At 52.0% G+C, this 283566-nt stretch overlaps 2 protein-coding genes across 9 annotated transcripts in view; both read left to right on the top strand.

Annotated features, from left to right (window-relative positions):
* Xpo6 (exportin 6) overlaps positions 1 to 88817 on the top strand; it is a 103347-nt gene extending 14530 nt beyond the window's left edge. Inside the window, exons 2-26 of one of the 5 annotated variants that reach the window (XM_027948406.3) lie at positions 16517 to 16607; positions 19601 to 19713; positions 20465 to 20662; positions 28707 to 28866; positions 31471 to 31548; positions 36505 to 36958; positions 37055 to 37083; positions 39988 to 40021; positions 40173 to 40299; positions 45337 to 45446; positions 55055 to 55163; positions 56696 to 56785; positions 57936 to 58005; positions 64557 to 64716; positions 68125 to 68217; positions 73061 to 73205; positions 74898 to 75044; positions 75822 to 76011; positions 79797 to 79952; positions 80980 to 81094; positions 81273 to 81444; positions 83063 to 83224; positions 85265 to 85363; positions 85508 to 85738; positions 88192 to 88817. In XM_027948406.3, coding sequence (XP_027804207.1) covers positions 16517 to 16607; positions 19601 to 19713; positions 20465 to 20662; positions 28707 to 28866; positions 31471 to 31548; positions 36505 to 36958; positions 37055 to 37083; positions 39988 to 40021; positions 40173 to 40299; positions 45337 to 45446; positions 55055 to 55163; positions 56696 to 56785; positions 57936 to 58005; positions 64557 to 64716; positions 68125 to 68217; positions 73061 to 73205; positions 74898 to 75044; positions 75822 to 76011; positions 79797 to 79952; positions 80980 to 81094; positions 81273 to 81444; positions 83063 to 83224; positions 85265 to 85363; positions 85508 to 85738; positions 88192 to 88293 — 3435 coding nt within the window. In that variant the 3' untranslated portion in view covers positions 88294 to 88817. Of the gene's footprint in view, positions 1 to 16516; positions 16608 to 19600; positions 19714 to 20464; positions 20663 to 28706; positions 28867 to 31470; positions 31549 to 36504; positions 36959 to 37054; positions 37084 to 39987; positions 40022 to 40172; positions 40300 to 45336; positions 45447 to 55054; positions 55164 to 56692; positions 56786 to 57935; positions 58006 to 64556; positions 64717 to 68124; positions 68218 to 73060; positions 73206 to 74897; positions 75045 to 75821; positions 76012 to 79796; positions 79953 to 80979; positions 81095 to 81272; positions 81445 to 83062; positions 83225 to 85264; positions 85364 to 85507; positions 85739 to 88191 lie in introns of all 5 variants that reach the window. The other 4 variants (XM_027948404.3, XM_027948408.3, XM_027948407.3 and 1 more) reach the window with 4 other exon arrangements.
* Positions 88818 to 113150: 24333 nt separating this feature from the next.
* Gsg1l (GSG1 like) lies at positions 113151 to 283342 on the top strand. 4 transcript variants are annotated; one of them, XM_027948341.2, is made up of 8 exons: positions 113151 to 113481; positions 172717 to 172764; positions 229536 to 229688; positions 254602 to 254713; positions 264436 to 264603; positions 267914 to 267967; positions 275565 to 275635; positions 283245 to 283342. In XM_027948341.2, exons 1-8 carry the CDS (start codon positions 113151 to 113153, stop codon positions 283340 to 283342), a joined length of 1035 nt encoding a protein of 344 aa, XP_027804142.2. The 4 variants fall into 4 exon arrangements, with proteins under 4 accessions (XP_027804142.2, XP_027804143.2, XP_071461654.1 ...); XM_027948342.2 differs by lacking the exon at positions 267914 to 267967; XM_071605553.1 differs by lacking the exons at positions 172717 to 172764; positions 267914 to 267967.
* Positions 283343 to 283566: the final 224 nt, after the last annotated feature.

Below are 283566 nucleotides of genomic sequence, written 5' to 3'. Positions count from 1 at the left end.
CACATCCTCATCTCACTCTGCACAGACATACTTTATTGAGACATGCTGCAAAATCATATCTTGATCTATTGGTAAGTGAAGCCTCTTATGAAGAGAGAAAACTTGAAGGTGTTTGAAAAGGCCTCAAAGCACTATAAGAAAACATTTTGAGAAATAATGAAGAACTCCCATTTCAATAGTGTCAGATTGAAAGAGTTTTGAGTTGATACTCTTATTGGGATACTTAACAGACCAGTTGATAATTTAACATTTGTGTTTCTGACTGCCAGGAACCTTCAGAGCTTTTAAGGAGGAATTTGTTAGGATCTGCATTGCCTCCAGTGGTCTGGAGCAGGTCACAGTGAGTGGACCCAGCTTAAGGCACTTCCTAAAACTTGGATGAGTGGTGAGCCGTGGCAAAAATTGCTGATTATTTATTTAGAGAAAGTTGAAAAGACAAGCTGTAGAGAGAATCTGCACTGAAACGCATGAAATTTGTAATTTTTTTCTAAAATGGAAAGTCAGGAGCTGGGATAAGCACTGGTTCATTTGGGGAATCACTTGAAAAAAGTTACAAATAGTTGGGCATTCATCTAGTCCACAGATATAGATGTAAGAATGGAAAGGGGTGAGTAGAAGTTTTGAAAGTTTATAATTCCTGGGTGAGTCTAATCTTGGATGAGGGAGATGTACAGGCCAGCGTATGATTTCAGTGCTGGGGATAAGTGCAGAAATAGAACTTGTAAGAGAGATAGCTGCACTTAAAAAACAAAAATAAGCCTTGCTAAATTGGGGATGGGAGTCTGTATCAGGGAAGGCTTCCCAAAGGAGGTGATGTCTAACTTAAGTTTCAGAGCAGCTGTGGGAAGTCTTTTGGCAGAATGGTTTTTCTTTTGATTCATGAGGAAAGGAACCGTGGACTTATTATCGCCCAGGAAACTGTTCATGTACATTCTGCATTCTGTTTTTAGAGAAAGACAAATTAAGTGATATCAGGATTGATTTATTTTAAGCCTGTTATTGAGATACTTTTAGACTTATAGAAAAGCTGCTAAGATCTTACAGGGAATTTCTCTGTATTCTTCTTTTGTAGGGATTTATTAAAAGCAAACATCAACAAAAATCGCAGTAGCCACCCTTTGAAACATTTGTGACCACTCCGGTAGTTCAATTTTTACCTTCTTCATTCTGGTAGAATGAAGGAATTAAAGGAGAAACTGATGCTCCTACAGAATCATAAAATCTGCCGCCTCTTGATTTTGCTTAGTTAACTATTTTGAACTCTTACAAATATTTGAAAAATTTTTTTTTTAGTTGTAGATAAACACAATACTTTTATTTTATTTATTTTTATGTGGTGCTGAGAATTGAACCCAGTGCCTCACACATGCTAGGCAAGCACTCTACCACTGAGCTATGACTGCAGCCTTCTTAAAAATATTTGATAGCTTAAAAAAAAAAAAAAAAGAAATGACCACCATCTGATTCAACTATTAATAACATTTTGGTTTGGTTTGCTCCCTTCTAGCTTTTTTCTCTTTACATATGGTTGAGATCATACTGTCAATGCACTTTCTTCTTTTTTTACTTAACATTATAGCAGAAGTGTTTTTTGTTTTGTTACCAGGGATTGAAATTGGGGGCACTCACTGAACCATATCCCCAACCCTACTTTGTATTTTACTTAGAGACAGGGTCTCACTGAGTTGTTTAGCCCTCGATTTTGGTGAGGCTGGCTTTGAATTAGCAATTCTCCTGCCTCAGCCTCCCAAACTGCTGGGATTACACCATTGCACCTGGCTAAAAGTTTTTTTTTTTTTTTGCCACGGTAAAATGTGATTAAAGTCTTTGCAAAAAGCTTTTTCTTTATTATAGAAAATTGCTTCAGAATAGGGTCCCAGAAAAGCCCAAGGGTATCAAGAGATTTTTTTTTTGTCATAAAGTTTTTATTTTCAAATAATTTTTACCTTCGGTATGAATTCTTTTTTTTTTTAATGTGGTGCCAGAGATTGAACCCAGGGCCTTGTGCATGTGAGGCAAGCACTCTACCAACTGAGCTATATCCCCAGCTCCAGTATGAACATTTTTAAGGCACTTCATCACATGGTACAATAGAAAGGTTGCACCAGTTTATTCTTCCCACTAGTTGTACATAATTATGCTCATTAGCATTGGTAATCTTAAGAAAATTGTTGCTAGTTTTTTTTTTTTTTTAACTGTAGATGGACACAACACCTTTACTTATTTTTATGTGGTTCTGAGGATCGAACACATTGCCTCACACATGCTAGGCAAGCCCTCTACTGCTGAGCTCCAACTCTAGCCCCCAAACTTGCTATTCTATACAGTACAAAATTCAGCAACAGGTCTGGGGGTGTAGCTCAGAGGTAGATCACTTGCCTAGCATGTGCAGGGCCTTGGGTTCCATCCCTAGTACTATGTGCAGCATATAAAAATCAGCTCTATTAAGTACATTTATCATGTTGTGTTCTTTCATTACTCCGAAGGAAACCTCATCACTTCCCATTTCTCTCCCCAGCCCCCGGCAATCACAAGTCTACTTTCTGTGTCTATGGTTATCCTTATTCTGGACTTTTCATATGAATGAAATCATGTAGTACATAGCCCTTCAGTATCTTTTCTTTTTTGAGATGGTAGTCTCTCTATATTGGCCAGGCTTGCCTCAAACTCCTGGGCTCTAGTGATCCTCGTGCTCCAGCCCCCTGAGTAGCTGGGTAACTACATCAGTATATTTTAAAGCATAGAAAAAGGTGAAGATGAATGAGCTGGGTGTGGTGACATGTGTCTATAATCCCAGCCACTTGCTGGGATCCTGGTCTGGGCAACACATCGCCAAAAAAAAAAAAAAAGTTTAAATTGGTCAGGATGCCCCATGCTCCGGCCATTAGGAAGAAATAGTTTACAGCTATTGTCAGTGGACAAAGGGCTCTAGGGAAGGATGGAACCTAAAATAAGGAAAAGGGGGAAAATTTATCGTGCCTAGAGAGTGAAAGCCAATGAAATGACAGCACATTTCCTGGATGGGAATATGCAGGAAACTTCTAGACATTACTCTTGATTTGGAATGTGATTTGGAGAACTTGCAGGTAAGGTGTTTTTATTTCTGTCATAGAAAATAGCCAGCCTAGAAATGAGTATGACAACATCTAATACAGAGGACCTTAGGAAATGTATGAATTTTTGCCTAAAAACAAGAGTTCTATTGGATGTCAAGGAGAACAGACAAGGCTCCAGAGCATCAGTTTCTCAGTATTGGATATTTTCACTGGGACCCCTGGGGAGAGAAGTCCTGTGTTTTTATTTAGGTGAGTGGTTTTTATCCTTCATGTAGGATTTTTTCCAAAACTGGGACTGAGCCCTTCAGAATTTGATCTGACAGCTGTTGGAATGGGAGTGCTTGATGTAGACGAGGATTTTATGTTAACAGTTATCACTTAGGTATTACATTCAGGTTCTGGCTGATAAGTCAGGTCTTGTTTTGATCAGTGTGTTAATCATTCCCCAGGGCCTGAGCCCTTAGGGGTGGTGGTGGGGGCTGGAAGATGTGAATCCGCAAGGCCAAGGATCAGAGCCTGCATGATGTTATGAAATATTTGGTCTTCACTTCCTAAGATCCTTAGAATCTCCACAGTGATGTTCTTTTGTATGTCATTGAATTGACTGATGGCTGCTAGTCTCTAGGGACCTTCAGGATGGGGACTGGTCATAGGAAAAACAAAAGCAGGATTAGAGAATTGGGACTTTGAGCTCCACCCCTCGACCTCATGGAAAGGAGAGGGCTGAAGATGGCTAGTGATGAATCAGTAATGCTTACGTGAGGAAGCTGTCATAAAAGTCCCAAAGGACTAGGTTTGGGGAGGTTCTGGATAATGTCACATGGAAGTTCCTGGAGGGTGTTGCACCAGGGGAGGGAGTGCCTTCTGCCCTCTCCGCATCCACCTATGCATCTCTTCATCTGTGTTCTCTGTAGGATCAGTTTTAATAAGCTGGTAAATGTAAGCATTTCCCTGAATTCTGTGAGCCACTTTAGGAAAGGAATTGAACTCAAGGAAGGGGTTGTGGAAATGTGGATTTATGACTTTTTAGAAGCACAGTTAGAACAGCTGTGCTAGGTCTTGGTGACTGGCACCAGAAGTGATGTGAGGCAGAGCCCCCCACCTGTGGGTGGGATCTGATGCTGTATTCCAGGAACTGAGGTGGCACTGAGATTTGCACACCTGAGTTCATTTTAGCTTATTGAATTCATTGTAATGTGATAAGCCCAGGGGTGGCTGCTCTGTGTGGGAATTGCAGTAGTCATGGTTATGCTTATTCTGGACTTTGGTGGTGACTTTGCCAAGGAGTGAAAGGCATTCTAAAGAGAAAATGGCATGGACCTATAATGTGGAGGGAAAAGTGAGGCTTTGGGTCTGGCTGGAGCAGAGGATGGATAGGGGGTCTGGGTAGGGACAGTAAATTGTCTGTCATACATTAGGGCCAGAAGGTGGAGTGACTCCATCACCCCTGGTGATCAGGTGGCAAAGACACTCGGTGTTGGTGGTGTGGTGATGTGCAATTGAAAGGTGCTTGAGAATTAACAAACCAGTATTTCAGCGACTGTTTATTAGCTGGACTTGATAGAACCTGAATCATGAATCTGCAAGGGCTTTGGCTCACAGGTGGTATTAGCTAAGGGATTATTTTTTCTTTTCTTTTCTTTTTTTTGCTGGGGATTGAACCCAAGAGCAAGGGTTTCTGTGCTCTGTAGGCCCATAGGGTTTCTTGGAGATGTCACAGGTGCTGGGCTTGGGAGTACAGGCATTTTGGGGTCATAGTAATTAAGCAGAGTCTCTGAGTCTGTTTTAAATGGTGGAACTCTGGGCAATACATTTCTTTAAAAAACAAACAAAAATGCAGCTTTTGCTGCTGGAATTATGGATCTGTTCCCAAACCCTTCCTGTCTCGAGCACAAATGGAGGCCCGCAGGGCATGTGGTGTCATTGTCTCATACTTTGTTTGCAGCACATTTTTATATGATCCATATAAAAATGAAAGTGAAGGCATTTGGTATTATTGGAACTTTCTGAGCATTTGGTTGGTTTATTATGTGGGATTTTTGTTTATTTGGTTTCTTTTTTAAAAGCTCATTGAGTCACCCATGATATGTGTAGTGAAGGTAGTGATGTAGTTTTGTTTATGGTTAGGGTGTCATTTAGTTCTCACAACTACCTGGTGAAGGGATGTGCTGTTGTAAGTTCATTTTGCAAATAAGAAACTTAAGGCTCAGAGTGGTTAAGTAGTTTGCTCATCATGTCATTACTGTATAGGGTGTTAGGGTTAAATCCTTATTTTAAAATAACAATTTTTACTTAAGAAAAACACAACAACTTTATTTTTACTTCTCCTTGCCCCCATATTCTAGCAGGGTTGTTTGAGAACTGTGGAAAAGATGATCCATGCCTCTCTCCCATGCTAATTATGCTTGTCCTGCTGGGAATTGGAGGTTGACAGAAAACTGCGTGTAGGGCTATCTTTCCATTATCTAGAATGCTAGCAGGGCCAAGGTTTTTGGCAGGGTAACAGGACACAAGTGAAGTAAGTACTTGTTTTCTTCCTCCTGTGTACCTCCACCACCCCTAAAAAAGTCACCATTTGCTTTTCAGCTGCCATAGCCGTTTGGGAATCACAAGTGGGATGGGGAAGGAACAGTGTATAGCCCAGCATTGCAATATAGTTTTCTTTTTTTATTACAATTTTTTTTCTTTTGGTGTATTTTGGTGAGATATATATATTTTTTTGGTGATGGTGCTGGGGATTGAACCCAGGCCCTGTGTATGCTAGGGAAGCACTCTCCCACTGAGCTATGTTCCCAGCCCATTTTTTATTTTTGTTTGCAATAGTTTTCTATATTGTATACATTATAGCTATTTTTAAAATCATAGTTTTAATGAGAAAAATTGCATTGATTAGTAGTACTGTGTGGAACCCAGAGCACACGAGTTCCTGGTTAGAGAGTTGCTAAGCAGACTTCTCACTTTGTGGCTAGTGATCATCTGTGGTGATGGGAGGAGTATCATCCCCTGGCCAGGAAGAGTCACTTCCTATTAGACAGATCTCTGCTTGTGCAGCACCCTCACACTTCCGGTAGAATGTAATGCCCTCAGCAGCTGCTCCTATGGGCTCCTATCTGTTGCATGAGATACTGCTTGGCCATTGGTTATGAGCCTTTGAGAACCTTCGAAAATGTGGCTGAACAGCAATTAAAAATTGAAATATTAGGGTTGTGTTAGGCATATTCAGAGGGAAAAGTTGGTGACTGTCTAATGGACTTTGATTTTTTAAAAGCAAGTGCATATGTGGAGTTTGTGCAAGGAAACGTGTTATGAGAGATGGCTCTTACAGTGCTTTAAAACCACACACATTGTACACACCTGATCACATTTAATGCCCAGGGTGCTACAGGAGCTTTCAGGGTTTGTCTAAAGTTTTATACAGGCTGTCCTCAGTGGAGTCAGGCAGGACTGGCTCTAGCCTGGTCCTTTCTCTGCCTGCCATGCCGGGCTGTGTTCCTCTCTTGGAGGTGCACTGTTCCTGTAAGTTTTCTCCTTGCTCATGTGGTGGGCACCCTTTCTAGGTTCCCTCATTCTTGCTTTGGTTTACATTCAGGGGCGGGTGGTTTGTACCCCAGGTGGGAGCAGGATTGGAGCAGTTCTCCTCTGCCCTGTCTCCATCCTCTTTGTTTCTTCCTTTCTACAGGAATGATTGGTGCACTGGGGACAGTGTGACACGTTGGCTTACATCTGCCAGGTGTAAAGTCACTGCATCAGAACACTGCGTAGTTTCGGACTTAGAAACTGTCTCACCTGCTTGAAATGTCTCACCTGCGTATCCCTTAAGAGAAGCCTGTCCTCCCTGTTGTGGTCAGAACCAGCTGTATTTTTGCCTGGCCAAGGGGTATGGGGTGGTAAAACCAGTTCAGAATGGTAAGGAGGAGGCATTGTGGCTTTGTGAGTAATAGGGACATTCAGCTTTGATCTGCACTTGGTTTCTTGATAGATCCTGGAGGGGAGAAAGAAAGTGATTCTGCTCCCCCAGTTCCCAACAGTCTGGAGGTTTCATCCGGCATTAAATATATTTTAATTGGTATTTAAAATGCTAGATATGTTTGATAATAATTTAGGATGAGGTTATATGCGTTTGACAAAAGAGACTTAGGACAGGTGGTAACAGCAACTGCAATGAAATTATTTACACATGAGCAGTAGTGTTGATCATGATTTTAGATTTGCAGCATGATTTTATAGTGGTCTAGCAGCATCATACTCATCATCACCTGATTTCATCCGATGCCAACTCACTTGTTATCTTTAAAACCCATGGGAGCAGAACCATCACTGTTCAAGGGATGGGGAACCATCACTGGAAGGAGCTTTGCTGGCCTCCATGTCTTGACTTGACCAATAACAGGAGACTTTGGGCAAGATACTCTGGCCTGAGACTTATTTTCCTTACTGGTAACGCATGTTCGACTTGCTGTTCTTTGAGGTTTATTTTTGTCACAAGATTCTCTGATCCTGTTGTAGAATTTCTTGGTAGCATGCCTGTGTTAATGTACTCAGTATAGGTCTTTGGAATTTAATTGACTAGGCATACAAACACTTATCCTCCTGGGATATGTACCTGGGAAAGAGAAGCAGATGGGATGGTGAAGAGAGAGCCTGTTCTCTGCTGTATTACTCATTATGTTCCTGTAGAATAAATATTTTTATCATTTACTTTTTTTGGCTGTCTAATTAAAGCTGTCTGGAATGTAAAATAAGTATATAAAATATATGTATTCTAGCTCCCTGTGAATATGGTTGTTGCCCAACTACTAGATGCAAAATTTTTTAATGTCTAGTCTATATAGCGTTCTTTTCAAAAATAGTGGATGAAAATACGCTTGGAATCTGAGAGACAAGAAGAATACTCTCTGCTTTTATCACTTTCTTACCCTCTTTACTGTTTGCAAAGCCAGCTTGGAGTAGTAGTGAGGAAGGAGCAAGGTGGAAGATGGCAGTCCAATAGATTTTTTTGGGGGGGGTACTAGGGGCACTTAACCACTGAGCCACATCCCCAACCTCCACTCCTTTTCTTTTGGTACCAGGGATTGAACTCAGGGCACTCAACCACTGAGATACATCCCTAGCCCTATTTTGTATTTTATTTAGAGACAGGGTCTCCCTGATTTGCTTAGTGCCTTGATTTTGCCAATGCTGGATTTGAACTCGCAGTCCTCCTCTCTCAACCTCCTGAGCCACTGGGAGGAATTACCACCGCGCCCAGCCCCAGCACCCCACCCTTTTAAAAAAAATATTTTATTGCACTCTAAGTTGCTGAGGCTGGCTTTGAACTTGTGATCTTCCTGCTTCAGCCCCCAAGCCAGTGGGATTACAGATGTGTGTCACTGTGCCTGGCTCAATTGATGAAATTTTAAAAAACCTTTTAGAGTTGGGGAATGGTTCAGTGGTCCAAGACCCTGGGTTCCATCCCTAGCACTACAAAAAACCCCAAACTAAATCAAACAAACAGAAACACCCCTCATTCACTGTTAACATTTTGCCCTGTTTCCTTTGTTTTATAATAAGGATACTTTTTTATATTGCCATTTATACTTACAAATCAACTTATTGCTTCAGTGCTTTTATCTACCATCTGTAGTCCACTTTTGTCAGTTGGCGTAATTATGTCCTTCATAGAATTGTTTCCCCTTTTCAGTACAGGGGCCAGTCAAGGATCAGATGTTGCATTTATTTGTCAAGACCCTTTGGTTTTTTAGATTTGTTTTAAAATTTTGAAACTGGTGTACCTATACTTGGTAGCTGCTTGGTGACCCTTGTTCTTATGCATTCAGTAGTACATAGATAAGTTTTCCCAGCATAAAATGTACTGTCCTCTGTCTACAAGGATGTTTCTTCTGATTGGTCCCCATGGGGACAGAATAGATGCCTCCACCTTATCACTCCCACAGTGGGACCAGTTGAACTTGCTAGCTCAGATGCCTGGCAGTCACCCAGCATCTCACTCATGGTCCTCAGAAATAATCAAGTCCCTTTTTGTTCTTGAAGGAGACAGAATCTGACTTGGCAGTTTGTACAAACCCAAGAAATACTGGAGGAATGTTCTACCATTGATCAGCTTTATGGGAGTTTTAGTCTCAAGCAGAAAAGTGCCCTTTAATGACTAGAATTATGTTTGGATGCAGCCCAAGTGTAATAAATATTAAGTCTCTACATAAAGATACTGTGCAGTATCTATGGTATCGGAAGATATTTTCCCTGCAAACCCTGTGCCTAAATTTTTAGAGTTAATACCATCAGTGCATATTGGTATCTCAGTATCCTCTGTTTCACCAGCCCTCACTCCTCTGTCACAGACAGGCTAGGGCAAAGGACTGCCACACCGCATGGGTGGGCTTGTGTGGGAGTGCTCTCCTCACAACCTCTGTCTTTGAGGGAGTCGTTCAGGACCTCAGGTTTCAGCACTGCCACTTCTGACTGCTGGACTTCAGAAGGGTCAGCTGGCCCCACCCATTTGCTTATGAAGAAGTATAGTGAGATTCCTGCTTGTGGGCCTGTGTTTATTTTGTGTTTTTAAAGGAAAGTACCTGCAGGCTGAGACACAAAAGAGCAGTGATGGGGAAGCGGGAAAATGGGAGGAAGAAACCTTGTTCTGAACGGTGCTCTCCCAGCGGGGCTTTCCTTCCTGTCCTTTGCTATTTTCTAGCTTTTTGAGCAGCATGACTTCAGGAGGGGGTTAGGTAGACAACACTCACATTGATTACCACGTGGGTTACTTTGAGTTTAGTATCTCATCTCATATTTATCTGCAGGCCTACAATAGGCCAAAGAGATTTTCCCCTGTGTTCTTTGCGGTGGTGAAAGGCTTAGGGAAGAATGAGAGTGCTCATTAGAGAGTTTAAACATCTATGATAATCCTGTTAGCTTTCAGGGAGAGTTTACAAGAGATCAAATTTCTTTGCTAATGGCATCTGTTGTAACACACCAGGTAGGTTTTGCATGCTTTTATACCTTGGCTAGCAGCTAGCGTAGAATCCATTTTCTCAGAAACATTCTTTATATACAAGCAAATAGAGAAATAAACTTGTTCCAGGCATACCACAGGATGGGCATATGTTTGAGGATCTTGTTTGAATGGGACTCTGGGATGCTAGCCCATTTTGTTGAGGTTTGGTATCAAGGAGGCCATGAACCTGAATACAGGACACCTGTATAATGCACTTTGTAGTAGGATATACAAGATGTAGCAGAAAGTGAGAAAAACTTTTAAAAGTGCATGCCTGTAATCCCAGCAACTTGGGAGTCTTTGGCAGGAAGATCTTTAAAGTTTGAGACCAGCCTGGGCAACATGGCAAGTCTCTGGCTCAAAGAAAGGAAAGGCAGGGAGGGGACCTAACCTGTGTGTGGGGCCTGGGTTCTTCATCAGTACTACCTCTTCCTTCCAAGAAAGGTAATTTTTTTAATATAGTTGTGCTGTAGAGGTTTATTCAGGGTTTGAGAAAACTGTCTTCTAGGTGTCTTATCTTTATCTTAACAGATAAAAATATCATTATTATCCACCTTCAGCTTAGTGTCTTTTAAGAAAAATTTTAGCAATTTCTTACTTTTCAAAACAGATTGACTGTGAGCAAAGGTCATTATGATCAGAGCCCTTAATGGGGAATTTTTTTTTTTTTGTATATAGACACAATATCTTTATTTATTTATTTTTATGTGGTGCTGAGGATCAAACCCAGTGCCTCACACATGCCAGGCAAGTGCTCTACCACTGAGCTACAAGCCCAACTCCAACCCAGAATTTTTTTTTTTTTTTTTTTTTTTTGAGTTTCTAAGGATTGAATTCAGGGGCACTTTACCATTGAATTACATCTTCAGCCTTTTTATTTTATTTTATTTTAAGACAGGGTCTCAATAAGTTACTTGGAGCTATGCTAAGTTGCTGAGGCTGGCCTGGAACTGGTAATCTTTCTGTCTCAGCCTCCTGAGCAGCTGAGAGTACAGGTACCACTGTGCCTGGCTAGGGGTTAATTAAATAGATAATCACATGCATCTTAAATATGGAGGAATTACAGATATTCCTTAGATGCTGAAAGCCATACTAGCAGTCTTCTTATTCCTTTTACTCTCCTGAATTTGATCCATTTGAGACCAGTCTTCGCTGGATGTTGTAGAAAATACAAGGATATTATGCATTCTCTTTGCAGACAGCTATGTTGTGATTAGATAGAGAAATGTAGCATCTATGAGGCAGTAACAGTGCTGGCCACTATATGGAGATTATTTAATCCTCAGAAGAACCCAGTGCTTTTGTTATTCCCAAATGTGCACAAAAGGAAAAAGTGACAGGTTAAAAAAATAGGCCAACACTGAGGTGCGTTTGGGTTGGAGCTCTAGGAACTTGTCCTCTGAGGCTGCTTTCTTTAGTGTTTTGTCATTGGAAATGACCAAAGAACAGTAGCATGGGCAAAAGTCTATGGTACTTGGGGCTGGGGTTGTGACTCAGTGGTAGAGCGCTTGCCTAGCATGTGTGAGGCACTGGGTCTGATTTTCAGCTCCACATATAAATAAACGAATAAACATAGGTTCATCAACATCTAAAAAATATTTTTTAAAAAGTGTGATATTGATTGATTACAAGACAAAGAATGAACGGGTTCATGCTGTAATCTTTGTCATAAATTTCATGAAGGTCGAACTATGAATTGCAGACCTATGAGCAGGTACAGGATGGGAGTAGACATTTACTTCTGAGACCAGTGAGTTCAGATGGAGTGATGGTTTCCTATGGGGAGTGATGTGGAGCCAGGCACACTCTCCTCTTAGTAAACTCTGCATTCTTCAAGACTTAAGGTAGCTGCCACCCCTGTGGAGCTTTCCCTCAGTTAGTGTGCACTCTGGGCTCTGAGGCTGTGATCTGTGTGCCTCTACTATAGGATGCTAACCATCACATTCTGTTTTTCACTTATAGGTTCTGCTTTCCCCTCTCAGGCAAGCTCCAGTTCTTTGAAGTCAGGGACCAAGCTAGTTTAGAATAGTTGGGGTAGGACGTCATATATGGGAGAATTCATCTGGTAGTGAAGTACAGATTGGATTGGAATTGGAAAAGCTGGTATCAGTGTGACCAGGTAAAAGAAGGTACAGTAATCTAGGCAGGAGGTAAGTAGGGCTTGGTAGAAATAGGGACGAGAGAGAAGATACAGATTTAAGAAACAGTGTGAAGAGTCATCAGGCCTGATGGCATTTGTTGTGGGCATAGAGAATATGAAGAACCCAAGAATATTCCAAATTATGTGACCTTTTCCCTTGTCTCAAGTTTTCTTTTATGAGTTGATTTTGAGTCTTGGTTGACTTAGTAGTCTCTTAATAAATGAGCCAGTTGCACAGGTCTCTGAACTGCTGACCCATGAACAGCAATAAAAGGAGCAGATAAAAATCAAGGCAGGCTGTTGAAAGCTTATCAGCTTTGTAGGTTTTAACTGTTTCTGGAACAGAAAACTTTGAGTTTGTCTTAGCTGTCCAGGAGTATATTTTGAGCCAAACTTACCTCATCATCGGGGCCAGGGATGTAAGTATGTATGCCATTTGCTATTGAGGTGAGTGAGCCATGTAGTCCTCTGGGATGCATAGGCAAAGGGGGTGCTAATATCTTCTATTGCTTCTCTGGTGGCGCAGAACGTAAACAGGTGACGGTACCAGAAGTCTTATCTGCATGTAGTCCCCAAATTGCTTTGAATAGTTGTGCTAGTGGAAGGAAGACAGTTTTAAACTCAGTCTAAAAATGCCAATCTAAATTTTAAAAATAAGTATAACATAGTTTTAAATATTGAAGTATAGTACATACAGAGAAGTGCAGAAATTATAAGGCAAAACGATGAGCCTTGTATAATTAATATAATTAACACTTAGATCAAGAAATAGAATATTACTAGAATTCTGAAGTCCTTCTCCAAAAGTCACCACTGTTCTGATAATAACACCATAGTTTTTTGCTTCTTTTTAATATAAAATCAATAATGGAAGGGTGTGTTTTGGTTACTCTTTAAGTAGTATATGTGAGATTTTTGCATGTTGTTGCAATTAGAGTCATTCATTTATGTATATTCTTCTGTATAAATAAAAAAGTTTATTCATTTCACTAGTGGTATACAGTTGGGTTCTTTTGGGTATTGGTGTAATGGTGCTGAACATGTGTGTACCTTCTTTTTCTTATCCATGCACAGATTTTTGTTCGTTATTATCAAGGAGTAGAATTGCAGGGCTATAAGATATGCATGTGATTAACCATCAGTTTTCCACAGCGATTGTACAGTTTATGCTTCCACCAGTGGTGTGCATGCATGTTCCAGGTGCCTGGCATTCTCACCAGCACTTGTTATTATCAGTCTTTTTAATTTTAACCATTATACTAGATGTGTGGCACTAGCTAGTTTTTACTTGTAGTTCCCTGATAATTAATGAGGTTGAACAGTTACTCATAGGTCTTTTTTTTAAAATTTTTTTTTTTTTTAGGTGTAGTTGAACACAATACCTTTATTTTACTTGTTTATTTTTATGTGGTGCTGAAGATCGAACCCAGCCCCTCACATGTGCTAGGCGAGCGCTCCACCGCTGAGCCACAACCCCAGTCCCCTCATAGGTCTTTTGATTATCTTCTTTCTTAAGTACCTATTTGCCTATCTAAAAAAGCCTTTGTGTTTTTCATATTGATTTGTATGAGTTACTTTACAAACTGATATAGGTTCTCTGTCACTTACTATATTGCAAATATCCTTTTCCATTTTGTGGCTCTCTCTGAACTCTATACTGTGCCATCTGATGATTATTCCAATTTATCAATCTGTTCCTTTGTTTCATGCTCTATCTTTGGGAAAAGAAAAAATATTTCCTGCCCCTGAATCATGGAGATACTATAAAAACTTTGTTGCTTTACTTTTCACATTTTGTATCTATAATTTGACTTTTTTTTTTTTTTTTTGCATGTGAATGTATCTCACTTAGTTTTATTTTTTTGTATGGTGAGAATTAAACTTGGGGCTTCATGCCTGCTAGACAAGCACTGTACCCCTGAGCTACATCCCTAGCCCCCTCACCGAGTTTTAAACTAATCTATCTTTATTTTGTCAATACAAGAGGCATAAATCCCTAGCCCACGATGGGAAGCAGTCAGATAAAATTGGATCATGAATGTTCTTCATAAACGAATTAGTGTAGTGTAGAAGATAAAGTGAATAGGCTTTGAGAATTGAAGTCTTCTCTTCTACCACACAGTGTCACTTGATTTTGTTTTAGATTCTTTGTCCCTTTCACAACTTGAAAGTACAGTGATTTATGGAGTGTTACCAGTTCCTCACTTGCCATTAATTCCTTAACCCACATAGTCTGGATTCTGGCTTCACCACTTGATTGAAACAGCTGGCAGAGGTTCCAGTGGCCTTCTTGCCAAGGGTGGGAGGGCATTCTGCAGGATCCTTCAGCTGTTCGCAGGTCTTGAACACATCCTTTTTTCTTTGTTTTTGTCCTTGGCTCTGATTGTATAACTTTGGCAAGGTCTCAGCCTCTTTTTTTTTTTTTTTAACCCCCTCTAAATTTAAATAGTTTCATTTTGAAATCTGATTGAAAAACCCAATAAATAGGTTTGGGATGAAGCCCCATGAGTCTCTGCTAGGCCCGACCTCCTCTGCTCTGCATTGGTCTTGCCTTGGTCTGTTTCATTTTGAATCTAGGACCAAGTGAAAATGAGAGCAGCTATAACTAACTACTAGTTAAGACAATTCCTTACAGTTTATGTGGATCACCTCATTTGATCCTCATAACACCCTGTGAGGCAGGTATTAGCCCACGGCTCCTGCTGGGAAGTACCTGGTGATGCTGCTGGATTAGGTTCTGGCGTTTCCTTTTCTCTGTAACCATCTGTAATCCTTACATGTACTTTTTTTTTTTGGCAGTACTGGAATGGAACCCTGGGCCTCAGGCATTCTCGGCAGACACTCTACCCCTCCACCCCAGCCCCCTTATGTGTGCTTTTGTCTTTTCATTTTCCTTAGCTGTTTGGATTGGGACAGGGAATGTGGAGTAGGTAGGACTAGGGATGGAGACAGAGTTGGTTCTTCGGGACTCTCATCCAGGGTGACTGGGATTACAGCAGGCTCACCGCCTGGTACCTGGACTTGTAGTTTGGACACACAAGCAAAGCTTATCATAACTATAAAGTTCCTCAAACTCACAAGTGCTGGAACTCTGCGATAATTCAGTACTCAGCAGGTTGGAGTTCAGTTGTCATTGTGTAGCCATCACACTGTGGATAGTCTGAGGGGGACAGCTGTGCCTGGCACTGCTTAAACATGGCCCATGCTCTAGGTCGTGAACTTGTATGTACTAGTTGATGTGGATGTGCTTGTGCAAGCCTGGGTTAGTTTCTTAATTGGTACTCATCCTGGGAAGTGCTGGTGATTGTCCTCAGTCTCTACTAAAGTAAGCTACTAGTTGGAGGCCTTTCTAATACAGTTTGACATGGAACACATTTGAATGTGGGCCTGTTGTTTTAAAATGCAGTTTTTATAGACAGCTCTCACTCTGGGGTTAATAGAGGGGCTCTGGGGGAGGAAGGGATATGAAGAAAGGAATTAAGACATAATTCAAAAATCAGTAATGCCTTAGGCTCTTGATCCCCTCAGGGGTAGGTTAATGCCAACAAGGATCCTGGTCTGAGAGTGCTCACTGTTTTGCAAACAGGTGTGTGAAGTTTTGACTCAAGTTCATTGCTGCAACAGCTGTTTGTCCTCCTACTTATCAGTGAAAAGGAAGTGGGTTTTGGGGACTCCATATGGAAGAGGGAGAGGATGAGCACTGGGGGCCTCGGTACCTTCTCCTTTCTCAGCCTGGGGAGTTCTGGGAGTCCGGTTCTCTGTGGGTCTGTGGTTTGGAGGTGTGGTCTCTGCTCAGCTTGGCTCTGAGCTGCATGCACCTGCTCTCCGTTGGCTGCTCATGCAAGATTGAGAACTGTCTGTATGCATGACTCCTGAAGCATCTTTAGTAACCCCAGGGATCCATGAGGCAGTGCAAAACAATTCCTGTGAATCAAAATAGGTGATGATTCAGACATGGAGCAAGTATATTGTGGAAGGAGAGTCTCCAAGTCTCCCTGAATCTCTTCAATCTGCCTATTCAGGCAGAGTCAGGGACTGTTGATTTTCTTCAATATCATTCCAGAATTGACTTATTTGTTCCCTTTTCTTTAACATAAATAATTAAAAATTACACAGTAGCATGAATTACTAGAGGATACAAAAACTTGTGTTTCAAGCCAGCTGGGAAATTCCCTTTAATTTTTCTGGCTTATACCACATATTTGAAGAATGTTGAACCCAAATGTTTTGAGGAAGTAAATTGCTCTTGCTATTGAGTGTGACCTGGAAGGAAATGAGAACAGTAGAACTGAAGATATAGTTTATTGATGTTTTTTCAAATTCTTTTGTCAGGCATCTGAAGAAGCCTCCCTCAGGGCATTGGAAAGTTTGATGACAGAATTTTTCCATGATTGTACAACCAATGAAAGAAAACGTGAGATAGGTAAGTGAAGTGTTGTGCTGTGAGGAATTGTTTACAATAAGTGGGGAGGAAGGAGTTGGTGCCTTGGCTGCTCAAGCCTGCTTCTTTTCCCTTGAATCATTTCTCTTTTTCTCTGATTCTCTTGTGTGGCTGGTGAGGTCTGCAAACCTAGCTATAAGGGCATAGTGAAGGATTTTCTTTTTCTTTTTTGTGGGTTCTCTATGGCTGAGAAACATCCCCAACCCTTTTTATTTTTTGAGATAGGGTCTCACTAAGTTGCTGATGCTGGCCTTGAACTTGTGATACTTCTGCCTCTGGAGTTGTTGGGATTATAGGTGTGCACCACCAAGCCAGGCGTCAATGGATTTTCTTTCCATTGGTCAAGTGTAAAACTTCTCTCCCACTTTATTCCTAATTTCAACAATGTTGTTGAACTTTTATAAGAAGCCTGCAGCTGTTGATTAAAATAAACGTGAGAATTCACTGAAGTGTGAAACATGTTTTGTAGGCACAGGTCTGATCTGAATCCCTTACCTGGTATTGCTTTGGGGGCTTCAGCTTTTTCTTATCTCTGCTATTATCTTTTTCATTCTGCAAATTTTTAGGAACTAAGGGCTTCAAACAACAAAGAGATGTAGGTGTAATCACTTCAAGTCTTCTGGGGCCTCAGCATGTTCTGGAACCCACTTTTGATTTTTATATTCATTCACACAAACAATATTAAAGCATACTATGCAATAGAAACTGCATTCAAGTGTCAGATTCTGCATTAGGGGCATGCTGTATTGTGGTGCTGGAATAGTCTTTTTCCCCCCAAATTTTCAGTAAATTGAATAGAAAATGCTTTTCTCTGTCCAAACCTGCAGGCTTTTCTCTTGGGTGTCTGCTTTGTACTAATCTTGTATTCATTGCTTCCACCTCCTTGGAGGTCTCTTTCTGTGACTCCTAGGCCCTGTCTTCATTGGTTTCTGTAATCATTTTGGCCAATTAAATCTCATGGTTGAGTCCATCTTTGGCACAGAGCTCATTTGTGGTTCAGATTTTTCCAGGTGGCCAGAAGACCTCTGGCTGCCTCCCATTTCCCCTGCACATGTTTTAAACATCACATTGGCTCCTGAGGAGATGCTGCTTCTCTTTCAGTTTTAAACTTAAAGGTGTCTTTTGGGCCTGTCCCCTGCATGTCTTTCTTCCTGAGGGAGTACGCTGTGCATCATCAGAGCATTTATGAAGAAGGAGTCACTGACATACTGAGCCCCACCTGCTCTGCCCCTCTTGCTTCTCTGATTGCTCTTATCCAGGTGGGCAGACCCTCTTGCTGCTAAGTGGACCACTGGCTAGTTTTATGCTACCAAATGCCTTACACTTTCAGTGAAAATACGAGCTGGGATTTTTACCAAAGGAGGAGGAGGAACTTTCCCTCACATTAGTTTACTGTATTCCAGATTCTCATTTCTTTGAAGGTTTTTTTTTTTTTTTTAAAGCTTATGATTGAAATGCTCTTTTTTAAAAATTTTGGTTTGCAAATTAAATGTTGCTCACCTTGTGTACTCATGAATTAAAAGTGTAACCTTCTATAACATGTTCATGTTTGAATTTGATTTTAAAATAGGTCTAAATAACCAGATGCTCCAGTGTCTAATTAAATGGAGTCTGAGGGGAATCCGGAGGTTTGGCTCTACACAGTGGGCATGTCTTCTTTCAGTTCTCTTTGTACCCAGTCTTTGTAGCGTTGAGTGTGTGGGCTATAGCCATTTGCTTCTTTTCTGTTGTCTTAGGATCTAAAGGCTCTGTTCCCAGCAAGGTGGGAGAAAGGAAGGAAGTCTTTTCTTAAAAGGGCTTCCCCTTCCTCCAGCAAAGGCGAGTTACTAGTGCCTAGAGGGTGACAGAGCTGTTAGAGGGGACCTTGAGAGGGCATCTGGTCCTTTTAACAGTGTAGGAAATGGAAGCATCAAGGAGCACTGACTCGCTTGGGGTCAGACTCAGTAAATTTGTGGCAGGATCTGTGCCTCGGGTACAGCCACAGCTCATTCTGTCTGATTTGACTTCACCTCTGGGATTCATAGAGACTTCTGCTCAGTTAGTAGGACAGGCATCCGTTTCCTTTTACGGAGTTTTTAATGAGACTGCCTTATTGCATTTAGCCTAGATGGTCGGGGACTAGCAGAGCAGTGCGTTTAGGATTGGAAAGTGTTCTGCCTTTCCACAGGCTTCCTAGAATCTCAGCATTGTGGCCTTTTTGGGTTATATTTCACTGCCTGTGCAGCAGGTCAAGGTGACTGAGGGGCAGCATGTCTAGAAACATGGTGAAAGTCTCCCAGTGCTTGCTGTCTCGTGGATTTTGGCTGATGCTGGCAACAGCCTAAGCAGGAGAACCATTGCCAACTGATTCAGTGTGTGGAAACGCTGCTCCTGGCAGCTCTCATGATTGTTAACTCTCAGATTTTTTTTTTTTTTTGTGTGTGTGTGTGTGTGATTTTTTAAAAAATAAAACCGACCCGAATAAAGAGAGTTAGCCAACTTGAATTCACTTAAATTTTTTTTTCTGTCGTCTTTGTAAGGTTTTAATGTTTTTTTTCTCCTCATTTTGTATGAGCATGTGAACAATGTAGACTTTACAGTAGATTTATAGAGGAGTGGTTGGGAAATCCATAATAGCTCAAATGTGAGGAAACAAGTAAGCCATCATTTTTAAGAAGGTGAAATGACAGTCTTATGACTTGCCATCTACAGCTGAGCTTAAGTAAGAACTTTAACAGTGAGAATTTCTGTACCTCAAAAAGAATTCACAGTAAAGTTACTGGCTTTTTGATGGCTGAGAACACTGCATTGATGGTTACCGCAGAGTCAGAAAAATATTGCATCATCTGTTCTATCTTGAGAATTAGCTGGGTTTTGTGGTTGTTTTTGATGCCATTTAAATGAAGAAGCACACTAAAAAAAATAAAAAAGCCCAGCCTTCTGTTAATTGCATGTGTTTTTATAAACTTTCTTTTGTTGCTTTTTAACTTTTCCAGAGGAGCTTCTTAATAACTTTGCCCAGCAAATAGGAGCCTGGAGATTCTGCCTCTATTTTCTCTCCAGCACGAGGAATGACTATGTAATGATGTACAGTTTAACGGTTTTTGAGGTAAGTTGTCAGATAATTTCACACTTTTCTGAAATGTTTGCTGTAGTCACTTTGCCATGTTATTGGGACTAGACTTTAGCTTTAATGTACCAGGTGACTAGGAGCAGTGGGAACTCAGCCCAGGGACTTTGTCCCACACACTGCTTCTGTCTAGATACCTGGTGTTCTGAGGCACCTTTCTGTCCTTGACACCAGACAGATCAGATGGGTGGTTGACTATATTGTTGAGCTAAGTTGTGTTTAATGACATGTACCTTTCCCCTCCCTATTATTATTTAAAAGAGAAAAATAACTAGAGAAGAATGTTATTAGAGGAGAAATGAGGCCCCCTATATCATTATCCCCCGCCACAAAGGTTTCATTTTATATTAACTTTCTTCCAGTGCACTTAAAAAATGTAATAATCATGTTAGTTAAGCTATCTGCCCGCCACCGCCACTATGTTATATTCTCAGAAATGGTTGTACCATTATTCATCGCTAGTTTTGAACAGTGGTTTAATTGTCATTATTTTTGGGTGGCCATTAGAGTCAATGGTATAATAGAAAATTTTTTGTACATATTACAGCCTTTTGTTTTTATTAGATTATTTAGCAGGTTTTCCTAGGAATGTGGTTGTTATATCATAGGATTTTAATATTTTTGTTGCTCTTTTTGCCAAATGCTTCAAACCATTAGGATTTTTTTGGAAGTGAACTAGTTATTTTTGCATGTAGATCATTAATTTAAAAGATGTATGTTTGTTTTTCAGAATCTGATCAATAAAATGTGGCTTGGGGTCCCATCTCAGGATAAGATGGAAATCCGCAGCTGCCTGCCCAAACTCCTTTTGGCTCACCATAAAACCTTACCTTACTTTATCCGGAACAAACTCTGCAAAGTTATTGTTGATATAGGACGTCAGGATTGGCCCATGTTCTACCATGACTTTTTTACTAATATTTTACAGGTGAGGATATTCCCGAGGAAAATTTATCCTGTCAATTATTTGTTTGCAGAAGTTATTGTTTCTTTCCCTTGAGGAACACTGTTTTAAGATCAGTGACATGGGACTTCAGTCCTGAGGTTATTGCAGGATTATTGCATTCACTTAACTTTATATTCCTGAGACATGTCGTCACTTTCTGTAATGGAGGAATGGGGAAGAAACCCCACCACTTTGTTAACCTCTGGTGAAATTGGGTTCAGTCTGTGAGTTATTGTAGGTGTTGGGGTGTGAAGATGAGGGCTTCTGTAGTTTCTGAAATTAGTGGGAAAATAGCTGTGTGAACAGTTAACCATTGACAACGGTGTACTTACTATAGTAGAAGCACACGCAGAGTGCAGAGCTGTCAGGGCACATAGGCTCAGTGTTGTTGGGCTTAGGGGTGAGCTGGGGAGGCCGTGGTGGGGTTTCCATGTTTAATTCATAGTACTTTCTTGGGAGGTGATGAGAGGGGAAAAAAACAGACACATTTTCACATTGGAATGATGATGCTCGCATAGAGGGGAGGCAAGAGGGAAGGGGACCTGTAAGGCAGCTGTTGGAGTCTGGCAAGGTTTTCCAGGCCAAGAATGAAGGAAAGGGAATAGTTTTGGGTAGAAGATGGTAACTTCTGTTTGACAGAAAGTACATGTAAGATTTGTGTATTTTAAATAAAACAACAAAAAAGGTGCATTTTTTTTTTTTTTTTCCTGTGTGATATCTAGGAAATGAAGATCTGGGGTTTAGGAGAGAGGTGTGGTTATAGGCAGGATTGGAAGCTGTTAGGGAATAGGTGGGCCCTAAAAGCTAAGGGAGATACTATTGCTTATTTGAATCATGTGATCAAGATGGAAACATTTTCATGTTATTAAGACAGTATTGGGTATATAGGAAATGGACACTAGGTGCTTTTATAGAAATAAAATCCTTTGAAAATTGGCTGTGATCTGAGTGCCTGTAGGTTGGGATTTTTCAGAATGCTGTCTTTTTTTGGGCGGGGTGGTGGTGGTGGGGTGGTGTGGGGGAGAGGTTACCTGGGATTGAATTCAGAGGCACTCAACCACTGAACATCTCCAGCCCTATTTTGTGTGTGTGTGTGTGTGTGTGTGTGGTGCTAGGGATTAAACCCAGGGTCTTGTGCATGTTCACATGCAAGTACTCTATCAAGTGAGCTATATTCCCAGCCCTCCCAGCCCTATTTTGTATTTTATTTAGAGACAGGGTCTTACGGAGTTGCTTAGAACCTTGCTTTTGCCGATTCTGGCTTTGAACTTGTGATCCTCCTACCTCTGCCTCCTGAACCACTGGGGTTACAGGCATGCGCCACTGCGCCTGGCCCAGAACACTATCTTTTTCTGATGTTTTCCTGCTTTCCCTACAAATCATTTGAATGATGCATCAATTTAAAAACATTTGGTATCCATTATGGCTTCTCTTAGATTGCCTCAAGAGTGACCTGAGAATTCTTTATTTAGTTTTGTTTTGTTCTATATGATTCATTTACCTTGAGACTTGTTGGATTATAATGCACAGAAGAGTGATGCACTTATTCAGAAAACTGCTTATTGAGCACCTGCCATGTGCTAACCAAGTATGTGGTAGGAGTATAGTAATGAATAGATGTAGTCTTCCCCTTTATTCTTGGGATATGACCCAAGGTTCCTAACGAAAGGTTGAATCACTGGTAGTATTAGGCCCTAGATGTTACTGTGTGTATTCCTCTACACACATGCTTATGAGAAGGTTTAATTTATAAATCAGGTACAGCAAGAGATGAGTAACAATAACTAATAATAAAATAGAGCAGTTATAACAATGTATTGTAAAAAAATTATGTGGTCTCTTCCCCATCAGAATCTTCCTATACGTCTACGTTTTCTTTTTTAAAAACTTATTTATTTATTTATTTATTTATAGCAGTAGAATGCATTAGAATTCTTATTACGTATGTAGAGCTCAATTTTTCATATCTCTGGTTGTATATATAGTATACTCACACCAATTCGTGTCTTCATACATGTACTTTGGATAATAATGATCATCACATTCAACCATCATTAATTTCCCCATGCCCCCTCCCTTCCCCTCTTACCCCTCTGCCCTGTCTAGAGTTCGTCTATTCCTCCCATGCTCTCTCTCCCTATTCCACTATGAATCAGTTTCCTTATATCAAAGAAAACATTCGGCATTTGTTTTTTTGGAATTGACTAACTTCACTTAGCATTATCTTCTTCAATGCCATCCATCTACCTGCTAACGCCATGATTTTATTCTCTTTTATTGCTGAGTAAAATTCCATTGATTATATATGCCACATTTTTTTTATCCATTCATCTACTGAAGGGCATCTAGGTTGGCTCCACAGTTCAGCTATTGTGAATTGTGCTGCTATAAACATTGATGTGGCTGTGTCCCTGTAGTATGCTGTTTTTAAGTCCTTTGGGTATAGTCTGTTGAGGGCCACATCCGAGTCGGGATGACGCATGGCATTTTTGCCAGAAGTAGTGGTTGAGAGGTGACGTTAGCGAGCCAGTAAGATGATGAGTTCCCGTTGAGTTCCGCTTGAGCTCTCCCGGGGATTCCCAGAGAGCGTGGCGTTCGGGAGAGTTCGCGGGGGGGGGGGGGGGGGGGGGGGGGGGATCGTATGTGGAGTGTGCTGGTGGAGTTCAGAAATAAAGTTTGTTCCTGCTTCAGTGGCTCATGATTTGTGCCCAGCCAGACTCCGGCAGTAGTCCAAGGAGAGGGATAGCTGGGTCAAATGGTGGTTCCATTCCCAGATTTCCAAGGAAACTCCAAACTGCTTTCCATATTGGCTGCACCAATTTGCAGTCCCACCAGCAATGTATGAGTGTGCCTTTTTCCCCACATCCTCGCCAACACTTAATGTTGTTTGTCTTCATAATAGCTGCCATTCTGACTGGAATGAGATGGTATCTTAGAGTAGTTTTGATTTGCATTTCTCTAATTGCTAGAGATGATGGACATTTTTCATATATTTGTTGATTGATTGAATATCCTCTTCTGAGAAGTGTCTGTTCAGGTCCTTGGCCCATTTGTTGATTGGGTTATTGGTTTTTTCGGTGCTTAGCTTTTTGAGTTCTTTGTATACTCTAGAGATTAGTGCTCTATCTGATGTGTGAGGGGTAAAAATTTGCTCCCAGGATGTAGGCTCTCTATTCACCTCACAGATTGTTTCTTTTGCTAAGAAGAAACTTTTTAGTTGAGTCCATCCCATTTATTGATTCTTGATTTTAATTCTTGTGCCACAGGAGTCTTATTAAGGAAGTTGGGTCCTCATCCCACAGGATGAAGATTAGGGCCTGCTTTTTCTTCTATTAGACGCAGGCTCTCGGGTTGTATTCCAGGAGGCTTCTTTCTCTTTGGCAGATATGGCTAAGAGAAGTGTACTGTCCTTGCACCTTATTTCACTAATAAGTGAAATAAGGGTTGAAATAAGGGTTCTTTGAACATCACTGAAGTGCCAAGACTGTTGATCTGCTGATTGAGGTGGCTACTCTGCCTAATGGGATACACTGGACAAGGGAGGACTCATATCTAATGTGGATTGGAGCAGGATTCCGAGATTTATCACATGACTCAGAAGGGCTTATTGTTTAAAACTTAGCTGTTTGTTTCTGGAATTTCTGTTTAATTTTTTTAGACCATGGTTGACTATGGGTAACTTCAACCTCAGGAACTGAAACTGTGACAAAGGGGGTACTTCATTCGAAGTACTTGCCATTAGGGAGTTTAGATTTTTGAGGTGGGAACTGCAGCAAACCATAGCAAGTGAATACCGTGAGGTAGTTATAAGTATCGTGAAGAAAACTGAATCCAGGGTGGGCGAAGAGACTCTCGGGGGTGTTATTTAGATGGGATGCTCTTGGACACACAGTTGAGTAGAAACCTGAGCGGAAGTGTTGGAGTGGGCCATGTGGGTATCTAGGGGAATAGTGTTAGGAGCAGAAGGAATCGCAAGTGCCAGGAGCCTGCGGAATAGCGGGACGCTGGAGAGCCCGGAGTGCTGGAGGTAGGCGACAAGGTCCTGGCTGCTACACTTGCCTTCCTGCCCAGTTGAGGACAGTATGATAACTTCATGGCTCCTAGGGGGGAGCCAGGGAAGCCTGCTGGGCGTCTTAAGTGAGTTGATTCCTGGTTTGTCTATGTCTTGGAGAAGCAGCGAGGAATGTCAGGTGGAGACCTGAATCCTGGTGGAGGCCGGCTAGGAGGAGCTGTTTCTGCCCTGGTGGGATTGGTTCTGTGGATGAAGCCTGGAGCATAATGTCCTGTCTTTTCTCTCTCTCTCTCTGTCTTTCATAACCAGGGATTAAACCTAGGGGTGCTCAACCACTGAGCCACATCCACAGCCCTTTTATTAATTTTGAAATTTTGAGACAGGGACTCTCATTAAGTTACTGAGGGCCTTGCTGAGTTGCTGGGTTGCTGACTTTGAGGCACAAGGATCCTTGAAGCCTAATTATTTCTAACATATGAGAATCTAAAAGAACATTTTTAGTTGAAACACTCATAGAGGTTTAGAAAGATTGGTTGTGTTCTGTGCTCCGCAATTACCCACTTTGTACTTGTTCAAAAACAGCTCCTTTTGCCTGAAGCCTTCGTGACTTTGAAACCACAGATTGTGGAAGGAACACTGGACCGGGAGGCCGAGGGATGAGTTCCTTGTCCTTTGCTGTGTAAGTCATCTCCGACTGCAGCAACCCCGAGCCTCCGTTTTCTTCTTTGTAAAGTGAAAGGGCTGGACTAAGCAGTGTTTAAAATCCTTTGTAATTATATTATTTCCTACTTCTAATTTATCCATGCAATCAAGTCAGTGTATGGAAGCCAGGTCAGGAGTGATGCATGCTCAGTTGCTGACAGTTTTGATAATGATAATAAATTAAACCTTTTCTCCAGTTACTGGTAAACAAGAGCAAACTGGTTCTAGAACAGAGCTAACTCTGACAGGATCCTGAGAGTAAAACATATAAGAGGTTTTTTGGTTCTTTTCTGCTGTGTTCTGTTTGCAGCCTAGGTGCCTAGATTTGTCTTTTTAAGAAACTCTTGACACTAGACTGGGAATCTGTGCAGTTTGTTATAATTGTGGCAAATATAATACCAGGCAGAGAGTTGATTCAGGGTCACAGCATCAAAACTTCTGTGGTTGGTTATATTCTTTCTAGGCCACTGGAGAAGGGAGTAATTGAAGTTGGAACTGACCTCAGTTCTCCTTCCCCATCCCACCCCCTGCACCAGCACACACAGGACACCTTTCTAGAATCTGTTCTCAAGATTCCAGAAGTCTGCAGAGGCCAACCAAACCTTTGGTCACATTGTGCCTGGGTACAGATAATTAAGGGACAAGCAGCACAGGAAAGAATAGCTCGCTCTTCTGTTTGTTTCTGGTTGTGTAATCAAAACTGTTAAACCTTTTAGAAGTTCACTAGAAATCTGATCTTGATCTTCCCTAAACATACTTACTTGTTAAAAATCAGTTGCAGAGGGCTGGGGATGTGGCTCAAGTGGTAGCGCGCTCGCCTGGCATGCGTGCAGCCGGGTTCGATCCTCAGAACCACATACAAACAAAGATGTTGTGTCCGCCGAGAACTGAAAAATAAATATTAAAAATTCTCTCTCTCTTTCTCTTAAAAAAAATCAGTTTCAGAGATTACAGTGTTGTGAGCTTAAATTATATATGTGAAGATGACGAAGGGAAGCATTTTAATAAAGTTTTTTGGATATAAAGTTAATGAGAAGAAAATTTACAAGTATTCAAGCTCTTTTTTTTTTTTTTTTTAAGTAAAGAATGACTTTTTCTAGCATGTTTGAGGCCCCAGGTTTGATTCCCAGTACTGCCCCCCCCATAAAAACAACAAAACCCCAAACCCACAAAAACCGAAACAATAGCAACCCAAACCAGGAAGCAGCCAGGAAGAAGAATGACTGTTTTTTCATCAGGCTTCTTGCCTTGCCTCTTCCTTCCCCTAAATGATGAGAGAAGGGAGAGCTTTATGGGACATTTCCCATTTTGTAGGATTTTCTTTTCTCTCCCCCCAGGAGCACAGAAGCATTAACTGTCTATAGGAAAGTACATAGTGCCAAAGGAAGCAGTTGGCAACACAAGTCCTTCCCAGCTCAGAAAGTAGGGCTGAGGGCTTGGGGGAAAGTAGGGGCCAAAAGAGGAAGAAGAGAAAGGAAATAAAGGGGAAAGGAATGGCAGCTTTTATCTGGAGCAGAGATTGGTAACCCAGAGGTCTCCTGAAGAGGGCCAGTTCTACTCCGCGGTGAAAAATGTGTAGGGGCAAGTTTCCTGTTCCTCTAGTGTGTGATTTGATTTTAAGTTAGTGTTAGAAATAGTTCAGCTTTGTAGGAAAATGAAGAGAAAAATTGCAGAGGTGGTAGCACTCTACAGAGCTGCCTGTCACAGAGCTGTAGCACACGGCTGGTGGTTGCTGGCCTCACAGGGTGCTGTCTTTGTGAGCAGGTGGAGTTTTCTTATGGTTCCTCTGGAGAGTGCTTTTCCTACTTTTTGGAGATGAGATTTTCCTTAGATGTGATGGGAAGAGTTTTCAAGGGAAAGGAAGGTGCCCCTGCAGTTTTTGAATGAAGAACATCTGGTTTGTGGGTGCACTTCCTGAGCCTATGTTTCGTAGCTTGAGTAAGGAACTTATGTGTGCCAGGGAATGAACCACATGTAAAGTTCATGATGACTAAAGGAAAAGTGAAGTTCTCCTTAAATTGTTTGCTTTTAATAGATTGTAGATATAACTCAGCAGAGAACGTGAGTGGCAACTTGAGCTTACTTTGATCATTTCTGGAAACTAGGAAATAAACACAATAATAATGTTCTGAATTTTGTGAAAATGATTAGGAAGATATGTGACCTTTTTTTCCTATCTTTTATTTAATTAGACTTATGGTAGAATATAGAAAAAGCAACTTAATTCCCTACATAATTATTTGCAAAACTATAACCATAATCATAGTTTAATGACACGTATGTGTGTTGCTGCTTTGCCATGTTTAATCTTGAATTTTCCTGAAGCATGCAAAGCTTAAGAATGTAAAGTTTACTTAACAACCTGAATGTTGAAAAGAAAGCACAAATTAATTTACACATATTTTAATCACTAATATGCAAAATATAGTTACCACTAATATATACAGTGATGTGCCATTTAACAACAGGCACATTATGAAAAATGCATTGTTAGTGTGTCTTACACACCACTGGGTGGTGTAGCCTACTACATATCTGGCTGTGTGGTGTGACTTGTTGCTGCTTTTTGCAAACCTGAGCAGCCTGATACTAGACTCCCAAATACTCTAGGCACTGTTAACACAGTGGTGGATGTTTGTGTATTTTTAGTGTATTTAACATTGAAAATATGCAGTAAAAATGCAGGATGATAGGAATTTTTCAGCTCTGTTGTAATCTTATAAGACCACTGTAGAGTATGTGGTCTGTCCTTGAAGGAGATGTCAGTACTCTGTGTGCTCCGTGTGTGTGTGTGTGTGTGTGTGTGTGTGTGTGTAATTAGGTCATTAGGCAAAGAGTAACAAGGCTCTGTTGGGAGTTGGAACTTGTATAAAAATTGTCATGTTATATGTGAGAGCATACTGTCTGGTTGTCTAGTTTTTAAGTTCATGGTATTAGATTTTTGTACTTAAAGTAAGGGAATTTTTTTTTCTTTTTTTCATTTTATTGTACTTCAATTTTACTTCAATAAAGCTATGGGGGAAAAAAGTAAGACAATTTTTTTGTGTTTGTTTTTGCGGTACTGGGTATTGAACCCAGGGCTTTCCATGTGCTAGGCAAGAGGTCTACCACTGAGCTACACACCCAGGCTGGTAAGAATATATTTTGAATGGTTAGTAAGGCTATATAAATTGTTCTTAAATTGTTTTTGTAGTGTTGATTTATGTAGCCTATTCATGTAAGATCAAACATGTACAAAGATACTACCCAGGTTTGGTGCTATGAAGTCCTCTTTGTGCCCGACGCTGCTCAGAATTTGTTTTTTCTTACTAGTTGATCCAGTCACCTGTGACAACCCCCCTTGGGCTGATCATGTTGAAGACAACTTCGGAAGAGCTAGCTTGTCCCCGCGAGGATCTTAGCGTGGCTCGGAAGGAGGAGTTGCGGAAGCTGCTGCTGGACCAGGTGCAGACGGTGCTCGGGCTCCTGACAGGTGAGCAGTTTGGCACCCATGGACAGGGGTCTGCCAAGATAGGCAGAACTCAGGCCTTTGAACTGTTCCTGAACTGAGCATAAAAGTGTAAAGAATATAGTGCTGCTCTCCCAGCCCAGTGTCTGGCACGAGATAGGACTACAAATAGATTTGTAACTTAATTTTCTTATAGTCTTGATTGATCCTCACCATTCCTGTGATTAGCAAGGTAGAGTCCAAGTCATGGAATTTGATTGAAATACTGATACTGTAGTGTAAGGTGGGTGGCAAGCACTTTATTTAAAATGATTTGAATTTAAGATCAGGAGAATTTGCAGGAATAAGTCGATATGAAAATTTCCCATTCTTTATTGGGAGGTGAGATGAGACGTGGAATCAGCCCCCGTGCCCTGAGGTGTATGTAGCTTCTCACCTTGTCTGTTCAGTTAGAGCCTCATGATATGTGAAGGATGAGAGTAAACAGGAAGCAAGCCACCCAGCGAGGCAGGCGGGTGCAGGGAGAGTAGAGCACAGGAGTACCAACGGCCGGGTGCCTGCTCAGTGTGCAGGGGGTGTGCCGTGCCAGCCCAGGTCCCGAATGTCCGGGGCCAGGCTCACTACTTGAAGGAGTGCTGTAGTCAGAAGAGATCTAGTCTCCAACTCCTCTGCTCTAGGTTTTCTGTATGTTTAGGATTTCTTTCTTTCCTATGTCCTCTTAAGTGCTTGGCATGTGTGGGCACTTAAATTATTGATACTATGATTGAGAGTGAATTCATCATTTTCCCCTCAACATTTCCCTAGATCCCAGGTGGAAGCTCAAGCGTAGACCATCCACTCAGAGCACACTAGGTGCTCAGTTGATAGTTAGGGACCTCATATTAATAGCTCTGTTTCCTGTGCCTACCAGCATTTTAAATATTTTAAGACTTGAGATATAATTCACATTTCATAACTTTCATCATTTTAAAATGCAGCAGTCAAGTGGTTTTCATATACTCATAGGTTGCGCAGCCTATCACCACTAACTGCAGAACAGTTTCCTCATCCCAGAAAGACACCCTGTACCCATCAGTAGCCACTCCCTGGTCCCTCTTCCCATTCCCTGGAAACCAAGACTCTCCTATCTGTGTGTGGATTTGCCTATCTTAGACTTTTCTTAAAATAGAATCATAATATACAATTTTTTGTGTCTTTTTGTGTCAGGTTTCTTTCATTTAACATCTTTTCAAGATTTATCCATGTTGTAACATGGATTGATATTGTGGGGACAAAATATTTTCATAAGCCTCTATGAAAATCTCTTGTGCCAGGTTCTGTAGGTACACAGAGAATAAGAAGTTCTTGCCCTCATTGGGGAGAGGCAAGGAAACAGGTAAAACAGTGTCTTGGGGTGAAGAGGTGTGTTCCATGTGCAGGCACCACTGAGCAGGCAGGTAGTCTTCCTGGAGAAGGTGACAGCTGAGTAGAATTCTGAGGGCCAGCCAGGTGGCAGTTCGCCTGGAGGAAAGGTCAACTTGGGATTTGGAAGAGGAGTGCAGGTCAGAAGTTGAGAAAGAAAGAAGACACCTGTTTAAGGAACAGCAGGTGGTCTGGGCAGTGCATGTGTGCATGTGGGCTGGGCTGCAGGCGGGGTCTGAGGGCTGGGCCAGAGGGGTGAGCAGAGGCCTGTTTGTAGGTGAGGAATGTATGAGGATTAGTGACAGGTTTGGGGATGGAAGAAAAATTGAATCTGGGACATCCAGGAAGCAAATGGACCTGCAGGACTGTGAGTGAATGGCTGGCCTTTTTCTAAATCCCTGCCAGGACTGGGAGTCGGTGAATATAGTTTGGGATGAGTTTTGGCCTGAGAAACTCTACAGGGTTTTGTTGAAGCCGTGACTGTGGGTGAGCTACTCCAGCTGAGAGGGTGAAAGGAGAGGAAAGAGGGCCAACGAGAGAAGCTGAGAAAGACAGGTAGTATCGTGATGGATGGCAGAGCATCGTAGAGATGGTGAAAGAGGTGGAGTCTTATTTAAAGAAACCAAGAAAATCCAGAAAAGGATGGCATCATGGGGCTCAGAGAAGAGTTTGGGCAGCGCCCAGAACACCATGGAGTTGTGAAGGAGGATGAGGTTTAAAGCAGCCCCGAGAGGACACAGCAGCCAGCTGGCCTGGGCACGAGCAGAGCTGGGGGAGACAGTGGGGAGAGCCACAGGCCAGCAGAGATCCTGAATGAGGACCGCGCTCTTCCAGAAGGCGGCTGGAGGTGAAGCAGAGAGGTGCAGCCATTAGCTAGAGGGGCCATGTGGCTGAGAGCTGGCTGTTTAAACACTGATGGTTGATTATAAAGGTATCAATAACTCACAACAAATAACTTTTTTTTAAAAAAAATTTTAGTCCTGAGGATTTAACCCAGGGGTGCTTTACCACTGCGCTACATCCCTAGCCCTTTTTTATTTTTTATTTTGAGGCAGGGTCTAAGTTGCTGAGGCTGGCCTCAAGCTTATGACCCTCCTGCTGCAACCTCCCAAGTCACTAGGATTACAGTCGTGTGTCACTGTGCCTGGCTTCAATAAATCACTTTTTAAAATTTGATTTTTATGTGCTGGATTTTATATCTCAAACTCAGCTTCTCTTTTCTTATAGGTATCTTGGAGACTGTCTGGGACAAACACAGTGTTACTGCTGCCACTCCACCACCATCCCCGACCTCAGGAGAAAGTGGTATGGGCTGTGTCCAGCTACAGCATTTCTGTCTTTAAACACGGTCAGGCGTCTCTCAGGGCCACGTACAGACGCTTGTTCTTTCCTAAGCTATTTTTGTTTTCCTTCCCCCGCTATCTGAGTGGCTAGCTTTCTGTTTTCATAGGTGCATGTGCTGTTTAATATAATATTTTTGAAAAGCACTTCTTCCTTGTCCATCATGCACATGGCGTCTCTGATCTTCTGTCATTCACCTCTGTTTCTGTCAGGTTTAACTGCTGCCCCTCCTAGTTGGTGGCCATCTTTGTTTTTCCTCTTTTTCTCAAATTGTATTGCTGTGTTGCTTGTGCTGAGGTTGACATGAGCCTGAGGGCTTTAAAGATCTGCTCCCCCTTCTGTAGGGTGGAGGCAGCCCGAAGGGGACGATGTAGGAATGTGGAGCACTGTCTTCCCCCTTGGACCAGGGCAGAAGTCATGTTGGCCAGGATAGATTGGGGAGCAGTGTGCAGTAGTCAGTGCTGAATTTACATCGGTTAAGAATAATTCAATCAAGCCTGGGTGTATTAGCATTGGTTATTAAATACTTCATGGGTAGGTAGTAATTGTCCACAGTTATATCTGTTTCAAAAGTCATCTAAATATCTGCTTCAGAAGCCATTGAGTACTTTCAAGTATGGATAGAAAGAGGAAATTGTGTATGAGCAGGAACTTTTAGTTTGTAAATGCTTCTGTTTACACTAAATATCACAGATGCTTTTCAAGTAAAGTACATCCTGTGAATTGGCACATATTTCTTCCTCTACTGTAAAAGTTGATGTGGCTAATGAGAAGTATTTCCACATCTTTCTCTCTTACCCCAGGGAAATGGACTGTTGAATGCAGACGTCTCTAAGCTCAGGCTGTTTTGTATAGCCTGTTGCTGATAATGTAGAAATTGAAGTTCTTTCAGTTATTGGAGAAATGAAAACATTCCATGAATTTTGAGGCTGCTGATAGTACTGTATCTCAAATTGCATTTATCGTACTTGGATTAAAAACTGTTAGATATTTATTAGACTACTTGATTAAAAACTATTACAGAGAGTCCTAGAGTATATTAAAAGCCCATGGGAATTTCAGCTTTATTTGTACTTGGTGGCAAACCCAATAAAAGTTGGGTGTTTGAAGTGGCTCAGCATATTTGTATTTTGAAGTGTTTGAAGGATTAAAGAAAAATTTGTAAATGATGTATAGATTTGATTTTGTGATTGGACAGATACTTTGTAGCATCCTATTATTTGCCTACTATATTTGGGGGGATATGGGGGAGTTACCGGAAATTGAACCACTAAGCCACATCCCCACCCCTATTTTGTATTTTGTTTAGAGACAGGGTCTCACTGAGTTGCTTAGTGCCTCACCATTGCTGAGGCTGGCTTTGAACTCATGATCCTCCTGCCTCAGCCTCCCAAGCCACTGGGATTACAGGCATGTGCCACTGTGCCTGGCTTGCCTAGTTTTAAGTTTGTCCTTTAATTGTGGTTTGCAAAGATTAGTTATTTGGAATTAGATTTGTCTATAGGTAATGCAGTACTAGTCTAGCATCTAGTTTAAGTTAGCCTCAGCTGTTTACTGCAGTAAAATTTAATTGTTTTTCTGAACTCATTTTCCATTACCAAGAGCTGTGTTTTACTTGGCTTTGTTCAGGTATGTTCTGAGCTAACTCCATTTATATTCTGATAGACTTGATTTTCCTTGGGGTCCAGTTGGGGAATATCAGATCTTACAAATCAGAAATATGTGTTTGTCTGTTTTATGGGTTGCATAGGTTATGTTTATGAGTTTAGGTGAAGTAACCTGACACTTTGTATTATAAAACCTAAACACATTGGTGCCTGCTTCTTGGGAATTGCCATTTAGATGCTATTCAATTTTTTGAAGTCCTGAATTTTGGTATTTGAGAAAAAGCTAAATAAATTGAGACTTTTTTTGGTGGGGAGTGGGGATCGCAGGGAGTTAAGTAAGCTGGTTTACTTCCTCTTTTTTTGTTTTTGAAGAACTGCATGTTCATTTGTTAAGTTTCTTCTCTTTGTAATTGTACATGAGGTCATCAGAGCTTGCTCCATTATTTGCACAGTGCTGATGATTTAATCAACATTTATTTTGCTGCTTTTACTCAACTATCTTTGTGCACTTAAGACACCAAGTAAAATTTCCTGAAAACTCTTTCTTTAGCAATCTTAACCCCATAAACTCAATTTTGTAGAGGAAATTCATTCTGAGAAACTCCAATGCCAGAAAATAAACCAAACTAATTCCTTAGCGCACCCCATGGGCAGTGCCGCTGGATGTACACTGTTCTGCCTGAAGTCTGTCACTCACAGTCAGATTTAGGAGCCTCCTCAGGCTTTTGGTCCTCCTGCCCCACCCCCGGGTGCTGGGGATTGTACCCAGTGCTGTACCGTATACTTATCAGTCATCTACCGTGCCCTTTCTTTTGGTATAATTTTCTGTTTGTCACTGTCAAAGAAGAAAGACCCGCAACAGCTACTCTAGGCCTGGATGTAGAAAAAGATTTGAAGGCCACGTATGGTTCGTTTCTCAGTCGTTCCCCTCCTGAGCCTCCTCCAATGCTTGCCCAGACTGCTGTGGAGCAGCTGGTGGTTCATCTCTCTCATTTACAACCAAGGGAACTGGGGCTTCTGGAGGAAACTTGTGGAGATGACAAGTCTCGTGAGTGGTGGAACTGACTGAGTGAGTGCTAGAACATTGTCCCAAAGTCTGGGCACACAGTCTGCCTCTTAACTTCGGCCTTCTTAGTCACTATCACCGCTACTGGTGGCATCCTCCTTCCCCTGGTTTGAGTCCTAGCCTTGCTACTTACTGTGTGACCTTAATTTGATCTTTTTACCTTCTCTGACCATTGATGTCCTCAGCTGTAAAAAGAGATTAACTACCTCTGAGGATGAATGGAGGAGGAAGATGTGGATAGTGTTTCCCACCCAGGACGGCCGTTCCTTCCTACTGCACTTTTGTGGCTGGTGCCTCTTAGTCTCCTCTTGGCTGTGTCTCTTCCTGTTTGGACAGATGACTCTTCCCAGTCACATTTGCAAATCTTTTCACTTATCCCATATAAACTACCTGTAGAAAGATGAGACTCAGGAGGGTCACCCACAACTCCTTGTGATCCCATGTTCTTCTCCTAGGGGCTCCTTGAATAGAGTCTTCCCTTACTTTATTGAGTTGAGGCTACAGTTACAGTAGTGGTTCTTAGCTGGGATGTTTCGCCCCACAGGGAACATTTGACGGCATCTGGAGAAGTTTTTGGTTAACACAACTGGAGAAATGCTGCTGGCATCTAGGTCACGGAGGCCGGGATGCTGCTGAAGAGGCCTAGATGAGAAACATGTTAAAATGTTCTTTTTTTTTTTTTTGAGGGGATTAAAAGAAAGCAAACAAACCACAGATCATCTCTATCTAAACAATTTTTACTTTTTTACCTTGCATGATTCCATTGTATCTTTGTTCTTGTGCATATAGTTGCAGTTATGGCATATACAGTTTATTTTATGTATGATTTTAAATCCTGCATATTTTTCTGCATTATTACCTTTCTCACTATTCTTTTTTTCCTAGGTAAATAATCTTTCTAGTTGACAAGTATTTTGGAAAGGACATTGGCTTTGGAGCCAGACCTGATTTCAGTTTCATTTTTCTGTCTTATTGGCCGAGGGACTAGATGGAACACTTGATCCATCTAAGCCTAGGCTATCCTAACAGTTCCTAATCATAGCTATTAATAATTTTTACCTTACAGCTATTAAAATGAGAATTGGCATTAAAGGAGAATGAGAACACACATGTAAAGTTGTCAGCATGGGGCTGCCGGGCCAAGCAAATAATAACACAAATGGGAGCTATTAGAAATCCCTTCCTGAGAAAATTTTTTTGAGCCCACAGAATAGGGACAATTTTTAAATCTACTTTTAACTAGGAAATTAAGCCCTGTTATTAAAAAATAACAGCCCTCATGTAATGGCTGAGGAGATTAGGGTCAGACTGAGAAAGGTTAACTTACTTGTTTATATTAAAAACTAAAGTAGAAGTTCTTGACAGGTCTGGGCACCTTTGGAGGTCCCCCTTCCCCCTTTTTGGAAGGTCCCACAGGTCAGTTGTATATCCACAGAAATCCTAAGACATTGTCATTTAGTCCCATTCTCTTACCACAAAATAATAAAATGTTCAGATTCTACATGGATGTGAGCCTCACATGTGCTAGGTGAGCGCTCTACCACTGAGCCACAACCCCAACCCCAAAGTAACTTCTTAATAGGGATCCCTTGACACAGTGCCCATGCTCCTGCCAGTGAACATTCTTCTATCCCTTCCTCATCCTCTGAATTCAGCATTCTCCAACATTCTTATTTTTCTCACTTTCCTTTTAATTTGTGTTTTCTGATTTTTAATTTGTTATCTGTATGCTGGTTTTCCTTTTGTATTTCTTCTCCTGAAAATTGTCTCTTAACATGCATTGACTGTCTTTGTATTGGGGTGGTACTTACTAATGTGCAGCATTTTCCCTTCCCTCCTTCCTTCCCCCACTCCTTTCCTTCCTCCCTCCTTCCTTCCTTCCTTCCCCGGGGATTGAACTCAGGGGTACGCAGCCCTGTTTTGCATGTTATTTAGAGACAGGGTCTCACTGAGTTGCTTAGCGTCTCCCCATTGCTGAGGCTGACTTTGAACTCGTGATCCTCCTTTCTCAGTCTCATGAGCTGCTGGGATTACAGGCCTGTGCACTGTGCCCAGTGCAGCATTTTTCTTGTACATTAAAATAGATTTAGATTTAAAGTAGAAATAGATTTTAGTCGTCCTTGGTATTAGACATTTTGACCATCTTCTTGTAGTCTTTATCTGCCTGGTCACATTTCTTTCATGTTTTTCATTGATTATTAAGAGATTTGATACTGGATGTTGTAAAAACCTTTTTTAAATTTTTAGGTGACTTACTGAGTAACCTGTTGCAAAGTCCTAGTTCAGCCAAACTGTTGAATCAGCCAATTCCCATCCTCGATGCGGAGAGTGAGTATATCTGTTCCCTGGCCTTGGAGTGCCTGGCCCACCTCTTCAGTTGGATTCCTCTGTCTGCCAGCATCACCCCGTCCCTCCTCACCACCATCTTCCATTTTGCGCGCTTTGGCTGTGACATCCGGGCCAGAAAGATGGCATCAGTGAATGGTAGCAGCCAGAACTGTGTTTTGGGTCAGGAGCGCGGCCGGCTAGGGGTCCTGGCCATGTCCTGCATCAATGAACTCATGTCCAAGAACTGTGTGCCTATGGAGTTCGAGGAGTACTTACTGCGTATGTTCCAGCAGACTTTCTACCTCCTGCAGAAAATCACCAAGGATAGCAATGCCCACACAGTGAAGAGCAGGCTAGAAGAGCTCGATGAGAGGTAATGGAAACAGGTGTGAGTGGGTTGTGTCCTGAGAAAGGGCCTTGGCTGTTTAGCATGCTGTGCCGCAGTGTCTGTAATCCCCTTTGATTTCAGAATGTGGGCTCCTGGTGAGGACCAGAAAGGTAGGTGTGTACAGTAAGTCCCAGATGAGCTGGAAGGGCTAGGGTGGTCCAGGGCAATGAGATGACATGAAAAGTGATGGTGGATGGTGTAGGTTGTTGTTTTTTCTTTCCCATCCATTTCCTGTCTTCCCTCCACCACTCTTCCCCCTCTCCCTCACTATTTGCCTGCAGGTCTGAGGTGGTACAGGAACTGACTCTGCTGCTCCTGCGTAGGCAAGAACAGGAGAAGAGGTCCGGGAGGTACAGGAGTCACAGTCGCCCTTTCCCACGGGGTGTTGCTTGTCAGTTTTTACTCTTTGACTTTTTCCAAGTGAACATCTTGCAGTGTAAATGTACCAAGGATTACTATTATTGTGAGTTTTACCCAAATGACAGGTGCTCATCAAATGATAGGAGAGATGGTAATGTGAGTCCAAGTTAATGTGGAGCACATCTATTTTGCTTTGTTATGATTCCCTGGAATGGAGCCCAAGATTGCCCAGGCCCATTTTTCTTAAAATATTTTAAAAGATGACTTCATCACAGTAGTCAGAGGCAGTGATCATTATTTATTTCCTTTGCAGATGATGTCATTTATGTATCTTACAACTTGCATTAACCCGATGCCATTGCTGCATAAACACAAGGGGAATTGGAAACATATTATGAACAATCCTGTTGACTGTTCAGAAACATCCAAGCTGATAAATTGTATTGAATTAGAAAATATAACTTGCCTGACAGTAAAAGTTGTTAATATCTTAATGAGTTTTCCTTGGACTGTGTGTTGTTATTAAGCTATAACAGAATTAAGCTATTTCCTTTTTCTTAAAGTAGCAGAATATAAAGGTAATTGCCTAAAGTGAAAAGATTTATGCTTTTGAAATCAGACAATCAGACACTTTTTTAATGTTTCTATTTAAAAAATTGATAACGTATGATTATTTTGGTTTGGTTCATTGTAAACAAGGTTTGTGTGGCATTTGCTTTGTATAAATACAGAAACTCATGGTATGGTATATTTTTTCATGACTTAATGGTAACTTTCTATAAGAACACAAAGGTTTTAGTATTCACACAATTTCATCTCCTTTCTAGTTTTGGTTAAGAAAGTCTGTCTTGTCTTCATATGTTAATAAAATGTAGCTGCTTGTACCAACCATCAGTATCAGTTGTTTTGACTTTTCCTTGAGGCACAACACAGTCCCATGCACTGTTATGCCTTAGTCCAGATGGTATAGAAATGTCTTCATGGATTATCTGTGTACTGATTTTGTTCCACGTAACTTCTGTGCTCTTGGTTTCATATTTTAATCCTATGCTTCCTCTTGCCCTGTGAAAGCTGAGAGGTACCTGGAGGCAGAAAGGTGACATAAATAATGCTGTGTGCTTGTTTCTGGTTCTGGGGTCCCTTGTACTAATTCTAAACAGCTCTGTCCGTCCTCAGTTGTTTAGGAGCTGCTTAACCGGGTCCTTGGCTTCTCTCATCCTCTATTGCCTCCCCCTCCTAACTTCCTACTGTTCATTAGCACCTGTACCAGAAGGTGGGCAAGGGAAAGAAAATGAGGTGAAATCAAACCTATAGTTTAAATACTGAGCAGCCTTGTTTGTAATTTTTAAAAAATTGGGTTGGACAGTAAAATAAAATTGAGATTGCTGGATATCTTACCCATGCTTCTCTTTGGTCTTTTATGGGTGATAGGAAATTGAGTACATTTTACTAAAGAGCAGTAAACTGGGTGACTTTGAAGATCATGTAAAAATATAATGTAATAAACATGTTGAGTGAGGAATGAGGGGTCTGCACCCGTGAGTGTTAGTGATTGGAGACATCAGAGAGCAGTCTCCCTGTACTTTGCTGTCTTTCAGCCATTTAGTGCATGTTTCCAAGTGTTTGACTCCTTGGTATACAGAAATAGCCATTCTCTTTATCCGATCAAAATCACATATTTTCAAAAAAGCTGAGAATAAGCTCATGTGTCTGTGAGCTGGCTGAGTAGAAGTCATACAGGCAGTTGGCCACCCTCGTGGAGATAGGTCCTGCGAATGGCATGGGACATTTTATTTCTGGACCAGTTTTGCTCTCTGAGGAGTAATTGCCTTTTCACCTTTATTATTTCACACCTCTCTTTTAAAAAACAGCTTTTGCAGGTATGAGTTTCAGAATTGCTTTTAGACATTAATTTTTGGCTAAGGCCTATTATGTTCTTACTTTTTTGTTGGTCTCTGAAATGTGATTTTTGGAGGTATGTCCATCTCATTTTCTAATCACCTTTTGGTATCGAGGGGCTTAAAATGACAGTTTCTGAAATGTGAGAGTGATGATGTGCTGTGTATTTAATAACAAAAATCTCTTATCCTTGCAGCTGTGACCCACACTCTTCTGTGAAATGATTTTGTGAATACAAATGAGTTGGGGATTCACTGTGATGTGAAAAGAAAGAGCCCTGGATTGGGAATGACTTTGGCCCGTCTCTGGGCTTCATCTGTCAAATGGAAGTGTCAGACTAAATTGTCCTTGAGCCTTGGCCAGCACAGCCTTCCTTCTTAGAGCTGAAAATCACTTTTAGGGTGGAGTGGGATGTGCTAAGCTTCACTGGCTCCAGGAGCCAGAGGGGGAGACCTGAGTGTTAGGGTGTAGGTCTGAATGTCTTTTGCCTAGATGCCACGCCCTCATGTAGCCTTGTTGTTATGTCTGTAGCACAACCTGTTTTAATATTTTGGCCTCTTGGTACAGAAGACCAGACCTCTAGATTTGCAAGATTGAAATAACACAATAATCTGCCATCAACTTCTGAGCACCATTTCCTTTCATTCTAATTGAGTCTTAATACTAATGAGTGAGGAAATAAGAGAGCACTAGCTCACAGCAAGCCTTGGTGGATGGTGTCTAAGGATTAAAGTTGCTTTTCTGCTATGTTTCAGGTGGTAATGGAATGAAGGGTTGCCTGTCCTGTAGGTAATTGTTGTAGGTCTTTATATTTTTAACTGAAAAAATATATAAATCTATATAGTTCTATACTGAATGAAATTTGGGTTGAATTTAAGTTCTCTTCTGAGGAAGATGGCTAGGTTCATTTGGTCACTTTTTGTCTTCTTGTCTTATCTAGCTACATTGAGAAGTTTACTGACTTTCTGCGGCTCTTTGTAAGTGTTCACCTGAGAAGGATCGAGTCCTACTCCCAGTTCCCGGTGGTAGAGTTTTTGACGCTTTTGTTCAAGTACACGTTTCATCAGGTAAAGCACCAACGTGGCCTTTCCTTGTTCCTTCACGGTGTTTACTCTGTGTGCTCTGTACCAATAAACTAACACCTTAGTCTTTACAGCAGCCTGTGAGGATGGCACTGCTGCTACAGCTCCACTTTACACACACAGAGACCGAGGCACAGGAGTAAGTGTGCTCAGGTCATACAGGCAGCGAGTGGTAGAACCAGGGTTTGGACACACAGTCTGTGCTCTTTACCCCTGTTATGTTAGGGAAGCAGAGTACAGAAAAAGTCTCAAATTAGGGACTTTAATTCCATTCTGTAACTGTCACTAAAATTCCACAGATTATATATGGTGAAGCTCTTGAGTTAAGTTTGTGTGGTATCAAGTTTTTTTTCCTATTCAATAAATATATTTGAGCTCCCATTATATTTTAGGAGCTAGGCATATAAACTTCACTAGCCGCCTTTGCTTTCAATCAGTTGGTAGCCAAGTGACCCAGGTTTTACACACACACACACACACACACACACACACACATACTTTTAAAAATTTTATTGAGGTATAATTTTACATACCCTGGAATTCACTCATTATGATTTGACACTTCATTGAACTGATAGTCACGTAACTGTTACCACAGTCTAGATTTAACGTTTCTGTCACACCTTGTCCCTTTGCTTATTTGTGGGTATGTTTAAAACAAATAAGCTTTCAAATAGAGCATGACACAATACAGAAAAATACATAAATCATGTACAGCTTGATGAATTTTCTCCAAATGAACATGTCCATGGAATTACCACCCAAGTCAGGAATAGAACTTTACCAGCACCCCAGAAATTCCCTCACGACCTTTCCCTGAATCACTCTCCCTCCCTTCTACTTAGAAGTAGCATGGTTCTGGCCTGGATACCACAGGTCAGTTGTGTCTGGTTTAGAATTTCTCTGAAAAGCATATAATGTATGTTTGGTATTTTTTTGTCTGGCATCTGTTTGTTTTTTTTTTAAATATTTATTTCATAGTTGGACACAATACCTTTATTTCACTCAATTATTTTTTACATGGTGCTGAGGATTCAACCCAGGGTCCCACGCGTGGGAGACGAGCACTCTACTGCTGAGCCACAACCCCAGCCCCTGGCATCTGTTTTTTTTTGGGGGGGGGGTGGTGGTGGTGGTGGTACTGGTACTGGTGATTGAACCCAAGGGTGCTCTACCACTAAGCCATGTCCCCATCTTTTTTTTTTTTTTAATATTTACTTTTTAGTTATCGATGGACACAATATCTTTATTTTATTTTTATGTGGTGCTGAGGATCGAAGGCAAACGTTCTACCTCTAAGCCAAATTCCAGCCCCCCAGCCCTTTTTATTTTTTATTTTTTTGGTAGCAGGGTTTGAATTCAGGGACATTTGACTGCTGAGCCCCATCCCCAGCCCTATTTTGTATTTTATTTAGAGACAGGGTCTCACTGAGTTGCTTAGTTAGTGCCTTATTTTTGCTGAGCCTGGCTTTGAACTCATGATTCTCCTCCTGTCTCAGCCTCCCAAGCTGCTGGGATTATAGACATGCGCCACAGCACCCAGCTATTTTTTATTTTGAGACAGGATTTTGCTAATGCTGAGACTGGCCTCGACCTTGCCATCTTCCTGCCTCTGCCTCCCAAGTTCCTAGAATTTAGGCACGTGCCACTGTGCTTGGCTTTCTCTGGCTTTTCTTTTTTGCCCCCGTTCGACATTTTGCATGTGAGCTCCCTCCATGTTGCTTGTAGCAGAGGTTTGGTAGCAGGTTTGAATTCAGGGACATTCTTGCTCATTGTGTTGTGGTAAGCCATTGTCTGAAAATCCATTCCACTGCTGATTTGGCTGCTTCTGGTTATGGATAATTATGAATCCTGCTGCAGTGAGCACTCTTGAATTTGCTTTTTGATGCACATGGGTAGCTCTTTCTGTTTGTGTATACCAGGGATGAGATTGCTGGATCAGAGAGGACGTCTGATTTTAAAGATTTAAAGAAAAAAACAAGCACTGACACTATACCTTAATAAGGCTAGAAGAGGCAAGGGTCGAGCCTGGGTGGTGTGGGCAATGCGTATGTGATTGGGGACTTGGAGCAAGGGTTAAAAGCCAGCCTTTCTCAAAGAGGGACTTGGTATGTAAAAATAAGATTCCCTAGTGGTAAGGGTGACCTTTCCTGGGAGCAGGGGCAAGGGCTAGGGCACAGGTGACAGGACAGAGGAGGACCCAAGCTTGAGGATGTGTGGAAGGGGAGGGGGTCATTGTGCAGAGCAGGGAGGAGGCTACCTGCTCACAGACCTGGTGGGAGGGCAGCAGAAGAGGTGACCACGAGATGATGGGTGGGGGCCGTGGGAGGAGCAATGGAGATGGAGAAGCTGTTTGAGAAAGATGCAATCTTAAAGGGACAAGGAAAATTGGATTTGAGAGAAGTTTGAGTGAGTGTCAGATAGATCCTGTATGAGTGAGGCAGAAAATAAAAGATAAGGAGTCAGGGCTGAGATCATAAAGGAAGGGCTGCTTTGGGAAAGAGGGATGAAACTGTCTTGAAATTCCCTCCCCTGCCAGATGCAGAGGAAAACTGGAGACTGCCCCAGGGCTGGGCTGGGCCTCAGTGAGGAGCGCTGGCCCAGCCTGGGCAAGGTCCTGGGGATTGTCCCCCCCTATTAAAGAACAAAGACTTTTCAAGTGTGCACATCTTACTTGTCCTTCTTCATACGTGAACCCCAGAAGTTCTATGTTCCAACTCTGGTTATTTCTATGGGTCTGTGTCTTGGATGAGCCATTTTAGTTTCTTACCTTAGATTTCAGTTTCCGCTCCCAATGAGGTGGGTTAGGAATTTCTTTCTTTCTCAAATTAATGGAATTTTAGTACTGGAAAATATATTTTGAAAGAAGAGCAATTAGACAAAGGATGATACTGACGTCTTCAGCCATTTCTTCTTTTCCGTTCCTTTCCCTGCATTTTTCTTCAATCTGTACTTCCTGCCACCAGTTCCTGCAGCACCTCTCTCCCGGCTCGGGGCTTCCACCTGACTGTCCGACCGCTGAGCCTCCCGAGCCTTCTGTGCGAGCTCCTGCTCTCCTGGGCCTGCAGCTCCTGCCGCTGCGCATTCATCTGCCCCTTCTTGCTAAAGCCGTGCCTGAGGTGGTGTGGCTTGGGGGACAGATTCTGGACAGGGAGCTGATCCTCGTGCTGGTTCTGATTGTGTTGCTTAGTTGTCTTGTCATCTTGGCTGGGTGACTTGACTTATGAAACTTGGCTTCTTTGGTATACGGGGAGGGGGGGACACAAGCCACTTTCCAAGGTTACTGTGAAGATCAGATAGAGCAGCGCAGATGAGAACAGAGTGCTGTAAACTCCCTGGAAGACAAGATGGGGTGTCGTTCATTTCTAGAGAAACCTGTCAGGATTCTCAATGATCAGGAGCCCTAGAATGTGAAAAGTGAACCTGAGTATAGGTACCTTCTAAAATGCACCTGTGAGAGTTAGGAAACTGGGTGACTCCAGAAGTGGTGTCAGGCTATCCTCGTAAGACCTTCCTGACTGGATCCACAGATACGATCAAAGGCCACATCCTGGCCAGCCTGTGTGCAGCGCCAGGCTCCCAGTGGGGCCTCCAGGTGCAGATGTGAATGGCAGCGTTTCTGGCTGTACAGGGGTATGCCTCCACCCCTGCCCCCTCAGGGTAGTGAGTCCCCAGTTCAAAGGCACGGAAGGTGACACATGTAACTGTAAAGTGCTTAACGCAGCCATCAAGGTGTAATTATATGGTGGCTTTTCCTAAAAGCACTTCTGCATGCATCTGATCAGTCATTTTCTTTAGAGGGTGGATATTTTCAACAAAGGAAGGATGATTGGGTGACTGACCGATTTAAGGGAAGTTCAGCAAGTGATAGCAGGACAAGTCGCATCTTCTGGATGTGCAAGTCTTAGGGCCTATCTGCTGACTCCCCACGTTATTTCCACGTCTTTCTTATTGTTTTTCTCAATTATTCTCCTGGTTCACTTCATGTCATAGACATCCTGGCTTTTACCAAGTAAGAAGTAGAGGCAGGACATGGGTCATTGAGGTTGGTCCTGTCAGCTCCGGACTGATCTTAGCAGTATAGTCCCAGGGATGCTTTTCAGGTTGTGAGGTTGGCATCTATGGTCAATTGTGATTTCAGACGATATGTAGGACGCCATGGCTACCTACCACCAATGTTAGTTATTCTTGGCACATTCCTTCTGTGCCCTTGTAAACTTTTGAATTTCCTCGTGGCTCAGAAACAGAAGGAAACTGATCCAAGAAGGTAAATGTGTTCTTTCTTTCCATATCTGACCCAATCCCCAAATATGTGGTTCATGAGGCAAGACATTAGCAAAACCAAATAAAGGACTCTTGTGGACCAGCATTTGGAGGTCACAGTTTGAACCTGAATGTGTGTGGTAAAGATTAGCTATTGGAGAGAATGGTCCCTGGATTTTTCATGAAAGAGAATCTCAGGGCTCTTAGTAAAGTTAACAGCGTAGCAGACCGGGCACTAGGACCCTGCAGTTGCTCTACTCTTGTTCCTTTTTGTCCTTATCAAAACCTAGTTTGAGGTTGCTGCCAGCCTGTTGACACCCTTGCTTTTGCAAATGGCATGTGCCTTGGGGGGTGACACTTAACAGCTCCTTTTCAATCTGTTATATAAGAAGACTTGCGAGTAGTACTTTCCTTATATTCAAATGTGTAAACCTGTCACCTTTGAAGCCACTTTTACTTTTGGTTTTGTAATGGTTTGTAGCAGAAAAAGCATTGACTCTAGAACTGGGCACTGGGCACTCGGTTTGTCCTGCATAGCATCTCCCTAATGATGTGTTCCACTGCACCCTTGTCTTGTTAAGTTCCATAGGGGTCAATGGTGAAGACACCAAAAGCCCCCAGTGATGGTTACAAGGAAATAGAGGGAGTCTGTCTGTGCCTATGTTGTGCCCTTTTGGTGGAGGTAAACCCTGGTGAGTGTGTTTCTAAGCAATAGTTGCATTAAGTAATTTCATTGTCTGGATTTCTTTTGTACCATAGCCTACTCATGAAGGTTACTTCTCTTGTTTGGATATCTGGACACTCTTTTTGGACTATCTGACAAGTAAAATTAAAAGTCGTCTGGGAGACAAGGAAGCAGTTCTCAACAGGTAAACCCCAGAAACACTGATCAATAGAAACAGTCATTTTTGCCAGTTATTCTCGTGGACTATAGGGGCAGCCATGTCTCTGGACCTTTTTAGTGAAATTTGACCCATGTGAGCTGTTCAGAAGTAATGCCATTGAGTGTTTTCTTCATTTTTTTTTTTTCTTTTAAAGATCTTATTTTTTAAAAACTTTTTTTCTAATTAAAAAAGTAATTGTGTTATTAATTTTTTAGATATGACAATTGTATGTTCTCTTTAAAGGCTTTTGTTTTAGAGATATAAACAAAAATATATTGAATGAAATGATATGACCTCTGAAATTTGCTTTAAATAACCCACTGAGGGTAGAAGGGAAATACTTTGTTACATTAAAAAAAACAGGATTGGTTATGTGTTGATAACTGAAGTTGAAGTTAGTTGATAGAAACTTGGGGTTCATTATATTCTTAACTCCTTTTTATGTGTTAACAAATTTCCTAAACATACTGGTTGTGTGGCGCATGTCTATAATTCCAGTGACTTGGGAGGCTAAGGCAGGAGGATAGTAAGTTTGAAGCCAGCCTCGACAACTTTGTGAGTCCCTGCTATAAGGAGGCAGAATGCTTACAGGCATAATGTTCCTGGATTCAATTCCCAGTTCCACAAAAAAGAAAAAGAACAAAATGTCCTAAATAAATTAATAAATATATTATGGAGGGCTGGGGTTGTAGCTCATTGGTAGAGCACTTGCCTAGCACGTGTGAGGCACTGGGTTTGATCCTCAGCACCACATAAAAATAAATAAATAAATAAAATAAAAGGTATTGTATCCATCTCTACAAAAAAATAATGTCATGGAAAAAAATGTTCTTTTTTTCCCCCCTTTTTTTCTTTTTTTGCCCATTGTTGTTTTGTTTTTAGTGGGGCTTGAACCCAGGGGCACTTTACCACTAAGTCACATCCCCAGTCCTTTTCATTTTTTATTTTGAGACAGGGTTTCACTAAGTTGCTTGGGCCTCAGTAAATTGCTAAACTGGCCTTAAACTTGTAATTCTATTGCCTCAGCCTCCTGAGTCTCTGGGATTACAGGCATGAGCCACTGCACTTGGATCCTATGCATATTTATTTGTTTTTAATGTATTTTTTTAAAAACAGGAAAAGACGAAAAACATAAGGGAGATATTTATCCATAATCCTTCACTCCACAGTAATTGTGTAATTTTTATCGCATTTTTTTTTAAACACAGATAATAGGGAAAGGTTGCCCATGCCCCATTTCTTGCTTGCAAGCAGCGTGTTTCTTGTACGGTGTAGTGCCACGGAGTGGGGAGAAGAGGAGGGGAAGTTGGGAGTTCAGCATGCTGGAAAATTGCAAGGGCCACGTGTAGGTCCACATGTAGTAGAATGGCTGCTTTTCTTAGCAGAAATAGACACATGACATTTTGGCTGTTCCGGTGGAGTGGCTGTATTCCAGTCACATCCTCAACAGGCAGGCTGGAAGGAGGCAGAGAATTCTGTTTTTATTATCAATCTGGTTCTTAGGTTTCTAGTGCACGCGTGTAAGGATGCTGGGAGGGCACTGTTGGTGATCTCATCCCAGGGACTTTCTCACACTAGAGCGTCTCAGGTTCTGTCCAGTTTAGTCATAGCTCTTGTGTCTTTGCACAGTATTAATAAGAGAGGTTTCAGAGCAGGTAGTCAATGTGTGTGAAACTGACCAGCGGCTGAGGGAGGTTCTGCACTGTGATGTCATGCTTGGGAATTCTGGCTTTGTAGTGTCTTTCTTTGTTTTTAAAGAAATTTTATTTCATTCTGATTTGTTTTATATGATAGTAGAATGCAATTAAATTCATATTACACAAATAGAGCACAATTTCTCATGTCTCTGGTTGTACACAAAGTAGAGTCCCACCATTCATGTTTTCATACCCATGTACTTAGGATGATGATGTCTGTCTCATTCCACCCTCTTTGCTACCCCCATGCCCTCTCCCCTCCTCTCCCTCCCCTTTGCCCTGTCTAAAGTTCTTCTATTCCTCTCACACTGTCCCCTTCCCTCCTTGTAAAAATGGGGACAGTGATGGTTGTTTTTCAGACATTTAATAAATGTTGTTTAAAAGAGTGTTGTAAGTGCTGAGTACATGGGACCCGTGGGAGGTGGTAGCATTAGTGGACACCCTCCTCAGTCATGTGCCCCGGGGAGGGAGGCTGATGGGAGAAACTCCACCTGGGTAGAGAGGCTGGATTGGATCATTCTAAGTAAGACATTTTAAATTTAAGCATGTGTTCTTTTGTTTCCAAACATCATTTTTGTTATTACAGAATAGTGTCTAAATTGCTGTAATGTCAGGGCAGAAATTACACAATAGTAGATTCTGTTTTTATTGAAATAATTGTCTTTTTGAATGAAATTCTTCAAAGAGAATCTCCTTCTACCAAAATATCTTTCTCATACACTGATCAGACATATCTTTTGATTCTGGGATTGTGCCAGATTTTTCTGTTCAGTGATAGGTATTTCTTCATATCCCTCAAGCTTGTTGAGAGAGAAGCAGAAAGAGGGATTAATATGAAAATGCTTTTTTAAAAATAATACAATTTGGAGGTGTGACGAATATAGTTCTGTTGAGAAAGCATATGCTAGCAGATTAGTAACATTAAACATGTAGATGAGGGCTGGGGTTTTAGCTCAGTTGGTAGAGCACTTGACTCACACGTGTGAGGCACTGGGTTTGATCCTCAGCTCCATACAAAAATAAAGGTATTGTGTCCATCTACTACAAAAAATATTTTTAAAAAACATGTAGATGAGTATTATAGGTAAGTGAGTATTACTTTGTGCAGGTTGTTGTACCTAGAGATGGAGCAGTGAGACAGTTTAAATTCTTTTCCTGCTCTGTGATTGCAGTGTTCTGTTGGTCAAATTTTATGTGCTCATCTCATTTCCAAGATGGACATACTAATGTCTCATATTTTTTACTTTGTTTTGTTTTTAATGTGGTGCTGGGGATAGAACTCAGAGTCTCACACATGCCAGGCAAGCATCCTACCACTCTACTACTGAGGTGCATCCCTAGGCCACTCACATAACTCTTGAAGAATGGTTAGTATTCAGATAAATCACGTACATAAAACACTGGCACTGTGTCTTGATATATTAGGCACTGAATAAGTGGTCTCATCGATGATGATAGCAGCATGTAATGGAAATGTTACTGCCAGTCAACAGTAATCCCTGGAGAGGCTGAGGGCCTTTATCCCGTGCAGATGTTGACCTGGCTGCCTAGGTACCTGTTACCTGATGATATCACAGGTGATCGAGTTGCTGGCTAGCCACTTCAGACACTAGAAATTTTCTCATTGATTGTTTGATTACACTAAAAGAGGTTTTTGTTTTTTTTTTCCTTCCCCAGATATACACACAATATTTGTATAACACCTTTTTTTTTTTTTTTTTTAAATGCCTTTTGAAAATGAAACAGAATAAGGGAAAATCCCTCAAAGCTGGTCTGGATTTATGTTGTTCAATAGTAACCACCATCTGGGAACTGCCTCTTCTGTCACACACCCCCTCGTGGGTTAAGGTGGTAGACTGTGAAGAAGAGCATATTGGGCAGTCCACTGGTGCACAAAACATTTGAACTTTGCTTATGTCACCCTTACATTGTACGTTTATACAAGTATATGCTCCATAGCTTTTAATTGAAAGCTTGAAAGTTGGTGATCACTGCTCCATGTTACGAGAGCCCCAGTTTATCAGAGGTGTGCTGTTTTTGTTGGAGCAGCTGATAAAGACCATTGGCTACTGGTGATCACATTTATTTTAACTGAGAGCTTGCAAACATGGTCAAATGTTTTTTAACTGATAAAATAATGTGGGGATGCTTTTGGAATCACATTTGTGGCTTAAGCCAGAATTTCAGAAGCAACTAATCTTGCAGGAAGTTTTTTTGTGTGTGTGTCTTAAATGGGAAACGTAGGTGTGGTTAAGTCACAGAGACAGCACTTAGTTCCTGTCCCTTGTGGTTTAAGGTTTTGCATCATTCATCACAACAAAGTGGTAGGCATTGTAAGCTACAAATTTAGAAGCACAAATGTACATAGGTTTATTTTTGGTTCTAGGAGCTTGGAGATTGGAGCTTTGCGTGTTTCTTACTCAGAATGCTCAAGAGTGTCTTGATCAGAGCTGTGGGGACTTGAGAGAACTGGGTTCCAGTGTTAATGGGATGAACGTTCCGCTGAGCAAAGTTGCTTTTGGAGTGATTGTCCTGATTGCCATTGTGAGCTGTCCTATGTAGAAAGGTGTGGGTTTCAGGCTCCCTTTCCTCATTTGTACTTGGGGGATGGTCGCACCTTCACAGGCTCCTGAGAAAACGGGCCGAGCCAATGCACGTGAAGTGTGTTGGCGGTTGGTGCTCACTAAATGGTGTTGCTTCTCTTCCCTCTTTTCTCTCCCGCCTTTCTTTACGGTGAAGGGAGGCACCTGTGTAGAAACTTATTTTTACAAGAAGATGAGGAAACCTGTGTGTGTGAAGCAACCTAAAGTATTTTGAGTCATGTCCTGTGAACCTCTTTGTCATAAGAATAATGGCAAGAGCTGGCCACCAGCAGCACAGGAATTCTGGGTAACATGAGATTTCCCTGTAAACAAATGTGGATGAGAAAGACTGCTGCTCTCTTTTTGGAGTGGATTATTCAGCTTCATAGAGGAAGTGCCATTTCTACACGTAACATTGATGTACTTAATAACGTAGTGCAGAGGAGCGTTAGACCAGTGGCCTTCTAGCTCCTGCTAGGAGAAATTATTTTGTTATTTTATTTTCTGTTAGGAGAAATTAATGCCCCAGATTGCTCTGGATAAAAAATGATGGGATCTTTGTTATTTTATTGAGTTGAAAAAGCTATCCAGGATCATGCTTCTATCTTTCACCATTTCTGACTCGGAGTTTTGTTTATTGCCTATGTGCTTATTCATTTCTTTGTTTGTGTGTTTATTCATTATGCATTTATTAGGCAACTACTTTACCATAATAACGATACATTTTGTTTAACTTCCAGAACTTTGTGAGGTATATAGGGTTTTTATCCATAGTGTATATAAGCATTCAATGCTTTTATTGGCTTTATCCATCAGATTTTAATGTTGCGTATCATTGTTATTTGATTTACAGTATTTTCTAATTTCTCTTGATATGTCTTATTTCCAAATATTTGGGGATTTTCCTTGTATCTTTTTGTTACTCTCTTCTAGTTCAGTCTTAGTATGGTCTGTAAACATAGATCTTTTAAATTTGTTAAAGATTGTTTTATGACCCAGTCTTCATGCACCTGAAAAAAAGATGTGTATTTCTGCTATTCTTGAATGTTCTATAAATATCAGGTCAGGTTGGTTGATAGTATTGAACACATCTTCTTTATCCTACTCGTTCTATCACTTAGAAGTGGATTCTGCCAGTGTAATTGTGGATTTGCTTATGTTTCCTATTAGTTCTGTTAGTTTTTGCTTCTATTTTTCTTTTGAGACGCTGATGTTAGTTGTATGCACATTAGTTTTCCTCAACATATCTATTAGTGCTTTTTTTTAATATATATATTTTTTAGTTGTAGTTGGACACAATACCTTTATTTTGTTTATTTATTTTTTATGTGGTGCTGAGGATCGAACCCAGGGCCTCGCACGTGCTAGACGAGCGCTCTACCGCTGAGCCACAACCCCAGCCCTCTATTAGTGTTTGATCATAACTCTCTATATATGGGTATATTTTAGTGGTTGCCCTGGGTCTTTATATATTCTCTTAATGTGAAAAATTAACATTTTATATCCATGTAATAGAGAAATCTTACCACCATAGAGATTCTTTTTACCCTCCCTTCTTTACTTTGTGGTTGTCATGTGTTTTATGACTATGAGCTTTGAAAACCCAATCAGAGAATGTTACAAGTTTTGCTTTTATCCATCACCCATCTTTTAAGGATCTTACCAGCAGAGAAATAGTCTTCTCAGATTTACCCAGACATTTGGCCACTCTTGCTTTTCGTCCCAAGTTTTTCTTTCTTTCTTTCTTTTTCTTTTTTAGATTTATCTTTTAGTTGTTGTTGGACACAATACCTTTATTTTTATGTGGTGCTGAGGATCGAACCCAGGGCCTCGCACGTGTTAGGCGAGTGCTCTACCTAACACTCTACCTAGCCACAACCCCAGCCCCCCCCCACCAGCCCCCCTGAGTTTCTTTTTCTTATCAGTTGTCTTTGATATTACTCTGCTTGGGCTGCCATAACAAAAGGCATAACAGGTTGTGTGTCTTAAACAGTGGAAGTTTATTTTCTCACAGTTCTGGGGGCTGGAAGCTCAAAGGTAAAGGTGCCAGTGGTTGATTTGTGGTTAGAACTGTCTTGATGGCTTGCAGACGACTGCTTTCTTGTTGTGTGTTCATGTGGCCTTTCTTTTCTGTGCATGTATGGGAAAAGAGACCTCTCTTGTGTCTCTTATGAGGGCATCAGTCCTCATGAGAGGATGAAGATCCTACCCTCTCACTCCACTTAACCGTTATTGCCTCTTTGTAAGCCCTGACTCCAAATATAGTCACACTGGGGGGTACTTTTAGTGCTTCAACTTGTGAATTGGGGGTGTGGAGGGACACAGTTCTGCACAACACTTTCCATTCAAAGAACCTCATGTTATAATAGTGCATTAAAGTCATTGATAGTCCCAGCATTTGTGACATCTTGATTTGGCATCTTTGATTGGTTGTCTTTCTCTTGGGAAATGGTCAGTGTCTGCTTTTCTTTGTTTACCAAGTAATTTGCTGGATCCTTTTGCCTGTGTTTTTTACCAGTTTTACGTGTAGAAACGGCCTTCCTATCCACAGTTGCCCTGTGGTCAGTGATGAATGCTGGATGATGCTGCACCACAACCCTGACTTAGGAATGATGGGTGGCAAAGGCTTTCCTAGAAGTCTCAGTGACGTCATTGACAACCTTTATATTCTGCAAGGGAACCTGGGAAATGTGTCTTTCAGGTGGCCTCCATACCCATTATTCTCTTAGACGGGGAGAATGGGAAGAGGGCACAAAACTCGCATCCCCCCCTGTCCCTGTGCCTAGTCCAACTTTGTCAGACACCTTGGGAGATAAATGAGTAGACTTCACAGAGGGGTGACGTCAAAAGCGGTACCTGCAGCACAGTTGCTGGTAGTTTTCTAAGTGATTTTCTAAGTGATGAGGTTTTCTTTTCTTTTTCCTTTTTGGCAGCTAGAGTTGCCAACTGCTAGTAAGGATTTGAGGTCTAATTTACAGTTCTTTTTTCCATACAGAGTCTCTGAATTCCCTTTTAGTTCAGAAAGACTGTTTATGGATGATGTAAACAGAATTTATCTGTTCTCTTGTCTGCCCTCTTGTCTAAAGATTTTCTTTCTGTGAAAATGTTTTGGTCTGACAGCAATTTATGGCATGAAATTTCTATTAACTTTAGGAATTTTTAAAATTTATAAATTTATAAAATGGAACTATAAGCTCTAAGTCTAAGTGTTTGGTCTTACCTTTCTGTAAAGTCTCCTGAAGTGGGATTTGGACTCTGGGGTAGTTGCCCCCAGGTGTTGCCAATTTTATTAATGGTTTTTCTTGCTGGCATTTTTTCCTGGCCATCTTCACTTGCTGGTCTAGGACCAATGCTTGGTAGGTTGTGAAGTCATTTGCACACAGTGGCAGTCACTGTTGGGGTGGATGGGCTGAGGCTCTGTGTTAAGACTTGAGCGGCTGTGCACATCAGACTCTGAAATGTGACATTCCAGGAGGATCTATAAGGGCTGGAGATGGGCTCTGCAGAGTCTCATCTCCTGGGTTGCAACTTTTAGAGTAGATGGATTGTATTTGGTTTGAATTTTGGTTGTCTTCTTGTTCCTGGACTCAATCTGGATTAGATTGGGTGACATATGAGGGCACTCTGAGGAGAACAGAAAGCACGCATACAGAATTATTTTAACAGAGACTTGAGTGTAGGAGATTGGTTTAGTAGGTTTTAGAAGACCAGAGAAGCACAAAGGGAACATTGAGCTGCGCAGTTAGAAACTACAGGAAGCAGCTCCACCCCTACAGCTAGGGGCTCAAAGAAAGGAGATTGGGGTTTATCACAATCAGAGGGATGGGCCCCTGGGAGCCAGGACTCTGCATCTAGCTGCCTTCAGAGGAGGGCCCCCCAACCCCGAGGAGGTAGGCTCATTCCTTTGAGGAGCAGGTGCAGTCCACTTCTGGTAGCTCTGAGGGCCAGCAGGTTGGTTCTGGAAGTGTGGAATGAAGGTGGAAATGGGAACTGATTGCTGCTGCCAGGTGACCATTGCTGGAGCAGTATTGCCGTGACAGCAAGCCCATGGGAAGAATGGCGTCTCCTCATCCCTCCTTCTGCTTTCCTGTCCTCCTCAAAAGTGTTCCTTTTGGTAGAGCCTAACAGGCCGAGGAGATATGTGCTTTGCACAGCCTAAGTCCTTGAGTCACAAAGTATGGCGAGTAGATTAGTATTGCGGTTTGCTTTATGAGTGGGAGCAGTCCTTTAACTAGTCTCTGAAACATTTCAGGACAGGCAAGCATTTAGGCAATGATTTGTTTTTGAAAATGAGTTGTTTGTTGACTCATGTGGTAGCAATGTTGTTCTCTGCGTTAGGTTCTTATCAAATGGAAAGTATCCAAACCTAGGGATCCAAAGACACAGACCAGACCATCAGGATTTCCCCAGGCCTTTCCCATTGCTGCTTTTAGTTTCTGAGTCTTCTTAAAATTGACTCAAGGTTAGGTTTTGGAGTTGTGTGGAACAGGTTCAAAGTCCACTGGTGGTTTATGTGTAGAGGGAACATGGGATTTTGAGTCCAAAGTGGCTAGCTAGCTTTGTGACCTCAGGCAATTTATTTTACTTTTGTTAACTTTGGTTTCCTCATTAGAAAAATATGGATGATACAGACACCTTTCCCAGCTGTTAAAGCATTGAATTATTATTTAATTGATTTTTATATATAATGTCTATAATCTCCAGGATAATTGCTAAAAAAAGAAATCCCTCAGGAACATATAAGTAAAAGAAATGACAAAGTATTTAAAATGATATACTAGAAAATATCTATTTAATGGGAAAAAAGGAAACAATGAAAGAACTTAGGAACTTAAGGGAAGATGCATTTCTTCCATTTTGCTACTTAAGTCTTATCAGCAATTACATTAAATGTAATGGATTAAATTCTCCAGTTAAAAGGCAGAGATTGCACACAGGTTGAAAGTGAAAAAATGAAAAATATATTCCATGCAAACAATAAACAAAAGAGCTGGGCTAGTTGTACAAGTATCAGACATGATAAATGTTAAGCACCCAAAGAGAAGGACATTATGTAATAATTAAAAGAGTTGATACATCAAGAAGATATTTGGTGCCTATTTACATAGTTAAGTAAGCAATACCTCTGCTCCTGTTCCACTCTCCATGCCCTTGCTGACCCATAAACCAAGCATTGGGGATTCAATTTATTTAGATGCTTCTTGTGTGTGGTAGCCCAGTGGATATCATTCCCTTCATAATGCAGGAGGCCTTTTTGAATTCCTGGAATAAAGCTCCCTTTTCACCTGATGTTGAGTTTCCCCCTCCCACATAGGTACGAAGATGCCCTGGTCCTCTTGCTCACAGAGGTGTTGAATCGAATCCAGTTCAGATACAACCAGGCCCAGTTGGAGGAGTTGGATGATGAGACTCTGGATGATGATGTAAGTGACATGCCTTAATTGACCCTTGATCATTGTCATGTGTATGGAGACTTGGAGCCTCTAACCCTCTCCTCTGGAGAATTCTTAAACCAGAGTACTATCACCGATTGAATTTGAAACTTCAAAATACATTTGAAATTCTTTTATCTCCTACTGGTCTCTTGGCTCATTGAGTATAAAAATTGCTGTACAGGCCACCTGTTTGGACCAGACATGCAAGTAGAGAAACGGTTGTGTAGTGAAAAGCGGTTTAGTGCGAACTCTGTACCCTTACTTCCCTTGCCTTGCTTCCCCCACTCTGCTCTCTATCCCTAGTGACAGAGAATATTTGAGCGGATATTGATGGAAATAGTTTAAGAGATATTTAAATGATGAGGCTAGAATGAAAGGAAGTCTGTTTTGAGTATATGTTGTATGGCTGATTTTGTTTTCATTTTGTTTTGTTTTGCAGTTCTGGGGATGGAACCCAGGGCCTTGAGCATGCTAGGCAAGTGCTCTACCACTGAGCTACTTCCCCAGCTTAAGTTTATATCTTTTTGATATAATCTTGAATGTATTGATGCTGGTGTGTTCAACATTGATAAGGAAAATGTCTCTAAGAACACAACTCCAGTCCTCCTCTCTCTTAACCACCAGGCACTTTAAAATTTTCAAGTAATTGCTATCATTCTTGAAATTAGAGTGATGGTGGTGTGGTGATAGCCACATTTGGGTTGGGAGGAAGAACAAGAACGCTGTGCTTGGAACCAGGTGGCCTGAATTTGAATCCCTGCAGCTTTGGGCATGGAACAGATGGAGGGTCTGGGAATCAAGTTTCTCTGAGCCATAATTTATGCTTATCACCCCAAAGGGGAGTGACTTGCCTCACTGACTTGTGTTAACAATTACATGTGGCAACATATATGGCAGGGCTGGTCGAGTGCAGGAGACACAGAAGGTGCATGGTAAACTTGGGTTTCCTTTCTTATTAACTGATTTAGGCTACTGCTTCTTAACCTTTAGCTTGGTTGAGAATCACTGGGCCAGCTTCTTTAAAATAGAGTGATTTTGGAGGTCTGGGTAGGGGCCAGAGAGTTTGCATTGCTGACAGGCCCTTGGGATGGGATGCCCATCTATGGGCCACACCTTGAGTGACACTGAGGTAGTCAGTATGTTCAGATACATGGTAATGGACTGTCTCAGAAGGTGAAGTGACCAACTGATTCCTACAGATGGAACCATGTAAAGGGCTCTTAGACCTTTCACAAGTGGCTCTTAGGTATCTGCACTCCTATGATCATAGGGAAAGGTAGGTTATTCTGTGTAGATCATTTACCTTCTGAGAAAACAGCTTGTTATGAAATTAACATAACAATTTTTGTTGGATTAAAAAATAATTCTAACTTGGCCTTTTAAAATACCTGGTTCCATTATTGATTATTTCTTCAGAATTTTGTTTGAGAGTGAATTTGAGGCAAAAGGGAGATTGGCAAGGAAGATGGCGAGGTTCTTCCTGTTTGGGAGAACTGATTTCCTTTGTTTCCCCACAGCAGCAGACAGAGTGGCAGCGGTACTTACGCCAGAGCTTGGAGGTAGTGGCCAAAGTGATGGAGCTCCTTCCCACACACGCCTTCTCAACCCTGGTAACTCACGAGGGAGGGGACGAAGAATCCTCTTACTTTCCTACACCTGTAGCCTGGCTTTTTTTCTCTTTCTTTTTTTTTTTTAACTTATCTGTCTGCCTTAATCTCCTCTTTAAAACAAACAAAATACACACACACACATACACAGAATAACTCCCATAACCAACTCTCAAATTTTACAAATGTTAACAATTTTGCAAACTATTTTAAACTAACTTTTAGAAGCCTTGTTTAGTCTTGGATAGAACACGAATTTTACTCTTGTCTTAATACCTTCATTGAAGTTTGAAGGTAGTTGGGCCACACAGAGGAGATGTTATTTTTAAAAGTGACATTACTGAAAAGCTAGACTCTGTAGAGCTTACTATGGGCTAATTGCTAGCACTTTCTGCCTGTGTTTGTATATTGGTGTCTTTAGTCATAGGGACGCATTGCATGCACCGAGTCGTGCTTGCTATTTGAAGAGATGTCATTAAATTCATCTCTTCTTCAAAGGCAAGAACTTCCTGGTTCAGCTTTTGCATATCCAGCCCGGCTGTATTGTGTCTTCTTATGGAAAGAGCCATTTTACCGTGCTGTCTGCCCCTCTTAGGCACATACAAGGGGCACATAAAAGTCTTTGTTTTTATCTTGATGGTGAACATAGCAGCTTTGCAAAGAAAGACCCATCTCTGGTTGTCTCCTTGTCCCATTCTAGAAAGGGAAACTGACTTCCAAAAATGTGGCCCATCTTTTCACTTTGCCATGCTCTTTAACAAGGTGTGCCTGATCTCTCTCTCCTTGAGAAGGGAGACATGACCCTGTAGTAGAGCTCTAGAAGGATAGATAGATGATATAGGGGCTTGATAGTCTATGCTTGGAATGTAATAGCCATGCCCCAGTATCCTTTGCTTTGCTTAAAAACAAAAAACAAACCGAGATACTGTTTTCTTTCTTACTCTATTACTTGGTGGTTTTGGCCATAGGAATTGTTGGCATGGCGGGTGTCTGAGGTGGGGGCGCCATCTCATCTTAGCTGCATGTGACTGTTCCTGGAGAAAAGTCTTTTATCCTGTCCCTCTGGCTACAGGCACTTAATGTTTTAATGTTAAAATTTTATTAAACTGTGCATTTTATTTTGTTTTTTAAAACTTTGTTTCTTTGTTTTCAGTTCCCAGTTCTTCAGGACAATTTAGAAGTGTATTTGGGATTACAGCAGTTTGTAGTTACTTCAGAGTCAGGTAAGCAGGTTTTTATTTTCTAATGTAATCAGACATTTAAAAAATTGCACCAGTATTTAATTCCCACTGCCCCTGCTGTCATGTGTGACTTCCCCACTGTGGCCCCTCCTCTCCCCAATTCTCCCTGCTTCTAAACAGAGAACACTTATAAAAACTCATGAATAGTGAAGCTGTGGGGAAGTAAATGATAAGTTTATGACATTGTATTCCAAAGAAGCATTTGGAAAAGAAGCTAATCTGGAGCGGAGATAAGACTTACCAAAATCCCCAGAATATTTCCTTATGTCCTTTAAAATAACAAATAGGGTGAAAAGAAAATGGCCTTGGACTTCCCCGAGATGTGCTCCTTCTCTGGTTTGTAGAATCAAGAGACAGGAGCAGGTCAGAGCAGGCAGGGTCATGGTGGAGGTGACAGCGAGCTCAGCAGCTCTCCTGCTGCAGTGGCCTGGAGGTGCTCCTGCGAGCCTGCTGGGAAGACTCTGGGCCACTGTTTAGAGTCCTCACCCGCTTGGGATGTAGACTGAGCACTTGTTGTCACTTGGCTTTTATATTAATAGCCTCCATTTGTTGAGCACTCCTTAGACACCAGGCACCATTATTCAGATGTCTCTCAACTGTCCTGGAGGTGTCCGTGCTGTTACTTGGTGCCTGTGTTTTACAGAAGAGGACACTTATGTTCACAGATATCATTGACCCAGAGTCTCATAGCTGGTTAATGCTAGTCCCAGGTGATACAGTGGGGAGCCATAAAACATTGACATGCGGGGTGTTCCTTTTTGCCAGCTACAAACACCAGTGACTTTAAGTCCCATGTGCCATCCCCAACCCCTGTCATGCGTGTCTTGACACCATTTCATACCACTCTCCCTCCTACGTGGCATTTTCTTACAGGAGTTACCCCTGGCCCTGGCCTGGCCTGCAGCCTGCCCCTCTGTAGTGTCACTGTTGTTCAGTGGCACCAAGCTCCCTGGACAGCAGCCATCTCCTGGGTGAGCGTGTTATTTGTGGCAGAGCCTCCAGGGGAGGCTTTTTCTGAGGCTGCCCTTCCTGATGGCCTGTGGTGGCCTGTTTCCATGATTATATTAGCTTCTCAATGACCCAGTGGGCCCCAGGAGGTTGATGGGACTCTGCATTCCCCAGGGCCAGGCGCAGCTTTGTGGATGGAGTAACAGCAGTATATGCATAACTCTGAAGGGCACTTTTCAAAACAAGCATTCCTATAAAACATACTTTCAACTTATGAAAATCATTTGACTTTGTATAAATGCTGTAGATGTTTCCAGAATCCATTCTTGGAACTAATGTACCCAGGTGTTCTCTTCCTCAGGACTATTATTCAAATTAGCATGTACTCTGGAACCTAAAAACATTCTTGATATGTTGAAAAAATTAAGCACGTACCCCTACCCCATTGACCCGTAAGTTTCCTATTCAGTGTTATTGTTGACTTTTTTACATTATAGAGTCTGTCTTGAAGTGAAAATCTTCAGTGAGTCTTAAATCCTTTTTCTGAGACAACTGATAACTGAAGAGTTTCCCATTCTAGAAAGATAATCTGATTTATTTTCCTCCTAAATCAAATATCATCTACCTGCTCTTGTTGCAGCCCATTTACTGGCAATTTCACAGAGCACTTGGTTTTTCCAGGTCGTTCATAAATCTCATTCTCACCATGATCCTCGGTGCATACTCTAGTGCAAAACCTCTCAGGCTAGAGAAACACTTATTTCCTGTTTTAAAATGAGCTTTCTTATCCATGACGAAGCATTCTCCCATGTCTTAGTGGTTCAAAAGCCAAGTTTCCAGGGCAGAGGCTATTAAAAAATTGAAACTGTTGAGTACAGAGTGTTCCCTGGTTCCCAGGCCGCTTACTCCCTCAGATAACTGCCTTGCCTCTCAGTGGAGACCATGTGCTCTTCTCCCCTGTCAGGGGATGGCCTGCTCCTTCCATTTGCATTTACCCTCTACCTAGCCCTTATTCTTGGGTTCCTGGAACTTGTGTGGGTGGGAGTCAGCCACAGTTTTTGCCCTCTTCTGGTACTGTGATCTTTGTGGTGTTATTACCAGAGTGAAAGCTGTGGGGTGTCACCCAGCTCACCCTTGGATCCCATTAGAGCATGTGATTGAGAAGGTCAGCTGCGCTTGCTGTTGCCCAACAACTGCTGACCCTCTTGCTTCCACCATAAAGACCAGGGCAAAACATGTTGTGTGGATGTGGCCATCACTTGCTGTGTGCCTGTGCTCTTGCAGGTCGTCCTCTGTTCTCTCTTTCCTACAGTGTGTGGGTTATAGAACCTTCTCATTGGTTCTTCTCTTTATATCCATTGTGCATTTGACCTCTGCTGGTCCTCCTCACTGAGACAGTATTTCAGCTGAGCGACCCTTCAACTTTTTTGGTCAGCCATGCAGGCTCTTGCCAAAGAGATTGTGTCATCTGCGATATGTAAGATTTCGACTTATTTTCTTTGTTCTGCTTGGGTTCATTTAATATTTGTTCTCTCAGGGTGGAATTCCTCCAGTGCTGATTCTCATACCTCTACCCTCCCTCACCTCCCCGAAATGAGAACATTGTGCTGTGCTTAACTTGAAGACCCCCCCCTTCCCCGGCAGTGACTGCCAAGGAGTGTTCTGGAAGCACATTTTTATACACTTGCAGATGACTTTGTTTATGGGAGATGGGATATTTAAATGTCTCTGCGTAAGTCTGCAGAGCAGAATTCTCATCTGGAGGTCCCACTTCACACATGTTCTGTGCTTTTGGAGGTGGCAGTCTAAGTCGTAGCCAAATAGCAGAAAACGTGGGTAGGTGTGAGCAGCTTTCATGTCCCCCTCAGCTTAGTTGGTGCTTTGTGTGATTTTAGTTGGGGGGAGACAGTAGGTTTCTAGGCTGGGGAATTGATTTGGGGTACGTCCTGCTTGTGTGTTTGCCTTGGAGATGAAACCAAAAAGAACCTGCAATTCTCAAGAACGGGAACCATAGAGGGCACATATGTATTAATTGAATTCTGTGGAATGCAGTTTTGTTGTTGTTGTTTTTAAAGAGAGAAAGAGAATTTTTTAATATTTATTTTTTAGTTTTTGGCGGACACAACATCTTTATTTGTATGTGGTGCTGAGGATCGAATCCAGTGCCTCACGCATGTCAGGCGAGTGCGCTACCGCTTGAGCCACATCCCCAGCCCTGGAATGCAGTTTTGTTCAGTCAGAAATGGCCCAATCTCCCAATTTCGTGAGGTTTAACCTAGTAGTTTACACACACAGCACTGCCAGGCCCTTCCATTCCAGGCGCTGTGCTTCTCTGGTCAGGACAGCCAGGGTTCTCAGAGGAGGGTAGCACGGGAAAAGGAAGGGACCCAAGAATGCGTTCCAACCCAAAGGGGATTTGGAAGGACAGCCAGTCTTCCCATCGTGTGCTGGCAGGCTGTGACTAGATTAGTGGCCTATGGAGTGGGTGGGACCAGGGATGAGAAGGAAGAGTGATAGGGAGTCATTTTCCCTGTGTTTTGACCAAATTGTCCAAAGATGGAGGCCTCCCTCAGGAGACTGAGCTCCCTAGTGCTCAGGTGAGGTGTCTAGACTGGGCCAGGAGAGGAAGGGGAAATGCTGGAGCAAGGGGCAGCGGGGACGGGCTTGGGCAGCAAACCCTGAAGTGCTCGGGGCTGTATTCAGGGGCAGGCTGAATTTAGGGTGGGCTGTTGGTTTGTTTTTTAAAAGAAACAGTGTGTTTCCTTTATATGTTTCAATACTTCAAGACCTAGATCTTAGGTATCCCTAAGTGCTGGAGTGTGCAGTACAGGGAGGAAGAGGAGACCAGCCAGTGGCCTGGAGAGGAGGACGAGCTCGAGCAGGAGGGTGAGGGCTACTGGCGCCAAGTCCGCGGCCTCACTGAGCTGCGCCTTGAACACCACCTGGCCACACCTCTTCCTGCCCCTGCCCCATTCCAGGGGGTCCTTTTTTTTTTTTTTATCATGGAGCAGTGATGCTTTAGTGAGCACTGGAGGGGCACACCTTCAGGAGCAAAATGGCGGCAGGCCACCATGAGGGTCTGGCTTTTTTTTTTTTTTAGTTGATTTTATTTTTTAAATACATGACAGTGGAATGCATTACAATTCTTATTACACATATAGAACACAATTTTTCATGTTTCCGGTTGTATATAAAGTACGTTCACACCAATTCATGTCTTCATACATGTATTTTGGATGGAAAGCAGTATGGAGATTCCTTGGAAATCTGGAAATGGAACCACCATTTGACCCAGCTATCCCACTCTTCGGTCTGTACCCAAAGGACTTAAAAACAGCATACTACAGGGACACAGCCACATCAATGTTTATAGCAGCACAATTCACAATAGCTAAACTGTGGAGCCAACCTAGGTGTCCTTCAGTGGATGAATAGATTAAAAAAAAAAAAGTGGTATATATACACAATGGAATATTACTTAGTAATAAAAGAGAATAAAATCATGGCATTTGCAGGTAAATGGATGCAGTTGGAGAAGATAGTGCTAAGTGAAATTAGACAATCCCAAAAAAACAAATGCCGAATGTTTGCTCTGATATAAGGAGGTTGACTCATAGTGGGGTAGGGAGGGGGAGCACGGAGGAATAGACAAACTCTAGATAGGGGTGGGAGGGGAAGGTAGAGGCAGGGGCTTAGCAAGGGTGGTGGACTGTGATGGACATCATTATGCAGGTTGTCTTTTTCATTAGAGTTTAAATCTCACAGAACCCTAAGGTTTGGTCAGAAGGAGCAGCAGGCTTTAGAAGCTGGCCCTGGGAGTTGGTTGCACTTATACCTTGGCATTCAGAAGGTGTGCAGTTGTGGCACTTTTGTTAACTTGACAGTTAGGGCCGTCTCACTCTGTGGCTCACGAAGGCAGTGTTCCCTCATGACCAGAATCCACGCCGTGGGCTGTCTGCCTGGCCCTCCCCTGCTCGGCTGGCAGAGCTATTGCTCTCTGAGCTGCCAACCCAGCATCCCCGTGGAGCTGCCGACAGGCTGGGGATGCTGTTTTCTGCACCAGGGCGCTGCCCCATTCCTGTGGAGCAGAGGAGGAGGAAGCGGGGAATTGGGGGCAGGTCAGAGCTGATTTTTGTCACTGCTTCTCCTTGTATTGCCCTTCCTTGAGTTTTTCCTTCTTTCACTCTGTTCCTTGGGCTGTGGCCTGCTGTGACAACACCCTAGCTAAAGTGTCCCCTTCTCAGGCTTGTCTTCCTTTGGTGGCTGTCACAGGCACCACTGCTGGCCTCATCACTTGGAAGTTCGTGTAGAGTCATTGTAGGGCATTGCTGCCGCTGCAATCACCGGTTTCTGTGTGTGTGTGTGTGTGTGTGTGTGTGTCTGTATCTCTCTCTCGCTGGCTTCCTCTGAGTAGGTGCTTCCTGTCCATGTTCATCTTTAAATAACAGAAGTGAATAATTGAGGGACAGTAAGAGGAAGGCAAACTCCTGGAGACCCCTGTCGTGCTCTAGACGGCCACCAAAATACTCATACACTTATGGTCACTCACTAGTACAAGGTGCTATGCTGGTTGCGGGGGCGTGGCCCTTCACCACGGGGGTCTTCATGGCTGGTAGGTGGTCGTAGAGTTCCTGGGGAAGAGGGTTGGTGACAGGTAAAACCCTGGGATGGCTGAGGAGGGAGCAGATCTGAAAGAGAGCTGTGGGCGCTCAAGGGCGGGGCTGGGAGCTCACTGATACTGCCTCCGTCTCTCCTTAGCCTGCCTCCTTACTGTTCTCTGCTTTGTGGACATAGTGAGGAGAAGGGACTGACTGAATAAAGGATATTTTTGTCCTTCATTTTAGCACCCTTCCTAGGTTGGACATCTGTCGAAAAGTAAGAAACTTCAGGTCTTAGAAAATCCCTAGTTCTTCATTCATGATAGTCATGACATTGAACAGTGCCCTGTGGTTTGTAGGTTTTCTTTATGCATTCTGACTTAGCCTTAAAATAGTGAATGGAATTTAGCCCCTTTTCCATTTTAAGGATGAGAAGACTGAGACTTGGAAGGGCTCGTGAGGTTGGAGCCGGAAAATGGCAGGGAATCATGTCCTCTGAATGCGAGTCCTGGCTCTTTATTCTAGTCTGTGCCACCTAAAAACCTTTTGGGTGTAATGTGGGATGCACCCTGTTCTTCTAGTGGGGGATTGCTATCTGCCATGGGGGTTTTATTCTGAGAGGGGCCCTGGGTAGGGCAGCAGGTTTGGAGCCACACACCTAGCTAAGAACACCAGCTCTGCCTTAGAGATAGAACCCATGTTGGGCAAATTACTGCCCCCCCCCCCCCCCCCCCCAGTCCTCATTGTGTGAAACTAATGGCATCCACATCTTGGGAGGATCCTGAGGAACCAGGTCAGGCTCTTGTCTGTGACATCACCCCAGGCAGTCTGTTCCGAAGTGCGTGTGGTGATGGCTTTGGTGGAGCTGGGCTGTTCCCCACTGGGTCCTGGGGTCTTGGGTCTGCCCCACGCAGCTGCTCTGGACGAGGTATTCTGTGTTAACTGAAGCGTGTTCTTCCTGTGACAAACTGTGGCGCGTTGTTGCAGGACACAGGTTGAACATCACAGCGGAGAATGACTGTCGGCGGCTGCACTGCTCCCTGAGAGACCTGAGCTCCCTGCTGCAGGCCGTGGGCCGCCTGGCCGAGTACTTCATCGGGGATGTGTTTGCTGCAAGGTTCAACGACGCCCTCACGGTGGTGGAGAGGTAGGCCGCCTGCCCCCAGGGGCCGCTCCTCCTGCAGAGCTGCTTCACCTGCCGCACACTTCCCCTCTGGTGCCAGCTCTGCCACATTCGCCTCTCTGAACTTCAGGTTGCTCATCTGTAAAGTGGAGTGGGGGTCGTTTCTTACAGGCCTGTTGTGGTAAGGCACTTAGCACAGTGTCTCGCGTCTAATCCAGCAGTCCGCAGCCTGGCCCATGTTTCCACTGCTGTCTGAGGTGTAGATGTGGAGACAGGGTTGAACTCAGAAGGAACCAGAGCAGGTCAGTCCCCATGACTTTTCTCATAGGAGCAAGCCACATTAAGGGGACAGCGTCACTATCCTAATAGCCAGATATGAGAGCTATGGGGCTCTTCCTGGTCGGTCTTGTCCCATTAGGGTCCTATGGAGTTAAAGCTGGGTGGCTCCGAGGCCTGGCCTGAGAGCTGGTCTCAGCCTTTCACCAACAGGCATCTTTTATTACTGCTTCCCCTGAGGTCCCTTGAAGAAATTTCCCAGCTGATTTTATTCTAGCTGTACGTAAGAGGGGACTGGATCATTCCAGACTAGCTAGTGAATTGATTAGATCCACCTGGTGGATGAGGCTCCAGCCTGACGCCTAGGCACCTGCTGCTTTCCTTGGTGCAGTATCCTTATTGCTGTAAGACACAGGGAAACCAAGCTCAAAGAGCTTAATTACGTGTGTACCAGATTTTTAACTGTTAAATCTTAGCTTAAAAGCAGAGATAACTAAGAATTTTAAATCCCTTAAAAGGCAGATTGATATTAATTCATAAAAGGCTGGTCGTGATAGCTCGTGCCTGTAATCCCAGCAACTGAGGAGGCTGATGCAGGAGGATCATAAGTTTGAGGCCAGCCTCAGCAATTTAGTGAGACCTGCAGCAACTTGATCCTGTCTCAAAAAGAAGGACTGGGGATGTAGCCAAGTAGTAAAATACCCCTGAGTTTAGTCCATCCCTAGTACTAAATAAATAATAAATATTGATAATATAATAATAAAAGCAGCATCCAATAGAAGGACATTTTCAAAATGGGTTTTTTTTCATTCTACACTTTGAGAGATCAGGCCATTTTACTGGTGAGTAAATTGTGGCTCAAGAGTTGGCAAATATCTTAGTCCACGTGGTTTATAAGAGGGAATTTTAATGAGTTTCCTGAGTTCAGATGTCAGGCTTTCCATACGACAGCCTTTCCTCTTCCACAGTTGTCTGTCTTCTTCATCCTGTACGAGGCCCATTCCCACTGATGTTTAGCAGGGATGAGACAGGTTGTTTGAATTACTCTGTAAGCAATATCAAAATGTCTGTCAGTCAACTATGTAGTGAGATGATTGGCAGAGATCCCAAGCTGCTATTTTGTAAGTTCTTGTTTATACATCTTTCTGCACTGCTTAGAGATGCTTACTGTTTTGTCTTTATATAGAATAAAGTGTGAGGGAAGGCTCTCCTGTGGCCACATAATCTCACTACTTAGTGTGATTAGCAGTGTTTTCACTTATAAGTCACATAGAACAAACCTAATGTGAAAACTGTGAAATATAGATGTGTTAAGAGGGACATGTTTAGAAGTCCATTTTTAGTGTGGAACAGGAGAAATAGTAGGTGCACATAGTGCCTTATCACATTGTAGGTGCTTACTGAGAGGTAAGTTTTGATTCTTAGTTATTAGCAACACTTTCTTGGGCTTCAAATGAAGAACGTGGCTCTTCACCCTCACTTTCTGGACTCACTGGAAGTACCCTTTTTGAATGCTCTCCAGCCCTGAGCAGTTTGTGGTTTTCTGTTTGAATAAAGTCCTGAATTTTCTCCCATCAGACAGGAATGTTTTCCAGGGTGTGGGCCTTCATGTATCAGTCCTGGTCGCTTTGTAGAGGTGCCGATTTCCAGATCCTCTTCACATCTGCAGAATCTGCCTGGGGGTGGGACTAGGCAGCTGGCGTTGTAGCACTTCCCCAGTTGATGGCCCTGTGCCCAGGTTTCCATGCAGAGTAGCCTAGGGCCTTGGCAGCTGTGGGATTCCTCTTTGGGGAGAGAGGCACTTTCCCAATGGAGCCGGCTGTTGGTTACTGTACTTAATGCTCATTTGTATACAGTGAGCTCTTGAGCAATCCTGGGCTCACTTGACCTCTGTTTACCCTAAAAACATTCGCTCCCCTCTCTCTCTGTCCTCCAATGTTTTATTATAAACATTTTCAACCCTTCAGAAAAGTTGAGAGAATTGTGTGGGGAATACCTATATCGCTACCCGCCCTCCTGATTCTGCAGTGGACATTTTGCTGCATTTTCTTTGTTACATGTAATTCCATCTGATACATTTTCTTTTAAAAGTAATTTTACAAGAATGGGAGTTTGCAGTGACTCAGACATGCACAGATATTCACCCTGGCATTACTTATAGCAAAAAATATTGAAAATAGTTTAATGTCGTATAAATACACTGAAGTAGGAACAAAAGGAAAGAATGATGAACATCTCTGTGTACTGATGTGGACAGAGTTTTCAGATGCTCGCAGGAGAAAAACAAGGTACCAATGAGTATATCAGCAAAAAAGGCATATGTGTTTGTTGAGATATAATTATATTGCCATTAAAGCCACCATTTTAAAATATAAAACCAAAACGGGGAGTGTGGTTCAGCAGGAGAGCACTTGTCTAGTGTGTGCAGTGGCCCCGGGTTCCATCCTCAGCACTATAGTCAGACAAAGTTTTAAGTCAAAGTTAAGTTGATTTTAACATTACAAATTTTATAAAAAGGTCTTTGTCAACCTATTTAGATAAATTTTCAGTAGAACAAGTCTGCTTTTTAAAATTTTTTTTTTAATTCTCATTTATAAAAGCATTGTTTATTCATTATAGAAATACAGAAAAATAGAGGGGGAAAAATCATCCATACTCTACCTATTCCGTCCTACCCCTAAGAGCAAGTGATACCAAGAGCACATTTTGATGGGTTTTTTTCCTTAACAGATACACATTTGAAAAGTTAGGACATTTTCTCTGTGTGTGTACATAAGAGCCTTTTCACGTTTTGAATACCTTGAACATTTGTCATTAAATATACCTCTAGCATGGTTTTTATCGAATATTATATTACATACTTTGTGTTGGATATTTATTTTGCTTTTAAGTAATGTAGATAATGCTTTTAGTATCCTTGTTATATAAATCTTTATGTACATCACAGATTCTTTTCTTTGGAAAAAAAAATGATGATAATGTATTCCCTCCCTCCCTGCCTCCTTCCCTCTCTCCTTCCTTTCTTTTTCTTTTTCTTTTTTTTTGGTATGGGGAAGAAAAGTATGTCCTGGGGCTTCTCCTTGTTGAAACTTGTTAATTTTGTCACTTTAGTTCCTAAGCTGAATGTTCTTTCTTAACCTGCCTCTTTGCCAACAGGTTGGTCAAGGTCACTCTGTACGGATCTCAGATAAAACTGTACAACATTGAAACTGCTGTGCCATCGGTGCTGAAGCCCGACCTCATTGATGTGTAAGTGTGGAGTTTGGGATTTTGCCTTCTCAGGAAGCACCATTTACCCCCAGATCATTTTATAGAAAATAGGAAGAGTGGGAGCTGCTACAAGAAGGGGGGAGTGGCTTTGAACTTTGGAGGAAGGATTGTTGGGTTTTGGGGACAGGAGGGGTGGGCAGGAGTGGCTGGGGCAGGGGAACTCCCCATCAGGCAGCTGAGAGCTGTGGTGAAGGGGCTGTGAGTACTGTGTGGCAGGAGAGGCTGGGAGGGTCCGCAGGACTGACACGGGAGCTCCTTAAATGCCGTGAATATCAGCCTGCCCAGAGCCCATTCACCGAAACCGAGATGTGTGGAAAAAACAGCAGTTTTAATTCCCAAGATGCTTCTGAGGCCAGATGAGGGGTGGGGTGGATGTATCTCCCCATTCACAAGCAGCAGAGACCAGCTGGCTGTCCTCATAATTTAATTTAGTCTGACACCACCTGGAAGTAGTGTCAGATCCTACAGGTCATACTCAGTTCCCAGTTCTGTCCCCTCCGTGTCCTTCTTTCCAATGCTGGAGACAAGCTCCAGGTTGTTTCCCTGTGCTTCTGCCCAATTGGCAACAGGTTGAGGTTGCCCCAACCTCTTCTGGTTTGTAGAATTTGCCTAGAGTTGGTCAGAACTCAGGAAAACCCTTAGGCTGCTGGTTTACTTGTTTGTACAGGGTATTACAAAATAGACCCAGGAACCCCGGATGAGAGGGGGGTGGGGCGGATGGAGCTGAGCACAGCTGCCCTGCAGGAGCCTCCAGCCCTCAGGCGATTGGTTCTCTAGAAGCTGGCAGAGCCTCTACCCAGTGCTTTTGGGTTTTTATGGGAACCTCATTAGGAGGTGTAAGTGTGTGATGAATCATCAGAGTGACCTCCACTCCCTTCTACCCTCCTCAAAGCTTAGGGGTGAGACTCAGAGCTTCAACCCTCTGAGCAGAAGGTTCCCCTGACAGCTAGGTTCCATCCTGTGCCCATCTAGGGATTTTCCAGAAATCCCCTTATTTTAACATTTGCTCAGGGGTGTTGAGAGGGCTTGTTACCAATAACAGGAGATTGTATTTCACTACTTGGAAGGGACTGGAGGAACCCAAGACAAAAGGCCAAATATTTTGTTGTTGTTGTTGATGTTTGTTTTGGTGCCAGGGATTGAATTCAGGGGCACTCAACCACTGAGCCCCATCCCCAGCTCTATTTTGTATTTTATTTAGAGACAGGGTCTCACTGAGTTGCTTAGTGCCTCACTATTGCTGAGGCTGGCTTTGAACTTGCTCCTCCTGCCTCAGCCTCCTGAGCTGTTTGAATTACACTTGTGCACCACTGTGCCCGGCTGAAAGGCCAAATATTTTTAAACAAAGATGCTCTTTTAACCAAAACACATGTATCATAATATCCTAGAAAGGTACAGGAGAATACTAGGGGAACACAGTTCTTCAGAGATTCTGATTTGGGTAGGATGGTGTAGGCATTTATTTGATATTTGCATATTAGACAAGAACTTCAGATTGTTTTGAAACAAGACATCCAGGGACTGTCTTAAGAGGAGGAGGCCCCAAGGAAGTCCTGGAGAAGGGAACCTCAACTCAGAATGACAGATTCCTTGACCCACATGAAGGAAAAGAATCTGAGCACACATAGATAACAAGCCACACAGATTTATTTAGGAAATCAAGGTTTATACCTTGAAGGAAGAGAGCACAGGCTCTTCAGAGTGTGGAGGCCACCCCCGGGTCTGGGGTGTTAACACTGACAATGCCACAGTGGCTGGGGCTGGACTGAGGCCAGGTTCTGCTGATTTCCCTGGCTTTAGCTGTTGTCCTTGCTTCCTGCTGCTACTTTCTGCAGACAAGGAGGGCTGAGGACACTGGCTGGCTCACTCAGGACCTGCTTGTTTTGCATTCCAAAGGTTTAAGGGCACTTCTCTCTTTAGATTCAGTTCATCTTTATTTCTCTGTACCCTCAAATTCTTAGGACCACACTTTGAGGACTGTACACATGGGAAGCCATTAAGAGAGTGACATGGTCGGGATAGAGGGCAGGGCTGAGGTGGGTCCTGTCCCAGAGTCTGTCCTGATCAAGTGGCTCACACTAGAGTAGAGTACCACAGCTGGCCCCCCCACCCCCACCCCGCATGTTTCTGTAAATAGTTTCCGAGGACAGAATGACAACAAGTTAAATATCTTAATTGCCTTTTTTGGATTCTAGAATCAGGCCATACTTAATTCCATAAAATAGAATAAGCGTTCCAGTGAGTTAAGCAAGAGACCCTCCTCCTCGTGCGACCGTTCCTGGATGTCTTGTTTCAAAATAATCTGAAGTTCAATATGCAAATATCAAACAAATGCCTACACCATCCTACCAAATCAGAATCCCTGAGGGAATGTGTTCCCCAAGTATTCTCCTGTACCTTTCTAGGAAAAGTGCTTTGGGTTTATCCATTAGAACAACAAGAGCATCTTTGTTTAAGGGAGAACAAAGAGAGAACATTGGTTTAGTAGATATAGAAAGGATTAAAGAAAACAGAAACAAAAAACAAAAAGGGGATTGGTCATTTCAAAGTTACCTTCCCTGGAAAGCTGGGACAAGAACACAGAACAATAGAAATATAACTGGTTCACTTCAGATTGCCTTTTTGTGTAGAGATTAAGTCAGAGGGACTTCATTTTCATGCCATTTGAAACTGACTTGTTTGGGGAATTTGGCTGTTCTGTCTAATCCTGAATTCTAGGACTGGCAGGGTAAATAGCTTAGTTTCAGCCTGGTGGTGTGGAACTTGAGCTTGAGTGACTGCATTATGGTTTCTAGCCTGGGATGTTGGACTAGTGCAGCAGCTTAGCCCAAAACAATGGCCTCCTGGAATTTTTTTTTTTTTTTTTTTTTAATTTAACAGGAGTTTTATTGGAACAGGCCCTTGCCTTGTCATTTGCATATCACCTGTGGCTGTTTCACACTCAGCAGAGTTGAGTAGTTGGGACAGTCTGTGGCCTGCAAAGCCTAAGACACGTGCACTGTATTTACAGAGAGAGAGAGAAGGCTGCTATTCCTGTTGTAGAGCATTCTTGAGCTGCACATTAAACAAGTGAACTTTAAGAAGAATCTATATACTGTGGTCTTAAACTTTTTCCCTTAGTTATTACTTTCCACTTTGAGAATTAGAGGAAGCCGTGATGCATCCTCTGGGTGAGACACCAATTTGCTCATGAACTCCCCAGCTTACAGTTTCAGGAAGTTTGAGAGCACCCCCACCACCTCGCCTTTTTCAGCCGTAAGACGCTCCAAATGTGGTAGACTGACTGAGATTCTTGGGTTTCAAAAACTGACTTTGATGTCCTTCCTATTTAGTTTTGATGCTTAGAACTCAGGTAAAATGATCAATGGATTCTGAATATAAAATACAAAATAACTGCCTGGTCTCTCTGAATTTCAAACTCTTGATTGGCATGCATATATATGTGTGTGTGTGTGTGTATTTTTTTTTTTTTTAAACCTTAGGGTACTTAGAACCTTTTCTTCCTATTTTGATAAAGTTCAAACTTATAGAATATGGTAAAAGCAGAATAGATGCCCTCATTTTTTTTTTTTTCTGAGCCATTTGAAAGTAAATTGTAGATAACATGTCACTTTACCCACAAATCCTTTAGCGTGTGTTTCCTAGGAATAAGGTCATTCTTCTACATAACCATAATACCATTGTCAGCACTTAATACATTTAATGGATACAGTAATATAATTTGATAGTCCAGATTCACATTTCCCCATTTGTCCTTTATGTATACATAATTTTTTGGATTGAAGATCTAACTAATTGTGAACTACACATTAAATTTGCCCCAGATAATCTAGAATAGCTCCCCCAATCATATGTCTACCTTTGTCCTGTGTCTACTGAGAGGTTCCAGAAACTGTGACATCCCCCAGCAGTGCACCTCTCATGCCTACCCCCATCTCCATTTTTAAAGTAGTGTCTCCAGCATAAGAGCCAGAGCTCCTTGGAGAAACGATCCAAGTCTGGGGCGGGGCGATCCTGGAGAATCCTGTTCATCAGTGAGTGGGGAAACACGGGGCAAGTGTTGAGAACGTGTGAGAAGGACATGAGGGGCTGACGTGAGACCAGGCCATTGGATCATCCAGAAGAAATAAGGGTGATAGTAAATTATTCCATGTTGATTGATCTTTTAAAATTAGGTCATCTGTATCACCTTACACAGAGTACTCTATAGTTCTTAACAGGAAGAGGAGAGGTTACACTTAGGTGTATTGCATGGTCTGGTGTTATCTTGGAAGAATTATGAGCTTTTGTGATGTATATTTTATCATATGTCAGATGCAGTTCATCCTTTGCAAAACCAGAGTCTTTGCTGCCTCAGTTAATCTCTAGCCAGATGTGTGGTGTGCTGGAAACTTAAGCTTTGGGATCTTAGGTCAAAGCTTTATTTGTAAAACTGCAATACCTAGTATTTACCTGAATCTATGGATGTTCATTATCACTAATAGGTCCTCTGTGAGCAGGTAAATGGTTTCCATGCTGTTGCCATGTCCGGGGACAGCCAGCACAGTGGGTAGTTTTTGTTTTTTTGGGTACTGATGTTTTTGAGCCCAGGGGCACTTCATCATGGAGCTACATCCCCAGTCCTTTTTATTTGGGACAGGGTCTAAAGTTTCTGAGGCTGACTGTGAACCTGTGATCCTCCTGCCTTGACCTCCTAGGTAGCTGGGATTTCAGGTGGGCACCATTATGCCCAGCTATCGGGTTGAATTCTTATCTCCTGTGGGAACAAGTTTTATGAATGTTCAACTGACCCTCTGGACCGCGTCTTCTTTCCTTTTCGCAGGCATGCTCAGTCCCTGGCTGCTCTCCAGGCCTACTCCCACTGGTTAGCACAGTACTGTAGCGAAGCCCATCGGCAGAACACGCAGCAGTTTGTGACACTCGTCTCTACCACCATGGATGCCATCACACCCCTGATCAACACCAAGGTTTGAAATAGTGAAGACCACACCTTTTATCTAATTCTCTGTCCTTCTGTTTATGATTTGTTTACTATAAAATCAAAATATTAAACAAAGTTCAACAGATAATTCTTACTACTCTGATGTAACGGCTAGCTCGTGTCCTTCATAGTAGTAGTCCACGTGCACCCAGGTAATGCAGGTAAATTTTAATTCTTTTAGTCCCACATGACGCATTCTCATTGTGAAAAAGTAACGTATTGTTCATGTTCACAGAGTAAGAAATTTTGCCTTCTTTAATCCCTTCCTTAAAACACTTTCTTCCCAGGGGCAGCACGGTCAGCTGCAGGTTATATATTATTCTAGACTTTTTTCTATTTTACATACATAAGTAAAAGTTGGTAGGTAACTGGAGATGGCCCCTGCTTTTTTAAAAAAATAGGCATAGAACAACTACAGTTTTTCACATTGGCCAGTGCTTTCTTTTGTGGGATTTATTATGATTTTCTGTTGATGAAAGGACTCTCCTTAACGGCCCATTTTTCTGTATACATTAGTGGGTATGGTTTCCCATAAGTGGGATTACTGAGTTAGAGGTTAAGTCTGGAGGAAGTTTGTCCTCCAAGAAGACTTCCAGTTTGTTACTAGACTATACAGATGCTTACATTTCTTTATTTTTTAATGTAATTTTAATCATGCATAGCATTTTGTACCACTTTTAACAATGTATTGTTTTAATAATAATAATGTATTTTTTCTATAAATTTGTGTTGTGTTTATAATTATAATTTGTAAAAGAGCTGTAATATCCCCTTAGGAGTGTATTTCATAATTGACCTGACTGTTGCTGGACTTTATGGCTGCCTCCATTTAAAAGAAAAAAAATTAGATAATTCTGAGATGCATGCATTCATGAATGTAGCTTTATCCTTTTAGATCATTTCCTTAGATAAGTAGAGATCATAGTGTTAAAAGTTGGAATATTTTGTGGTTCTAGGAAATTATAGTGATATTTCTTTCCTAAATAATTCTGCGTGCCTTGACTCTGGTGTGCTGTGGCCATCACAGTCTTACCAGCATTAGGTCCTATCTATAAAAAGTTTTCTTGGGGCTGGGCGTATAGCTCAGTGGCAGGACATGTTCATAACATGCATAAGGCCCCAGGTTCAATCCCTAACCCCCCCCACTCCCAGGTTTTCTCTTTTGCTAATTTGAAAGTGACAGTGACACCTACACCCAATTTTTGATAGGCATGTGGAGGTCAAAGCAGCGGGTGAGATGAGTTGATTGATGAAGCGCAGACAGGAAGGGCTGAGGGAAGTCTTGGCTTGGTGGGAGCCAGAGGAGTGAGCTGAGGAATCCCACATTGTTTGAAGCAGGAAGACTTAGATGCTGTACCAGGGAGTGTGCCGTGTGATGTGACAGCTCTCAGGGATCCACTGTAGATTCTTGAGCTAAGAATTTAAGAATTGACTGAGTTTAGAGATACCAGTTACAGTGAAGAAAAGTCTAGAAGAAATAATACTGGCTCGAGGGCAGGAGCTATGGATGTGGCAAAGAAGAAGGAACCTTGTTGCTGATAGTTATCTTGGGAAGAATTCTGGAGGTAGAGCCTTGTTGGTATGATTTGGCAGCCAAGAACTGAGCTCAGATTGTGGCTGCCTCAAATACCAGTCCCCTAGGGCATGTGGCGCGCTCACATATTCTCTCCTTTTCCAGGTCCAAGACAAGCTGCTGCTTTCTGCGTGCCACTTACTGGTCTCACTAGCCACCACTGTGCGGCCTGTCTTTCTGATCAGCATTCCTGCAGTGCAGAAGGTGTTCAACAGGATCACAGATGCCTCTGCCCAGCGACTTGTTGATAAGGTGAGACCCAGGACACCCTGGGATCCCCACGACATGTGGCTCAGATCCAGGGAAGCGGAAGAAGAAGAGGCAGGCTTTGTGTGCGCTCTCGGCTTACAGGCCATGCCAACACTGGCACACTTCAGGGGTTCATCTCCTTCCCTTTCTGAGGCCAACTGAGTGCCAGTGCAGGTGTGGAAATGTCTTCCCGACATGCGGAGAGGTCTTGCTGCTCTGAAGTCTCATGATTTGGCCAGCGTCATGAGAATCCTCTTTGTGTACTTTTTGGTTCAAACCATTCTGGTTTGCGTTGTTTGTGGGTTGAGAAGTTCCAGGCAAGTGTATTCTCTAGAAAAAGAAGTGGAATGGGGTGCGGTAGGGGGTGGGGCAGGTTCTTTAGAGTGTGTGCACGTGCGCTCCTGCTGACGAGTCCCCTCGCAGTCCTGTTGTAAGTGGCTTCTCCAAGACTGTCAGAAGGAGCTGCCAAGGTCCTGGCTAGATGCTGTGTCCTCAGTGGGACTTTTCCCTCTGTAATGCCCAGGTGCTGGGTTGGAGAGGAAGTGTGAGCAGCAGTAAGGATTCTTGAGGGCAGCCCTGGGGGCTGCTGGACTGACATGGGGGTTATTTCTGCCCTTCTTTTCCCTGCCTGGGTCACCTTGGAGGTGGACTGCAGACTGCACTTAAGTCATGAAAAAAGGAGCCTGGTGACTAAGCTCTCAGGCAGGCGTCTAAAAGCTCGGTCAGGCATGGCCGTCTGCTCTGTTCTCTGACCTCACGGTGCCTTTGGATCTCTTGCAGGCCCAGGTGCTGGTGTGCCGAGCACTCTCCAATATCTTACTGCTCCCATGGCCCAACCTACCTGAGAGCGAGCAGCAGTGGCCCGTGCGCTCCGTCAACCACGCCAGTCTCATCTCTGCACTGTCTCGGGACTATCGCAACCTGAAACCCAATGCCGTCGCCCCCCAGAGAAAGATGCCACTGGATGACAGTAAGTGACCCCTGGACTGGGAGAGCACAAGGAAGACAGCAAGGCAGACATCGCTCTCCCTTGTGGCAGATGAGCATGTCCACAGTCACTGCTGAGTCAACTGTGGGGGTGGGTCCAGCTCATCCATAGAGCCCAGGTAACACAGCAGCTGGACATATTTCCTGAGTGCAGGCTGCCCTTTCTCTTAATTAAAATGTGAAAAACATTGGAGACCCTAGGAAGACATCCACAGAAGACCCTTGACGATACCGTCAATAAATACCACCAAGATTATTGACCCATTTCAGAGACTGCGTAAGCAAAGAAAGCCATTCCCCTCTACTGGGAAAATGAACTTTAGAACTGCCTTGTGAGATGAGTTTGAATCTTTCCCAAATACAACTACTTCAGAGGTTTTGGAAGAGGTTTTTTCACAAGTGGTACTTGAAGTTTGGTTGTTTAAAAAAAAAAAAAAATGAATTAGGAGAGCTGTAGTTTAAATAAAAGGTGACAGGTTTCCCTGAAAAATCTTCCTGAAATAACAAATATTATAGAAATAATTCTAAATTGTAGTCTGTTTTTACAAGAAGAAAATAATAAGGGTGTCATTTATGAAATGTCAACAGTGGTTTATGAAATGTCAACTAGTATTAATATTTGGCATTCTATTTAAAAATAGTGTTTTATAAACAAGTCAATATATGTTTGCTCAAAAATAGTAGGATAGTATAAAGAAGGAAACTCTTTAAATCTTACCAGTTCTGGTATTTTAGAAAGAAGCCATTTAACCATGCTGTGTTTATCTTCCTTTTTCTACTTTTAAGTATGTTTGTAGTGACATGGTTGGGTGAGAGCAGCTGATCATCGAGGGCATACCGTGTACGAAGCTCTCGCCTCCATGATTTTATGCCCATCATCAAATCTCTGATAGTTTCAGCATCAGTCTTCTAAGTCTGATATTTCTGATTTGGGGTCTAAGTATTTTTTTAAACATTCATTTCATGTTCATATTAGCCGTGAGTTAGGTGCTATTATCCTGATTTCATCCATGAGGAAACCAAGGTCCAGGAAGGTTAAATAGCTTGCCCTGGAGGTCACGTGGCAAAGGGCACATGGCACTGTGGAGGAATCATGTTTTATGAGATTTAACCATCTTCTTTTCTCTTTCTTTTATGTGGTCGTCCTGTCATAGCACAGGCTAGATTGTGCTATGTAGTAACAAACAATCCCAGCGACTTAGTGGCTTCTTGTGAGGGGAAAATAGTTCTGCTCACGTCTGGCCTGGCACAAAGCCCAGGAAGCCACTCAAGCTCCAGGCTCATGAGCCTCCCCTTCAGTCTGTGCTCACACTGGGAAGGGCACGTGGTGAGGGGTGGAGCATTCCCAGAGGTCCTGCCTGAGAGCGACACGTGTCACTTCCATTCACATCACATCAGTCTGAGCCAGCTGTGTGCAGTCTTGCCGCACCCTCAGAGCGGGTGCTAGGGACAGAGGAGCATCTCTTTCCCCCAGGGAACATGGTTGGAAACACTGTGCGTGGTTCTGAGTGTGCCAGTGCCGAGCGGGAAACTCGGTGCACAGAGTGTCATTCAGTCTTGTGTGACCCTATGAGGTGGCTCTTACATCCTGATTCCAGAGCAATGAAATGAAGATTCAAAGGTTTTCTTTCAACTTTATGTTTTGAAAAAATTTCAAACCTACAGAGTAGTTGAAAGAATAAGAAAATGAACAAATATATGTCTTTCACCCAGATTCACCAGCTACTAATGTTTTGCCACATAGGTGCTTGAATGCCTGATCTTTATTTGGAAACTTTACATGGAACCTAATTAGAACCTTTATGTAACCCAGTCTTCCATAACCCAAACTCCATCAGCACAGCCAGATGGTAACCATTGTCACAGTGTCACGTAGCATTGAGACCACATTGAAAACTCCCACAGTTGGTATCAAAATGTCTTTGTTGCTTTGTAAAAGTCCTGGATTGTGCATTATATTTGGTTGTCTTGTCTCCTTCATCTCCTTCAATATAGAAAAGCGTCCCCCTTTTTTGACTTCCGTGACATTGGCATTTTGAAGAGTCCATACTTGTTCTCTTGTAGAATGGTTATCTGATTGTTCCCAGAGAGTTTGATACTGTGATGTGTGCACTTCCTATTGCATCACTTTTGTCAGTTTTCCGGTGGCTGCCAGTCTGTCCTTGGAGAGGTACCTCCCCCCGAGGCCTGGCAGGTGTAAGTTGCTTAGAAACCCAGGGAATGTGGTGGGTCAGGGGTCCCACCTGGCTGAGCGGCTCAAAGGCTGGACTCTGCCATGTGGCTCTGTGGCCTCCTTGGGAATCTGGTTTAGAAGGGTTTATAATATCCTGTCCCCATAGAAGTACCATTCTATTATTATGTACTTACCATGCTTTCAATTTCTGACTTTTACAATTTTGCCAAATAAACTTTGCTCTTTGTTTTAATTTTCTTAAGTCAGAGGTCAGATTTTCGTCTCTTGATTGTTGGTTTTTCTCCCTAAACTGCTTCCCCAGGGCCGTGTTCCTCTTAGGGAAACACCTGCCCTGTGTGTGGGGTCCTGGCTGGGTGGGTGTCCTGTGCTTGCCGTCGTTGTGGGGGCTCATTTCAGCCTGGTCATGCCTTGCCTTTACTTTCCAGTCACCACCCCGGGTCTTAGTGGACAGGGCCTGTTGTGAGCCCGTCTTCTTCCACCCTCAGTCGTGCAGGTCAGGTGATATGAGCTACCCGTGATTTCAAATAAGGAAAATAAGACTCAGCTTCTCACACAGTTCAGGGTCAGACCCAGTTCTGTGCATTCCCTGATCACGTCTTCTTTCTGCCATACCCTGCCCTGGAAGTGGCTTCAGCTTGGACTGGGGAGCTTTGCGGGTCAGGATGGCTCTCAGCCTGGTTCTGGTTCAGCCTGGAGGTTGAGTCTTCCAGGCCTGTGCTGAGCCCTGGGGGTCTCCACGCATGCTGAGGACCTTCCTGTCCTGGACCTTCTTAGGTTCCAGGTACCTTGTTAGAATTATTCAGAACCAGTGTCCCGTCCTCGTAGCACTGCAAAGGGGGTCTGTGGGCTCTCCCTCGTGTACCGAGGAGGATCCTGCCCAAGGCTCAGAGCTGTTTTCTGACCTCTGGGTTTTCTCTCCAGGGCTCTCTGACCGCCTGCCTGTTGGCTGTCTACCACCTTCATTTTTCCTTGTGCTTTGTGAAACATTGATGTTAACTCGTACAACAGGGTACTGTAGGGTTGTGTATTGCTGATTACATATAATAATAATTATATATTATCAGCCTACAGGCCTACTAGGCCAAGGATTGATTGGGCATTCTATTTCTGAATCCAGCATCACTGCACTGCACGGCAGGGTATGAGTGTGGGTTGGCAGACCGGGGAGCATCTGTAGTTGAAGGAGAAGGTTTGATCTGCATGTGTCCTTTGTGGTGTGTGGTAATTACCTTCTGACACTTATTTTCTCACCAGTCTTCTCAGTGCCTTATAGTTTTGATTAAGTCCATGTCACCTAACTTGGAAGTACGAGTCATTTTTTCTTCTCTGTGAACTTGTTGCTGGTAGGTAGAGGCACAGCCTGTACAAGCAGATGCCTGGAGTCTTGGCAGTAAAAAGGTGGGGTAAGGTGAGAGAGGAGAAGATGTAAAGGAATCGAGGGAAACTGTTCAGCAAAACTTGAGTGTGACCGTCTTCCTGACCCCGTGGCAGGTGTCTTTCCCTCCCTCTGTGTTCCCTCGTCTGTGCTTTATTCTCAGATAACTTACAGCCTGCACCTTATTCTTGATTTGCAGCCAAAGTGATTATCCACCAGACACTGAGTGTCTTAGAAGATATTGTGGAGAACATCTCCGGGGAGTCCACCAAGTCCCGGCAGATCTGCTACCAGTCGCTGCAGGAGTCCGTTCAGGTCTCCCTGGCCCTCTTCCCAGCTTTTATCCACCAGTCAGGTAGGAGCTGGCCCAGAGGCCTTCCGTGGGCATCGTGCTAACCAGGCCTGCTTAGATCTCCTGAGCGCGCCAGGATGGCGCAGTGCAGGCCTTGGCACGCTCTGGTGGAACACTGGGGTGTGGAAGGCAGAGGGCAGTGCTGTTTCTTTGGAGAGTGTGGCCTCTGGCCCTTGTCGCGTGGCAGCGAGTCACTTGCAGCCCCCTTCCTAGTCCTTGTGTTCCCTCAGCGGGGAAGACAGATGGGTGAGAGGGTAAGGGGCTTTACACACGAAGCAAGAGAGCATTTATGCATTTATGCTTTCATTTATGCAGCCTGTGTATGTGGCAAGGTGAGCTTGGCTGAGATTGTTCCCTTGCCACACTGTCACTGACAGGCTTTTCAGCTCTCTGGGTGTACTTGTCTGGCTCTCCTGAGAGCATTTAGAGTGGACTTGCCAGTCTTGTGAGAGAAGTGTGGGTTCTTCTCAGCATGTGTTCACTGATTGCCTCTTGCAAGCTGAGCATGTGCAGTAAGAGCCAGACGGTTGCTGAGGTCTGGAGGAGGAACCACACCAACTGTGACCAGTGTTTTCTGCAGTTAATTCATTTGATGGAGCAGGGCCATGCAGCCTGGTACACCCTCATTATCCACTTCAGCCACTCAACCCCTGACCCAGCTGCAGAGATTCTTGGTCAGAGAGAGCAGTGGCTGCGGCTGTGAACAGTTCCATCAGCGTGGGCCCCAAATGATCCATCTGCAAAGAAAATTTTGACCGTGGCTGGATGCTAGGCCCTGAGTGAGGCTTTCAGTTGACCTCCATTTCCTGTTGTGAACCATCAGGCAGAGGTTCCCTGGACCAGAGTTGTTTTCTCAGCAGGTCCTTAATCATTTTCCACTTTCCATCATTGGCTCTGATGGTACTGGGGAAATTTTTTCCAGCAGGAAGCATTAGAGAGAGATGACAGTGCAGTTTGCAAAAGAAGTCAAGCCGAGGGCTGTTTGCCCCGTGTGTGGAGCTTTGACCACGTGTTCTGTCCTTTTATTTAGATGTGACTGATGAGATGCTGAGCTTCTTCCTCACTCTGTTTCGAGGCCTTAGAGTACAGATGGGTGTGCCTTTCACTGAACAGATCATACAGACTTTTCTCAACATGTTTACCAGGTAACCACGCACACCGCCGCCCAGGCTTTCAGGCTTTTCAGATTCAAGTGAGAAGTAGCGGGACCTGGCTACAAAGTATGGGTCTCTGTTCCCTTTCTTCATTGGCCACAAGCATTGGTTTTCATGTGCTCTGTGGACAGAGTTCTTTAGTTATCATATGGCTGTGTCTTGTCTGCAGAGAGCAGCTGGCGGAGAGCATCCTCCACGAAGGCAGCACTGGCTGCCGGGTGGTGGAGAAGTTCCTGAAGATCCTACAGGTGGTGGTGCAGGAGCCAGGCCAGGTGTTCAAGCCCTTCCTCCCCAGCATCATCGCCCTGTGCATGGAGCAGGTGTACCCCATCATTGCAGAGGTACGCAGGGCCGAGGGAATGAATTTTCAAAAAACACCTTGTATTCTAAAGTGCATTTGTTAGTTGTTTTAATGCTCTTAAAAAATTATTTATTTATTTATTTTTAGTTGTAATTGAGCACAATACCTCTATTTCGTTTATTTTTTTGTGGTGCTGAGGATCGAACCCAGGGCCCCGCACATGTGAGGCCAGTGCTCTACCGCTGAGCCACAACCCCAGCCCCCCCCTTTTAAAAAAATATTTATTTTTTAGCTAGACACAATATCTATTATTTATTTGTTTGTTTGTTTATTTTTATGTGGTGCTGAGGATCGAACCCAGGGCCTCTCACATGCTAGGCGAGCCCTCTACCACTGAGCCACAACCCCAACCCTGTTTTAATATTCTTGTAAAATTGTTTTTGTTTTTTCCAAGAAAGAATGCCTTCAGCTGACACAATCTTATTAAATTGGTCAAGTTAGTTAGAAAGTCTAGGATAAGCCTAGCAGGCCAGTCATCACAAGATTGGTCGGTAAGGAGGGTCAGTTTGTAAAGTCGGGGGCTGTGTGGTTTTCTACAGGCAACACGACAGATTTACCTTTCCATTTAAAAGCATTCTTGGTCTCAAGGATGCAAGGCAACTCTTGGGACCAAACAAACCTGTCACTGTTAGAGGAAAGTACTTGGTCCTTGGAAAACAAGCCCTCAGCATGACAAGGTGCAGGGTCAGTATAGCTGTAACTCGAGCTTTCTGGAAATAGTTATGTAACTAAGAACTAACCTTTTTAACTGTCTGAACTAAGACCAAAGCGAGTGCCTTGCATCACGAGATACATGTGAGCCCTGTATGGTTTTCTACCATGGAAGCTTGTGACCCGAGGTGTTGGTTTTAATTTTAATTAAGGCTGGGCCTTATAGTTTTGAATTTTGCAGAGACATCTGGAGTCATGTGACTTGCATGTTCTCTAGTAATTTTGGAGATTTTCTTTAGTTAAAAAATCCTGCTGAGCCCGCCCCCTGCTCCTCTCAGAATCCAGGCTGCCAGCGAAAGAAGAGGCGAGTCCAGAGAGCAATCAGCTCAGCCTGCGGCCTCCACCAAGGGGTCCTCTGTAGTGCTGCTTTCTGTGGTTCCTGAGTGCTCTTTAAACCCTCTTTCTATGGAGAGCAGCCCTGCTTTTAAGGATCTTACTGTCTTTAGCCTCAGAGGTTGTGGAAGACCAGCAGGTTAGCTGGGATAGTGTTTTTATCCTGGGAAAGGGAACAGCACAATCAGGAAGAGAAGACACATCAAATTGGCTGTTTTCTCAACAGAAAATCCATATTCCTAATTGTTCCTCTGCTCCGTAGCCTTTTCTCCTAGTGTATAAAGCTGAGTTCTTCTACCAGAGAAAGGGCCGTGGGCACTGACCTGTGCATTCTGAATCAAGTGCCCTCCAGTGCTCAAGCATTCTGGTGTGAACTGCCACCTCCAGGGGCTTGAAGCTTTCTGCCCAGGAAGTGACATGGTGTAGGGGGCTTGTTGACACTGCATGCTTCACCTGGTGTCTCTTAGGCTTCTGTGTTGCCCTGGCACCAGCTGTGAGTGGCTCCCTGAGCTGCATGAAGAAAGGGCTGAGCTTGTGTGTGTGTGTCCCCACAGCGCCCTTCCCCTGATGTGAAGGCTGAGCTGTTCGAACTCCTTTTCCGGACGCTCCATCACAACTGGCGGTACTTCTTCAAGTCCACTGTCCTGGCCAGCGTGCAGAGGGGCATTGCTGAGGAGCAGATGGAGAATGAGCCCCAGTTCAGTGCCATCATGCAGGTAAGGGGGACGAACCAGTGAGCACGTACCCTGGAGCAGATGAGTGTCCTGGGGGCCACCTGGGCCCACTGAACTGCTGCCCTTGGGTAGCCTCTCAGGCGCGTAGTCCCACTTCCCCAGCCTGACCACATTGGCATACTGACTTTGAACCCCTGTAGGTTGGGTCTGAAGCTCAGCCCCGCCTGCCTGTCTGTATTATTAACTAGCGTCTTGGGGTCTTAGTTTCTTCACCTGTGAGTGGGGCTCTTACTGCCTGTGTGATGGGTTGGCTTTGAGGTAAGTGAGACAACATGTGTGACCAGCCTGGACGTGTGACCTCAGCTTGCTTTACTGTAGAGCAGTATTGCCCCAAGTGTGCAAGAAGCGGGGACGAAGAAAATGGGAGTCTTTCTGGGAGGGGCCCAGCAGTCTGCGTTTTTCAGAGATGGTTCTGGCACATACCACATTGGGGGAAATGCACCCCCGTGGATCAGTCCTCACCTTCAGGTCAGTGCAGCTGTTACAGCAGCAGGCTTGATAACATTTTTGTTCTAAGCCCTCATCTAAGTGGAGGTTTTTTTAAGTACAGGCTTTTTGTCGCAGGAAGCTGGGCAGAGGGTTTCCTCCTTCCCTCCCTCCCTCCCGCCCACCTCCCAACCCACAGAAAACCTCAGCCTGCTGGGTCTTCCATCTACCATGCTGTGCTGAGGCTGGGGTTTGGGGTGCTCAGGACTTTGCTCCCCTCTTGCCTCTCTCAAGCTTAAATTCTGTCCTTGCTCGTAAGACTTCTTGGGAAGATTGAGGCCTGGTCCCACACTCAGAGCTGGTAAAAACCATTCTGGAAAACAGTCTCACACTTTGGCAATTTCTTACATGTTAAACATAGGTAGCGTGTGACCCAGCAATGCCATTTCTAAGGGTTTTGCCAAAGATAAGTGAAACCTGTACATATTTATTTGAAGTGGCTTTTTTCATAATTGTCAAAACCCAGAAGCAATCCAAATGTCCATCTGCCGGTGAGGGGGTGAACCCACGGGGACAGTTGTAAAGTAGGTTACTGCTCAGAAATACAAAGGAACATATTATTGGTGCAAACAACAAGCGTGGATTTCAGGTACATTGTGCTAGGTGGGAGAGGCCTGACCCCAAAGGCTGTGCACTGTGTGGTTCCAGCCATTATGGGACATTCTGGGAAAGGTGAAGCAGAGACACAGAGTGTCACTCGTGGCCCAGGGGCAGCGGGAGATGATGCTACACGGGGCATGAGGGAGCATTCTGGGTCAGTGGGAATCCTATGTGTCTTGACTGTGCCGGTGACTGACTCCTGTAACGGCAGCCTCAGGAGGTGCCTCTGTGTCACCCTCAGTAACCCTGATGTTAAATAATAAGTCAGTGGAAACTTATCATTATGGAGGTCCCAGGGCTGCAGCAGGGGTTACAGGAGCCCCCTCTCAGCAGCCCAGGTGGAATGATGAAGTGGTGACACTCAGAGAGGTTTCCTGTGGGCCACCAGCCTCCCTTCCTACCAGGGTCACTTTCTATTAGATCAAGGCACTTGGTGTTTTGGGGGGGCATGCTTCATTTTGTTCCTGAACTAGTAATTTTTATATCCAGAGCTTCCAGGGCAGTTTCAGAACTGGTGGTCACTTAACCCTGAGGCAGATGCAGCTGATCAAGAGGAGCTCTCAGGATTCGGGGCCTGGAAGGCCTGGAATGCCGAGGAAGGGGGAGGTGGTCACTTACTGGAGACACACAGATTGCTGAGGGGTTTGGCCAGAGCTGTGGGCTTCCTGCTTTAAAGTCAGGTCCTGTGAAGGGATTCTAGAGATTTCTTATAAAAGGTGAAAGATGAGGCTGAAGTAGACATCAAGGCCAGTGGGGAAGACTTTAGCCTGGAGACTCCAGGGAGCACCGTGGAAACCTAGCCAAGCCTGAGAAGTCCAGCTGGGCCTCGTCCTGGCATCGGTGTGGGGAGCCACACCTGGGAACAGGTTTTTTGGCATGGGGTGGCTGTCACAGAGGGTGGCTCTGGGAGGCCTTACCTGATGGTCTCACTTCCAGGCTTTTGGACAGTCCTTTCTCCAGCCCGACATCCACCTTTTCAAACAGAATCTCTTCTACTTGGAGACGCTCAACACCAAGCAGAAGCTGTACCACAAGGTGAGTGCCCCTCTCTCCCAAAAGAGCCCTTCATCCAGGTGTCCTTGAGCTTCCTCACTGGGGAGCATCATGGGGGATAGGTGGGACCTGGGGCAGGCCCAGGGGCCTGAGGGCGGCCCCACTCACCATTGCCTCTGCCCGTAGAAGATCTTCCGGACCACCATGCTGTTCCAGTTCGTGAACGTGCTGCTCCAGGTCCTGGTTCACAAGTCCCATGACCTTCTGCAAGAGGAGATTGGCATTGCCATTTACAACATGGCCTCTGTCGATTTCGATGGCTTCTTTGCAGCCTTCCTTCCAGAGTTCCTGACCAGCTGTGACGGTGTGGATGCCAACCAGAAAAATGTGCTGGGGCGGAATTTCAAGATGGATCGGGTGAGGAAAGAAAGGTCCAGGCCAAAAGGAGGGCAAGTGTGGGCCTCAGGTGGGGCACCTGCCCAGCGAGGGGCAGACTGCCTCAGGCACATTAGGTCCTCTGGGCAGGGCTCTGCCGGCTGGCAACTTGGTAGCAGCCTGAGCAGTGCTTGGGTGACATACTCTCCAGCCTTGGCTTCTGTCGCAGTGTTCTTAGTCTCAGCCATTGAGGCCTGCTGCTTTGTCTCAGAGAAGGGACTTGTCTCAGCTTGCTGTGCGTACCCACCCCACCCGAGCACACCCTGACTAGAGGGTTCTGGGGGGGATGAGCCCCCGCAGGGCCAACACTGTAGAGTGTGGTAGAAGACACACTTGTCACTCTTGCTAAAACTCAATGAAGAAGACCGGTGTTTGGGGCTGCAGCTGTGGGCCCCCAGGGTCAGAGACGGACTCAGGTTGCCTGGACTCTCTCCAGATTGGCTCCAGCTCAGTGTGGGCTGACGTGCTCCATGGCCATGGAGGGCCCCTTACAGCACCAGTGCTCTCTACCTCAGGGACATCCGGTGGGCTGTCCCTGCCTGAGCATTACCTTGGGTGGGAGCTGGTCTCTCTTGTCTCCCTCCCTCCCTCCCTCTCTCTCCCTCCCTCTCTCTCTCTGGTAGTACTGGGGATTTGAGCCCAGGGCCTCATGCCAAGCAAGTATTCAGCTGCATCCTGAGCTCTTTTTATTTTATTTTGAGACAGGATCTCGCTAAGTTGCCCAGGCTGACCTCAAACCTGTGACCTCTTGTCTCAGCCTCTCAAGTGGCTGAGATTACAGGTGTGCACCACCGTGTCTGACCAGGCTCTGCCTCTTCATGCCATCACCCTGGTGCCAGCACACCAGGCCCCCTGGTGCTCTTGGTGCTCTTGACTCGGCTCTGCTGAGCAGCCTGTGCAGTTCCTCTCCAGGGAGTCCCCTGCTGGGCAGACGCTGCCTGCTGCCACTCTGGCCTCTGATGAGCACCGGGAAAGTGTCTCCTAGACTGAGGTCCTGCTGGCCCTTGTCTTGGAATCTTCCTTTCCTTGAATCTTTCCTGTTCCATCCTAAGCTTGAGGTTCACTTAGGAACCTAAGTTGGATTCCCCGCTTCTTTTTCCTAGAGCCCAAATCCCAATGACCAGTTTCTGAGTACAGCACTCAGTAGCTTCTTGACTAACACAGTGGTTTCTAAATTTAGTTATTCATCATAAGCACCCAGGGTGCTGATTAAAAATGGAGAAACAAATTCCTGTGTTCCACTGAAAATTCTGATGAGGTGTTTGTGTGCTGCATCCCTTGGTTGGTTTTCTTGGGGGTGAGGTGTGGAGTCATGCTGTGTGCTTGTGTACTCCCCGCCCAGGCCCAGCGCCAGTCTCTGCCTTCACCCCGTCTTTTGTAGAAGACAGTCAGCACAGCACCCTCTGGGCCCAGAGCAAAGCTCACTCCAGGCCCTTGTGGGCTGGGGCTTCCTTGGTCTCTGAGGAGCAGGTGCTGTTCCCTCCCCTCATGGATGGCTCAGGCCCGGGCTCAGGGCAGCTGGCAGCGGCGGCATTTGGAAGTTGCAGAGCCAGGGAGCAGGGTCCTGACCTGGGTGTTCTGGCTCCAGAGCCCCAGGGTGAGCCAGGGGTGCCCAGAGGGCTGTGAGCAGGAGGCTGACCGGCCAGGAAAGAGGAGAGTCCAGGCAGAGGAGGAGGCCAGCTTTGAGCCAGGCTCTGGAGAAGCTGGGGTAACAGGAGAAGTCCTGGTGGGTGGGTGGGTGAGGAGAGCCGTAGGGCTCCTTTAGCCTTGTCCTGTCACCGGCCAGGGTGGTGTCAGCTTTGTGTTGCCTACTGTGCTGCTCATTTCAGCCTGCACAGCAGGTGTCAGTGGGACATGGTTCCAACTGTGAGGCCCTCACTTCACAGCCCTGGTGCTTCCCACGGTTGCTGCTCCCTGCTGGGTCACTAGGGGGTGCCATGTGCACCTCTACACCCGTCACCCTTGACTGGCGGCAGTGCTGGAGCCCTGTGTGGGAAGGGTCTGGATGTTGCTGAGTGCTTGCTGCCTGCCTGCGGCAGCCATGCCAGAGCCAGAGAACCTGGACTTGGCAGCAGGCGTACTGACTCCACCTGGACCCTCTCTCTTCCCGTCTGTGTAACAAGCAAGGTTCCTCATGTGTCCTGCTGACGGAGCCTGTGGCGCAGTGTCACTTGGAGGGTTTAGTGGGCTGATAGCTGAGCTGAGCCTTGCTTGCAGGAGCGCCTGGTGTGGTGGGCCCAGGCCGTGTCTGCGAGTTTTCTTCCCCCATAGTGCTCTGCAGGTAGGATTTGAGGCTATGCGTTTCAGCCTAGCTCCAGAGCCTGCTGAGGCCCCGGGTGTGGGAGCAGCTGGTAGGTTCTCGCCGTGGGGCCTGGGTGTTGGGGGCGTGGGCCGCAGCCCCCTGCATCTAGTTGCAGCTGTCCCCTGCCTTCCAGGACCTGCCCTCGTTCACCCAGAATGTGCACAGGCTGGTCAACGACCTGCGCTACTACAGACTCTGCAACGACAGCCTGCCCCCAGGCACCGTGAAGCTCTAGGAGCCCTGTGTGCCGCTGCGGCCTGCTCACTGCCTGAGGGACACGGGCTGCTGCCCCCTGCACCACCTCCACCTTCTGCCGCAGATGTCTCCCAGACAGGCCTGGCCACCCCCCCGGAATCTCACGCCCTGAGCCACGCTGCCTGGATTCAGGGCCCATCTTAGCTCTGGCTGGAGGTCCCAGCCCAGGGAGCCCCTGGCAACCCCCAGGGGTGGGCCGTGCAGATCATGTGCATATCAGCCGAGCAGAAACGCCAAGGACAGCTTACAACAGTGCCACCTTCTCACCATTCCACCTCCCCACCCTCCCGGCGCAGCCCGCCATGGAGAGAGCCGCAAGTGGGCGCTGCCTCTGTGGAGCCCGCCCGATTGCCTTGAAGTCCCTGCTCTTTGTCAGGGATTTGCAAAGACTCCTGGGTTTTTTTTTTTTTTGTTGTTGTTCTTGTTTTCTCATCATTCCATTGTGATACTAAGGAACTAAGAAGCTTAATGGGAAAATAAAAGCTTACAATGTTGTTCTATAAATTCCGCTTCGAGAGCTTCATTCCGTTCCTCCTCAAGGCTCCTCCATGTGAGTGGGCCGTGCTGGGGGCACAGTGGGCAGCAAGGGCGCCCGGAGCCCCTCTTTGCCCTTGGCAATCACAGCAGAGAGGTGCTGACGGGGTGGGGTCTGACTGCGTCCCACGGTCTTCTAGAAAACACCCTAAACTTCTAAGCCATGTGGAAAAACGCACTCAGTGCCGGGAGTGGGTGTGGCCAGCAGGCAGCCTGTGATGGAGCAGGACGCAGGCCCTGCACTTTGGCATGGCGAGCCTGGACCTTCCCCTCCCAGAAGAGGATCCCTCCCACAAAGGGCCCCACAATGGACCCAAGTCTCACCTGAGCACGGCAGGGAGGTGTAGAGGTTGCCGTGGGTGCCAGAAGACAGCTTGGCATGGGTGAGGCCCCGCGCCCTCTGAGTGAGGGCCGGGTGGAAACAGCGTCCGTGCTTGCATGCTCCAGAACAGATCAGCAGAGGCTCTTGCTCCAAGACGCAGCGTGACTGGATGGACAGGCAGAGCCGGGGTGGATCTGCTCACCTGGAAGTGAGGCGGGCAGTGGCTGCGCCTCGGCTTCTTGGTGAGCCAGGATGCAGGAGGGAGTTGGGGGATGCTTCTGTTTCTGAGGCCTTTATGGGAAGCCTTTGCCTTAGTCTGGGCCAGCCGGAGGTGTGTGAGTGTGTGTGCATGCGCACACTCGCATGGGACTTCAGATATGCCTCGCGGCCCCTCTGCAGCCCCTCGCCCCGGCAGCTGCGGTCGGCCCCTCTGCAGAGCTGGAAGGGGGTGCTTGGGAGCTGGCTGCTCTTCTGCAGGGGCATCGGCCTCCAGTTATCCCCAGGCTATAAATAGGCGTCACCTGTGCACTAGGGAGGCTGGGGCGGCTTTCTACTCTTTGAGGTGGGGGATGAGAGGTGGGGCTTGTCCTTGTGGGCCCCACTTTTGGACAGGGAACACCGGCAGGAGCTGGGACAGTAAAGGAGCAGCTGAGGGGAGGGAGCAGACTCGGGTGTTGGGGGGTCTTGTTCAGGACTGATGGGCAGGGCCCAGCTCTGAGTTCTGCTCCTGGTTCTTGGCAGTGCGAGCAGAGAGCGGAGGGAGATCTCTGTTCCAATTCTACTTTTTTTTTTCTTTTTGGTGTTGGGGCCTGAACCCAGGAGTGGATTACCTCTGAGCCACATACCCAGCTTTTCAAATAAGTCTTGAGACAGGTGCTCACTAAGTTGCCCAGGCTGGCCTGGAACTTGTGAGCCTTCTGCTCAGCCTTCTGAGTTGCTGGGTTCACGGGGGTGCCACCACACCCGGCTGTGCCTCCACACCTGGCTGATCTGGTTCTCAGGGGCAGTACCCCAAACAGGGCCTGTACCACGCAGGCCTTCAGAAGCCGGGTGAGTCAGGTGAACTACTGGACTCTGACAAATCCAGAGGTCGTCCTTGCATTCCGGGGATGGGGAAGGGTGGAGATGGACCTTACTGAGCCTTTGATTAGTCTCTAGTGGAGACAGATCACGGCAGGGGGACTGCTTTTGGTCACCTTGGAGTGTGAGGAGGATGCCCCATGTTCTGCTGTGGCCCGCGTCCTGGCTTCTTTTGGTTTATGTCACTTATATCCACCAAAGACGAAGCCACCTGCTTTGGGAAATCTGATGAACTTTTTCTGTTTTCTTTTTTTAACCTGGGGAATCTCATTGGGCTATACTCCAGCCACTTTTATTTTTTGTGACAAGGTCTTGATAAATTGCCCAAGCTGGACTGGATCTTGGGATCCTCCTGTCCCAGCCTCCCGAGCCGCTCAGTGTTATGGTCTGGATGTGAGGTGTCCCCCAAAAGCTCATGTGTAAGACAATGCAAGAAGGTTCAGAGGGGAGATGATGGGTTATGAGAGATTCAACCCAAGGGATCCCCTGATGGGGGTGAACTGGTAACTGGAGGCAGGTGGGGTGGGCACTGGGGGCATACATAGTTTGGGGGTACATACCTGTGTCTGGGGAGTCTCCACTTCCTGATCACCATGCCGCCTGCTTCCTCCCCCACACTCCTGCCCTGGTTTTCAGCCTCACCTCGAGCCCCAGGGACTGCGCCTCCAAATAAAACATTTTCTCCTCTACAATTGTTCTGGTCAGATCTTTTAGTCACAGCAGCGAAAAAGCTGACTAAAACAGAAATCAGGTTCTGCGGTGCCCTGGTGCCCGCCTGATGGGATCTCCATCCTCGCCAATTGTATCATTCTCCTCCACGGCTGGCCACTGACCTCGTGCAATGAAAGGTGAAGGTTTTTGTTTTAAAACAGCAAGTATTTTTCTCCCAGCTATAAAATGTTCATAACAGACTGTAAACTATGCAGAACATTCTTTAAAAATGGCCGTCTAATGCTCTGCCACAGGAAACAGCTGCTGATATTTTGGTGCGTCCTCCTTTCTCCTTTCCCTGTATGTGTACAAATGCGCTTTTTCTTTTCTTTGTTCCCATTGGTAAACTTGAGCTCTCCCTGTGTTGTAGCTCCTTTTTGTACACTGTATTGTGACCTCCTCATCTTATTTTTTTTTTAAGTTTTTCGTGCCTTTTTTTTTTTTTAAGAGAATTTTAATATTGATTTTTTAGTTCTCAGCGGACACAACCTCTGTGTTTGTATGTGGTGCTGAGGATCGAACCCGGGCCGCACGCATGCCAGACGAGCGCGCTACCGCTTGAGCCACATCCCCAGCCCCGACCTCCTCATCTTATTAATATTCTACCAAAACCTGCTCCCTGTGGCAAGTGGTGTCTCCACACGCGGAGGTGCCCTGTCCTGACTGTCCACCTTCGTGGCCAGGGAGGTGGCCCTGGGCGTCCGTGTGCAGGAGTCCCTGTGGTTGTCTGGTTTCTTCCAACGAGGAATTGCTCCTTGGTTTGGCCTCATGGTGGGGATTGTTGGAGCTCAATTTCTGTTCTGAAAAAGGATGGGAGGTGCAGGCTTTGGAGTCGCCAGGAATCTGAGCAGAGAAGCTCCGCACAGACCACTGGACTCCATCAACCCTGTCTGTGCATCTTGGAGACTCAGGCCCTTGGAGAGTCAGGTCCCTGTGCACTCTGAACACCTTTGCTGTCCCAGAGCCCTCTCCATTGCCACATGTCTCAGGGCAGCTGACAGGGACAGGACAGGTGGATACTTCTAGTTGGCTCCCCGGGCTTTGGCAGGACCCTGATTGGTGGCCAGTCGTCAATTTAACACAAACTCTTCTGCAAGCCAAGTGCTGGCTGCAGGGGGCGGGCGGCGAGACAGACCCGCAGATAGCTGCAGACTGATGTGCTCAGCACATAGTGGGTGGGGACAGGTAGAAGATGCTGGAGGGAGCAGGTGGGGCTCTCCCCAAGTGACAGTCATCGGGCAGCTCCATGGAGCATGTGAATTTGCCAGGAACTTGGCAGTGGGCAGATAGGGGGGCCAGGTGGGGTCTCCAGGACAGGGTGAAGAGCCAGAGAGGGGACAGGATTTTCCTTCTGGCTGGAGCTGACACATTGCGGGTCACCAGGAAGGTTTGGTGGGGCACTGGGGAACATGGCTGTCATCTTTTCCCTTGAAGCCAGGACATGGTGAGCAGAGACATTCTCAGTGATAATTGTGGGGCAGCAGGTATATGCCAGGACTTGTCTCCTTGGTCATGGGAGAGGAATCCCTGACTGAATGTCACGGAGAAGACAAGAAGCCCTGGGACAGATGGGTGGCAGGCAGCATTCTGGTGGGCGTGATCTGGCCACCTGGGGCCTCCCAGGCAGCTCTGGGTGGCTACTGGCTCCTGCTCCTACTGCCCCAGGGCCCCTTTGTCCCTTCTGGTCACTGGTGCCAGGTGTCCCCCCACCAATAGGAGAACTCGAAGGCAGAGATGGCCCTGCTCCCCAGCACCGGGCATTGGGGCTCAGCCTGCAGCAGATGCCCCCAGGATGTCAAGCTGTGAGGATTTTTCAGATGTAGCCAAACGGGGTTTTCCTCCCAGGAAGCAGCTTGGAGTCACACTGGGTGCCCTTGACTAACTTTCAGCCTAAGGAAGCCCCGTCCTTGGCGTCTGGGGCCTGGGCTTCTCCTGAGCTCCGCAGAAGGCCGGAGTGCAGCTCTTAGTGAAGGACCCCTTCAGCTCCAAGCCCCCCCTCCGCACTCTTCGCTATCACTTGCAAACATCTTTTCAAAGCCTTGTTAATTAATTGGCTCGGGCCTTGGGCAGTGGCGAGGTGGCAGCTCGAGAGCACAGGGCAGATCCGTGTCTCCTCGTCAGAGCTGCTGCCCGCTCCCGGGGGCTCTGAAGGGCAGTGACAACCTGCACAGGGTCACGGGTAGGGGAGGGTGGAAAGTTAATTATCTAGACGAACCACCCAGGAGATCCACAGGCCTGACGTGGAAGGCGTTTTGACAACAGGTAGATTTCCTTTTTAGAAATCAGGGCCCGGGGTGCGGCTGTGGCAGGACACTTGCCTGGCCTGCTCAAGGCCCTGGGTCCCATCCCTAGCAGTGCACAAAATACCAAGTGTTTCTTCCTCCCTTTTAGTGTGGAAATAATACGTGTCTTTGTAGACAAATAAGCCTTTGAAGGCACTCAATAATGGTGGGTGGGCTTCCCGACCTTTCTGTGCATTTATGTGCATATACTCATCCATCAGGAGTAAGGTCATGTTACATGCAGGTCAGGGTCCTCCTGCCCCCGGGGCCTGGCACAGACCCCTTCGGGAGGCCCCTGGAGACCCCAGCTGTCAGTCTGTCTCCTTCTAAGCCACAGACTGGCCCCTGGGGCAGACCCAGCCTGTGTGGAACACGGATCCGGGCCTCATCTCCGACCCACACTTGTGTTGGGATCCTCAAGGGCCAAGGCCAGGCGCATGAGACACAGGTCACCTTGGAAACCCCGAGGATGGTGGAGCCCCATTTGCCAGGGCTACAGCTTCCTCCCGCCCGAGTCCCAGCACGCCACGCAGGGTAGATGATTCCCAAGCTCCCGAGTCGCAGTGACCTTGCTTCCAGCCTCTGAAGGGCACTCGAGTGGAAGTGATGCGGCTCCTGGAGAAGGATGTGCCCGGCATCTTAATCTCCCCTCACCCAGCTGCCCGGGGAGGGCCCGGAGCAGGGGAGTCTCTGGGGCTGGTGTTAGGTCACTGATCTGTTCTGTGGCATTGCCCAAAATGGTCCCCCTGCCTTCCACAGCGGACACCAGCCCAAGGGTTTGCCTTCTGCAGACACCCACCCCACCCTTTAGGATTCCTTAACCTTGAAGCAAATACTTCCTCGTGAGGCCTCTGAAGCCCAGAGAGGGGAATGATTTGCCCAAGGCCACAAAGCCTCGGGCTCTGCCTTCTCATCCACTGGGGACCTCGGTGCAGGGGCCTGGGAAGCCTCAGCTATCCATAACCTCACACTGACAACAGGGGAAACAGGTCCTCTGTCACTGTTCCCACTGAGCCAGAGGGACAGGCTCCCAGCTTACATGACTTGCCTGTGGTCACACAGCTAGAACGACCTAGGGGACAGGAATTCAGGCCAGATTCTGCAGGGCACCAGATTCTGCCCTTCCCTCTGTTCTCACAGAGGAGTGGCCGCGGGTTCCCTCCTGTCACCACCCGGGGAAGGCCTGAAATGGCTCTTCCCAGGCTCTGTGTGGCTCTGCCGGAGGGGTCCAGGGCTGGGCCTGGCTTCAGGAAGAAAGGAGGCCAGCAGTGTGTGGTCAGAGTCCCTTTGGGCCCTGGACTGGCCCTGACTGCCACATCCCCTCAGGCCTCGTGGGGCCGTGTGCGCCAGGGATGGCTGGGTCCTGGCTGGTTCTGCTTCCCCGGCAGCTCGGAGCTGGGCTGGCAGAGTCCACCTGCAGGTGGCCCAGGAGCGGCTGCCCCAGGGAGAGGCCCCGGTGCTGAGCGGAAGGCCCGGGACTGTCGCATGGCATCTGACCTGGCACCCCCTCCCCAGGATGGGGACACTTAGGCATCACAGTCTCTCTCCTACCACCTCCTGAGGCTCTGCTCTGTGACAGGTGCCAGATCAGGAACTAGGAAGGACAGGGACCAGCGACCGGGAACAGGTGCCTCGCGGGGCTCTGCACATGTGCGCTGTGTGGCCGCCCGAGCAGACCCCGCGGAGCGGCTGGGGAGCCCAGAAGGTCCCCGCTTTCGCGACGTCTCCTCTTGCTCTGGAACCTGAGGGCGAGGAAAGATGTTTTCTAACCTTCGCCAGTTGGAACCGCGTCTACTGGGTGTTCATGTGTCAGCCAAAAAGAGGGAGAACTGAAGACCCAGGGCGGCGACCCGCGGAGTCCAGGGCCACACCGCGGCCACTTCCGGCGAGTGTCCGCGACCAACAGACAGCACTGACCTCACTTCACGTCCAAAAAGTCCAGGGATTTTAAAATAATAAAAAAAAAAATAGCCCGATTACCTGCCCGTGGGGTGTCCGCTCTGTGGCCCCGGGAGCACTCCCAGGTCCTTTGCCACCCAGAGGCAGTGGCACTTGAACAAATAATAGTGTGGTTCCTGGTCATATTTTGACAAATCGCCTTTTCATTACTATTTTCAGACCAAAAATAACCATATTCATTGGTGACCAAGAGTTCCAGCCCCAAATCCATCCACACGTGAAATAGCATTTAAATAGGCAGAAGTGTCCTGTGGCCCACTCCCTGGCTCAGGGCTGGACCCGAGACAGAAGGCGGCTGCAGGTTCCCGGGAGGGCCAGGCAGGGGACAGGAGCGCGCTGCGGGCCTGATCTCAACCCTCCATGGTCCCCACTGGGCTCTGCCTCCCACTCCCAGAGGCGACTCCCGTCCTCCGGGGTTGGGATCTCTGAAGGGGGTGCACCTGGTAGAGCCCCCGCTGTCCCCAGGGTGTGGCCGGCCCCAGAGAGTTGACTTCTCTCCCCTGGAGAGGCGGGACCCACAGAACTGCCCCCAAACTCTAGAATCCACCTGTTCTCACTGAGGACACTTGGGCAGGTCTGGGCTCACGGTCACACAGACCGCTTACTAAGACCAGGGTCGACCCTCAGCCCTAACCCTGGACAACCACGGGTGCACTACTGCAGTGCGAGTCCCCTCTCCACCTCAAGGTAACTCAAAATGTAAACAACACCGAGCCACAGAATGAGGTTTCATATTTCAAGGCAATGCTCACCTCGTGTGGCCAACTTCTCTCTCTGGGGCTCTTAGCTCATGCATCCGTCCAGCCTCGTGGACCTCAGGCGCATCACTTAGGTTCAGTCCTCATCTGTAGAGTGGAGTTGGTGAAGGACCCCGGGAGAAGCTGGGGGAGAGCAGGATTCAGCTGTGGACCTGGGTCGCAGTAGTTGCTCAATAAACAGCAGCAGGTTATGGGCTCTGCAGTCTGTAACCATGGCAATGGTGGTCTTGTGGCCGCACGTCAGCAGTAGCTGGGTGATGGGGTTTGGCTGATCCCTGACCTGGAAAGGATGAAGAGTGTGACCCCTGGGTGGACAGGGTACAGATGGCCAAAGATGAGCCTGTCCCAGCCCGGGCCCCCAGGGCTCATCTCACATCCCCACCACATCCCTTGGGCATTCCCCAGGCCTTGGTGTTAGAGTCTGTAAACAAGTCAAAATAACACCTGGCATTTTGCCAGGGGAATGTTAGAGTTCGTAAACAAGTCTGGATGGTGGCTGGCAAAATGCCAGAGGGAGTGGTTTGAGAAGTAACAAAAGCGAGCCATTAAGTGTGGAGATTCCTGATTGGTTGACTGATGTATCTAGTTTATGCTAATTAAGATAAGCTGGGTAAAATGTATAAATATCTCTGTTGTCCTACAATAAACGGCTCCTACTCCTGCTGTATCAACGTACACAAGTTATTCGTCACCCCCAGGTTATTCTGCTGCAGCCCGACTGCGGCACCTTGGCACCGGGGAGAGTGGATTAACTTCCCTTTCAGAGACTCAGAGACGCTCAGAGATGGCCTGAGACTTGGGCAGTGCCAAGGGCGGGGAGCTGGGCGGCTGCAGTGTCCCCGATCAGTGGGAGGGAAGGCCCAGCGGCTGACACTCCTGAGCACACACTTGGCTCACTCCTGGGGTATAAACGGGAAAAGATGTCCTTCCTTCAACAGGACGGCTCAGGGCTGGGGCGACGCTCAGTGGAAGAGCATGTGCTGAGCAAGCCCGAGGCCCCGGTTCTAGCCCAGCCCTGCAAAAAGAAAAAAAAAAAAAAAATCAAAGTAGAGCGATAGCACCCGACAGCCTCTAGATCCCAGTGACCCGGAGCCAGATCCTGCTCCCTCACCCTCTGCTGTGTGAACTTGGGCACCTTAGGACCCCTCAGCCTGGGTGTCCTTGTCTTTGACACGAAGGTCATCGTGCACACCAAATGCCAAAACAGTGCAGCCCTCCGTATCCACGGAGAGCACGTCCTGCGTCCAACCAACCCCGGGTCAGAGACAGCCAGAAAAACACTGCGTCTGTCTGGAACATGCGCAGCCTCTTTTTTTCTTGTCATTATTTTCTGAACATCCACACTTTTTACAGCATTTACATTACATCAGGTATCGTAGTCATTTAGAGAGGATTTAAAGTAGACGGGGGCTGGGGATGTGGGGCACTGGGTTCCATTCTCAGCACCACATAAAAATGAAATAAAGATACTGTGTCCAGCTAAAACTAAAAAAATAAATATAAAAAAAAGTAGATGGCAGGGTGTGTGCAGGTTACATATGCAAATACCCTCCACATAAGGGATGCCAGCACCGTGCACTTTGGTATCTGAGAGGATCCTGGAGCCAGCCGCTGTGTCACAGAGAAACGCATGTGCTGTTCTTGTGGGGTGGCCTCAAAGCTCGCCACACAGAAAGCACTTAGAGCTGGTGGCTCTCGGAGGCCATGTGTGCGGGGTTGCTGTGTCCTCTTTCTTAGGTGGCTTTTTTTTAGAGAGTAGGTACCAGGGATGGAACTCAGGGGCACTCGACTACTGAGGCCCATCCCCAGCCCTGTTTTGCATTTTATTTAGAGACAGGGTCTCACTGAGTTGCTCAGGGCCTCGCTGGTGCTGAGGCTGGCTTTGAACTCACGATCCTCCTGCCTCAGCCTCCCGAGCTGCTGGGATGACAGGCGTGCGCCACTGCACCCGGCGGGTCCCCTTTTATTTTTACAGTAGTGAAGCTTGGGCCTGCACAACTCAGTCTTCAGGTCAGCTCAGAGCGTCCCTCCCCACCTCCCCACCACGGGCCAGAAGGCCATGTGGCACTGCCCATGGTGGAAATATGGTGGGCAGTGCCATGTGTGTGACCCACGCCCCCCAGTGGCCCCCACCTCCTGAGGAACTGCGTCCAGGCCAGGGGCTCACCGCGTCTGAGCCGACATGAACTGGGAGTCCTTGCAGGGCTCCTCCCTGACTCCTTCCCCACCTTCCCAGAAGAGCAGCTGCCCGGCCGGGCTGCGTGGGGACTGCCTGATGTTTGCCAGAAACAGTAAGAAGAGAGGTGGACCCCGGCGGAGGCTCTCTGCCTGCCCCTCCCTCCTCCTTCATCTCTTCCTCTGATGGACATTCGGCAAGACTTGACCTCCTCCCAGGCTCTCCTCCAGGCGCACAGGACTCAGCAGTGGGGTGGACAGCCCGGACCTGCCCCTGTGTAGCCGGCAGGCCAGTGGAGGCAGAGCAAACAGTCCAATTCATCCATTTCCGTTACTATGATAAAATGCCTGAGGCTGGGTAATGCGTAAAAAAAGGTTTATTTAGCTCACAGTTTTGAAGGCTGCAAATCCAAAAACCAAGGACCCCCCTTATCTGACTCACATCATGGTGGATGGGATCCTGATGGAAGCATGAGAGACGGAGACGCCTCAGCAGGACAGGAAGCCAGAGAGTCTGGGGAGGGGACAGCCTTGCTAGTGTGACCCTCTCGTGAGAACGAACATTGCCTCCTTTCCCAATCATCCAATTGCCACTAGTTCCCACCCCCTCGAGGTCCTACCACCTCTCATATCTCCACTCTGAGGACCCAGCTTCCGACCCACAAATCCTTGGGGGCCACACTCCAACCATATCCAGTCACAGCACTGGGCCACACAGGGGAGGCCACGCTGGGATGGGAGACGGACCGTAGTGGGGAGTGGACGCCTGTGGATGAGCAATCGGGGAGGCCTCTGCAGAGGTGACCTGGGATTGAGTCCATAGAGGGCTCTTCAGGCAGCAGGAACAATGTGCAAAGGTCCTGTGGCAGGGACCGCTGGGTGTGTCTGAGAACAGAAGCAGCCAGTATGGTGGAGGGCACGGGGGACGCGGATATCATCCCTTTATGGAGACGTGTGCGTGCGTTATCTGGACAGGATTTTCAAACAATAATTGGGAAACACCAGCAGAGTGCAATACAGGGCTCCCCACCCCCTGCAGTGTCCGGGTCAGGGCTGCCATCTCGCCGTGGCCACCTTGTCTGGGTGGGGGCTCAGCCTTCCCTTCCTGCCCCAAACTCAGGCATCCGAGCGGCCTCCCAGCCCCTCTGGCCCCACAGAGGGAAGTGGTCAGGGCGGTGGCTCAGAGCGGGCGTGCTGGCCTGTCCAGCCTGCCATGGCCCCCACAGCAGCAGGCCGGAGGGTGGAGGTTCAGTGCAGGGATGTTGGATTTCCTTCAAAGTCACGCAGGACCGTCCCCCCGCCCTCCCCAGCGCCACCAAAGCCTCCGCTGCGAGAGGAGCCCATTTGTCTTTGGTCCTCCACTGACCTCCTTTTCCTTCTCTTTGTTTCCTGGAAGCCCCTCGCGGAAGCCCTGTGAGGAAGCGGTGGGGACAGGGGACCCTGGGCTGGGGTCCCAGCTCGGTGGCCTCCTCTGGAAGTGACCCCACGCAAGTGACCTCAGTTTCTTTATCCAAACGATGAGGAGCGTTTTGATTATTAAAAGACCAACAGATAACTGGAGGGAAAGGAGAGGAGGAGACCACCTGTCCCTCTGTCCCCCCACGCGTGACACCCGGGTGGGGACTTGGCCCCCAACCAGCTCCCCAGGGACCCCAGCCGGCCTCCTGAGCCAATCGATCCTGACCCTGTCCACCCGGAGCTGGCCCCGGATCTCACAAATGAAGGGCTCCGCCACGGAAGACTGACCCCATTTCAGATGCCAGTCACCAGCCCTGGGTGTGGCCTGTGCTTCTGCCCAACAAGTGGTACCTTCGGGGCAACTCGCGGGACTCGGGGTAACACCCCACTGACGTTTCCCCCCTTATTCTAAAGGCTCTGATAGAGGAGAGGGACAAGCAGCCCGGAGAAGAGAAGCAGGGGACATGCCACCCTCGGGCATCTCCCAGCCTGTTCAGCCCGGCAGCCGGTGGACCGTGTCCTTTTGGGTCTTACGGAGTCCTCGTTAGATGGCACTGGATGTCGGTGACCAGCCAAACTTCAGCCAGAGGTCAGGGTTCGGGGAAGGGGGGACTGGGAGTTCCAACTCTCTCGTCACACAGTTGTTTCCCGGCCCCCTTCCCAGGCCATCGGGGGCCCATTAGCAACCTGCTCATTAGAACAAAAGATGCTCCTTTCACTCAGGAAGTTCCAAGGGACCTAGGAACGGTGTTGGAGCCCGAGTCAAAGATCCAACACCACAGCGAGACTCTCAAATGTCCCCATCTTCAAGAGTTTTAGTCAAGAACTGGGGACAGAGACCAAATTCGGGGCATATGTCTTCTGACAAGAGCAGGCCCCTTCTTCCCCAGGAGGTTAACCGTGAGAGCTTCAGACGAGGCTGGTTGAAGGCACAGCTCATCCCGGTGAAGCGTGGGCCCAGCAAGGACCCCGGGGAGGAAGCCGTCCTGGTTGCATGGTAACCAGTGGCACCTGGGACCATAACTACTGTTCTGTCCCGTGCTCACTCCCACCCCAGCTACGGGTCTCCCCTGCGGCTCCTCCTGGTGCAGCCTCCCCGAGGTGTCCAGGGCTCAGCCTCTGCTCAGGAATATGCAAGTGGGAGCCTCCTCCCCCTTCTCCCTCCTCCTCGCTCTGCCTTCCTCTTGCTCACGGTTCTTATCCACACCTGACCTGTTATTCATTTGGCGTGGAGGTTGCATCAGTCCGCTTTCCGTCACTGTGACAAAATGCCTGAGGTAATCAACTTAAAAGGAGGAAAGGTTTGCTTGGCCCTGTTGCTTTGGCCCTGTGGCAGCTCTGTACATGGTGGAGGGAGCACACGGCAGAGGCGGCCTGCTGAATGGTCATGTCTTCCTTCAAAAGAATGGAATCTTCTAGAAGGCACGGAACCGATTGTATCGGTTGAATGGTGGCTCCCTTCCCCAGACCCATATCCACTTCCCAGAACCTGCGAAGGTCACTTTATTTGCAAAAAGGAAACTTGAGATGAGACCATCCTGGATCACCTGCGGACAAGTCTCCTTGTAAGAGACACAGTAGGAAGACACGCGGAGGAGATGGGGACAGAGCCTGGAGCCCGGTGGCCACCGCAGCACGACACAGGGCCTGGGGTGTGGCGGGGCTGGGAACAGCAGTCTTCCCCAGAAGGGCTCTGCGGGCCGCGAGCGCCTGTCACAGACGCTCCAGGTAGCATGTAACCAGCGGCCTCGTTCGGATAAGACTTTATTTACAGACACCAAAATTTGAATTTCATATCATTTCCACGTGTCACAAGATACGATTCTTATTTTGACTTTTTCAACCGCTTAAAAATGTCAAGCCCGTCCTTAGCTGTGGGTCGAACAAAACCAGGTGGTGGTGGGGGCTCCCGCCAGGGCCCGAGGCTGCTGCCTCTGTGGCAGATGCTGCGTGAGTATTTGTTGAGGTTGAGGAAGCGTCAGAGGTGGCAGCTGGATGTTCCAGTCCAGTAGCCCTGAGACAGAGATGAGCCATTTCCAAACTCAATTCCCCGAGAATAAAAATAGACATGGGCTCCGCTTCTTGGCAGCCACATCCTGAGCTGCATCCCTCTGCAGCGCCCTCCGCCCCACGGTCTGCCTCACCTTGGGCCCAGAGCTGTGGGGCCCGCAGACCTGGGGCTGAACCTCTGAAACCAGGTGCCTGGCTGGCGTGCAGTGCTGGTCAGTGATCCCCGGCCCTTCCTGCGTGGGACTGGGGGTGTCACTCTGTAGGTATGGGAGGGTGGACCCTGGCACCAGGAGCTGGTGGAGCTCTGGAGGACGGTGAGCCACCACGCTGAACAGAGGTGGCAGACTGTGGGGATCCCGGGATCAGGCCAGGAAGGCAGTGAGCAGAGTAGGTCTGAAGCAAGACAGTGGGGCATGGTGGGGACTGTGGCCAAGTGGGGACCCGTCCCCTATCTAAAGCCATTGTCAGCTCCAGCCAGTTCTGCTGGGTGGGGACGCAGGCCCAGGGCTGCAGGACTTGGACTGCTCCTGAGAAGCTAGAGAGTTCGGGGGTTCACGTGAAATCTGATTCAGAAATTGGGGGGGGGGCTGGGGTGTCACTCAGGGATAGAGGGCGTGCTTAGCATGTTAGGCCTTGGTTCTGCCCACTCTTTCTCACACACACACACACACACACACACACACACACAGTGAATAACAAATAAATAAATAAAATATTGACTCCAATACAAAAAACAAAAGTGAGCTGGGAACCTAGCTCAGGGGCACAGCACTTGCTTCATGGCCCTGGGAGAAAGAAAGAAAGAAGAAAAACCAATGAATTGTGCCAGGTGGTTGTTGTACCTGTCCTACGGAGAGTTCTGACGGGCTGCGGCATTTGATCAACAGCACACCACCAAGAGATGGCCACAGAGACCTCACATCTATCTTCCAAGTTGCACCTCTGTGTGGCCCTGTAACTGGGGGAAGAGGGAGAGGCTCAGAGGGTCTCTTTTCAGTCAGATTTCAGCCCCAGTCGGAACTTGGAAACTAATTCTAGCTCATCCATTTCCAAAGAGCGTTATTTCAGAGCATTCAGTTAGTGGCTGGAGTGGAGTGCTCATTGTGAAGTGTTTAAGCTTACACACACATATCTAAGAAGATTCTAGAACTACTATCCTCTGGTCTGTTGGAAAACAATTTTCAGAAAAATTGATACAGTGACCATGTTTGTGTTAGTCAGCTCTCTACTACTATAACAAAATACCAGAGGTCATTGCCTTAAAAAGAGGAAAGGTTTATTTTGGCTAATAGTTCTGGAGGGTTAGTCCATGTTGCTTTCAGGTCTGTGATCAGGCAACACACCATGGTGGGCATATGTGGAGGGGCACACCTCACTGCAGCTGGAAAGTGAGAGAGAGAAAGAGATGAATATCCCACAATTCCCTTTGAGGTCATGCTCCCAATGACCTAACTTCCTTCCACTAGGCCCCACCTCTTAAAGGTTCCACTATCTCCAAATAGAGCCACAGGCCTTTAACACATGGGCCTTTGGAGGACAATCCAGATCCAAATGATCATATTTAAAGACACAGGCATTAAAGAAGACATTAACATGGCTCCGTGCTCTCCTCTTTGTGAACAGTGACAGTAGCAATATTATGATCATTATGATATGGCTATGATTTGATTACTAATACTATAAACCTGAAGGCTCCCTCCTAAACCCCAAGAATAAATCTCAGTTTTAACTGCCAAGCTGTGCCACCTGCACCCTAAAACTCTGCCCTCCCCATGGCTGGGCCATCTGGGCCATCTGGTAGACCTTCTGCACCTCCAGCAAGGTGGACTGGTGGCTCCTGTGGCCTCCATTCACAGGGGCAGGAATCCTCTGGCTCCTGGAGGGACAAAGCCATGCGGGACCCCCTTGGGCACACACAGCCGGGATGTGGCTGCTGCTCAGGGACCGGGAGGCCTCGGCATGAGCTCAGCTGTGAGACAGCCTCTTCTGCGAATCCCCTCTGTCCGCCCCCAGCTCCAGGTTCCATCAAAACCCACGACAGCACGAGTGCAGGAGGATTTTCTCTTAATGAGTCTGCCCAGAATTGCCTTGTTGTTTGACGTTGACAAACTCTATCCCTTAATAAAAGTTTCATGACTTAATTCAGTGTGGGAGCGATGTCATCCCAGCCCCCCGCTGATCTCAGGGACTGCCTCTGAGCACTGGTCCCACCCAGGCTGGTCTCGGGGAGGTCACCCACCCAGATTGGTGAGGGCGTCCCTGCACCCAAGGAGCCTCCTCTGGGAAGGCCTCTCTGCCCTGGCCTCCTCCTGTCCTCTCAGGGTGGCCACGGGTGACTTGGGCAGTCCAGATCTGCCCTCGCGCTGGGAGAGAGATGGCTTACAGGCAGCCACACGGTCCCTCCACCCTGCCAGCCGGGGGCAATAGGCTCCTCCCCAGGAGGTGGAGCCAATTCCCTGCCCCTCCCCCAAGAGGCGGAGCCTATCTACCATCGTTTGCTTGGGCTCTTCCTTTGCCCAGTGGAAAGCAGCAGCAGAGAGTCCACGAGTAGTAACTCAGAGAGTCCTTGAGCCTCGAGAGGCTGCGCAGCTTCCACCTGGGCCTTCTTAGGCCCAGGACTCCAGTGCGCAAGAGAGGCCCAGTCTAGCTCCCTGGAGGGGGAGGGCACATGAAAATGAGAATTGGGGCACTCCACCCAGCGCCAGTGCCAGATTGTCATTGACCCTACAGCTGAGCCTGCAATCCGTGAAGGATCCCAGGAGAGAAAGGGTCCTGGCCACCCAGGTTCCAACCCACACCATGGTGGGGAATAATTGTTGCTTTAAGCTACCGAGTTTTGAAAGTTTGTTATGTAGCTATAGACAACAGTTGTAGTCACCTCTGAGCCTCAGCCATGATATTTGTGGGGTCATTGCAGCTCCGGGGATAGGTCTTGACTGGTGTAAGCCAATCAGAACACCCCCTTCTCCCTATCCACAGTGAGACTTCAGAAACCATTTGCTAGAGCTTCCCTAGCATCTTAAAAAGAGATGGTGTGGGATGAGAATGTGATGTCTGGAATGGAGGCAGCCGTTTTGTTCCACATGAATTTCCATGTGAAGCCAGAGGACAAAAGAATGAAAGTTAATATCTGAGAACGAAAACTAGAAGTTTGGAAGAACCCAAGTCCTTGATATCTTTGAGTCACCAGGTCAAGTCACACCTAAAGCAAGATATCCCTGTGAGCTTTTCAGTTGTACAAACCAATGGTATCCCTAAATGATATAGCTTCAAGTTGTGGCACAACTGTAAGAAGAGATGTATTTATAGTTTTTGTTTTTAAAAGAAAAGAAATTGAAACCTGTGGGAACAAAGAAGTGTGTTAAAGGATGTCCATTAGAGCCTTGCTTCTGTTGAAAAACTAGAAATAACCTAATTATCCAGCAGCAAGATATTTTAAAAGTAGACCAGGACATCTCTGTATGCAGTAAAACACACAGCAGTCATTAGGATCTAATAGAACTCGTCAGATCTGATGTCTCACGGAGTCACTTATTTCCTGTGTGACCCTAAGCTAGCTGGGTAACTTCTCTGAGACTCCGTTTTTGTCTGAAAAATTGGTACATGAGCAGAGCCTACCCCTGAGATTTTTATGAAACTTAAATGAAATATGCAGAGAGATCGACCCAGCGCCTAGAGCATTCCAAATGTTTAATTAATGACCTATTATTATTAACATCTAATGACATTGGGCCGTGATCTCGATACGATTTCAAGTATAAAAAGTCAGATTAAAAAGTGGATATGCAGTGTAATTAAAATTTTATGAAATGTACACGCGATTTTGTGATAAAACCTTGACTTATCCACTGGAATGCATATCAAATACTCGTGAAATTGCAGGCAGTTTAAATAAAATCGTGTACTTTCTTTTTTTATATTCTCTAAGATTTCTACAACACAGACCTTTAAGTTCAGAAGGAAAAATTTTGAAAAAGAAGAAGGGGAGGGAGGGGAAAAGGAAGGAGAGAGGAAGGAAGGAAGGAAGGAGGAGAGGAGGGGGGAAGGCAAAGGAAGGGACCCCGCCTCCTGTCAGTCACCCCTCTGTGTGCTCCTCTCCCATGGTGCATAGCACTGAACTGCGTGAACCACAGAAATGACAGCGTGTGACATCAGGACTTGATTCTAGTTGTGTTAGTCAGCTTTCTGAGACTATAACAATTATCAGAGATAATCACTTTATAAAGAAAAAAAAACATCAGGGCTGGGTCACAAAAGACATTGTAGCTTTCTTTATGATCACTCATTCTTGCGGGAGTGGGCAGCCATGGTGTGAGGACACTCAACCAGCTCTGAATCTGTTATTTCCACCATTACTACTAAAAATAAGATCTTCCCCAGAGGACTCGGATGATACTCTGTTACCAGAAGGGGAGGAGAGACCATGTTCAGGTGACACCAAATGGCTGCTAAGTCCAAAGATGAGTTTCAAGTTTTTCTTTTGTGAAAAAGACACGTGCTCACATTTGCTAACCTCTTCTGGGGTGACCCCTGGCTGTAGCAATTTGTTTCTCCCCAAACAAAGCACCTAATCTGCCTCTTCAAGAGAAGAGTGTTTTTTTTTTTTTCCCTGTATTGGGGATTGAACCCAGGAGTGCTTAACCACCAAGCCACAGCCCCACTCTTTTTTATTTTTTATTTTGAGACAGGATCTCACTAAGGAAAGTGATTTCTAAACAAGGGATAAGAGTTATGTTAGTCAGCTTTCTGAGACTATAACAATTACCAGAGATAACCACCTTATAAAGAAAAAAGGTTTCTCTGACTCAGTTTTGGAGGTTTCAGCTCATGATCCTATTGGTCCTATTTCTTTTGAGCCTGTGGGGGGGCAGCCCATCATGGTGGGGTTACGTGGTGGAGCCAAACTGCTCCTCTCAGAAACAGAAATAGAGGAAAGGACTGGGATTCCACAATCCTTCAAAGGCATGCGCCCAGTGACATGAAGACCTCCCACTAGGGCTCACTTCTTAAAGGGTCCAGCCTCCACTCTGCTGGTACCATGGACCGGGGCCCAGGCTGCTACCGCATGGGTCTTTGGGAGGACATTTAAGATTTTAACTATAGCAAGAACGAAACTGCATTTTGAGAGAAACTCAATGTTTTAGGAATAGTTTTTATTTTTATTTCTTTTTGAGGTGGTGGGGATTCGATTCAGGGGTAAGTCTACCACGGAGCTGCATCCCCAGATTGATTTTTTGAGACAGGGTCTCACTAAGTGGCCCAGGCTGGACTTGAACTTGCAATCCTTTTACTTTAGTTTCTGAGTTGCTGGAATCACGGGCCTATGCCAAGGCACCTGGTGGGAAGAACAGTTTGAAAGCAGAAGTTTGGAAATGTTGCCATTGAGCTTTTATCTGCCCCAAAGCTGTGAAAGTATGATTCCTTGTAAAACCACCTCGATCTGCACACTTTAAGAACTGGAAAAAGAAAAATTTCAGATTTAAGGAAGATATCAATTTCAGGAAGATAGCCAATTCCAGATTTAAGGAAGATATCAAAGGAGTGAATCTATTTGTTTACAAAACACACACACATGGCAACACTCTGATCTGTTTGGCGGACTGAATGACGGGCACCCGAAAAAAAAATGGATGCATATTAACCAAATCCCACCCAGCATCGTACCCTACTTGGTGAATGGGATTCTAATATGAAAACAAAATATTAAAACAAAAAAAAAGCATATCCAGTTGCATTGAGATCAGTAAAAAAAATAATTAAGACTGTTTAAATGAAGGTCAAAGGGTCGTTGTAAAGGAAAATGAAAATATTTAAAAGCAATGTTTAATTTTTATGTTCTCCTGTATCAATCTCTCGGCTTCGTATTCACTTGATATCTGGCTCATATCTGTGCATCGTTTGCAGTGTGCAGATATTTCTACCCCTTGGAGACCTCTGTTCCTAATCGCGTCCCTGAGTGCGGGTCCCCCTCTGGGCAGTTCAGATTCTTGAGGTGCAGGTGGGCGTGGAACTGGGCTCTGCTTGGTCCCAGGGTGGCCGCTCTGCTCTTGGCCCCTAGGGGGCAGCAGAGGGATGAAAACGACAGCTCCCAGCACTACCCGAAAATCAGCCCAAGAAAAGGGACCGCCCCAGACACCCCAAATCCTCTTGTTCCCACGTCCTGACCTTCCTTCCCGTCCCTCCTCAGGAACGGAGTGAAATAAACCAAAGACCCCGAGGACCGAGAAAGATCCCGCCCAGTGCGGGGAGGGAGGATGGGGGGACTTTAACTGAAGGCTCGTCTCATTTGAGGATGACAGAGAGAGAGATGTGCCAGGCCACGAAAGGTCAAGGGGACCCCGGGTGGCCCTGGACTCTGGACCTTGCCTTGCTCCTTCTTGAGGAGCCTCAGTTTCCCCAGCGGAGATCTGGGAGTGCTGGGGACTTGGGAAGGATCCCTCAAAGCCTCAATCAATCCCATTCCTTTGGCCAATGTGCTTGACATGCAGTTGGTGCCAAATCAATGTTCATCGGCCCCAACCTTCCTCCTCCTGCCCCTGAAGACAAGGTCAAGTTGAGTTTGATGGCTGCCCAATCACTGGTTCCTGAGCACCTCAGCCCTGGTCGGTCTCCTTCAGGAAAATCCTGGTTCAGAGAAACTTCCTGAAGCCGGTGAGGGTTGCACAGACCAGGCTGAGGGGCCGAGGGGTGGCTCAGGGGTCGACTGCTAGCCCCGCAGGTGCAAGGGTCTGGGTTCCAGCCGCAGCACCCCACCCCACCCGGGGACCAGGCAGGGACGTCCAGCCAATGACTCTCCCAGGGCGCTGGGCCCTTGCTCCTCTGAGACTCTACCCCCCCCCCCCAGATGCCTTTGATTGCTGGAACTGCAGACCCCTCTGTCCCCTGGGGACCACCCCAGCAGCAGGCCACCCTGCAAACGCACCTCTGGACCTGCGTCTGAGCTGAGGAGTGGAGGGGGCATCGGGCGAGGGGACCTTGGGAGTCAGAGTTTAGGACAACCTCTGATCATTGGAAACGGCTAATCCCTTGCTATAATTAGGAGGCCCCAGGCCAGGCTGCTCTGCTCTCCCAGGCTCGTGTTTTGAAGGTTTAAGAAACAGGAAGTGACTGTTTCGGAAGCCCAGAAGCTGGCTGGTGTCTTTGTAGCCGCCGACTCCAAGGGAAAGTCGCAAGTGGGAATACACTGGGGACGTGTCCCTTCAAAGCGCATCCGTAGTTCCTGAAAAGAGCGGATTCATTATTAATGGCCACAGTCTTTCAGGTAATTTTTGTTGAACATAACAAAGCGGACAATTCCCAACTGTATGGCTCTGAGTTTACGTGAACTGAACACACCTTATAACCAGCCCCCCCAAAGTCCCCTCTCGGGGTCCCTCCCAACCCCTACACCACTCCCCAAGGGGAGCCATCGCCCTGAATTGTAGCATCATCGTAGGTTGGTTTTATCAAACGTGCTTTGGGCCTTGATTCTGAGTTCTCAAATTCACATGGCCCTGGTGACCCCATAAGTATCTTTAATGCTAGAAGGGCCTGGGGGTGCCGTGGGTCCTTGTGCCCTCATGCAGGGACATTTGCCAATGTCTGTCAGACAAAGGCTCTGGGCTGGTAGGTCGGTGATTCGATCTTGCAAGAGAAGCTCAAGTGCAGACTTTTATGTGAGCCCATTATATCCCATGCATGAACAATTACGTCCAAACGAACCCCAACAGTGTGTGTAGCTCCAGTGCACGGAGAGAACGTTTTAAAAAATGAGATCTCATGGTTCTAGAATGTTGGCTGCGTGGAGGCCGCCCGCATCCTGGCCAAACAAAACACGCTTTGGGGGCCAGATTTGACCTTCAGACTGCCAGAGGGTGACTAGAGGGTCCCCAGGCCGTGGGAGACACAGGGGTGGGAGACAGCACAACTGGGCGATTCACTGAGATCCCGGTGGGAAGAGGGGCGACACACCGCAGGGACAGTTGGGGTTGAGGTGAGGGAAGGCTGTGTCTGGGAGAGGGATCTTCAGGGACACCCGAAGTCACCCAGGGAGAGAAGAGCCAGGCGTTCTAGGCAGAGGCAGGGGATCCAGTGGTTTTGACCTGAAGGACAATCGGAGGCCATTAGACTTGGGCGGGCTGGGCTGGCCCCTCTGGCAGCAGGTGCGGGGGCGGGGGGGAGGCCACCTGGGGTGGCCGGGTCACCGGAGGCTGTTGAAGGGACTTGACCTCTGCCAGTGGACCAGGAGGGCCATGGGCCCCAATTTCTGGCCTAGTGCACAAATCCCACCTCCCACAATCCCCTGTCCAGGCCCAAGGTCATTACCACGGTGTCCTTATCCGAGACAAACCTTCTCCTGTGTCCAAGGGGCTTGCTGAGGAGTCTGGACGGGAGCCTAGAGGTGGCCCTAGAGGTGGCTCCGCTCAGCTCCAGGTGGAAGGCTCAGCGTGGAATCAGACAGAATTGGGGTTTTCTTGGCAGGGGCTCTCTGTCGCTCGATGGCGAGGGCTCCCCTAACACCACAAGACCCCGAGGTCCATGGCCGGCAACGTAAAGTGAAAGAATTTGAATTTTCCCTGTCCCTGCCCCCTGCCACCAGGCCTGCATCCATCCCCGGAAACGTGGAGCGGAACGTGGCTGTCACCCCGGGGTCCATCTTTGAGAAAATCCTGCTGGACCCACCTTTCAGACCGACTCGGATATTGGGGTGAAGCTCCGTGGGAGAGGGCTTACCTAGCACATTTGAGGTCCGTTCAATCCCAGGCCCCCCCCCAAACACAATCCAGAACGCCCAAGGTCACGGCCACCACCCTGGGCTGAGCCCTCGGCACCGCTCACCAGCCCCCTGCTGGCCTCTCATCTCCCACACAAGGGCCCCAAGTTAGAGTTGGCCCCTCTCTGCCAGGACCCTCTGTGGGCTTCTGCCTCCCTCAGTAAATGCCACAGTCCTTACAATAGCTGCCCAGGCCTCTGTGGTCTGTCCCCAGCCCTGTCATCTCTCGGACTTCTTTCTTCTGCTCGGCCTCTTGCTCCCCGGGATCTGCTCACCCCATGGGGCTGGCGGGCTCTATCCTCAGGGCCTTTGCACATGCCGTCCGCCTGCCTGGAACCTTTTTTCCCTGGCAGATATCCTCAGGGCTCCCTCCCATGCCTCCTTCAAGTCTTTGCTCCAATGTCACCTTCTCAACGAGGCCTTCCTCAAAGCTGTCACCCCCCTCTATCATTCCCTGCGGTATTTTCCTCTGTGGCCGACCCTCAAGGCAGTCAAGATTCTTTATTGGGGGGTTCGGCAGTACTGGGTTTAAACCCAGGGGTGCTTAACCACGGAGCCCCATCCCCAGCCCTCTTTATTTTTTATTTTGAGACAGGATCTCACTGAGTAGCTCAGGGCCTCACTAAGTTGCTGAGGCTGGCCCTCAGACTTACAGTCCTCCTGCCTCAGCCTCTAGAGTGGCTGAGATTATGGGTGCGCACCCCATGCTCTGACCCCTGGGTATTTCTTCAGAGACTGGGTGATCCCTAAAGTCGAATTCCCTGGGCTTTCTTGGCTTTGTGCGCCCAGGATATGGTTCCTAATCGGAAGGGCATTGAGTCCTGCCACATATAACACCAACCACAGGCTCAAACCCACAGAAGCGACAGATTGAGGCACACATCCTGTGGACTGGCTTTCAAATGTGGACAGGCACTGGGGTGATGAATATTGCATGCCCATTTAGAAGGGCTGCTGGGTTCCTCGCAGCTATTTGGCCATGATACATCTTCTCTGTCAACCAACACCCCCTGCACCGTCATTATTACACAGAGGTCCTTCCAGCCCAAATAGTTGGGAACCCCTTGCCTGGGGCCAGAAGAGGGCTCTGATAAACAAGGCTAGAGATCTCTGGTCATCCTTCTTGCCGGTTCCTGCCAGGGACATTGCCCACAATGCTTTACTCTCACCTACCCCCAGGCAGAGTGGCAGCAGCAGACAGTGAGCATGGACCCCCCACAGGAGTGAGGCAGTTCATAATCCCGGTCACCTTGAGTTCTGCAAGTCCCGCCACTTGGCCAGCCGGGGGTAGTTGGAATGTTCAGCTTGGGCAGAATTCAAATCAGCCTTTGCAGTCAACATGTGGTTCATTGTCACATACCCTGGGCATTGGTCACTGTGTGAGGTGCCCTGGGGAGCTCAGAGAAAAATGCCCAACTCAGGGCCGAGGTAGGGACGGAGGTGTCACAGTTGGGCACTGGCACTTTGCACGAGCCATCTGAAGAGGCTTATCTAAGTTTGTCATCTGTCTTGGGTACAGATATTAATAACAGTGGCTAGAATTCAGTGCGTGATGGGCCAAGTGCTTTTGGGGGACATGATTTCAGCAGCAGACCCCTGTGATGTGCCTCTGGGGTGTATTCCTCCCCTTTTCATAGACACGGAAATTGATGCTCAGAGACAGCAAACCACTTGTTCCAAGTCACACAGCTGGTCAGGCCCTAGATTTGCCTGACCCCAGTCAGTACACTTGACCACGGGGACCCACCCTGACCTTGGAGATTCCAAGTTGGCAGTCAAGTTGCTTTGCCTCTGCAGGGCACCCTTTCTAGGTGTGGCAGGGGACCTCCTTAGGTCACGCTTTGCAGGATCTCAAGCAAGGACAAGCCATGGGGTCCTGTTTTTCTTACCGTACACTTGGCACCTGTGTGCGCACCTCTTCGCCTTGAAGGAAGCCCAGGTGACTGCTTCCTCCTTAGAGGAGGCTGTTCCCAGACCCTGGAGGTGACCTAGGGCTACACAAACCTTCCAAACTCTGGGACCCAGCATTCCTGGTAGGGCACTGCTCCTGTCCTGCTTTGTGACTCCGGGTCCTACAGGTCCCTGGCTGTGGGAAGGCCCGTGTTCAGACCCTTTGGAGAACTCCCCTTTCGGTCTGGTGTGAGGTTCTTTTCCTGGGGTCGGGGGGACTGCTGGTCCATGTCCCTGGTGGGCACCCACAGGCTCTGGCCTTATTTTTCACCCGCAGGGCCTCTCTGGGTCTGAGTGAGATGCCACCCCCTCCTACTCGGGTGCCCTGTTGTGTCGCCCCATGTCCCCATGTCGATCCTGTCTTTGGGAGCGCCTTGCCTACAATTCTTGTTGCTCAGACTCTCCACTCGGGTGCGGGTCTCCCTCGGGGGCGGCCCTTCTCTCCCACTTCCCCGCCCGCGCCCGCCGCGGGGCGCCCCCTCTCCCGTGCGGGCGGGCGCCAGAACAGTGTCGCCGGCCGCCTGCAGGTGTCTCCCCACGGAGGGGCGCGCGTCCCTGCGCCGTGGCCGCTGCCAGGCGCCAGCAGCTCCTCGCCGAGGTGCACTCGCGCTCCGGGCTCCGGGCGCGCCGGGTCCGCTCCGCCGCTGCCGCCCGCCGCCCGCGCCCCCGGCGCGCTCCGCGTCCCCCGAGCCGCGCCCCCAGCCCGGGGGGGGGGCATGGGCCCACGCCGCGTCCACCGCCGCCGATCGCAGGCGCCCGAGCCCCGGGGCGCGGCGGGCAGCGGCCACTGACGCGGGGCGCCGGCTGCCAACTTCGCGCGCGGAGCTCCCCGGCGGCGCGGGCGGCATGAAGACGAGCCGCCGCGGCCGAGCGCTCCTGGCCGTGGCCCTGAACCTGCTGGCGCTGCTCTTCGCCACCACCGCCTTCCTCACCACGCACTGGTGCCAGGGCACGCAGCGGGTGCCCAAGCCCGGCTGCGGCCAGGGCGGGAGCGCCAACTGCCCCAACTCGGGCGCCAACGCCACGGCCAACGGCACCGCCGCCCCCGCCGCCGCCGCCGGGAGCGGCCCCCCTGGCGGCGCGCTCTACAGCTGGGAGACGGGCGACGACCGCTTCCTCCTGAGGAATTTCCACACCGGCATCTGGTACTCGTGCGAGGAGCAGCTCGGCGGGCCCGGTGAGTGCGCGGCGCCCGGCTCCGGCTCCGGGCGGTGCGGCCCCGGCCGCCGAGCCACAGCCGCGCTCCGCGCTCCGCGCTCCAGGCTGGCGAGGGGCCCCGCGGCCGGCCGCACGGACCCCGCGCCCCGCAGGGCTGGCCGAGCGCTCGGCGGGGACGCGCCTTTGCGCGGCCGGGGGCCGGGGGCCGGGTACGGGACGCCCCGCCGGTAAAGGCTGGGGCAGGCTCCTGCGACGCCGGGCGGCTTTGGGGACGTTGCCGCCCCGGGAGGCGCGTCTCCCCGACACCCACCCCAGCTCGGGTCGGAGGGGCGCGCGTTCCTTTCCCCGCTTGAACTCGTCTCCGCGCTCCCCCACCGCCCTCTCCACCCGCTCCGGACGCCCCACACCGCCCCGTCGCGACCCTGGGGGGGGGGGGTGGCGGTGCAGGGGGCTTTGCGGAGGGCTGCCCTCCCATCGCAGATCCGCGGGGCCAGGAACTCGGGGGTCATTCTCCTACCCCCACCTCCCGCTCCACTCAGCCTCCCAGACGGGCTTGGGAAGCACCGGAGTGGGGACTGGGGGGAGTCCCGTGGGTTCCTGGGAAGCTGCACGCACCCCGAAGCCGGCCGGGGAACCCTTGGTATCCTGTCCCCCTCCTGGAATAGGATGTGGCCAGAGGGACACCAAGGCAGGCGGGAAGATGGGACAGCTGCCACACTCGGCTTTGGGAGTCTGGGAGGACGTGGCTCAGCACGAGGCTCTTGGGAACTGGGGAGGGGGCTTGGTTCTCCGGAGGCAGGTCTGTGTCCCTTCCTCTGTCCTCCTGAGGCAGCCAGGGCTGGAGGGAGTGTCCCCGAGGCAGGCATATGGTAGGGCTCAGGGGACAGCTGCCTGACGGGGTTTGCTGGGTAGTGGTGGTGCTGGCCCCACAGGACCCAGTGCCGCTGGCATGGTGTGGCTCCAGGTTGTGTGTGGGACCCTCCAGTGTGAGTGGACCTCTTCCCCAAGGTTAAACCTCCTCCACGCATGTAGATCTCTTCAAATGCACTTGGCACGTGTGGCTCAAGGGTGATGGCAGTGGACATCAACAGACAGAACAAGCCACTTGCTTACTTGGCTGAGGCAGGGTCCTCTGGGGAGAAGACCCACGTCCTTCCCACTTTCGAGGCAAGGTCTCAGGGTATTCTCACTCTTGCTTCTGTGTCACCACTCCAGCCACCGTCTGAAATTCCCTGGGGCCTACCTACCTTTGATCCCTAGCATATTGTCCCCCTCCCCAGGATGTCCCTCTGTGAGGGTCTCACTGGGAGGTCTGGCTGCCTCCCCGACTTCTGGGGAGTGTCTGTCACACAGTTAGTAAATAGTTGCAACATAAACATGTTAATTTGCAATATAGGGACGTTGGACGGGGCCTTGGGATGACAGGCCAGTGGTTTCTTGGGGTGCTGTGTTGTCCCCTGTCTTGCTTCTGGGGCTGCTGACTGAACTTTCCTGGACTTCACCTGGTATGTGCTGGCCCCTTGTCAAAGACATGACGTGTTTGAGGAGGGTCCTGCCTTGACCAGTTCACCCCATCAATTCATTTCTGGGGTGCATTCAGGACACGAGTAGTCACTGTGGCGTGTCACAACACTAACAGGAGAAATCAGCCTCAAAGCCATCTTGGCTCACGTCCCTGCTTCTACCAGCCCGGCCCTCACCTCCCCCACGGAGGCCTCATACACCGGGCGACAAGGTCCCTCTGCACCCTTTGGAGCCGAGGTCCCCGTAATTCTTTCTCCAAGTTCAAGAATCTGTTTCTGAGCTTCAGGAGACCTTCCCTGGGGACGTGTGGCCTGTGCCTCTGGCCAGGTTTCTGCTCTGCATGGAGACCAGCCTTCTCCCCGCGCACACTTGGAAACACAGACTGTGTCTTGTCAGTGACAGTCCCAAGGGTCCTGTCCCTGCCTCGGTGGCATGTCCCAGCCCCACACTGGCCAGCCGGAGCCTGTGAATTATTGCCAGTCTCTCCTGACCACTCCTGAAGGTCACAGTCCTGATGCTTGCTGTCATTTCCCCGTAGCTCACGCAGGCTCCACTCGGGATGTTCAAACCTGTGTACGGCCCTTAAAAAAAGTGTCAGTTGAAAATATCGAAGAACAAATGTTGGGGAGCACTTATGGAACCCTCTGTGCACCCCAGGCCCTGTGGGGACATCTCCCCTGCAGTCTTACTAAAATCCCGGCCACCACCCACCTCAGGGGCAGGCAGATCTAGGGGCCACCTCTCAGGTGAGAGACTTGGGACTCAGGGGCTTCTGGAAAGGGATCCTCTATCTTCTCTTCAGGGGCAGAAAGAAAGCCCGGAGAAGTGACGTGGGAAGAGAGTGGATAGTCTGAGGTCAAGGTGGCATCTGGGGTAGCTGAGACGAGACCCCTGTCCTCTGTGAGTCCATCGTGGCTGGTTAATTCATTTCCTGGGCAAATAAAACGAACCCACGTTTCTCTCATCCCTCCCAGAAGAATCCCGATTTTCCTCCCCGGGGCCTGGGACCCAGTCAGGGGCTTGTCTTGTCCTTGCTGGTGAGAAATCGGGGTGGCCTGCTGCTGCTGACCCCGCAGCTCCCAGATGCTCCCCGAATCCTCCACCTCTGGGCCTGAAAGGGTGTCCAAGTACCTGGCCTCAAACTTTTGTTGCCATGACAACCTGTCTTCTGGGTTCTGTGACCATTTTATTTTATTTTATTTTTTCTCCAAGAGGAAAAGCCATCCCAACATCACCCGATAAAGCCCCTGCCCTCTGCTTCCTCCCCCCAGGTCCCCCCAGGTCCCCCCCACAACAGCGGGGACCACGTCCTCCCGCCCTCCTGGAAGCCTCGGGCAAAGCTGTGTCCCTCTCTGGTTTCCACCCAATGCAGAGACGCCCCGGCCGCAGATCCAGCCTCTCGGTGGGTGACAAGCAGCCGCTCCAGGGCTTGCTCGGCCACTTCTCTGTGTCTCATTTGTCCCCACCGAGGTCACTCCCCCCCACCACCACCCAGGGCGGCCCCCCTGCGACGACGCCCCCTTCCCACACCCCAAGCCGCAGCCTTGGCAGAGGAGGCCGCGTCCTGAACAGACCCACTGTCGCAGCCGGGCACAAAGGAGCCCTTTCTCCTCCGTGTCCCCGCCCAGATGGGGGGGTGGCCAGGCCTCTGCAGAGTCGCCCCCAGGCCTCCCCGGGAGGGCGGAGGATGAAGTCCCGGGGCGGAGGGGGCCGGGTGGGGGCGCTGGGTGTGTTTGAGCCTGGGGGAGGCCTGGAGAGAGGACGAGGGGGACAGGTCACAGGTGGGCCGCGGGTGGGAGGGTCCCACGTCTGGGACCCCACGTGCCCCCGCCCAGAGAGGCCCCATCCAGGGTCCCGGAGACCAGGGAAAGGGCAGGTTTGGGGTCTGACACTGGAGCCCCTCCCCCTGGGGGATGGGTGGGTGGGTGTCCCCGCGGGGACTTCCCCCGGGGACAGTGCAGGCAGCTCTCCAGCCACCCGTGCCCTAGTCCCAGTCACCCGCCTCTCTCCCCTGGACCCTCAGAGGCCTCCCCGCCTCTGCCTGTGCCCGGCCCTGCTCGGGGTGGGTTCTCGCCCGGCATCAGAGGCTCCCCAGGGCCTCCCCTGTGCCCAGCGCCCTCCCAGGGTCCTTCCTCCCACCCAGAGCCCGAGCCAAGGCCCTCTCTGAACTCGTCTCCGCTGCCCCCAGGGTCCCTGCGCTCCTGAGTCTCTGGCCTCCCCCGGCTCGAGGCCCCCTCTGGCCTCAGGGCCTTTGCACTGGCTGTTCCCACTGCTCTTCCCCCAGACCCACCCGAGACCATTTCCTGGAACTTTAAAAGGTCTGGGCTCAGTTTTCTCTGCCTGATTCAAAATGAACCCTGCCCCCCTATGTGTCCTGCTTGATTTTTCTCCTGGCACTTCCTGTCCTTGACCCCGTACCCACATCACTCCTCTGTGTTGTCCACCGGCTCCGTGAAGGTGGGGATTGATCTTTATGGGCATTGTTTGCTTAGAACACTGGCACATAGTAGGTGCTCCATAAATCTTTATGGATGAGTATTAGCTGTCGTCACCGTTGCCGTTGTGTGTTGGTGGGACATTGGGCAGCCTTCGTGTTGGGAGCATCTCATGGGCAAAGACTTGGACTTTGGAAGCTGTTGCCATGAGCCCTGGACAAGTGTTATTTGCTGTCATTCCGATAGTGGCAGGTGCCATGGTTATTAGCCCCTTTTGCTGCAGAGGAAACAAGGCACAGAGAGGCAAAGCAACTTACCCCAGGTCACACAGCAGGCAAATGGCAAACCTGGTGTGTGTGCCCAGAGGCTGCTGTGCTGCTTGCGCACCGACCCTGGCCTGACGCCTCAGTCTCCCTGGGCCCCTCCAGCCAGTCCTGCTGGAAAGGCGCTGTGCAGGGACCCACGAGCCTGGGCGCGAGTCTAGATTCTGCTGCCCACTTGCCGGGTGGCTTCTCAGAAGTCCCACTTCTTTTTTTTTTTTCCTGGACTTTTCTTTCCTCAGGTGTAAAAATGAGTCTTTATTTATTTTTTTTTTAATTTTTTTTCCTGCAAGTTGAAGATGGCAGAGCGCTGTCCTTGTGACCACAGGCTTTGGAGTCAGGCCCGTCTGTGTACAGTCCCCACACCACACTCAACTGCTGTGTGGCCTTGGGTAGGAGATCACCCTCTCTGGGCCTCAGTTTCCTTGGCTGGGGCATGAGGACGGTGCTGTTTGCCGGGTCTTACAGGAGTGGCCGCTGTCCCGCGGGGGCATCCGCAGTTTGCCCACCCGCCCCCTCCTCACTGCTACCTGCAGGTGCTCAGGCCCCGAGACGTGGGTCCTGCAGGACACGCTGCCATCTGACGTCTGGCTGCTGGGGATCCCACCCGTGCCTCCCCAGAGTCCAGCCAGCTGACTGTGTCCTGACAGCTCCGCCCATGTCTGACCCCAGCACCTCTCCCGGGCCTCTCTGGGCCCCTGCTTCTGCCCTCGGTCTGTTCTCCACCCCACAGCCACGAGGAGTCCTGTTAAACCCGGGCCAGACCACCTCCGGTCCTACTCAGGACCTCTGATGCCATCGGTCACACCCAGGGTCAAAGCCGAATACCTCCAAGGCCCCTCTGACCTGTCCCACCGCCTCTCTGACCTTCCCTCTGTCTTCTCTCCCCACCAGTCCCCCTGCCCCAGTCACACCAGCCTCCGCACTGGCCCTTGAACAGGCCGAGATGCTTCTACCTCAGGGCCTTTGCACCTGCCCATCCTTCACCTGGAATTCCCTTCCTTGATTCGTGAAAAACCGGTGTCTTCCATCTCGGCTGCCTTGTCCGCTATGTCCTCCCACAGCATTGCCTGGTTGGGAACTTGTGCAGGTGTTTACCTCAGGACAGAGCAGAGACCCAGACCCGGTGGCCCTCAGTAGGTGGCTGAGACTCTGGCCCCAGGGCGTCTCTGCCCTTCCCTGGAGAGACTCGTGGTAAAGGAAGCACAGTTTAGGAGGGGGTCACTGAGGGCTGCCCGGAGGCCTGGCTGGGGACAGAGAGGGACTGTGGGGCCGGAGCACACGCCCCCCCGGGCTGTGGGGAGCTGCGTGCTGGGGGAGGCGTCGGGGGCTCCAGGGGCGGATGGAGGGGACGCAGCTCTCAGCTTCCTCTCTGAAGGGTGGGGACGCGCCCTTGGTGGGTTCCTTGCCGGGTTCCCTGGTTGCTCCAGCTGCCCTTGGGGGGCCACCATCTGCGTCCAAAAGTAGCCCTTCGACTCCGAAAAAGCTCTGGCTGGTGCGGTGGCCTGGCCCCAGCTGCCCGCGCCCGGCACTTTCAGGTGACTTGGTGGCAGGAGCCAGGTCCCCTCCCGGGGGCTGTGGTCTTCCTGGTGGTGGGGACGAGGACGGAGCCAGCTTGGCCTCTGGAGGTGGGGCAGGGGCCTTGGCCTGCGTCCCGGCCTCCCGGGGAGTGGGTCAGACACAGCCACAGGGAGGAGAGGAGATGCCACGTGGTGAGGGTGACAGAGACCAGGGGGAGGGTGACACAGAGCCACAAAGGCAGGGGCCACCCAGGTGTGCTGCGCCCTGGGAGGGAGGAGGGAGGGGCCCGGAGTGGCCGGGGCGGTGGGGACACCTGTCCCTGTCCTGAGGGGCTGGTCCAGGCCTGGTGGAGGCCCCTGCAGGGAGACCCTGTGTCCAGGCCTGGCTGGTTGAGGCCCAAGGCAGCCAGTGGGGAGGCCGGGCTGGGCCTCTGGCCTCCCCTTCCTCCTGTGGGTGGCGGGCAGCTGGGGCTCCAGGCCTTCAGCCTGACGCAGCCCCTGTCCACCCCGCTCCGCCCGGCGCCTGTGAGTCACATGGAGTTTGAACAGAGTCATTGAAACACCCGGGGACAGAAGGCCCAGGGCTCTGGTTGTCACCCACCTGGGGACGGCTGCCCACAAGCCCAGGACCCCCTGCCCCGACTCCCTGTCCCGGCTCTCTGCGCCTGGCTCCGTGGAGGAGGGAGGAGGAGGCAGGCGGCAGGATGCATCCTCTGAGCCACCATCAGCCCAGCTCCTGTCCCTCCTGCCTGGACGGGGCAGTCCCGCTGGGCCCCTGCACAGAGGTCTTCTGGGTGGTCCCCAAGGAAGCAGAGGTCAGACCCTCCCTAGAGCACTCTGGCCGGGGCAGGGGACCTGGGCGCAGGCCGCTGGCTGTCCACTCAGCAGGGCCAGGCCAGGGCTGTGACAGCCTGTGACAGCTGTGTCAGCCTGCGGGTCCCTCCCAGCACTGGCTTCCTGTTCACAGGCCCCTGGCAGGTCAGCTGGGCTCTGCGTCCTGCTGTCCTCCCTGGGGACCCAGCACAGGAGGGTCCATCCCGGGGTTTCTGTGGCGGTCGCGGCAGGAGAGGGGATGAGCTCTTGACCACGTGTGGCATGCGCCATTCTGGGGTCATATCACTGGCCAGAGCAAACCACCGGCCACGTCCCACCGTCTCCTGAGGCTGGAGGATGGTGGTCCTACCCTCTGCCCAGACAGCAGAGCGCTGGGAAGGGTGGTGGGCACACGGGGAGCCCTCTGCCCCACCCTGCCCCATCTCAGCAGGTCTCTTCAGGGAAAGTGCTTTCTGACCACGAGTGAGTTGACTGGACAGGCTGCCCCCGGGAGCCCTGCAGAGAGAGTGGCCTGGCTTGGAGTCTCCGGGGTCTGTCCTGGGACCTCCCGTCCTAGGCTCTGATGGGTGACGTCCCAGTTCTCTTCTTTTTTCAGTCCACACAGGGGACAGCGTGGCTCCTCCAGGGCCCTCCCCTGCCCCTCCACTCTCCTTTCTAAGGCATTGGTAATTGTGTATTTACTAATTGTTTAAATTTTCTGATTTACCCTGGTTTTCTTTGGGCCCGCTTTCCTGAGGTTTGTCATCGGTAACATTCTCAAGTTTTGAGGTTGAGGACTCGGTTTCTGTAGTACAAAATGAGGGATCCGTTCAGTGCTACGAATTTGCCTCTGGGTAAAGCTTTGGCCACATCCTGTGGGTTTTAACAGGCAGGACCTTCTCCGAAACGACTTTCTAAAGATTCTGCAACGGCAAGTTGTGGAATTTTGGTTTTGTCGTTTCGTGGGTCCAAGGATGATTTAGTAGAGTGTTTAAAAATTTCCCCAGGGGGTGGGAGGGAAAGGGAGGGGGCAGGGGGTTAGCAAGGACGGTGGAATGTGATGGACATCGTTAAACAAAGTACACGTATGAAGACTCGAATTGGGTGTCAACACACCTTATATACAAACAGAGATATTAAAAATTGTGGTATATATGGGTATTAAAAATCATAATGCAAAAAAAGTACATGTATAAAGGCAAAAATAATTTTCCTAGAGCTTTGTATTATTGCTTAAATGTTTGCCATTAATTTTAAACTGAATTTGTTGAATGATAAAAAAAAGGTGATGAGAGTAATTTCTGCTTTATTTTTTTTTGGTAAATATTTTATATGAAAAATCAGGTATGTTTCCTGAGTGTAGCTTAAAGCAGCTTCATACATAGGATTATTTAATGACTTTACTTTGCTATTCATCTATCTTTGCTGTCTTGATCTTCATCAGGCTAGATGAGGTGGGTGACAATCTTGCTCATTAGTGGGGGCTTCTCTCCATTTTAAGTTGCATTTCTCATAATTTTGGTTTTGATAAACTTCAGTTCTATAATATATATATATATCACAAAAAGATTCTTGAGTAAGATTTTCATTGTGGAGCTGTGGGTTTTAGCTTGTGTCAAGATGAAAATGACTGTATCCCCCGGTGAATGCTTTTTATTTTGAATTCTATTTTTTTTTTCATATTTTAATATTGCTCTTCCTGCCTTCTTCTGCCGGTGTCCCTTGATAGATCTTCTAGGAGCCTTTTTATTTTAACTTTTCTAGGTCTTCTTGCCAGGTGCAGCTCTGACGAGAACAGTTGAGTCAGCTTTCTTTCTTTTAGTAAAACCTGAGGGTCTCAACCAAATAATATTTATTTCTGTAACAAATACATTTGGTCTCAGGTCTTTCTTTTATTTTTGGTACTGGGGACTGACTGCTGGCGGCTTGGACTGCGGCTCGGATGCTGCAGGTATGGGTCACCGGCTGTGTGCCAGTTCCCCTGCCGGTTGCCGGACGGGATGGCAAAGGGGCTGCCAGGTTCCAGCCCTCGCGGACTTCCAGTCGGGTGTGCGTGCACCTGTGTGCGTGTGGAGGGGACCTGGGAAAGCAGCCCTCCCCCCTGTGGAGGTGACGTGGGGTGGAGACCTGAAGCAGCTGCGAGCCATCAGAGGAAACGGTGGCCAGGCAGAGGGTTCAGCGCAGGCACATCTTTGCACAGGGAGACGACCTGGTGGCGGATCTTAAAGGGCTGGTGTGGCCGGGGAGCAGCGGGAGGGAGGGCAGCCAGGGGACGTGGGAGAGGGACAGTGTGGGCCGGGGAGGGGCTCAGAGCCCAACACAGGTGATGTGCCTCTGAGCCCCAGTGGCTTTGGCTCTGGGTGGCCGCGTGGCCCGTGGAGAACACAGGCTTAACCTGTGGCCATGGCCCCTGCTTTCTGGCCTCCAGTGTTAGGAAGGACTGTTGGAGGCCATTCAGCCTCTTGTTCCTGGGAAGGAAACTCAGAGGTTTCTCCTGTTCAGATTCTTGAGGATTCTCCTTGTGCATCCTCCAGACGGAGACTCCACCACGGAGGGCAGAAATGTCTCCTGGTCACTTATTTATTCCAGCTCGGGAGGAGCCCAGGGCCTCCCACGTGCCAGGCAGGTGCCCTACCACCGAGCTGTGCACCAGGCCGAAATCAGCCTGGCACCTACTTGATTTGTTAGATTCATAACAAATCAAATGGGAGGTACAGAGATGTCCCATCTGTCCCTTGTCCTCTATAACCCCACCCGAGGGGTGCATTTGTTAATGACCCAGATCCACCCTATAGGATCCCCTAGAACAGTCCCACTGTCCTGAATGTCCTCTGCACTCTGCCTGCCCATCCAGCCCCTCCTCTGTCCCCAGCAACCAGTCATCTTTTCACTGTACCCATAGTTTGTCTTTCCCAGAGCGTCAGAGATTTGGAATCAAATATGTGTGTCGCTTTCTCAGGTTGTATTTTCTTCCCTGAGCCGTAGGCACTTAAGCTTCCTCCATGTTTTCGTAGCTCATTTCTTTTTCTGCGCTGCATAATATTCCACTGCCTGTGCGTGATGCGGTTTATTTACCCACACACCCACTCCAAGACAACCTTGGCTGCTTGCAAGTTTCGGCAATTACGAACGAAACCTACTATCAACATCTGCGTGCAGGTTTTTGTGTGGACACAAATTTTCAGCTCCTTTGGGTAAACACCAAGAAGTGTGATTTTTGGGCCATGTGATAAGAGTGTGTTTGGTTTTGTTAGGAAACTGCCAAACTGTCTTTCACGGTCGCTCTTCACTGTTGGTTCCCACCCGCAGTGACTCAGCCTTCTCGTTTGGCACCGTTGCCAGCGCCGGGTGCTGTTGGGGTCCTGGGTTTACCTTCTCGTTTCTTTCCACGGCTCCTCTTCCCGTCACAGCAGCACCGTCCCCAGGCGCTCCGGGGGCACCCCTCGCTGGGTTGGTTTCTGTGCCTGTCATTGTGTGGCTCAAGATTTCCGAGTTCCTTCTGCCTCCTCCTGTTGCGTTCCAAGGTGGTTTAGAAGGTTCCTTCTGCAGCGTTGGCGGGCCAGGGATCCCCAAGGCTCCTCTCAGCTGTGGTGTGCACTGGCTTGGGAGCCTCTGTCTGGGGCCGGTGGCCTCTGCAGTGCCTCTCCAGGGGCGCTCTGGCTTGTTTTTTTTTTGGTACCAGGGATTGAACCCGGGGTGCTTTACCACCGAGCCCCATCCCCAGCCCTTTTAAAACATTTTATCTAGAGACAGGGCCTCGCTGAGTTGCTGAGGGCCTCGCTGAGTTGCTGAGGCTGGCTTTGAACTCGCGATCCTCCTGCCTCAGCCTCCCGAGCTGCTGGAGTGACAGTGGGCTCCATGGGGCCCAGCGTGGCTTGGTTTTCTAAGGATGGGCAAGTGGGTCCCTCCACCAAAGCCAGAGAGGGCAGGGGCTCTCCTCCCAGATCTAGCTCAGAGGACACAGAAAGAAGGAAGCCACCCTCTGCCCCCGAGCTGGGCTCCTGACTCATGCAAAATATCTCCGCTGTCACAGGGAAGGAAGCGGGGGACCTTGGTGTCGCCGGCGGCGCCCGATGCCCCTCGCCGTGGGGCTGAGTCTGCACTTCCCCGTGGGGACATCGTTCCTCTGCTCAGGTTGCTCGGTTGTCTCCGGGGCCGTCTGTGGTTGTTTTCAACTTTTTCCTGCATCTTGGGGTGCGGAGGCTGCGCCCATCAGCGGGGTGTCGGGGTGGCCCTTGCCCCTCCCGCCTGGCTTCTGTTGAGCTCTTACTTGATGACCTTAAACTTCCAAGTGCTCCTCGGCCTGTCGATCTCTGGGCAGCTTTTCTGAATTTACTTTTTGTATTTATTTCATTTTAGGATTGACTTAGGTTTTGCGACTGGCTAGCTGAAGGTGAAGCCCCCTCTCTCACCTCCTAGGGTCTGCGTCTCGAAACCAGGAATCACCTCCCTGTTCCTTGAAGTCGCCTGTTGTTCCTTTCTTCACAGAAACGGTGAATTAAGACTGCAGTCGCCAGCAGGCACTGTCCCCTCCGCCACCTCTCACCTGGCCAGCCCTCCTTGGCAGTTCGGGGGCTGCTGCTGCACCTGCCGCCACCCTCTGGCTTCCAGGCGAGGAGTGGGCGGGGCCAGGGGAGGAGCAGCCAGGGGGAGGTGCAGAGGCACCGCCCCCACCAGCCCGTGGCGTCACGGTGGGGCGTGACCAGGGGTGGAGCCCTTCTGTCCTCCTCGGCTGTGTCCAGTGATCAGCCGGTCAGCGAAGATTCCTTCTTGGTCTGATGATTGACAGGAGGCCCGAAGCCGGGTCGCCTGGGACACCTCCCTGCCTGGTGTCTCTTGGGCACTTTGCTTGAAGGCTGGGTGAACCGGCCAGGCACGCGTCCCTGCTGGACGCCGAGCTTGTCGCCGAGGCCCTGTCCTCTGTCGGGGGTAGATTTGAGGACAGGAGTGTGGCATCATCTCAGAGCTGGAATCAGGGCCCGCGGCCTCGTTGGCTTCTTCGCGGTGACCATTAATTGGCTCGGAGTCCACAGTGACATTAACCAGGAGCTTTATCCTGACGGAGCAGCTTGGGCCCAGCGGGTCGCGGAGATCAATGACAATTACCAGCGGCCTTGGTCCTCGGGGGAGGCCGCCATCCCTTGCTCCGGGTGACCTTGACTCCTGACCCAAACTAATGGAGCTTCCTTTCTCCCGTCGATGAAATGGACACCCAAACCTCACGGCCTCCGGGTTCTCCTCGAGGTGGCCAGGGTGTCCACAGGCTCAGCATCAGGACACGTTTGTGCCACGAGGTCCCACGGGGACACCCGGAATGCAGACAGTGGCTGCGGTGGGGACACTGGGTGGGGAAGCAGGGCCTGGTCAGATCGGAGCTGGTTCTGGGAGATGCCCGGGCGGCCCTGCTCGGGGTGCCAGGCCCAGGGCTGCCTGCAAGTCCCCACCCGCCCGCCGGAGGGAAGCTTCCCAGTCCAGGGGACCGTGAGACTGTCCTTAATTCCCAGGGATGTCTCCCCCGGGGTTTCTGGAAGGTGTCCGCCTGGCCCTTTCATCCTCAAGATTTTTTTTGGTCTGATTCTTGCTTTTGCTTCTTCATAAGGTCGCAGGGCGCACAGGCAGGGTCTCTACAATAGTGGAGTTTTGGAGGTAGCAAGTGAACCAGCCAACACGGAGGGTCTTGGTAGTGAGGGTCCCAGTGAAGGGTGCAGGGTGACCGGGGAACTGCTCTGGTTTGGGTGGCCAGGGAGGAAGGACTCTCCGGGGGTGACCTTCTTTTAGGACACAGATGTCCAGACAGAAGATGTCAGGAGAGAGAATCACCAGAGGGAATGGCAAGTGCAAAGGCCCTGAGGTGGGAGTGGGAGCCTGGGGGAGGTGTGTCTGGCGGGGAGCCAAGTCATGAGGCATCTGGTCCAGGGAGGGACAGCAGTGTGAGCTGCGGAGATGGTTGTGGGGATCATTTTGCAGGAAAAACCAGGGGCTCGATGAGGCCATTGGAGAAGGAGAGCAGGCAGGGATGACCCCAGGGCATTTGCTCTGCAAAACCGGTGGGAGATGCCATTTATGGAGGTGGAGAACAGGGAGGGAAGGGCTTGGGGAGAAGAGTCAGGAATTTTGTTCTCAGACATCTGAATGTGTAGGTGCTCCTGTGGACGGGCCCGCTGGGGACCAAGGACAGGTGTCCCAGCTCACACAGGGCTACATTCTGGATGGCATCCATCCTGGCTGGAGGGCGCTGTCCTGTGCGCTGTAGGGATTTTAGAGGCTCCGGTACCAGTCCGATGGCAGCAGCACCCACCCCTGCTTGTGACAATCAATGATGTCCCCAGGCGTCACCAAGCGTCTCCTGGGGGGCAGAATCGCTCCTGGTTGAGAACAAGCATGGAACTTTCACAGGGACATTCGCTGACATCGTAGGAAGGGACAGCACAGGTGCGGGCACCTCCCCTTCCCAGCTCAGGGTCAGTGCTCCTAACTGATCCCGTTGCTCTTTCCTCCAAATCTATGATCCTCGGAATCCTTCCTAACACAGCTGACCGGTCACCTGTGGTGACGGGGCCTGGCGATCGGGCGAGGCTCATTCACTCTCCCTTCCCTAGGGACAGAAAGAGACAGAACCCCAGACGCTCTCTGTGGCGTTTGCAGTCAGACCCTGGACAGCGTCTCTCACCGCCTGGGCCTTGGGTCCCCTGGGTAGGTGGAGGCGATCTGAGCTGCTTTCTGGGGACGCGCAGAGCCCTGAAGTGGGAGATCAGCGGGGTCACCTGGGTAACTCAGCTGGAGTTTCTGGAGGCCGCAGGGTGTTAGAGAAATGTGCAGCGGAATCATCCCGCGGGGCGCCGTGAAGGTGAACCCGTAAATAATTAGGAAATATTTGGCGGTTATCAAGTGCCAGGTTTGATCTCGAGAATAATGAAAAAGGAGGGTTCCCGGGGCGGCCTGGCGGGCGGCTCTCAGCTGCGGTGGGAGGACGCGGTGGCGAGGCTCAAGGCTACGGTGATCTGCGAAGGATGTTTTGTTCAGGTTCAGCGTAACCATGGAGACAGACTCTCCCCTCCTTCCCGTGGAGCCGATTCCAACTCTTGTGCCAATGTGTACACCGCACAGCCCCTGCCTTCCTCCCGGCTCTGTCTGACGCAGGTGGAGGCAAGAGTCGGGGGGACCCTGGAGAGGGCCAGCCTGGTGGGATCTGGGGTCCAGTCTTGCCTTTGCCTCTTAAGTGCAGGGAATGAACCTGGGGGCGCTTAACCACTGAGCCACACCCCCAGCTCCCCCCTTTTTTTAAAATTTTGAGACAAGGTCTTGCTAAGTTTCTGAGGCTGGCCTCAACTTGGGGTCCTCCCGCCTCAGCCTCCTGAGTCCCTGGGATTACAGATGTGGGCCACCGCACCTCGCCCCTTTGTTGTATTTGTGTGTTTAATAAGGGCCCCAGGGAACTGGACCGACCCCTGGTGCACCCTCCTGTGGCAGGCGGCAGCCTGGGACATTGCTAAGGGCTGTCTCACCTCAGCTTTATGGTGGGTCACTGCAAGCTATCTGACCGCCCCCTGGCATGATGGCATCTGTCCATGACCTGCGATGGGGACCTTCTGACCACACGTGTAGGTGTAAGGAGGTACAGGTGCACAGAGATGAGGAGGGGCTGGGGGTGGCCTCACCTGAGGGGGAATAGGTGGGACGGCACCACGTGGCACTCGGGTGTGAAGAGCAAGCAGACAGGACCTGATGGGTGAGTCCAGTCTGTGAGAAGCAGCGGGGCTTGGCCAGCAGTGAGTGGACGGGAGCACAGTGCCTGGCGCCTTATTATATAACCATATGTCATGTGTATTATCGTGATCATTGCTGCTGCTGTCACTGTTATCTTTTCACTTATCTATTTATTTTTTAGCTCTAGGTGGACACAGTATCTTTATTTTACATTTATGTGGTGCTGAGGATCGAACCCAGGGCCCCACGCATGCCAGGCGCCAGGCGAGCGCGCTACCACTTGAGCCACATCCCCAGCCCCAACTGTCATCTTTTAAATCAACAATGAAAAGTGATGCCCCCAAACCAGAATGTGACCTTGGGTTACATCAATAGAAACACTGAGGGGAGTGGCCACAGGAAGGGTACCTCAGAAGCGTTTGGGGTCCGTTCTGGGCGGATGTTCTGGGGAGGAGCCCGGGGACGTGTCGTGGGGAGACTGAGGCGGTGTCTGCTCGTCCACTGGGGGCTCCAGGTCCTGGGAACGGAGAGCTACAAAGGCAAGTTCTGCCCCGGGGAGTGCGGCCCCTCGTCCCCAGGCATAGGGGGGCGTGGTATGGGGGGAGCCGCAGAAAGAAGCGTCTGGAAGGAGAGTGGGAGGGCTCTGGGGCACCTGGGAGCTGTCTTGAGAGGTGCCCAGGGCTTCTAAGGGGATGAGGGTCCTGGCTTGTCCCACGAGCCCAGGGCTGCCATCAGAGGAGATGCTGATGGGCGACAGATGGAAGGACGTCCAGCCAGAGCCGTGCCACGTGGCCACTGCTGCGGTGGCTCCCCCATTAGTCACACTGAAACGAGAGTTTGCCGACTCCTGTCTGGGCACTTTATTTGGGAAAGGAATTCCAGGAAGTCCCCGTGAAGGAGGGGACAGAGAGAGGGACATGGGAAGCAGCCCATGCAGGGGACGCTCCTGAGCAGAGCCCCAGGGCAGGGACACCCAGTGAGGGACCCTGGATACTGCGAGGAGCAGTCCTCGGGGTCATCACCGTCCCCAACAGGGCAGGGAGGAGGGGCTTCTCCGCCATCAGGGACCAGGAAACTCCAACAGGGGGTCACAGCAGCGCTCAGCAAGAAACCTGGGGCATTTTGGGGACTGGCAAGTACCAGGTGCACATGGGTGGCTTTGGGAGGTGACAGTTTCCTGACACAGGGTCACACAGCCATGTCTGCCAGGGTGACCCTGCGATAGGGCACAGGCTGAGTGTGGAGGTGGCCTCAGGGGATCCTACAGCCTTTTGCTGCCCACTGGAGAGATGACGTCACCCCAGACCTCGCCGTCCACGGTGGTTGGGGAGCGGTGGGTGGCCTTGGAGGAGGGGACTTTTTCAAGCTGCTGCTCCTTCCCTGAGCCACCCACGGGCCTCTCCCGGGCTGATTCCAAACAGGGCGCCCACGGGTGCTCGGCTCGGCCAGCGAGCCTGCTTTGCTGACCTGGGCGAGTCCCGCACGGTGCACCATGTTTTCCAGGGCAGGGTGGCCCGGTGGCCTGGAGGTGGCCCAGGAGGCCAGGAGACTCAGTCCTTTCCAGACTGCGAGACCTCAGCCAGCGCGTTCCCGGGGTGGGGGCGCCACACTTCGCCCCCTCGGAAGACTCTAAGACTAAAGCCATTAAGGACCCTGTGGGCCATCAGGCTGACTTGCCTGGTGGGGGCGCTGGGTGGGGGGTGCTCTTTTTGTGATGACACCTTGGGTGACTGCCCTAAGGAAAGCTGGACACTATCTGGAGACATGTTGTCACCGTTGGAGGTGACATTCTTTGATGCAGGGACAGCTCTGGCAGGAACGGACCGCCCAGCCCCAGGTGTCAGCAGGCTGAGAAGCCTGGAGGGGGCCACCCAGCTGAGGTCGCCCCAAGTCCCAGCCTTGGCCCCTGGCTGTCTTTGTGGCCAGCCCAGGTCCTGTGGGCAGCGCTGCCAGCCGAGTCCCTGGTCTCCAGGAGGGCGGGTGCTCAGGGCTGGGCGGTGGCCCTCACCTTCTGTGGGTCTCCAGTGACTTCCTACTTCCCAACTCTCTTTTCTTTCCTAAGTGTCCCCTCGGTGTCTTCCTTCCCACTGGTCACCATCAGCAGTTCTCCATGCCTCTGTTACGGACAGCTTCTCGCCACTCCGCCCTGTTCATAAGGCCGTCGCTGTGTCCTGTGTCGCTGGACATTTAGTTTGGGTTTCTGTGTAGCCGATACCGCAGGATCATCTTCTTCCTTCTCCTTCTTCTTGGTACTGGGGATGGAACCCGGGGCACTGAGCCACCAAGCCACATCCCCATCCTTTTAATTTTGAAACAGGGTCTCGTTGCAATCCTCCTGCCTCAGCCTCCCAAGCCGTTGGGATTACAGGCCTGTGCCACCACACCCGGCCCATGATGATATTTTTCTTGAAGAGACCATTTTTTGGTGGTTGCTGATTATTTCCTTAGGACAGTTTCCCAGGGTGCTCTTCCATCTCTCTTCTCCCCTCTCTCCTCCCCTTCCTCTCTCCTCCTTTTCTTATTTTATTTGATTTAGTTAAAAATTTTTGGAATAATACTGTATGAATATGATTTAATGTTCAAAGGCACAAAAGAACGCACAGCACAAAGTCCCCATATTCCAAGCTACCTGCTTCCTCTCCCAGGAGTGACCCCGGGCAGTATTTTTTTTTTTCAAGTCTACATCTGCACCCAATTTAAAAAGCAAATGATGGCTCTCTCTGCTCACTGTTTTGCTCTTATGGGTGTAAATGGGGAGCAGATGTCCTTCACTTGAGAAGAGCAAAGAGGAGGTGACTCTTGAGTTACATAAAGGATGATAAAAGTGGGAGTAGAGTGTCACAGGAAGAAGGGGCAGCAAGTGCAAAGGCCCTGGGGTAGGAATCAATGGGCAGATCTGAAAAGCTCCAAGGACACCAATGGGGCTGTTGCAGAACCAGAGAGGTCAAACTGCCTGTGAGGGACCTGCTTGTGCAGAGTACTGTTGGCTGACATAAAAGTTGGACTTTCCTTCAAAGACTAAAAGGGATGCCTTTGAGGACTTATAAGCAGGGAGCTGATAGGGTGTGATTTGTATTTAACAAAAGAATGTTTCAACTGATGCTTGGAGAATATTGGACAGAGGCAGAAATAGGTTTAACAAATGGTGTGTGTGTGGGGGGAGGGGGTGGGAAGAGAGGCTGGTGCCCTGCCTCGAGGGCAGAGTGAGGGAACCGGAAGGATTCAGGATGTGGTTTGGAGGTAGAACCAACAGGAGCTGCTGGCAGTTGGTTGGTGTGAAGGAGAAAGACCCCCGAGGACCCCTCCTGGGTTTTTGGCCTGAACAAATGTTTGTGTCCATTGCTGAGAAGACTGAGGTGGAACCAGTTTTTTTTGCTTGGTAACATAGTGTGAGGGGAGGCGTCTTGAATTTGGACCTTGTTATGTCTGGTAATATGCGTGTCATAGACAAGTGGACACGAAAGTACACCCTAGGGACCAGAGATGTGATCCAAGCTGGAAATACCAACATAGAAACCATCAGGCCGAGATGACCTAGGCAGCACCCACTACATCAACTGGTGTGTTTGTTTCACCCTAACTACACCAGATCCGTGTGTTATCTCTCAATTTTTTTTCTTCTTAATTTTCTAATTTTTGAAAGCAAAGACAATCTGTAGAAAATTTAAAGGAACGGTGGGGCTGCTTGTATTTGGATTCTGGAGACGTCCACGCTTGTTTTAGTGGCTTTACCTCATCTGAGGTGAGAATCAAAGTCTGACGGATGGGAAATTAAGAAAAAAAAAATCCTTTCTGGTTTTCCTGTCATGTCCGCGCAGCTCCAGCCATTTCTGCCTTGGAAGTCAGAGGTGCTCACTGGAGAGGAACCTTCTGGTAAAGACTTAGAGCAGCCTCTTCTCTTCCATGTCTCCTGAATACCCAAGAGACGCAGCTGTCTCACAACTTGCTGAGATGAATTCTGTTGCTTTTTTATTATAAGTCCTAGCTTTCTCTGCTTTCAGGTTGTATCTCTTTCCAATGGGGTTATAATTCCTTGTGGAAGAGTCCTGAGCCATGTTCCCTGCCCCCCGCCCCACCCCCAGACATCAAGAGTGGAATTAGGAAAGTCCTTCAGAGTGTCTGACTCTGACACTTGGCATGGTGTGTGCACACCCAGGAGGGGGATCTCGTGTCTGTGCTACGTTTTCATCAGGTGGCATCAGCTAATCCTAATGTATGTAAGGAGCACCATCTGCAAGTGAACCTGACTGTCTCTCAACTTGCCCTGGGGAGTCTGGAATCTTAAAGTATGCAGGGAACTGTAGGTCACACCTACAGTCACACCTTTGGTAAATGGACGACGGGAATGGGCGTGCACTTTGATAACCTAGAGGGGCCAGGAGATTTTGGACATCCTGCTTTGAGCAAGTCAGGAGGTGAATGCAAGTAATAGTGTTCATAGTCTCAGTCCGGAATGGTGTGGTTTCCATAACGGGTCAGGCAGAATCCCAGCCCAGCCCACCCTGTCCCTATGGTCCAGAGTTCCAGGCATGGGTGTTGGAACCCAAAAATGAATTAGGAAACTTGTTTGCTTGAAAGTGACCAGCTTAGGCACCAAGGTGAATTTCTGCTGGCTCAATGAGGAAGAAGTAGTGTGGCTTCAGGCTCAGCTGGATCCAGCTGCTCAGATGATGTCAAGAGTTCAGTCTCAACTTTCTTTTGTCACTTTTCCGGTTCTGTTTTTTTCCTTCTTTCCTCCGCCTCTTTCAGAGTTCTGTGCCTTTGTTGGTTTTCTTTCTCTCTCCAGCATCCTTCTTCATGTTCTATCCCCAACAGCTCTGTGTATCTCCCCATTCAGCCCCATGAGGACTCGGATCATCCGGGTTCCTCAGGAGGGAGGCGGCCCTCGGCCCGGCTGGTCCTCTGCGGCCCTCTGGCGCTGGGGGCGGGGTCGGCACCAATCGTCTGAGCAGGGGCTTCCCGGGGAGATGCGGTGCTGCCACCAGAGGAGCAGGGCCCGGTGCCACCGCAGCTCGGCCGCTCCTTCCTTCAGATGCTGCTCCAGCCGCTGTCCTTACGGGCAGCTGCCTCCGGAATGGCCCCATCGGCCCTCTTGGGGAGGAAATTCCCTCTTCCTCTTCCTCCGGAGTTGTTCTGTGATGCTTCCACCGTCTCCTCCCCACGACCTGCCATTGACTCTCCACGCCTGTTCTGTGCCTCCACAGCTCACGGAGAAGCAGAAAGCCGCCCCTGTGTCCACACGGTGTGATTATCCGTGTCAGTGAACACACAGCCTGCGGGAGAAGGGGCCCCAGAATATGGCGCACCCGTGCTCTGCATGGCTGACTTCCGGGCAGTCCTAGAACTTCCGGGTTATATGCGACTTCCGGTGGTCTCTAAGCCTTCCGGATTATCATAAGACTTCCGGGCGGCCCTAGGCCTTCCTGCTATCATAGGACTACTGCGGGAGTCCTAGGCCTTCCGGGTTATCATAACACTTCCGGGCGGGCTCCAGGCCTTCCGGTGACTTCCTCTGCATTCGCGTCCTTCCGGCTTTAACTGGAGGCTGAGCCCTGCTGCCTTGATAAAGCCTCCCTGGGCCCTGGGAGTCGTGGGTGATGCTCTTCCTCTGGCCGCCATCAGGGTGGTTCGCGAGGCCTCGCCGGCCGCCGCTCCTGGTGGAGGAATCGTTGCCGTCTCCGCCTCAGGCCGAGGAGGGCCCGAGAGGCCTGCAGCCAGGTGGACCGGTGGACCGGCTCTGAGGCCAAGCCGTCACAGGCGGCCCCGGAGGAAGGCCGTGCAGGTCCCGGTAGCGAGTCCCCACGGAGCCTCAGTCCAGCCCTTGGAAGACCCTTCTGAGAAGGTGGCGCCCGCGGCTCGCTGCGTGACTGTGCAATGGTGGGCTTCCCCGCAGCCCGCCGGGCACAGCCTTCCTCAGTGCGGATGCAGGGAGAGCCCGCATCGGAGATCGGGGAGTCCGGGAGGATGTGGAGAGGGCGTCCTGAAGCCATTTTTAGAGCACATTCTTTTTTTAAAAAAATTGAACACACATTGATGGAGCACTATGTCTTTTTTTTTGTTGTTGTTGTTAGGGCTTGAACCCAGGGCGCTTAACCACTGAGCATGTCCTCAGCCCTTTTAAAAAATATTTTCTTTTGGAACGGTCTAGCTAAGTTGCTTAGGGCCTTGCTAAATTGCTGAGGCTGCTCTCGAATTTGGGATCCTCCTGCCTCAGCCTACCAAGTGGCTGCGATTATAGGCCTGCACCACCAAGTGATGTTTTGAAACATGTACTGAAGAACAGTTTTGTTTGCAACCCTTTCTCCCATTGTCTGGCAAATTCTCCCTCAGGGTAGCACAGCCAGTCAGTGCACACACGTCTTTTTGGTTTGAGGCTTCAGAGTAGCTGGCATCCAGTACTGGAGTAAGATTCAAACTTCTCTGATGTTGCATGCTAAGCTGCATCTGGATTCTGTCACCCCTCTGCCGTCCATCCTTCTATCCATCTACCCAACATCCATCGCTCAGGCACCACATGCCCACCCCCTGCTATCAGTTACCCATGGACCATGCACTTGACTGATAGCTGCTGCTGCCTCGGCTGTGCCAAGCACTGCCTCAGCCACGGAGCTGCCCAGAGTGTAGTCAGTTGCTGCCCCTGAGCGAAAAATGCGGTTGAGGAGACAGATCTCCAAACAAAGGGAATTCAGAGAGAGCAGGGTCCCATGTCACCCTGGCGGTGGGCATTCACTTGTGCTGATGAATCCACTTGCAAATAAAGCCCTTGTACCCGAGCGGTGGAAACAACAGCCCACCTGGCCCGCTCTGCGCACAGCATGTGCTCATGCACAGCCTTGTGTGTTTCTTAGCACCATTCTTCTTGGGGGTAGGTAAGAAAACTGAGGCAGAGAGGGCCAGGAGCAGCTCAGGGACCCTCACCTTGGATGCCATGGGAAAAACGTCAGATAAGGGGCGGTGGCTGCTAACCCCAGGCAGGACGTGCTTCTGCAACTCCACCCTACACAGTGTGAAGGTTTGTCCCTCAGCTGATGAGGCAGGCTGTGTGACACTGGTCCCTGGTGCCTGATCATCCACCACCCTTCTAAGCACAGCTGGGCTTGGAGTGAGAGCCTGGATGGCCATTGGCCAGCACAGCAGCCTCTGAGGCCCAGGCCTCTCCTTTCTGGCTGCAGGGAGCCACAGCACAGGTACAGAGAGGAAGTTCCTGCATCTGCCTGGGACTTGTAGCTCAGTGGTTGGCATAAGGCCCATTGAAACCCCTCTAGATAGTGTGGTCTGCTCTGAACCTCAGGCTCTCTCTTTGTTCAAAAGAGATTAACAAGCACTAGAGAGGTATTCAGGGCGCCAGCACCAAGCTGGGACTTTCTCCTTGGTAGTAATAAAAGGACAGGAGGAACATTAGAAAGGGAACAATTTTCTTTCTCTGAGAGTTAAAAGCTTGTGCTCTGAAGCAAAGCTTCCCGGGATTTAGATTCTTAAGCATGCGATGAGCATTAACTCTTATTAATATGGCTCTGGTCCTGACTGTGGGCTGAGTTGAAAAGCCACACACCGAACAATGTGGGGTCAGGAACTCACATCTTGGAGTCGTGGACCTGTGTTCCCACCGCTGCTTCGTCACCTCTGCTAACTCCAGGTGACTTCTCTTCGAGCTTTGGTTTCTCGACCTGCAGGACTGGCCTGAGGATCCCAGTAGTGAGCACGGGGAAGTGGCATGAGGTTGGCACTTCACATGGAACAACTCATGTGGCCTTTGTGAGGCAGCAACTGGCACATCCACTGGACAGATGAGGAAACTGAGGCAGACGGAACAGTGCTGGCCCCACTATCACTCACAGCCATCCCTGGGTGATAGTGGGATGTGAGCCCCAGTGGGCTGGACCCAAGTTCCTCACCAACATGGTGGAGGGACTGTGAGATCAACACACACAATGACCCCACAAGTAAAATGAGGGGGTTTGCTGCCGCAAAGCTGAGATTTCTACTAATGATGGGCGATTCCACCAACCTAAGGAAAAAATCTGTTTCCTTTGATAAACTACAAAGTCTAGGTGGCATCAGTTTCAGCTGGACACAGGGACTCTGTGTCACAAAGGGCTCTTGATTTCTTAGACTCTCAGTTCACCCAAGACCGTCGCCTCTGGCCATGTGGCATTAGATTGAAGGGTAAGTTCATGAGAATCAAATCAAATGTAAATGAAGCCCAAATAAACTTTACAGTTCAGTCTCTTTGGCACGGGCCACGTTTCGCACGCAGTGAGCAGCCACTGTGTTCAAGGACACAACGTCCATCCCTGCTACCATTTTGGACTCTGGAGATCTGTGTGGCTGCTTGTCAGGGGCACTGGGCCCTGTCTGCCTTGCCATCCCAGAGGGACTTTCTGAGCTCTGGCCGCAGAGGCTCAGGGAGGCTCTCATTGGCCTGAGTGACCCCAGGTGTCTCTTCCTGTGCCAACCATCAGGCCTGCAGGTGAATGGAGTGCTTTGATTGGCTGGCCTGAACCTCCTGCCTACCTGAGTGATGCTGGGGAGGGCCGCCCAAACAACAGGGGACAAGTTTCCAGAAGGAGGGGGATGGGAGACTGGCGAGCAGAAAGTCACATGCTGTGATAAGTGGCATTATCTGCCGGTGATTGCCATTGTCCCCCGGTGTCCACCAGGGATTGGCTCCCCGCGTGCACCAAACCCGGAGGATGCTCAGGCCCCTTGAGTGCAGCAGCACAGCGCCCGCGGGGAACCTAGGCCTGTCCTCCTGCTTCACGAGATCACCTCCAGGGTTACTTAGACCATCTAATAGGATGTAAATGCTGTGTAAATGGTTGTTACGCTTTAGCGTTTGGGGAATAATGACAAAAAAAAAATAGCCTGTGCGTGTTTAGTGCAGACGGACTTTTTTTCCTCCCTAATATATTCTGAGATTGGTTGAACCCGCGGACGGGAAGAGCTGATTCATTTCCTACCCCCATCATTGCTATGTGTCCCTAAAGGCCATGTGCCATTCCCATCCCCATTGCTGTTAGATTTGGTTATGTGGCTCGTTTTGACCACTGAGATATGAGCAGAGGGGACATGCACCCTACCCAGCATGGTGAGGCTCTGCTGTCCGTCGCAGGACAACAAATCAGATCATGGCTCTTCCTTCTGCTTGGCCCTAGGATGAGAAACTACAGGGTCAGTGTAGTCCAGAGCAGCTGGGCCTCGCTGAGCATCCAGCCTGCTGCCTCCATGTAACAGGAGCACGGAATACATGCTTGGTCTTTGGGACTCTTTGTTGCAGCAGCAAAAGCTGACTCATACAAACCCTGTTCGTCTTCTACCCAGGCCTGTCCTACTTCCTGCTCTAGCCGACTTTGGGCTTCTGTTAGGATCACAGGATAGGGTGAGGCAAATCTGGCAGATTCAGACTCCAGTGAGGAGTAAACTCAGGCTGGAGGAGAATCCTGACATTTCTGCAGGCTCCTCTCCTGATTTAACTCAGCATAAACATTTACTGATCTGTGGTTGATCTGTGGTTTGCTGGGGCCAGAGCTGCAAAATCTTGAGTCCTGTTCCCTGTTATCAAGGTGCCCAGAATCCACAGAGAGAGAGAGACGGGTGAGCAGGTAAGGAAGGTGTGGCGGCATCTGGGCTCTGCCAGACCAGGGCCCACTGGGAGCTTGGCTTGGCGGTATTGGTGGGCCTGGACCCAGCACAGTGGACTTGACCCAGGACTGGACCTGTGACTGTGCTGTGCCCATGCAGTGAGACTTGGGGACCCTGGAGTTGTGTGGTGGTGGGAGCTGTCCTCCCTGGGCTCATTATCCCTGACCTGTGTCACCCTGCATTTCTCTGCCTTGCCTGTGGGTCACATTGTGGTCCCGTTGCAGTCCTTGGGGCCATCAGAATGACAGGAGCATTGCGCCCACTGTCAGCCCTCTGCTGTCCCCACATGCTGTGGCCTGACTGTAGGCCTGGCCATTCCCAGTTACAGAAGGACAGGTAGGTGTGGGGTCCCCCTCTTTCAGAGCGTCTGAGGCAAAGCCTGGCCCCGTATTGATCCTTCATTGAGCCTGCGGTTATTGGAAGCCAGTTACGTCCAGCTGCAGGGCGGGGAGGGCCTTGGATGCCATCAGGCTGCTGTCAGCCCTACTAGCCAGGGCAGGGCCGAGGGCAGGGGGGAGACCTGGGAGATGGTGAGATGAAGGGCAGGGAGCATTTGGGGCAGAAGGACCAGCTTAGCGAGGATTGGAAACTTGGCCCCAGTTAGAGTCCGGCCTGTGGTTGGGGCCACGTCCTTCTTGGAGGACGCATCCCAGGCCCTGTTGGGTGTCTGCATCTGGGGAGGTGTCAGGCTCTCCCAGGGTCCGCCTCAGCTCTGGGCTCCCTGCCTCCCCTTCCTGCCCCTACCCCTGTGGATGCAGCTTCCGGGTGCCCTCCTGGTTAGGCCAAGGACGCTCCTGTACCTTTACTCTTCCAGGCCCAGCCTTCCTGTTTGGGCTCCATCCTCTCAGGACCCTGGGGTGGCACTTCCTCTGGTTCTGCAGAGGGACTCTTGTCACAGCAGGGGTCAGAACGGCTTGAGCCCCCAAATGGGAAATTAGATGACTGTGATTATGCCACCTCCCCTTATTGAGCACCTGTTATGTGCTGTGTCCTCTCAGGCTGCAGGAGCACACGGGGGCTGTGGTGTATTACAAATCCTGCCCTTGGGTGTGGAAGATGGGCCTGATGGCAGCCCTGCTCAGACTCACTCCTTGCCTTGTTCATGCACAACCTGAGCAGCTGTGCTTGGCGTCCTGAGAGGTAGTAGTTTCTGGTTCGCTCCTGCTGTACAGATGAGGAGACCAAATCTCCAAGAGCATCAGCAGCTTGTTTAAGGTCCCCCAGCCAGCAGATGTGGGGGCCACTTCACACCAGGCTGCTCCGATGGCAAGTGCCACCCTCTCTGTTGCACTCACCACCCCGCCGTCAGCAGCGACGGCCCCTTCCTGACGGGCTCTTAGCTGATTTTCCAATAACTCTCCCTGCTGTTCCGGGGCCTGTTATCATTCATTACTGCGTCCTGGAGCTTCATAGATTGTTTTATTTTCCTCTCCCCGTGGCTCCTGGCTTGGAAGCAGCTGGGGACCCGAGGTGCCCCTGCTCTAAATGCATCGTGTCAGATGCAAGTTTATCTAATTTACTATCAGAGTCGGCGGCAGCACCTTGTCGATTCCATTTCCAGCTAATTTCCTCCCTTATGATTTCCAGGGAGGTGACCATCTCCTTGCCTCTGGGGATCTCTGCCAGCCCAGAGTCGTGCTGCACACGCCTCAGCTGGTTGCGACTGTGAGGACATGGGGTTGACTTCAGCCCCAAAGAGGGGTCCTTTGTGGAATATCCCAGGAGTGCCTGCTCTTTAGAGGGCAGAACCTCAGATCATGGCAAGAGCTTGGGTTTGGAGGAAAACATCTGAATTCAAATCCTCTTGATACCACTCTCTTGCTGTGTGGTTTCAGGCAAAGTGCTTAAGCTCTCTGAACCTCAGTTTCTTCATCTGTGAGCGGACAATAATCAGACACTGTTTTCCTTCCCCAAGGTTGTTAGGGAAAGTGGAACAGTTAAAAAAATATCACAAATTGATAAGGATGTAGGAACATGGGAATTTTCAATAGTCAGCTTTCTGTTACTATGACAAGATGCCTGAGACAATTGACTTTAAAAGAGAGAAGGTTTGTTTTGCCTCATGGTTGCAGACCGTTGTTGTTTTGGGCCTGTGGCGGCACAGTACATCTTGGTGGGAGTGTGTGGTGGAGGAGCTGCTGATTTGTGGCAGCTGGGAAGCAAAGTGGGGGGTCCCAATATCCCCTTCAAGGACACATCCCTGATGACCCGATTGCCTTCTGCCAGGTCCCACCTCCTTCCAACAGTGCCACAGGTTGGGGACCAGGCCTTCAATATGGCCCACTGGGGGTATCCACGGTCCACTGTAGCAGGGAGGAGCCTGATGTGGTCTCAGTGGAGGACGCTCTGATGATGTTTATCAGCACTGTCCCTGCACATGCCCCATGCCCCCTGCCCCAGCAGTTCCGTCAGGTGGAGGCACAGCTGGAGAGACACTTAGGGGCACAGGATGTCCCGCAGTCCCCTTCTGCACAGAGAAGAGGAGCAGCAACCACATGCCCCCCCGGGGGGGGGGCGGGGCAAATGTGGGGGTTTGCTCCACGGGATGGGCCACAGCTGCTGAGAGGGAGGACGGGAGCCGGTGGGTACCTGTTGGCAAGTGGAAGAAAAGCAGCGTTGAGGTCGAAGACAGAGAGACAGGATGATACATTGTTATATGACAAAATAGAAAATAATGTGTTCTTAAAAACATAATTGTGAACTAAAGCTGGGCGCGGTGGTGCGGACCTGGAATCCCAGCAGCTTGGGAGGCTGAGGCAGGAGGATCCCAAGCTCAAAGCCAGCCTCGGCAATTTAGCAAAGGCCCATCTCTAAATAAAATACAAAAAAGGGCTGGGGGTGTGGCTCAGTGATTAAGCACTCTTGGGTTTAATCCTAGTACCAAAAAAAAAAAAAAAAAAAGAATTATGAACTTGACAGGTCCACAAAAAGACCCACAAAACAAAGAGAAGCAAAGATACTCTGATTAATTATTTTACTTTATTTCATTTTATCTTATTTTATTTTATTGAGATGGGGTCTGGCTGTGTTGTCCAGACTAGCTCCAAAAGCCTGAACTCAAAGGTCCTCCTGAGTGGCTGGGATTCCAGCACCAGCCTAATGATTTAGCACAAACAGGACCTCACAGAACTACCTCTGAGGTCAAAAATAGAACCTCGCTCCCATCCAGAAGCCCCTGAGGCCCCCACCGTGGCTCTGAGCAGTGCCCGCTGTCTGGGTGTCTGGGTGTTTATGGTGGTCAGTTCCTTAATTCACTTTATAATTTTGATAACCTGCTCTGAACTTGTGTGTGTGTGTGTGTGTTTAAAGGACACACCGTGCATGTCCTGTTGTGACTTGTGTCTTGTTCAGCATGTCTTGTGGGGCTCCATCTCCACTTGCTCTGCACGTAAATTAGAACATGAAGGATACACGCCGAAGGTCTCCGAGGTGCACCCCAAAGTGGAGGTGTGAATCTGGACACAGGGACGGAACCATTCCAAAGGAGAGTTAAAGGTCTCCTCTACCATCTCGGTTCCTCTAAAGGAGAAAGGTACTGGTGTATTATTTGGCTGACTAAATTGGAATAGAATAAATTTGAGAAAATAAGGCCTGTTGTTGAGCTGTCAGGAGGGCATAGTGAGTTCCTGGGTCCGAATCTGGAACATGGAGCAGGCCCTTGGTGACAGGAGACAAACAGGGGTGGACACATGTAGAAGGGCTTTCAGAAGCAGTGGAGGGGCAGTGTAGTACAGTGGTTAGGGTTCCGTGACTGGATGGCCAGGGTTCAGATCCCGACTCCGCCACCTGCCGTGTGGGAACTCAGGCAAACTGCTCACCTTCTCTCTTCTCCACTTGTGTTAATTAGCACCATCTGATAAATGGCCCCCCCAAGCAAGGGCTCCAAAGAACACTATCAGTCATCATGATCCCCCACTGTTTCTGTGGGGTAGGAATTTGGGAGTGGTTTGCTGGAAGGTTCTGGGTTGAGGCTGCAGTCACTCAAGCCCAGACCAAGGGTGGAGATCCCCCTCTAGGTGGCACAGACACTGGGTTGCCTGCTGGGGCTGCTGCTTGCTTTCCTTCCACGTGAGCCTTGCCACGCGGCTGCTTGAGCACCCTCACAGCATGGCATTTGAGAGACCAAGCCAGATGCGCCAATGCCTTCTGTGACCCAGTTTTGGGGTCTCTGTCTCTTTTTTTAGGGGGAGGTACTGAGGATTGAACCCAGGATACATGACCACGGAGCCACGTCCCCAGCCCTTTTTATTTTTTAATTTGAGACAGGGTCTCTTTAAGTTGCTGAGGCTGGCCTCGAACTTGTGATCCTCTTACCTTAGCCTCCCGAACCACTTTGATTACGGATGTGCACCAGCTGCTTCTGTAGTATTCTACTGGTCATGCAGGTCATCCCAGATTCAGTAAGAGGGGGCCCACAAGGGTGCGAAAACCAGGAAGCCAGGCTCCCTGGGGCTGGAGGGACTGGCTCTCCCCTCTGAAAGAGGGACAGTGGTACCACCGTTCTGGGGTGTTAGCAAAGGTGAAGTGAATGACTCCGTGAAAGGCCCGGGACTGGGCTGGTGCAGGGGAAGCCTCCACCCACATGAGCCGCTGCCGAGTGCACCTGCTCCCCCCGTTCCCCGGGTTTTATCTGACGTCCTAATTTCATAACCGTGAGTCCGTCCTCAGGTTTCCTGGAACGACACCCACGTAACCAGGACCGCGATGGCCGCACTTTGGAGCAGCGCCAGGGCTGTGTTTGAGCCGCTGCACAAAGACGGCGCCCCGCGGGGCCCTTTGGCAGGTCTGCTGCGCGGGGACTGGGTCTCGGACGCCCAGCGACAGACATCTCTCTGGGAGCAGGCATGAGTCCCCGACTTCAATCGCCTGCCACATCAATGCCTCCGCGCCCACAAAGACACTGATGTGAGAGTAGACTTGTTACTGTCACCAAAGAACAGGAAACTTGATGTCGCCAGCGCTTCAGTGCAGGATCCGAACACTCAAGTGCAGACGAGGGCAGACCGGGAGCCCACATTTGGGGGTGTCCAAGGGTAAGGGGGGCCTCGTAGGCGGGGTGAGAGAGGCGGCGCCCCTCGGCCTGCCCTCGCCTGTGGGAGCAGTGGGGACCGTGGCGGACAGGAAGTCACGTGCTCTGGGGGCTGCCAATCTAAGGCCACTCGGGCATCCCTGGAGCTCCTCATGGAGGACACAGGCACCTCTGCAGTCCTTTTGGGCTTCGTGGTCTGGGCTCCCCTCTCCCTGGGAGGCGGGGCCTGCATGATTTGATGGGTCTGAGGAATGCTGTCTATTTCTGCATTTGGAAGTGGTTGGATGAGGACTTGATCTCTGGAGCTGTAGCAGCTCTCTTGTGCCTCTAAGAGAAGGGCAGACCTAGATTCCTGATGCTACTTAGCACCTGGATCTACCTTTAACCACTTAATTCCAGCTCTTTTTATTATTATTATTTATTCATTTATTTATTCTGGTACTGGGGATTGAACTCAGGGGTTCACTACCACTGAGTCCCATCCTCAGCCCTTTTTATTTATTTATTTTTAATTAGCAGGTCAAGATAGCGGGTCTTGCTAAGTTGCCCAAACTGGTCTTGAACTTGCGATCCTCCTGCCTCAGCCTCCTGCGCCACTGGGATTACTGGTGTGTACCACTGTCCACGGCTTCAGCTTTCCTGTGTAAGAATTGACTGAATACCCTTTATTAGGGCCATTGCTATTTTTGTAGCCAAAAGCTGCATTCCTAATGTCATAAGGAATATTTGAGCATGTCATCCGAGGACATGGGTTGGAGAACTGAGTGTCCCTTAAATACTCACAAAAGCTTGAAGTTGGCTATTCTGGCTCTGTCCTGTCCCTAGGGCCATTTTCCTTCTCTTAAAAGAAATCTCTAGATTGAAAAAAACAAATGTGCACTCTGTCACTCATCACACTGTCCCTGTGGTCTGAGTGAATGGACAGTTGTGCCTCAGGGCCTCAGTTAAGGCCAGGACCTTACCAGGCTCAGGCACTGTCCGCCACACCCACTCCCCAAGGGTAACCACCACCCTTAATTTTGGGGTGATCGTTTTCTGCCACTCTTCAGAGTTCTCCCCACCTCGCATCCCCAGCGTCCCGATGTCCCCTTGTGCCATCTTCCCACTCTACCTAGGCGCACGCGCACTCTGAGGTTCTTGGAAACTCGCTTTCCTGTCCTGCGCACCATCCTGCGTTTCTGGGCGTGTGTGTTGATGTGAGCAGGAGCCGTCTGTCCCCTTCCTGGCTGCACAGCCTTTTATTGTGAGCTCAGGTTCCGTCGCGGTTGACAGACATGAGGATGCCTCCGGGTCTTCGGCCACCACCCGCCCGGCTGCTCGGAACCTCTGGTTCTACGTCCCGGGTCCGTACTGTGGGGCGCATGCGTGCTTTTGGGTGGAACCACTGAATCCGAGAAAAGCCTGTCACCTTCCTTAGCGAAGGCCAGACAGTTTTCCCAGGTGACACCGATCCCTGCTCCTGCCAGCGGTGGCCAATGCTTTTGTCGCTCAGGGACCCACCAACATTTGGTCCTGGGCCTGCTCAATTCTGAGTGCCCTGGGACCCTGCAGAGGTGACCTCTGACCTTTGAAGATGCCCCGCCCCTTTGCCAGGACCTAGCAGCTTCCATACTTTAAATGGCCTTGCGACTGGAGGCGGGGTCCTGGCGTCCGGCGGCGTCTCCGCGCTGCTCTTTATCTTTGGGATCTGCCGATTTCAGAGTTTCTGATACGAGGAAAAACCAGTTTCATATTCCCAGTCACGGGGACGGCCCGGGATCCGACCTGCCCACAGACAGCGGGGCTTTCCCTGAAGGTCGCGGTCCTCGCCTCCTCTCCGTGCAATTTGAACAACCCAAGGCGGAGGCCAGGGCGCCCTGGACGTGGTGGCGGGAGGTTTGAAGGAAGCTGGGGGGACGCTCTGCGGGCTCTAAGTGCAGCCCAAGGACAGATCACTTGAAGTCCCCGAGCTCCAGTTTCCTCTTCCCTCAGGTCGCCCTGAAGCCGGGTCGTGCACGTCAGGAGCCCGGTCACGAGCCCCGCGGGAGGAGCAGGGGCGTCTCCCGCGCCGGTTCCCAGGGTTCCCGGGGTTCCCGGGGTGGTGCCCGGTGCAGTGGATGGAGGAAGGTTCCAGGCGTCGCGCCGTCGTCCTGCCTGCGCGGTCCCACCAACCCTGGCCATCGGTAAAATCCGGCGCTAACGGGAGCTCTGCTTGTGACAAAAAGAGTTGGGGGAGATGGCGAAACCCGGGGGACCTTGCACCCCCGCCCCAGCAAAAGCGACAGCGATCCTCACACAAATAGGGCAGAGCCACCCCCAGGGCCTCTGCACCCAGCGCTGCTGTCAGTCAAACCTGGAGGCCACTGACTGCTGGCCCCCTTGAGATGCGGGTCTTGGAGGCCATTTGCTTCTAATCAGGGACGGTTCCATCCACATTAAAAATATGGTTGAAAGTGTCGCCTTCCGTCAGTGCACTGTTTCAGCAGAGGAGTCAATTTTTTAATATGAAGTATTAAAATATTAACGCGCTGGGGAAAGTCGCGTATGGACAGTTTCCCGGGGTCTCCGCATCCTTCCCATTTACCAGGCACATGGCATCAGGCCTTGGAGTCTCCAGGGCCACCTGTTGCTGTCACACTGTCTTCCAGAGGAATGCAAGTCACCTTCTGTGGGCCGGTTTTCCCAAGTGTCTGCTCCAACTCAAAGGTTCTCGCAGCATCTCGGGACCCTCAGTGCCATCTCTGGCTTTTCAGCTCTAATGTTCCAGAATAGGGGTTGGCAAACCACAGCCCAGGGGCCAGATCCAGCCCCTGCCTGTTTTAATTTGTAATTTGCTTTTCTTTTTTCTTGTGGTGCAGAGGACCAAACCCAGGGCCTCGCGCATGCTCAGTGGGTGCTGTGCCACTGAGCCACACCCTCAGACCTTAGTTGGTAATATTTTTGGGGGGAGGGGTAAGGGGGTTGAACTCAGGGACACTCAGCCACTGAGCCATACCCCCAGCCCTGTTTTGTATTTTATTTAGAGACAGGGTCTCACTGAGTTGTTTAGTGCCTCACTGTTGCTGATGCTGGCTTTGAACTTGGGATCCTCTTGTCTCAGACTCCAGAGCTGCTGGGATTTCAGGCATGTGCCACCGCACCCAGCAGTTTGTAATTTTTAATTGCAGATAAAAACACATAGTGGGAAACTTACCTTCTTACCCATTTTTCAGTTTTGACTTTGTCCTGCCCTATAACAGGATAAAGCTGTTCTCCTATAACAGAGGTGCTAGGATTCAGTGAGTCCCAGTTAGCCATTGCCAGTTGTATTAGTCTGTTTCTTGTTGCTATAACAAAATACCTGAAGCTGGGTGATCTGTAAGGGAAGTTTATTTAGCTCACAGCTTTGGAGGCTGGAAATCCAAGATAAGGCAGCCCCATCTGTTCCAGCCTCTAGTGAAGGTCCCTGTGGCTGCATCACAACATGAAGGACAGCATCGTGTGTCAGACTGTGTGAGAGGAGAGACCATGTGATGGGACTGGAAGCCAGACACCCAGCAGAGGCCTGTCTTGTTCTTAACAGCAAGAGACAACTTACTCTTTCCAGCATGAATCAGCATTAATCCTTTCCAAGGTCGAGGACCCCAATGACCTAAATATCTCCCACTAGGCTCCACCTCTTAAAGACTCCACCACCTTTTAATACCACCACATTAGGGACCAAAGTTTCAGCACGTGGACCTTTGGGGGAACGTACCCCAACCACATCCAAAGCACAGCACTGACCAAGCTGCCTCAGTTCCTCCCATGTGACCAAGGACAGACCAGATCGGAAGAGTAATTGAAGAAGCTACAATTCGTCTGGCTGCCTTTGTGTGGGTGAGCTCCCTTTCCTAAGCCACCTCCTGTCCCTGGTGCCATCAGGAGACAAGAACCTGCCCAGGTCTAATAGGATGCTGCCAGGCCCTCGCTGGTTATCAAAGTCATGGTCTGATGAGAACGAACTTCTGGCTTCTGGCAAATTCCCAGCCTCTGAGACTTTCGTCTCTGGGAAAGTACTGAGCTCATTTCTAACTCATTGGAAATCAGTCCCTGCGATCCCAACAGTGGTCTGGGTTCTGGCCACACTGAATTCTGCCCAGGACTCTGAGGCCACACCAAGGCCTCCATTCAAAGCTCCCAGCCCTGCTGGGGCAGGACAGTGTCCAGTTAAGAGCTGAGCCTGCCCTTTCCTGGGAGGGCAGGACAAGCAAATTCCTAACTTCCGGGCTGGGGTTTAGCTCAGTGGCAGAGCGCTCTCCTCGCACGCGTGAGGCCCTGGGTTCCATCCTCAGCACCACAGAAAAATAAATAAATAAAAATAAAGACATTGTGTCCATCTATGAGTAAAAACTGTTCTTTAAAAATTCCTAACTTCTTTCAAAAAGGCAGGAAGGTCTTATTATAGCATAAACAGCTATGCATTGCCAAAATATATGACAGTCCCGCAGACAGAAAAGTGACAATTAAGATAGTCCCTCCCCTTCCTTTGTTTTTAGCCTCCATCTAGAGTGTATTTTTCTAGAGTTTTCTGTCTGATCAGCCTCAAACTTACACGAAGCCGTGGAAGCACAGCCCTTTCCTTTCTTCCCGTGACAGATCCCAGCACCCCCAGGTCTGCGACAGGGATCCGCTCATTCTCCTCAATGGCTGTCTGGTCGCTCCCAACGTGTGTGCAGCTTGGTTTATTAGAGTATAGACTTCCTTTGAGCCAAGTGCAAATGCTGTCTTCCTCCAGGAACCTCCCCAATGCCTTCAGCACAAGGGCCACTTCCTGTTCCAAACCCCTAGGCCCTGCCTTTTCTCAGCCCCTGTCCCTTAGGTCAGTCAGGGCAAAGTTATGGGGCTGTGACAAAGAGACCTTGCAATCCAGAGGCTTGAAGAGCAGAGGAGCTGTTTCCTTTCTAGGTGGCCATCTTGACCAGTGGGGCTGCTTGGCCCCTGCCAGCATTCCAGGGTCCTTCTAAGCCATGGCTGTGCCATTCCTGGGGACACACCACTGTCTGCATGATTGAAACTGGACCACCAAGGCAGGCCTGCCTGATGGCCTCAGCCCTGGCCTGGAGTGTCCACTGTCAAGCTATGCATGGCCAGGCCTACTGCCCAGGAGTCCTGAGTATCTTCCAACCATGAGGAGGGGACATAAATCTTGATGCTGATGCCTTAATCTCATGTTTGTTTTTCCGGACTGTATTAGTCAGCTTGCCATCACTATAACAAAGTACCTGAGATAATTAACTTATAAAGAGAAAAGGCCTATTTTGTTTTATGCTTCTGGAGGTTCCAGTCTGAGACTGAGTGGCCCAGTTGCCTTGGGTCTCTGATGAGGCAGCACATCGTGGTGGGAGCGTGTGTTGGAGCAAAACAGCTTACATTCATGAGCCAGGGAGAAAGGAGGAAGAGGAAAAGACCAGGGTCCCACAATCCCCCTGGTAGGCCTCACCTCCTAAAGGTTCCATACCTCCCAGAATGCCACCCGGGGGACCAAGCCTTGGGTCTTTGGGACACATTCACTCTCCAAACTGTGGCACCGGCTGAGAGCAGGATCCAGGCTGGTGCATCTTCACATCCTCCTCCATGTCCAGCACAGCATCTGGAGTATTTCTGAGCCAGTGCATGGTCACGTAGTCACTGGGTCAGAGGTGGAGGACTCTGAACAGAGCTACTCACTCCTTTGTCCGACACCTGGTAATATTTACTATGGACCAAACACCGTTCAGGGGCCCTGGAGTTCCAAAGACACAGTTGTTCTGCCCTCAAAATCATTATCAGTACCCTTTTGGGCTCCAGGAATAGAAATTCTTCTTCTGCCTCAGGGCCTTTGCATGTACCATTCTTGCTTCTTCCCAATGCTCCTTCTCACTTGCCTAGCCAGCTCCTATTTTATATCTCTTCATAAAGGTCACCTCCTTAAGGAAACCTCCTGTGAACCTCTACCAAATTACCTTGGATATACACATTATCTCTATATGTATCACATCTTTCTGTATATGTTTAATTTTTTTTTCCTTTTCTGATGCTGGAGATGGAACCCAGGGCCTCTTGCATGTTGGCAAATGCTCCACCTCTGAGCTACATCCCCAGCCCGGCTTTGCATGTTATCTGAACTGTACAGCAGCCACTTTTGGATGGGATTTTATTTCCGCTCTGTCCCTGCTATGATTTTTAAGCTCCGTGATGACAGGTGCAGTGTTCCATGCTCAGCACCGGGAAGAATGTTGACTACAAGAGGAGTTCTGTCTCATGCTTATTAAATGGTTAAACAGTATTGTCACCAGTTCACAGATGAGGAAATTGAGGCTCAGAGAGGTTGAGTAACTGGCCTTGGACCACACAGCATGTGAGTGTGGCATGTAGCTTTCAGCCTGCTGCCTCCAGAGCCCTGGCTTTCCGAGCTTAACACAATTAGAACGCCACATGATGTGTGCTATCATAGGGTTTATTAATAGGGTGTGTTTAAGGGGTGGTGGGAGGGCAGAGGAGGGCGAGACTGACTCAGCCTGGGGGAGAGATGGCTGCCTGGAGGAGGCGGTGACCTTGGAGGCTCAAAAACTGTGGGCAGTTTGGAGTAGTTATAGCGCCTGCGTAGGCGCCCGAGAGATGAGACCAAAAGCAGGGTGGCGGTGGGCCTGCTCTGGGTGTAAGGAGTTGGGATTTCTTTGAGCCGCTGTGAGTTCGCTGAGGTTCTAAGTAGGGGACCGGCATGATCCAGTAGGTTCCATTCAGAATGTCACCGGAGGTCAAGGCTGCAAAAGGGCAGCTGGTGGTGGCTGGGCTCACTTGGTGTCTTCAGATGGGCTCTGTGGCCACCTGTGTCAGCTAAGATCCAAATCCAGCTGCTGAGGCAGGACAACGGTGGCTACAGGAGCTCGAAGCTTCTTCTCACGTCAGAGTCTGAGCCAGGCAGGCAACTCACTGTCCCGGAGCCCAGGGGCCTCTGGGAAGCTGCTCTCCCTGTCCACAGGCCCAAGATGGCCACTGCCACCGCCAGTGCCCAGCCCCCCAAGGGGAGGCCAGGCTGGATCCAGGGGCCAAAGAGCAACTGCTCTCACGCGGAACCTGAAAACCCAGGACGTTCCACCTGGAAGTCAAGGTCCTGGCTTCTGGTGGACACAGGCTCTGGCAGTGCTGGGTGCTGTGTGACAGGGACAGGCTGGAGCGAGTGCACGCCCCTCTCTGGAGAGACAGCGCTGCTCTCCAGGTCTCTGCAGTCCCCCCCGCCCGTCGCGTCCCTGGCCCCTGGGGGGAGGTGTGGTGTCTGTTGGCATCAGCCCTCTTCCTGGTCTCTTGGTCTTGCCAGCCGTGGCCCCGAGGGGCATGAGTTCCCTGTCCTTGTCTTGGGTGGAGGGTGTCCTACAGGATGCCACGCCAGGGCCGCATTCCAGCAGGGGCCGCTGGGACAAGGCTCGGCTCTGGCTTTGAGCTGTCAACTCCCCGTCCTTCTCTGGTGACTGCGATGCCAACCAGTTCCTCTGCCCTCGGGACCCGCAGGCTGCCCAGGACGCCTGGTCGGGAGTCAGGGTGAGGCCCCTTTCAAGTGTCCGTGAGGGTCTGTGTGCAGGGCCGCTGTACCCTTCCCGGGGGGCTGGCTGTCATGGGGTATCCCCGTTGGGGAGCCGGCCACGCCAGCCTGCTCCAGCCAGGACGACCTGTCAGAGCTGCTCCTTGGCCCGGTCCCCTGCAGGGTTCTCAGATGCCCTTTGCTACCCTATAAGGAGCTGTGGCGGGTACAGGGTCCCCATTCCCCTGGGTGCCATTCAGACCTCCCGTCCCGTGGGCTGGGACCAGCAGTGGAGGAGCGACTTCCTGTGTGCGGATCTTGGCTGCCACCTTTAGACGCTCCTCCTGACCCAGGCTCCTTCCCAGGCTTGGCCAGCGGGAGGGGATGCGTGGTCTCCTCTTTAAGGGGCAGGTCTGAAGGAGGACGCTGGAGCCAGAGAGCAGAGAAGCCGGGTTCCACTGTCCTGCAGACGGAAGGCCCTGGGAAGGAAAGGCACTGGGATGGCAGAGCTCCAAGGTCAGGTTCAGGAAGGTTCACAAAGGGCTGCTTTGCCTTCTGGTGGGTTCCTCCTTAACCCCAGCGACACCTGGGGCCTCTGTGCCTCCAGGCGCCTCTAGTACAACGCCCCACAGATGCCCTGGCCTCTGGAGTCCAGGCCCCCACACGTTCTCCTGAGGCCTCCTGTGCATCCGGGTCTCCTCCTGAGTGGGGTTGGCGTCAAGATATGATACTGTCCCTTGTTAGGTTTCCATAGTGACAAATCCCTCTCAAAGAGCGTCTAAGGATTCGCTGACTTTACTGAAGATCCGTGGGAGGTTCCACGCACAGTACAGGTTCCAGGGCACATCTGTCACCCACGGGCCCTCCCCTTCTACCTGGGTTCCCCGAGGAGTTCCCGAGGCCTCTCCCTCTGTCCGGCAGAGCTGCTTCCCCCCACTCTGAACTTGACCCTGCCAACAGTCACCCTCCAGCACCTTCCAAGTGTGCTTGGTGAGGTGGCCCAGTGTGGCCAGAGTGTGGGTGTCAGAGCAGAGCATCTGTCTACCGATCCAGCCACTTAGATGTGCGGGCGCTGCCAGGCCCGGCCAGTACTGGGAGTCAGCGAGTGGCGGAAACCCAGCCTTATCCCCAGAGCTCTGTCCCCAGTCAGGTGTACGTGCCGCCAAGGTACCTGCAGCAGGGTCAAGGGTCAGGGTGTGTGGGGTCAGGTGCTGTGATGATGGGAAGTGGGATGGCTTCTTGGAGGGAGCGAGTCCCACTGGTCCCCAGGGTCACAGGACAGGCAGGCGCAACGGTGAGCCGGTGCTTGGTGCGTGTGGCGCCGTGAGAAAGCCCCAGGGCCCGGGTGCAGAGGGTGCAGGACAGGGTGGGTCGCAGGAAGGAGAGCTCAGAGGCCACTGCGCTCAGAGCTGGCTGCACTCCAGGGCCACCTGGATCCCACCTCCCGGACATGAGTCATTTTTAAAGAGGCCCCTGGTGGCTCGGCTGTACGAGAGCCACTCACGACGTGGGCTGCTCTCTGTGACGAGCAGCCCCTGGAGGGCAGGCAGGGAGGCCTCTAGTTGGATCAATTTTCTAGACGCTCTCGCTGGTGGCTGGGTTGGAACGGATGGAAAGGGGAGAGAAGGCGGGGGACATCCAGGGCTGCAAGGTGGCCAGGTAAGGGACATCAGTGGCTGGCCAAGAAACCAGTCTTGGCCAGGGTGCCCATGTGACCACAGATCCTCAGCTCATGGTAATACAGGACTCTCTTCCAGTCCCGGAGCCCAGCGGCCTCACCTCGAACTGGTGGCCACGAGGGTTCAATTTCCCTGCTGTTCTCAGCTTCTAAGGGCCACCTGTGTGCCTCGCTGTGGCCCTGCTCCACTTCACTTCTGTTCTGTTCCATCGTCCACTGCCCTTCTCTTGGTTGTTTCTTCTTCCTCCTCCTCCCTCCTCTGCCACCCCTGCCCCTGCTCCTTAGAAGGATCTTTGTGATCCTTTTGGATCCCCCTGGATAACCCATGATCCTAATCACATCTACAAAGTCCCCTTTGCGACATAAGATAACATGTCACAGATTCTGGGGATTAGAATGGGGACATCTTGGGGGGGACACTTTTATCACAATTGGGGTCCTCTCTTGAGGAGGGGAGAGGTCTAAGTGTGGGGCCTAGGGCTCTCTCATCTCCTTGGGAGACCTCAGATGTCCCCCTCACTGGGCGCAGGCACCCCTTGGCTTTTCTCTCTGTACGGAGCGTTCTCACCCTCTTTCCTGGGGATCCTCCAGGTGTGCAGACCTCTCTGCACAGGGTGGGACGGCGGCCAGAGTTGCTTGCTGTCTCTGGAGGGCGCGAATGCCCACCTGGCCTCCAACTGGGGGTGTGTCCATCTGATGGCCACTCCCACTTGACTGGCATTTTCAGAATGTATCAGTTTTCTGTGGCTGCTGTAACAAATGTCAAATTTAGTGACTTAAAACAGCACAGATTTATGATCCTACAGTTCTGCGGTGAAAAGTCCAATGCAGCCAAGGCCTTGTCGGGCTGAGTTCCTTTCTGGAGGCTTTTCAGGAGAATCTGGTTCTGCGTGTTGTTGTTGGCAGAATTCATTTCCTTAGAGCTGTGGGACTGAGGTCCCCATTTTTTCGCTGACTGTACATTGAGGGTGATCTCAGTCTCTCGAGGTTGTTGTCTGCCTTGATTCCCAACCTTCCTCCTTCATCTTCAAAGCCAGTGATGGCTGGGTAGGGCCCTGCATGTCACATCTGTTTGACCTTGCTGCTCTCAACACCTTGCCGCTCAGCACCGCTGGATGGGACCTGTGCTGTTAAGGTTCTTGACTACACTGAATCATCCAGAATCATCTCAAGGTCTGCAGCCGCAATCCCATCTACAAAGTCCCTCTTGTCATAGAATGAATATTTACAGTTGCCAAGGATTAAGATGTGAGCATTTCGGGGGCCATTATTGTGCCTGCCACATTATGGTGACCTTATAATGTGACTGACACAGGCCAAGCCTTTGCTGCATGGCAGACTTGATTTTTTGGTAGCTTATTGACTCTTCAGAGGAAGGCCTTATTATGCCCATTTTATAGATGAGAACACTGAGAAACAGGAAGGCTAAGAAATGCAATGGATTGAATTGTCTTCCCCCCAGTCGTGTTGAAGTCCTAACCCTTAATATCTCAAAAGGTGACCTCAGTTGTACATAGAGGTCATCAAGTTGAAATGAAGTCAATTCTGTGGCCCTAATTCCTCATGCGACGGGGTCATTTAGAAATCCACACACATGCAGGGAAATTGTTGTGTGTTCATAAAACTCACCATCTACAAGGCAGGGAGAGCCCTGGAAGGATCCGGCCCTGCCAGCACCTTGATTTTGGGCCTCCAGCCTTCAGAAAGGTGAGACAGAGCATGGCTGTATTTACCCAGGCTGTGGCACTTCTCCGGCAGCCCTAGCAAACTGAGATAGGTTGTTGTCATTTGATGTGGCAGCTGGATTCCAACTCAGGTGCTTCTCTGTCTTTGGCCCTTGGATGGTTTCTCTTTGCTTCTCTCCTCCTTCTCCTCGCTTTTTGGCCCCTGCTGCCGTTTGCACTGATTCTCCTTTTCCACGGTCTTTTCTCTCCCTCATTTCCCCCTGGTTGTCCCCCTTCCTCTGGGCCCAGAGTGCCCCTTAGCAATGAAGCTGCTGACCCACCGAGGCCCAGACATGCCAGTGTCCCAGGTGGTCCTCCCTGGGGCCTCTGGCAGTGGCACTGAGGACGGGCCCAGAGGGCCCCAGCTGAGAGGAGCCCCGAGCTGCAGGAGGAGCCGAGCTGAGTCCCCGCCGCCAACCTGTGGGCTCTTCCTCCCCCTCAGCCCTGCTGTGCACACAGGGGCTGAGCTGGTGGCTCTCAGCCCAGCCGTCTGCCAGGCCTGGCTGGCCCGTGACACCCACCACGGGCATCAGCAGATGTCCCCCCATTACGACCCTGCCACACAGATGCTTGTTTTTCTGCTCCGGGTTCCTAGCCTCAGGGTCCTCAGAGAAGTCTTCCAGCTTGCAGACCCAGCCTCCATGTTTTGGATTTGTCCTTTCCTTTCTGTTAACCTGGTTCTGAGGTGGCCGTTGCCCCCGGTGAGAAGCTCCCCAGTCTGAGCTCTGAGGCTGTCCAGTGGTGGGGCCAGCCTGGTCCACCTGTTGGGTTGGGTTTGGGATTGGGATGGAGACAGGAATGGGGGAGGCCAACCATGGCTGCCAAAGGGAACTCTGGGGACCAGCTGAAGAATCAACATGTTGGCGTGGCCTGCCTAGCTCAACCCTCCCTGAGCGCTTCCCACCTCGAGTTGTGGTGGTTGCTGGCAGCCATGTTGTTTTGGATGGCCACACCCTTCGTGCCTTGCTGATTAACCACTAGAGCTGGACATGTGACCTGAGCTGGCCAATCACTTCTCTCTCTGGGGAATTTGGAGGACCTTGAGAGACCTGCCAGGTTCCGTGGGGTTGGGTACAGGGTCGGCGCTGGAGGACTTAAGAGAAGCTTGTGTTAGAGGAGCCGAGAAGAGAGATTCTAGAGCCAAGACGCAGAGAGAGACCTGGCTGCAGATGGTTCAGTGAGACACTGTTACCTTCTCCCTGTCAACCAGCTCCCATGCTAAAGCTTTGGTGCGTGGCTTCTTTTGCAGTAACTCAGCCTCCAGATAGCGCTTTTAGAAATGCAAATAGATCACAAGGCTCTCCTGCTTGAGCCCTCCAGTGGCTTCCAGGAGCTACATCATACCTCCTCCCCAGGCTGCCCCTGCCCCCAAGACCTGAGAGACCCTACTCTGCCTGCTCCTCCAACTTCCCCTCTGGCTCTCACCCCTCAACTCACTCAGCCCCAGGCCCTCTGGTCTCTGCTCTTCCTCTAGCACTCCAACTTCATTCCTGCCCCAGGGCCTTAGCATGACATGGGATGCTCTTTACATTGCTGGTTGTTCTTACCAGGTTGGGCTGGAATGTTCTCTTAGCAGAGAAAAAGACCCTAATTAGCTCATCAAAGAACCCTCATCGCCTCTGGTCACTCTATCACAGCACCCTGTCCTATTTCATACAGAGTGCATGTCACCATCTGTTGCTTGTCTAATTGTTTACTGTCTCTCCTTTTAGAATGAGAACTTGTTTTGCTCACCACGGAGTCCTCAGTGCTTCCAACAATGCCTCGCCCATGATGGCCACTTAACACATACTGTTGAGTGGATGTAAAAAATTGAGATCAGAGGGCCCAGAGCTAAGATTACCTGGAGCTCAGCCAGGTTTGCTGGGAGAGTCAAAGGCCCCATCTCCCAGGACCCCTGCTCTTTCCCATCAACTTCTCTGGCTTTGTGGATGACAGTTCTAAAACGTCCAGGCTGCCAGGCTGCAGAAGGTCACCTCTGCTCATTCTGGGCTGATGCATACTCCATCCATAAGGCCAGTGTCTGTCCTTTCTCTTGGGGATCCAGAATGATCTCCCCAGGAACGTCCTCATTTGTCCTGCAGTCCTTCAGTAAAGCCCAGGGCTCATACTCCCCAAGATGAGGGTCTTTGGCCTGGGAGAGGGCCTCCTGGTTGAAAACAAGCCCCATGCCAGTGAGCTGGCAGAGGACAGCATTTCCCGAAAGCCTGAGTTGCCTCGCGCCTGTCTCTCTCTGCTTTGTTTTTAAAAATCCATTGTATTTATTAGATATGCCATTACACAATGGTCCCTCGACATGTTTCATGCTGTAAAGAGACAGCCCCTGCCATCAAGCTGAATGCGGGTAGCTGACAACATCGGGTGTCTCGTGTGCGTGTGCGCGCGCGCACACACACACACACACACACACAGGCTCACATGTGCACACACGCTGCTATCAAGCACACAGATGTCACAGGTGGTGGGAGCAGCCCTGCAGATGAAAGGCTGAGGCTGGTGGTGGCTGCACTTCTCCTGTCCCTGGAAAATCATGGGAAACTCGGGGTGATCCAGGCTAATTGGGAAGAAGCCATGAGGACGGATGAAGTCCAGGGTCCCAGTTGCCTCCCTGGCCAGAGAGAAATGGCTAACCAGCAACAGGATCTGATGAATCGGAGTTTCACAAACTTTCTTGCCTGATGGAGGAGGTGCAAATGAGCGGTACACAGCCCACAGAGGAAGGGGGAAGCAAAAAGCCAGAATAATCCACTCTCTGAATAATCAGCTCTGAATCACTGAGAATTGACTTGTAATTGCGATTGTCTCCGAGCAGAGAAGCGACGCTGATGCTGAGATGTGAGGGACGGGCAGGAAGGCATCGCAGGGCTTCGAGAAGGGCTGCTGCTGCTGGATTGATGCGGGGCAGGGCATCTGGGGGCCAGAGGACGTTTTTACTATGAGTTAAATTACAAGAGCAAAGGGGTCCCACTGCCGGGGAAGGCTGCGGGGAGGAGGCGGGGAGGAACAAGGACAGGAAGGCGCAATATTTCTTTCCAGACAGTAAACAACTGCCAAATAAACCCCAGAAACGACACTCCGAGAGCGTCTGTGGGAAGCTTAGAGAGGCGCTCGTCCTGAAAGTTATTGGTTTTGTTCAAGCTTCATCTGATGCTTGCTTAAAAAAAGAAATAGATTTGGTCTCCCCTCTTGCGACAATCAAGAGGAGAACCGGCGCACATCTGCCTTGTGCCACCATTTAGACGCTTAGGAATAAACCGAGGGCGGCAGGGCCAGGCACAGGGATCCTGGGACACCGGACCCGGCCCACCGCCGAGGGGCGTCTGGTGGGTCGCCGCTGCGGCACCGTCTGGAGGAAATGTCCTGTCCCAGGGCGGTCAGGGGCCTTCCTGGCCCGCAGCCTGTTCTCTGGGGTGGCTTGGTCTGTATGGACAGCAGGGGAAGATCCAGGGCTGGGTCTTCACTCCTCACTCCTCTGAAACCCCGGGTCACTAGCCCCAGGAGGAGCAGGACGCTCACAATGGGGGCCGCAACTCCTGTAACCGCCAGCCCCTTCGCCTTTCCCGGCCTCCTTGGCGCTTCGTTGACCATGTGACTAGTCTGACCAATGGGCTGAGAGCGGAAGCGTTGTGCGTCACTTCCGGGCTGAGGTGGGCGTGTACGCAGCCAGCTCTTCCGGTGCAGCTGTGCCTGGGTCCCTGGGTGACTACGTGGATGAGCTTCCCGCAGGACTGGCAGCCAGGAAGGAAGCCATTGAGGTCTTGAACTGTCTGTAGCTGCAGCTGCTATTTACCCGAACCAATATGGTAGCCCACCCTGGACCATTAGTGTGAAAAATGAATTAAGGAAGCGAAGAGGGCGGCATAGAGGAAGTGGTAATAAGTAACGAGGTGGAAGTGTCCATTTATTTACTCAGCAAAATGTTTATTGAGCTCCCAGCACGCGCTGGGTGTACGGAATGACGACAGTAGACACAGGAAACTATTTGGGGTCGCATAGTTTTCACTGCCTTCCACAGTGAGAGAGAAGGGACCCAGCCCTTCACTCCATCAGTGTATGCTAGACCTACTGTGTACCAGGCATGGTGACAGGGGGCGGGATATGTGGTTGGTTAAGTCAGTTTTCACTCTTAAAGTGCTTACAGGCTACTGAGAGATACACAACGTATACAAATAATTTGAATACCAAGCGACGACGAATGTCTTTATCAAAGTGCTAGTGGTGTCACTAATTCTGCCTGGGAGTAATGGGGAGGGCTTCCTGGAGGAGAAGACTTGAAGGTCTGAGCAGGAATTGGGTGGGTGAGTGTGAACATTCTGGGCAGAGGGATAGGCACCTTGTCAGGAGGTCTGTTTGAAAAGTGCTCGGGCAGCTGGATCCTGGGGTATCTGTGGTAGGCAGAATACTGTCCCGACACTGCCAAGGATGTCCACCATAAGCCCTGTGAATGTATCACCTTACATGGCCAGAGGGATGTTTTCAGTTTTGATCATATTAAGGATCTTGTCATGAGGAGATTATCTGGATTATCATAATCAGCCCGACCAAGTCATGTGAGTCCTTGAAAGTAGAGAAACTTCCCTTGCATAAGTAGAGAGGGGTGTGTCTGTGAATGAACAGATCCAACATGGTGGATTTTGAGAACAGAGGAAGTGAACCCTGAGTCAAGGGCTGTGGGTGGCCACAAGCAGCTAGACAGGGCAAGGGAATGGAGACTCCCCAAAGGAGTGTGGCCAGGCCAACACCTTCTTTCTATCCCAGGGAGACTTCTGGGGGACCTCTGGCCTTAAGCCAATAAGTGTGTGGTGCTTTGTTATAGCAGCAATGGGAAACTGATACAGGCTTGGATAATAAATGTCTGAGCGCACACTGGACAGAAAAGCAAGCATTTGGACTTTTTCTAGAACTTCAGTGGGATTCCCACGTCTCCATGTGACATTCCGTATAAAATTAATATTGATATTCTTTGCTAATGTTCTGAGAGAACTGTCTTGTTCGTTTTAATGAGTGAGCATCTTCCATAAATCGAATGTACATTTCTAATCTAATTAATGGAAATTTAGGTTCTTTCTAGTCCTTTGCCATTTAAATAATGCTTCAGTGAATGTTCTTGACCTTGAATTGTTTTGCCCATGTGGAAGATGAATTCCGAGAAGTGGCATTGTTGGTCTCTGAGACTATGCATTTTTAGGAGTCTGAATTTTAATAAATGTCTGAGGTCATAATGCCCCTGGTGAGCCCTGAAGGCTAGGGGAGATTCCTGGACAGAATTCAGACCTGATCTCTACAAATATGCCTGTGCCTGGTGGAGGCAGGGAGGCCTGGGGAGGGGCAGAGGCCGTGGGCCTCCTGTGTGTGGATGACAGGTGGGCATGGGTGAGCACAAGTAGAGTTTCTTGTGTGTGTCTGTTTCACTGGGGGAATTTTCAGAACATTCAAGGTTCTTCCTCAGTGGCCCTTGGCTGGACCCAGGGGGGCCCTGGGGACAAGCAGGGTGTTCACATTTCAAGTCTGAATGTTAATCTCCATTTTCTTCTGCCTGGTCACTTTGGCCCTGGGTAGGTAATTATTTTTGTGCCTTTAGGGAAGAGGGAGAAGACAGATGTGTCACTGCAGTCTTTAAACGAGGTCTTTCCAGTGTCAGACCCCTCTAAGGTAGAGGCCATGGCTTGTGCTCCTCCTGCCTCTGACCTGGTTCTGATGTTTGATGAGTCCTTCAACATCAAGGTGCCACCCTGAGAGCATCTTCTCTTGTTTCTGTTTGGTTGTTTTTGTGGTCCTTGCCCACCGTGGCGTTTTTACTACAAATTCTCTGCTCCTGGGTTTCTTTGGATTGTTTCCTTGGTGAGCTGCCTTTCAATGTCAACTTGCTTTTTCAAGAATGGCTCGTGTATCTCTCAAGGGCTCTCGTGTGTTAGGACTTCTGCCTGCTTCCTTTGTACCAGAATGTGCAGTCACTCTGCTCATCCTCCTGCCTCTCGATGGGGTTATCTTTGGGACTCTCCTTGGAGGAGAACCCTGTGCCTGTTTCCTCCATCCTTCCTCCCGATGAGGGGCTGGGCCCAACTGCTGCTGGGGCTGCCTGAGCGTGGGGACGCTGTCAGAGGATCATGAACAGAAAATAACATAATTTCGAGTGAGGAACTTTGGCTGCCAATTTCAGGGCAGCTGGCCAGAAGATTATCTCTCTTCCCTCGTATGTTTGGGATATTTGTTACTCTAAAAATATCCATGGCTGCTGTGTACACTCACACAGGCTGTGCACTGCACGACTCCAGGGGACGTCATTTGCATAAACCATCAGGGGGATGGCCCTCCTGTTGTATGCAGCCGGTGGGCCCTGGAGCGCTCGGCCAGGAGTGAGCCTGGGAGTGGACAGTTCTCTAATCCCAGTGATTCTCAGATTTCGGTCATTTTCATATCACATTTTTTAAATGTATTCCAAACCACATGCCCTTGTTCTACTATGATTTCTTTTTGTTCTACATTGGCTCCCATTTTCCTTCCATAAATGAATTTAAAAGAGAAGCTTTCCATCTCAATTAGAGACAGAAAACCAGTATTATATGCTCCAAATAAAAGGAACTTATACACATATGTGTGTGCGTGCGTGCATGTGTGTCTGTATACTCGTGTATGTGTGAACATAAATGAAAACACTGCTGTTGAATGCTAGCTGGATCCTGGGGCCTTTGCTCTTCTTATTGTTCACCTCTGCCCCTGTGGGGCCCCCACACCACACTCCTGTGTCCCCTCCCAGCCTCTCTCTCTCTGTTTTTTTTGGGGGGGTACCAGGCATTGAACCCAGGGGTGCTTAACCACTGAGCCACACGCCCAACCCTTTTTCATATTTTATTTAGAAGCAGGGTCTTGCTGAGTTGCTTAGTGCCTCACCAAAGTGCTGAGGCTGGCTTTGAACCTGTGATCCTCCTGCCTCAGCCTCCTGAGATGCTGGAATTATAGACATGTGCCACTGCTCCTGGCCCACCCTCCTTTGTAGAACAGGAGGCGAGCAGGTGTCAGGCTGATGTTAGGGAGGGGAGACCGTAAACCCCAACATTTCTCCTGGATGGAATCCAAGGGGTTGGGAGGGAATTTGGAGGGAGCATCACTGTCCGCAAAGCAGCACAGTGTCACTCAGCATCGTCCCCATGGTGACCCCCCCAGGGTCCTGAGATGTGGCTTCATCCTCCACCAGCTGCTTGAGCATCTGGGGACATCTCCACGTGGGGCTCCAAGCCTTTCACCACTGGGAGGTCTAACATCACCACGGAGGGGCTTCCTGAGGCTGGACTGTCCTTTGTGGTGTCAGAAGGAGTCCTGCTCCTTGGGCCCCAAGTCAAGCAGACTACATCAGATCCTCCTTACAAGTTCCTTCCTTCCAAACTCGAGGAAAAGCGACCCAGTCTGCAGTTGGAGTGGGTCCACCACTCACCATCTCTGTACCTTGGGGGAAGTTTCTTCTCCTCATGGTGCCTCAGTTTCCCCATCCATAAAATGGGAATAGTAACCGTCCCTCTGCCTCCTGGTTGTTATAACAGACAAATGGGCTTTCAGAACATCACCTGGCACCTGGTAAGCGCTCAGCCAGGTGACGTATTACTATGTTATGTGGCAGGGACTGGGACGCTGGCTGCTTCTAGATGAGGAGGCAGCGTGCTTGGCCCAGTTTTGGCTGCACATCTGGTTTCTGCATCTGGAAACTGTTGTCCCTACTTGCTCTGCTACTTCCCTAGCGGAGCTGAGAATTCTTCCAAGGCAGAACTGGAGTGTGAGAATGGCACCCCTCATCTTCCTGGGTCAGCCAGCCATGGTCCACCTCAGAAAAACTACCCAGTGCTCCTCTGGCCTCTTAACTTTTTTTTTTTTTGGCTCGAGCTGAGGCTTCATCCGTGTTGGGCAAGCCCCCCCCCCCCGCCCCCGCCATCTGCATCTCCAGCCACAGCTTTTACACTTTGCTTTCAAAACATGCATGTGAGGAATGAGGACAAATCATGAAGGATTCCTGGTAATTCAAATAAAGGCCACAAACAAGACTAAGGTATTGGAAAAAGAGATTTGCCTGCTCTATCCAAACCCAACATATGGGATGTGACAGGAAAAAAAAAATCACAATATCCTTGACTTATCAAGCTTTCTTAGAAAATGTTGCAAATAATGAATCCTTACTGAGTCCTTGTCATGTGCCAGGCACCTCAGATGTCTCCTCTCATTTGCTCCCCAGTTAGCCTGTGTATAGGTCAACACTAGCTGCTGTAACAAATAAACCCCTGACATGTCCATGAATTACACAGAAATTTATATCCTGCTCATGTAACGGTTTAGTACATGTTGTTGTCCTGGTAGGTGGCAGTTTTCTTCCATGTTGTGATTAGGACTAGGAAACTTCCACATTGTGGCTCTATCATTTCCTAGGGACTTGGAGCCCTCTGCATCTAAGAGGAAGAGAAAGGACAGGGCACATTCTCTTCCTAAGAGCCCTCCCAGGAAGTGCCACACAGCACTCTGCCCACACAGTCACACAGCTTCCCAGATGCAGGGCATGCTGGGAAATATCATACCTGGCAGGGCAGCTGCTTGTTAGTGGTCATTCCCCACTAGGGAAAGAGAAGCATGTCTTTCGGCACATAGGACAGCTAGCTGTTTCTGTCCACTGCGTGTGACGGAGATGGCCATTTTACCAATTTACAGATACACAAGCTAAGAGCCAGAGTCTAGCCGTGGGCCACAGAGCTGGACATGGCCGACTTAGGACTTGCACCTCAGAGCCTGTGAGTTCCAAGTTCTTCCATCCAACCATTATGACGATGATCTTAGATAAGAGTTCAGGTTCTTCAGCTTTCAAATTCTTTAGAACGAACTTGTCTCTTTGATCTACGTACAATGTTCCAAGTGCCCAAGCAAGGGATATCTGGTGGCCACGGTGGCCCCAGTCGCCATGCCAGGCAGGGCTTTGGTCTTCAGCGTCTCCTCCACTTGTAGAAACGATTATCCTCAGAAAGTTGACCCGCACCCTGGACTCCTGCCAGAACCCAAGGCCTGGTACCATCTGTAAGAGGTAAATAAATCAAAATATCATCAGCAGATAAGTGTGTGCCATCTGCTGCCCTGTCAGTTGAACTGGCAGAAGCCTCCGGAGAATTCCAAGGAAGCTCTTGCCAAGACTCAGCTGCCAGCCGGAGAGAGGAGCCGCTTGATGCAGGATCTGCTGGCATTTTCTTTCCTCCTGGCTCCCGGTGCCACATTCCTTGAATCTGGCCCGCGGAGGTGTGTGGACTCTCGCCCTTGCCAAGCTGCTGAAATCCTTTGCCACGGGGCACATTTGTAGGGGATGAGGCCTGAGGCTTCCTGGCCCTCCCAGCAAGAGGAAGCACCTACTGGAGAGAAAACGACTGGGCACCTGCCAGGAGGCGAGCCCTCGTGGGATCTGGGTCTCAGAACCAAGCGCAAACCACGCAGATCCGAGGCCCTTGCGAACAAGCCACTTCTGAAGGCTGCTGGCATTCCTGCTGCAGGCGGAGTCCCTTGGAGGGCATCTGGGACTTCCCTGAGGAAGGATGGATTTCTCCAGACCCTGCCTGCTCTGCTAAGATACCAGAGAGAGCAGTGGTCCAAACAGAGGCTCTGGGCCAAGCTGGATTCCAGTCCTTTCTCCTCCACCAGCTGTGTGACGTTAGATGGGTGACTCTATCTTCTTGTGCCTCAGTTTCTTCATCTGTGAAATGGGGGTGTCATAACCCCAGCTCTCAGGGCCGTGTGAGGGTTATGAATTACACATGGAAAGCACGGGGAGCCAGGTTTGGCCCACGGGACCTGCACAATTTCCATTAGCTAGTGTTATTTGTTGGCTGACTTTGGGACGCCGAGGTTACTGGCTCCTTCTGTTGCCCCTGCACCCCCAACTCCCCCCACCACAGAACCGCAGCTACACCATCTGGTGGGGCATGGAATTAAGTCACGATCCTCACACCCAGGATGTGGGGATCCAGCCAACGATGCTGGGCTCCCCAGTGCCTCTCCCTCTCTCCGCCCGAGTCTCCCCTGCCAACCGAGACCTGGGCTCCTGTATGCCCATGCCAAGGGTAACTTGGCCAGCCCAAAACGCTCCTCACACCTTCTGCCAGCACTGGGCGTCCGTCTCTGGCTGCCTCCCTTGATTCTGACTGTGGCCCTGCCAGGCTCCCTCCACCTGCTCAGGCTGAGGTTGCAGAATTGTAGCCTCCTGCTTCTAGTTTGGGGAGACGTGCAGCTCTTCTTAGGAAAAGCAATGTGTGTCTCTAACCTGGGATCCAGGGAAGGAATACAAAACAGCTCCTACTAATGGAGCCAAGCACGGGTCAGGTGCTTTCCCTCTCTCTCCTGTTTCAGTGCTTTTGGCAAGCCTGGAGTGCAGCACAGTCATCTCCATTTATCTGTGAGTTTGCTTTCTGTGCTGTCAGTTAGCAGTGGCCAAACATAGTAAAAAGTACTACATGGAAAATTCCAGAAGTAAACAATGTGTAAGTTTTACATTGTAGGCCAAATGAGTAAGGTGATGAAACCTCTTGCTGTCCTACTCTGTCCTTCCTGGGTTGTGAATCATCCCTTTCTCCAATGTGTCCATGTTGTATATGCTACCCACCCACTAGGCATTTTGTGGCCATCTTGGTTATCAGATAGTCTATGTATGGTGTGCAAGAGAGAAAGACCATATTCACATAATTTTATTATAGTATATTGTTTTAATTGTTGTATTTTATTATTAGTTGTTGTTATTGATTTCTTGTGCCTAATTTATAAAGCAAACTTCATCATAAATATGTATATGTAGGAAAAACCAGTATATGTAGGGTTTGGTATTCTTTGTGGTTTCAGGAATCTACTGAGGGTCTTGGAACATGTCCCCCATGGATAAGGGAGATGACTGTACTTGGACAGTTCCCACTTGGCAGGGGAGGAAAAGGCTCAGAGAGGTGAAGCCACTCACTGAGGTCACGTGGCTAGCAGGAGGTGGAGGATGGATTTGAACTCACATCTTCTGGTTTCTGAGCCCCAATGCCCATTTGGCTTGGAGTACTTCCTCTTTCAAAGAGGGAGGCTCAAGACCCATGGTGAATGTCATGGGGTGTGGGTGTCAAAACAGGAGCTGCTCTCCTTGCAGAGGTTTCTGAGTTGAACCCTAACAGAAGGCTTCTCATTTCACACCTGTTTCTTCATTCAACCTCCAAGTACCCCGGGAAGGCCGAACCACCATCCTTTACGGGTGGAAAAAAATCTTCCTAACCAAATTTCAGAAATTATCTACCACAGTCTCCCAGGCGGCGGACGGCAGGATGGGGATCTGTACCAGGTCCAGGCGAAGCCTCCTTCCCACAGTGAGCCCACCTTGCTGGCCTCCGGCTGGTCCCGGGCACCTTGCCTTCCCTCGACACCCACATGCGGGCTTCTTGATTCTCACTCCAGAGACCAGGCTGGACGTCCTGAACTGGGGCAGAGCCAGCCAGTGACTCTGCGGTGGATTCCTCAGAAGCTCCACTGCTCCCCAGGCCCTGCGCCAGGTTGCCTTTGGCCAGAGTAGGGATGTGCCCGCCGATGGGCCCGCTGACAGCTCAGGCCTTGCACTGAGGGACTCCTGGCCTCCCTCCCCCAGCTGGGACCCTGAGACAGCAGGAGGGGGGCTGTGGGGAGGGAGGGCTGTGGGGAGGCAGGGAGGGCTGGGCCTCTTGGGTCTTTCGCTGCAAAGCCAGCAGTCTCAGGAGAGAAATGACTTTCCATTTGTCTCTTTTGAGTATCTTCAAAAAGCCGTTTACGTATGATATATCAAAGTTCATAAACGCACTCCACTGTCATATTAACTAATTAAAACAAATAAGAAGATTTTTTAAAAAGACATTTTAAATCCAACTTCTGGGATTTGTTTCAAAATAACCCCGTGCTGGTGGGGGTAGGTGGGTACAGACAGGATGAGACTGGCCGTGGCTGACAGGTATTGCAGCTGGGCGTGGGGACATGAGGGTTTTTTTTTTTTTTTTTTTTTTAATTAGTCTCTCCACTTTTTGTAAAAGATGGACATTTTCCATTATAATATGTTTAAAAATGATTTCCGAGACTGTCTGGCCTGGCCATGGCATGTCCTGGGTCCCTGCTCCAAGCTGGTCAAGGCTTCAAGTCAGTCCCCTCCACAGTGGGAAGAGCTTGGACAGGCACAGCCCTGGGTCCAGACCACCGACTGTGTGACCGTGGGGAGGTCACTCCACCTCTGTGAGCCTCGGGCTCCTCCTCTGTAAACTGGGGGTGGACACTGACCTCCGTGCAGCTGTTCTGATGAGTGGCAGGTCCTCGGCATGGTACTCACCCAGGACTCTCCCTGGGGCCACTGGATCCTGGAGCCAAAGCAATGACAAACCTGCCCCTAGGACCCCAGCCCACCAAGCGGCCCCCGGGAGGACGAGACAGTGTAACCAGAGGCTCAGAGGGTAAAACTGCAGCAATTCTGAGCAGGGGACCCCTCTGGGAGCGGGCAGCTGCTTGGGGAACCAGGTGGGTCACCGTGGGGGAGCTGGATCTGGAAGGCTGGGGAGGGCCCAGAAATGGAGAAAGCGAGGGAGAGAAGGTTTTGAGTGGATGGAAGTCCAAGAGCCCAGGCACAGAGCGGGGAGGGGAGAACTGAACCCGCGGAGCAGGCAGCAGAAAGGGAGGGCTGCGGGGAAGGGCGGCCCTCGGGGCCACCGTGTGCAAGGCGACCTCTGGGTGTCCCGGCCTGTGCCTGGTGCCTGTGTGAGGCTCCATGGGGCGTCCCGCAGCTGCCCTTGACCACGGCTTTTCCCCTGGATAACGCACGTGTCCATTTCCCGGACGCATCTCCTCTTAGGTCAGCCCCCAGCTCTCCACTGCTTCTCTTGCCACCTCCCCGCCCTCCAGGTGTGTTGGCCACGCCCTCCCCCTCCTGCCTCCAGGTGTGCTGGCCACGCCCTCCCCCTCCTGCCTCCAGGTGTGCTGGCCACGCCCTCCCCGTCCTGCAGCTGGAGGGAGCTCCTGACTGAGGCGCTGTAGGAAATGCTCCGCACCGGTTCATTCCAGGTCACGTCTGCAGCACTGATCCCTGTCCCAGGCTTTGAGGACACCACAGGGAACAGGACACACGTGGTCACAAAACTTCTATTTCTTGCTGAAAACAGTTGCAGAGATGTTGTCATTTAGAAGAGCCCGGAAATGCCCTTCTTTGATGAGCACATTCCAAAGAGTGGGCTGATCTGTACACAGGCTTCACCCTGGGACAGAAGCGCTCCAGGGCTGGGGATTTGTCTTTCTGGTTCACGGCTGTATCCCCAGCACCCAGGTCAGCGCCTGGTATGTAGTAGGTGCTCAATAAAGGCTGGTGGACAATCACATTGATATGAAACACTGACATTGGAAACTTAAGTATAGCCTGGGCCCTGGGCCCTCTGGTTTCTCATTGGTTTGGGTCCATGGGGGCTGATGGGAATCAGGCCATCTCCCAGCGGCCTGCTGTCTCCCTGTCCCGGGCTTGATGGGGACTCCATTCCTCTCAGGACTGGTTCTCAAAGTGCTTTCCAGACCAGTCGCCTCAGCAGCCCTCCCAGAACTTGTTGGAAAGGCACATTCCCGGCTGCACCCAGCATCTCTGATTCCGATGCTTCCGTGTGGCTCTGGCTCCCGGCCGTGGCTCCTCCTCTGTGGATTGGGCTCCTCCAGACCCTTGCCCTGTCCTGCCCCTCAGAGCTGGGCCGCTCAGGGCCCGGGTCACTGTCCCTCCACCCTGTCCACACCTGTCTATAAATAGTGCCCCTTAGCAGTTGCCTGCCAGCCCCTCCCAGGGTGCCATCTGCTTCCCGCCAGGCCCCCACTGGTCCAGATGGTCCGTGTGTCGATCGTAACCATCTCGATGGGCACATCCCCTCCTGCTGCCGTCCCCACAGGCTCCCTTCCGTCGCTGCCTGTCACCGATCTCTCCAGCTGGTGTCCTAGTGTGTGGGCTGGGTTTCAAGTCCCTGACCTCAGGGAGAGTCTGGGGCTGAGGGGGCCAAGGGGGCAAGAACACGCACCCTCCCTTCCTCCAGGCACAGGATCAATTACTTATCAATAGCCTAGAGTTGATTTCTCCATTCCCAGGGGAGCAGGGCTCGAGCATCCTCTGCAACGTGCTGAGAAACCCACCTCCACATAACTGAGGCCCTCCAAGCCACAGCAGCACGAAGTGTCCAGAACTTTCTGGAGAAAGCTCCGGTCCCCTCTGTCCCCTCCCCAACCCCACAGATGGTTCTGCGGGTCCCTTCCTGGTGCAAGGCTCTTGCTGAGCCCAGTGTCTTGCGTTCCTGGGACGTCGATCCTCCAGGTCCCAGACGTCTTGCTGCTCATGGGTCCCAGACCCTTCTCCCCGGGTCTGTGGTCCCCTCCCACCTGCATGAATGCCCCTGCTGTCCCCTCCCTGGAGCAGATGATAGGGGCCTCTGGGGACTCTCCTTCCTGGGGAGGAGGTGGCACCTCCCATTTGCTTTCTCTCTGTTAGAACGTCAGGGGGGCAGGGGGGCAGGAGAAGGGGGCACATTTTAAGAAGTGAAGTCAAGGCGTGTGTCAAAAATCAGGGCATGTGTCAGGCCACATCCATGGCAGGGGGTGACAATGGGCAGCACAGGGCTGGCCCATGGAGGAGCCCATTAGCCCCTGCAGCTGTCGCTGGGCTCTCTGGACTCCGCCCACCGCCCTGTCCCAGCTGTACTACCTGGGGTTTGTCACCAACCCCTCCTGACCCACCCGCCCTGTGGCATGTGCTAGGGGAACACTAGCATCGGGGATTCTTGCTTTCTTAGGTAGGGACATTGAGCCACGAATGACGTCACCCATCTCTAAGTGAAGGACCGGGCTGACTCAGCAGGCCTGGCTCTGGGGTCCCTGCTCTGGACCAGTGTCCCAGCCCCTCCCCACCGTGTGCTAGTGTCCATGTCTCTCTCCCCGCGAGACAGCAGAGGACGGGCCCCGTGTTCCCTGGAGCCCACCTGTGGGAGCCAGCGATGGTGACGAGGACACTACCTCCTCAGCACCCTGCCCAGCTCTTTGCCCACGCTGGGCCCACACAGGACCCCCGGGGGCTGCACCCCTTTCAGCAGCACAGAGTTCAAGGCATGGGAAGGCTAGGGACAACTGTGGCAGGAAGTGGCAGAGCCGGCATTAGAACTCAGCTCTGTTGATCCCAGACCTGGGGCTGTCCCGCCCTCCATCGCTGTCATGGGACAGATCCTCTAGCACGACTGTGAGCGTCCCCAAAACGACTCAAGGTTCAATTTTTTCGTAAGTCAAAGTCTCGTGGGATTGGAGTGTGACTCTCACCCCAGGTGTGGGTGACATCATCTGGGGCCTGTGGACCTCACTGATGTTTAGGCCTCCACCAGCTGAATCCCACTCTTTTGGACCTGACCCCCCCCCCCCGAGGGCAGGCCACTCCACTTAGCTGACCTTGGGCAGCCTGGCCATCTGTGGTGTCCACGGTTCAAGGAAGGTATGCTGCCATCAGGTGGCGGTGACAGGCCACAGCTCTGGGACCTATTGGTCAAGCCCTGAGAGGAAGTGTGAGTGGCGGAGAGATAAATGTACTTGTCTTCAGTTTTCTACCAAAATAAACCCCTCGATGAAACACATCCGTTTAACAACAGTCGACACGATGGTGTCAACGTGTTAAGGTCATTTCTAAAAGCAGTGAAGTCAGCGTCAGGCCGGTCGATATCTTTCTCATTAATGCTTGGCTAATCTTTAGGATGGAGACTAAGGATTTGGAGGAAAAAAAATCTCTAGTGTTTGGATTTCAGCTGTGAGACTTTGGGCCGTGGGAACAGCCTGTCTTCCTCAGGTTCTATGATTTTGCCTTAAAATTCAGCTTTGCCTTACACCAACCACGTGAGCTGCTGGACCATATCGGCTCAGACTGCTTCTTCCTGACCTTGTCCAGCAGAAATAGAAATGGGAGAGCCAGTTACTCAGCCCCTTGAGAATCTCCCTGCCCACATGGAGGTGGGGCCCCCAGGGATTCCTTCTGGCCCGTGTGGAAAGTCCTGACGTAGTCAATGGGAATGGATATCTGGGAATAGGTTAGGGCAGGGATTTCGGGGTGTATGGACCCAGGGGTGTCCTGTTCTGTCATTAGCTGGGTGTCTGGTCTGGATGTCTGGAGCCTGGGCTTTTCATTGCTATAACCCAAATGCCCGGGAAAATCAACTTAGAGGAGGAGAAATTTATTTGGGTTCACAGTTTCAGGGGTTCAGTCCATGGTCAGTGGCTCCGTTGCTCCTGAGGTGAGACAGGACATCATGACAGAGAGCACGGAGGGATAAAGCTGCTGAGATCGTGACAACCAGGAAGTAGGGGTGGGGACAGAGACAGAGATGGACCAGGGACAGGATATAGTCCCCGAGGGCACACCCCCAAGGACCCACTCCTATGAGGTCCCATCTCTTAAACTTTCTACCACCTCCCAATGGGACGTTCAAATTGCGAGTCCCCCAGTGGATTAACCCACCAACAGGTCAGAGCCTTGGGGCTCCAGTCCCCTCCCAAGGGCCTCACCTCTGAATACTGCTGATGGGGACTGAGCCTTCAGCACATCACGAGTCTTTGGGAGACACTTCATGTACAAGCTGTAACAGTCTCAGCCTGTCTGTCTCTACGATGGGGATTCTTGGGGTGCATTGCAGGTTGTTATGGGATTAAAGCAAGAGGGAACAGCCGTTCCTGATAAATCCACTCAACAAGTAGAAGGTAAATTATGTAACCCGGCAAAGGACAAGAGTAAAACACAGCTAATAACAAACTTAATGTACAAGAATGAGTGTCCCCACCTCAGTGGGGGAAGAATAGTCTGTCTTCAGCAGGTCGATCTGGCAAGACAGAATGTCAGGTAGATGAGGATCTCTTATCTGCTCCACCCAAAAGCAACTCTAAATGGGAAACAGGTATAAATGGAAGAGTTAAAATTACAAAACACTGAGAAAAAAAAGGTGAATTTTCATAATCTTGGGTTAAGCAAAACTTTCTTAGATATGCTATTCAAAGCATAAACAGCACCATAATTTCAGAAGCTCAGGAGGCTGAGGCAGGAGGATTGCAAGTTTGAGGTTGGCCTCAGCAACTCAGTGAGGCTCTTAACAACTTACTGACACCCTGTCTCAAAGTAAAAAATAATAAGGGCTGGGGATGTGGCTCAGTGACAAAGTGCCCCTGGGTTCAATCCCTGGTACCAAAATAAATAAATAAAAACAATAAAAAACCCAAAAGAAACAAAAATCCAGTTTATCTAAACTGAGCTTCATTAAAACTCAAAACTTTTGCCCTTCAAATGACATCATCAAAAAAAGTAGAACCTGCAAAAGGAATAAGATATTGGCAAATCAGATGTCTAATAAGGAATGTGTATGCAGAATATATGAAGAAATCTTACCACTCATAATAAAAAGATAACTCAATCTAAAAAAATGGCCAAAGTGTGATTAACGGGCAGGTAGCATATACAGCACAGACACGTGGCATAGAGGAATGATTCATGCCTTGGGCAGGACACAGTGGGAAGGGAGGAGATGTCATTATGCTACTTGGAATAGTATACAGTTTAAAACCTCTGAATTTTTTGTTTCTAGAATTTTCCACTTACTATTTTCAGACTGCAGTTGACCACAGGTCACGGAAACCTCAGAAAGAAAAATCACAGAGTAGGGGAGAGGGGACACTATATATCCATACAATGGAATATTATTTTTTCATGAAAAGAAATGAAGTACTGAGACATGGTATAGCATGGGCATCCTTGAAAACAGACTCAGTGAAAGAAGCCAGTCACCAGAGACCACAGCTTGCCTGATTTCATTTGTATGAAATGCCCAGACAGTAATAGATTAGCTGTAGCCTAGGGCCGGGAGGTGGGGAAATGAGGATTGACTGCTAATAGGTATGGGCTTTCTTTTGGGTGTGATGAAAATGATCTAAGACTGATTGTGGTGATGGCCACACAATCTTGTGTCTACAGTAAGAATACACTGAAAAACCATTGAGTTGTACATTTTATTTTATTACTTTAAACTTTTTTTTTTTTTTGTATTGTGGATTGAATGCAAGGGCACTTTACCACTGAGTTACATCCTCAGCACATTCCATTTTTTATTTTGAGGCAACACCTTGCTAAGTTGCTGAGGCTGGCCTCGAACTTGCGATCCTTCTGCCTCAGCCTCCCAAGTGGCTGGAATTACCAGCATGCTTCCCCACACCCGGCTAGAATTGTACACTGTAAATGGATGAACGGCATGGCTTATGAGTCACACCTCAAACAAACCATTGAGGATGACAGAAGACAAAGCGCTCAGCACGTAAATCCTAGATATGATTAAGGAGCCCAGTCGGGGTGGGAGTAGGAACCGGGCTCGGGAAAGCCTGTGTCTCCCTCAGGCCCAGGAGACAAGAGCTGAGGGCCTCCAAAGCTTTCACGGGCCACGAAAATGTTTTAATTTCTTTTAAAATCAGAAGGAAAAAACAAAACAAAAACAAAACTTTGAGGTGATTGTAAAATACAATTTTTAATTTCAGTTTTATTATGTTGGAAAGTGTCCCTGAAGGCCAAAGGACCCGAGATCCCCCAGGTGTTTCCCTGCTCTGGTCTGAATTTGGTTATTTACCAAATTTACCCCACTATAGCTTTGGAGAGAACAATAAATATTAAAGAAAGGTTAAATTCATTTGAAATAAAAAACAACACGTCCTTTCCCCCTCTTTGGTTTCAATTCTCCCTCTCGTTCTTGGTTGTCAGCAAATACTTCTTGATATGGTTGGTTACAGTCCCAGCACCACTGTCTGCTGTGTGACCCAGGCTGGTGGCTCAGCTACTCTGAGCCTCCTTACCTTCATGGCCCAGGCCACCGCGGGAGGCAGGGACCGTGGCAAACCAGAGCCTCTCAAGCCCCATCCAGGGGACCCAGGTGCCAACCTTGTGACTGCTGCTGAGTGGGGCTGGCCCTCCACGGAGGTGTCCGGAGCCTGGGTGGCCCGGCGACCTTCGGCCTATTCTGCGGGACCCGGGGGGCGGGGCGATCGGCACCGGGAGGGGTGGGGGGCGCGTCTGCGGACCTCCCTCCTGGACACTGTCCACTTGTGCGCATGCGCGCCTGTGGCTGGGGCGGTCAGCCGGGGGGAGCCCAGCGGGGAGGCGCCTGGCTTGGGGGGGCGGCCAGGAGGGGCCCCTGGGTGGGGAGGAGGTCGGGCCCAGCGGGCTGCTGGCCACCGGGGCCGGGGGCCGTGGCAGCTGGGGTTGGGTTGGAGGTGCTGTTGGCTCCAGACGGGGCCTGAGCCCTGGGTGCTGTCACATTCTGAAAACCCTTCTTTTCTTTTCAAAGGTGAGAAATGTCGCAGCTTCATTGACCTGGCCCCGGCATCGGAGAAAGGTGAGTGCCACCCGCCCAGGGGCCAGCTTCGGCCTCCGGAGATGGTCCCCTGCCCCTGGCCTCCCGGGTGACAGGCCCAGGAAGCCAGCTGTCTTGTTGTGAAGCTCTGATCACTGAAGCCGGGGAGGCAGGTGCGGGAGGACCATCTGTCCTCCTGCCCCAAGGGGTACCCTGGGTCCTTGGTGCCCTCTTCCATCCGGGGCACTCTGGGACCCTGGAGGAGGCAGGATGGGTGTTAGAAGTGGAGTTCAGACAGTTCTGGGGCCTTGCTTCTTGCTGGGGCTTTGCTCCCAGAAGATGGAGACCAGATGTCTGGCCCCTCTTGTCTCACAGGTGTGGGGAGGGCCAGTCTGAGAGGTTTCTGCTGCTCTGAGTCCCCAGGACCTGGACTCCTGCTGTGTCTCCGCATCACCCTCGTGGTCTTTGTCTTCATGGTCTAAAAGGGTGGCTGGAGCGCCAGCCATAGCATCTGCATTCCAGGCAATACAGTGGAGGAAGGGCAAAGGTTGCAGATCAACTGTAAGGTTCCCAGACGTTGCCCAGATATACCTGTGGATATCTCCGTGTCCAGAATTTAACACAGGGCTGTGCTCAGCTGCAAGGGAGGCTGGGAAATGTGGTCTTTATGCTGGAAAATGCTGTGACCAGCTCAGTCAGGGAGTCTCTGAGTATGGAAGAAGTACCTTGATACTGGAGGGGGATCTGTCGTGGGGACAGAGAGGCTGGCCATCTCCCCACCTGTCGACCCCCCTAAAAGAGCCCGCAAGAGAAACAGGTGGCCTGGAGATGGGGGGAGGGCCGGGTCCTGGAGTCAGGCCAGGGGAAGCCGAGGCAGCAGCCCAGGCACGGGCACTGTCCCCACATGGAGAGCGCCAGGTGTCCAGTGGTCTCCCCTCTCACGCGGTTATCAAAGGCAGATGGGGCAGCCAGTTGGCCCCGTGTCATGGAGGGTGGTGACATTCCTGCTGCACAGGTGCCGAGTGGTCCTCATGAGACTGAGGGATGAGTGACAGGCCCCCCACTGTCCCTCCGCCCGCAGGAAGAAGCCAGGACCCCGGAGCAGGCCTTTGGGAGAGGGAAGGCTCCGCTTCCTGTTTCCCACAGCCATTTCCTGTGGGTCGCTGCATGCAGCTGTCCCTGAAGCATTTGGTGGAGCACCTGGGGCCCGGCTTCCAGCTCCAGGTCACTAGTAAGCAAGGCTGCTGGCACCGGGGACAAGAGGTGGAGGTTTATTGAGCAGTTACTATGGGCCATGCCCCAGGCACTGAGAACCCCCTGGGGGGCTGTCCTCACCTCCACCTGGGGGCAGAGGACTGAGGCTGAGCTGCCCACTAGCCGGTGTCTCCCATCTCCTAAGGTGCAGAGCCGGGTGTTGGCCCAGGTCCTGGTCCCGGAGTCCATGATCCACACCCTCCCTGTCCCCTGGGATGCACGTCCCACCACCCCGAGGGCCGCGGGGATCCCAGCTTGGCGCTGCCCACCGGGCTGACAGCGAGCGGGGCCCGCGTGTGTGCCCTGGCCAGGTGGCTGCGGCACATGGCAGCTGCTCCCGGGGCCTGTGCCCACCTGTAGGCGCCTCCCAGTGCGTCCACCCAGGGCCGAGTGCCCGTGTCCGTGTGCGAGTCAGCCGGGTGGCTCCTGCCCCCCAGGTGGCCTCCGGCCTCTCCTCCTGGTTCTTTTATGAGGCCCCAGGGCCCCAGAGGCGTCCACCATTCTGTTTGACTGGCTTTGCTCACCCTGTGACTCTAGGGCTTGGCGGCCATGCCGAGGACCTTCCGGCTGTGTGTAGAGAAATGTTTACAAGAGGTCGAGGGGACAGCTTTGCCACCGTGTCGCAGGGTGGTCTTTATGTACTCACCGCCTCTCAAACACTTTAGCTGTCCTGGGCATGGGCAGGGTTAGGTCCACGGCAGCCGCGTGGCCTCTTGTGGTGGTCACCCATGGGAGTGTGACACAGATCCACCCACTAGCTCACCCTCTGCCCTGCACGACTGGAGTCTCCACTGTGCAGTCCAGGCTCCCGGGGGACGGGGACATGGGGTGACTTATTGCAGGTGTTTTCTCACCCAAAGGGCTGTCTTCCCAGGGAGGCTGGTCGCCGCCCCAGCTCACCCGTGACTCCTCTCCTGGTGTTTTCTGGTTGACCAGATGTGATCAAGATGGTGACCCTAACACCAGTGGACCTTCAGGGGACGCCTGCCATGGGCCAGCCTGATTGACGTGGTCCACCTTCACAGATGAGGAGACGGAGACACAGGGCCGTCCCACAGCTAGGGGACAGTGGGGCTGGGATTTGAACTTGAGAAGTCTGGTTCTTCTGCTTGAAAAAGCTGGACCCAGGAGGGTCACAAGGGGATCCCCTCCAAAACCTGGGGGATTCCCCTTCGTCCTCCTCCATCCAGGACCTCTGAGCTGAGTCCGGAGCTTCCCTCTGTCTGAATCTCTGGTTTCCGTGACTGGAACAAAATACTCCAGATGAGCAACTTAAACAGAAGGAAGGTTTATCTTGACTTACAGTTTGGGAGCCTTCCGTTCATGGTGGTTCATCTGCTGCTTTGGGGCCTGCGGTGGGAGCACGTGGTAGAGTCAGCTGTCACTCGTGGTGGCAAGGAAGCCAGGGAGTCAGCAGGAGACCCATGTCCCATAATCCCCCTCTGGGACACACCCCCAATAACCTAACTTCCTCCCGCCAGGCTCCGCCTCTTAAAGGTCCACTACCTCCCAATCACGTCAAACTGAGGACCACAACCTTCCACACGTGGACCTTCAGGGAACATTCCAGGTCCAGACAGTGGCAGCCTCCTTCCACCTGGCAACCGCACATGTGCTCTCATGGCCCTTCTCAGGTGCTGCCTCCTCGTCCCCACCTCTGCCCGCTGGCCAAGCACTTGCCTGTCATCTGTGTCCCATGCCATGGTGTGGAGTGTTCTTCCTTTGTCTGACCACTCCAGTTTCACCTTGCACGTGGGGAACACATTTTTTGTGTGACACTGGCCTAAGCCATGACCATTTTTCATCTGCATTCCTGCCACACTCTGCCTTTGGATTCTCTTGGTAGTTGGAACAATCTTTTTAAAGCATAAAATCACATCCCAGGATTCCCTTGTTTAAAACCCTTCCACAGCTCTTCTTGAGATAAAAGTGAGTGTCCCTAGGGTGACCTAAAAGGTCCTGCATAGCCTGGCCCTATACCTGGGATCTCATCTCCTGCCACCTTCCCTCCACACTCTAGCTCAGAATTCTTGCTGTTCCTTGAGTCAGCCAAGCTAGTGGGTGCCCCAGAGCCTTTGCACATGCTGTTCCCCTGCTCCTGCCAATTATTTCAAAATTTTGCATGTTATGAATACAATACTGCAATTGAACATACTTGTTCAATTTGAGTGTGTAATTTGAAAGTTGGTGTGTAAATTAGAGATGAAAGACTCTTATAAACCCACCCTTAGGTGATAATTATTACAAAAAACCCCCCTATATATACACACACGTATATGTTTATATGTAGGTATGTATATTTATATAGAAGTCATGGATTAATTTTCCTATTAGTATACGGAGACTTGCCTTCATTTTGTGTGTGTGTGTGTGTGTGTGTGTGTGTGTGTTTGGTGTTCTGTTGGGAATTGTGAATGCTAAGCATGTGTTCTATCGCTGAGCCACACCCCAGCCACTGTGTTCATTTTTGAAACAACCGTGTCCCATTCCATCACAAGGAGACAATTTATTTAGCCAGATCCTGCAGCTGGACATTCAGATTATGTCCCCCTTGCCCTTGAGCGTCCTGTGTCATAGCTGGATAATGGTGCCTTGCACATCCCTCTGTCCCTCATAAGCCTGGTCTCCAGCCCCAAAGGTCTCTTCCTTTCCCTGAGCCCCCAGGGCTCTGCCCACCTCGGGGCAGCACTGGCATAATCAGCGCTGCACTGAAGGTCTGCACAGGAGGCTGTGCCAGGCAGAGGGCAAGGAACTAACTCAAGATGCCCGAGGGATTCATGAAGGTGAAACGTGTCAATTCAGGTGAACAGCAATACCCATAAGCTGTGACCTTGACTCTGAAAATGCAGCAGCAAAGCTTTTTGGACTCCTCCATCATCTTCTTCCAGGCTTCCCTGCATTTCAAAGCCTCAGTCACTTATTAAGTCAGTGACCAACTGATAGTCTTAAAGCCTGGTGTATCAGTCAGCAAGACCCTTGTTAATGCTGTGTAACAAGCCATCCCACTACAGTTATTATTCCAGCAGTGATTATGGTGATGATGATTACTCATCTGTGGATTTTCTTGGGGTTCGCTGATGTAGAATAACTTGGTTCCAAGATTTAGACTAGGTTCAAATCAGCTCTGCACAGGTCTGTTTTGGGGACCAGGTAGAGGGACCTGCAGATACCTGAAGGAGCTTTTCTTGTGGTCATGCCAGAAATGCAAGATGGGGAGCCTAATTCCACAGGCACATTTGAAGTGTGTGCTTGCATTGTACCTGCGAACATCCCACCTGCAGGCCACACCCAACATCAATGGGGGGGGGGAGTACCCTACCCACATGGAGGCCAGGGTTACAGCAGGAATGAAGAGTTGCTGAGCCACATCCTGGCCTGGCCACAGGTCTCGAGGGTGGCTGGTGGCGAGCCATGCTGCAGCTGGCCTGACCCCAGATCCTAGAGAGTCCTTGAAGATGTTTGGGTTTCCCCCTTTGTTGTATTAACAGGGACCCTGGTAAAGATCAGTCCCAAGTAGGGGGACACGGGGAAGCCCCCAGCTCCCAAGTCCCAGGTTAGAGCTTCTCACTGGTGGATGGACTCACAGTGGGAATAAATGAATGAACAGGCGCACACACCCAGCCTCAGGATTCATTCACACTGTCCAGGCTGCACCAGGGACCTCCCGACGGCCGAGCCACCTGCTGCTTCTCAGTCCTCATCTGCCTGGACCTGTGTGTGGCCACGGACAGCCTGGACCCAGCAGTGTGTTAATTGAGTGTTTACTATATGCTGGGCGCACCTTCTGGAAGCTTGTGCCCCTCTTAGCCTCAGGTGCCTCCCCCCTCCAGCTCTTTCTGCCCCTCCCTCCCCTCCCCAGTTTCCTTTCTGCATTTGAGTGCTCCGTCTGCCCTCCGTCCCCAGCTCCTCCACTGTCCTTGATCTCATTCTGCTTCATGATTAGTGTTATCCGTACCCTACTGACGATAACCGCTTTGGCATTTAGGATATTTAAAAAGTAGGATATTTAAAAAGTGATTTTAATTAAAGTCGAAGTCCTTCATGTATAATGTATAAAGAGCAGTGGCTCGGGAGGCTGAGGCAGGAGGATCGTGAGTTCAAAGCCAGCCTCAGCAAAAGCGAGGTGCTAATCAACTTAGTGAGACTCTGTCTCTATAAAATACAAAATAGGGCTGGGGATGGGGCTCAGTGATTGAGTGCCCCTGAGTTCAATCCCTGGTACAAAAAATTAAAAAGTACTATCAGCCTAAAAGTGAAAAACTGCACCTTGACCTACGTCCATCTCAGCCTCTCCCTCCCACCTTCGGCTCACTTTCCTCCTATTTATCTGGGTACACCTGCTCTTTGACTGTCCCTGGGGCCACAGCCTGCTCAACCCATCCTAAGCTGACAAGATCCTAAGTCAAGGTGACTGAGCCCACTCACCTGCTGCACATCTTTGCTGAGCACAGGTCCCTGGAGGGGAGGGGGTGGCTGCTTCCCCGTGAAACAACTGGGGCCACCTGGGAGCCAAGCCGCGGCCCCTGCCCGCGTCACCAGAGTGTCACAACCCCTATGGCTAGGCTGGGAAGAGATCCAAAAGCAAAATTTTAATTGTGTTCTTTTACTGAGTGCAGATCTCTTCCACAGCGTTGTAAAGTTGAGAAGTCAGAAATGGAACTGTCAAGCTGTCACAAGTGGGGGACCCTCTATATTTTAAAATAATGTGCTTGTTTTTTTGTTGTTGTTATTGTTGATTGTTCACTTTTAAATATCAGTTTGCTTACAAACTTCCAACATACTTAACCTCTTTGGTCTTCCCAATATTGTCATGGCACAACTTTTGGTGAATCTGGACAGCAAAGTCATTGGCTTACATTATTGGGACACAATAAATATACACAATGGAGCCAAGTGAAGTGCTGACCGCATTTCCTCTTAATATGACTTTTCTCGAGGTTAAATAATATTTGCACAGCTTTCTGGTTTTCATACAATCATTCTCAAGTACATTTTCTTCCTCTCTGACACTCCTATGGTGACTTTGACCTTCAGCCCCAATTTAGCCCAATGACTGCTTAGGACTATAATTTCGAGGCCCCGCTTTAACATCGTTCTAGAATTTTCTCCCCTCTGTCCTGTTGGCGGCCTGCCTCCTCTACCCAAGCTGGTCCATTTTCTAGTTTACTTTTTCATTTTTTGGGGAAAATATCTTCTAGTAGCTTTCCAAGAAAGAGACCATGGCTGATTGACAGTATTCCTGCAGAAACGTTTGCCCTCATTCCTGGACACTGGACTGTTTAGCTGGGTATAAAAATTCTAGGTTGGAAATGATTTTCTCACAAAACTTGGGAAACGTTGGCTGTTCTCTTGTCTTCCAGCTTGTTAAACTCAATGCCTTTCAGATTCTTTTGTGCAACCTATTTTATCTTTCCTCTCCGGAAGCTTTCAATATTTTATTTTCTGTCCTTCGTTTTTAATTTTCTATTTTTGTTTCCATTTCATCCTGAGATATTGACTCAACTCTTATCTTTCGACTATTCTATTTTTAACATTTCTGCAGTTATAGTTTAAAATTTAAGAGCTTTTTTTTTTTCTTGTGATCAGAAGTTTCCTTTATATAGAGTCTCTTGCCTTGGTTTGATGGACAGAATTTCGTCTCAGATTTCTTGAGGGCATTAATCTTTTAAAAGTTTTCTTCTGTATCTTTTAATGTCTCTGTTCTTTCCAAGTTCTTTTGCTTATTTTATTTTAATTTTTGATCTTTTTTTAAAAATATTCTAATTTCCCCTCACATATCTGATGTATCTATTTAGGAGTAAGGCACCAGGTACTCTTTGGAAGCTGTAGGTGCATGGGGGAGAGGACATCCAGTTATTGAGGTGACAAGTCCCCCCTGAAAACAGTCCATCTGGTCAACCCAGTCCCTGTCGCCAGGCTTTTTCTTGCAGACGGACAGATCAGTTTCCCAGGGAGGAGCCCTCCCATCTCCAGTCTCTGAACCCAGCCTCCAGAATTCTGGGAACAAAGCATGCAGAGCACGCTGGAGGACACATCAGTGTCCCCAAACTCATCTGTCACTTAACTTTTGGTTTTCAATTTGGAACTCCTGGAATTCTGTCCCAGGACTTCCCCTCTGTGCAGGTCACCGGCTCCCGCTGTGCCGTGCCATCCACCTCTGACCTTTCCATCTCTTAAAACGCTGTTCCCATCTTGTGCCCCCCCCCATCCTCTCTCTCCTGTAGTCGTTGGTGGTGTTCAAAGATGGCAGAGACTGTCCCTCAGTTTGGCCTTGTGCTCTATCCCCCTGGTGATGCCCTAGGCCCAGCCGTCCCTCCTGACTTCTAGAATCTTCCTCCAGCTGCCTGTTGGGCCCTTCCCCTGGGAAGCCCCAGCTGGTCCACCGTGGAGGTCCCAGGCCTCATCCTTCCCCACCTCCCCTCCCAGCATCTGCTCCGTCTCCCAAGCCAGGGCCCAGTGGTCACCCCTCGCTCCTCCTCCTCAGTGCAGTTATTTGACATGGGAAGTTTCTTCCACCTCTCAGGTGGCTTCTGTTCCGTGCTTGCTAACTACAGCTGTGAGTCTTGTTCAGCCTGCCGTCACGTCCCTCCTGGATGACGAACCTCTTAGCCGGCCTCCCAGACTCCAGGTGCTACCTGTAAGGCCCATCAGCACGCACAGTGGAATACTCTACAGCCCCGAGAATGAAGAGTGACCACCTGCCCACAGCATCATGGGTGACGAGCACATGAAGCCATGTTTGAAAAAAACACCTGCCACGTGTCTCCATGAACAGGACCCTGGAAAACAGAAGAGCCGCCCCATCAGGGCATTAGCTGCTCTTGCAGAGGAGGCAGGACCACGTGAGCTGGAGAGGCCTGGCAGCTGGTGATGCTCACCATCCAGGGGTGTGCTCACCGTCGACGCACTTTCCTGTGTGTGTTACACTTCATTGGAAAGGAAAGAAAACTATTCCCCACATCAAATTTTAAATTATCTTTTTAAGATGAAAATCCGTCCTAGCAGACCCCTTCCATGGCTCCCAACTTACACGAGGCGCTTGGAGATGGCGGTCCTGGCTCATCATGGTCTCTGCCTTTTCCACCTGCTCCTGCGTCCTGATGTGAACCCTGTGCCCTGGCTCTGCCTCCATGCTCTCTCTCATTTCCTGTGCATAACTGTTCCTCTGTCTGACCTGCCTTTACCTCTTCATGAACTTCTATTCTTCCTTCAAAACCCAGCGCAGACATGACCCATTATGAAAAGTCGTCACCCAATGCCTAGAGGTCCTGTTAGCACCATCACACTGTATTGAGGTGCTCTCCTGCAACAGGCTGGACCCTCCCAGAGGACAATCACCTGTCCCTCAATCTTCTCTGTGCCCCTCAGGCTCCAGAAGGAGTTGGTACCCAGAAGGAATTTAGCAAAGGTTTGTTGAATGAATAAAGAAAGGAAGAAATGAACAGAGACCATGTTATGGGTCCTGCGGGGGGGGGAGGGGGTCAATTTAAGTCTTGAGACCCGGATCCGGCTTCTGAAGCCTTGGTCTCCTCTGACCCACGGGGGCTGGGCTGGGCTTTAAGTCATCTCTGCTTCTTGCCCCTGTTCCCAGGGAGCCAGGATTTCTTCTAGCCACCAGGCAGCAATTTCTGGGACACAGTCTCCAAAGCTGATAGGTTCATTTGTTGAATATCTCAGGGGTGTGGGACGACATGGTGGCTCCGCGCCCACAGTCCCGAGTCCTGGGTGAGTGATTTCGCACTTGAGCTCCCATTATAGTCTCCTGTTGTTTCCCTCAACCTCTCTGTTCTCCGCCCGAAATCGATTTACAATTCCGCTGCTCACTTAATTTATTTAGTGCATTTTATTGATTTATGTCATGGAACTGAAATGTGCATAGATCAGAACATGCTGGGCAGGGAAGGGAGAGGGGAGCCCACTTCCACGGCTGCACGTGGGGGTCGGCCTGCTGGATGTAGCTGGAGCAGGCAGGCGGCCAGGGCATCCAGGGTCCCCTCCCGCCAACCTCCATCAGCCAGCCCAGAGGTCCTGCCTCTGAGCCCCCCTTGCTCCCAGACTGCAGCAGTTTCTCCTGCCTGGGCTCCCGAGGGACCAGGGACACAGCCGTCGTCCACAGCCAGACAGAATAGGAGCTCTGGTTCTTTCCACCCCGACAAGACAGGCATTTTGAGACAGAGAGGTGGGAGACCCTCCAGAGTGGTCCATGAGTCCGTGACTTCCCCTCCCCTCCATTTCTAGGTCCCATGGAGCCCTCGGGCACAAGGTGGGCCTCATTAGCCCTCTGAATGGTCCTGGTCCATCTGTAGATCATTTTCTGGCCATTCTCAAAAAATGCACAACACAGACAGCAGACCTGGGGCCGTTTACTTCCCAGAGGCAGGGCTTTCAGGAAAGGGCCGCCATGCCCTGCATCCACCTAGCCTTGGACTCTGGGTCTCATCCCTTGAGCCAGGCTGTGTGTGTGCCAGGAGCTGGGGCAGTGAGGAGACCCGCCCCAGCCCCTGCTCCCCAGGGTCTCACCTTCTAGTTGCAGGGAGAGACCCAGGGACAGAGGGCCGCAGGAGGCTGCGTGGACGAGCGTTATGTTGGCTTTCTGTTGCTGTGACAAAATACCTGAGAGAAACAACTTAAAAGGAAGCAAGGTTTCTTCTGGCCCTCAGTTTCAGAGGTTTTAGTCCACGGCCGTTTGCTTTGGTCCCGTGGCGAGGCTGAACATCACGGCAGGGAACGCGATGGTGGAGCAAAGCGGCTCACATCATGGCGTCCAGGAGGCAAGAGAGAGAGGAAGAGGCTGGAGCTCCACATGGCCTTCAAAGCCACGCCCCCAATCACCTAACTTTCTCCCACTAGGCTCCACCTCTTAAAGGTTCCACCACCTTCCAATAGCACCACAGGCTGCTGACCAAGCCGTCAACGTGTGACCTTTGTGAGACATTCAAGATGCAAACCACATAACAGGTCCCACATGGGAAGGGTCTTGAAGGAGAGGTGCAAACCCTCCTTGTGCATAAGGACGTCAGGGGAAACCACGCCAGTAGGATGAACAGCCTGTGCAATGGTGAAAGGCAGGGCCAGGCAACAGCAGGGCTCAGCAGACATTTGCTGAGTGACTGAAGGACGGAAGGAGGAGAGCCCAGAGAAGTTAAGTGTCGCACTCAAGGTCAGACAGCAGGTTTAGGTCAGGGTTGGCTCAGCCTCCAGGGTGCTGAGGACTTAGAAGCACACCCAGCTGCCCTGCCACTTGGCCCGTGCTCCCTCAGCTCGGTCTTCTCTCCCCCTCAAACCTCATTTCCAGCACAGTCGCTCCCTCGCCGGTTCTGAAGTGCTGGTTCTGCCGCACTCATCTCTGAAGTCCCGGATCCCTCTAATTATGTGCTGTTATTAAATCCCTGAGCCTGGTGGAGGATTGCTCCCAGAGATCACAACATCGAATAATTGCTTTAGTTGCTCTAATTCCAATTATTCAAGATTATCTTTCCAGGTAATTAGGTATCTGGGCACCCTCGCCTGCTCACTCTCGCGCCGAGCGTCGTATTAACCCCAACCAGTGACCAGCTTTCATGTTTCATAATTGGAAACAGTTTCTCCAGGGCGAGCAGCCTGTTAAGTGTAAACAGTGGCAATTTAAATTTCTAAATGGCCCCGTGGTCTTGTCATACTTTAGGGTGAGAAATTGTGCGACTCTGGGGTCATGTTTTGTGGTGGATCTAGATGAGCAGCAGAGGGTTGTGCAGTGCACATCTTGCACAGCTGCACCACGGGGCCAGGGATACACACAGACGGGGTTAACAGGAGACAATGCTCATCCTACAAGTCTGTGCCTGGCAGACCTGCTGAATCACGTTGCTGTGACCTATTGGTCATTTGTGATTCTATTTTTGTCCTGTGTATCTGCTAGCTTTCTGTGACTATAACAAATACATGAGACAATCAGCTTATAAAGAGAAAAGGTTGATTTGGGCTCTTGGCTCTAGAGGTTCCAATCTATGATCAGTTGACCTTGTTGCTTTGGGCCCAGAGCAGGGGTGTTCACCTCATCACCAGGGAAGAAAAGGGATCGGGATACCACAATCCCTTTCAAGGGCATGCCCCCATCTCTTAGGGACCTCCACGTAGCCCGCTTCTCAGAGGCTCTTCCACCTCCCAAATAATAGTGCACAGAGCTGTGCTATAGTCTGAGTCTGGAATGTCCCTCAAGGGCCTCCAGCCTGTGGTGCTATTGGTGGTGGGACCTGTAGCAGGTGGGGCCTAGTGGGAGGAAGTTAGGTCATTGGAGGCGTGGCCTTGGGGGAGTGTTGGCCCCAGCCCCTCCCCTCCCTCTCCCGCTTTGCTTCTCTGTTGCCATGACATGAGCCGCTTCCTCTGCCACCAGCTTCCACAACCCTTCCTCTGTCACCACAGGCCCAACTGCCATGGGGACATGTGACCATGGACTGAAACCTTTGAAACCATGGCTCAAAATAAACCTTCCTCCTTTAGGTTGATTTACCTCAGGTATTTTGTCCCAGCAACCGAAAGTTGAGTGACATGGAAGGGCTCAGAGATCTGGTCTCACTTGTTCCATTTTACAGATGGGGAAACTGAGGCCCCGAGATAAAACCCTCTGTGGCTGCCACATGCTGACTATAGTAAGTCTGCTTCCTGCACACCAGGCCCTGAGAAGGGGGACCTCCCTCAGCCCAGCCCTGATGCACACAGTGAGCACTCATTGAGCACCTGCTGTGTACCCGTGCCTTTCAGACATGCTATTCCACTGAGCCCTCTTCCCAGCCAGCCGGATTGCTAACTTGGAGAGTAACTCAATTTGCATTTATTTCTACCCAGCCAACCTTCAACTAACCTTTATTGAGTAATGCACAGAACTCTGTTCCCTGCCAGGTACTTTTACACCCCTTGCATCACTGAATTCTTTTGCCAGCTTTTTGGGGTGGGAGCTACTATCTCTAGTTTATACCAGAGCGTCGAGGTAGCTGACTCAGAGAAGTTGAGCTGTTTCCCTGAGGTCACACAGCATAGTAATGGATTCCATTAACCTTTTGCTATTTCTGCCTCACCTCACCGATCTTTCCAACCTGCCCGAGGCCTCCTGGTCCCTCCTCCGCATCTCTAGGAAGTTCTTTGGCCCGCTCTCCCTGTGCTGTGACCCAGCTGGGAGGCCCACTGGGTCACAGCTGTAGGGGTCTGCGTGGAGCGGGAGGGAGGCGGCAGCTGAGGGAATCCGAGGCACCCTCTGCTCCTGACGCATCCCATCTGCTGGCTCCTGCAAGCCTCATCATTCGCAGCCATCTGCCAGGCTCCCGGGAGACGCTGCGAGGGTTGGGACGCAACCCAGAGCCCACGTGCGCGCGGCGTGGGTGCGCAGGGGTTGCAGCCCGACACCCTGCGCAGCCGACTCCAACCAAAGCCTGGTTCGGCCTCCGGGATCCTGCCCGACTCCCCCAGCCTCTGCCTCCTCTGGAAATGGCTTTTGGAATGTCAAAAGCCCGTCCCGTCTGGGGGCGGGGGACCCTGGCTCCCGCAGCATCTCTGGCCTCTTGGGCTTCGGATTTGCAGCCCTTTTGACCAGAGAGAGAGGGGCGGGGGGCTGATGGGTGGTCATGGGGCTTCTGGAGCAGGAGAGAGGACAAGTGGCTTCTCCAGATTAGTTTCCACCTGGGTGGCCTCTGTCCCCGCCTGCCCATCCTCGGTTTCTGCCTTGGTGGAGCTGGGGAGGGGACCCAGGGCTTCCCACGTGGGAGGACAGGGCTGTACCACTGAGCCCCAGCCCAGCCCCAGTGTTGAATTAGAGAAGTTATTTTGATAATCACTTTATTGATTTTTCCCCCTTTCCATACATTTTGCCTGCGTAAAGTGTACAGTTCGTTGGTTTCTAGGACCCTCCGAGTGGTGCAGCCACGGCCACGATGAATTTTAGAGCATTTTGACTTGAGAGGACCCCTGTGTCCCTGAGCCATCTGCCCGCAACCCTCCCGTCCCCACGAACATGGTCAACACCGCCTACTTTTCTGTCCCTGTAGATTCACCCATTTGGACACACATGAATGGAGTCCTGGGATGCAAGGACTTTGCGTCTGGCTTTGTGCATTTGACGTGATGTTTTCAAGGTTTACCAAGGTTGAAGCGTTTATCAGTGCTCCATGTCACTTGAGTGCCAAATAATATGTTTTAAAAATTTGCCAAGTACTCTTCGTATTTAGGGACTGTTATGATTTGATACAACATATAATAATCAAATCAAGGTCACCCGCATGGCTGTCTCAAATATCTGTTATTTCTGTGTGCAGGGATCATTCAAATTCTTCTAGTTACTTTGAAATATCTAATACACTGTCGTAGACGGTCGTCGCCCTACTATGCTACAGCGGAGCAGAACAAATCTTCTCGTCCAGCTTTGGTTTGGAACCCAGGGGTCTGGTACCCTCGAGGCTTGGCTTGGCTTCTGCTGGAAACTTCATTTTGAGTTTTAAAATCCCCTTGTGCCTTGGAGAAGATGCCCTGACACCTGTCCTTCATCGTCCCTCTCTGTTTCCACCCCGCCCCTTCCTCGCCCCCAGGGACCGCTCTTCTACTCCAGGATCACGTTTTAACTTTTTTTCCTTGTGTGTATAAACTACTATTATTTTTACTTGCTTAAACCTATTTAAAACTGGGAAATATAATGCAATTCGGAGAGGCACATCATGTATAAATACAAAGCTTAACAAGTCTTTAGAAAGCAGCTGGGCGCTGTAGCGCAGGCCTGTCATCCCAGGGACTCGGGAGGCCGAGGCAGGAGGATTGCAGGTTTAAAGCCGCCTGGGCAATGTAATGAGGCCCTAAGCAACTTATCAAGAGCCTTCCTCAAAATAAAAACTACAAAGGGCTGGGGATGTAGCTCATTGGTAAAGCACCCCTGGATTCAATCCTCAGTACCAAAAACAACAACAACAACCACCACCAAAACAAATTCACTTTTTTTTTTTGTAAAGCAAAATCTATTTTCCATTTTGGTTTGGAAATTGTCATCGCCAGCCTCCAAAAGGTGCCTTTTTGTCCCCTCCCTGACCTCTACCCACTCCCAGAGAGGAGGCTTCTTGCTACCTTGCTTAACTTCATAGCAGTGCTCTGCAAACCCTCCTGGAGCCTCTTCCTATAAATACATTTTGCTGGGACACAGCCACGCCCATTCCTCTGTAAGGTTGTCTGTGATTGGTTATCAGTTGAGCAGCTGACCCAGAGCCCAGGCCTGCACCAGGCAGAACACTGGCCCTCTGTTCCTTCCCCCAAAAGTTGGCTGCCCTGCCTTACTGTGTTACCAAGGATGCAACCTCAGGCACTGTAGTTTTGCTTGTTTTTAACTTCATTTATTTTATTTTATTTTGGCAGGGGGGCAGTCCCAGGAATTGAACTCAGGGACCCTCGACCACTGAGCCCCATCCCCAGCCCTGTTTTGGATTTTATTTAGAGACAGGGCCTCACTGAGCTGCTTAGGGCCTCGCTTTGATTGAGGCTGGCTTTGAACTCGAGATCCTCCTGCCTCGGCCTCCCAAGCCGCTGGGATGACAGGCGTGCTCCACCGCGCCCGGGCTTGTTTTTAAACTTTTTATATCAACGTGAAGGGGGAGCTTTCTGAGTGTCTGGTTTCTTGAACTCCAGGTTGTGAGGGTCACAGAACTGTCAGCTGTTGGTATGGCTGGGTGAAGGTCCGCGGCGCCCACACCACCTCATCTTTTGCTTTTAATGGATATTTGGGTCATTTTCAGAGTTTACAATGAATAACAGCAGCCAATTCTTCACGGCGGTCCCTAGACCAGCAGCTTCAGCACCCCCCGGGAACTCGTTAGAGAGGCCAGTCCTCAGGCCGCAGCCGACCTCCAAAACGGAGGCCCTGGGGCCCAGCTGCCCGGGCTTAACAAGCCCCTGGGGACTCCCAAGTCTGGTCCAGTCTGCAAACCACCTGCCTGGAGTTCACCCCGAGTGGAACTGTGGCTTGGCTCTGCGCATCTTCCACTTCCCGACGCCCTCCCCTGTCCCCAAGTGACCATGCCATTTATACTCCCACTAATGGGGTCTGAAAACTCCCCTCTCTCCCTCCTCGGCAACCCTGGGCACGATCAGGTTTATAAATGTTGCCAATCTGGTGGGTGAGAAATGGCCTCTCTGCGTGGTTTACAATTTGCATTTATCTGATGGCTAATGAGGCCGAGCATCTTTTTATGTTCATGGCTATTTGGATTTTCTGTAGCACAAAGTGCGGGTTTGCATCTTTTGCCTGTGTTTCCATAAGCTAGTTTGTCTTTTTTCTTATTGATTTATGGGAGTTTTTGAAAAAAAAAAATAAATAAACCTACTACAATCCTTGGTGGCTCAGAGGTATTGCAAATAATTTTTCTCCCGCTCTGAGGCTGGTCTTGTCTCAGATGTCCTGTGATGAACCGACGTTCTTAATTTTTTTGTTGTGGTAAAATACATATAACATAAAATTTACCGTCTTCACCATCTTGAATGCACAGTTTGGTGGAATTAAACACACAGGCCTTCTGTGAACCACAGTCCTCTTCCATCTCCAGGACTGTCACCATTCCAAACTGAAGTCATGGGACAAGAATTTCCCATTTCCCTTCCCTCAGCTCCTAGCAACCAGCATGCCTCTTTCTGTCCTTACGCATTTGAGTCATGGAGGTTCTTCATGTAAGTAGAATCATCCATATTTGACTTCCTGTGTCCGGTTTATGTCAGTGTGATGTCTTCAGTGTTCATTGGTCACGTCAGAATTTCCTTTTTATTTCATTTTTTGGTACCATGGATCGAACTCAGGGGAACTTAACCACTGAGCCACCTCCCCAGCCCATTTTTGTATTTTATTGAGAGACAAAGTGTCACTGAGATGCTCAGGGCCTCGCTAAGTTGCTGAGGCTGGCTTTGAACTTGAGATTCTCCTGCCTCAGCCTCCTAGGTTGCTGAAATTACAGGTGCATGCCACCAGGTCCACCTTCCTTCCTTCTTAAGACTAAATATAGTATTCCACATTTTGTTTATAGACCACATTTTGTTTATCCATTGATCCAGTAAGGGACATTGGGGCAGTTTCCATCTGTAGGCGGTTGACAATAATGCTGCTATGATCATGGGTATACACACACACATATATTTAAGACCCTGGCTTCCATTTTTCTTTTTGGTGGGTAAACACCCAGAACTGGAATTGCTGGATCATATACTAACTCCGTGTTTGGTAGTTTGAGGGGCCGCCATATTGTTTTCCAAAGTGGTTGCACTGTCTTGCATTTCCACTAGCAGCGAAGAAGCATTCCCATTTCTCCAGATCCTGGCCAGCGCTTATTATTTATCTCCTTCCTTCGTTCCTCCCCTCCCTCCCTCTCTCTCTTCCATTTCTTCTTGTAACAGTCCTAACTGGTGGGACACGGTAGCTCGCTGTGATCGCGGTTTTCATTTCCCTAAGGTTTCATGCTGCTGAGGATCTTTTCATGATGCTCATTGGCCATTTGTGTGTCTGATTCAGAGAAATGTCCATTCAAGTCCTTTGTCCATGTTTTCAGTCAGAGGGGTTCTTTGGTCATTGCTGTTGTTGAGCTACAGGAGGAGTTATTTATATATTCTGGATATTCACCCCTTATCAGATATCGGATTTGCAAATATTTCTTCCATTCCATGGGGTTAGCCCCTTGATGCTCAAATTTGAATTTGAGGTAGTTCGGGTTATCTATTTTTTTTTCTTTTGTGGCCTATGCTTCTGGCTTCCTACCCAAGAAATCATTGCCAAATCCAGTGTCATGAGGCTTTTCCTCTAAGAGTTTTATATGTTAGTTTTTATGTTGAGGTCTTTGATCAATTTTGAGTTAATTTTTTATATGGCATCAGGTACGGATCCAAAGAAGTTCTTAATTTTAAAGTGGCTAAATTTATCCACCCTTTTCTTTAGGATTGGCACTTTTTCTGTCCTTATTGAAGATGTCCTTCCCTACCCCAAGTTCACGGACACCAGTACTCTTATATTTTCAGGGAGGTCTCTGCTGTGTATTTGAATGTATGTCTGCCTGGGAGGAAGTATTGAGGGGGGCCCTGCTGGCCCCACCTCTCCCCCGCACTGTTTGCATTCTGCTTCCCAGTGGGAGCTCCACAGGACCCCTGCTCTAGGTCCTGCCCCAGAGCCTGTGTGGCACTGGCCTTGGCTCCAAACACATTCCATCCATGTTTGCCACTGACCCCTCCCAGGACCAGGGTTTCTTTCTCTCATTAATTTGACACACACTAAATGTCTATGGGCTTCTTCCAGGGGGCAAAAATCAAACACTTACAGGACACACGCAGAAAAGTTAGATGAAGGAAGCAGGTGGGAGGGTCCAGGGCCTAATCAGAGCCAAACATGTAGTAGGTGCTCAGTAAATACGGGAGCTCAAGCTATAATGGGCGTCCCCACCTGAAGTGGTGATGAAGTCCAACCAGCTGTGGCCTTGCACGACACGTGGGCTCAAATATGCCGGGTGCCACCAAGAGGACTCGACATCCAGATTGATTGGATTTTTTTGGCTGAACTTATTCAATCGAAAAAAATGCACTAATAGCTAAGTGCTTCCCATTTCTCCAAGAGTCGGAGACTGCTTGGGTTCAAATCGTACCACCTCCACTTTCTAGCTATATGATTTAGTAAAATTTATTTAAATCTTATTGGACCTCAGTGTACTTGACTGTGATATGGGAATAATAACAGCATCTACCTGTCTGGGTTGTAGTGAGGCTTAACTGTGGTCATACGAATATCAGGCTGTCGTTGCCACCAGACGAAGAATTTATATTTGTTTTGTTCATGATTATCTTTCCAGTACTTAGAACAGTGTCAGGTACGCAGACCAGCAAGGACAGGAGCATTCCCAGAATAGGTTCCTCCTTCCATCGGCCCACCCACCCATCCATTCACCCACCTTCCATCCATCTATCCATCTACCCTCAGGTCCACACAGCCATGCATCCACCCATCCATCCTCCATGCATCCACCCACCTACCCATCCATTCATATACCCATCCACCTTCACACCCACCCGTGCACACATCTATCCTTATACACATCCAGCCATCCAACCGTCCATCCTTGTGGATCCACCACTTGTCAGTCACTTCTGCAAACCTGCTGCAAACTCATTTGTCATGTTTTGGAGGAACAGCACAGCAGCCCATTTCCACCACCTCCCGCTTTCTTTGCTTTCCTTGTATTAGTTCTACTAGCTGCTATAACAAGCAAGCCCCTGCTCACATCAATACGATACAAGCGTCATGCATTCACAGACCCATCATCCTTCCCTTTGGTAGCTTTGCCCCTTTCTGGGCTTTGGGGTCTCCTGCATTCCGCCAGTGGTGCAGAAAGAGAGCAAGTGGAGGGTGGTGTGGAAGTTTCCTACAGGCTGGGATTGGACATGGCTCATTCCAGTAGCCAGAACTGAGTTATATGGCTGCACCCAACCACAAGGGATATTGGCAAATGTATTTCCATCGTGTGCCCATGAGAAAAAGGAAATGGATTTTTGGTGATGCATGGAAATCTGTCATTTCCTGAATTCCCCTTCTTTTCTCCCTAGGCCAGTATGGCACGTGTCTGGCCCGGGGTCATGAGATGGGGGGGTCAACTCTGACCTTCGTCTCTTCTAAATATATGCAGCACAAATTGTGGCTTTTGAACTTAAAAGCCCAGACTCTTGCAATTCAAAAGTCCTCCTCTCGTGGCCTGAGAACTATCTCTCTGTGTCCCAAGGTGCCATCCTCCCTTGTAGCCAGGATCATGGATGGGAAGGGATAACAAGTTCCAGGAGGGTGTGGGAAGCCTGTGTCACCATGTGTCCCCCCCATGGTAACCCAGAATCCCCCAGCTGGTGGGTCTGCACCCTTTAGCTTGCAGAGTCTCGGTTCCTTCTTTTTTGGAGTGCTTTATTACAAATTGGAATTTGAAATGCACCTGCTTTCAGGAGCTCGGTTTCTCACCAGTTCCCCAGAGGTCCCCCCTGCACACGGATCCCTGCGGAGGGTCCCCACCGAGGGTCTGTGTGTGTTCCTGCTGGCAGCTGGAACGAATGGGGCAGGCGCAGACCTGGGCTTTCATTTGGACTTGGGTTCACCTGTCAGTGCTCACTCTGCCCTTTTCAGTTTAAATTATCCTCTTTCCTGCCAGAAGAGTCGGAGACAATGGAGGACTCGGGGAGATCCGCTGGCTCCTGTCACACTCTTGACACTGTACCTTTGGATCTGAGCAGCTCATTCATCCTTACCTTGTTATTTCTGTCCTTAACATGACGGCGGAGCCCTTTCCCGCTCTCCGCAGCACTTTTCGCCGCTCAGCCCCTGGTGGCAGGTGTGCGCTCCGCCCGACGGGATCCTGATGTCCCTTGACAACTGCCTGCGCCGACTTCTGAAGTCTCCTCCGCCAGGGCCTCTGCCCATTCCCCCAAAGACTCCAGCAAGGCGCCAAAGGACGCGCGCCTCGGTGGACACCTTGGCGGGGTCTAGCAATCCGACGCGCGACCCTCTGCCCTTCCAGGACACCATCTCCTTTGATGACAAGGACATCTACAGGCAGGTCACCATTCACCGCTTGGCCCTCTGGGTGAAGGTGACCTGGCCGTGTCACGGAGTGCTCCCGAAGTCCTTGGCACCACACTTGGACGGGGACTTGGTGGGGTTTTTAGAGCAGGGGAGGGATTGACCGGAAGACCCAGAATCTGCTCCAACGAGCTCAGCTACCAAGGAGGCTGTGAGGGGACACAGGGGACTGTCCCAGGGCCCAGGTGAGAGGCGTCTGAGGAGCAGACTCAGAGAGTGAGCAGGAGACCCCCGTCTGCCTCTGATGGCCAGGGCCTCACCTGCAATCCTCGGCACACCTACTGCATCTTTATCCTCCGTCTGCAAGCCCCACAGGACCACCACAGCTGGGCGTCGTCTGTGTCACCCTCCAGATCCGCAGGGGCCCCCTAACAGGCAGAATTAGCCAAATCTCTTGGTCCCATTTTCAAAAACCCAGAGAGAAAGCATCTGATTGGTCCAGGTGGACCCGGGAGCAGTTCAGGTCCAATAAGCTGAGGCCGGGGGCGGGACCACACAGGGCAAGGGGTGTGGCCAGAGAGGCAGTGATTGGCAAGGGGATGGGGAGCCCCCTAGTCTGGTGTGTGTGAGATTCTGATGCAGTTGCCAGAGCCGGACTTGACCGTGCTTGTGCTCAGGGTGGGACGCCGTGGTCAGGCGCGGGTGTCGTCCCCAGAGCATCTTGCAGGCTGGGGGTCAGGGTAGGGATAGGCATTCAGGTCGGGGGAACCCCATGTGCAAATTCCAGGAGGATGAGTGGGCGGGGCCAGTTTGGTCCACAGCAGTTCTCGGTTACATCGACACCGAGGAGCCCGAGGCAATGAGGAGCCAGACCCCAGGGGTCAGCAGGTCTGGGTTGCAACAGTCTCAAAAGTTACATCAAGCCATAGCCTGGAAGCCACCTAGAGGACAAACGGTGGGGCTTCGAGGTGGCATGATCTGATCTGAGCTCTGAAAGCTGCCCCCAGGCGGAGGGAGGGGCGACATCTGTGGGAGCTTCCTGATTCCTGTTTGCACCCCTGTCACCCCAGCAGGCTCCTCCTTAGCTTCCAGTCCACCTCGTGTCCTCCCATCAGAAAGTCCTCCAAACATCCCCAAACAGTCGCCCCTCTCCGATTGCTCCCCTTCCTCCTGCCCGCAGATCCCTGGGGTGATCTTGTTTTATTCATTTACTTGTTTTCTGCCTGGGTCCTGAACACCACGGGGGCACTGCCTTGCCTGCCTCATTCAGTTCCAAACCTAGTGCGATGCCTGGCACCTGGCAGGTGCTCAGCAAATACCTGAGCTACACGGCTCGTTGCCTGCACCCGGGGCCAGGTGCCGTGCATGGACCCTCGCATCCTCTCATGCACTCTCCTAACACGTGCTATTTTTGCTCCTATTTTGCACATGGGAAAACAGAGGCTCAGAGTGGTCAAGCGCATTACTCAATCTCACACAGCTACACAGCAATGGGGTCAGGATAGAAACCCAGGGCTGGCGGACACCCGAACCAGAGCTCTGTGGGTGGCGCCCTTCTGCTCCGGGTTTTTTCCAGCTTCCCATTCTCTTCTGCGCCCTCCTTTTCCTTGGAAAGAAACTGAACAGCTCACTCCCCTGAAAAGTGATGGCTGCCTGGGGAGCGGGGCCTGGATCACCTGTCTCTTCAGCGTGTTTCGTTTCTGTCCTGTGGAGTCCTCACCAGCGTCCCCTTAGGACCCAAGTTGACAAATATTCTGGTTGAGATGGTGGGAAGATTGATTTTGGTTCAACTGAGCGTCCTTGATCCTCCCGGTGAGGACAGGAGCTGGGCAGGCGGGCTCAGAACAGGGACTTCAGCCTCCAGCTAGTCCTCGTCACAGGCAGGGTGACACTGAGCCAACCTGGGACCTCTGACCTGTTTCCAAACCTCTCAGACTGGGAGGCAGAGTGACAGAGACCCCTTGGGGCATTCGGGGTTTGTACTCAGACACGACAGTGCCAAATGTCATTCCAGAAGTGAGGTTCTGGGGTTCTGAGAGTCAAGGCTTCTAACATTTTGAGCCTTGAGCCTTGTCTCATCAAGCATTTATTGAGTACCAACTGTGTACCTCCTTGGTACTATTTCTAGGGCCTTGTCCTTGAGTACTTGTTTGTGGTGAGACCAAAACTCAGGAGAAGAGAGGGAGCTAATATTTCTGCTCTTATTAAGATCAGGGCCCAGCTGTCCACTCATGTCTTCAACTGATTGATCAATTCATTGTTCTCTTCCCCCATTATCCTACCTGTCCCCTCCCTCTCATAGTGGCAGCCCTCCAATTCCGGTTAAATCATTTCATTTGCATGTGTCCTCACAGATATGTTGCTTTTTGCAAGTGCTTTAAATGTAAACAAGTAGTATGTGTATTAGTCAGTGATTTCTGCAACCAGGCTGTGTAACAAATCATCCTGAACTAAGTGAGCAGATTGCAAACCCAAGCAGTAGTCTTCTGGCTCCTGGGTCTGTGGGCAGAGTGTGGTGGCTGCAGAGGACTTGGGGCTGATGGAGGAGGGAGCAGGGTCCAGGCTATGATTTTGGTTCATGTCTACTCACCCTCATTCTCCCTGGTATCCTGGACTGGCATCGACCCTGAGCATTTTCTCATGACAGTGGGAGAAATGGAAGGAGCAGTGAGCAGGGACCTGCAGGACTCATGAGCCTTGACAGGGGGTGGCACAGGGTCACTTCTGCCCATAACCCACTGGACAAGTCACATAGGCCCCAAGTTAGCAGGATAGGTAAGTGGCATTTTGGCTAACTACCTGCATATATGACTGTGGTGGCATAAGGTCAGACTGCAGCTGGAAAATTCCTATCGCCTGGTGACATCGGAATCCTTGTAAAGTCATGGTGTGACACGTCATTACATTTGTGGTGACATTGATACAAAGGAACCTGTGCAAAATGTTGACGGATGTGTAAGTGTCTATTCTGCCCCATGGGGGAGGCGGTGCCTGCTGTCTGCACAGCAGGGCGGTTGATCTCGCTGGGGGTCTCCCTCTGTTGCTTACGTTCTCCACGCGGCGCCTGCATTTGACATCAGCCCACATGACGGTGTCTGCGCCCAGCCCAGCCCCCGCTGGATGCCACCTGCTGGCCCCTACATGCTTTGGCTCATGTCTTAGCAATGGACACGGAGGTGGTTTGCAAGTCCCTTCACCCCAGATGATGCAGCAAAGAGCGTCCTTAGGACCTGCATGAGAACACCCTTGGGGCGTATGGTCCTGGGGTCTGTCACCTGTGGGTGGAGACACTGTCTGAGAAAAGCATCCTGGGACCATCATCTTCTGCGCAGCTTGTAGTTGATGGACTCATCACTCCGTAGCTCACGACTCTGCTTCATTTGCACAATTAATGGCCGCCCTGCCCAAGGTCCCCACATCTGGACCAACACTGGGCTTTACCTGGCCTTCTCAGGAGCACCTGGCCCCCGTCACTTGCATCTCTCTGATCAGCAGTGCGGCTGTGCGGCTCCTGCGCACTCCTCAGGTTGGGTCTCTGAGTTTGGAGCCTGTCCCTGCTGGGTCTGTGCGTCGTGCTCCTCCTGAGAGGCAGGCTGGCCAGCTGCGGCTGGAGGCAGCGAGGCGGAGGCCGGCCTTTGGACACAGAGGCTCGCGGGCATCGCAGAAGCCTTGGGCCCCGGGCAGGAGATTTGAGCCGGGAGGAAGTCCAAGCTGGCCTGCTTTGTCCCAGACATTAATTATTTAGCCTTCCTTAGCAGCTCTGAGATGGGGACCTCGTGGTCCCTTTTGATTGGCACCACAAAGAGCCCAAATGAAGGAGCAGATGCTAAATTACGGTTGCCCCTTGGTACCTGTGGGGGGTTGCTTCCAGAACCCCCCCTTGGAAGTCTCCCCTATATTTGCATATTTGTAGTATTTGCATGTAACTTCTGCACAACCTCATGTATACTTTAAATCATCTCTAGGTGACTTAAAATACCAAATACAATGTAAATGCTATGTAAATTGTTAGGCCGTTCTGTTTCAGAAATAACAGCGACAACAAAAAAGCTGGACATGTTTAGTGCAGACACAATTTAAAGAGCATGCTTTCTCTCTTCGTTTGTTTGAACCTTTAGATCTGGGAGTCCTGCCGTATTGGCTTTGTTATGATTAAGTTGGAGAGAAGGCTAACTAAGAGCCCCCTGTCCCCTGGTGCCTTTCTTGAGTTGCCCAAATCGAGAAAAAAATATTGAGGACCTACTATGGGCTCAGCATCCCCTACACACCAAACTCTCAGGTCTCACGATGATCTTAGGGGTAATAAGAGCATGTACCTGTCTGGAGGATTGAATTCCTTCCTTCAGCCAGCACCCAGGTGGGAGGAAATCCAGCCCACACCCACCTTGACAAGCTCACGATGGAGCAGACATTATTATAATAATTGTGTTGGTCAAGACTTTTAAAACCACACATAAGCCAAGCATATTGGCACATGCCTGTAATCCCAGCGGCTAAGGCAGGAGGATCAGGAGTTCAAAGCCAGCCTCAGCAATGGCAAGATGCTAAGCAACTCAGTGAGACCCCGTCTCTAAATAAAATACAAAACAGGGCTGGGGATGTGGCTCCGTGGTTGAGTGCCCTTGAGTTTTATCCCTGGTACCAAAGCAAACAAACAAAAAACATATAGCAGAAACACAACTCAGATAGTCTGAAGGGTGAAAAGCAAATGTCTGGGCTCAAGGAATTGTTTAACCACCTTCAGGCACGGCTGGATCCAGGACTCAGACTGTCACTGGAATTGGCTCTGGGCTTTGTGGTTCTCCTGTTATGATTTCAGTCTCTGGCAGACTGTCTCCAGGAGGCTGCAAAAACACATCTGCAGAGTCCATCCATAGCAATCCAAGGAGATAAAGAGCTTTTCCTCCTTGGCAGAACTCACCGAAGCCCTTGGGCTGATTCTCACTGGTCTGACTTGGGTTCTGGGCTCTTTCTGAATCCATCACTGTCGCCAGGGACATTTGAAACTCTGGCAAAGCTTGGCTTTTGAGACCTCCCTTGGGGCTGTGAGTGAGGCCAGTTCCACAGCACAGGGACAGAAGGTGGGGAGGGCTGGTTCCTGAGGTGAGCCAGTCACTGCTGGCCTACCCCCCAGACTGTGAGCCCACCCCCTGTCACCTGCAGGCGCCATTTTATCCCCAAACGTCCTAATGTTGGACCTGCCCAAATTAGAACCCCCTGGGAGAAATTTTTAAAAACACAGTACCTGGCCCCCCCTCAGCAGAATCAGACACAGGAGGTAGGACCCGGGCATCGCTTGTTTTGAAAAGCTCTGGGGGTTCCTACATGTGGATAATATATATTCTTTTTCGGAGGGTACTGGGGATTGAACTCGGGGGCACGTGACCCCTGAGCCACTCCCCAGCCCTATTTTGCATTTTATTTAGAGACAGGGTCTCACTGAGTTGCTTGGCGCCTCGCCGTTGCTGAGGCTGGCTCTGAACTCTGATCCTCCTGCCCCAGCCTCCCGAGCCGCTGGGAATATTTATTCTTATGCTCTTATATGACAAGCGCGGTTCTCCCGGGCCTCCAGCCTTCCTGAACTCTGTGTTATTGTTCTGTGGTTCAGAAAGCGTGGCCCTGAGTTCATAAGGAAGAAAATGAGGAGGGACCGAGGGCCACAGCGGACTCCCAGCCCCGTGGCCGTTCTCTGGCTTGTAATAAACCGAGCTCTGGCTGGCCCTGGGCTCCGGGGAGGGAGAGTGTAGCTCCTGCCCACATCAAAGCCGCCCAGGCTCAACTCCTGCTCCAGGGCTGGCCGAGGACCAGGCCTGCTGGCCACCTCCGACCCGGCCACAGCGGGAGGCCAGCGGTGGGCTGAGTGGAGTCCAATTAGCGGCTCTCCCTGGGCGGGGGCCAGCCTTAACCTTGTTTTCTTCTCTGTCTGCTCCTGAGGATTCTTGTTTTCCTCAGAGCCGGGCTCACAGCCCATCAGTGGGACGGGAGGGGACTGCATCCAACGCACCAGGCCCACTCCCTCTGGCAGAGATGCGTCTGCAGGTGTGGGTTGGGTTTGGTTTGTTTTTTTCCCACGGTGTCCATCTGGGGAGGGAGTAAATTCTTCCAGGTGGGTCCTGGACTCTGCGGCACAAAGGCTGGAATCCATGCTCTGCGCCGTGCTTCTCTCTCACCCCCTGGGCCTCAGTTTCCCCTCTGTCCAGTGGGTAGGAGTTCCCATCCCACAACAGCGAGTGTGAAGCCCGTGGGCAGGTGGGCCTGGGTTCTTTGCTGGAGGGGCATTTACCGGATACTTGCTTTCCCCGGCTGGTGGGAGGCACGGGGGACAGCCCCCAGCTCCCCTGGTGTCCCTCAGGGGAGACACACCTGAGCCGATTCTTTCAAAGGGTCCCCATGGCGGCGGTGTGGACAGTAGACTAGAGGGAGGCCCTTGGGGACAGGAACCCAGGTGGGCAAAGACGGAGGAGGGGAAGGACCCAGGGAGGTGGCTCCATTGTGGTCTGGGTTCTGGCCTCCACCTCTGAGATGTTCCTCAACAGTCTGAGCCTCTTCTGGAAAGCAGGGATTGTACCGGGGTCCCCTCCCCGGTTGCTGGGGTAACTCCGCGGGATCTAATCAGATGCCGCCATCCCTGTGGGTGCTTCCCTGGGTGGACGCTCTCTGCTTCTTTCACGTAGGTGACCCCTCACACTCATGCACCCCAATGCCATGCCCTCCAGCCGGGTCCTTCTCAGAGCCTCTTCTAGACCATCTGGCCTCTGCCTGGGTCTCCCACCCCCTGACCGTGAGCTCTGCAGGGCCAGGGGCCGCCCCTCCCTTGATCACGGCTCCATTCCCAGCCTGGTGCCTGGTGCACAGCGGGGAGGTGTCCATGGGGACATGAGTGGACTCCAGAGGGGATCAATCAACGCAGACTGAACGCCTCCTTCGTTGTCCAGAGCAGGGCCGGGCCCAGGCTGGCTGGTGGTCAGGTGGCCACAGGCTTCAGCAATGGCTTCTCATGCTCAGCATCTAACGCCCAGGGCCTTCTCTGGAAAGCATGGGCCACCGGCACTAGATAAGGCCTTGTCACCCGGTCGCTGTTGGTTGGAATCCGGCTGGAGGCCGCTTCTCGGTGCACACGGTGGTCCGGGAGCAGACCCTCCCCGACGTAGCGCACATGTCACTACCTTCCTCTCGTCCCCTCCCCCTGATGCTGGCATGACTGAATTTCTTTTTGACCCCCCCTGGGCTACTCTCTGCTGTCACCCTGAGAAGTGTGGGCACCTGGTCTGGGAATCCAGGACTCCACGCACACCCCCAGCAGGGCCATATTCTGGATGGGTCTTCTGCCCTCTCCCCTTTGCTGGCTTGGTCCACGATGCTATCAGTCACATTGTCACCCCCCCTGACCTTCCATTTCTGTCCTATAATTTGGACTCTGGTGGGTGCTGTGAGGCCGGACTCCCTGCAAGGGGGGAATTTCTCTGCTCCCCTGTGAACCCCGTGTGGGAGGGGCCTGGGGTCCAGCGTTTTTCAATCAACATTTGGTTCCTTCCTCTCCCGGTGGCCCTGGTCTGGGTCACCTGCCACCACTCCTTATTTTCAGCACCTGCCGCTCCAGCCTCCCAGGGAAACGCCCCTCAATTTACCGCCTGGCTGCCTCTGCTCAGGACCGGGGTCTGAAACGCGGCCCCTCCCGCTGTTGACATTTACACATTCTAGAAAGCCCAGGTCAGGTGCATGTAAGAATTTTAATTCCTTCACTCAGAATTAATTGCTCCACCAAGTTGAAAGAAGGGAAATATCCAGATATCCAGGAGCAAGACAGATGCTGTCCGCGGTCTTCTGCTGTCTCCCCACTCTCCTTCTTACAAAGAGAATTTTCTCTCCTTCAGCTTCCTGCTCTTGGGTACGTGACCCCAAGTCTCCAGGAGTGAATCCCCATGGTCTAAATCAACACAGTTGTCCTGTCCCCTCATGGGGGCTGGTTTAGAAACAGGCGTGTGGCCAGTTCCGCCGGAAGCTGCGAGAAGCTTTGCTTTCTCTTAGGAGGAGAAGAAGAAAGAGCCCGTCTCCCTGTCCTCCCTCCTCAGCCTGAATCGCTGCAGGCAGAGGAGGCATAGAACGGCCAACATCAGGACAAACCTCCATCCATCACCCTCAGGTGGCAGAGCACAAATATAGACAGTCCTTATCTGTGACGATACTGCTGAGCTGCTAACGGTCCTTCCACGGTTTCTTATCGTGGAGATGAGAAAATCCCGGATTGTTTAAGGGAGTTGAATCAGGACTTCCTCTTACTTGCAGCCTGATGCACCCCAGCCAGAAACAAGGACAATGGCTTAGTCAATTCAGGACGGTCCACCCCTTGGCATATTATACAGCGACAAAAAGAAGCTCAAAAGTTACAAGGTCATAGGAGACAAATGGGTATGATGATATCTAGGCCCCAAACTCAAGATGCAAAGCTGTAGGTCTCGCACGCTGTAAGAATTCATGCCAATGAAAACTATTCAGAAGGAAATCATTTTTGAAATGTGTCAGTTTGTACACGCGCTCATGCAAACATAGGCATTATTTTAAATATGCACATTCTATCAAGTATAACAGAGTATACTTAATGATACATTCTATTTACTGTATGATTCAATAAGTGTATCATATAATGATACTAAATAATATTATATGTTACATATTGGGTTTATATATATGTCTCTATACATTATGTATATTTATACATATATTTGCAATTTTTATCTTATTCCTTTTAGAACTTTATAATTATTCCATTTATAGATATTAAGATGAATTAACCCTCACAAACCATATGAGTAAGTACTATTATTATTCTCGTTTTACTTCAAGGAGAAGGAGACCCAGAGGGGTTATGTAACTTGATCGAAGTCACAGAATAAGGTCAAGATTTCAACACAGGATCTAGAGTTTGTGCCCTTAATGACTATGGTACGCCCTCTATCTGTAATTGGCACTTTCTGTAGCATGCCAAGAATCATGGATTTCTGGTCAAGTCTTCCCCTTTGCCATTTAGACCAGGGAGGCCCTGAGGGCAGGACACTGACGATACGTCAGGGATTATGGAAATGGTCCTCAGCTGAGGGGTCCCGTGGGGGTCCTGGAGGGCTCCAGGAACACTGGTACAGAGGCAGCGGTTGGTGTGTTTCAATGGTGTGTGTTGGAGCAGTTGTCCAGGGTTGGGGGGATGAGGCTCCTGAGCGTCCACCCACGAGGATGCCTCTACCTGTCTGTCTGGGAAGAAGGCAGGTGCACAGGTGTGGCTACCACCCACCACTGGACTCTCCGCCCAGGGCACGGGATACTAGGGAGCTGTCCAGAGGGCAGTGCTGAAATCTGGAGTTTCTCCAGAAAGATGGAGGCAGCGTAGACAGAGGGAAAAGAGAGGGGGAGGGAGTGCCAGGCACTGGGACTCCAGGTCAGCACCTGATTCAGAGAGTCCTGTCCTCCACGGAGGTGACTGGGGTCATTGATTCTGGAGACGATCTATTATAATTGGATAGGAACACTTATTAAGTTAGGTAGTGAATATATAAAATGCATTTGGCTGAAGGTATGGGATGGCAAAAGCATAATTGTATGACCATGCATGTTGGGGAATATGTTCTAGGTTTTTTTGGCAGGGGTGTGCGCAGGAGAAATAGAATAGACAAATACGTTGGGCAGCGAGACACTGGGAGACTCTGGGGTGATAAAGAGGAGGAAACTGCAGTTTTGACAGGCTTGTGGCCACAAGAGAGATGGAGGGCTACGGTGGTGCAGAGGAGGGAGAAATAAGTAATTTCGGGTGTGGGAGGGGCGGGTGATGGATAAGGAGATGCATATGGCATCGTCAAAACAGGGACGAAGAAATGCACTTTGATGGATTTGCTTATTATGTCGCGTTCATCGGCACAGTGGGTGAGAGGACACGAGTTAGACTGGGGAAGGCAGGCGACCTCCCCTGATGTCCTTTGGGGGTCAGCTTGAGTTATTTGAAATGATGACGTTCTGGTCCTTCAGTCTTCCTCCCCGTCTCCTGCTAATGCCAAAAAAATGATGAGCGACCTGTGTGATCAAGGCAGATCCCCATCTTGGGAGGGCGCGACAGCCCTAAGACACATCACTAAAACAGGAACTTGGTGGTGGGGGGAGAAACGAGACAAAGATCTGGTTATACACAGGACAGTATCCAAGCTGTCAAGCGGGTTTCTTGGGCAGGAAACCCAGTTGGAAGAACTGGGGCACAAATGAAAAGGCTCTGAGGGATAAATAGGAGTTTGGGAGGAAAGATGAGGGAGAGGGAAATCTAAGCAGGGAGAATGTGCCTTGCTCTTCTGCTTTTCAGTTAATGCTGGGAATTGACGTACCTGGAATTCATGGTGGTTGTGTGGTGGGAGTTGAGCTGCAAAAGTCAACAGGGAGGATGCTATAAAAGAAAATGTTAGCATCGGGATAGTCACAGGCCACAGTGCAGAAGCACATCGTGGAAGGGGAACCCATGGGTCTTGGGGAGGCTGCGGGAATTGGGGGCCGGGCAGCTGGGCAGGAGCTACTTACTTAGGGAGGAAGGCATTTCAATATTGGAACCTTCAAATCGGCTGCGCAGGTGTGTATGGCTGACCTGAGGCGGAGTCAGGGGATGGTGGCATTGGATTTATGCTTTGAAAACCGGCTCTGGCCACAGCCCGTGCTCACCGGGTAGATGGCTGGGTCATAGAATTTTGGACCGAGGGGGTACCCAGGCTGATTTCTCTCCACCGTCAGGAAAGGAAAAGTTTCCAGCCCTTCTCAGCCTGGGCCCCGGCTAGAAATCACCTGCTTCCATCTGGCCCTTCATCCTCCGAGCCCCAGCACCTCCCCGGCCCTGCTTGTCCCCTGCTTGGGCCACCGCACTGCGGCCGAGCTCCCTGTCCCTGCCTGGCTGTCTGTGTCTGGACACGCCCGCTGTGTCTTGCTCTTTTCTCCCCTCACCAGCGGGGAGGACTGGCAATCTTCTGGGATTTAATTACAGGTTCCCCGAGGGCCTTTCAGCCCCATCACAAGGCTCCTGCCGGCTGCCGGCTGGGAGGGTGACAGGCGCATGCCGTGATGAACAGCCACTTCCCGGCATGGCGGCTGTGCCCGGTGGCCGGCCCACGCTCCTGGGGCTGTTCTGCATTTTTTTTGAGCAAAACATGTCTCACTCCCATTTTGCAAGATCAGACAGCGACGGGGAAACACTTGCAGTGGAGAGGATGATAAAAGCCAGAGGGCTGTGCGGATGGGCAGGGGACAGGAAGCACAGCGGGTCCCCTGGCGGTGGCGCTGCCTCCCGAGGCCGCCCGGAAGCTCTTTACCTCCTTAAATAACGACTTAGTAATTCTGCTCACTTTAATTAAGCCAGTCTGGTGTGCTGGCAGCCTGGATTTGGGTGCGGATCATTTTTGGTCTCAGGAGGTCACACCAGAGTCCAAAAGAGTCCCCAGGTTAGGGGGTCAGCAAGCACAGAAGGCCAGTCCTGCGCCCACGGCAGACGTTGCTAATTGATCATGCACCTCTAAATCCCAACGTCTCGGGAGCCCGGAAGGAAGCTGTGGCCACTCAGGGCTTGGGGCAGCTCAAGACAGGACGATAAGAGGGCTTTTGCTGTTGCTGTCTAAAGGACAATGGCTACTCAACAGGAAGGCCATCAAGGAGGGTCTCAAGGGCGTCTCCACCAAGCCACATGTCTTGTCCCCCGCAATCAGGATCCCTAGATCTTTCCCCAGTCTGGCCCCCTGCAGATATGCCATTTGGCATAGGACAGGGTGGACCCTCCCTGGAGAGGTGGAATAAGTCCACAAACCTCTGATCCTTTGTCCTTGCCCTTGGGAAAAATAAGCATCGAGAGATCCGGGTCCTTCTAAGCCTTCCGTTTCCCACGTCCCACCTTCCAGGTGAAAACCAGGTGATGTGGCCTCTCCGTTATCAGTTAGGGTGCAGGGCGGAGCCCATCCCCCGCCCTCTTCAGCACAAGGCAGTTTCCCCCGGGTCCCGCCTCCCCACCACTCTGTGGCTAAGCTGAGGGGACTCTCCAGGGGCTGGCTCAGGGTCCAGGCGTCACCAGTTGAGTCTCTATCGCGTGGCTGCCGTGGTGGGCACCAGATGCCAGGTGGTCCCACATTCTGCTGCTCTTGCTGAGACGGGGCTCTGTGCCTCCCCGGGGCTCGTGGGCTAAATTGGAGGCACACCAGCCTGGAGGGGCGGGGCGTGTCCTCGTCACCCCTGGGGAGACCCTGCGAAGGCCCCGAGGTGGGCCTGAGCTTGGCGTGTTCTAAGAGACAGAGAGAATGGTGGCGCCCCGTGAGTGAGGGTGGAGGAGGTGGGGTAGGAGGGAGGCAGGGCCTGGGGGAGGGTGGGGGACTCACCCTAACAGCAGGGGAAGCCTGGCCCTTTGGCCGCCCACACACCCTGGAACCTTCTTTGCTCCAAACTCATTTGACTGAGAGTTGGAAGGCGCTGCGTGTCTGCAGGCTCTGCTGATAACCCGTCCAGTGCAACGGGCCAGCTGTCTCCCTCTCTGGGCCTGTGCAGCCTCTGGCTTCTGATGGAATCCGACTAATTCAAAGGAGAACCAAAGATGGACTCTTCCTCCCTTCTCTGTTCAACTGGTAGTGCCTGCCTGGTCAGCTGTGGGCAGAAGGATGCGAAGCGTCTCCCCGTCTCGGTGGGGGAGCGCCATGATCCACTAGCCATGTCTGCCCTGGGTAAAGGAGAGGAAGGGGTGAATCGCTTATCTCAAGACCACCTGATCCCCAAGGTGTCTCTTGTAGCATGGGATGGCACTTTAAGTCTGATGTATCAGGAGCTTGCAGCACCCAGACCAGGAATAAACGTGTCCAGTGAGTTAGAGGATCGGTGCGGGGCTTTGTGCTTCACAAAGACTTTGCTTGACCATTTTCACATCGGATCCTCACACCCTCCAGAAAAATCTGCATTTTCCTCTCACCAGCATCATTTCTTCTGGTAGCCACACTCCAGTTTTTGGTTTTTTGCTGGGTATCAATCCCTTCTCTGCCCAGCCCTCGTGCTTTCTGACCGAAGAGACCAAGGCTCACAAGCAACCAAAGTGCCCCTGCCCGTGGCAACTGGCCCAGTGGAGGTTGTGAGAAGCAATCAAGTGTCTCTTCAACCTCAGGAGAAGGGGACTGTGCCCTGGAGGTGTAGGAGATGGTCTCAGTGTGCCCCGCTGCTTCCCCGTGACTCTGAGAACGAATTTTGTACATTTCTTCTCAACTTGATGTTCAGCAATATCAGATTGGCAGCTTGACATCAACTTACTAGAAGCTAGGAATTTTTTTGCTCCCTGAGAGCCATTTTGGCTCTTGCTGTTTTCTCATGGCTACACAGAGCCCAAGACCTAAGCCACAAAAAGGAAGATGGAGATGGAGCCAACAGATAGAGAAGGACCGACTCCTGAATCCAGCTGTGCCTGAAGCTGGATCTGCCTTGACACCTTTCAGGAGATAAATTTGTCTTCATTTAAGCTTGTTTGGGTTGCATTTTCTGTCCCCTGCAACAAAGAGAGGTTTGATATCGGTTTCATATTCAGAAGGTGAAAGAAAAAAATGGATTAATCCTTATGCCTTTCAAATTCTGTGAATGTAGCTCTACACTTTCTTGGAAAGAATGTCCAGATTCTCACTTGGCACCCACGATTTCCCATGGTCTGGCTCCACTTTCTTTCTCTGGCATTATGCTAAGGAATCCTGTGCTCTGGGCTCATCAGACAGCTTAGCTATTTTTTTTTGGGGGGGGGGGTGCTGGGGATTGAACCCAGGGCCTTGTGCATGTGAGGCTAGCACTCTACCAACTGAGCTATATCTCCAGCCAGATGGCTTAACTCTTGTCAATAGTCTCCTCCTTTCCCACCTCTGTGCTTTGGCCCATGTTGTCCCATCTGGAACGCCCTTTTTCTCTTTCCACATCTATTCCTTTCATCATCTAAGATCCAGCTTCTGCCCATCCTCACTCCTCCCCCTTTGTCTGAGCTCCCTCAGCTCTCACCTGACCCCCTCAGTCAGTACCTGTCATGTGTCGGTCAGCTTTCTGTTACTGTAACAAAACACCTGAGAAAAATGACTTAGAGGAGAAAAGATTTATTTTGGCTCAGGGTTTCAGAGGGAGTCCATGGTCACTTTGCTTCAAGCATTATGGTGGGGAGTGCATGGTAGAATCAAGCTGATCATCTCATTGAAAGGAGAGAGGGAGAGGGAGAGAAGGAGAGGGAGGGAGGGAGAGAGGAGGGGGCTGGAACAAGGTAGGCCTTTGAGTGACATATGACATACTTCCTCCAACCAGGTCCCCCTCCTAAGGTTTTCCCAACTGGAGACCAGGCCTTGGGCACACGAGCCTCTCAGGAACACCCAGATCGGGACTGGAACACGGCTCTATCTAGATTGTAGTCTCGATGCCCAGGCGCACTGCCCCTTCTGGATTTGAGCATCTTGTGGTCAGTGACTACATCAAGTTCACCTTCAAATCCTTCAAACACCTATTAAATCACCTTTAAAGAAAAGGGCAGCAGGGGCGGAGGATGCGCCTCTTTCCCTCCATGGCTGCCTCCGGTTGGAAGGGATGGTCGTGACCTTCCAGGCAAGGTGGCTCTGAGAGGTCGTCCACCTGCTGCCAAGGGCATCCAGGCAGGGCGCCAGGAAGGTTGTCCGCAAAGAGCTGAAACGGCTTGCCCGAGGCCCCCACCTCGTAAGTAGCGCAGCCAGGATTCCAGCCCAGGGTTCTTGGCTCCAGAGTCTGCGCCTCCAGCCACTCGGCAGGGGCTGTCACTGTCAGACATGAGCGCTGTGGGATGCGACCAATGCCCCCAGGAAAATGGGTGCATTTGCTTTCTTCACAGCTGTGCACCCAGTGCCAGGCACCTGTGGGTGCTCGGTGCTGGTGGAGGGACTGTGGGCGTGGCCTGTGAGGCTGGGGAGTGGCCTGCTGGGTTGGGGGCGTGGCCTGTGAGGCTGGGGAGTGGCCTGCTGGGTTGGGGGCGTGGCCTGCAGTCCAAGCGGCCCAGCTGCGCTCTGCAAGCTCAGCGCCCCCCAGAGGCTCCCCCCACCGCCTCCTGCTGCTCATGGGTTTCTTTGCCTTCAAATATTCCTTTTATAACCTAAATGGAAATCTGGCAAACTCCCCCTAAATCACCGCTGTGGGATGCGACCCCAGGAGAGTGGGGACATTAGTCATCCCTTGGCTGGTCCCACCCCTCGCTGTCCCTCCTTCCCTGTTTCCCGCGAGTTCTCAAAACGGTGTGAGTGTGTGCACACGCGTGCGCTCGTGGGTGTGCACACATCCTGGAGGGCGGGTGAGGGAGGACCCTGTGCGGCTCGGACCCCTCTGACAGTGGCCTCTTCTCTCGGCCTGGGTTGGCCTCCGCTCTGATCAGTACCTGCTTGGTGGCACCTGCACTCTGCGGGCTGTCCAGGGTCACTTGATGGCAGGTAGATTCTCATCCAAGCTCACTGGGGATCACAGCCTTTTGAGGGCCACACAAACGACATGGGGACAGTAGCCTCGGGGCTCCAAAGCAGAGGTAGAAGAACCGCTATCGGCCCCTTGTATGATGGTCCTTCCGGACACTTGTTCTTTTTATTGAGGTGGGGTGTCACCAGAAGCGGTCCTCAGAGCACCGACAGGCTGGTCGAAGGCAGATCTGACCCATCAGCTGGTGACGTCCTCTCCTCCCATCAATGTGTACATGATGGGATTGATTATTACTTAATAGTAGAACAGGCAACGCAACCTGCGTGCGAGGCTCATTTGTGCTAAGAATCTTTCCAAAATCATCCTCGGACTGGGGGTGCAGCTCCCTGGGAGAGCGCTGGCCTCGCATGCACAGGCCCTGGGCTTCCTCCCAGCACCCCACACACCTGGGAAGCATCATCCTCACTGAACCGAAGAGGAAACTGAGGCTCAGAGCGAACCCTTCTCCGATTCTTCACCAGCATCACATTGAAGCCTGCAGAAGATTGTGTCTGATGTTGGCCCAAGTTCATGGAATGATTCTCCTAGCGCCAGGCCATTTATATTGTTTCTGGTCGTTTTGCTGATATAAATAATGTAGCCACGACAGTCTTCACATCATTAAAAATTCCTTGAAGAATTCATTTTGGACGACTATCTAATATTTCATAATGTCAACAGAGACGTGTGTACAAGGATACTAATTGCACCATTATTTATAATAGCAAATATGGAATGTAATTAAGTGACACATAAAAACGTTCCTCGGATGATATTAAGGGAGAGCAACAGGGTACAAAAGTGCACAATCAGCTCCTGCTTCTAGAGGGGAAATTTACATATGCATAAAAAATGGGAAGGAAATAATCCCGTTTCACCAATGCTTGTAGGGCTGGTGACCTCATATGGAAAATTGTACATTTTTTTGTGTTTCTATATTTTTCAAATTCTTCACAAGAAGCACATCTTGTTTTAAATTAAAAAATAAGTCGCCAGGTGTGGGGGTGCATTCCTGTAATCCCAGCAGTTCAGAAGGCTGAGGCAGGAGGATCGCAAGTTCAAAGCCAGCCTCAGCAACTTAGTGAGAATCTGTCTCTAAATAAAAATTTAAAAAGGGCTGGGGATGAGTTCAAGTGGGTAAGCAAATCTGGGTTTAATCTCTGGTACAAAAAAAAAAAGATTGGCTTTGTGGGCCACTTTACCTTTGACTTGAGCACATGGTTGTGACTGTGTTCCAATAAAATGCAATTTGTTCCAATAAAATTTATTTACAAAAACAGGAGGCAGGCCAGAATCGGCCCACAGGCTCTACTTTGCTGATCCCTACTCCAGCCCCAACAAATCATTACTTTCCTTGAAAAAAAAAAAAGAACTTTGAAAAATATTTTCACAGATGCAAAAGACATTTATGAAAATAAACTCAAAATGACAGTAGTAAAAAAACACAATGAATCACCAACCCAAGCAATTCTCTTATGACTCTTATCTTTGAATTCCTGGGTCCCCCACCCTCAGATCTCAACCCCTTCCCTCAAGGGGAATTTCCTCCCTGATCTCTGAATTAAAGGTCCTTCCCATTTCTTTATAGTTTTGCCATCAGTTTACAGTTCTGAATATGTTGTAGAGTTTTGGTTATTTTTGAAGTGTGGGTGGACTGGAATGTGGTTCAGGAGTTATACTGTAAAATACCGTTCACATCGTGTTCTTAGACGTCCTCTGTGTTGTGGTATGTGGCCATAATCCATTTCTTTTCATGGCTGCATAGTATTCCACAATATGAATACACCATCATGCATGTATCCACATGCTGTGGGTAGCCATTTGGTCTTTCCCACTTTTTTTCCATCTCAAACTGTGCAGTTCTGAACATTCTTGAGCTTGTATTATGATGAAAGAGTTTCTTTAACTTGCATTGATAGACTTGGGGTCACTGACCATGGCACACAGACGTGCTCCACTACACTTGGTACGGTCAGATTGGTCTCCAGTGGGGGTGCCCCATCCACACTCCCTGCACCATGGGATGAGGGTTCCCGAAGTTCCACATTCTTCACTGCCTGTCCTCTTCCTCTGAGCCACGTACCCAGCCCTATTTTGTATTTTATTTAGAGACAGGGTCTCACTGAGTTGCTTAGCACCTTGCTTTTGCTGAGGCTGGCTTTGAACTTGAGATCCTCCTGCCTCAGCCTCCGGAGCCACTGGGATGACAGGCATGCACCAATGCACCCGTTATAATGTTTAATATTAATGTTTTCATTGAGCATATTATCTTACCCACCAAAGCTTTGTGAAATTCAAAGACGTAACAGGCAGATCTTGAGCCTTAATGCCAATCTTCTTCCCTCGGACAGGCATGGTCCTGAGGCATGCTGGGAACTTGGGTGCAAGGATGGTTAGATCATGGTGGGAGTCAGATCCTGGAGGGGTTTGTGGGGACTGACCAAGCCTGAACCCCCAAATCAGGTGGCCACTGTCCTTGTAGCTTGAACTCAAAGCTGATAAGCTAATCATTAATTTATTAAAAATATTACCAAATGCCCACCCTGTGCCAGATGCGGTCCAGGATGGAAGGGCAGAGGTGTGTAACTGAGATGAAAACCCTGCCTTCATGGAGCTTACACTCTCAAAGATGGAAACTAACTTTCAAATAAGAAAAAAACTCATCCATCCCAGGGTGTTGTTAGGTGGTGATAAATGTTCAAAAAACAAAGCGGGGGTTGGGGGGGGGTAAAGAGCAGCAGGGAGTGAGAGGACGTTGCATTCCTGATGGGGGGCCAGGGTGGGCATCAGGGAGAAGGTGACATTGGAGCAAAGGTGCAAAGGAGGCAGGGGAGCAGGCCACGGGAATATTTGGGGGATGAATCTTCTGCACAACAGGAACAGCCAGTGCAAAGGCCCTGGGGCAGGAGGAGGTGCAGGGCCCAGCTGAGCAGCAGGGAGACCAGTGTGCCCAGAGTCTGGGGAGAAAGGGGGAGTAAGAGGAGAAGAGCTAGAGTGGAAGGGCGGCCGGGTTTGCTCCATGAGCAGCAGTTTTGATCAGGCTACAGAGAAGCTCTGGAGGGAGTCAAAGGGTTGGCAGGGACTGGTGGCTGCTAGGGAGGAAGTGGGCGGTGTCTATGGAGCGTCAGTCCTTGCCTGGGGTTCATGGCTGGGAAGTGGCATGTTGGGGAGACAGCCGCCCACGTGGGGAGGCAGGCAGAGCAGGCGGGTGCACCTGTATCTGTGGTGGGAAGACCGAGGATCATGAAGCAGTGGTTCACAGTCAGCAGCAACGAGGCTAATGCAGAACTCACGGGCCACTGGGACAGGAGGAGGGGTGGGGAAGGGCCGGAGCAGGGCCCCAGCCCCAGTCAAAGCTGGGCACAGGCATTCCCCACCCCTTGGATTCTGTCTTCTGCCACCGCCCTTTGCCCACCAGACCTAGAAAGCTTCATGGAACAGAGTGGCTTGGCTCAAATCCTGGTTAGGCCACTTAACAGACTGCGTTAAGCAAATCAGTGAACGATCTGTGCCTCGTTTTCTTGGCTGTCAAATGGGGATAATCCGATATATACCAAACAGAGGTTTTCGTGAGGATCCAATGAAGCTGAACCACATGATTAGAACAGCACCAGCAAAATAGTAAATGCTACAGAAATACAGTCAGCGCTCTGCACCTGCTGGCCCTGTGTCCCCAGATTCAGCTGACCATGGATCCAAAGTATTCTAGAAGAGCCAGGCACTGAGATGCACTGCTGTAATCCCAGCAGCTGGAGGCTGAGGCAGGAGGATCAAAAGTTGGAGGCCAGTCTGGGCTACTTAGTGAGATCCTGCCTCAAAATAAAAAGGGCTGGAAATGTAGCTCAGTGGTAGAGCACTCGGGGTTCAATCCCAGGACTAAAAAGAAACACAAATTAAACGGCGTCTGTTCTGAATATGCACGGTCTTGTTTTTCTCGTCATTAAGCCCTAAACAAGCAGCATAATGACTCAGAGAGCACTGACATTATCTCAGGTGTCGTAAGTCATCTGCAGAGGATTTAAAGTAGACGGAGGGTGTGGGTAGGCTGTGGGGCAGGCTACCCCATTTGCTATAAGGGACCTGAGTCATCTGTGGCTCTGACTATCCGTGGGGGGGTGGGAACCAACATCTGTGGACACCGACGGATGACTGTGTGAGGTTTTATTAGTTTGATTGTTCCTCATGGAGACAATCATTCATGTGTCCTCGTCCCAAAGACGGGTGAGAGCAGGAGGGGTGCAGACGGTCGAATATTCCTTGATTGTGACTTGCTCATGGGCAAGTGAGGCCGCCTCCCTGCACCTTGTTCATCTTAGCAATGCAACGGGACCATTGGTGCCTTCCTCGGAGAATTAGCAGGGCACCTTATGCAGAGCTGGTGGGGAATGGGGTCTCGGTGCTCGTGGGCTGATTCCTTGACTTCTTCACGGTTCCATTAGGATTGCCCTCTCTGTCCTGGGCGGAGGGCAAGACACGGTGAATAAGATGAGGGTCCTGATGGCTAGGGCCTAGAGTCTCCTAAGGGAGGCCAATAATTGTGTCCCAGTGCAGAAGCACCATCGTAATGAGGGTAGCCACTAAGTACACGGAGGCCTTGCCGTGGACCCAGCACTCTGTGAATTAACCACAAGGTGGGTGACGTTTCTATGGTCCCATTTTCCGGTAAGGAAACTGAGCTACAGACCAGTTGAACGATGCGCCCAAAGTCCCCAGAGCCAGCAAGGGGTGGTGCCATGACTTGAACCCTCCTATCAGATGCAGCCTGCCTTAACACAGCTGCTGCAAGAGCACAAAAAGTGAGCTAATGACCCTCGGGATGGGTGGTAAGAGGGCTGCTGAAGCCCCTGTTGGATGACAAACTGGGTATTGAAGGATGTGTAGGAGTTCGCCAGGAAGTTGGCTATGGGTTGAATGGTTTTGCTCCCTCCCAAAATTCACAGGCTGGAAACTTCACCCCCAGGGTGACTGTGTTGGGGGGTGCGGCCTCTGGGGAGGTATTTAGGTCATGAGGCCTCTGCCCTCATGAGAGGATGGGTGCTCTTATAAAATTTGGGAGTGGGTTGGCTCTGTCTTGACCTTCCCTCTTCCACCATGGGATGATGCACCAGGTGCTGACACCTTGATCCTGAACTTGCCAGCCTCCGGATCTGTGAGAGAATGAATTTCTCTCTTCTTTATAAATGACCCAGACTCAGGTATTATGTTCTAGCCGCACAAAATGGGCAAAGACACAGATCCAAATTGGACCAGGAAGTGCAGCCAGGCAGATGGAAGACCGAAGCCTGGCGGGATCCAGGGCAAGCGTGGGCCGTGTCCGTGGTCCATTGCCACGACCGTGCTGCACCTGACCACAGCCCTCAGAGGCACACAAGGACTATCTGTGGCTCTCACAGCTACCTGGTGGCTAGCCGGTTCCACTCCGTGTGCCTGGCTGGCTCCATGGTAGGGACTGACCATTGGCTGACCAGGCCACCTCCGTTAGGATGCTTGAGCCCTGGTCCTGCCCTGAGGGCGCTGTCCTCAGCAGGCTAGCCTGGGCATGGCCTCGGGGTGGGGCCAGGTGCCGGGCAGAAGCGCTGAGCCGGCTCTGCAGGGTGCGGGTGTCTGGTCCATTAGTGCCCCATTGGCCAGAGCGATCACGTGGCTGAGCCGAGCGTCAGGGTGGGCGGGTCCTTTGCAAAGGGCGCAGCCAGGAAGATTTGGCGGCAGCTTGCATCTGCCACGTGGGGCGTTGGGGAACGTTGAAGGGCGGGGTGGGGGGAGCTGGGGGAAGTTGCTGAGGTCTTTGGGGACAGTCTGTGCAGGCTGCGCTGGAGCCGGGTGGCAGAAGTGGGAGGAGTTGGTGAGCGGTGGCAGGCCTGGACCAGGGCAGCAGCAGTGGCAACAGGAGAGATTGATGGCTCTACATTTGTCCTATAAAACCCAAGACAGCCAGGCTGAGGCACTGGGTCTATTTCGCAGATGTCACAGATGGCCCCCGGGATATAATTGGCCTTGGCCTCTGCAGAAAGGTTAATTGCTCAGATCACACAGTCGGAAGCTTCTGGAACTGACAGAGCAGGTCCCCAATTAAGGCCCTGAAGCTGCCGAGCTTTCTGTCTTCTCTGGTCACTTGGCCAGGGCTGTGCAGGGCAGTGGAGGGGCAGAGGGGCCAGGGACCCTGCCCTGAGCCTCAGGGAGCTCATAGGCCTGGGGACTAATCAGTAAGCAAACATCACAGCGCTGTGACAGACATCCTTACAGGGACAGCGATGCTTTGTCTATAAGAGAAAAAATACTTGCTGCAAACAGGCTTGAGTCTGGAGGAATTTACGGGCCCAGTGACTCAGGGAGCAGGGACAGATCTGGTTCCTGCACAGCTGGATCCAGGTGCGGCGACAGCGCGCTTCGAATGCAACTTCTTTGTCACCTCAGCCTTCGCGTCACCTTCTTTTGTCACCTCAGGCTTCACTCCCTGGCAGAGTTCCCTGGGACCGCTTGGCAATCGCTCATCCGAAGGGAACATCCCTTTGCCAGATATCTCCGCAAAGTCCCAGGACTGCCTCTGATTGGCTCAGCTTGAGTCACGTGCCCAACTCTGAACCAATCACCATGGACCCTGACGATCCAGGCCTGGAGCCCCGCCCTGCCCTGGAGCCCCGCCCCACAGCCCCGCCCCGCCCTGGAGCCCCGCCCTGTGAGCGGCTGCCCCTCCAAAGGCAGGGAACCGTGCAGGGAGGACCTGGAAGGTAAAGCCAGTTTCCATCCCCAAAGGGATGTGGCTGGACTGGCCCTGGGCACAGGAGGGATGGTGGTGGCGGAGACCAGGTGTCAGTCCCCACCAAGGTCTCCGGAATCACCTTGGAGAGAAAAGAGCCCATTTCGCCGAGGAAGCTGATGACAAGATCATTTCCAAACCGGAAACCTGCTAGGGAGACACGGATGTCGTAATGGGCAGTGTCCAGGGAGGGGACCTTCTGGATCTTCTCTGAGGAGCTGACACTGGGAGACTGGAATGGATAAAAGGAGCCAGCCATGTGAGGATAAGAGGAAAGAACCTTCTAGAGGGAACAGCCAGGGCCCCAGGGCCCCAGGCGGAGGGCCACACTCACCTCTCAACAGGTGACCCCACCGCTTGGGCGAGGAGGGGCCACACACCAGCTTCTCCCACCGTGGTCCTGAAAGCCACTCCTTGTGTCTGCTCAGAGCCTGGTGGCCAGGGCGAGTCCCACCGTGGCCCCGCTCACCTGCAAGGGAGCCTGGGAAACAGGGCCACCGACTTCCAGGTGAGCAGCGGGTGTTTCCGGAGGAAAATCCTCTTTCCCTTTAGCCTCTCTTAGCTGAATTCGTGTTTGAAAAATCTTTGCTTAACGTGGCAGCTTCAGGAAGCGCCTCAGGGGGATTTAAATCTAAATTTTACAACTAGGGAGGTCGGATCTCTTTCTCCCTGTGACTTTAGGTTGCTTCCTTCCTTTGTGAACTATCAGGAAACCTAACCTTTCGGGCCTCCTTAAAAAAAACTTTTTTTAAAAACCTGAAACAGGAGGCATTTGAAAGCTCCTTTCTCAAAGGCCTCCATCCAGTTTGCTTACTCCCTTGGATTCTCTGATCTTTAAAAATACCAATGGAAATGCCATTTATATTGGCAAAAGCTTTGTGGGGGCCTCCCAGATGAGAGAATAAACCCATGAAGTTAGCGAGTGCGGATATTTTTAGACTCCTCTGCCAGACGATAAAGCCCAGATCCCTTTGGTCCAGGTGGAGGTCGGGTGGGGGCTGGGGCTTTGGAAAAGATTCTGTCTGAGCCCAGAGTCCTAAGATGGAGACTCACAGTGCAAGACAGACCCATGTGAAATGCTGCCTTGCTTCGCCTTCTCTGTCAAGGTGAATGTCTTACTCAGCCCAAGGAAGCCCATCCACTGTGCGGGAGCAGCCTTGCTGACAGCACCCTTGCGGATAAGCCCTTGCAGAGACTTCTGCCCCGGAACATTTTTACCCCCATTCTTCGGCCCATGCCTAGAGATCAGCTCTTGTTACTTGTTACCGACCCCACTTGTTACTGGGTGTGCTGTTATCTAAGGAGGAAAGCAAGAGGTTTCTTGTATCCATGTTTCTGTCCAAAGTGGTTAAAGCATGTGCAAAGGCCCCGGGGTGAGAATGCATTTTGTACCTTTCTAGATGAAAAGGAGCCTTGGGGAGGCAGGTGAGGAGGCTGGAGAGGAGGGTAGGAGCCAGATCCATTAGGGTCCTGGAAGGAGCAACAGGAAGTCATTAGAGCACTGGAGGCCTTTGAGGAGAGCAGATTTGACTGACCTTCTCAAAAGAGCCCTAAACACTAGGGGGAAAAAAATAAAGGAAGGGGCTAGGAGTATCAGAAAGGGGTGTTGGTAATCTTAAGTACTGGGATTAGGGAGCCATGGTTGAGAAGTGACATCTAGGCCAAACAAGGGGGGAGTTAGATTTCAACAGATTCACCCTCAGGTCACACTCAGATCATATCCAAGCCACAGCAGACCCTGCAGGAACAGCATTGCAGACAGAGGGAACAGTCAGTGCAAAGCCTCAGGGCAGGCTAGTGCCTGTTGCATGGAGACCTCTGTGAGCGCAGGAAGTGAGGGGGGCAGGGGACAAGAGGGAGGCCATAGGGGAGGACAGTGAAGGGCCACAGTACAGGTGGAGTTGGTCCCTTGTGGCTCATCCTTGCTGCCAGGTGGCTGTCCCTCCACGGCCCCCAGGGGAGGGGGCATCTCAGCAGCTGGAGCCCCTCCCTCAGCACCCCCGAGGACAGGCCAGGACGGCTGGTGGGGGAGGGGTTAGTGGTGTCAGGTGGGAGTCTGCCACCGCTTGGTTACTTGTCCTCGGGACGTGGCCTGGAGTCTTCGGGGTGACCCCTCTGTGCTGCCCCCAGGAGGCTCTGTCTTGCTTGGAGCCCCCAACCTTGGTTCCCACTGTCCAGGAGGCCCCGTTGCTTCCCGGGGTCCTCAAGGCCACCCCCACAGGACGAGGTGGACCCGCTGGCTCCTCCTCTGCACAGCAGCTGGCAGGGGCTCCGACGGGGACACCCAGCTGTGACCACGCCACTCCTCTGGCCTCCTCTGCCCGCCCCTCGTCCCGCGGTTGGGCTCTGGCTGCGGCCTCCCCGGCTCCCGGGTCCTGCTTCCTCCTGCTGGTTCACTTTCCCTGGAACCTTCCAGACTCTCGAGAGCTGCCTCCTCCACAAGCCCTGGGGACCCCCAGCCCGGCCAGGCCGCCCCTCCTCTTCCCCTCGTCCCTGCTCGCTGTCCCCGTGGGCTGATGGGCCTCACTGCTTTGCATCTGTCCTCGGGTCTCTGCGGAGGCCCTGAGGGGACTTTCCTGCCGCATTCTGGCCCCGGCACCAAAGAGCAATAAGAAGACAAGATGCCACACCTGTCCCTCCCAGGCTGGAGCCTGTCCCTCCCCAGGGACCGTCCCTCCACACTTCATCAAGCCTCACTGCAGACGGGAGGAGGCCCAGCCAGATCCAGACACCGGCTGCATCGCCCGGCTGGGGGCGCAGGGGGCGGGGTGGGATTTGAACCCGCTCTGCCCCCCAAAGTGAATGGACGAATGAGTCCGTGAACCCTGCCCCAGCCCCGAGGTCAGCTCCTCCGGGCATCGGCCTCCCTCCCTGCAAATGTCCCTGGAGGGTCTGAACCGCGGAAACCCTCGGCATTTTCATCTCTGGGTCCTCCTTGCCCTTGACCTTGACCTTTAGGCGGCCCTCACTCGGGGGCCTCCCACCTCCTCCCAGAAGCTGCTTCGGGTCTCTTTGCTGTGGGCCTGGAACCAACCCCCTCTTCTCACCACTCAGCAGGTGCAGCGTGTCCCCCGGTTCCCGGCCTCAGACTCCACCAGGCGCAGATCAGAAAGAGGTGAAAAAAACATGGCATCTGCACGAGACGCGCGCAGGCTTCTCCTAGTGCTGGGGAGGCTGAGGCAGGAGGATCGCGAGTTCAAAGCCAACCTCAGCCAAAGCGAGGCCCTCAGCAACTCAGGGAGACCCTGTCTCTAAATAAAATACAAAATAGGGCTGGGGATGGGGCTCAGTGGCCAAGTGCCCCTGAATACCAAAGATTAAATAATAATAATAATAATAATAGTAATAATAATAATGATAATACAGTGTAGCAGCGACTCACGTAGCACCCCGCTGTCCTAGGTATTACAGGTGATGTACTGTCCGCAGGAGGCCGTGTAGGCCACGTACAGATGCTGGCTGTTACGTAAGGGTCTTAGCATCCGTGGACTTTGGATCTGTGGGGGATTCTGGAACCAGTCCCCCAGGGAATCCCAGGGACGGCTGAATTTGCTGAGTGTCTCCTGTCACACGGGACACAGCCTGTCCCTGTGGGGTCCTCATGACAGAGGCGGGCACACCAGACCCAGAGAAACCAACGCCTGTCACCATTTCAAGTGACACAGAGGTTGGGAAAAGACCACAGGGTACAGGAGGAAGAGTGGCTGGGGGTCACTGTCCCATAGGGCATTGCCCAACCCCTTCCGGGACCCGAGGCATCAGACCCCTTGGGGACCAGCCCAGGAATCTGCCATTTAGCACCACGCCTTCACCAACGGCTGATTAGTGGAGACTCTTAACCTGACACTCCCAGGGGGTCGGTGGGCAGGATTCAGGGGACCTAGAACGTGGTGGCAGAACATTCCGTCTCGACAGTGGCAGTTCCCGTTTCCCTCGGTGATGCGTGGAGGTGACAAATCTCAGAGGACCTCACTGAGCCCGGGTCCTTGTCACCAACAACAATCGCCCTTTCCTGTTACCTGGAAGGTCTGCAGGTATCTTGGAATACAGCTCCCGACCTTGCGACTTTGAACTTGCCTTCGTTATTGGACTTGCGGTAGATCTCGTTATTTCACACCTTAATAACGAAGCGCGAGGATTAGTATTTCACATCTCATTTAAACGTGCTTTGATAACTCCACTTCAGTTTAATTGGTTCCTTTGCAATTCCATGTGTGCTTGCACTGTGTGTTTAAAAACAATATTTGGAGGGGGCTGGGGTTGTGGCTCCGCCGTAGAGCGCTCGTCTAGCACGTGCGAGGCACTGGGTTCGATCCTCAGCACCACTGGGGGAAAAAAAATAAATGTGCAACTACAACTAAAAAAAATATTTTAAAAAACAATATTTGGAGAACCCCAGGCTTTCCTAGGTGCCAAAGAGGTCCGTGGCCCAGAAGAGAGGTGCAGAGAATGAGAGGATGAGGCTCAGACAGGCCTGGGTGCCGTTCCTGTTGCCCCTTGCCAATGCTGTGTGACCTTGGGCAGAAGGTCAACTTCTCTGTGCCTCAGGGTCCTCCCTTATAACACGGAGCCTATTTCTCCTACTTCAAACGCTTGTTGCCAGGAACCAGCCAGAGCCCCCTGCAGGGCCGGCCATGTAGAGGGAGCCCAGTTAGGCTGCCACTTATCTGCCAGGGCTGGGCGGGTCACGTGACCTGGGCCTCAGTTTCCTCTCACGTGAAGCAGGGAGGTCCCAGGAGCACCTGACTCCGAGGTGGAGTGAAATGAGTTTCTGTCTGGGACGCAGCACAGCCCTTGGCACTGCTGGGTGATGTATATGACACAGTCGCCGTTGGGTGACCTGACATGTCTCCGACCACTTGTCAGGACAGTGGGGGTGGGTCAGGATGCAGCTGGAAATCCACGCCACCCAGTGGGACCAGCTCTGCACACACACCACCCCCCCAGCCTGGCTCTTTCAGGCTGGACACACTCCGCATTCTCATCTGTTCAAGGGGAAGCTGGCACGCGGTGAGGCTTATCGAGAGCCGAGCCTGGGATGTGCCTCTTTCCATGTCTCTTCTAACCCTCAAAATCACCCTCTGAGATGGAGGAAGAAACAGATGCTCAGAGAGGTAAGGTAACTTGCTCAGGGCCACACAGCGGGTCAGGAACAAAGCTGGGTTTTGCACTACTACCCCACCACAGGTAGGCACTTCCCTTATTTCTCCCCTCCACGGGAACCAGCCCCTGTCACACCCACTGTGCAGCAGGTGTCAGCCGGACAGGAGCTGGCAGGCTCCTGGACGCAGGCCTTTCCCAGCATGCTCGGCTGGCTCCCTCCCCAGCTGTGGCCATCTCTGCTTCCTTGACTGCACTTGGCCTGGCTCCTCCTGCCCTCCCGCTGCTCCCTGGCCACTGTCGTTACAGAGGACACTGCTCAGACTCTGAGGGTCTCTGGGAGGTAGCCCTCCCTCAGCCTCTGGGGCGGGACAACAGGGAGGGGTGGAGACTGCGGCAAAGTAGGGACGGGGCAGCTGTCACTCGGCTCCCACCGCTGTCCTCGAGTGGGAACGTGGCCCTGGCCGCCAGGTTGGCAACAGCATCTCCATTTCCATGTGATTTCCCCATTTTTCAATATTGACATGGCACTGAATTCATTTTTTTAAAAGTACCACATGCGCCAAGAGAGAGAGAGAGAGAGAGAGAGAGAGAGAAGTGGTAGGAGGGGAGAGAGACAGATGGACAGACAGAAAGGAGGAAGGAAAACAGAGAGAGAAGGCGGGGGGAGGAACAAACATAAGAAAGAACAAAATCAAACAGATTCCACACCCGTCCTCAGCCGGGTGACGGTCCTGGCCATTCCTCTGCCTATAGGGCCACCCAGGTGCAGCCAGGGAGGGAGGCTCAGGGAGGGAGGCCCAGGTGTGGCCAGGGAGGGAGGCCCAGGGAGGGAGGCTCAGGAAGGGAGGCCCAGGTGCAGCCAGGGAGGGAGGCCCAGGGAGGGAGGCCCAGGGAGGAAGGCCCAGGGAGGGAGGCCCAGGGAGGCAGGATCGGAGCGTTGGCCCAGGGTGACCTGGCAGGGCGCGTGTGACTGGAACTCACCCAGGTCACTCCCCTAAGTCCCCCCCTTACTGCCCTCCGCCCACCTGCAGCCCCGGGCTGTGCGGACCACAGCTTATTTTCAAAGTCAGTTTCTGGATTCTGAAAATAAAGAAAAATTGCTGTCATCCGATGCTGAAGGCCAAGGTCACCACGACACATCTCCCAGGCTGGCGGACTGTTGGCGGATTCCAGCAGAGCCACCTCTAAAGGGCACGTCTGCCAGAGATGTTCCTGGATCCACAGGGACCAGCGCCTTGTGGAACTCCGGGGGCAAGAGGCGTTGTCAAAATCTGTCCCGATGATTAACCGCCTGTGCAGCTGTGACGGCGGCAGAGAAGGGTCTCACGTCTCTGGGCCCAGCTCCTTGGCTGGCTAGGCCACGATTCCCAGGGACCTGCCGTGAGCTGAGTCACTGGCCGGGAAACCTGTCAGATTGGCCCTGTTGACCCCAAATAGACTGAGGCTCAGAGGGGTCAGGCAAGGGTCAAGGTCAGACTCAGATCTGCTTAGCCCCAAGTCCAGGCTCTCCCCACCACGGGGAGTGGCGGAGGGACTCTCCGGGGACCACACAGGAGCTGGGTGGTCAGGACAGACTCCCTGGAGGAGGGCCCTTGAATGCAGAGGAGGTGTATTAGTTTCCTGTTGCTGATGTAACAAATAACCCCAAACCTCCTCGGGGCTTAAAACGGCAGATTCAGCTCACCTTTGTGGAGGTCAGGATCCTGAAGGAGTCTTAGGGGTGACACCACAGGGCTTCCTGGCTGTGTTCCTCTCCGAAGGCTGAAAGGAAGACCCGCCTCCTGGCCTTTTCCTGATTCTAGAGGTCACCGACGTGACCTTGGCTTACAGCCCCAAGTCCCTTCAACCTCTGCTTCTGTGGCCACGTCTCCGTCTCTGACTCTAGCCCTCCGGGTCCCCTCTTATAATCCCTGTGTGGTTCCACTGAGCTACCCAGGTAACCAGGAGGACGTCACCATCTTGAGATCTTAGTCACATCGGCAAAGTCCCTTGTGCCCTGCGAGGTAGCATGTCCAGACCTGGGGATTAGGACATGGACGTCTGGGGGGGCACCCCAAGAGGTGGGCATGCTGGACAGCCGCTCTTCCTCAGGTGCCGAGGCTGGGGATCTGAGCATTGTGGCTTTGGGTAACTCACTCACCCTCTCTGGGCCTTTGTGGAAGGGACATGGAACAGGGTGGGCAAGACGACTCTCAGGAAGAGCCCTCGGGTCCAACAAGCCACTCAGGGCACCTGAGTCAAACGCCTTTTATGTAACTCTGAAAAGGGACACCCTCGAGCCTGCTGGAACCCCCAGGCCCCAAGTCAGTGGGTGACTGAGAGTGTGCAGGTCCCTTGCCACTCCATAGATACTAGGGGGACCGTCGGGGTCTTCAGACGTTGCCTGGCTGCAGAGCGTCGTCGGGGGAGACGTGACACCGACGGTTGAGGGGACTGTAAACTCAGATGCTCGTGGGACCCGGCAGGAGCGTGGTGGCCGGGTGGGGGCTATGCTGGCCTGACAGTGGTGCCCTGTGGAGAGGGGACAGCCCCAGCCTGGCCCCAGAGCAGTCATCGTGTGGGGACACGGGTCCGGTATTGCATCCACTCGTTGCATGAACAGAGTCCAAAAAATCTGGATTTTTATGAGGAGTTTCCTATTTTTAAATGTCGATAATGAATTCAGATATTTTTAAAAACACCGTGTGGGCCCAACAAGGCCCTCTGTGGGCTGGATCCAGCCCCCGGCAGCTCCACGGGAGCCCACGGCCTTCACCGGGGGAAGCTGAGCTGCAGGGCAGGGGGGGTCCTGCAGGGGTCTGCGGCTGCAGGGCTCCCCCGGGGGATGGCGAGAGCCACCATCTGTGGCTCCCCTGCCCCAGCTCTGAAGGAGCCCCTGCACCCAAGGCACCTCCCTCCTCCACTCGCTCCCCGACTTGCTCTGGGACGTGGGCAGGTCCCAGATTCTCCCTGGAACGGGGTCCTTCCTCTGCAGGGGGTGGTGGCTCCGAGTCCCCTGAAGTCCCCCTGCGGTTCCCCAGGCCCCTGGCCTTTCCCACCAGCCCCACGCATCCCTCGCTGCCTCTGAGCTTCCCGTTGACATTTCACAAACAGCAGCTGTCACCGAGGCCTGGCTCATGTCATTTACATGATTTAACATGCTCAGGACTAGGGACGGCTCACCCATCTCCCCGCCGCCAGCCGCTGCGCCGTGACTTATTGATCTGATGCATTAAACTGATGGATTTTTTTTTTTTGAGAAAAAAATATTTCCTTTTGAAATAGCATTGCACCTTGGGATTCTGTGGGACTTGGCCACCGTCCCCTCCGACCCCCTCAATGGACTCATTTGTCTGACACCTGGCAGGCACCTGTGGCAGGCACCTGTGGCAGACCTGGGTCTCCCTGGCTGCTTGGTCTTGGAGACGTCATCTAGGTCGTCTAGGTCACAGCTGACCCTCCACACGCGGCTCTCCTGACCTCCTGACTCACCAGTGGGTCCACAGAGTGGACTCCTGGACCCATGTTACAGGTGAGAAAACTGAGGTTCAGCGGGTACGGAGGCCATGTCTCCTTGCTAGTCCCTGGCAGGGTCAGGAGCCGCCCCAGATGGAGTGGCCCAGGGCCACCATCTCCACCTCTGTGCCTCGCGCCACTTATAACTGTCTACAGTGATGCGGCCAGACCTGATCCGCACCCCGCCGTGGGGCCGAGCTGGGGCTGTCCCTGCAACCAAGGCACACTCTAGAGGGTCAGCAGAGACTCTCCAGCTCAGATGCCAAGGCGGCCCCAGACTACCATGAAGTTGAGGCTTTCCGGTCGTCCAGCGCTCGTGTGGCCGTCCCAACATGACGCATGGCCGTGCGTCACTCACCTGCTTGTGGCAATGCTTGTGTCAACACACCTACTGTGCAGGCTAGTCGTGTAACGTAGATGCACAGCCAGCTGTGGTGGTGCATACCGGTCATCGTGACTGCTTGGGAGGCTGAGGCAGGAGGATCACAAGTTTGAGGCCAGCCTCAGCAACTTAGCAAGGCCATAAGCAACTTAGTGAGACCCTGTCTCAAAATAAAACACAAAAAGGGCTGGAGAAGTGGCTCAGTGGTTAAGTGCCCCTGGGTTCAATCCCAGGTATCCCCCAAAATATAAATAAATAGAATAAGATGGACACAACTCTGCTTCTATACTCTGCTTTTTTATTGTTACTTTAGAGAGGACCCTTTCTACTCTTATTTATTTTTATGTGGTGCTCAGGGTCGAACCCGGCCCCTCACACGTGCCAGGCAGCCATGAGCCCAGCCCCAGCCCCTTTCTACACTTGAAGCAGAGTTTACTCTGTAAACAAGGAGGCTTGTGACGGTGGCAGAGGCTCATGCACCCCGTGTTTATGGCCCCTCTTGACTGCATGAGGGGCCAGGTCGTGTGATCTGCTCACCCACCTCCGTGGGCACCAGCCTGAGCTCGGTTCGTAGAATGACACCAGGGACCTCGGGGCTCTCTGGTGCCTCCCATAGTTAGTGGCAGTCGTGGTCACCTTTCTTGAACACTCCCCAAGGGTGAGGTGCATGGCACTGACAGGTCTTGTCCCGTCCAGTGCTCACGACTTGTCTATGAAGCCCAGGACCTAGGACTCAGGCCCCAGGCAGGGTCACACAGCCAGGACTTGGTTTCCTGCTCAGCCCAGGAGCCCTGGGGACGCTCTCCTCCAGGGGGGATGGGCGAGGGGGGACGGTTCCTAGAAACCCATCAACTCCACCAGAGCTGGCCTCCTGGGCTCCTGGGCTCCCAGGGCATTTTTTTTAAAAGGCAAGAAGTGCAGGCAGCAGGGCGGACTGTCACCCACGGGCCCTGCCCCTGGTGACAGATCACTTCACTCCTTCTGCCCCCGGAGGTCACCCATTCTCCTCTGCAAATCGAGCCATTAGTAGCAGGTTTTGGAGGCTGGGGACAATCATCTCTGTGATTATGGAACCTCTGCCCCGCATGGCCACGGCGATGAGCCTCCAATGAGCCGCGGGCCCTGTGTCCCTTCCCATATCCCTGCCGCGGGCCCTGGGGTGTCCCTTCCCATCTCTGCGTTCACGCATGCGCCGTCCGCTTTAAAAAGAGCCTTAGGTTAGTGGGTCTCGGATCAGAGCTCGTGTCCCCACCGCGGGGGGCGGGATGGGGGCTTTAGGACACAGCAGGGGCTCCGTCACCGAGACCCTCCTCCAGCAGGTCCCCGGTGGGTGAAGTCCCCGACACTGCACCACCATCTCCTGGCGACCCTGAGGCTGCCGGTCGGGAGCAACCCTGGAGCGCTGGCCTGGATCCTGCTCCATCAGGGGACGGGGATTTATTGCAGTGACACGAGATGAGTCAGGGGGGACCCAGCCCGGGTGGCTGGAATGGAGGTGGCTGATAAACCGAGGAAGGGCAGGGCTGGGAATTGGGCCCCCAAGTCCAACAGTGGGGAGCTGCTACTCCCCGAGGCAGGCGGGGAGGGGTGGGGGCAGTGATCTAGAGCCAGTGAGCCCCGACCTGGGGAGGGGGACCCCGGGAGTGGAAGTCACAGGCAGGAGGACAAAGTGCAACCAGGGATGCTCCGGGAGGGTGAGCCGGGCTTCTCCCACCCAGCAGCAGGGAGATGGGCAGGTCAGCGCCCTGGGCACAGAGCAGGGTGCACACAGAGAGGGGTGCCGGGGTGGGGTGACGGAGGACCTCAGCCCAGGAGGTGGCTCACACGGTCACACTGACTGGCCAGGAAGGTTCTGAGCCGGGGGCCCACGCTCGGCTTCAAAATCATGCCCAAGTGTCACAAGGTGTGGGGGACACACAGCACCACACGCCCCTTCCCACGGAGGAAAGAAGAGGTTCAGACAGGGCCGGAGTGACTGGCTCCTTCGCTGTTTGGCTGTGACAATTTTATGTCGCGACTCAGCATTAAACCATCTGTGGGAAGACACAGGTGCTGACTGCGTCCCAGTAGGACCCACCTCAGGGACTTGGGCACCACCTCAGTGCGACACGGAGCCCTCGTGGTGGGCACAGTGGGCACTGGTGGCCAGGGCATCCCTGGGCAGAGTGATGCAGGGGCTGAAAAGTGGTGGCGCACCCCAGGGGCTGTGGGCAGCCGGGCCTCCGTGGCCCCCGGCCCCTCCCTTTTAGTAATGCTGTCCCCTTGGGTCCCTCCCCCAGCTGCCCTCTAGTGCCCCACGGGCCTCTCAGAGGCACCGACTGGCTCCCAGCCTCCAGCCGCCATCGCCGTCCACATCAGCAAACAGCTCCCAGAGCCTGTCCACGGCTGCGGGACAACACCCGCGGGGTCTTCGGGTTCAACCGCTTGTGTTCAACTTTATCGTGGCCACAGCCCGTCCCCGTCATCTTGAGGGCAGGGAGCGGCTAGAGACCCTGGCAGGGCTCCCCGTCACCAGGTTCCTTTGTCCCTTCTCAGCTGTCCCCCTGCAGAGACCCTTCAGAGGGCCTCACTGGCCTGTGCGCCCAAGTCAAGCCCGGCCTCCCCAGCATCAGGATTTGCATCCAGGTCTTTGCTGCCAGGGGACACTGGGAGGGAGCTGGGGACCGGAGGGAGGTGGTTCATGGTGGGAACCAGACAATAACCATCTCCCTGGCACCAGCCAGGCTCGCATAGCCCCTGGGGACAGAGGCCTGGCTCCAGAACCTAGTTCATTCGCTGTGGCCACACTGGGAGGAGGCAGGGGACCTGCCCAGCTCCAGGGTTGCCCAGGGAAAGAACTAGAGCAGGTGGAGCAAGAAATGTGTCATCGAGACGTCCTGGTCAAACTGTGGTCTGCTGGACTGTCCCCTCGGTCTGTGTCGGCAGGGTCCTACGCGTGCCAGGAAGACATCACTGCTAAGGGGACAGTTTCGGTCCCCTGCCCGGTGATCGGCCTGCGGGGCTCGCTGATTCTGGAACTTGAGATAAGCCGGGGAAGGGAAATGACTCAGAACGGGTTGGAGGGACAAAAGGGAATTAAGGTGGACAATGGCCAGGTCCTCCCTACAGTGTGGGTCACCTCAGAGTTGCCCCAGCTAGAGCCCCAGGACGGGGCCCCACTGGTCACACGCAGGTTGATGACCGCCCAGAGAGGGACATGTAAGTTCCCAGGCACTTTCGGAGCCAAGATGGGCAAAGTGGGGTCCCATCGCCCCAAAATAATTCTCCAAAGACTAAAAACACTGAAAAGAGTGTCCAGGAGATGGGTCATGAGCATTGGTCATGGGGACCAGGCACGTCACAATCACCTCCTAACTGTCAAGCTGTACTGTGACCCTGGCTGTTGCTCTCAGCAGAAACCCGGTGATGATCATCATAGCTGCTGTCCTCGCAATGCTCGGTGGCTTGGGGACAGGGGTTGGGGACTTTCAAACATGCTCCAGCCTGCAGCGGTCAGAAGGCACAGGAACGGATCTAGCCAGGCAGCAGGACTGAGGAACCCGATCCTGGCCGGCCTGTGACAGGGCCGGGCTCACTGCCCATCTCAGAGAGGAGCTAGTGGGCGAAAGAGGCCACATGGCCACCCTGGGCTCCTGCTGTCCCTGGGCTGCACCCCCCCCCCAGGTGGCACCCACCCCCTCCTCCCATCTGAAAGAGCAGAGCAGGGCCCTACTGTGCGTGCACGTGGGAGGGACGCCTGGCCCAGGGCCAATGTGGGTTGGGACAAGGCCCCCCGGGAGGCTCCCGAGTCGGGGCTGTCACCCGTCCTGGGCAGCCAGCTTCCTGGCACGGCCCGGCTCCCCTCGCTTCCCTGCCTCCCTCCTGCTGCCTGGTGGGCGCTGGGCCAGCCGAGGGCCCCGGAGCTGCGCACCCGTGCCAGGGAGTGTTCCAACAGCGCCCGGCTGCCAAGAGCGCACTATTCTCTCTCAGAAATCCAAGGGATTGCTCAGGAGACGCGATATTTTTGTAGCAAAACGAGAAAGAGAAAGAGAAAAGTTCTCCCCAAACTCTGAAAGCCCCATTTGTTCGAAAGGATAGTGGGTGTTTCAGAATCTGGATTTTTCTTTAGCAAACAGATGGGGGCCCAGAATTAGCTGTTTGTTTGCTTCATTTAGTAAACAGGATCCATTGGGTGCTCCCTGGGACGTTTTCACATGGGAGGGGGCACCACGGGGAGCTGCAGAGGTCGGAAAGAACACACACAGGACACTTTCAGAGAACAGCAATGGGAAGTGATGTGAGTCCTCCCTCAAGCTTACCTGGGCCTGGCTGGATCGCGGGCACCAGACAGCGTCATCGGGATACACTCTCCCGCCCTGTCTCAGCTTGACATCCACCTCACCTTCAGGAAGGTTCTGCTCCCACACAGTTCAGCTGGTTCCATCCTTCCAACCTCCAACCTGGCAGAAAGAAAGGGCGTCTCTTTCCTGCGAGATCCTGCAAAAGTCCTGTAGCCCAGGCTCATGAAACTGACTTGAGTCACGGGGCCATCTCTGACCAGTCAGGCCTGGTCCCTGTCCCTTTTCTAAAGCCTGGGTCTTGCTTGAACCCCCGGCTAGTGGGGCTTGCAGAGTCAGCTACACAGGTGTGGCTACAGTTCCCTCTCCTCGTCTCCCCCCGATTCTCAGAAATCATGGGCTTCATTCCTCACTCTTGAATCTGTCTGTGGGTCTCCATCTCCCTCGGTCAAGGGTTCCTGAGCTCCATGTCCCACCCACTGGCCGTGTCCCCACCATGTTCTCCCATAGGACCACTGTAATAATACACAGGATGCAAGCCTTCCCTGTGTGCTGATCCTGGGATCTTGGAATACAAATAAATACCCATTTCATAGACAAAGAAATTGAGGCTCAGAGGGAGAGTCATTCCTGAGCTCAAACTGCAGATTGAGAGACATGGAGCTAGTTAAGAGCCCTGTGCCCCAAACTTGGAGCCAAGATGTGGGTTAGCAGCAACTCAACCACCAAGACTAGAAGAAAGGATGTAGGAAGAAAAGGGAAGAATGTGGGGTAGAGGAACAGCAGATGCCCCCTAAACTAAGCAGCCCTGTGGGGGAAAGGAAGCCATGCTGTCTTGGGGAAGACAAAATTTGAATAGCTAAACCACTAGAAGGCCCAGAGTGGAGCTGGCCTTCAGGAATGGCTGGATCCAGGCGCTCACCTGCTCTGACTCTCTTCTGAGCTCTTTTCTCCTGGTCTGTCTCTGGCTCCCTGCTCAGATTCCTAGAGAAGGGCTTTGATTGGTCCGTTCTGGGTCCGATGATCAGACTGGACCAATCGGCTGCATCTGGGAGGACGGGACATAATAGCTGGGAGAATTACCAGGTTGAAGTCACGGGAATAGCAGGGGTGACTTCTAGAAAAAAGCAGGAAGGACACAGGGCAGGTCAAGGTGTAGGTGTCCCTGGAGGGCAGCATGATGTGTGGATGTGACTCGGGATTCTTAGGGCCGCAGGTGACAGAGAACCCTATGCCCTCTGGTCAGCACCGGGGAACTTGGTCAGCCTGCAGACAAAGCCCCCCAGGGAGGCCATCTGCTCGCACCTCTGCAGCTCAGCCCTGGCCCCACCCGAGCCACGCAGCCCGGGGATAAAGGAGAGAGGCCCTTGGTGGGTCGCACCCTGCCCTGGCCAGTAGCGGTCAGCGGAGGCAGCCACACCCCGGCTGGCTTTGCTGGGTTCCCATCCAGTCCCTGGAGAGGGCGGCGCGGCGGGTCCCTCCATCCGCGGGGACCGTCGGGGAGCCGGCCCTCACCGGGGCCTCTGCTGTCCTCCGCAGGGGTGCTGTGGCTGTCGGTGGTCTCCGAGGTGCTCTACATCCTCCTGCTGGTGGTCGGCTTCAGCCTCATGTGCCTCGAGCTCTTCCACTCGAGCAGCGTCATCGACGGGCTCAAGCTCAACGCCTTCGCCGCCGTCTTCACGGTGCTCTCAGGTAGGACTGGTCGCGGCCAGGGGCGGGGCGGGCAGCCAGCGGCCCGCAGGGAGCGCAGCCCCGGGACCCACGCTGAGGGGCGTGTCCGTCCCCGCGCAGCGAGCTGGGCGGAGTCCTGGGGCTCCAGGAGCCCCGCCCCCAGCCCCGCCCCTCGGAGCCTGACAGCTTGGTGATGGGCGGATCCAGGGCGCAGGCGCAGAGGGTGGCTTCATAGAATGGGTGGGTCGTGGTGGCTTTTGTGGGGCGGGGGTTATGGCTCAGTGGTAGAGCATTTGCCCAGGATGCGTGAGGCACCCTTGTGTGCGCACACCAATTAGAAAAAGAAGAAGGGCCAGGCCCAGCGAGGCACGCCTGTAATCCCAGCGATGTGGGAGGCTCCAGCGGGAGGACCACAAGTTGGAGGCCAGCCTCAGCAACTTAGCAAGACCCTGTCTCAAAATTAAAAAAAAAAAATAATAATAATAATAAAATGTTAAAAAAGGCCTGGGGGTGTGGCTCGGTGGTAAAGCGGCTCTGGGTTCAATCTCTGGTACAAAAATAAAAAGAAGAAGAAGAGGGCGCTCACTGGGGTGGAGGACACCCACATCACTCCTCCGCCTCAGTTCATTGGCCTTTGACCCTTCCTTCCCCCGGGAGATGCTGAGTAGGACGCGACGGTCAAACACACAGAAGCTAGAGGGGGGGTGTGGGGGGTCAGAGACTGCGGGAAAAGACCTCAGAGGCAAAGATTTCGAGGCTTTCAGGAAGGAGGGGACAGTCACCAGCATCGTGCCACTCAGAGAAGTGCAGCCACAGGGCGCCAAGAAAAGGCCCCTGGATCCGGTGGCCTGCAGCCCAGGGCCTGGGGTGACCCCTAGGTGGAGAGTGTGTCAGAGGGAATCAAAGGTGCCCCTGAGCGCTGGTTCCAGGATGCACAGTGACATGTGGCCTGGTGGCCCTCCATCCCGCTGAGGAGCCGCGTGTGGCCTGAATCTCCACCGCAACATAATGACCGGGGGTCCCGCCCGCCCCTTCCCAGCTCCTGGAGGCTGAGAACCTGTTTCTCATGTGCTCAGCATTTATTGACCGCCTGCTGCACACGGCCACTGTGCGGGGAGGTGGAGGGAGTAGGAGGAAGAAGGCTCAGGCCTCGTGAAGGCTGCCGTCCTGCAGAGGGACGGGCTCAGATGGTGACGACTTGGCGTGTGGACCTTGGCAACCCCTGGTGTGGTGCCCACCCGACCTCTGCCCAGGGCGTGGGGACAGGCAGGGTGGGGCCTGAGGAAGGCAGCCTTTGAGCCGAGGCCTGGAGGGGCAGGCAGAGTCCACTCCATGGGCAACTTAGAGGCAGCAGCATGGCCCAGCCTGGTGGGGGGGCAGAGTCTGGGAGTTTCCTGTAGGAAGTTCAGAAAGACAGGAAGGTAGGGGGTAGGAAGAGGGCTGTTGAGAGATGGCACTGAGAGCCGAGGGAGGGCCTTGACGCTTCGCAGAGATCTTCAGATTTCACCAGGTCGGCAATAGGGAGCCATTGAGGAATTCAGAGCAAGGGGCGATGTGGTCAGGAGGGGAAGGACCACTAGTCCACTTTGAGCAGGTCTGCATGCTGTGCGTGGAGCATCCTGGCCCTCGGTCACCCCCTTCATCTCTTCTTCAAAGAACCCTCTTGGTGGTCCCAAGCACCCAGCCTTCCCCCTCAACCTGGTGACTCCAGTCACGAACGATGGTTGTGGCCCAGGACCATCGCAGGCTCAGTTCTACAGAAGGTCCTGGTGGCCGAGGAGACAGAGACCCGTCCCTCATCCTCCAAAGGTTTACCAAAGTTTTCAACCCTCAAAAAATTTTTTGAAATCCACTTTTCCTCCCAGTGGAGAGTCTGGCTGCTCCACTAAATAAGATTGTCTCCATAATTCCACGCAGATAAACAATCCAGGGCTCAGGGAGGTTAATTGACTTGCCCGGGGTCACACAGCTGGCTCATTGTGGAGCTGGGATGAAGCCCCCCTCCAGCCCGCTTCAAAGCGACCGGGCGGAAGGGGGAAGATTTCATTTTTTAAGTCCCGTGGAAAACAGTAACTGAGAAGCACGCAGCAGGCAGATGAGATATTAAGACCAAAGTGGCACGTGGCGGAGGGGAGGGACTTGGAATTCACGCCTGGGAGAGAGGCGTGGGGAAGGGACACCAACTTGGAGGTGGCAGCTGTCTGACCCGCAGGGCCAGGAAGCCGGATTCAGGGACACCTCAGAGAGCAGGGCACCAGTGCAGAGGGCCCCAGAGGGGTGACCCAGCTTCTGGCCTGCGACCAGGGCAGGGAAGTGCTTCTGTCCGGGAAGGAGCAGGAGGCTTGGACGGCAGCCAGCCGCGGAAGCCGGCCGGGGAGAGCCTGGCTCCTGCCATCTGCTGGCCCAGCGCAGCCCAAGGTCAGCGGCTCTAGAGCAGAGGAGGACGCCGAGTTTGGGGACAGCCCCTGCTCAGCTGGTTATTAGGATTAATTAGCCAAATCAAGCCCTTGGCTGGGTTAGTCATACAGGCCACCTGCTGAGCTGTGGCAGGGCCTCTCTCACTTGTCCCACTGGAATCAGGCCCCCCTGAGTCCCCTTGTTGACTGGGTCTTGACCTTGGACTCTGTCCTTGGCCCGGGGAGTCCGGTTTATCAGGCGCCCTGCCCTTGATACCTGATCCTCGCTAGGCCCGGGCCTGCCTTCCGCCAGAATCCTGTGCTTAGCCCTGGTGTTTCGTCTTTTTATCCATTTTTTAAAATTCCTGTGGTGCTGGGATTGAACCCAGGGCCTTGCGCACGCCAGGCACGTGCCGTGTCCCTGAGCTGCACCCCAGCCCCGAGGTGTCCTTTTAAGTGACATTCCATCCACTGACCCCTGCTCCTTGCTAGACATCTCCATCTGTGCCCATGTGGATGCCCCTGAACTCACCGCGAGGTTTCCTCCAGACACTCGTCATAAGTCGGAAACATCCTCCGTCGAAAGTGCATTAAACACACGGACTCTGCCATCCTCCAGGCTCAGCCCCCCAGTGCAATGCAGAGCGTGGCTCATCCTCTCTGTGGTCACCAAGTTGACCGGGAGCCGTGGATGGCCCTGCTGCGGATCGGCTGGGCACAGTGGCACACACCTGTAACCCCAGCCGTTCTGGAGGCCGAGGCAGGAGGATTGCAAGTTCAAGGCCAGCCTCAGCAGCATCGAGAGGCCCTTAGCAACACAGTGAGATCCTGTCTCCAAATATTTTAAAAGGGCTGGGGATGTGGCTCAGGGGTTAAGTTGCCCATTAATGGGTGGACAGGTTGTTTTCAGGGTTGACTTTTTGGAGCTGTGTCTGGGACATTGCGTGTTCTCCAACCAGGAAGCCCCGCTGGGCTCTGGTGTCCAGAGTGTTGATGGGGATTTGGTGGCACGGGCTTGGTGGGTGGAAACCTTGGCCACCTGGTTGATGGCCGTCTCTAGGGCCCTCCCCTGGGTCAGGCTGGTGCAAAGCCCCAAACTTCTTATAGGGTGATCTCATTAGCATCTCATTAGCATAAACTCCCAGGGGCGTGCTCCAAGGGGCTGGTGGATAACAGATTAGAGTTTCCTTCCAGGAACCAGGGACAACAGCCAGTCAAATTCTTTCTTATTCAACTGGTGGCCTAGCTGGGCCTCTGAGCTGTCCTCTGCTCCCAGCTGTGTTTTCTTTGGGCAGATGGGAGCCATTGATAACATTTGAGGGAGGGAGGGGCCAGGACTGATCTTCCCTAATCTGGGACCAAAGTCTTAATTTGCATGAGGGCTGGGGCCGCTTGGCCAGGTCCCCTGGGGTGTCCCTGTGAGCTCTGGATGCTACAGGTGTCGCCCTCTGCACCAGCTTCTTCCAGCCCCTCAGGTGCCCACAGACTCAGCGGAATCTTTCCAGATCCCAAAGTGAAGGAGGCCAGTGCTGAGCCCAACCCCAAACCAGGTGTGCTGGGGACAGGCCAGCCCTTTCCTGCAGAGTCTCCCTCTTAATCCTAGTGTCCATCCCCCTGGGCTCTGGATTTGTCTTCAGAAATCTCCAGGCCTCTGTCCCCACTGTCTTTGCTGGGGCTGTGCCACAATGACATATGTAGTCAGTCAGGCAAAGAGGGTTGGGTCAGGGGTCTGAAACCCCCGGGGCTAGGAGTGTTCCAGAATTCAGAAGTTTCCGGATTCTGGATGGTGACATACTCCCCCAGACGGGTGCACCCTGGAAGCTGACATATTCCTATTCCTGCAGGAAAACCTGCATGAGCACACCAGGGGTGTCACGAGAGGTGACAAGTGGCCTCACATCTGTTGGCTCAGGCCTTGCTCTCTAGGAGTTTCGGCCAAGTCCGGTTTTTGTGTCCAAATGAATCATGAAAAAAGCGTATGGATTTCAGAATGTCCTGGAATTGGAGACTGCGGACAAGAAATTGCAGTCCGTAGCTCACATTTATTGAGCACCAACTGTATGCTGGGCACAGCACCTCAGTTTAGCCCTGTGATGGTGGCTGCTGTGATTGTCCCCATTCTGTAGTTTAGAAAACCGAGGTGCTCGGAGCTGGTTGGTGGCGATTCTGGCTTCAAAGCTCATGTGCTTTGAAATCCCTGGAGCAGTCAGTGTACCACGCTGTGCATCCACTGCCCGCGCACACAACCCTCCTGGTCCAGGGCTCTGTGTGTCTAGGGACAGACATGAGACCGGGGCTGGTAACTTTGGCACCTGTGGTCATTTTGGTCTCGAGTTCAACACCCACACGGTCCATGCAGATGACACCAAAGCTGCCCAGGTGTGATACAGCAGGCAGTGTGGGGACTCTGGTAGACTCGGGGACAGCTCATCGTTGCCATGGAGAAACATGCCTGGCATTCAAGGAGAGCCAGAATCTGGATTTTTATGGAAAAGTCTCCTGATTTTTTACTTCAGAATGTTTTAAAAATGACTTTATTAAGGTGTAATTTACATACCATAAACTTTGCCCATGGGAAGCATGTGATTCAGTGGTTTTTAGTCACCGCCGTCTAATTTTAAAACATTTTCATTGTCCCCCAAATAAACCCCATATCCACCAGCAGCCACTTCCCATTTTCCACCAACGGGTCCAGCCCTAGGTCACTGCTAATCCACTATCTATTCCAAAGATTTGCCTGTCCTAGCCACTTTATATAAATGAATTATACAGTCAGGCGTGGTGATGCACAACTCTCATCCCATCGGCTTGGGAGGCTGAGGCAGGAGGATCGTGAGTTCAAAGCCAGCCTCAGCAAAGGTGAGGCCCTCAGCCACTCAGTGAGACCCTGTCTCTAAATCAAATACCAAATAGGGCTGGGGATGGGGCTCAGTGGTCAAGTGCCCCTGAGTGCAATTCCCCGCACCAAAAATAAATCAATAAAGGGATCATACAATATATGGTCGTATATGGCTGGCTCACTTCATGGAGCATTTTGTCTCCAAGGTTCATGATGCGGCAGAACTTCCCGAACTCGACTCCATCCCGTGGCTGTGTCCCGTCGTCTCTGTGCGCACTGGCGGATAGACGCTTGGGTCGCTTCTGCCTTTGGCTGTTGTGAACAGGCTGCGGTCAGCCTCCTTGGGCTAGAGTTTGTGTGGACGCACGTTTTCATGTCTCTTGGGCAGATAAAGGGGAGAAATTGCTGGGTTACTCGGTGTTTAACTTTTTAATTCAAAAATGTTTTGTGCCGGCCAATGAAGCACCACCCAGATCCCCAGCGCACCCCCGCCCCCGCCAAGGAAAACGCAACCTCTTTTCACCCTGAAGATTAAAAGACGTCTCGCTCTTTCTCTCTGCTCCTTCAGAGGCCCCAGGCAAAATCTCCTCTGTAAATTAAGGCTTTTGAAGATAGAAACCGCCATGGGAAGCCTTTTCTAAGAGGGTTTGCTTCCCCTTTCCTGCAAATCTCTGGAGGGAGGCAGTTCTGAGCCTCTGACCTGTTGCATCAAGGGAAGAGAAAGGGGTCTGAGGCAGGGGAGGAGCAGAAATGGACATGCAAAGGGTCATGGAGTGGCCTGGGGGTCGGTTCACACGCCACCGCTGGACCTGGAGCTGGCCTGCGCCATCGCAGGGTTGCAGCCCCGCAGACGCTGGGCAGTAGGTGGGATCCTGTTCTCACTGAGCCTGATTTGACCGTCAGAGGGGTTTGTTTGATAATCTGATCTTGTCATTTCTACTAGGTATTTATCAAGTGTTCCATTTGTGGAATAAAGATCCAAACTCCTTGCCATGAGTACAAAATGTGGCCTTTGCCTTCCTGTGTAATGTCATCCTGCTCATCCCCCAATCCGGCTGTTGCTCTGGGCCTCGCCTGGGCCTCCCTTGCCTGGGCCTCCCCTGCCTGGGCCTCCCCTGGCACTGTATCTCCCCTCCTTGACATTCAGGCCTTGCTCAACGTCACCTCCTTAGGAGCTCTTCCCGCGCCACTCTTCCTTCTGGTCCCTTCCGATTTGTTTCCTTAACAGCACTTGCCAGTCCCAAGCCCATCTGGCATGTGGCGGGCACCCCATAAATATTTGTTTGAGTGGCTGAAAGACCTTAGGTAGCCACACATCACTTAAAGACGGGGTCGCGTCTGAGAGCTGTGCCATCAGGCGATTGTGTCATCGCAGGAACATCACCACAGGTGCACCCGACCCCGGGAACCTGGCGACGTTGGGGGGTGGGGGGGCGGGCGGAGGGAACCAGAGAGGACGCGCGAGGCTGCTGCACGGTGCAGGGCTCTAGGAGTGCGCATGCGCCTGCCACAGCTGACCTGCAGCGCTCTCTGCGCTGTGACCAGGTGCGGTCGCGGTGGCCCCCGCTCGGCTTCTGAGACAGGGACAAAGCTGGGGTGATCATACTGGTATCGCCACAAACGTGAATAACACCTTGGGCTGTGACCTCACACTGCCACAAGGTCACTAGGGGGTAGGAATTTGGTCATCTTAAGGGGTCACTTGTGTATGTGGCCATCATTGACTGACAGGTCCTGGGCAGCACAGGACTCTATATGACGCCCCAGGGCCAGGGTTCCTCATCCTGGCGACATCTGGGGCTGAATCTTCCTCTGTCACCACCTTGTCCTGTGCACTGGAGGGTGTTTTGCCCATCTTGGGTCCTCCCACTCTGGATGCCGGTGGCAGTCCTTTCCAAGTCTCCACTGCCCTAAGGGACTTCTCAGCGGGCAGTGTTCCGGGAGGCGGCTCACCTGGAGTGGCGGCTCACCTGCGCTGCGCTGGGCTGGACGCCAGGCTAGGACATGTGGGCTCCCTGGGATGGGGTGCAGCGGGGACCCTCGGAGGCTCTAATCTGCGAGGGACAGTTCAGGATGGTGAGATTTGCAAAGACAGCTCTTGGGGTGGAGGAGGGGCCGGCACACCTCTGGGGCAGGGGGCAGCGGAGGGGTTACTGCAGATGTGTGGCCACAGGAGCCCGTGGCAGCGGGGGTCAGGGAGGCAAGGGATTTGGGAGAAGCAGGTCTTAGGGATCCACACCCCAGAGAGCCAGGACAGGAGGCCTGTGGAGTCCAGTGGCCAGGTGTGGCCACGACTACCTTGTCCCCTCTGCCTGGACACTGTGCTCTATCCACCACCCCCTCCCTCTGCCTCACCCCCACTTTGGAAGCTTCATGAAGCCCAGGAGGAGGGTGCTGTCTTCGCCTTTCAGGACGAGATAATAAAAGACACTGAGAACTGGGCGCCTAGAGACCATAGGTGTTTATAGGTCTCTGTTCAGAAGCCGGAAGTTCAAGGCCAGTGCCCTGGCTGACTTGGTGTCTCTGGGAGCTTCCTGGTTTATAGTGGGCGCCTTCTGGCTGTGTCCTCGTGTGGCCGCAGAGGAAGGCACTAACACTAACCTTCTCAGAAGGCCACTAACCCCATTCCTAGGGCTCCACCCACATGATGTCATCACTTCCCAGAGGCCCCGCCCCCAATACCATCGGGCAGGAAATTTGGCCTCAACAGGTGAATTGGGGGGGGGGGGACACACACATTTAGACCGTCGCAGTTGCCAAGGGGAAAATGTCACTCGGGTGTTGCCAGCATTTCTGATTCTTACAAGAGAAGCCCAAACTCCCATATTTTAATGGAAACCTTCCAGATATTTGAAAAGTTGTCCAAAAGGTCCATCAGGTTTAAGGGCCTTGCCAACATCTGCTCCTGGAGTCGCCACGGGCTGCCAGACTTCGGTGGTGGCTGTGCATACTTCTGTCTTGGGTCTCTGTAGTCATTGATTGTACTTCGCTGTTAATGTCACACTGCTCCTTAGCCCTGGGGGATGGCTGCCGTCTCCCCAGGCTGGTCCCACACCTGGTATGTCCACGGCGCTTCCTAAATGTTCGTTGCATGACTGAGCTGGAGTCTTGCAGGAAGACAGTGGCCCACGCATGTTCAGAACGTTCTAGAAGGGAAATCGGACTTGTCAGCTGGAGACAGCCGGTGAGTCTTCTCCAGAAGGCCGGGCAGCGGGGCAGCTGCGTCCTGTCACGGGTCCCCCCAGGTTGATCATCCGGGATTTAAATTCTGCCACATCCTTGGCAGGCTCCTGGAAACCGGGCCCGGGGACTCTCCGGCCGTCGGGCCTTTCATACCAATGAGCCTGGCCTCAGGCCCAGGGCCAGGTGGAAATTGGGCCTTGGGGGTGTGGGAAAAGGCCAGAATTTTAATAAGTCTAATAAAAATTGGAAGGAAGCCCCACGTGGCGGAACTGCTGGCTTCTGTCGGTTTCAGTGGACGGGAGGAGTGGGTGGAGACGGGTGCTGGGAGCTCGGGCCTGCTCTCTGGGGATTGCCAGGAGGCGGGGACCAGAAGGGAGGCCCAGGCCCTGGTTCAAGGGGCAGGCTGGACTTGGGGTGCACTTCCCGGAAGCCAAGTCCCCGTGGGTGGGGAAGTCAGAGGTCTTGGGTTCGCTGTGCGCCTCTTCCCAGTGGCCAGGACTCCGTCCAGCAGAGGGCAGTAGAGGCAGGGGCTCCAGCCCCAAAGGAGCGAATGGGGTGGACCACCAGGCTGGGAAACTGAGGCCAGAACCTTGTGGTTGGGGAAAGCTGGGCTCTGGAGTCCCTCAAGCTCCCTGCAGGCAAGAGCTTCAGCCTCTCCAACCAGAGGGAGCCAGGCTCTGGGGGACTCCTGGGACAGCCTGCGGGAAGGGGCCCACTAGTCTGATGAGTGTGTGACTGATCCAAGGAAGAGCCGGCCCACCCTCTGCCTCCCAGAGGGTCCTGCTTTGCCACTGACGTGCCAGGTATTTTAGTTGGCATCTCACCTTCACTTTAGAAGGAAAAGCAAGCCCAGAGAGGTTGATTAACATGCCTGAAGTCACACAGCTGTGAGTAGGGGAGGCAGGCCTACAGCCATGGATGCCTTCCCCTCAACTCTGCCTCACTCACCGCTTTTCCGGGGTGAGTGTGTGTGTTTCCCTGGGTCTTGGGTGTTCCTCACTGGAGCGTGAGCCTCAGGCCAGGTCTCGGTCTCTCGTGGTCATTCCTGGGTCCTTTGTGCCTGGCAGGGGGCTTGGCGTGGGCTGCAGTCATGCCCTGAGCTCATTCTTGGGTGGGGGCTGGGGGCTCTAACAGGTGCTTCAGAGGTGCTGAAGGCCGGTGGCCCAGCTGTGGCTCCTCTCCTCCATGGAACCTCCGTGTTCCCTGGGCCCGGCTTTGTAAAGGGGATCATGGCCGCGGCTACCGTGGGGGCTGTGGGGATCTGAGGAGGGACAGAGTGCAGGCTGGCCCAGCAGGACTCGAACCGGGGTCTGGCCTCGTGTAGTTGTCTGCACTGGGGTCCTTCCTGGTGCGGCCAGCAGGGGGCGGCCTGGCCTTGGAGAGCAGATCTGGGGCCTCCGCTCTGAGGCTGGGAGCTTTCCGGTCTCGTTTCTGGTTTCCGACATCTCACGGTCCAAGGGGCTGAGACCTAATGGATCTCAGGCAGAGCTGCATTTTAAAGGTCACGCTGTAATTTCATCTCTCGGTGCTTTTCTTGGTGGTGGAGCAGAGGGGAGGGACAGCTGCCCTTGAGAAGATGAAGTCCAGCCATGACTTTGGCTTTCGAGGACTCTTCTGAGAGCTGCCGGACGTGGCTGTCCCAGAGAGGAGGCAGCGAGGGGCTGAGCTTCGCTGGCCTCTGACTGTTTTGGGGTCACCAAGTGACAGTGGGTCTCTCTGGTTTTACCCCCACACACTAGTTCAACTTGGGTCACCACGATTGTGCCTTGGGAAGCTCTTTGCCATTCTCAGGCCGGGTCGATTGCACCCCATCCTCAGCCCAGAGGCGGCCCCCTGGTCACCAGGCATGTGACAATGGTATGACGTTCAGTCCCATGATGTTTGTAGCCACTGCCAAGACACCAGAGATGTCTCTTAAGATGAGAAGATGTGATCCCATGTGTGGTCGTTAGTGTCCTAATACAGCTGGGATGGGCTGAGCCACAAAGGAGGGTGAGCCTTCAGCACAGGGTGGGTGGAGGGGCTGGGCCAGGGCCACTGGGACTCCCTGGGCTGCTGTCTCATTCTCTCCTGCCCCCAGACGAGGGGCTTGGGCTTTAGGGCTGTCATCACAGAACCATGATATTCCTGTGAGCGACTGAGGCCTCGGGGCTGGGCCTCTCTGCTGCCTTGACAGACTGTGACACAGTAAGTGGGAAAAAAAAAAAACACCAAATTATAATAAATGTAACTGGGTTAAATTCACCAATTAAAAGGCAGAGTTCTTGGGCTATAGAAATAAAAACAACCAGATCCAACAATGCGAGAAGTACATTTTAAAAGTTATAGAAAGGTAGATACGAATGGATTAAGATATACCTGGAAAATACAAACCACGGTAATCTGGGTTAATAATATTGTTATCAGAACAAATAGAATCTAAGGGCTGGGGTTGTGGCTCAGTGGCAGAGCGCTTGCCTAGCGTGTGTGAGGCCCTGGGTTTGATTCTCAGCACCACATATAAATAAATAAAATAAAGGTCCATTGCCAACTAAAAAATATTTTTTTAAAAGAATAAATAGAATTTAAGACCAAAAACAAAACCCCAAGAGACAAAGCACTTGCCTACCATGGGCGAGGCCCTGGGTTCGATCCTCAGCACCACATAAAGATAAATCAATAAATAAAGGCATTGTGTCCATCTACAACTCAAAAAACTAAAATCCCCGAACTATATTGATCTGCATCATGTGGGGTATGTGTGGGTGAGAGAGAGAGCGCCGGTGGAGCGTAGGGGCTGGGAAAGACAGACTGCCCGTGGCCGATCCTGGCTGGGGCTGGAGGGGCGCCCCAGGCAGGGCAGTGAGAGGTCTGGACTGTGCCGTCTGTGTTGGGCCATGAGTGTGGCCCCCCGTAACACCCAGGAGGGGAGAACCTTCCCCAACCCCACCAACCAGCTGAGGCTCAGGCTGGAGGGGTCTTGCCTGCCCTGGTCGGGTGTGGCCCGGGCCCCAGCTCTGTCACCTGCTCCTGCTGTTGCTCTGTGTACCCATTATCTGTGCCTTCCTGGTGACGGTAGCACGAGCTTAGCAACTTGAAACTGAACACAGTTATGGGCTCACAGATCCGTGGGTCAGGAGCCTGGGACTGGCCCTTGGGGTGCTCCGCAAGGTCACGGCCAAGGCGTTGGCCAGAGTGGGATCCTCCCTGGGGCTCGCTGGCCAGAGACCACCCCAAACCTCCTGAACCTTTGGTTCCTCGCTACGAGGACCCCAACGTGGCCACTGACTCCCTCAAGCCGCCCCGGGGTGAAAGGCTCCTGCAGGAGAGGTGCCACAGCCTTAAGTCAGGTAGTCTTATACACTCTGTCACCTCTTCATGTCTCGTTGACGGTGGCAGCTCAGGGGAAACACGAAGTGAGGGCCTGGGGGTGCCCTAGGATCTCCCCACCACACCTTCATAAATGGCAGCTTGGCAGACTTGGTAGAGAGCTCCCTGGGACTGAAAGCTGAATGGTGTGTGATGTGTTGGGTCCCCTGTGAGACCCTGAGATGTTCTAGGCCACTGACTGCTCTGGGCTGGAGGGTCTCCACGGTGGATGAGGGGACACTGACATTTCTGAAACATAGTGAACTTGGCCTCCAAAGGCCACAGCCACGGCCACTGGGGAAGGGCCTGGAATCTGAGCCTGCAGAGAGGAAGAAGTAAAAAGATATGTGAATGTCTAGAGCAGTGGAAACAGTAAGTGCAAAGGCCCTGCGGCAGGAATAAGCTGGGGGCCTCCAGGGACAAGGAGACCAGTGATTGGAGAGGAGTGGAAGAGGGCAGAGGGTGGGAGGTGAGGTCAGCGACGAGGCAGAAATTTCCTTTGCCGGAACTTTAGCTACGGATCCCCTATTGGTGGATTTTAAAGCCGTTTCCCACACTTTCGTATAATAATACCCTTGTCTGTAAGTCTTTGCCGGCACACGCAAATGTACCTCAGGGTAAATTCCCGTGGTGGAGCTGCTGGGTCAAAAGGAAACTGCATATTTCGATAACTCCGAAGAGGCGGCGACCCCGTTGGCCCCTCTGTGGGTCCTCTGTCCTTGGTCCCTCCCTGGACTCCGTGTTTCCCACGAGGAGCTGCTGCTGTCCCCCTAGGCGCCTGCCTTTCCTCTGTCCCCAACCCCCTCCCTTTAGACGCCAGCTGTGGAGTCCAGGGCCCTGGAGGCCCCCTCCCCTTGGGGAAGGGTCTCCTCGCCCACGGTGTTTTCTGTGCGCCCCCCCCCCGCGGTCCTCCCCCCCAAGGAGGTGGCGACCCCCCCCCCAGGAGACGGGGACTCACTCTCAACCCCCCAGGAGGCGGGACTGCTCCGTGTGGCTATTGTGAGGCGCTGAGTGAGCCTGTGCCTGCCACCGTTTGTCTCTGGGAGGTGGCGGCTGGCACCGAGGACAGGGACACCCTGCCTGGAAGGAGGGGCTGCTCTCCCGGTCCTCCTCCCTCTGACAGAGCCAGGCTGCACGCGGCGTGTGACATTGCCCGGCCTGGAGGAGCCTGGGGGCGGAGGGCTTCCCCACGACCTCTGCTGCTCTGCAGATGTGGGTCCCCGAGCAGTGGCACCACGCAGACCCCGGGGCGTCCCAGACCTACGCCCCCGTCTGAGCCAGAGGGAGCCTGGCTGGGGCCACCTGCCGGAGTCGCAGGACCCCTCAGAGGATGGCAGGAAAGTCCACCCCGGCCCACGGAATACGCCAGATGGAAATTGCCGAGGGCCTTGAGCAGGGGCCCCAGGGCCAGTGGGAGTAACGGCAGTGACATCCAGGCCAGGTGTGAGGTGCCGGAGGTCCCCTGGGCGCTGCCCTCCCTGTCCCAGGCAGCCTCAGAGCTGCTCGGCCCAGGGCCGGGCCTCAGCGTCCCCGCGGACCTCAGTGCAGCCCCGTCCTCCTGACCCCTGGCCAGGTGTGGGTCTGGGTCCCAGTCCTGAAGGGGACACAGCTCAGATCCAGTCCCAGGACAGAGGTGGCCGCCAGAGCCTGCAGTCCACCTGTTTTCCACCTGTTTCTGGGTCCCTCCGTGAGCCCTGGAGCCAGAGGTCAGGGGAAGCCCAGGGGCCGGCAGAGGAACTTGGGGCTTTGGACGGACGTGAGGCTGACAGTGTCGCCCAGCCCCAGACCCTCTGGTGACTCCTCAAGGGAGCATCCCCCCACTCCCTGCCCGGGGTGTGACGCTGAGCGGCCCCGTGCCCTTCCTGCCTTGCTCTTCTCCCCACCGGGTCTGGTCCCCAGAGCTGCACATTTGCCAGGTCCCTGGGGCCCCGCCCTGGCTTCCTTGGCTCAACCACCGACCCAGCCACCCTCCCGTCCCCTCCCGTCCCCTCCTGTCCCCTCCTGTCCCCTCCCGTCCCCTTCTTCCCTGCGTAGCATTAATAAAACTCAGAGTTTTAAAATGGGCTCACGTTTTTATTTTCTGTCTCCTTTCGTAAGAGTCTCAGCTTCACGCGGGCAGGAAACCTGTCTTGTACATTCCTCTATTTCCTGGACCATGGAGAGAGCCTGCCATAAAGTAGATGCTTAATAAACGTTTGTTGAATGAATGAACGAAGAGGCGGCGATGGGATCACCTGGACTCAGGCTCTGGCAGACTTCATGCTGTGTTACCCTTGGATAGGTTGCTTTGCCTTTCTGAGCTTTGCTCTCTCCTGTGTCAAATAAGCTGTGACCAAGCCTCACCCTCCTGGGATAAGGCTAGGATGGCGCAGGACTCAGGATGGTTGCGTCTTTACAAACCGTGAAGCGCCCCGGGTGGGGGGACAGCCTCTCTTGGCTCTCCGGAGGTTCTGCAGCCGCACGGCTGTTCCATCCGTCATTTTCCCCGTGCACAGGCAGCCTCCTGAGGACTGGAGCTAATTGGCTGGTATCGCAGCCCCGGGCAGGGAGGTGGCGCTCAGGGCACTGGGAGCCCAGCCGGCCAGCAGCAGGTTTGCGGTTCGGCTAATTCCACCCCCGAGCAGGGAGGGCCGGGCCGGGCGGCTCCTGGGGCTCCCCAGGCTGGCAGGGGTGAGGAGGGGCCTGAAATTCCAGTCCCCAACCTGTCACGGGTTGCTTCGTGCAGGTCAGGGGACCCACACCTGAGATGGGGACACAGGGACCATTCCTGCCTGTGGTCAGACCTCTGCGGAAGGGGGGGTAGAACAACAGACCAAGGCAATCAGAGGGACAGAGGGGATTGACACAGCCTCCCTCTCGCTCCACCTCCCGGATGTCCCCCCTCAATGTCACCCCTGCACGGGCCCCGCGTACCCTGTGGACTTAGCCTCGCCTCTAAATCACTCGCGGTTGTTTTTGGAAACTGGAATTTATTCAGAAAGGGAACCTCAGGTCCCTACCAGAAACATAAGGCCAGTGTCACTTCAATAAAGAGCAGGTGACTATGAAAGCCATCGGGGTCATCAACATGTCTGGGCAGCACCTCGAGCCTGGCTCCAGGGAGCAGCTTGGCTGCCTCGCCCCGGGTCCCAAGGACATCGGCAGCACTTGCAGTCACATCTGGATGTCACATCAGGGCTGTGTGTGCGTGTGTGTGGCTCCTAATGGGCAGAGGCTGGGGACACTGCTAAGCATCCCTCGGTGCCCAGGGGTCCCACGGCCAAGGATCTTCTGTCCCCAAATGCAGGGAGGGCTGAGGCTTAGAAATGGTGGCTTTAAATAGGTCCGAGTGGCCCAGAGGGGCACCTGGGCTCTGGGCAGCTCTGACCTGGTCAGTCCTGTGTCTTCGGGGCTCTGCTCACTCCTCCTCCACGGGGGACCCCAGATGTCACTTCCATTCCACCGTCATTTCGGCCCCTGCCCTCCTGCGGTGCCAGGATCATTTTAATTTTTAATCTTTCACTCCCAGAAATGGCCTGGGCAGCTAATTCCATGATTTTACCAGCTCTCAACCGTCCTGGTCGAGGGGGACCATCGGGAGAGCCAAGAGGGCACCTGAGGCACGGCAGAACCTGTGCAGGGCCCTGTCCCCTGCGCTGCATCTGCAAGACGCCCCCACTCTCCCGACCGCGATCTTAATAATGGCACACGGTGAGCTGGTGCCGTGGTCTGCAACCCAGTGACTCGGGAGGCTGAGGCAGGAGGATCAGAAGTTTGAGGCCAGCCAACCAGGACGCACTGAGTAGGTGCCAGCTCTTTGGGGGACATGGCGTCTCCAACCATAGCCCTCGGGATCATCCTGTCTTCCCTCCCCTGCCTGCCCCACCCCCCTCCCTCCCTTCCCCCAGTCCCGGGCTCCCTGTCCCCTAGGCAGGTGGCTTTACCTGGCTTCAAGGTGGGCGACGGAATAGCAATGGCTGCTGCTTGACCTTGCAAGTCCCCAAACCCGTGTCCTCACACACCTCATGTCAGCTTTTGAAGTCCCCAAAGCCAGAAAATGGCCCTTGTACCCCAGGTCTCCTGCAGCTGTGCCCTGACGCCACGAATGTTTTACATCTGGTCACCCAAGTGAGGAAGGAGACGGGCGGTGGAGAATATGGGTGTCCAGCACCCGCTCACCCGGGCTGCCAGTCCCCGGGGCCACGTTCTTATGGACCATCCTGGAGCCCCACCGGCAGGGCCTGGGTCTTTTCATCACCTTGGGGCTGGGTGGGGGTGGCTGGGTAGAGAAGGAGGGTCCCCCTTTAAATGTCACCTCCGATTTGGGCCACTCCACTGTAAAAGGCAGAATCCAAACAAGAGGGAGGGGGTGACTCAGGTGGTCTGAGAGGAGACCCTTCTGGACAGGGCAGAGGCTCTGGAAGTGAGAAGTTGCCATCCCGCCCGTCCCTGGTCCTCGGAGGCCAGAGCATGAGACCAGCTGAAGTCGGAGCTGGAAGGTGGAGGTTACGTGTGAGGAGCAACTTTGAAAACCCCGAAATACGCTACCAAGAGAGGCTGCGGGTTCTCTGGAGAGTGGCTAAAAATAGCTCCTTCTTTAAAAATAGGTCTGAGCCTTTCAACAGCCCTGGCTCCCGGCCCGGGGGAGGGTGTGCAGAGCAGGCGACCGGTGGCACGCGGCGTGCCACCCCCCGCCAGGCTGAAGGACACTGCCGCTGTGACAGCGTGACAGCCTGTGCTCTCTGCTGGGGCCAGCAGCTGGGGCTGGGGTCGGTGTGCATAAGGGATTTATCTTATTTTCCCTCTGCCTCCCGCTGACGGGAGGCTGCGTGGGCAGATGGGAACTGGGTCACTCCAAACAGCCTCCTCCAGCAGCGCCCAGATCCCCCGGGCCCTCCCCGTTCCTGACTTTCCGGGGTTGGGGGGTTTGCTGATACCCAGGCATCCTGGCCGCCCACCTGCCCACCCCTCCTGTACCCCACTCCTTGGGTGGAGCGTCCTGTGCTGCCCCTCCTGAGCCCCGTGGCCTCCGATTCTCTCCAATCCATTCACCACTCAGCAGCGAGGCCCCGGGTTCCATCTCCAGTGCCGCAAAAAAAAAAAAATGCACCCAACTTATAGTGGTGTCCTCAGGGTGAGGCTAGATGGCTTAGAACTGCCCTTCAAGTGCCCTGCTTAGCCCTCCGTGGCCTCCCTCCCCTCCCCGCCATCCCTACTTAACCTCCTCAAGCCAGCCTCCTGCCTCGGCCTCCCCAGTCGCTGGGACCACCACACCGAGCAGGGAGCCTCTCCTGGCCTCCCCAGCCGGCCGGCCCCGGGCTTCTCTGACTCAGGGTGGAGCCTGGCTGTGGCTGTCCCTCCTGTCCCCCTGGGAGCACGGGGAGGCCTGGCCACTTGCCCCAGTCGCTTTCCCTCCATCGACAAGAAAGTCCTGGTGCATCCCGTCTGGGCCACCCGCCACGCGTCCGTAAGAGCAGTGGGTTTTCCTGCAGCTGTCTGTCCTTCCATCCTGCCCTGCCCCAACAGACCAGGGAGGGGTGGACGGAGCCCGCGTGGGGTCCAGCGAGGGCCCATGTCGGGTGGCACTGGGCGACGACAGGAGCCTGTTCCTCCAGGAGGGTGTTGTCCTGAGCCCTGCCCAGGCCTGAGCTGGCGAGGGAGCTGTGGGGGGGAGGGGGAGGGGTCAGTCCTGCTTGTCACAGAACAGGAGGAGCAGAGGCAGGGACACCAAGTATACGTGAGCAGGTCACTCGCGAGACACTCAGATCTCGAGCGTTTGTGTCCCAAGGGCACAGAGCAGAGCGATTCGTGGGTTCATGGCGCTCCCGACGCCTCACCTCCAGATGGACAGTTCCGTCATTCCTAAATGGGCCACCCCCTGGTGACACCTGTTCTGGCTCCAGGTATCCTCTGCCCGAGACATGCAGGTAAGGGTCACAGCTGCTCCACAGGAGAATGGTCTTGCCTGTGTCCCCAGGGCAGCAGCACGTGCTGGCCCCAGGCTTGTGGCCCGGCTCCAGGGCTCCCTGTGATCACGCCCCCAAAGGGGACAAGAAAGAGGCAAAGAGATGGGGGGAGGGCAGGGCCTCTCACCCCAGGCTCCTGCCCCAGGCCAGCGGTCCCCGCCCTCCCCGGCTCCTCGCTCTGGTCTCAGTTAATTCAGCAGGTACCTGAGCGGGTCGTCCTGATTTGGTCTGTGGCCTCTGGGGTCTGTGGCCTCTTGCTGGCCTGCCTGGGCCTGCACGTGAGGTCACCACCCATGGCCCCGGGTCCTGCTTCTCCCCATCCCCCGCCCTGGAGGGTCCAGACCAGCTCCCGACCACAGGAGGCTGTGGATTTGGGCGCTGGGCTCCCGGGAACAGCCTGGCGTCTTCGGTAACGATCCCTACCGTGGTCAGTTCATCAGCCACCTCCCGACACCGTCCCTGAGGGCAGCCTGGAATTCACAGGAGACATCCAAACAGCCAGGCAGGTGCCAGCCGGGTCCTGGAATCTGGGTCGCCCAGCAGCCCCTGCAGCCTGGAGCGTGTGTCCTCAGAAGGTGTCCTGGGGACCTGGGTCCAGGTCTCGGGGATGCCCAGGCACCAGCGCCCCACCCCCCAGGGACGTGGCGAAGGATGACGGGGGCGTCCCCACTGGCAGCCCTGTGTCACCTGAATCCATGGCCTTGCTGCCTGAGCTCACTTTGGAGCACAGGTCTCCCAGGGCTGGGGACACTGCCCAGCAAGTCACGTGCCCTTCCTTGGTTGTACTGCCCCCCCCCCCCCCCGGCCCTCGAGCCTCCCCACCGCCAGCCTCCCCTCTGACCTTGCCTCACCGGGGCTCCCTGGCGAGGAGCGAATCTGCCCTGGAGCTGGAGTCTCACGTTCAGGTTCCTGGTGCCCCGATTCCCTGGCCAGGCGTCCCAGCCCTGTGTTCTAGAACCTTCTGCGACCTTCTCTTGACCCTGCCTCTAGGATCGCCCCCTCGCTGCTCTGCTCGGATCCCATCTCCCTCTGCACGTGACCCCCGGGGTAGGCATGGAAACCTCCTCGACCTCCACAGTTAAACCCCCCCTGTCCCCGTGCCCTCTGCTGCCACCGCCCCCTTTCCTGATGCTCCGGTGGCAGGGTGCTTGGAGGGTCTCCTCAGTCGTTTTCTCTCCTCTTCTCCGCCTGTCCCCATGGGCTGAGCTGGAGATGGAGCCAGTCAGGGTCCCCAAGGACCTCCTTGTTGGTACATCCGATGGTCTGTCCCTCCCCTGCCCCCAGCGTCCCCCGCCAGCCCCTCTCACTCCGCATAGGCAGGCACTACTGTCACCTTGGCCCAGGGCTCCAACTTGGGGCCCTTCCTTCCCTTCCTCTGCTGTCTCCTGTAGACACACAGATTTTTTTGTCATCCCTGAGCTGATGACTCATGCACTGAAGTCCCCGCTCTGGCTACTCCAGGAACCCCGGCTCCTTGGCTCAACGGCTCACTTGATATCTCTGCTTGGATAGAAAACAGGCATTTCAGGCTAATGCAGCCCCCGAAGGATTCCACCCACCCAACTTCCTCCTCTCTCAGCTTCTTAGTAAATGGCACCACCCTCTGCCCAGTTGCTCAACCCAGAACCCCTGAGTCCACCCTAGATTCTGAGAAGCCCTCACCACCCATCTCAGACCATTGCAAGTCTGTTCATTTCCTGTCCGAGGCCTTTTTCTGTTGCTGTAACAAAATGCCGGAGACTGGGGAATTTATAAAAAAAAAAAAAAATAGGAGTTTATTTGGCTCAGGGTTCTGGAGGCTGGGACCATGTCCAAGGGCATGGAGCGGGCTCTGTCTGCACCTGAGGGACACAGAGGGTATCACATGGTGAGCCAGAGCGAGGAGCTAGTTCGGGCATCTCTTCTTCCTCAAGCCACTGAGGCCATCAAGCCCCGCCCCATGACCTCAGCTACTCCTACTTACCTTCCAAAGGCCCCACCTCCACAGTCACTAGCGTATGGATCCGGGCTTACGTTCCTAACACAGGCACTTTGGGGGAACGCATTCAAACCAGAGTGCCCAGTCTTCAAGAGCTGCCACCAACTCTGGTCCAAGCAGCCCAGCTCAGCCTGGCCTTGCGATGTCCTCTCCTCTGGGTCCCTTCTTCCCTCCTCCCCCATCACCATCCGTCTCCACCCAATGCAACCGACGGTCATTTGTTCATTCAACAAACACATCAACTATCCACTGTGTGCCAGGCACAGGGCGAGGTGCTGGGGACCTAGTGGGAGGCAAAACAGACCAGGGCCGCGGCGTGGCGTGCGCCGTGCGTCTCAGCTCCGTGCGCCTTCACCACTCCCGAACACTTAACGAGGGCTCCCGCGTGCCCAGGGCTATTTTAAGTGCAAATACCTGTGTGTAATAAGAACTGGGATGCATTCCGCTGTCGTTTATTTATTTAAAAATCAATTAAAAAAATAAAGAAGATCACTTTCTGTGATCCCGGCCCTGACCACAGACTCGGCTCTCAGTCTGGCCAGCGGGAGCAGCTGGGAGTCTCGGGGCAGCTCGTCCTGCTCTGGCCTCTGGCTGGCCCCCCACCAGCCCGGCTCTGGGCCCTTGACCTCATCCTGCACCCCGAGGGTTCTCAGGATCCCCCCTCGAGCAGCGAGGACCTGTCCCCACCTCAGGATGAGGCTCAGGTGCCCCAACGCAGTGGAAAGTCGCCTCCCGATTTGGAGGCCCTGGGAGCGTCCCTCCAGCTGAGGACACTCGGGACAGACCCTGCCGCGGACCCCGCTGGACAGAACAAACTCACGTCTCAAAACGTGACCGAGGGCCCATTTTTCGAAGCAGAATCTTTAAAATGCGATCACGGAGGCTCTCCGAGGTGTCTCTGAGTGAATTGTAATTTTCATTTATTGAGTTTTCCTAAAGCCCGGCCTTTCCTGTTTGGGGATGAATGGAATTCAATTTAGGAATCGATGCTTTTCTCAACTAAGATTTTGGGAAATCAATTATTCCGCAGCAGGCTGGGCCTCGCCTTCCGGGCGTAGTTGGGAGGTGTCACATGAAGATACCGCGGGTCACGTCTCCCCGGTCCTTCCAGGAGGCCGGCTCCGCTCAGCCTCACTTCCCTTCCTCGCCGAAGCTCCTTAGATGTGCCTGCCCACAATTCCCATTTTACAGATGGAAAATCCAAGGAACTGGGAGGTCAGGTAACTCTCCAAGGAGCCGGACTGGCTGGGCATTCCGCTGGATGGGACCTGGGTCAAGTGATGGGCGGGAGAGATTCAGAGGTCCACTGGGGCCGGAGGGGCCTCTCTGATATAAAGCTTAAAAACAAAACAAAAAAACGACTGGGGGTGTGGCTCAGTGGGAGCCGCCGAGGCCGTCGTAATAGCCGAGGACCTGGAGAGCGAGGAGAAGGACCGTGTCCATGCCCTGCCTGCCCGGGGCTGGCTCCTGGGGAGGGCAGCTGTTCTAGACCAAAGGAGCAGAGATCTGCCCTGGATCACGGAGGACACCAAGGTCTGATGACTTAACCAGTGTGGCACTGTCACAGGAACAGAGACAGAGGGACCGGTGGACAGATCGATGACTCGGGAAACAGGGCTTGGGGGACGCTTGAGGATCCCTTATCCAAAATGCTCGGGACCAGACGTGCTTTGGATTTTGGATTTTTTTCGGATTGGGGAATATTTACGGACACGTGGAGAGCCATCTCAGGGGTGGGCGGGAGCCAAGTCCCCACACCAGCTTCTTGCCTGTTTCCTCCACGCCTCGGACACTTGGCCGCAAGATGATTTCCTCGATGTTTTTAACACACCTGCGTCTGGACTGCAATGTGTCACGTGGGGCCGGGTGGTGGTGTCAACTCAGTGCCCAAAAGATGGTTAGATTCTGGAGTATTTTGGGTTTTCAGGTTCTGGATGCTTTCAGACCTGTACAATGGAGTCGTTTAGAATCAGTGAGGAAAGAAGGGACTGTTCTGTAAGAACTCAAGGCAATTTGTTAATTGAAAAAAAAAATGCAAAACTTAAGTCCTCTCCACGCCTCCCGTCCTCTGCAAATCCTCCAAGTAAATTCCTGACGGATTAACATCAACATCTCTGGGTCCGTTAGAAAAATATAGGAGACCGTGTGAACGGTGTTGGTTTTCTTAAAGTAGCTCCAGGAAGCCAAGACCACAAAGGGACAGACAGATATGTTCTGCACCAACTTCAAAAACGCGTGACCAAATCGAGATGTCCAGCCGAGGGGAGATGGAGATGGAGAGATGCCGCGTCCTGAGAATGGAATGTTTTTTTCCTGAAATAAAAAGGAAGGAGCTATCTGGCCAGAAAAGCCAGAAACCTGAAATTTATGTTGCTAGTTGGAAAGAGTCAATCTAAAAGGCGACATTCTGTGCAACTCCAGCCCATATGACCCAAACCGTGGGGCAGGAAAAAGATCAGTGGTTGCCAAGGGTTTGGTCCTAGTGGGATGAACAGGTGGGACCCAGGAGACTTGCCACAGAGTATTCTATTCTGGATGAGCCTGTCCTGATGGGCTCAGGTGGATGGATACATTTGTCAAAACCCAGAGAATCCACAGTAGAAAGAAGGAACCAGATCATGAAGGATGGGTCTCGGTCACAGAGTATCGATATGCGTTTATCCACCGTTACAGAAGCAAGTCGTGATCCATAAGGGAAAACTGCACAGGCCCAGAAAGGGGTTTATGGGAGCTCTGTGCTTCATGCTCAGTTTTTTTAAATGAACCTAAAACTGCTCTTAGGAATGTTTAGCAGGGCACGGTGGTGCATACTTGTAATCTTGGCGGCTCAGGAGGCTGAGGCAGGAGGATCACACATTGGAGGTCAGCCTCAGCAACTTAGTGAGACCTTGTTTCAAAAAAAAAAAAAAAAAAAAAACAACTGGGGATGTAGCTCAGTGGCAAAACACCCCTGGGACCATCTCTGCTACCAAAAATAAATAAACTTTATCAGTTTTTTTTTTTAATGTGCTATACAGGAGGAAAGAGAAACACTGGGCCATCGACCGTCCGTGCAGAGATAGGGTCAGTATCCTGTATAGACAGAGTCCTCACCGAGTGAGAAGGAAGTTGACTTTTCAAAAGCACGTGCTCACAGAGACAGTTGACAAAGGACACGGGCGGTGCATTCACAGAAGACAAAATAAAAGCGGTCAAGAAGCAGGTGAAGCCGCCCAGACTCACCTGTCACAAGGGAAATACAAAACCCCAAATGCTGGGCTGTCGTTTTTCACCATGTGACAGGCAAAAATTTTCAGGCTTTATGTTGGTGGGGGTTTGGGTGAGTCTTTGGGGACCTCAGCACCTGTCATTGTCACCCTCCTCCGTCCCTGGACTTCCTGACCCAGGACGTCCACACGGCCCTGAAAAGGCGCCTCCCTCTGAGGTCAGAGAGCACCGCGGAGTGACCCTGGCTGAGACGTGGCAAGGTCGAGTCCCCCGTCTGGGTGGGGCCTGGGCAAGTGACGGGCGGGAGAGACACAGAGGTCCACTGGGGCTGGAGGGGCCCCTCTGATCTGCCCCAGGGACTCTGCATTGGTTGCATGGGGACTAGCAAATGCTACAAATTAGGGCACGTCCCCCTTTTCCTTTTTATTTTGATTTTTTCAGATTTGCTGAGCATTCACCTCGCACCCTGGAAGGCAGGGTGTCCCCCCTCCCCAGGCTGGTTCGGGACTCGAGCCTCTTTCCCTCTTCACTTCTGTCTCTCTTGTCCCCACTCCTGTCCTTACCGCCACCCTTTCTCTGGCCACCTCTTTAGGAGTTAGGGAAGTGGTGGCGGGGCCAGCCAGGCGAGGGACAGGAGCATTCCAGGCAGCCCTGGTGTTCAGAGCCATCCACAGCGCGACCTTGGACCGACTTTACCACGAGGAGCTTTCATTTTCTTTCCTTTGAAATAGGAATGATCATAATCGGAGCCGCCACAGACAGCTTGCAGGTGTGACTGCCTCAGTCAGGGAGTGGCAATCACAGACTGTGATACGACCCGCTCCCTGTAGCAATGTGCAGTGGGCAACCTGGACAACGGTGCATGGGCCCTAATCGTGCTCCTTACTTCGGCGGGTTGTTATGAAGATGAGAAGAGAGAACGTGGGAGGTGAAGGCGTCTGACTGAGGGCCTGGCATACAGGAGGCGCACAAGCATGGTGGCTTGCTCACTTTATCACTGCTTCCTAAGCTTAACTCCGTGTCACTTAGCCACATGCTGTGGTACCCACGAGGGCTCCAGCCACCCCAGTCCACACACCTGCTTCCCGCAGAGAAGTGCCCCGCTTTGAAAGAACCCTGGGCTCTGTAATGACTCACGTGCACTTGGCACCAGGCACCGAGGCCTCCTGCCTCTAGTCACCGGTGACCCAGCGCACCTGCCGTCATCCTCATTTGGGGGTTGATGGAAAGATTTGAGGCTCAGAGAGGTGAAGTGCCTTGCCCAGGGCCACACAGGAAAAGTACCAATGGAAGACAATTCACATTCGGATCCCTTGAGGCCAAAGTTTCTCCAAGCCAGAGCTTCTGAGCCACACAACTCACATTATAATCACTGCACCCACGGGCACACACACGGAACTGAATTTTTTTTAACCAAGTAATATTCCACTCCTGCTACAGTTGACGGTACCAGATGGCTCCTCTCCTTTTTTCTTGGGGGGGGGATACTGGGATTGAACTCAGGGGCCCTCACCCACTGAGCCCCATCCCAGCCCTATTTTGTAATTTATTTAGAGACAGGGTCTCACTGAGTTGCTTAGCACCTTGCTTTGGCTGAGGCTGGCTTTGAACTCGTGATCCTCCTGCCTCAGCCTCCCGAGCCATGTGCACCATATGCCCAGCTAGTGAAGACCTGCAGTTTGAAGGACACACCCCAGGCTGCTTGTCCCCGGAGACCTTCGAACACAGGCAGCAGCACACCACGGCCGTGGGCTGAATCTGGCCCCCTGCCTGCTTGTGTAAATAAAGTTTTATTGGGACACAGCCAGGATGCTCACTTACACAGTGCACAGAGACCAGACCTGAGGCCATGTACTCACCGGCCCTTTACAGAAAGGCTTCCGCCAGTGGCTGCCCTTGACCTCACCTGGGCTCTTTGACCTGGAAAACCCTCCCTCCCCCGGGCGCGTCTCTCCCAGCAGGTGGCTCAGGGCCCTGGGGCTGGGGAGCGAGGTCCCCTCTGGCTTCTCTGGTGCTGACCCCTCTGTCCCGCCCACAGGCCTCCTGGGAATGGTTGCCCACATGATGTACACTCAGGTGTTCCAGGTCACCGTGAGCCTCGGCCCTGAAGACTGGAGGCCCCATTCCTGGGACTACGGATGGTCCTTCTGGTGAGTGGCGTTACTCCAGGTGACAGCCTGCGAGGCCCAGAGCCCTGGGGCCTGGGGGGCTTCAGAGGCCCGGCCAGGCGGGCAGGAGCCACGGCAAGGACTCAACGGGCCCCAGAGCCGGGCAGGGTTCCAGACCACGGCCCGCGAGTCACAGCCGGCTCACCCCAGTTCCCAGCGGTCCTCGGGCTCCGTGTCCTGTCCACATTTTTAAACCCCTGAAAATAAACCAATAAAGAATGTTCTGGGCCAGGTGAGGGTTAAGGAGATTGAGAGTCCAGCGTCGGTACACAGTCCTCCTCGGAGCACTGTGGGGTCTCATCTGTGACCACTCTCACATGACATCCCCAGCCCCGAGCGTTGTCACGGAGACCAAATGGTCCACGGTCTAAAATGTCTACTCTCAGGCCCTCGGCCAGCCGCTGCCCTTGGCCAGCTCTGGGAGTGGAGATGGGAGCCTGTGGGGCCTGGGGTCCTGGGGCCGGGGAAGATTCTGGTGGTCCCCCAGGGTAGGAGGGAACCCTGGGTACAGGGGCTGGGTCAGCGCCTCAGAGTTCCACGTGCAGAAGAAAGAAAAGTCAGGGGACCTTTGCCTGTGGGTGGACACAGGGTGTTTATTTGTTCCTGTAACGGAAAGATCCGGTGGCTCCCCGGGGCTCTCTGCCCCCGGAATGGGAAAATCCACCCGCCTGAGTCCAAGCAAGGAGGAGAGGCCGCGGATCATGGCGCCAGAGGGCTGCTGAGCCTGGTGATGGACAGCATCACGCCTGCTTCTCCCTCTGAATGGCTTGGGTCATTTTGTCCGTCTGGATTTGCCACCAAGGCCAGGGACAATGCCATGAGCTTATTGGCCCTGCCCAGCCAGGCCCGCCTCTGGAGCTAGGAATGAGTCCAAATCTCTCAAATGGCAAAAGAGTGGAACGGATGCTGATGAGCTACCGCAATGTCTGCTTCAGGTTCAGCTGGATCCAGGTGACCGGGTGCTTCCATCCAAAGCTCAGTCTTTCTCCCCCCCTTTCCTGTTTTGTTCCCTGTGTATCAGCTTCGTCCTCAAGCAGCTTCCCCCAGGTGGTGACAAAGATGGCACCTAGTGCATTTCCAGGCCTATCACAAATGTAGCGAAACCAGCAGAGAGATGGCTTCTTCCCAATACGGTCAGAAACACTTCCATTGGCTCAGTGAAGTCACGTGACCCTCCTGGAACCAATGAGAGAGGCTTGAGTCTCCTAGTCAAAAAGGATTTACCTTAAAGGGGCCTTGACCTGTTCACACCATCCCTCTTCCCACAAGCAGAACCATCCCAGGGAAACAGCTTGGCTCTGGCCCCTCTACCTTCCCTTCCCTGAGCAGTTCCTTCTTACGACCTTGACCTTGGAACACAGTCACCCTGACCCAGAGAAGTGGACAAAGGAAGGGGGCTCACGTTTGAGAGTGGGCCGTGTGCACTGGAGTCGTGAATCATAGTGGAGCACAAGGCACAGAGAAGTCAAGGAGTCCGGCCTCGGGGTGAAGCACATGGGCCTGGCACGGAGCAGGAGCCTGGTGACACCAGCACGTGACGAGGCCCAGAGCTCAGGGTCACCACTGTCCCCTCCACTGAGGGACGACAGAACGCGTGTCTAGCCAGGCTGGAAGGCCATGGGGACCAGGCTCCTGCTTCATCACAGCGGTGACCACCAGTGACGCTGTGACCTTGAGCCTGGGTAAGGCCACCGCACTCACTGCGAGCTGTGGGACCCAAAGGGCCACATCTGGGGAGCCTCCTGCCTGCCCTTTCTCCACCTCTGCCCCTCTGTCCCCAGGCACAAGAAGACCTGGGCCCCGGGCAGCAGGCAGCGTGTGGCTCCAGGGATGGAGGTGGTGGACCAGCCCAGGACACCAGCTGTGCCCAGCTGCCTCCCCTGCCCTTGACCCCAGGGGAGGAGTCGGTACCCCCACTTCAGGGATTAGGAAGCTAAGGGACATTCAGGTCTGTGGCCCCAAGTCACGTGATCAGCCTCGGAGGCTGCAGGTCACAGCCCTGGGCTGAGCCCGCAGGTTAGTTTGGCCACCGGGTTCTTTAAGTTTGGTCTGTGACATCCCCAAGGTCAAGGGTCCACCTCGATGCACAGATTTCCGTTTGTCCCTGCCCTTGGGACATCTCCAGGCCCTGACTGGCTTTGTACCCGGCATCTCCATCTGGGCCTCGGCTGCCCCAGGCCCCACGTGTCCCTCGCCCCACACTCCCCACCCCCTTCCCTCAGTGGCCCGCCTGGCCCTGCTCGGTTGTCAACATGGCAGGGGGTGGGAGTCCGTCCGCCGCCTTCTGTTCTGCATTCGGGCTCCACGGAGAGGAGGGCAGGTGGCCTCTTGGGCCCAGCACCCGGGGACCCCCATCCAGAGCAGCCACGCCCTGGACCCATGGAGTGGGAGACCATGTGATCTAGGAGCCCAGAGGAGTTAAGCAATCTGTCCCAGGTCACAGAGCACAGAGTGGCACAGTGGTCCAGGAGCGTCCTTCCTCCTCCTGGGCGCCTCTCTGCACCCGACGCCCAGGCTCTGTGGAGCCCAGGGCCCTCATGGCGGCCTCTCCCCTCTCCAGCCCCCCGGGCCCTGCGGAATGGGCAGGACAGGCTCCTTCCTCGGTGGGGCCTCCAGCTGCCCCTCCCTCCCTGCAGAGCTGAGCTGGCGTCGGGGCAGCTGATCCTCAGTGGGGCAGGGCTGCTGCTGTCCCCAAGACCTCAGGGGAGACTTCTGTGCTGTGCTTGTCACTGCCGAGTGGCTGCGTGGTCAGCAGGAAGCTGCCTTTACTCCTCCCCCGCGGGGCTCTGGCCTCCTTTTCTCTGGGACCAGGAGGGAGAGGGAGGTGGCTGCCCGAGGGGCCCTGAAGCCGTGGCCGGAGCAGCTGCGCCCTAGGGCCTGTGGGGTTCAGCTCCCCGCCTGCTGACTCTTGGGCAAGAAGGGCCAGGCTGGGGCTAGTGCCCTGCTCCACCCCAACAGGGAACCTGGGCTTCTCGGGCCTCCCTCCTGGTCACTCACCATCTTCCCACGGGGCAGGGCCGGGAGCGCTCATGTGGATCTGCAGCCGCTCCTCAGCCCCCCTCCGCCCCTCCCCCTGCAGCTCCTAGAGGACAGAGTAGGTGGACAACCACCCCTTCCTCGTCACCCCTCCCCTCTCCTCCCCAGTGTCCACTCTCCCCCAGCTCCCAAAACCAGGCCATCCACCCACAAGTCTCATTGCACCAACTCAGAAATGCAAGCCACAAACTCCTGGACGTGTCCCAGCCTGAGTTTTCAAGGTCCTCACTGTCCTGTGAGGGTGCCCTCTGGGGCCTGAGGGCCAGAGGGACAGGGAGTCGAGGGCTCGTGGACAGAGCCCTGAGCCCCTCAGCCACGCAGACACCAGAGGAGCATTTCCATATCTGTTTTTAGCTGTTTTCATTGGATCTGCATTTATTCACTCACCCCTCAACTATTTATTGAGCACCTACTATGTGCCAGGCACTGTGCTAGGTGCCAAGCTATCGCAGTGAACCGAACAAGGCTCTCGTTTTCCTAATGCTGACATTTTGGAGTGTGAGAGGAGATGGGATGATCAGAAGGAGAAACGCTCAGGAATTCCACTTCCAGGAAGTCGGAGTCGACATTCTTTTCCCCTCTTCCTCCTGCTCAGTACAGCTAGAATCCTTGGGTGTTAACACATTAAACAAGAAGACTCCGGGAGGTGGATCAGGGAATAACGCTTTGGTGAGTTCTGTCATCCATCCCAGACTCTGGCTGAAATTGGAAACTCAGAGATGCCCAAAGGCACAGAACAAAACAAACAAGTGAATCCACCCCGACCTGGGCCAGCAAGGGATGGGGAACCCATTTTTGCTTTAATGAGGCAGCTCAACCTCCCTGTTTACCCAAGTTCTGCCAGAGTCGGGGGACCCACCCACTGGACAGTAAAAAGCCCCACCCCCAGTGCAGTGGAGGCCACATGCCTCCACCAGGCAGTAGCTAGGAGAGCCTCCTTCTCCCAGCTGGTACCTGTCAGAGGAGAAGCAGAGGTGAGAGGATTTTTGCCTAACGGTGATGAGACCATTGCTCCTCCCCATGTGTCAGTGGAGGCTGCTTGAGGGGCTGTAATGAAGGACCCTTGCCCCTCCCAGCCAGAGGCCTCATTGGAGCCAGAACCCAACCCTGCTTAGCATTAACCAGGAATCATCTCCATCTTAAATGACAAAGGGAGCCCAGCGGGAAATCCAGACTCCCACCCTTACCTGGAAGTGACCAGGCAGAGCACCCCTTCCATTCAGCACAGCGTCAGAGGGAGTCGGCTAATGCAGAAGGTTTACACACGATCCAGAGTCTCACAAAAAATACCCCAAAATGTCAAGGTTGCAGTTGGAATCACTGACCATCTCAAGAGCCAGGGAGATCTCAACTTGAATAGAAAAAAAAAAAAAGGCAGTCAATCTGAAAGAACGATCAAGGCTTGTCATCGGAGAAAATGCCCATTTATTGAGGAACAGCTCTGCATATTTATAGAGCCAGGGGGTGGTTTGACAGTTGGCATTGGGTGCTTTTTGATTGGTGGGTAAGGATCATGTGAGCCAGCGGGGCTCACCACTGGATGGCAGGATCATGTGAGCCAGCAGGGCTTACCATTGGACGGCTCTTCTTGGGGGATGGGGAAGTTAGTCTTTGGAGCCAGGATGACTCCCAACACAATAGACCCCAATATGGAAATGAGAGAGATGTTGAAATTATCTGATAAAGGTTCTAAGGCACTTGTGATAACAATATGCCAACAAACAATTGCAAACACCCTTGACAAAATATGAAGTCTTCAGAAAGAACTCAAAGATATGAAGAAAAATTGAATGGAAAGTATAGAGTTGGAAAGCATAATGACCAAAATAGAAAATGGATTGGGAACAACAGATGAAGGACTCAGTGGAATCAATGAGAGGACAATGTACGTGACCCCATCTCTGAACAAAATACAGAAAATAGACTTAAAACATGAACAGACATTGGTGTTCCAGAAGGAGAAGAGAAAGATGGTAGGACTTAAAAAGTACCCAAATGATGGCTGAAAACATCCCAGATTTTATAAGACATGAATCAACAGAGTCAAGAGATTAAATAGTAGAACCCAAAGAAAGCCATACCAAGACACATCCTAGTCAAACTTAAAAACTTTTTCTTTCAGAAATTAGAAGAGGGAACATTTTACAATTTAAAAGTTGATGAGATGCGTATTATCCTGTGCTTTGGACAAGTGTTTTTGCTGCTGTGACCAAAAGACCTGACCTCTTGGTTTCAGAGGTCTCAGCCCAGGGACTGCCAACTCTGTGGCTGCAGGCCAGGGTGAGGACATCATGGCATAAGGGGGTGGATAAGGAAAGCAGCTTGGGACGTGGCAACCGGGAAGCAGAGAGAGAGCTCAGCTCACCAGGGACAAAAGGCATGCTCCCCATGACCTGCCCCCTCCAGCTGCACCCCACCTGTCCATGGTCACCCCCCAGTTAGTCCATTCAGGGGGATTAATGTGCCGATGAGGTTGAGGCTCTCCTGACCCAGTCACTTCACCCCGAGACTTGCTTGCGTCGTCTCACACCTCAGCTCTTGGGGGACACCTCATATCTGAACCCCAACATCCCGACATCAGAGCAGACAAAGACAGTGCCTGAGAGAGAACCACCAACTAGTGGTTTCTCATGAATATAGATGTTAGAAATCCTTAACGAAATAGTAGCCAACGGGGAGTCATGAATATTTATAGAGTGGATTTTATTCTAGGATGAAAGCTGGTTCAATATTTGAAAATCAGTCAGTGTCCGCCACCCTGTTAACAGGCTAAAGAAGAAAAAAAAAAATCACAAGATCATATCAATTGATGAAGAAAAAGAATGACATAAATTGAAATCTATTTACATACAACTGGAAAAAAAGAAAAACATCTCTCCCAGAAAATTAGGAGTAGAGGGAATTTCCTCAATGTGATAACTAACATCTACAAAATACCTATAGTGAACATGGTGCTTAATGTTGAAAGACTGAATGCTTTCTGATGAATGTCGGGAATACCACTGTTATTCAAAATAGTGTGGAAGTTCTAGCTAGTGCAATAAAACATGCAAAGGAAATAAGACTCATGCAAGTCAGAAAGGAAGAAATAAACTCTGCCTACGTGTAAATGACAGAAAATGTAGAAAAATCTAAGGAGTCTACCCCACAAAACGCTTAGACCTAATCCCAAGCACAATCTTAGGATCTGAGATGAAAATACAAAATCACTTATATTTCTATAAACTTAACAATGAAAATTTGGACCACACAACTAAAAACATGATACCAAATGCTAAAAAAAAAATATGAAATGGGCTTCAATTCCACAATTCCATAGGACTTGCATGCTGAAAAAAAAAATCACAACATACCAACGAAAGAAATAAGTGATCTTGATAAACAGAGAGACATACCATGTTCATGGACCAAAACACTCCACATAGTGAAGCTACCAATTCATACATTGGCAAATAGGTTTCATACAACACCTGTCCGTTTTCAGCAAAATTTCCTTTAGAGATAAATAAGAATATTCTGAAAATTATATGGAAAGGTGAGGAAACTCAAATAACAGAAACAATTTTGAAAAAGAAGAATGAAATGAGGTGGGACAGTTCTACCCAATTTCAAGACTTATTAAATACTTCTGGTAATCCAGGCTGAGTGATACTAGAGCAGAATCAGGCACCTAAAAATAGACCCAGGTAAGTTGCCCAACTAATTTTGACAAAGGTGCAAATTAGTTTGGACCTAATTTGCACCTTTCTAACAAATGGTGCTGGAGCTATTAGACACGTCTAGGAAGAAAAATCAGCACTGATCTAAATTCCACACCTTCTCCAACAATTAATGCCAAACGGGTCACAGACTTACACACAAACTATGAAACTTTTAGAAAAGTACAGGAGAAAATCTTTGGGATCTTGGATGAGGCCAAGAGTTCTTAGACTAGACATCAAAAGTGTAAAAGGGAAAAACTGATCAATTAGATTTCCTCAAAATCAAACCCTTTGATTTTGTAAAACAGCCTTTTAAGAAGTTGAAAAGAGCAGCTATGGAAAGGAAATATTTACAAATCACACATCTGACGAAGGATTAAGGGGTAGGCTCTCTAGAGACCTCCCAACACTCAACAGTCAAGAAAAACAAAATCATCCAATTAGAAAATGGGCAAAAGAACACACATGTTGTTAAAGATGATATACAGAGAGCATATCAGCAAGGGAAAAGTTGTTCAATTCCATTAGCAATTGGGGAAATGCAAACTAAAGTTGCGATGATATTACGGCACATCTATCAGAGTAGCTAAAGTGAAAAACAGCAGCAACAGCAAATGCTGGTGAAGATGTGAAGAAATTCACACATCACCGTTGAGAATGCTATTCAGCAATGTAAAGAAACTGTGCATCTACACGATAATTTGGATGAGTCACCGGAGAAGTATGCTGACTGGACAAGCCAATCCCAAGCATTCAGACTATACGATTTCATTTATATAACATTCTTGAAGCAATGAAACTCTAGAAATGAAGAACAGATTAATGGTGGTCAGGGATTGATTGGGTGAGGTCACTAATGGATGTGCTTAGAAATGGCAATAGGAGGGATTCTTTGTGCATATTTAGAATTCCCACCCCCCTCCCCCAAAATAAACACTCTGCGCTCTCATGATTGACAGGCCCAGTGATAATGGCTTCCACTCCTTTATGACCCTGTTTTCTCTTGGTTCAGCTTCATGATCGGGCTGGGTGGTGGCGAGAGGGTCCCTGCTGCTCCTGGGCCACCAGCTTAGCACTCTTGTAGGAAGATGAGCCCTGTTTCCCCAGAGCTCGTGCCAAAGTCCTGAGATTGAGTTTCCTGGGCCTGACCAGGGTCATGTGCCCATCCTTGAACCAGGGTTGAGCCTGGAGAGAAGCCGCAAGCTCATTGGCCGGGCCTGGGTCACATGCTCACCCCCAGGGGTTGGGGGTGGGGCTCCTCTGCACCTACCAGGTGACCTGCGAGGAGTGCAGAGGTGACCCTCCCAGAATCGGGGCCTGTTAGCCGAGAGTGGGATGGACCCTGCCCCACGGTCCCCCGTCAAGTTCTGAGTTTTCATGGCACCAACACAAAGAGACACCCTGAGCCTCATTCCTGGGGGGGGGGAGAGGGTGATTGGAGCCCCTCGGCCCAGATGTTCAGCCCTCGTCCAGTCGTCTGTGAGTGGCTCTGGGTGCTGGGCTTTGGTGGACAAGGAAGTGCTTAGAAAGGCCAGGCCCATGTCCCCAAACTGTGTTACAAACACACGGGGCGTCTGGGAGACCTCAGTGAGCTTCTTATCACAAAGAACCTGGGGGAGCTATTGGCGGGTTTGGCGTTGAAGGAAATAGATGATTATTGGCGATTCCTCTGAGAAAGGCCGAGTCCTCGGATTTTCCCTTGCTCTGTCGTTCTGTGAAGCTGGCCAAAGAGTCTCAGTGGGCGCAGGAGGTGGGCTACCCTGACCTTGGGAAGTGCTGGGGGGTGGTGTCCAGAGACCAGTTTCCGAAGGCCGCTGTGCTGCTCGGGAAATCGGGCAGAAATTGGCTGTCATAATCCCTAACCTCAGAGCAGTGTCAGATCTGAGTGAGCCGGTCCCCGGGAGCCCCAGGGGCTGGGACAGTGCAGGGCTGCAACAGCCCCAAGGAACCCCTGGGGTGGAGGAAGCCAGTCCTCAAGACAGAGACTGGAAACAGGGACCAGAAACCAAGTCAGGAGGAGCTGGAGCCGGGCAGGGCCCCCACTCCTGGAACCGAACACAAACGCAGCTTTGGTCACGGGAATCGGGCACGAAGCAGTTTCTAGAGTTGACACGTGGCCAGCTGAGACCCCGAGCTCACCCCTCCCTTCCCTCTCTGTCCTGGGGTGGACAAGAGACTCCCCAGCTTTGGGCTCAGCACCCCCGTCCAGGGAGGGCAGCCCAGCCTCCCCGCCACCCTGGGAAAGACACGGAATAGGGACCAAGCAGGTCCCTGTGACCACAAACCATGTCACAGAGAAGCAGGGAGCGGGAAGCCTGGTGATAGTGACCACAGTGACGAGAGCCAGCTTCCCGAGCGCCTCCTCGTTCCATTCCAAGATGTGTTCTGTGGGCCGTCTTGATCCATGTGACAACCCTGTGAGACAATGCCATTGTGAACGTCCACCAAAGTGACACAAAGAATGTGAGGCCCAGAGGCTAGACATCGTGCCACACGTGAACAAAAGTTCTCATCTCCTCCTCCATCATCCCCTCCGGTTAATCCCCATCCTCACGCCAGTGGCCAGTGTCCCCACCTCCCACAGGGAGTGGCCCGTGGTCTGTGGATGCCCGAGGCCACCTCACCTCTCTGCCTCTGCCCGGATGTTCCCTTCAGGGATGCCCTTTCCCTTGGCCACCGCGCATCCTGCCAGACGCAGGTGTGACCTTCCTGATGCCAGCCCCCCGGGACAGGATGACTCGCTGACCTCCTCCCTCCCCTCTGGGAGCGCTGTCCACGGTGCAGTGGACCCTGACTCTCCCCAGATCCTACTGGGAGTGGGCGGCCAGGTCTTGTGCTGTCCTCAGCCGCATCTGCTCAGGGTGTGGCCCAGAGGGGACAGGCACGAAGCCCCGGTGAATGTGGGTGTGTGCGTGGGTTTCCTGTCCCCTGCGCCCTCACGGTGGCGTGTCCCCGATCTCTCGGCAGCCTGGCGTGGGGCTCCTTCACCTGCTGCATGGCGGCCTCTGTCACCACGCTCAACTCCTACACCAAGACGGTCATCGAGTTCCGGCACAAGCGCAAGGTGTTTGAGCAGGGCTACCGGGAGGAGCCGACCTTCATCGACCCCGAGGCCATCAAGTACTTCCGCGAGAGGTCAGCGCACACGGGCACCTCTGGCCACCTTTGGGAAACCAAAGCTCGGGGTCTGGCCTCAGCAGGCGCCAGGGCCATCCAGAATCGGGAGTGACGGACAGGGGGGTGGGGGGGGGAGGGGAAGGGGGAGGGCAGGCAGGGGGGAGGGCAGGGGGGAGGGCGGGGGGGGAGCCTTCTGGATTCCACTGTGTTGAAGTCCTGAGCTATTTAATGCTCTGTGGGCCGTGGAGTCACCTCGGGCTTAAGTGACCAGACCGTGGGAAGCCGCGAGGGGGGCCAGTTTGAGCACTTGCCGTTTGGCCCTGTGCTACTTAATCCAAGTGCCCAACCAAGATTCCTTCCCGGGCTCTGTCCTGGCCACAGGGGGATGGCCCTGAAGGTCAGGGACTGCATCTGGTCACCAGTCTTCAGAAGCCAGATGGGGACAGAGGAGGTGACGGTAGAGGGTGGTTAGATGGGTGGACTGGTGGGTGGGTGGACGAGTGGTCAGTTAAGTAGGGGAGTGGACGGTGGCTGGGTGGGGGTGGCTGACGGCTGTGGATGAGCAGGTGTGAGGATGTGAGCAGGGGTGGGCGGGAGGGCGGGAGGGGAGTGGGTGGCCGGTGGACAGGTGGTTGGATGGTGGACGAGTAGCCAGGCCGAGGATGATTAGGCGAGTGAGAGATGAATGGAGGGAGGGAGGGGTGAGTGGAGGGACAGACAGGCAGAGGGGGACGTCAGCATTTCAGAACCTGGGGCCACCCCGAGGAGGAGCCAGGACACCTTCTCCTGTGGCCACTCAGACCTCAGCTGCCGGACCCCGGCCTGTCGGAGCCCCCCCTGAGGAGTTCAGTGCTGCTCAGGGCCTCCTCGCTCTCCGCTGCTCCCCCCCTGGCCCTGGGGACAGCTGCCATGGCCACTCCTTGCCCAGTGCCAACTGCACCCCCCCAGCTGCCCCAGCCCCTTCCCTGGCTCATTCTGCACCCCCAGAGCACAGCCCCCGGCCTCAGCCTGGGCCACTCGCAGGGCCCTGTCTGCCCCACCCCCAGCCCCCTCCATCAGAGGCCGTGACAGAGCCACTCGACCCACGTCCTGGCACACAGCCTGTCCTGCCTGGTCCTGACGCACTCGGCCTGACCTGTGGGTCCAGGAAGAGCCGAGCTGGGCCTGGGGTCCCTGCTCCCAGAGCTGGGGACGGAGCCCAGGGCCTCCCCGAGCCACACGCCAACCCCCTGTGTCTCGCCTTCCCCTGAGGGAGCACAGCTGAGAGCCTAGTCCTGAGCCGCGGCGGCATCCCGCCTGCCTGCGCCAGGCCCCAGGCGTCACTGTCATCCTGTGACCTCCCCGTGCAGCAGGCACTCCTGGGCTGAGGAAAACTGAGGCTCAGAGAAGTGAAGACACTGACTTCAGGTTGCACAGGGATGGGAAGGGGTTTGGGTGCCAGGTCTCTCCTCTGTCTCTCTCCAAGATCAAAGAAATTCAGAGCTGGCAGTGTCCCCAGGGCAGAGGAGCCAGAGCCAGGATCCACCCAGGTTGCCACTTCTGTGTCCACACATTGGACACATCTGCAGGTGCTGGTGGGTGGCAGGCAGCCGGGGGACTCCTCACTGCACATCCACAGGACCCTCTCACCTGCGGGATCCCGCACCCGGGATGTGCTTTTGTCCGATGCGTGGGGCTCCCCAGAGTGCTCAGGACATGGGTGCTCCTGGAGGCTGGTGGGAACTCCTCCCCCCCAGAGGTCCCCAGTGGGGCTGAGCTGCAGTTGCCCAGAGCAGGAGCCTCGCTCTGAACCCAGTCTTTACTGTCCCCTGCCCTTCCCCGTCCGGCCCCGTCTCTCCCCACCTGTGCTTCCCGGGACACCTCCCACATGAGCTCCCTGTCTCCAAATCCCTACCCCAGGGTCTACTTCTAGGGCAGCCGGAGGAGAGGTACCTTTCAGTGCCAGGGAACTAAGCAGGGCCTTAGGGACCAGCCAGCCGAGTCCGAGCAGGAAGGGAGGAGAGGAGGCTGGGGCTGGGGGGGCTCTGTTCGCTCCGCGAGGCTCGTGGGAGTTTCCAAGGGAGGCGCGTGGGCCGTGGGGGGCCACAGGAAGCCCTCTCTGACTGTCCCAGACCTTTCTGGGACCACTGGTTTCTTTCCTCTGCCACAGGGGCCCCCTTCTGTCCCTGGACGCACCAAGCTCGTCCTGCCTCGGGTCTTTCACTTGCTTGGTCTCAGCTCAGCCGTCCCCGGTTCAGTGACTTCAGTCCCAGGACAGGTTAGGCCAGCCCCCAGGCTCACCCTGGCCAAGCCATGGACCTCCCTGGGCCAGAGTCGGTGCACAGACGCGTGAATAAGCCCACGTCAGCAGGTGTCCCGTGGGGGCTGCGGCCTGTTGTCACCTGGGCGGTGGGCAGCGCACCCCGTGGCTTGCCTGAGGGCAGTGGCACTGGTCCTGCTGGGGGAGCACCCGGGAGCCGTGTGCACCCCAGCAGCAGGCGCTGCGGCTCTGTGGTGCCCCAGATCTGGCGGCGCCCAGCGGCTCAGGCCCAGGCTGGGAGCTGCTCAGCATACGTGCAGAGGAGCCTTTGCACATTCATAACGCGAACATTATGCAGAGGTTCATCAAATTTTATTTCCCTTCCCCTCTGAGGAGAACGTTTCAGCTTAGCCGGGCTGTTCTATTTTTTTCTTTCTTTATTTCTTTCTCTTTTTTTTTTTTGCCTCCTTCCCTGCAAAATGATCGGCGTGCACAGGTCTCTGTGCAGGTTGGCAGGGGCTACCCAGCAGGCTGAAGGGCTGCGGTGGCCGGCCTCCCTGCAGCCACATCCAGGGACAGGAGGGAGGGGGTCTCCTGCTCCTTGGGGGACAGAGGTGCTGTGGAAAGAGCCGGGCTCTGGAGGCCCCTCCTGGAGTGTGTTTTCTGGTTCTGTGCCTTGGCTGCGGCTGTGTGACTTGGAGTAAGGTGCTGAGCCTCTCTGGGCCTGTTTCTTGTGGCCTATGACAGGAGATTCCAGAACTTATAGTGTCCCAGGAAGGCTCGTGTCTGATACCTCTGTGACACGCAGGACAGAGTGCCTAGAACGTGTGTGTGTGTGTGTGTGTGTGAGAGATAGAGAGAGAGAGAGACCCTGTCCCTCTGCTACTCATGCCTGGCTGGCCTAGGGGAAGCAGGGGCTGGGCAGCCATCGGCCAGATGCAGCCGGAGCCGGAGAGGCTCTGAGGTGCTGCTAACAGCCCTGCTGCCCCCCACCAACCCGCACCTGGCACGTCTCCAAATGCCTGAGATGGGACTTTGCTTGTTTCCATAGCACAACTGTGAGATGTTGTCATTGTCCCCATTTTACAGATGCAAAATCGAGGCCCAGAGAAGTGACATGACTTATCCAAGGTCACTCAGCTGGTAAGTACCAGAGCTGGGGTCTGGCCCCAGGCCACGGTCAGCAACCACGCTGTGCAGCGCTCCGCACTGGTCACTGGCATCTGCCCAGCACTGAGGGGACCTGGGCTCACCTGAGGTCCTCAGAGCTAGGGCAGAGGGGCCTGGGCTGCCGTGTGCTGGGGGGTGACCTCCCTGGCGCCCCCAGTCCCCATAGCAGGGGGGAACCGCGTGACCCCACCCCAGCCAGGGCTCTCTGGCTGTCCTCCTGGGGACGGGGGACAGGGTGGTGGCCTTTGGGGACTGATGGACAGAGGGCGAGCTGCCCCTTCCCAGCCCAGCCCTTTGCCACCCAGGGCCTGTTGGGTCATTCTCTCAGGGGCCTGCCGTGGGCACTCGGGGTTGGCAGACTCTGATGGGTCGGGGGCTTTGAAACTGCGCTGTGTGTGGAAGAAAGGCGTGTGGGCGCGTGTGTGTGCACGTGCGTGTGTGCGTGCAAGTGTGTGTGTGCGTGTCTGTGGGGGTGTCTGTGTGTGTATTTGTGTGTGCGAGTGTGTGCGTGTGAGCTCGAGTGCACACATGGGGGACAGTGGGCATGCGCTGGCTCTGGGGCAGGGACGGCCAGTCTGGGCTCTGAGAAACATCTGGAATTGAAGTGTCCTGGTGTCACCCTGCCTGCTGTCCCTAAGGACCGCCTCTTGGCAGGGCCTCATGCGGGGAGCTGGGTGTGAGGTCGGCAGAGCGGGCTGCCATGGCCCCGTGTCCTCCGTGGCCCAGCGGCTCTGGGAGACCCAGGGGCACCCTTCAGGCCTGGGTCTGCTGAGCAAGCGCCCGCCTGGCCTGGGAGCAGGGCCCGGGGGACCTGGGGGCAGCCATGCTCTGGCCCCGCCCCCGCCCCGCCCCCTCCTGCGCAGTCCTGACTCCTGTCCACTCGGGGTTTCCATCTGCCTCCTTCCTGGGGGTCCCGGGCGGGGGCTGGTCTTTCTTGCCCCCATCTCCAGGGCCCAGAGCCAGGGGCGCTCAGTGACCTTGGCCCACTGTGGGCACCGCCCAGGTGCCTGCCCGCCATCTGCCCCCAGTCCACGTGGAAAACACCAAGAAACAGACCCGAGGTGGACTCCAGTCTGCATCACCAGCGGGGTCCCCCCCCCTCCCCGGGCAAGTCTCCTCCCCTCGGGAGTCGTTCTGCCTGGAGGCTGATGCACAGCGGCCAGCCGGTGGTTAGGGTCCCGAGACAGGAGATTGGACCAGGGGCTCCCCCTCCCTGACCCCGCGGGATTTCACTCTGAGCATCAGACCCTCCCTGACGGAGAAAGGGGCCGGGGCGTGGCGCAGACCAGTAGCCCTTGGCCGATCCTGCCTGAAGACGGAGTTTCTTTACTCACTCTGGTGGATTTCAAATGCTTAAATTTTGGCTAAGTTTTAAAATCAGGAAATTTCATATTAAAAGTTAAGGGTTTTGAGCTGGGCACGGTGGAGCACGCCTGTCATCCCAGTGGCTTGGGAGGCTGAAGCAGGAGGATCCCAAGTTCAAAGCCAGCCTCAGCAATGGTGAGGTCCTAAGCAACTCAGGGAGACCCTGTCTCTAAATACCATACAAAATAGGGCTGGGGATGGGGCTCGGTGGTCGAGGGCCCATGAGTGCAATTCCTGGTACCCCGACCCCCCACCCCCAAATTAAGGGTTTTGGCTTCTCATAAGAAAGCAGAGGATCTGGCCACGCTGGCTTCCTGAGCCTGTTTGAAGCAATGGGCTGAAGTGTTTGAGTTTGCAGTCCCCTGTCCACAGCTCAGTGAGCACAGCAGAGTTTTGATGGGTGCCCTTAGGAGAGCTCCTGGAGATGACCCCAAGCAGGAGGGGTCAGTCCCATCCTGGTGGGAGACTGAGGCTAGAACAGGCTTCAGGCCGGAGATCCTTGAGCCACGTTTTTCAAAACCATGAATCCTTCACCAGACAGACCCGTGGTGAGGGAAGGGGGGCACTTTAGACACAGGGAGTGACATGAACGAAGGACAAAGGGGGCAAATAAACCCAGAGCGTTCAGGAAAGTCTCTGCCGTTGGGTGGGATTTGAGAGCAAGGTGTGGGTGGGCGGAGAGCTCAGCTCTGTTCCTTCTCTTATCCTCCCACTGTACTTGGGGTGGTGGCTGCTATTTCACTAGTACGGGCTGAATCTGCAGACAAGACAGAAACTGCCCGATGCCCTGTCCCTCGGTGCCATCGTTCACCCGGGGGCCAGCCGAGCCTTGGCCTCTGCACACGGCGCAGGGGCGACCGGGCCAGGGCTCCACCAGCTGGCCCCGCCCTCCCGCAGCACGTGGCCCCGCCCTCCCGGCAGCACGTGGCCCGCCCGCCGCGCTCCCAGGCCTGTGTGGGGACTTTGAAGCTTGTCTCCACGTCCTCACCTCCCACTCACCACGCCACACGCTCCAATCTGGCGTCCACCCCCTCGCGCCACCAGACGGCTCTCAGCGGTGACACGCAGCCTCCGATGGCTCTTCCCCGGGAGGGGCCAGCCCATGTCCCCCTCTGGCCTCAGTCCCAGTGGCCACGGGGCCCAGGGGTCCACATGGCACCCAGGACCACCTCCAGCTGCCTCTCAAGGTCACTTCAGGTGGACAGTCCATTCCTGGCACTGACCCCCTACCACCCGACTCATCTCCACCTCTAAGTGGCCCGGCCAGTCTGCAGGAGCCAGGGGCTGCATGTCCCCCTGGGCCACTTTCTTCACCCCCACACCCTTCCCTGGGGACAGGGTGCCTTCTCCCCAGTCACCCTGGTCCCCCTTAACCCTGGTCTCACTTTGCAAAGTTTCAGGGACCTGCCGCTGACCAGCGTCTGACAGGATGAAGGAAAATTCTAGAACTAAGAAATTCTCAGGTTTCCGATGGTTTGTGGCAACCTGTTGTCACTGTCCCGTTCTGGGAGTGGCTCTGTCGTGACTCTCGTTGTGTCTCGTTTATACACTAAAATTGATCCTGGGAAAAATCAGGGTGTCCTTCTAGAGGGTTCTCCCTGTCCACGGTCCCAGCATCCGCGGGGGTCCTGGACCGACTATCCACAGAGAGGAGGGACGACTGCAGGTCACCTCTGCCCGCTCCTGCCCGCCACTCTGAACCCAGCAGCTCCTGTGTGGCCCTTGTGTCTCCGTCTTTGTCCCTGCCGCCCACGTCCCTTCCTATGCTAATGGCCAGGGTTGCTCTGACCCTCCTCCCATCTCAGACACCGGAGTCCTTTCTCACGGCCTTCGGGACAGACACCAGCTCCTTGTCGAACTCTCCAGCCTTGGGGTTCCTCAGACCCCGCCCCTGTGCCCAGTGACCCCGGGCCTCTGCAGTCACCCAGCCCGGTCATCCTCCTGCCTCGGTGGCTCTGACCCGTCCTCTCCTGCTGGACCTGTCCCCAGCATTTCCCCCACTGTTCTATGGTCAAGTGGTGAGCAGTGTCACCACCCTGGTGTCCCCCACCTCCCTCCGTGACTGCCCACCCCACTGCTTCCTGGTGTCCAGTCTGGGCTGGGGAGGGGGCTTCACGGTGTCGGTGGTGCCCTGGTGGCTGGGGGAACCCTTTCAGGTTGTCAGAGGGGCTGGGGCTGGAGGGTGGGTACCACCTTCCTGTGGGTGAGCGTCCCAGGTCCCAACGTCCTGGCCGCCATCATCAGGGTGTTTGCATTTATGGGTCCCCCCCCTCTGGTGCTGGGGATTGAACCCAGGGGGGCTTAACCGCCGAGCCCCACCCTCAGCCCTTTTTTATATTTTATTTAGAGACAGGGTCTCGCTAAGTTGCTGAGGCTGGCTCTGAACCTTTGATCCTCCTGCCTCAGCCTCCTGAGCGGCTGGGATCCCAGGCGTGGGCCACTGCGCTGGGCACAGATCTCTTTAAGCCCAGTAGTGCTGGAGGGGGGGAGACTGTAGACCACCACAGAGATCGGCCAGGGCATGGACGCTGGGCACGACTTTATGTTCTTCTCCAAATGCTTTGCACCCTGATATCTCTCTCTCTCTCTCTCTCTCTCTCTCTCGCTCTCTCTCTCTCTCTCCCCCTCTCTCCCCCCCCCCTCACACACACACACACACACACACACACACACACGCAGGAAAAGGCAAAGGAACGAATCTTTTTAAAACCCACTTATTCCCCACCTCGGGGTGGCCCTTTGGATGGCTCTGTGGACTCTTGATTTGCTACCCATGGCCATTTATTTGCCAGAGTCCTCTTCATTCCGTTGCAAACTGGTCATTGCAAGATCAACGTGTCCCTTGTCCTCGGTGACTGTTTCCTGGGTCTGCACCCTGGGGGCGCCCTGTCCCAGCCCCTCGTCCATCTGCTTGGCGGCTGGCTGGTGGGGGCCTCTGGGGCCCTGCTTTCTTCCTGAGAGGGGGGCGGCGCCCAGAGCGCACAGGCGGCCCCTGGAGACGGTGGTCCCTGGGTGACCTGCACTGTTAGATAGTGACCAGCGCTGGCCTGAGGAAGGTGGAGGCACAGGGGTCCCTCAGTGGGAAGCGCTGGAGGGACGATGGGGGGATGGTGGGGGGACGGCGGAGGTTCATCTGGAAGGAGTGGGTGTTCCTGGGTCTCCGCAGCCTCCTCCCAAATACCAGCCAGTGGAGGGGGGGGCAGGAGGGAGTCTCTGGGAGGGTCTCTGGGAGGTCTCCCGCCCAGACCACCGTCCTGTGGGTGATGCCCCCGTGTCACGGGAACTGTGGGATGAGACGTGGGGCCAGCAGCCTGGGCCTCACCAGGTGGCTGCCAAGCCCGGCAGACGCGGGACCTGGGTTTTCACCGTGGGAGTGAGGGGGGAGGCCTGGGTTTGTGCGAGGAACCAGCTCTTTCCACAAGGGTGACCCTGAGGACAGCAGATCCGCTTGCAGCTCAGCTTCAACTTTGAGAGGAGAGCAGGTCCGGCGGTCTCCAGGAGCTGAAGGGCCGCTCCTCCCCCTCAAGGCCTCTGCCGGTCCCGACACAGGGGTTTCCCACCCCGACTGGCCACTACCGCCCCTGGGGGAGCTCAAAACTGCCCCCACTGACGACTTTCCCCTCTGAGAGCCGCGGGCTGGGCAGGGGTTAAAACAGAATCTGTGTGGGCCAAATCCCTCCTGCCACCTGCAGCTGTAAGTAAGCCCCTAACAACCAACCACACCCATGTGACCTGTGGCTTGGGGCGACAGGGACAGAGACCATATGGCTCCCAAAGCCTCCAGTATTCACTGTTTGGCTCTTTACAGGCCACGTTGGCCAACCCTGGACTGGACGGGCCTCCGCCCGCCGGCCTTGAACACCCTGGTCGCCAGCAACGCAGGGCGCGTGGCCGTGACCGTGCGCGCGGCCATGACTGTGCCAAGTGTAAAACCAGCCCATTCTCAAGATCAGGGCCCTCGCCGGGTCGCCCCGTGGCCCCCAGCCCCGCCGGGGCCTGGCCGCGTAGATGCCCGCTAATTGGCGTGTGTGGCTGGATACCACTGAACTTGGGGCTTCTTGGCAGCCAGATTGGGACGGCCAGGGAGGGAAGGGACCTCCCGAGCATCAGCCTCTGGGCTCTGGGTCCCTCCTCCTGGGCCGAGGCTCCAGGCGGAACCCAGGGGGAGGCCCACATGGAGACCTGGAGCAGGTGAATCCTAAGAACCAGGAGAACGAGGAGCCTGCGCTCAGGTTGAGACCGAGAAGCGGAGGCTGGGAAGGCGCTGTCCACGGCCAGGGGCGCCAGACATGGCCCACAGGTGGCCCGCAGGTGGCCCCCAGTGGGGTGCGGCCCAGTGTCTGACCCAGCTGCAGCTTCACGATGGGCAGCTCTGGTGGTGACGGGGACGCACCACCTGGACACACACACAGGGAAATCCATGCCAGTGGGATTTTGAATCGTAAATTACTTTTTCATCCGCAGCTTCGGGGAGAAGAGGCGAGGGGGACCTATGGTGCAGATCCCCAAAGGTGGTGGGAGTCTCTGGGTAAACAGAACACAGGGCGCACAGCAGTGTGTTGAGTCTGAGGTTCAGAGGGTGAGAACAAATGTATGAATTCTCCAAAGACAAGCGCCACAGTGTCACAGTGCCACAGCGCCGGCCCCCCCCCCCCCCCCCCGCCGGAGCGTGACGGAAGGAGGACTCTGCCCTCTCTGGGCTGTAGGAGTGCTTTCCCCAAGCTTGCAGTGTCAGGACATAACAAGGACGCTTCCACTTCAAGAAAAAGAAGTGAAATAGAAAATAGAGGACATCCACTTTCCACCGAACTGAAATTGTTTTCCTATGACGTCAACAAAGGCGTTCCGCCCTCTGGGACCACCTGGGCCACAGAACAGGAACGGTGTTCCTATTGTCCCCAGGAAAGTCAGGCCCCGACCCCGGGAGTAGGCAGAGGGGATGGCTGGTGTGCTGTGGTTTGGTGTCCACCATTCTCTACCTCGTGTGCAGGCCGCCTCCCGGCCAGGGCAGAGGCTGTGGAGCAGGCCTGTCCCTCCCCACAGAGCAGGTCCTGGAGAAGGAGCCAGGGAGCCGCGGGTCTCAGAGGACCACAGGCCCGGGGTGTGTGTGCTTCTATCCTGCTTCGGGCACTTCCGCGTTCCTGGCTCCTCTTCCCCGGGGTCCCTGCACCTTCTCCAGCAGAGCCGGGCTCTGCTGTGGAAAGGGAGGTGACTTCCCGGCAGGAGAGAAAAGAAGGGAGTGGTGGAGAGAAGGGGAGCTGAGAAGGGAGGGTCCGGGGTGCGCTGAGAGAGGCGGGAGGAGAGAGTCGTCTGGAGCAGCTGCAAGGTCAAAGGCAAAGGTGGGCAGGGAAGAGGGGCAGGGGCGCTGCTGGGAGACCCCCATGTTTCTGGGGAGGCGCGGAGGTGACTGGGGTCGTTCCTCCTCCAGGGGACGGTGCACGTCCAGGCTGGACCCCGAGGAGGGGGCATCTATTCGGGTTAAGGAGGAGTGACGGAGGGTGGCCACGCCCACTGCCCGTGGGACGGGGAGGGTCAGGTTGGAGCAGGTGGGGCGCAGGTGACTCCCCCACTCCCCGGCTGCCCATCCGCTGCCCCTCCGCTGCCCTCCCGGGAGGCCGTGAGGCCTCGGTAGCCTTGATGCCCGGAGGAGACCACAGGGGCCAGTCTGGGCTGCAGGGGCAGCTCGGGACGAGGGTCCCCCCAGCGTGCGGGGGCCTGGGCTCCATCCCCAGCCTGGGGGGGGTGGAGAGAGGAAGGAGGGAGAGTGGGGGTGGCAGGAGCCCTGTGCCCGTGGGAGAGCAGAGTGGAACTTCCTCTGGGAAGTGTTTTAACTTAGTTAAGAATGTTACACAGCGGTACAGAGCCACTGTCCCCTGCTATTCTGTGCCCCTCGGTGCATAGCTTTGAAAGCAAACTGCAGCGTCTCCTGTAACGTGCTGCTATTTATCATGCGCATATTGTGATGCACACAGTTATTGGGGTGCGGTTGGGACCCTCCATCTGTAAGAATGGTGGGGACCCCGGTCCTGCCTCCAGCCCCTCCAGGTGCCTCAATAAAATGCGAGCAGGGACACCGGCTGCAGGGCTTGGCAGAGGCCGAGGGCGGTCGGTGGGAAAGTGCTTACAGAATGTTCTCCAAAAGGCGGCTGCGGCTCCTTCCCTGCTCTCGCTGACTCGGCCTCTTATTCCCTCCTCCTCTTTCCAGGATGGAGAAGGGGGACGGGAGCGAGGAGGAGGACTTCCGCTTGGACTGTCACCACGAGAGGTACCCGGCCCGTAAGTACCTCCCGCACAGGCACCTGCCGCCCGAGGACCAGGAACCCTGCAGACAGGCCCGGCCGGCTGCCCTGGGGCCTGCTGCTCCCCGGGCCATGGTACAGAGGGGGACACTGCGGCTGGCGTCCAGGGTGGCAGGCCCATGGGGACACTGCGGCTGGCGTCCAGGGTGGCAGGCCATTTCTGCACAGTGCCTGTGTCCCTGCCCCCCAGTGGAGTTGGGATGCTAAGAAAGGAGGCAGGGAGCCGAGTGCCACCAGGGCAGGTGGCACATCACAGCTCCCCAGGCCTGGCGTGGCCGTGGGGTGGGGGAGCACAGTCCTGGGGAGCGTGGCCAGGTTAGGGAGGTGACGTGGACGGGTCTGCCTGCACCAGGGATGCTCTTAAAGGTCACAATGCATCCACTTCATGTGCTTCCCTGTGGGGACCCCAGAAGAAGAATCGGGGCATCTGTTAGGAAAACCAGCGCCACTCAGCACATACGGACTGTAAGGTCAGAGAGGTGGGGTAATTTGCTCAAGGCCACACAGCTCGGCTAGTCAGTGCCCTGCCCATAGCCTCAGATCTCTGAGGGTGCCCCGTGAGTTCCATCTGACAGGTCCCTGACTGGGGGCTTCCCCACCTCACACACTGCAGGCTGGACGTGCCCATCCCTCACCACTGGGTGGGCCCCGAGGCCTGGCGTGTCTGCAGGAGGAGGAGTCTGGCCCTCAGGCTGAGCAGCCCTCCTGTCCCTAGCCTCCCCGGGCCACGTCACGCGCTGCCCGGTTTCCTGGTAATGTGTCACCTGCCCCTGACGTCTTCTCCCCTGCTTCTGGGGATCCAAACCAAGAAAGCGAGGGTTGACCCAGGGTGGCCCGAGTCTAGGCGTGGGGTCCTGGAGAGACGGGCAGCTCCCACGCTCTGCCCCTGGCCACCACCTGCTGCCTGAGCAGCCGGAAGGAGGAGTAGACGGGGGATGCACTGGCCCCAGGAAGTGGCCAAAACATGCCTGGGGCCAGGGGTGGCCCTGACTGGACATGGGGCTTCCCTCCCAGCATCGTGCCAGGCGTCTGAGCTCGGCTGGGGGCTTCGTGGGAGAAGGGGCCGGGAGGAAGCCAGGGGATGGAGTGACCGGGTGTCTCCTGGGGAGACGGAGAGGAGCGTCCACTGGGGAGAGGACCAGGCCGAGGACCCTGGCCTGGCATTTGTGCTGTTGCCGTTGTTCCTGGGGGACCTGGCAGTGGCCTGAGGTGGCAGTGGAGAGGGAAGGGGTGACCGAGGAGCGCTTTGCTGGTCGTTTCCTACGGTGTTGGCCTGGGGTCCCCTGGAAGCAAAGCCCCCGAGACGGGGCCACCGCAGACCCCAGAGCAGTGGAAGCCACCTGGGAGGGCCCCGGAGGGAGTGGGGCACAGGGCGCAGGGTGCAGGCGCGGAGCCACCCCAGCTGTGGCAGGAGCTCCTTGGGGTCACTAAGGGTCACTGGGATGGCCAGATGTGTGACCGCTGACACTCGTGGCTCAGGGCTGGCCAGCTCAGCCCGAGGCCCGCAGGGACAGGGGAGCCTGAGCCCAGGGCCTGCCCGGGACTCCGCCGGTGTGGTCAGGGCGTTGGTGACATGTGGAGCCCGGGAGGGCGCAGGGCCTCGGGGCGGTGGGTGTGCAGCGTGGGCGATGGGGCGGCGTCCAGCATGAGGGTCCCGTCCCCCAGGAGCCAGAGGCAGAGGGGGAGGCAGGGGGCCATCGGCTGCCCCAGGAGGTCCCAAGCCCGGCTTCTGAGGTGCCCCGTGTGCCTCCGTCAGGTGGCCTCGCCCAGGGAGGGCTGCAGACCCCATGTCACACGGCAGGGGACAGACCAGTCACCCTAACAGGGCTGCCTTGTGGGGTCATCTATTTATCAGAGAGGCGTCTCTGTGTCCTGGGGACACGGAGGCAGGACAGGCTCCTGGACGCTGGTGAGGCCCCAGGTCTGCAGTGGGCAGAGAGACCCTCCCCCCCGCCTCGGCTGCGTGGCCATCGCTGCCGTGAAGTCAACACAGAGGGCGGCGCCCACGCAGCTCGGGGCAAGGCTGGGGACGGCCGTGGGTGGCCGTGAGGACACTGACTGGGGGCTGGTTCATGGCTTGGTGCTGACCCCTGGACTTGATGGTGAAGCTGGTCTGAGCCATGTCACTCAACACGCCCGACGGCAGGTCCAGCCCAGGTCCTCTTACGGAGGGGGAGGACCCAGCACCAAGAGGCCAGGCCACACTGCGGGGCTCTCGCGGCCTCTAGATTTCCCAGTCCTTGTCTGAGGCGGCCCCTGCTCACAGCCTCCCGCCCCAGGGCCCAACCCCACCTCCTCCCGGCTCCTCTGTGTCCTGCTGCTCAGCCCAAAGCCGGAACATGCACTTCCTGTCCTCTCCGCCTAATGCTCTCCCTCTAACCCTTTGCATGGCTCACGCTGTCCCACCTTTAACATCAGCTGAAAGGCCACTTCCTGTGGAAGGCACCGTGCTTGACATAAGCGGTTACATAAGCTTTGGGTTATCTTTGCTGTCCCCAGATTTCCTCCCACCTTCCCCCCTTGGGTTTCTGTGATATGGATTCTGCCACTTTCTCTCTCTCTTTTTTTTTATTCCTGAGGAAAGATTTTTGCCTTTGAAACCCGGCTTTGGGGCTTCCCAGGGCCACCAGCTAGCTCACGAGCACACCAGACGTGACATGTGATGAGGAGACACTGCCGTACGGGCCAGGTGTCTGCATCTTCCGTTCCGGGGTGGCTGGGTTTTGCAGCTGATTGTGGCTGTCAAGTTCAATGCCAGAGACGAGCCTCTGATTTTTCCAGGTGTGTCTGGGAGGCCCGGCTCAGCGAGAGGCTGTCACTCGGCGGGCACAGAGGTGGCTTCTGGGAGCTCCGTCTAGACGGGTCTCAGCCACAGCTGCCCTCAAAATAGCAGAGGGAATTTCAAGAAAGACTTTTTTCCTGGTCCCCGAGCAACTTGGCATTTTTATTAGATCAAAAGCAAATCCAGCCGAGCCCCTCGCGTGGCCTCCTTTATTAAAACGGAAGCAGACGGTGCTTCTGAAATAAATATCAAGGCCAATTTGCTGGCAGCACGGGTGGGCACACAACTTGAAGACGTCGGAGACCCCAGCCCTGGGGCCAAGAGACGCAAGCCACCGTTAGCATCAGAGTCCCACGGTGTGGGGGGTACTCGTTAGAGGGCTTGACGGACAGCTGGCCCCACCCTGGGAGGTCCCCGGTCAGCTCTGGCCGGGACCTGGGGTCTGCGTTGTACCAAGGATGCCGATGCCCCTGGTCCATGCACCAAATTCAGAATAGCGCTCGGCCCTGCGCCAGCCCCGGCCCCTCTGAAGTCAGGAGGTCTGAGCGCTGCGCAGCGTCTCCGTCTTACAGTGAAGGCACTTGGTTCCCAGAAGCAGAGCCGCTGGCCCTGGGTCACAGCCCATGGGACCCTCCCTCCTTCGGGAGGCCCCTGTTTGTCCGAGGCAGGGGCACCCCAGCCGTCCTGTTGCTAAGAACACGCGGGGCACTTGTTAAGGTGTAGAGTCCCTGGGAAGTCCTCCGTTGGGAGGGACCAGGGACCCGCGTCAGGTGAGAGGAGGTGGAGACCCTGGGACCCCGGGGTGAATCCTCGCTCCTCGGGGGTCTGCTGGGCTCCCAGGAGCCTTCGCAGCTGTAGCCCTTCAGCCCGGGGACCTGTCACTCACCCGGCTGTCCCTCACCCGGCCACACCTCCTGAGACCCCCGCAGGCTGCCAGGAGTCCACTTGGCACCCCGCTCCCTGTGCCCGAGGTGGCCTGGCCTCGCTCACCAGGCAGAAAACAGAACCTACTAGTGGGTCAGGGGCTGCAGCAGGGGCTTGCTTTGCAAGTCCAGCTCAGAAGCCCGGGAATGGCCACCGGCCCCCTCCAGCCCCTGAAGAGGGGGGTGTCCCTTTCCACGCGTCCCAGTCCCCGGCCCTTGTGTGTGTGAATGTCATCGTGAGTCCGAGCCCAACCTTCGGAGGAGTCTGCCTGGACTCAGATCCCAACAGTGAGACCTTGGGCTGGTGACGGGACCTCTCTGGGCCTCAGTTTCCTCATCTGCAAAATGGGCCTCCGCTGAGGTGGGTTTTACAAGATCCGAGGAGCTGACGCTCAGGGCACGTCGACGGGCTCACGGCCTTAGTAGGTGCTGCAGGTGTGTGTCCGTCCCCCTCATGCCACCTGAGCACCCAGAGGACAGACGGTGTGTCACTTGGCTCTGAGACCCAGTGCCCAACATGGAGGAATGCCAGTCATCAGTGACTCTCAGGGGAGGTGGCAGGAACGCCCCGCCCCCCCCATCCCAAATTTGAAAAAGAGACAAAGGGCCCAGAAACAAGGGGTCCCCAGAAGACAGACGAGGGGGGAGGGGTGGTGATCTGCCCTCCCACGTGGATGCTGCGCAGACCAACGTCCACCCTGTGCAGGGCTGGGCAGCCACCGGTCGGATGCCAGAGGGGCTCTCGGCCAGCTGAAGAGAGGGCCGTGTCTGGGTATCTGGGTTGGAAGGAAAGAGGGTTCACCCCCCGGGGACACATATGCCCTCCCAGAACTCTGCTGAGCCTGGGTGGGGCGGGCTCCCACGGACTTCAAAACACGGTGCCTCCACCAACCGTGGGACGAGGCTGGGACTTGGAGAGCCTCTTCTTGTCTAGGAGCCTGTTTCCCCTTCTGTGAACAGAGGCCGGGGCCCAGCCCTATCCCAGGACGGGCGTTGGGTCATTTTCCATCAGTATCTGAGGTCGCGTGGGGAGGGGCTCCCCGTGGGAGGCCGGCTGGGCCTTTGTACCTCACATGCATTTGCAGGCTCAGAGAGGTGGAGCTGCTTGTCAAAAGCCACACAGCTTAAAAAATGTACACGGCTTGTAAGTGGTGGAGCCGGGACTGTTGAACCCTCTGAGTTACCCCGTGGGTGGGAGGATTCCATCAGCTCAGAGCAGGAAGGCCGCAGGGACCCCACGAGCTCAGCCTCCCCCGCCCCTCCTCCCCCACCTCAGCCCAGGGTGTGCTCTGGGCCAGGCCAGGCCAGGGGCTGGGGACAGAGGGCTGCAGGGAGAGGCCCACCCTGTCCCTGCCCACAGACATCCCCGTCCCTGGGTGACAGAGAGAGCCACACGAAACTGGCTCTTACCACACAAAGTGACAAGCACTGGGATCAAGGACACGGGACAGAGTCTAAGGGACAAACCGAGGTCATGAAGTGGCCTCGGTGGGCTGAGTCACCTGAGGGGTGCGGCTCTCTCGGTGGCCTGAATGTTTAAAAGTCCCAATTGCTGTCATTTAAAGGCCAGGGGCTCTTATTTTGAAATCCACATTTTCAGGACGTTTTGGAAGAGCTGTCCCCCTGCCTGTGGTGACGCTGACTAGGGAAGAGCAGGCCGCCTCGGCCCTGTCACCTGTGGTTCACTGTGGCCCAGAGGCTGTTTTGAGTTGGGATTCTCAGTCCACAGCGCAGGCTCCAAACCAAAAAGATTGGGGAGAAGGGCAGTGGGTGGGGTCCCGGTGCCCTGCAGGTGGGTCCTGGTGCCCTGTGGGGGACACGCACTGTCAGTGGCTCAGTGTCCCTTTCTGGAGGCCAGAGAAGAGGAGGGGAGCCTCGGTGCTCAGTGACCTGGTCTCCAGACCCAGGGACAGAGCGTCCCATTGTGACTCGAGGATGCACAGGGGCCTGGGCTTCTCTTTTTCCTGACAATGTATGTGACCCCTGGGTGCGTGGCACACAGCTGTCATCTGTCATCCCAGCGACTCAGGAGGCTGAGGCAGGAGGATCCCAAGTTCGAGGCCAGCCTCAGCAACATAGCCAGACCTTAATTAGCAACAACGTGTCTCAAAATCAAAATAGGAAGGACTGGGCTGTGGCTCGGGGCAAAGAGCCTCTGGGTCCAGTCCCCAGCACCCACCCGCCCAAGATCACTTCCTCAGGGAACTGTCCAGGGTTAGAGCAGCTCCCATCTAAACACTCCTTGAGAAAACAGCAGACCTCCCCGAGCACCAAATATTTGCTTCTCAATTAAAAACAAACAAACAAACCCAGACGCCTCCCTCTTGGCAGCCAGCACTTCCGTTCCTAAGGCTGTTCCAGTGGCTGCGGCCAAAACAAATGGTTTATCCCGGACGGCTCCAGAGCGTTGGCAGACGTTTCCCGCTGCCTAAAAACACAGAGACCCACTCGCAGGACAGCGACGTTGGCGGGTGTTAAAAACGGGGGGCTCAGCCAGAGCGAGGCCCGCGCCCCTCCGCGGACACAGCCCTCTGTGCTCGCCTCCGTCCCGCCTTCGCGCCTGGGAAGAGCCCCCCGCGACCTGAGCTCCCGTCCCCGGGTGACAGGCAGGACAGGGATTCCTGCCTCATGGGTTCCCCAGAGGAGCCCGTCCCCCCTAAGATTCAGAAGTGGGAGTGGACGAGCCGCAGAGCCCAGGCGGGGAACAGGACCTGGGCCAGCCCTCCAGCGGCTCGGGTCACCATCAGGAAGAGGCCAGTCCAGCCGCCGCAGGGTGGCCGCTGGGCCCCCGGCTGGGCCTCCGCCCTCCCCGGTGTAAGACGGTGGACGTCACCCCGCGGGCCAGCTGGGGACTCGGGCTCAGGAAGGGCCCACCACTCTCCCCGTCCCTGTGCCTCTCCCTGTGCCATCTCTGCCCCTCGCCACGGGTCTGTCATTGCTCCCCGGGGCTCAGAGTCACGGGGCGCAGGGGACAGGGCAGGGCCCTCAGGGTGTCCCGAGATGGAGGAGGACAATGTCAGGTTAGGCCCTCTGCAGGGGGGTCCTAGCGGGGCGTGGCCTGGGGCGCCAGAGGGACTGGGGAGATGGAGGTCGCCTCCATAGACTTCAGAGTGGACCCACTGGACGGAGGCCGGGCCTCCCCACTCCTCCTCCTGCCCAGGCCTTTAGGAGCAGGGAGGCACTGGGTGGGGTCAGGCCACCGCTGCCTGGGCACATGGTCACTGGTCAGCATCAGCTTGGGCATGGCCACCCACGATCACTGTCCCTGGGCAGAGGGTCCTGGGGCCAGGGAGTCCTGGGGTCAGGGAGTCCTCCAGTCCTGCTCCTCTTCTAGGCCCATGGGGAGCGGGGAGGAGGGTGGATGGGAAGTGGAGAGATGGGCATGAAGGCTGGGCTGGGTGGACGGGGGGTGGACAGGGGGGTGGACAGGTGGGTGGACAGGTGGGTGGACAGGGGGTGGGAAAGGCAGGATGGAGCCAGTAGCCTGAGGAGGGTGAGCATCGGGCAGGACACCTGTGGGCACATGGTGGACGCCACAGTGGACTCCCGGGGACGTGCCCGTGAGTCGGGGGCAAAGACGGGGGTGGCTCGGGGGGTGTTGTGTGAGAAAGGGTTCAGATGTGTGGTCTTGGGTGGGAGGTGGGGTGCCAGTGGCTGCGTCGTGGGTGGCAGGCGTGGACGGGGGACTGCGGGTGACCTGTGGGGAGAGAGCCAGGGTCGGGGCAGGTGCATTTCTGGGTCCTTGGGTGGACGGCGGCAGGGGTGGCCGGTGTGCGTCCCGGCTGGCGAGCCGATGGGTGGCCGTGGGGACTGGGCTGCGGTGGCTGGGGCGGGAGGCCTGGTGGGTGGGCGCCCGGTGCTGACCGCTGTTTCTCTCGCAGGACACCAGCCGCACCTGGGGGACTCCTGGCCCCGCAGCGCAGCACAGGAGGCGCACGAGCTGAACCGCCAGTGTTGGGTCCTGGGACACTGGGTGTGACCGAGCCCGGCCCAGCCCCAGACGCCCGCCGTCGCCGGCACCATCCCTCCCACGAGAGCCTGGTCTGGGGCCTGGAACCCGGCCTGGGTGGACTCGGTGGCCGTGAGGGGACCCCAGGCCTGTCCTGCCACCACCGGGGCTCGGGCCCTGAGTCATGCCAGGGTGGCCCCGGGGGCTGCTGGCCACAGAGAGGGGACGCCAGCTCTGGACTCCTGCCACCACCG

Source organism: Marmota flaviventris, chromosome 19 (assembly GCF_047511675.1).
Source record: "Marmota flaviventris isolate mMarFla1 chromosome 19, mMarFla1.hap1, whole genome shotgun sequence".
NCBI classification, from domain to species: domain Eukaryota; kingdom Metazoa; phylum Chordata; class Mammalia; order Rodentia; family Sciuridae; genus Marmota; species Marmota flaviventris.
The sequence above is the reverse complement of the archived record's forward strand: the minus strand, read 5'-3'. Positions and strand labels throughout refer to the sequence as shown.

What these genes read in the sequence shown, in the direction of transcription:
- Gsg1l (XM_027948341.2), top strand. Translation starts at nt 113,151, where the DNA reads ATGAAGACGAGCCGCCGCGGCCGAGCGCTCCTGGCCGTGGCCCTGAAC. An exon ending in GGAGCAGCTCGGCGGGCCCG is followed by an intron (nt 113,482 to 172,716) that starts GTGAGTGCGCGG and finishes TTCTTTTCAAAG; the next exon opens with GTGAGAAATGTCGCAGCTTC. An exon ending in ATCAAGTACTTCCGCGAGAG is followed by an intron (nt 264,604 to 267,913) that starts GTCAGCGCACAC and finishes CCCATTTTACAG; the next exon opens with ATGCAAAATCGAGGCCCAGA.